General features: G+C 35.3%; 1 protein-coding gene and 1 long non-coding RNA gene across 4 annotated transcripts; one reads left to right on the forward strand and one right to left on the reverse strand.

The window, feature by feature from the left end:
- Positions 1 to 40,987: 40,987 nt before the first annotated feature.
- Positions 40,988 to 210,126, reverse strand: EPHA7 (EPH receptor A7). 3 transcript variants are annotated; one of them, XM_042939377.1, is made up of 17 exons: positions 209,838 to 210,126; positions 205,267 to 205,331; positions 200,986 to 201,655; positions 148,980 to 149,135; positions 147,605 to 147,940; positions 69,739 to 69,863; positions 66,882 to 67,065; positions 61,635 to 61,743; positions 60,936 to 60,991; positions 56,911 to 57,036; positions 55,622 to 55,807; positions 54,966 to 55,027; positions 53,342 to 53,551; positions 52,472 to 52,621; positions 44,809 to 45,002; positions 43,393 to 43,548; positions 40,988 to 41,421 (listed from the first exon to the last, which is right to left on the reverse strand). In XM_042939377.1, exons 1-17 carry the CDS (start codon positions 209,932 to 209,934, stop codon positions 41,307 to 41,309), a joined length of 2,997 nt encoding a protein of 998 aa, XP_042795311.1. In that variant the 5' UTR covers positions 209,935 to 210,126; the 3' UTR covers positions 40,988 to 41,306. The 3 variants fall into 3 exon arrangements, with proteins under 3 accessions (XP_042795311.1, XP_042795309.1, XP_042795310.1); XM_042939375.1 differs by lacking the exons at positions 40,988 to 41,421; positions 43,393 to 43,548; positions 44,809 to 45,002; ... (3 more) ...; positions 55,622 to 55,807; positions 56,911 to 57,036 and adding an exon at positions 58,278 to 58,339; XM_042939376.1 differs by lacking the exons at positions 40,988 to 41,421; positions 43,393 to 43,548; positions 44,809 to 45,002; ... (9 more) ...; positions 147,605 to 147,940; positions 148,980 to 149,135 and adding an exon at positions 200,151 to 200,213.
- On the forward strand, positions 148,982 to 170,144 carry LOC122220188. The gene is made up of 3 exons (XR_006202715.1): positions 148,982 to 149,070; positions 159,461 to 159,544; positions 169,967 to 170,144. It is a non-coding gene; the product is annotated as an uncharacterized LOC122220188 (long non-coding RNA).
- Positions 210,127 to 288,358: the final 78,232 nt, after the last annotated feature.

Genomic DNA, 288,358 nt, shown 5'->3' on the forward strand with positions numbered 1-288,358 from the left:
TTGTGGGTGATCCTCAATGCAATGTCACATTTCCACAGAATCCTCAAAAGGAGGCAAAAGCAAGTCTCATTGGATAGATTCCTTGTTAAATTTGCACGAAAAGAAAAGGATTCCCATTGAATCCATAGATAGCCTTGATTCCATTAGTGATAGTGAAAGTCGTCCTACACAATAACCTTCCCCTCTCTTCTCTTCCTCACACCAGCCATGAAAGTTTTCAAAGGTAAGTGGAGGTTATTTTGTTTACTTTTCTTTATATTTTGTATTTTCTTTATTATTTTGTATTATATTTATATGAATATTTTGGGGTTGTGGAACAAATCACCTGAATTTCCATTATTTCTTATGAGGAAATTGTCTTTGATATACAAGTGCTTTGGATTACAAACATGTTTCCAGAATGAATTACGCTCACAAACAAAGGTTTTACTGCATAACGTGCTGTTCTAAGACTTCATTTTTTCCTTAGTTTTCTTAAGGACTTGCCATGTCATTATTTATAGGTCCACCTCCTTATCATTTACTGTTGCATATAATTCCATTGTATAGTTGTACTATGACTTACATGACCACTCTCCTAAAGGCACAATTTTATTTTCCCAATTTCGAGTAATGCTGCAAAGAGCATGCTTGTACTTTTATCTTTATGAGGCTATCATTCAGCTGCTAACATTCACAGTAAAAACAAACCAAGGACGTATATTATGATGTGAACATGGTTAAGTATGCTTTCCATTTTTGCTTTATGAGAAAATGTAGGTATTTAAAAGGATGAATTTTTATACATTTTAGCTCTTATTAAAAAGCAGAATTAATTATTAAATATTAGTAAGTTATTTAAGTTTATAGCAAACATTTAAATGTAAACACTTGTTTGAATCACAGTATGCACATATTTTATTTTAGTAATGGTGACATTTAAGCATATCTTCAGAACAGGATGAAAAGTAAATTTTATGTTTTGAGCCAAGGAGCAAGGGGTCAGAGTGATATTTAGAGTTCCTATTATGTGGCAACCACATGAAGTCATAATCGTCATATAAATTTTATGAGGTAGATGTTTTTATTTCACTTTTTACCTGTGCCTATGGTTGACAATTATTCTTTGTATTTTTTAGGTCAACAGTCTCTGTTATATTAGAGGAGAGCATATGTATATCGGCTGAAATTTTAAATCTCCTTCCAACTTGGTATCAATCCATTGAATCTAGATTCTCTCAGAGAGTGTTTATTCAGTCAGTCCATACCTTTCTAACCAATCCCCTAAGTGATATAGAGCTGCTATGAAATGTTCTGCTGCAATCAAGTTGTGCTGTGCACGTAGAGCTCTGCCTCACCTGTCTAATAACAATCACAAAGCAAAGCAAGGCTGTTTACATGACTTAGCATAATCGGGCATGTGGTAGTTCCTTTTTCTTGTGTTAGGGATTCAAATCCATGCTGTAATTTTACCCAAGGTTGTCACTGGCATAGAGTTTCTGAATTCTGCTTCTGCCATTTCTTTTGAATATTAAGAAGGAATTAGGCATCCCCTGACATCTGGCAGTTTCCCATTCCCTATGACATTTCAAAGAGTGGAGGTAACACCTTTACAGTCACAATTACAAATAAAAGCACTTCGAGGACAGGATCTGTATCTGCTTTATTCCCTGCTGTATGAGCATAGACTTAGAACAGTACTGGCACTTGGTAGGCACTCAATAAATATTTACTGAATCAATGAATGAATTGTTACACTGAACTGGGTTTTCATTTGTTTCTGCCTAAAGACGTGAATTTAAAAGATTTAAGTGCCATCTTACCATCATGCATAATATTCTCTTTTTCCTGTTCTGAATTTAAATTTACTCTTAGCACTGTCTGTTTTACTGTTTCCAGTTTGGTGATTCTCTTTTGTAGAAAAGACTTGACACATATATTAAGACAAAATGAAACCACGCGAGAGCGCTTTCAGGATGACAACCCTGTTTGCCTTCCCAAGTGTTCCTCTCAGGAAAGGTTCTCAGCTCCACAGCCACATGTGATTGCTCATTTGAAGTAGGCTTTTATGCCTTCTAAGGTCAGTGTCAGAGACCAGGTCAGGGCCATTTATTTCATGGACTGTCAGGAAAGTGCAAAGTTAAATTTCCCTTGCTGACTCTTGGCCTTACCTTTAACCCAGAGGACTATGGTGTCCATAAACACAGGTGCACCTTTCCCAGGTAAGCTGATCCTAGGGACTAATATTCAGTGGTCCTTCAGGATCCCTGACTTCCTGTCATGCCACACATAGATACTTTCTGTCACTCCAGGACTTCAGTCACCTAAAAATGCCTTCAGAACCACACAGAAGGATTGGAAGTCATCCAATCCAGGAGGAGTCATAAATTTTTTAAAGCTGGAAAAGATCCTAACAATCAGGAAATGAGGAACAGACAGAAATGTTATTTGTCTAATTACAAGAGTGATTAATTAAGCCTATTACTTTTCTAAGCTTAAGGTATGTGACAAATACAAAAGAAAAATTAGACGATGTATGTTCATAACCCTTCTTTCACACACAAAGACCCAAACACAGACCACTTTGTCAGGATATTTCTGCTTTTACCTCTTTTGAAGTCAAGTCTTTTTAATCTATAACGTGGGTAGAGAATTTGAAACAAGACTGGATAGTCTGTATTCATTTAAATTAGAAAGGCAGGTACAAGAAACAATGTAAGTGGGCAGGAAAAAGAGAAACTCCTACGCAGGCTTGGTCTGGGAAGGGTTCCTGGACAGAACTAGTGCTGAACGGCTGGGGTCTGGCTGAGCTGAAGAAGGGGGATTCTGGGAGAATAGAATGAATGGATTTTTTGTCTGGTACCTCCCATGAATCTCTGTAGAATTCTCAGAATGGTTTTAAATTGTTTTATAAACACTGGATAATATTTAGGTTTATATTTGTTTGCTTTCTTAATCTAAAACAGATAAATGACACTTTCCCTAAATTGGATAGAGGTGGGTGTTGTATTCTAAATACAAAAGAAAAAGCTAAAGTTTCCACTTCCAACAAAAATGGAACAACAGAGAACAAATTTACATTTCTATTGAAGCAAACAAAATAAATGAAGAAATATATATGAAGCAATAGACTTCAAGACTCTAGACGTCAGGCCATAAAGAACAGTAATTTCTGAGCAATGCGAAGACGGGAAGCCTATCAGGTGAAACTACAATTACTCCAGCTCTCCTCTTTAAAAAGTTTCCAGGTTGCAGTTCAGGAAGGAGGACCCAGACAGAGTATTGTAGACTCTCTGAGTTGAAGAGACAAAGCTGAGAGTCTGGGGAGATCAAGGTGCTAGACTTAGTAGAACAGAGTACTAAATAAATGAATGCTGCACAGGGAGAGAATTCTGACAATCTAAAGAGAGTAGTCTTGATTATTCAGCATAGTGTTGCTTAGCATATCTGAAGATGGAAACTGTCCAATACCAGAGGAAAATAAAAACAATCAAAAAGGTTACAGAGAATTGTAACCAGTTGTTATGCATACAGGAAAAATGTCTGCCCGTATCAATCAGACTGGAAATCTTCATAATTCATAGGGCATTGGGTACAGTGCTCAAAAAAGTTATTCTTCATTAATAGGAAAAATTTAGACCTAGATCAAATGCAGACTCAGTCCCTCTTGTCAAAACTTAAAAACAGTGTCTGAAAGAAACGGACTATTTCCAAGTAATTTATTGTGTCCCAGAAGAAAGCTCAAAAATATTTACAAAAATACAAAAATATTAAATTACAAATAATATCAACAAAATGGTAGAATAGGAGTTTTCTACAACTTCTTCTCAAAAAACAGATTTTGCTAACACTCACAGACAAGAATATCTTGTCCAGGAGAGCAGAAAAGTAGTTCCAACTACTTTGAAAAAATAGGAGATTGGATGCAATGAAGACAGTAAAAAAGTTTCATTTCACCGACCTCACCTCTTCCCCAAGGCAGCAGCACACCTCAGTACCCAGAGAAACTGTCTCAGCGTGTGATCTCTCCCACAGGGTAGGTGAGATTACATGAGTGCGTGCTTGACTTCCCCAGCTTTGAGAGATGCTGCCAAAGAGGCCCACTTTTATCTCATCTCATCCAGAATATTGAGGCGTACTGCTGAACTTGGGATATGGAAGGGTTGGGAAAACAGTAGCCAGAGCTATCAAAAGTATCAGAGGGACCCAGATTCGACTGTCTGCTCTGTAGACTCCATCAGGAAGCTCACCCTAGAGCCACTTGGGACACCTCACCTGATATCAATCTAAGATAGACTGTTAGCAATATAAGTTGTTGTATGTAAACCTCATGGTAACCAAAGCAAAAACCTATGAAGAGAAAGGAATATAAGTACACTGTGAAAGAAAGTCATGAAATCACAAAGGAAGAGAGCAAGAGAAGAAAGGAACTGAGGGGAAGCACAATAACAGAAAATAATCAACAAAATGGCAATATGCACATACCTATCAAGAATTACTTTAAATGTAAATGGACTAAATTCCCTAATCAAAAGACACAGAGTGGCTGAATGGATAAAAAACAAACAAAAACAACCCAAGACTCATGTATATGCTGCCCTCAAAAGACTCACTTTAGTTGTAATGAAATACACATGAGTGCAGTGAAGATGATGGAAAATGATGTTTCATGCAAATGGAAACCAAAAGAAATTTGGAGACAAAACAGACTTACAACAAAGACTGTAATAAAAGACAAAGAATATTGTTACACAATAATAAAGGAATCAATCCAACAAGAAGATACAACATTTGTAAATATTTATGAACCAAACACAGGATCGTGTAAACAAATATAGCAAGTATTAACAGCCCTGAAGGTAGAAATAGACAGCAATATAATAATATTAGCAGTGGACATCAATGGGTAGGACAGACAGACAGAAAATTAATAAGAAATTATTGTCCTTAAATGACACATTAGACTAATGGACTGAACAGATATTTATAGAACATTTCATTCAAAAGCAACAGAATACACATTCTTCTCAAGTGTACATGGAATATTTTCCAAGATAGATCATATTTTAGGCTACAAAGCAAGTCAATAAATTTAAGAGGATTGAAATAATATCAAACATCTTTTCTAACCACAATGGAAAACAGAATTTAACACTGGGGCAAGTATAAATGAATCTTAATCAATGGACAAAAGACAAATGCTTAAACACATTTCGTTTAATTCTTTGGTTCTATAAAATGTTATCAAAATATTATAATTTAAACAGAAGGAAGTGTTAGTTTATTTGTGTCCATTTCATAGTAACATCTTCTTTAAACTCAAAGTTGTGTTTTATTTCTCTGTCAAGTTTACATCATTGTTTAAAGAAATTATTTTTAAAATCTCAAGTTGAGAAAAAATTAAAAACCATGATGTGAAGTTACAATAAAATATGTAGATGTATGCTGAACACTGTGCATTTCACAGATTACTTGGCAATCTTCTGGTTGTTAAAGTTTCTTCAGAAATAAATGCAGATGGCCAAATTTTATCAAAGAATTTGTGCATTTCTCTTTTCATGCAGAAGTTTGTAAATATTGTTTTAAATTTCACAATAACACTGTATACATCTGAGGCCTAGGGAAGACCTGAATTCATCTCATTTTACCTGACAATTCTTGTACTTTCCTAACGTTTCATCACATTTGGGAGGAATTACAGATAGTCAAGTAATTGATGGAGCACAGAGCCTCCTTTTAACATCTAAATTCATTCTTAAAGTTCTAAGTACAATAAAATGTCAATTTGACATTAGAAACCAATTTTCATGTTCATTGAGGTAAGATAGCATCAATTTTTCAGTATGGCAGACAGGTGGGAGGATATGGACATGAGGTCTATGGAGTGAAAGTTTTGGCTAAAACACCAAAGAGTGGCAGACTATAGGTTCACAGATGCTCGCAACTCCAATGCCTGACCCACATGCATTTCTGCAATGACACTGACATTCCCCATCAAAAACTAGAATTTATTTCTCCACTTCATGGAACTTGGTGGCCCCCGTGACTGCTTTGGCAAATAGAAATAACTGCAGAAATAATACTGTGCTAGTTCCAGGTGCTGATTTTATCTGGTTTGAGAGCTTGGGCTTTCTTCCTCTTGGAAGCCAGATGCTATGTAATAAGTGGCTCTACCAAGGATCACCATGCTATCAAAAGCCCAAGTCAGGTGGTAAAGGCCCTGAAGGATGAGAAACCATATGGAGAGGGAGAAAGAATCCAATGACCATTGAGATGCCAGACGTGAGTGAAGAAGCCATTTTGGAAGTGCATCTTTAATCCCAGCTGCTCCAGATGATATCACACGGGTCAGAGACAAACCTCTGAACCAAATTCTTCCCAAGCTCCTGACACACAAAATTGTGCAAAGTAACAAGGTTTCTATAAGTCACTAAACCTTGTAGCAGTGTTTGTTTGTTTGTTTGTTTCCCAACATTAAATAACTGGGAGAGAAATTATATCTTGAGATTAGACTCTGCTGTAACAAAAACCTGAATCAAAAAGCATTTGCTTTGGAGCTAGAAAGAACATGCAAGAGCCTTGGGAAGACCATTAGTGAAGATTGAGGATATTGTTATCAGGGCTAAAAAAATACCTTCTGTTACATTACAAAGGAAAGTTTGTCAACACTGTCACCTATGATAACATGGAAAAAAGAATGTACCTACCTGGTACATTTCACTATGGAGACTTCCAGATTTCCAGGCAGAATGATGAAAGTGACAACTGTCTTTAGTATTATGGTAAAAAGAGAGAGAAATAAGTTTAAAATGGAATTATAGAGGGTCTGAGACAATCTTTCCAGCCAGGGAAAAGTTTCTTAAAGTAATAAATGGTCTCAGGGTAAAGATCAAGTCAAGGATACAATGCTGAGATCCTTTGTTGACAACTCAGAAAGATTTAAGGGTATGATCAAAGATTCTCTAAGAAAAAAAGAATAGACTTCCAAGAACCTTGAACGTATGACATTTAGATACTTGGCTAGATGAAAGAATTTGTATGGATCCTAAGGGTGTTGTCCCACAGCACCTTGACTCGCAGGGTAGAAAACCTGGACCTAAGAGATGGGCATTTCTGGCTTTTGCTTAATAGAGTGAACCCCAGTGTGATTTATAAGAAACTCATAAAGTTTGTAAGAAAATTTTACTTGCTAGCTTGGATTGAAAAAGACAGAGCTCAAAATGAAAAAAAAAAAAAAAAAGTCCTCTGGGTCCTCAATCTTCGGGGGCTGGAGGCAGGCTGGGAAAGCTCCACAACCATGTACATAGATCAGAAGTCAAAGCCCAGAAAGCGGAGCCTAGAATCATGGACAATCACTCCCAAGGGAGCAGAACCAGCGCCTGTTTCAAGGAAAAGGCAACATGTGCCTGGCCACATTTCAGAAGTGCTTTAGATCAGTGACTGTTACATATATCCCAATTCACTCTCCCTGCTGCTGGCACTGGACAATTTATTACATTACCCAAGGCTTGCATCAGCATTGTATGCTGGATGTCTGGGAGACAGACAATTTGTCTCCTTCATTCACAGGTCTCAGATTGAGAGCAACTCTACTTGAGAAACCTCCGCCACACCTGGACCTTGTTTAGATAATGAGCTTCTGGACTTTGAGCTAATGTCATACTGAGATGAGAACATGCGGGCCTTGCATGGCGATGAGTGTATGTTGCATGAGGGAGAGTTGTCAATTGTAATGGCCAGAGGCAGACTGGCAAATAGTCTTGCTCTCTAAACACATTCAGCTTCTCATACTAAGAAGTGGAATCTAATGCTCTTCATTTTGAACATGATAGAGGGATCCCAGTGGCTTAACTGACTCATAGAATATAGTGGAAATGGCAGTCTGGGACTCCTGAGGCTGAATCATAAGAAGCTTCTTCAGTTCTAACTGGAGTCTCTTGGAATACACCCCATGTGACATCACATGGATTAGACACAAACCTCCCAACTGAGTTCTTTCCAAATTCCCCACATACAAAGTTGTGAGCAAAGTAATATGGTTGTTTTAACATATTGTATAATATATAAAATATATAATAATATAATATATAATGTATTAATAAGATGTAATTATAATGTATGTATACTACATATTTAATTATATTGATGTAATATATTATGTATCATATATTTTATATATATGACATATAATGATTATTATGGTCCCTCTCAAAACCTAGAAGCCATGCTATTGAAAGCCCAACAGCCACATCCAAAGTCTACCTGTGTATGTTCTAGTCAACAACCATAGAGGAGATCTCAGCCAACAGCCAGTCATGTGAATGAGTCATCTTGGATATTCAGCCCAATCTGAACTTCACCTGGTTCCAGCTTCAGTCACCATCTGCCTCCAACATGAAAGATGTTGAGTGACAGATGAGAATAAATTATTGTTCTAAATTATTGTTTGGGATAGTTTGTTCCACAAAAGTAGATAACCTATACAAAAGACCTGTATTTAGTCAGAAGAAAGAAATTGTTACTTTAAAGATGTTACTTAAGGAGTGCCTGGGTGGTGCAGTTGGTTGGGGGTCCGACTTTGGCTCAGGTCATGATCTCATGGTTCGTGAGTTCAAACCCCACACAGAGCTCTGTGGTAACAGCTCAGAGCCTGGAGACTGCTTCGGAATCTGTGTCTCCTCTCTCTGCCCCTCCCCTGCTCTCTCTCTCTCTCTCTCTCTCTCTCTCAAAAAATAAATAAATAAATAAATAAATAAATAAGTAAATAAATAACAGTAAAAAACATTAAAAATATTTTAAAGATGTTACTTCAGTTGAAGCATGTGCATATGTCAAATTGTAACAGACCCTAGAGACCACCCTTCATTCCTCTACTCCCTTTGCTAAACATCGTTGATTAAGGAGCCAATTCCTTTGCAGTGTGGAAGATCACACTCTCTCCAGTAGCCAAAAAAGAAAAAAAAGAAAAATTTTAAATTATTCACATGACTTGTGGTCTGGGTTGTGCAAATATTTGTACACTCAATACTTCTAAACATAACAATAATATATTTTAAGGTCACCTTCCCTGGCTTTATTTTAAAGTGAGATATGTATGGAAAACACATGGGGAAAACGTTTTTAGTATAATTTTTGGAAGGGCAAATATTTTAATGCACACATTTTAAAAGAAACACTTTCCATTATCTCTTTTTGAAATATGATAGATAAAAGGTTTTAGAATCTGTCCCACTGGATGTTTCCAGGATATGAAAACTCTCCCACGATGATTGCACTTCTTTAGGAGTGAACCAAACCAGCCTGAGTTAAAGCATTTATTTTTGGTCTTTGGGGTTCTTAGCAATCCTCTTGCTCCTAAAACTCCTGCTATATCAGCAGTGCTCATATGCACCTTGCATCCCATTATCGTTCTCTGTATTAGTCTTATAGGCCCAACTACAACGTTCTTCCTGCAGGCCATTGAATGGTGAGGAATCTGCTTTTTTGTATTCCTACCAGAACCTGGCCTGGTGATATGCTCAAAATAGCTGCTCAGAGAGCTGCTGAATGAGAGCATATCTTCAAAGTACAGGGAATGGAAAGCCACACTGCATTTCATTTCTACCTTGGGCAAGGGTTCTTTAGCTGTCCTTACCAGATTCTCTGTTCCCAGAGAAGCATTTCACATTAGCAAGCATCATTACTTTCAAAGAAAATCCCCAGTGTTCATGACATAGTCCCACCTAAAGAGCATAAATGAAGGTTAGTGAAGGAGAGGTGACAGGAAGGTGATTATTTGAAAGATTGGTTTCATCACTGAGCTTTAAAGACACAACTTGTCATGAAAAGGCCTGGGAGGCTCTGGAAAGTGAAGATAATGGGAACAGAAGTTGGATTGTTGAGGAACAGGCTGGATTGAGAGGTTAGCAAAAGCAAGATGCCAGAGCCCAGAGAGTCAGCCATATCTAGAAGACACACAGATAGTGACAGTGGGTAAACAAGGAGAAACCAGCAGGGAACCAGCCAGGTGGGCCATGAAAGCCAGGTCAGTGGTAAAGATCCTAAGTGGATCCACAGGAGTTTCTTGGTATGTCTGGAGATAGTTTATCAGGTGGGCAGCACCAATCAAGTAGCCAATGCAAAGAGAAATTTTTGCTTTCATCCTATCTTTTCATAAAATCAGTACTTAGCAACTGCCTATGATGAACTCCATGCCAGGGTGCTGGGGACATATTGAGACAGACCCAGTTGTTCCTTTCAGAGCACTTAAATCTAGAGCAGAAGTACTGAACTAAATGCATATCACCAGCCATATATGGGTCACACAGATCCTTGAGGGTGAGCATGTTCTTCTGAGGCAGGGAAGTATTCCACCCTCCCCCCCCCCCCCCCCCCAGTTCAAGGGGCCATCCCACCTGCCTTTGTCCTGTCCGGAGATGATCACCCAGCAGTTTCCAAATGGGTGGCACTGAAATCCTCACCGTGGCAGGGATAAACTGAGGAGCCAGTGTATTCCAACCAAGGAACGTTGTTCACGAGAGCTCTCACTGACTAGCATTGGGAAGTCACATATGTCTCAGCACAATAGGGTCCTCAACACCAGGTGGGGAGTGACGGCTGCCCTGGGTTCTGCCAACTAATGAATGCTGAATTGGTTGTAGATGACTGCTCTTATTAGGATGTCAAAGCAGAACCTGCCCCAGGAATTTTTGAACATGGAGCAGGAACATGAACATGGCAATGCTGAGTAATTTTGTCAAGAACAAAGAGAGCAAAGCTTGTTGCCCTCTGTGAAAGGTCAACTATGCCCCCACCTGATTCAGAGGCTCATTCTGTGGACCTGGCATGCTTCCTAAATCTCTTTTAAGCTCTCCGCTCTGGTTCCAACCCACCCAGACACTACCATTGCTCTCGGCATGTTACCATGCAGGCAGAGGCTGCTTCTAAATGATTCCCTTGTTTAAAAAAAAAGACAATGAAAGAAAAGAAAGAAAAGCCTATGAGCAACCAGCATTGACTGGCATTTCTCATAAGCTCAATTTATAATGACAGTCTTGCCTCCTTCATGCGCATTGTTTGGTGCTTCCTTTCATTGTCACTGGAATACTAATGAGAAACCTGTTCTCAATATCACAGCAAAAGAGAGGTTTTGAAATATAAATAGGGCATAGAAAGGGTAGCTGCCCATAAGAAGCAAGATCTAAAGTAATGGGGTAGAAAAAGTATCACAAAGCAAAGAAAAATAAACATGTATATCCTCACATCTTATATATGGAGCAAAAGTGATACTCTTCTTTCTAATTTTTTAAACAGTATTTTAATGAACCAGGTAAGTTCTCATTCTGAGAAGTAATTACTGTTTAGAATTTGAAATTTGGAATCAGACCTTGATTTGAATCTCAGCTCTGCCACATTCCAGCTGTGTGATTTTGAGTGAAATATTTAATCACTTATTATGTCTCAATTTTACCATCTGCAAAATAGAGGAAATAACCTTATTACTCTTCAGGCAAAAAAAAAAAAAAAAAAAAAGATAAGTCTCTTGACACATATTAAGCCCTCAAAAAATGGTAGTTACAGTGCCATATGAAGAGCTACCTGGGCTAGTGTTAAAAGTAGCTATGCAGACTGGCCTGTGTGGATTGCCCCTGATTCCAGCACTCAGCAGGTGCAGTAAGCAAACCTCCTCACAGAATCTTTCTTCCAGAAGCCCTGTAGACCTGTTCATGCCCTTATGCATCTCCTGGATGTTCATAGATGTCATGGATGTCATAGATTATTTTCACTCTCCAAAAGGGCACCAGGAGGAAACGGAATTGCCAGCTGTCTGTCTGTGTGTCTTCATAAATAAGACAAAGATAAAGAAATGAGTTTCCACTAATATCAATAGAGACCTGAACTGGCATCACCACTCCACTAGTTAGTGTGGGACCACCACATGAGATGGAGATTCTTTGAGAAAGGGGTAAGGTGTGATGGGACCCTAACGGTTCCATTAGCTTTTAACAATTTGTAGTATTTGCAGTTTACTGTCGCTAAGCGCACAGATTTTTTAATTTAACAAAATCAACACTCACAAAATAGACAGGGGCCTAAAAGGAAAAAAAAAAGATTTCTACCAAGTAAGTGTGACGATAAAACTAATAATGCCAGCCCAAGAGAACAGGTATAATGAGGATGAAACCTCTAATATTTGTTCCCCAACCAAGCATCCACATTGTGGCTTCTTCTTCTGTGAGAGTGGCAGGCACGGGGTGCCCCTCTCCCATCTCCCTTTGAGGAAAACCTTGCTGGGGGTGATGCTGACAGCTAGTTGACCACCTCTGGGCATTCATGCTGCATAATCTGCCTCTGCTGCACCCTGGCACCCCCAGTAATGACTGCGCCTTGGGGGAGGGGAGAGCCTGGCCATTTCTGCCCAATGTAGGACACCTCCTGGGGCCATGTTTGCTCTACAGCTCCCAGTTGGGATGATGGAGACATTTTAGGTCAGAGGCTTTCCCTGTCAAGTCCTGCCTCTCCTCACTTCTGCCCTCCTCGCTCTGCCCTCCTTTCATACATGTCAGCCCTGCTGCCTTGCAGTATAAGGCTTTCTTTGCCCTCTTGCTTCATTCTTATTCTACCCAACAAAACTCTTGGGCTAGCATCTCAGCCTCAATTCCCAGAAAACCTAATCAGAAAGTGTTTAATAACTGAAACTTGGGACCTGGGAAGTGGGTTCCCACAGAAAGTGAATTAATATGGTATCATTTCCCTTTACTTTCGCTTATTAAGTCGTCCACTTTGTTTCCTTGTACCTTTTATAATCAACATTTCACTCCTAGTTTTCAGGATGTTTCTCATTGCTTATATTGGATGTGCTTTCACATCATTGTTCACGTGGAATCTTGGCAGATTTGTTGTGAAAACACATTTGTCCGCTGCATTTTTACAATGCTTCCCTAGCTTACCGCCAAACTAATTTTTCAAAGGTAAGTAATTTAAACATAAATTAATAAAAAGATTTATTGAATTTTTGCTCTGTACCAGGCACTGCTGAAGTAGTGAGGTATCTGCAGCCAGTCTGACAGCCAGGGTTTTCTGCATTTGTGGCATTTATATTGTCCTGAGGGAAAGAGACAGACAACAAAAAATCCAATCTCCTGTCTGCAGCACTGCTCAAATCTACCCAAGGTTTTGTCCCTCACTATTCTGGTGTCTGCTCTAATGAAGCAAAAGAAGACTGTCTATAGAAGCTTTCTATGGACATTTCAACTCAAACAGCATTTTCCCTTTATCTTGCTATTTCTTCCTTGCCCTTATTACTTTAGAGACTACATTTATTTGTTCATTGCTTTATCTATATTCCTCCCTAGAAGGGTAAGCCTCTTGAAGCCAGGGAAACCCCATGAACCCGGGGACTTTGACCCGATCTCCAATTATCAGACCTCCCTTCTCCAACTACACTAAGAGGCAAAAACAATGACAATTCAACTGAAAGTTGTTCCCCTTAAAATGGAATAAACAAGGAAAATTATTTGAATTGTAAAATTATGTTCATTGTAGATATGACAGACCTCTTCAATGCATATTGCTCCTTGAGAAATGAGATAATAGTATGAAGCTATGGCAAAAAGGAAACGTTTAATATATTTCATCTTCAGGTAATTCTTTAGATTGTCCATATTTGTGTATGTTTAGATGTCCCAATTTATAAATAAAGGTATAAATATTGTGGGCAAGCACTAAAAATATTTGTAAATAGGATACACACTCAAATATAGTTGATAACCACTGCTCTATGCATGAGTTTTATTTTTTATTTTTTTATACTTTTTTATGGTTTTTATTTTTTATTTTTTATTTTTTTCAATATATGAAATTTATTGTCAAATTGGTTTCCATACAACACCCAGTGCTCATCCCAAAAGGTGCCCTCCTCAATACCCATCACCCACCCTCCCCTCCCTCCCACCCCCCATCAACCCTCAGTTTGTTCTCAGTTTTTAAGAGTCTCTTATGCTTTGGCTCTCTCCCACTCTAACTTCTTTTTTTTTTTTTTCCTTCCCCTCCTCCATGAGTTTTAAATTGTTTAATATGATAGAAAATGTTATAGCTAACTTGTGACCCACCCTCTCAAATTCCTATGCTGAATTCTTGACCCCAATACTTAAGAATGTGACTATATTTGGAGAATATATGCAGTCTTTAAGGAGGCAATTAAGCTGGGGGCACGTACATGGTTCAGTCAGTTAGGCATCTGACTTCAACTCAGGTCATGATCTCACCATTCGTGGGTTTGAGCTCCACGCCCTGTGTTGGACTCTGTGCTGACAGCTCAGAGCATGGAGCCTGCTGCGGATTCTTTGTCTCCCTCTCTCTCTGCCCCTCCCCTGCTTGTACTCTGTTTCTGTCTCTCTGTCACTCTTACAAAAATAAATGAAAATAAATAAACATCAAAAAATAAAGAGGCAATTAAGTTAATATCAGGTCATTAATGTGGACCCAATCCACTATGACTGGTGCCCTTATAAAAAGAAAGAAACTTGGACACAGAGAAAAAAACCATCTGAAGACACAGGATATATGGCCATCGATAAGCCAAAGAGAGAGACTGAAGAAACCAACACTGCCAACACCTCGATCTTGGACTTCTAGCTTCCAGGACTGTGAGGAAATCAATTTCTGTCATGTAAGCCACCACTGTGGTATTGGTTTTAGCAGCCCTAGAAAACTAATACAAGAGATGATACAGATTTCGTAAGTCTACATAAATTTGTCCTTACTCTTTCCAATCAGTGATTTCTTTTATATATATATACTTGTTATAGATATTTAAAGTCTGATATTTTCAAATTTTCATACCATATGAATGATGCATCCATTTAAATTGCCTATGCCTGCACCTAAAAATCCCCAGAAATAAATAACAAAGTAACAGAGTTATCATATAGGTTGAGATCACTATACACACACACATACACACACACACACACACACACATATATACACATATACATCTATATATATTTAAAATCTGTGTTAAAATCCTTGTAATTTATGTAATTACAAGTTTGTCTATTCTTACTAATTACTATAAATGGAAAAATAATGCTCAAATGAAGCAGTTTAGGAAAAAAATATTCTTACCCAAATTGCAGGGGATTTGTGTATGTTATTGAAATACATCTGTTTGTACTGAAGCTGAATACATCTGTTTGTACTGTAGATTGCTAGGAACACGTTGATAAAGAGAGCCTACCTCTTCTGGTCTGTCTGATGATACACTGAGCTCAGGATTAGGAACGTGTATTATCAAAAATGCCCCACAATGTCTCAACCTCAGCCATGACCCAACATCAGGCATCTTAAAGGTGCTGTTGAAATACTAGCATTGCCAAAAGAAACTGATATCCCAGAAACAAAGAAAAAGATTGAGTTTTGTTCTACTTTCTGTGACAAACCAGTCGCAAAATCTGTAAAACAATACAACTCCAGAACTGATGGAATCTAGCCAGGATTTAATAAGAAATACATATATACATATCCAACTAAATTATTTGCAAATTCTTGGGTAAAAAGCAATTCACTACAGATGTTGAGATGAGCCAAACTGTACTAATACTAAAGAAAAATAAACCAGCTAAGGAATGTTCTTCTTTACCCACTAATATCTCTAGGATCCAGGCCAAGGTTCTGGTTGACATTTTGGCTCACAGAATAGAAGGTTATTTAATGGTGTGAATCAAAGAGTAGATTCTCATTCAAAATGATAACATTATTAATAATTTTATTGCATGCCATACATCTCAATCATCACAGTGGACAAAAGGAACAGATGTTTTATTAGACGTTAAGAAGGAATTTATTAAATTAATTGCCATGTAAGTTTTACATTTAGTAAAATGTCTAATAGCAAGTAAATCTTTCCACAAGATTAAGATATAAACTCCAAGGGGAAAGCCTAACACCAATACTCTCTGTCTTCAATTTCTCTTCTCTCAATTCTCCCTTGAAACGACTCCAGTAAATATTTCACCTCACCACTCTGCAAACATGGCTGTTGTAAAGGTCACCCTTGGTCAGTATCCAGTCCTCATTTTATTTGACTCATCTGTGACATTTGACAGAGTTGATCACTCCTTCCTGCATGAAGCCCTCTTACTCCTCTCTCCTAGGATAACACTCTTTTCTGGGTCTTCTTCCTTTCTCCTTCCCCTCCGTTGGTGCCTCCTCTTTCCCTCTCTGGCCTCGGGAGTGCCCCAGGTTTGTCCTTGGCCCACTTCTCTATCTATACTCTTTCCTGATGATCTCATCCAGATTCATGGTTTAACTTGCCATCTACATGCTAATGCCTTTTGAAGGTACATCTCAGCTTCAGTGTCTACCCTAAACTCAGACCCACTTGTCACACTAATGCTCATCACCTCCACTTCTTTATTCAATAGCCCCTGTTTCAAATCAGCATCTCTGAAAACAAAACAACTTCTTCCTAGCTTCACACAGACTTTTCTTCTAGGACCTCCACCTGCTAACAATAGGACCTTTCTCTTTTTCCTTTGTTTAGTCTTTCAAGTCACCCTTCACTGCTCTGCTTCTTTAGCCCACACCCTACCTCCAATCAATTTGCCTCTACCCTCACAATAGATCCACAAGCTAATTTTTCTTACCACCTCCCCCACTGTCACCAGCTCCAAGCTACTGTCATCTCTTTCCAGAATATTGCTTCATTAGGTGGTCAGGCTGTGTCACAGGATAGAATATGACACGGATGAAATCAAGGTCAAAAGGCAGAGAAGTATCATACAGGGAGGAGACCAGAGAATAGCTTAAGGTCATAGAGAACAAATAGCATGCACCCCAGGCTCAAGTGGTACAGCAAGAGGAAAGAGAGATAGTACACAAGATCCAGTCACTTGCAATGTGTCAGTCCCCCATGGTCAATGGATCCATTCCCAGCCGGGGTGGGCGTGCTCTCCACTTTAGAGTAGAACCTCAACCCTGAACCAGTGAGGTCTGAAACAGAAATCTGGGGGCATGTCTGAGGGCCACTGACACAGGCAGAGCCAAACAGTCCCAGGGAAAGTTTATATGTGTCTGATTTGTGGGAATAGGGACGTCTTGACTGTGCTCTGAGCTCTGTGCATACAGAGTAATTGTGAGCTTGCCAGCTTAACCTTGTATGGAGCACAAGGTTCTTCTTGGAAACCCAAGGAAAGCATCAGCTGTGCTGGGATCCTTCCCTCACAAGATTCTTGGTGGGCTCCTCCCCCAATCTCATTCTACACAAAGTAACTGGAATAATCCTAAAACTATATCAGAGCATAGCACTTCTCTATTCAACATTGCCCTCCCCCCCTCCAGCCACCGCAGTGCCTCCTTATGTCCTCAAAATAAAAGCTGAAACTGGTCCAATGGTCCGGAAGTTTCTACATAATCTCTGCCCCCTATTACCTTTTGGATTTGCTATTAGTCTCCCCTTACTTGTTTTTTACTGTTCCTCAAACTTCTCCAACTTGCTCTCAGCCCATAGCTTTGTACTTGCTCTTCCTGGAATTTCTCTGCCTTGAATGTTCTGGCCTCTTCACCCACATTAACAGTTTGCTTAAATAATGCCGTCTTCCTGAGGTCTTACCCAGCCATTCTCTTTAAGGTGCACACACAGACCTATGCCTTCAACAGAGCCTATGGCCCTTTGCCCATTTTGAGTATATTTTTCTTCATACCATTATCAATATCTAACAAATAGTATATTTTTCCTCATCATTTTTTGTTATCTTTTTAGAAACTAGAATGTGAAGCATTTAAGTTTCTGTGGACTTTCATTCACTGCTGTGACCCAGCCTAGAATGGTACTTTCTTGTATAAAGTAGGCTTTCAGAAAGTAGTTTTTGAATAAATGCAAACAGTGACTATAACTATTATTGTAATCAATTCTACAGATGGAAACATGGATTATACCAGAAACCTTTTATAATAATCGTTTGAAGGAAAGAATTAAATTTTAGACATATTGATCACTATATATGTTCCAAGCACATTCTAAGTTATTTATATAAATTAACTTATTTCATTCTTGCAAAAGCCCATGGAGACAGGTACCATTATTATCCCATTTTAGAAACGAGAAGGAGACAAAGAAACATAAATTGAGTGTGCAAAATTTCAGAACTAGTAAATGACATATATAGGTTATCCAAATAATCTAGTTTTAGGGTTTATACTCTTAAACACCAGGACATATTACCATTCCACAGTAGGAGATTAAGCCTGAGGTTGAAGACTGAGAACTTCACTTTCTAGTAACAGAAATCTAAGCCAAATTAGTTTATAAATCAAGAAGATTTTCTTGTCATATTTTACCAGAATAGAATTGGTCTCAGTGACTCATGGGACTCAAATTTTATCTTTAGGATTTTCCTTCTCCCAATGTAATCTCTGCTCTTCTGAACATGTTTCCTTTCCTTTTTTTTCCAGATAGCTTTTCTTCATAAGACAGCAGGTACAAGGAGATTGGTAACAGTTCATGGGTCCTAAAATCCTAGGTTTGCAAATCCTGAGGAAGGAGAAGGTCACCATCTCTCAGCATTAGTGTGCAACATTCTGATTGTCTCTTTTGGTGAGATGTCCATCCTTGGTCCACTCACAGAAGCCAGGTGGTGGTTTGCCCGGATTAATTGGGCTTGGACAACATACCCATCCTGTGGCTAGTTCGGGTCTTTGGACTGGCAGACCACCAGAATCATATGAAGCAGGCCAAGGTAACTCCCCAAAGAAGGGGTGTGGGCAGCGAGAAAAGAAAAGCTGTTTGTCCACTCTCACCTATATTTTCATATGGTCAGAGTGCAAGGCCTATATTTATTTCACCTTTAACAAAATCAGTACAAGTAATAATGATCAATATTCTCACAATCTCATAGTTAGACCTTTGAGATGTTGGGCCCATGGGTTCTTGTTATAATGTTAAACTCACTATTCAACTAACTAAATAAATACATAGAAGTGGGCCAGGTTTGGGCCAGTGGAATCAAAATCCACAGTGCATCAAAATCCAAGGATCATTAATCTGAACTGAATACCTAAAGTTCAAATAGCCAAATTAAATTAAAAAGTTTAATTAAATAGGGCCTTACTCTTGGATACAGAGTGGCAAGAGAATGAAGCAATGAATGATGGGAAGAGAACTGAGGAATACTCACCATGGCAGGATTCCTCACAAGTGAAGGCATTTATGGCCAAAACCTGAAGCGTGTTGGTATTGGACATTTGCAGCTCCTTCTTTCAAAGGTGCCTATACTCTGTCACCATGCTTTCACCCTGTGCCATCTCTCTGTGAAAAGCTGTTCAGGAGAAGGCTCTCATACTGAGCATAATGTGTTGTGCTTATTAACTCAATGTTTTACCTTCCCCAAAGTGCTTAGAATCATAACCTTATTTAAAGTCATAGATTGAGTGTCTATACTCTCTTACATTAAATGTAAGAATGTTCACGAAAGTATGAGAGGGGGAGTTTTTTAGGTATGGATTTTTTTCTCAGCACAGTAAAAATTACCAAAAAAAAATGTATGTGCACAAACATGTACGTATGTACTCCTTTTCTTTTGATATATATTGTTGACTAAAACATATGGCAATTCTCTAGTCCAGTCTAGACATGAAGAGGAATCTGAAAAAAAGTTTTAAATTAGAAGATTCACTCCATTTACAACTAACATTTTCTATGACAACCTTTATAGAGGTACCCAGGTGGCTTGGTCGGTTGAACAACCGACTCCTGATTTCAGTGCAGGTGATGATCCCAGGGTCATGGGATGGGGTGTTGCGTTGGGTTCCCCCTGAGGGTGGAGCCTGCTTAAGATTCTCTCTCTCTCTCTCTCTCTCTCTCTCTTCCTCTCTTCCTCTGCCTTTCTCCCCCACTCACATGCCTCTCTCTAAAACAATAGATAGTAGACAGATGATAGATAGATAGATAGGGAATAGATAAACTACTCTGACAACCTTCAGCGTGCCTTCAGTGTGGAGCCCGTCTCAGGGCTCCATCTCACAAACCGTGAGATCATGACCTGAGCCAAAATCAAGAGTCTGACGCCCAACTGACTGAGTCACTCAGGCACCCCTACAGTGTTTTTAAAAAACAACAACAACAAAAACCTATTGTGCACTGTGCAGATACTTTATAAACCTTAATTTCAATTGTTATCTCTCTCAACAACTTTGTGAAGCAATTAGTATTATTTCATGTTTTAGATGAGAAAACTTTGACTTGGGGTACTAAATAATTTCCCAAAGTCATAGCTGATTCGTGGCAGAGTTGATATTTGAACTGTCCAGCTACAAAAACATTATTTAAATGCTTGTAAGAGAAGAACAAAATGGAACAGGGTATCCACAGGAGGAAGAGGGATGTCCAGTTAAGAGGCAGGAAGCACTTTTGCAGGACCAGAGTGTGTAGGATGTCTGTGACAAACACTGAGGGAAAGGGAGCATTCTAGTCCAAGGACCCTTTGCCAGAAAACATGGTTGGCTAAAGCATGGGCTGTGCATAAAAGTGATTATAGAGGTTTTTCATCACAAACAAGTTTATATACCTAATTTGATAATCATGGTAACTTATTGAACATTTGCTCTATGGCAGGCAATTAGTGTTTTTACTCATGTGATGATAATCTAATGGGAGTATAATCTGACGCTCAGCAACATGAGTAGAACCACCATTAGTCTTGGCTCTTTGCTATTTCTGCCTCCATACTCAGATCAGAACCTATTGGTAATTGAGGAATATTTAGAGACCTACATGCCTGCTCTTTCAGACTTTACCTCAGTGTCTGAAATGACCAGAAATCATACAATTCTTACTTTCATGTTTCATTATTTGTATAGCATTATTATAATTGGGAATTATACCAAATACCCCAGAGCAGACAATTCATGGCAAAGTCCAGATGAAAAACCTCTGATACCAAACAGTCATTACTCAGGAGCCAGGATAGAGTTCAGGAATGTCAAGTCCAGTACAAGAGCAACATGAAGACTGGTTGGCTGAACAAAGCTTTCTTACTCTCTGACTTTCTGAGTGGTTGGCACACTTCACCGCTCAGCCCCACTGGCTTGGCTAGCCCAGGGTTCAAGACCAGACGAGTGAAGGTCTCACAGCTACCTCAGGATGTTAGGAGATAAAAAAAAAAAGACTCTTGCCCTGATAAGTAGGTATCTTAAATTATACCTGTGATTTCCATGTAGAGAAGACATGGTCTAAATCCAGACACCAATCATTTGTGTGGCTTGAGTATAAAAGGGGTGAAAGGCAATGCAGTCGTTTCATATCAGCTTCTATGCATAGAAAAACTAATCTGGATCTGCTGTAAGGAAACTGACCAAAGGATCATGAGCGCCAGAGCTGTTGTGAGAGAATAACGCCATTGGTATCTAAGTCTGCCGTGGCATTCTTCCTTGCGCTTTTTTGCAGACAAGTATTTGCTAAGTATTGCAGTAAGAGCTGGGTGGCAGGAAAGTGCCTGAGATACCAGACAACTATATAACCTTGTCCCAGCCTCATGACTGCTAGTGAGCTCCTGTTGAATTTGTCTCTTTGAAAGAAAGGGAAAAAAAGCATTATGGAACTGATATTTATACCCAGAACTCATATCAAAGCTGACACATCAGATACACATTCAAACTACTATGCTTGGCTGTGATAATAATTATTCTGACTGTTGGTATCATTGTGTTCACACTATTACCCAGAAAAATTGCACCTTGAGATTGTTGTGTTGATTCAGATTTGAATCTATTCATGTCTAGAGCATATAGAGATACCAAAATAATTTCAAAATCTTTCTTCAGTGGAAGATACAATATCAGACACATCTCTAAAGTAAGATTGAACCAAAGTATAATTTAGTGACCCAGCAGAAAAAATCAAACCCAAACCAAACAAAAAACCCCCACAAAACTTGAGTTAAACTTGGCTATATATATATATATATATATATATATATATATATATATATATATATAATATTCAGTACAAGAGCAATATGTGTATATATATATATATATATATATATATATACACACACACACACACACACACACACACACACTAACACACACACTAGCAAGCTTCTGAGGGAGTTAATCTTTCTGTCCTCATGTCTGTTAATGTTAATAATAAGAACAGAAAAAAGACAATTGGTTAGGTAGAATATAGGCATCCTTCTTCTAAAAAGGTGCCAGAAAATACTGATGCCTGTCTATGAGTGTCCAATATAAGGATATGGTTATTCTATTATTTGTGTAATAAAGATGTGAAAAGGCAGGTATTACTGTATTGTTGGAGGAAAACTTGGGGAAATAATTTGAAACCTTCACATGGAAATACCAGAATAATAGACATAATAGACACCTTAGATGTCATATAATTCAATGGTTCTCAAAGTGTGTTCCTTAGGCCAGCAGCATCAGTATCATTTAGGAACTTGTTAGATATGTAAATTCCCCACCTGACCTCAAAAAGGTCAAAGAATCTGAAACTCTGGTAGAGTCCAGTGGTCTGCTAACAAGCCCTCCTGGCGATTATGATGCCCATTGGAGTTTGAGAGCGACTGATCCAATTCAAAGTCCACTTGACACATGAGGAAACTAAGGCTCACCAGATTCATTATTTAGAGCAAAGTGAGATTAGAAACCAAGCTTCCTTTGCTGGTGCTATTTATTCTTTTCACACCTAAGTATTTGCTTTAATTTTGAACATGAGTTATGAATTAAGTAATACATTTCTTTAAAGAATATCAGTGAGAACTTAGAGCTATATGTCTGCAGGGTAGAAGCAAAGAGGCAGAACCACAGTTGTAAGATCATATGTTTCTTGAGGATTTCAGTCTTGAATTATTATCAGAGTCCCAACATTCTGCTACAACTTTAGGGCACTAATAAAATTAATTTTAGGTGTTTGTAATTAATGACTATAAAAATTGCTATAGTGTTTGCTGCTGTTTAAAGTTTTAAGTTGCCTGGAATTTTTCTCATATTTTATGCCATTTATGCTCTTTTTTCCCCCCAAATAGCATAAATCATCATGCCTTCTAGCACCTGAGAGACTAGATCTAAGTTTTTACAGCAAGTACTGGGAAGATGGAGTCATTTGTATTGATTATTCACTTTTCAAAATGTTTTCATGTTGCCTATTGAAGTTTATTAAAGTATTGCTTTCAATATTTTAAAATCATACTTCTAATTTGGGAACTGCAAGTTATCAAACTTTATTTAGGTTTTTCATTAGAACTTAGTTGAAAGACTAAAACTGTCGCTGACATGCCTGAAATAAAGATCATTCTCAATGAGAGTACTTCTTAATTTACATTTTTGATCATTTAATGGGGGAATGTAAGATATTCATACTTTATGGTTCTGGAATCTTTTATGACAAAATTCCAGAGATATACACCTGTGTTTCTCTCCTGCTCAGGCAAAAGCCCATTTAGAATCAGGAAAGCAGACAAAAACAAATAAGTTACTGTGGTACACAGGGAAGAGTATGGTGTTTCAGATCAAATATAGCTATCAAGTCTATAAGATCCCGGGTATGTTAGTTAACTGCTCTAGAACTTGGCTTTCCCACTTGTGGACTGCGAATGATGATAGTATCTGTCTCACAGAATTATGATAGATAAAAAGAGACCAACGTACTGAGTCTAGCAGTGTGCTCCCCTATAGATGGTTATGATGTAATGATGTCAGCCATAAATATCCATCAACCTTTAATTATTAGATTTCCATGCTTCTTTATTGTCTCAGGAAAAGACTACATCATCCTACATGTTCCTCATGTTTCTAACATGTCTGAATGTGTGTGTGTGTGTGTGTGTGTGTGTGTGTGTGTGTGTGTTTATCTTCAGTGGCCTCAACTATCCCAGAATCCTCTCTGAATTAAGGACATTTTCTATTCTTGTACTTCTATTATGTTTATCACTACTTCTGATATGATTTTTCAATCTGTATCCAAAATGTAGTGAATTCCTTTTTAAATGTTAACTCTTCTTTTTAGAATTTATAGACAATTAGCTTATTAGACATTCTATCTAAAAAGTATGCCAATTGCTATCTGTAATTATGGAATGATAATAATTTACAAGAGGAATGGTTGAATTCTAGGCATTGTCTTAGTATGTCAGAATACATATCATCTTGTGAATATAGCTACAAGAAAAACCGAATTTGCTTGGGTTTTGTGTTGCAAGTCCTTGAAAGGAACCAGTTATGGGTTAAGCTGTTTGAGTTTGATGTTCTAAAGATCCTGGTCCCTAAGGCTCATGTGATTGTCAGCTAACAGAAGGGTAAGGGAGGGATGTGAGGTTTACACTCTAAATGGGCAATAAATATTCTTCTATTTAATATATTAGCTAGTATTTCTTAAGAGCCTCACTAAATGCATAAACAGATGGTAATAATTTAAATAGCATTTAAAATATGTGTTTGTATGTATTCTGAAAAAAAACCTTTTGGATTTTGTTAATGATTAATCCCTTTATGTAAAAACAAAAACTGCACATACGTGCTACCGAGTATTTGGTTACGAATGAAATAAAACAAAATCCATACGCACTCATGTTTGTAAATATCGGAACAACACATCATATTGGCCAATAAATAGTGACTGGCCTTTAAGCTTTCTTTCGGGATGTTTAGATGTTACACATTTAGTTAAGCTCTTGGGTCAATTTTATTATGCTACAGTGAGCATGGATTCAGGAGATCGGTTTTGGTTCACTCTGTGTGTAATTAGGGAAAATCACTTAATCTCTCCAATCCTATTTCCACATCTAGGAAATGGGGATGACAAAAATTTTTGCCTTACTGAATTTTAGAAGACATTATTGAAGTAATTCACGTACCATGTTTCTGACAAAATGTAAACTACCGTTATTATCAACAGAACTTTAGCCATTATTATTTTTATCATTGAATATTTAAATATATTTAAGTATACTTAGTTAATACTAATTAAGAAAAGAAGGAAAGCAGATGAGCTCTAGAGTTCCTGAGGTAGTCAATACAGTAAATTCACCAGAGGGAAGGAGAGTGAGGGGTGGGCAGAATGGGTGAAGGGGGAGGCTTCCAGTTCAGGAATGAATAAGACAGGAATAAAAGGCACAGCATAAGGAGTAGTCAATGATGTTATAATAGTGTTGTATGGGGACACATGGTAGTTACACTCGTCGTGAGCCTAGAGTAATACAGAGAGATGTTGGATCCCTATATTGTACACCTGAAACTAATGTAACATCGTGCGTCAACTACACTGAGATAAAGAAAATAAAAGTTTCAGAGACTGTGACAAAAAATCTGCACTATATGATTATATACATATATATCTAAGAAGATTTCTAATATTTAAAATATCAGAAATCACAAGCCAATTTCAGTACTGTGAAATCTCTGGAAATACCTCTTGTCTCATTTTTAACCCATGTCAAATTGTTTCAAAGGCAATTTACCTCACAAGTGTGTAATAAAAATCAGTCAAACTTGAGAAGCGTTTCTGCATTTCGTCTCATAAAGATGTTACAAAGCCTTACTGTTGCGTGTCTGAAAATTACCATTTATTTGAAAATCCTGCTGAAGAGAGGGTCGAAAATACTTTCGATGACGAGACAAAATCATGGTGACTACTGTAGAGTTAACTTGATGTACACATACAGAATCACTTAGAATTCTGAAATAATAACATTGGGAAATCTTTTTTTAAAAAGTCATAGCCTTTGGTATTCTACATGGTTTAGAGTGACCCACAGGGAAATATAGTGCTATTTCATGAATCTGAAGGATTGTATTCAGATTGCCCCCAAACAGTTTTGTGGCAGTGATAAACATATTTCTGTTGATCCAGAGGGATGATCTCCACTTCCCATTTCTTGGCTAAGGAGGATTAACATAATTAAGATGAATATCCTTCCTGGTACATTCCCCCATTGTAGACACGTCTAAAGCTTTATGAAAAATCATGAGACACAGGCAACTGTTTCATTTTCCCTGAGGTTATGAGGGGTGGGAGTGGAAAGGAAACTTGCAAACAATCATCATTTATAAAACTTCTTTTAAGTGAGGAAAGAGCTGGGAGAACGTTATTCTGGTCCATCCCAAAGCCTGTAAATCCACATTCCACATCAGTGGCTCCCAAACTGCTGCATAAAAAAGTCACCTGCATTTCAAAAAAAAGTCTCTACTTGCAGATTGCAAACCCGACACATTATCTCAAAATGCTGCGGGTGGGAGCAAGGCATCCGTATTTTTAAAAGACCCCCAGGGGACTCGTCTGTGTGTCCAAGTTTGGGAATCACTGGTTTCAATATGAGCTTGGAGATCTCAGTCCTAGGCTCTGCTCTGTTTTCTTATACGTAACATCAGTTCACAAACTAAAGTTTTTCACACTTCAGCAAACGTGTAGGCAAAATTATGTGGGGTCGGTTCCTTTCTATGAATTGTAGCTTTTGTATGAAGTTATATCCCAGCGGGTTTAAAAGAAATTGAGGTATTTCTCTCTGGCAAGATTTCAAACTTCGTGAGCAACAAAATCAGGGCTGCTTGCAGAGGGCATATGCGGTGTTAGCGGTCCTGGCACTGCGCTTAGGCAATCACTTAAGGCATTTAATATAGAGCTTATTCAGCAACGGGAACTCTGATTCCTGAAATAAACAAGAAGGCTATTCTTCACTTTTTGGAAGTAAAATTATTATTTGTTTTTTAATTCCCGGTCCCTCAAGGTTTTTGACAGATGACTCCCAATCTGGTGACAGTGTCAGTAGTGCTAGTTGTCAGAGGAGTTTTGACCAGTTGTGGCCTCTCCTCATTTCTAAAGAGAGTTAAGCAATTTGCAAATGATTCCTGATCCTGCTATGAAAATCACATGAGGTAAACATGGAAACTGTACTTCTGTCAAGATGATCTTGGGTGACCTAATACTATGTAATGTATTTGCTTATGAGATTATTTTTATTTATCTAAAAATAAGGCCAACTCTTCTTTCTTTTTCTTAAGATCCCTAGAAATAAATTCACATGGCTTTGCTCTTAAAAATAGTTAAGATACTCAAAGTTAAAAAAAAAATAAACCCAAGTAAGCCCCAACTACTTCCCTCCGAATGGAACAAAGGAATTAGAAAACATTCAACACTGAAAGCTTGATAAATAAGAGGAAATGCTTCAAAAGACACAGCGGGGGGCGCCTGGGTGGCTCAGTCAGTTACGTGTCCAACTTCAGCTCAGGTCATGATCTCACGGTTGGTGACTTTGAGCCCTGCGTGGGGCTCTGAGCTGTCAGCACAGAGCCTGGAGCCTGCTTCAGATTCTGTGTCTCCCTCTCTCTCTACCCCTCCCCCACTTGTGCTCTGTCTCTGTCTCTCTCTCTCTCTCTCAAAATAAATGAACATTACAAAAAGTTATAAAACACAAGAACTCACCTTCAGAATTATATAATATAGAAGTCATGACAATACTTTGTTTTATATTTTTTAGGAAAAGCAGAGATGTCCAACTACTGGAAGCTTTTTTTTTTTTTAAGCTTTTCCCAATATTTCAAATGTGGATTTTGTGCAGCACAACATTAGCCTGGCCAGAATTTTAAGTCTGATGACCACCTGCTATTCAACCAGAAGTTGACATGCTCCCGTTTTAAAACATTCATTGAAGGGTGAGGTGTAGATACTTTCTTGACTTGCATTTTATTGCTTAGCTGAAGCTCTTTGCATAGTTATTCAAATAGATTACCTTTTCTATGCTGAACTGTGCATGAAGGCAAGATATTATTTTTCCTACCGGTGACACAATATAGAACACATATCAAGATAAAGTAGAGGAAGATTGTGTTTTTCTATAATTTTCATGATTCTGCCTACAGCTATTTAGGAAATAGGAAAGAAATGGGTTTTGTAAACCTATGCAGTTTTAGAAAGGCAGGCTATTGCTATACTTTCTTGAAAATTAACTTTCTATAGGTAATGGTAGTAAAAGGAAAGGGAATTTGAGCAAAAGGGGAAATTAAATTATAAAAATAATAATTAGGCATTTCTCTTTCTTTGCCTTACAATTCATCACTATTAGCATCACCTAGTTCTGGTAGAGAGTTACACTATTATCCACAATACTAGTGGTATTAGAATGAATTATACACACCAGTTTATCATATGTACTTACCCCGTTCAATGAGCTCATTTCGTGTGTGTGTGTGTGTGTGTGTGTGCGTGCACGCACGCGTACTCCATCAATATACCTCTGCCTCAACAAATAATTGGCTTTTAATCTCTTTCACCTTGACTTCTTTTCCCTTTTTTTCTACTACGATTCTGTGCGTTTGTGATGTCAGCTGAATTTCAGAATATACTAAGCGCTAATTCAGAGTAATTCAAATATTCTTGCTACATCTTTCAAAATTTGGCATCCTGATTATATTTGGATATGGGAGTTACCGGTGCAGACTGGACGTTTCATTTTTGCTTCCCTCCAGAAATACTTTTGCTAATCGTAACAAAAACTAGGTGTGGTGATAATAAGGGATTAGGTTGTGTCACATCTTGATTGCTCCTTACTAGGAGGATAATTTTGGGTGGAGATAAACCAGAAAAATATGCTTCCTCAGCTTCCTTGGGAAAAAGAGATTAGCCAGGGTAGACTTTTTTTTTTAAGTTTATTTATTTTGAGAGAGAGAGAGAGGAGGAAAGAGAATCCCAAGGAGGCTCCCTACTGTCAGCACTGAGTCTGACTTGAAGCTCAATCTCAAGAACCGTGAGATCATGACCTAAGCTGAAATTAAGAGTCAGAGGCTTGACCAACTGAGCCACCCAGGCACCCCTAGCCAGGGTATATTGAGGATACACGGTCACTGCTACACCTGTTCGGGTACAGCATTTCTATCTCTGTGGACAGAGCCTGATAGACCAGGGAAAAGGCACACGCTACCTCAGTGTGGCCTGTTGAGTCCTTGGTGGAGTCAAGGGGAGAAAAGTAAACATTATATTAGTGTACGGTATGCTATGTTCTCTCTCTCTTTCCTGAAAGCCACACTTTGAAGCAGATACTTTAAATTTTTTTTTAATGTTTTTATTTATCTTTGAGACAGAGAGAGAACGAGCATGAGGAGGGGAGGGGCAGAGAGAGAGGGAGACACAGAATCGGAAGCAGGCTCCAGGCTCTGAGCTGGCAGCACAGAACCCCACGCGGGGCTCGAACTCACGGACCTCGAGATCATGACCCGAGCTGAAGTCGGACGATGAACCGACTGAGCCACCCAGGCGCCCCGAAGCAGCTATCTTTAGCCTCACTTACTCGGTGATGAAACAGGTTCAAATAATTTGAGAGGATTTCTCAAAATCACAATGAGTGGCCAAGTCTGTGCCATAAGCCGTGTGTCTTGCTCCAATATCGGTGCAATTATCTCATCTGCAACTGATGAGGAAGGAGTTTCAGAAAGCCACAGTTCACATTTGTACCCCAAGGCAGAGCCTAAGCAGGTTTTCTCCCAAAAGTTTATGCTTTACTCCAGAAACCTGCATATTCAGGTAAAGATCCTTCTTTCAAAAGTTCTCTGCTGCCATTTTCTGGGTTCTCTATGTCTTTTATCATGAATTCTTCCATGATCATAGGGTCTGAGGCCTAACAACAGGCTTGATATTTATGTTGCTTTCAGAGAATCTTTCTAGCTATTTAAAATGAGGCAAACTCTGATGGGTTCCTGTCTCTTAACTTAAAAATACTGAAGGGTCTGTAGCCACGAAGTTTAATCATTAAAATAGTAACAGCCAGGCATGCTTCTAAGATCTTTACCTACATTAACTTCTTTAATTTTAAAAGTAACTTTATGAAACGGGTACTATTTATCATTTTCATTTTAACAAAATAGACAAGGAGCCAAATAGCGGTTATGTAACTCGCCCAAGGTCACATCACTAGTACTAGATAGACCCTGGATTTGAAAGAAGGAAGAAAAGAGGTTCTTACCTTCTTCAGCTGCAAACAGCACTACCCTCTTCCTCCAGCCAAATGCATGTATGTGCATATGCCTAACTTGCTCAAACTTGTTAAGTTTGCCTGAGAACAGGAGAGACTTAATCGTCATATCTTGGAATCCCACGGAGGTAACAACTTCACACATCTACTTCTGAAATGAAAACAGGCACTACTAGCACCTTTTGCCATCAGAGTTTGAAAAGTTAACTTGAGAAAAATGCTGCCAAGTTGATCAGCAAAGGGGTGAGTTTTGAGAAAGAATTGCAGGTGATTTTTAGGAAACTGCAAAATGCAGATCAAGACATAATATGCCCTATATTGTAAAAAATTATACAGATCTGCACATGATAGTAATTATAATTTTATAGCCAAAGATGGAGAAACTACCGACTAAATCAGAGTTTATTTCAGTGGCTCTTTGAAATGTATTTCTGTAGCACTTATGGATTAACTTATCTGGTCACGATAGTTTTGAAATGGTGAGCTTGAAAACCTTGTTATTTATACATAATGCATACACATTTCTACCTGTCTGCAATATATTCAAACAACAACAACAAAGAAAACAGTAATGCAGTCTACTTTATTTTAAATGGAATGAGCCATTTGAAAACCCAGAGTAACCAGAAACAAAACACAACAAAAAATGATCCCCCAAATGCCAGTCAACCTCCTCACCTGAGTTGGAAATCATCTGAAACACGGTGAGAAGGGTCAGAAAAGGCCTGACACGGTTGAGCCCAATGTGGGTATTTACATCCAACTTATAAATCTCTAAAATTATACAGAGCCTGGAAGCGATGTTGACCCAACCTTAGTCATGTTGTTTCAACTTTCGATGTTCCGCGCTGGTCCTGTGACTGACATTTCAAGATGAGCAAACTCTCGATAATAACATTACCTAACATTCTCCACACAGTGCTAAACCAACAAGCATAATTAGACATGCGTCCCAACAAGACTAAAATAGAGAAGTCAAAATTTACTATACCCCGGAGCACTACTGAACAAGCAAATATCATTTATTCGTGCAGAAGTTACAGTTGTTAAATTTAGGCAGTTTATATGTTTGCTGAGTAACACCCGTCTCCCATAACCTAGGGGCCAACACACAGTATTCACGATGACCAAGAAACTCCAGGTGGGCTGTAAGAACAGATAAATGGTATGTAGTTTGGAGAGTAGGGGATGCGATTTAGAGTTTATGGGATTAAGAGACCTTGCAGGTCACAGGCTGCAAGATTGCAGGAAGCTTCAGAAGCTAACCCCTCCCCCCCGCAAGGGAAAAAAAAACCTCCAAAACCCTTGAATTTGAGCCTTTGCTTGACTGGAAGCCATTGAAATGAAAGCAAAGCAGAGGAATTCTTAGATTATATAACATCCAAGTCAGGAAGCTTGAAAAGCCACAGTGGAATTAGGAAATACCAACCCAGATCAGAAGAAAATATACCCAAATCATTAATAAATAAGAAACCATCAGTGTCTTTTCCTACACACATACATTTAGAATTTTTCAGGCTAACTGGAAACTACACAAAAGCAATTGGCAAGAAGGTAGCATCTCAGATTCAATTCAGAAAATAAAATCATCGTGATTTTAATTTAAAACTTGCTCCGTGTTATTTAAAGTTCATTTGTCTGCTTTATTTTATATGTTCTTCATAAAATTGCTCTTTAAAAACAAAGGAAGGCAGACACATCCAATCCAATAAAGAAGAAAACTGAGCTTCATAGATATGAATTGTTCTGCCAAGGTCAAGGATTCAGTAAACGGTGAAACCAGGACTAATACTTCTACAACTGAGACCTTCTAAATGTTCCCTCTAACTTGGTTCTTGTTTAACCTCCCTAAGTGTGAAGATTCTCCACTGATATTAAATTTATATGGAGTTACACATGATGGTAGTTAAAACTTAGTAGTCAGAGTGGCATTTGGGGAACTTCTGTGACATTGAAGAAAGACACTCTTTAGCAGGATGAGAGTGATTAAGACGCTCAGTTCTGGAGAATGATCTTCATGCTTTAGGTTGGGACCTACCGCTAAAGTGTCAGAGTCCCTGGCTTGAGGGTTACGTGACTCTCAATCACTCAAAACACACCTCTTAAGAATCTGCAAGGTGTCAGGCTCTGTACCAGTCTTTGAAATAGAAATGTGAGCCGGACACAAGACTTCCACTTCCTGTCTGTGAGGCAACATAATTGACAGATAAAGAAACAATGTACAATGCTATATAATATAACTGGGTAAAGAAAAGTTAGAGAATGTTTTCCCACTTCCTGACAAGACGGTAGAATAAAGCCATGCAGAAATCTCCACACCGCTTCTCCAATAAAAAGCAATCAAACACAAAATTTAAAATATATGTTTAGATGAAAGAAAATTTAAATTAGCATGTACACATAGAGATATAATTCTGTACTATAACTCAGAATGCAATGTTTATTAACCAAATGATCTGTTTTGTCTCTTAATTGCCAGAAGTGGATTCAAGTCGTTGTTGAAGGAGATGCATAAAAAGTGGAAAAAATGACATTGTAATATCAATTATTAATTGAGGGAGATTATGTGTTTTTCCTCAAACTTAAGATTTGTCTTAAAGTTAATTACATATTCTTGCTTTGAGGTATAGAAACTATTTCCAACATTTAAATCTGTGTTGGGCTCAATAGGAGTAAAATACATTCCTTTGCCCCCCTCAGGAAACTCATAATGACAAGGGTCTGTGAAAAAATTTTGTACGCCAAAGACACAAATTGTTCAGTCCAGCAGGAGGTGATAATGGTGAAGATCACACGGGCAGCATCCCAATTGATAATGCTATGTTACATAATTGGATGTAATTCTCTGATTAGCGAGGGCCCATTAGAGTTTTTTAAACTGAGGGAAAACATGATCAGTCAGACATGTGTTACAGAAATAACTCTGAAAGTTGTAATTAAAAAGGATTAGAGAAAGAGAAACAGATTGGAGGATGTGACATTCATCTAGGTGAGAGGTGATGAAAACCTAATTCAGGGCAGTGGCACAGAGAATGGTGGTAGATTCCAGAGGTATCAAAGAGGTAAAATCAGTTGGACATAGTGAATGATTGTTTATGGCCGGATGAGTGGAGTTTGACTCTTTGGGTCCTGACTTGAGAGATATGATTAATGTTGATTAAAAAAACAAGAACAAAAATAAAACTGAGAAAAGAATACGGGTGAAATAGGGACAAAAATATAATTTAGAGTCTAAAATTCATTTGCGTGTTGGGTCAGAATTCACAGCAGTGTGTTTATGAATGTTTGTTAAATAGATAATTAGAAATGTAAACAAAAATATTTCCCAAAGAAATAAGAGCTAGCATGTACCGAGTACTTATTGTTAAAAGTACTTTCCAAGTATCAATTGAAAAATTCAACAACTCTTAGAGTGGGTACTATTTATGTTTATTTTTCAGGTAAGATAGGAAGACGGAAACAGAAATTAAGTCATTTGCCCCACGTTACCCATGTAGTGATAGGCATTAGTCTCACATGGTCGGTCTTCAAACCCTCTGCCATGACCTACCACTGTCTCTTCAAATGGAAATAAATGGTAAGTAGACTTACAGGCTGGCCCATGAGAAAGTCAACTTTATTATTGTAAATTTACTTAACTATAGAGTACCTGACACTGTCTTGAGCTTGAGAGCTGGAGTGAAGGGTGTTTTCATTGTAGAAGAAGAAAACCACTCTTCTCCCTTGTCTAAGCCTGATTTTAAATTAGTCACAATCACATCTCATTTATTTTTGCAGATTACTCTTCCTTAGAAAACATTTTTGCGCTACCTTTGCCTCATCACACCAGATATTGGTAAATAGCCCTTCATTGTCTCTCTCATCAAGTCCAATTTCTTCTGCTTGATTTCAAGTTCCTGTTTCATCTTGCTCTGTTATTTACAACCAGTGATGTCTCCTCCCTTCCAACATCTGCAAGATACTGCATTTGTGGCGTCCTGGTCTTGCTTACTAATCAGCTCTTTCTGCCTCCCTCTCTCACACGGTCCACGTCTCTGTGCTCCTCTTCTGGGTCCCTTGGGGTGTCCCTGCTGCCCCAACCTATCACAGGAGCAGCCAACCATGCTCTGAAATTAGTTTTCTCCCTCAACACCCAGTTCACTACCACCTTCACTGAACCCCGTTCATCCTTCAGAGCACCTGATCCTCACTACCTTTTAAGAAGAAAACAATTTGAATTAATTTGCACTTCAAGGATTCTAAAATATTTATAGAGTGTCTACTGAGTGCCAGAAACTGCTAAGTCCCAAAGGACGTAAAACAAAGATTTCCATTTGGCTTCTGCCCTCCAAGAGTTCTTGATCCAGTGCGAGAGACACACATACAAATAATCTGACACAGTGAAGCAGCTTAAGCAAAGCCCAGGAAAGAAAATTCTGGCTGCAGGGTGGCAGGAAGTGAACACTTGGAGGAGGTAACTTCTGAGATGTGTCTTGAAGAGAGTGATTTCCCCCATTTAGAAAAGTGAGAGGGAATGCGAAAATGGAGAGCGAAGGTATGGAAGCACAGAGTACATTCTATGGCTCTGGTCCAAAAATGAAGAGTAATTAATTCATAATCCAGGCAACATTGCCGGACCGCAGTCCTTGAAACTTCTTTCCCACCACATCCTTTTCCTGGTCAGAATAGCCAATAGCTCTTCATTGCCTCTCTCTTTAAAGTTGGCTTCTCCCTTCCGGCTCTCTAGATTTCCTGTAATTTATCCCTGCCTTTTATATACACTTCAAAATCTGAAAGATGGTATTATTTGGTGTTTTCTGGCTTTGTTGTTTAAGTAGATCAGAGGAGATTTGGTGGCTCCTTGTTTTGCTGGCTCTCCACCACACCTGACCTAACAGGTAACACTTCTTTCTTTTTTTTTTTTTTAATGTTTATTTTTTGAGACAGAGACAGAGCGTGAGTCAGGGAGGGGCAGAGAGAGAGAGAGGGAGACACAGAATCAGAAGCAGGCTCTAGGCTCTAGCTGTCAGCACAGAGCCCAACATGGGACTCAAACACAGGAACCACGAGATCATGACCTGAGCAGAAGTCAGATGCTTAACAGACTGAGCCACCTAGGCGTCCCAGGTAGCTCTTCTTTGTGATGAGTGCAGCCATTGAACTAGCAGCAACAACCCATGCTTTCACTTTCCTCCATTTTTCAGGTCAAGCTAGGCAGGCCTATTTGTGGCATCAGGTTCCTGTTCTTTCCCAATTAAGTTGGGTTCTGGTGAATACAGACGGAGCGTGGTGTGCAAATGGCGAAGATCTAGTGAAAACCTAAATTTACCATGATGCATGGCCAATAGATCCCACCCCCTCATCCCCCAGTAGATCCTTGAAAATACTTTGCAAATGTCAGAGCTGAAGAAATGTGTGGGTCTCTTCCCTCTGGAAAAAGCACATTATAGCCTCATATTCTGTTCAGTTTTTTTATGTTAACAGTGTATGTATCTCTAGCAAATTGACAGAGGGATATCAGGTTAAACTTACAAATTTCTCTTTTAATTTGCTGTAGAGTCTATCCTATCAGTCTATCCTAGTGTAGAAAGTGTCTGCAAATTTACATCATTTTTTCAAAGCATTCTTGAGTTGTCTGCCTCATTTGTATGCATTGCAAAATATCTTTAAAAGCATGTGATTTATATGAACACTCGTTCTACATATATCGTTTCCTTTTCTCTACCTGTTTTACTAGAGTTTGTTGTCCAGTCATTGTCTTTAATTAGTTTTGGTTACACAGCGAAATGGCGAGATTTGAACAGCATATGTTTATTCTTTACTAAATTAGACCCAACATTACTTAAAACAAATGTGTTCATGAACATCTTTTATTAAGATTTAAGATTAACCACTCATTTAAAAATATATGGTGCATTCTTTAATTGTGTATAAAATCCACCAGTATACTTAATTAAAGGCTGCAAATTTCCAAAGGAAAACAAGAATAGTTTTCAGCAGTAGCAACCTGGGATATTTGAAATAATGATGTACCTATTGCAGGTTATATCTGATTGAGCTCTATTTGCTACTTCTGGAAGTTTGGAATAGACGACACCTCACTTGTTACCATCCCCAAAGCATCAGATGCTGGGAATTTAGAAATCCCTACTATTGTCACGTACTTAAAGAATTCCTAGTGCTGTTGCATACCTACAGAACACTTGAGCTACTTATTGCTACTTACCAAACTTTGTGCAATTGGTCCAATTAAATTAGATCAATTAATTAAATTTATTTTAACCTCAAGGTCAATCAGAAGAGGTCTTTTATTGTTTAATTATAGATTTAATTACATTCAATCATTGAACTTGAAAAAAATATCCCCTTACAGCACTTAACTCTAATGAGGCTCACAGAAGCAGTCCTGTTGAAATATTATATTCTCCTGCCCATATTTTTCAAGCTGAGACGTACTAGACAGAACAGGATGAGCAGCGAGGTAACGGGTACTGAGGGGACACTGACACTAAGGCAAGAGGATGGTGTTTCTTTCAGAGCAGCTGGACCCTTTGCTAGTCCCCATGCACTGTCTCTTATCATCTGTTAGTATCAGTAGTTACGATCTTTTGCATTCAGGAATTAGATTACCTTTTGGCTTCATGTGTCTTCCTTTTCAGCAGCTTTGCTCAAAATTGATACTGAATTTTCATTGCAGCTAGTAATGTAAAACAAAAGGTAAACATAGGAGTTAAAAGTGCTTCAACGGGGGCGCCTGGGTGGCTGGGTCCATTGAGCGAGCCATTCTTGATTGGGGTTCAGGTCATGATCCCCATGTGCAGGATTGAGCCGCACACCCGGCTCTGTGCTGACAGTGCAGAGCCTGCTTGAGATTCGCCCTCCCTCTCTCTCTACCCCTTCCTCCACTCATGCGCATGCTCTCTCTCTCTCTCTCAAAATAAATAGACATTTAAAAAATAAAAGTGCTTTAATAAAAGTTGTTACTGATGATCACCATGAGTTTAAAAAATCTATCTTTTCCCTAGTGAGAGAACTTGTATATCCTTGATGGTTTTATAATTCTGTAGGGAAATGAGAGCTGGTAGGATAACATATCTTGGTACTACTTGTGAGTCCAGGCTTTAAGGGATCGTATGACTGCCCATCAGTGTTTCAGGCTGTATAATTATTATTCTGTGAAGTTAATGAGTGCCTTGCCTATAGAATAGTGAGGGATAGCTAAGACTTCAAGATGAAACTCTGCATTTCAGTCCAAACTAGCCTGAGCCTCAGCAGCACAAATGGTAAGCAGTGATAGCACCTCATCGGGTGTTAGTCTATTCTCATTGTTGAAAACATTTTTAGATAGTTGTTATGAATTTGTTAAGCTTAAAGTGGTGATACTGGAGCATAAAGAGTGCTTAGTTTTCTTCATTTCAGGGGCAAGCTGGAATGATCACCGAGTCGGTGTCAATGCTCAATGGCAAACATCCCGGTCAGACAGCCAGATTTATCACCTTTTCCGTTTGCTCTGGATCCTATGTTTGCATCCTGCAGCATCTTAAATGCAAAAACTCCCCAAGCTGCCATTGCATATCAAATTTCTAAAATATGTGTCGGGATCTACTGACAAAATATTTCCTTTCTCAGGCAAATATTCTTGTTAGTCCCATGTAGTTGTAGTTTCGAAAAAAGAAGAAAAAAGGTCTTAACTAAAATGTTTGATAGTATGGTTCTTTGAAGACATAGTCTTAACTTGTTATTCTGTAATAATTAGAGTGGAAGTAAGTCACTGTGAAAAAGAATGAAGGGAAGCAGTGGGTATTAAGTTTCTTCCTATTCTTATTGGTCCACTGAAATATTTCAATGAAACCTTTACTCAAGACATCTCCTTTCATGATATCGTGTAAGAAAATAAATGAGTAAGGGACATAAAGGAACCCGCCAATGATTGGAGACAGGATTTTCTTTACATTGTCTAATAGACTCGTTTATTATTTTAAGCTGGTAAAAAGAGACTTATGATTCGTGTTGAAGAAAGAGTTATTTGTGCTTGATACATTAAAGACACTGTTCAAAAGCAGTTTGTCCTTATAAAAGGATGACCCCTGTAGTAATTCTTAGGCAAGGAGGGACAAATTCAACCAACAAAAAGCACATCTCGCCCCAAGTTCCCCATGATTTCTCCACATAGAGCAAAAAAATACACATCAGTAATTTATTTGAACATGCACATCAGTGAGCAGCACGGTTGTGGCTACTCAGGAAACAAAAGGGAGAATATCAGCATTACCTAAATTAAAAAAAAAAAAAAAAGAGGTGAAATACACCATTTTAATTGTCTTAAAAACACGGATAAGAGGAGCAATTAAAATATAGTCCTAAATAGTACTAGCTAATGTAGATTACATAAGTATACAATGTGATTCAACTAATAGTGCTCTGACAAGCATAAACCACCAGTCCCAGTAAACAAGGCCGATCAATTGCTGAGAAAATGTTAGATTCGGATGTAATAAAAGTTACTTTTATTTCAGTACTGAATGCAAAACACAAGTCGAGTGTGAAGACAGCGTTCTAAAAAAGGTGGCTCTATTAAAGCAAGGAGGCCATTTCCTTTTGCATTTTTATAAGTTTTGAATTCAATTTTTGACGTTTGCTTTCTCTACCTTTCCTCCCCTGAGCACTAATTTATCAAAAAAAAAAAAAAAAAAAAAAAAAAAAAGATTTCAAGGTGCAAGTTGTACATTCTTATCGTTATACCATTTCATCTCTTTCTGGAAGAGAGTATTACAATCAGCATTACAATGTTAATTCTTTTTCTCTGAATATTCGTTTCACATACATGTATTTCTAAATCATAATGTTGGTCCGGAAAAGAAACCTACAAACGAGAGAGTGATGTATTCATACACTTCCTATTGTGCTGTGTGTCTTTCCCATCCCTTCTCCCCTTTCCCTGTAAAGAGCTGTAAAAAATTTAAGGCAGATGAGGTATATTGCTGAAGAAAAAAGTTATTTTTGAAAAAAAACTCAAAAAAACTTTTATTCTGCCCTTCTACGCAAGAAAGACTACTCAACTATAAATCTAGTGCTAGAAAAAAGCAGGAAAGACACCGTTTGCATGTACCATACTATGTCTTCTATTTCTAGAATGGCTTTTTGTTAATTTAATTTTAATAGAAAAAATAAGCACCTTAAGCTATGAACAGGAAAAGAACTTCATTATTAGTGAGTTTAGAATCCAAACGGAATTAGGAACACTCACTCAACCTCTTTCACTCATTCTCTCAAAGGCCAATGCTACTGATTAGAATTGTAAAGTGCTGTACTCAGTATAAACACTTGTATACACTGCAGACACTGAAAAATAACCCTCAAGCACATTGTGTTATAGTTCCAAAAATATATTTACAGTCTATTACAAAGATTACAAATGGAAGTGTCTAGGTGACTGTATTATGCTAATTAAAATTATTTTACAGATTATTTTGTTCCTTAGGGACAAAAAACATTTTAGTGAAATTAAAATGATTTTTCTCGTCAATTGAAAAATAAATTAAAATATCAAATAACACTGTACAGTGATTTAAAAGAAAAAAAAAGGGTGGGGAGGGGTTTGGGAAGCAATCCATTTGAGTTTTTCTATAGCCATCTTTGGTCCTAAATGTGGGAAAACACATTATGTAGCACTGAAAATACCTGTTCTTTTGTGATGCTCTGCAAGTAAAATAGAAAAATATAGTGCATTTTCAATGTATTCAGAGCCCACTACAGAGAAATGTGTGTACAAAACAAGACAGTATAAATAAAATTTACAAGTTTTACAAAGGAACATTTACAGGTTTTTGTTTCTGTTATTTGTTTGTTTGTGGATGCCCACATTATCAAACAAGACCAATTATGACCGATCCCTGGGATCTTTCTCTATTAAAATCATTATAAACAGCCCAATTCTCTTTGGAAGTACAACAGTTCAATTCTGGGGTAGTTCATGATTTTCATAACTTTGAAAGCATTACTCACAATATGTATACATTCCTGAAATATCTATAAAGACACATTTAATTATTGCTTATGAAATTCTAACACAGTAATCAAATAATATGGTTTAATAAATAAAGCTTAAAAAAAAAAAAAGCCAGATCCTTCACCTCTTCCTTACACGGTAAAAAGAGTTCTTTCATTTAATAAGTTTCTTACATCAGCGTTCACAAATAAAAGACTTTTTTAAAAACTGCAGTGATGATATTCTGTGCAGCAAATCTGTTTTTAAAAGGTGAAAATGTGAACTGCCCCTTTTCTCATGCTTCCGAGTTCTAATATAAAACTTACTCCTTTCTTTTTGTGTTTGGACTGCATTAAACAGAATAGGATATAAAATATATGTCAACTATTTCTCCTAAATTTCCTAATGTCTCAACATTGAAAAAAATCTCGATGTGCTCAGATTAAATTTTAGATAACACTGGATAGTTCTTGCTCTCAGAGACTTGCCTTCACCCACACTCTTTAGATGAAGCGCCTCGTTTTTTTTTATAGTCATAAACCTACAATTTGAATTTTTTAATTAAATTCTGTCTAGTAAAATCACTCTATAAACAATCTGTTAAAAGTGCCTTATAGTATTTATGGATCATTATTGCTTTTTTCATTGAAAAGATAGTGTGTTGTCTGATCTTTACAAAAAAATTTCTTTTTAAAAAATACCAGAGCTCTTGGCAACTTGCGTTTTCTTGACTACCTGCCAATTAGCAAACGATATCAAAACAGCACTAATTAAACAAAATAAAATGGCACAAAAAAGGATACCAATGTTCTGACGGAGATATATCTTCAATCATGCTATGGTTTTGTTTTGTTTTTGTTTTTAATTTTGGATTCTTTCAAAGGTACCCAGTGTAGTAATGTGTCATAGATTAACACTAAAAAGGTCCAAAGCTATAAACAACTTTCTAAAACAAAGTCCTTATGAAGAATAAACACAAATGATTTTAAAAAGGAATCGTCTGAAATCACATATTTAAGGAAAATATTTCATTGATTTTAACAATAAGATCATGAATTTATTTGACAAATATATTCTTTCTTAAATTCTTTATGTACATTTTAAAAAGTCTATAAGATAAAAAGGAGGTTAGAGAGCTCAAGGTGTTTGGATGTTTTCAGGTAGTACTTTGTTTATTGTCACTGCTGTTTTCCTGGCCACCAGGGGTGGATCCTAAATTCCCTTTTTATGTGTTCTGGTGGCACTTAGGAGTTCAAGTCTGTAGGTGCTTCTTAAATCTTCTCTTCACTGTAGGAAGGACCCAGGACATCAACTGTCTTCTAGCAGCATTTCTTATGCATATCCCGAAGGCCAGTACTGTTCTCTCGCAGTCCGTGATCTCCCTCGTAAGGGAGAAACGCTAATCACACTTGGATGCCAGTTCCATGTAAATGGAGCATTTGTGCTCTCATAGTCTGAATGCTGCTCATGATTTTCTTTTGATGGCCAACCAGTGTGATCCCTAAACTCATCACATCCCTGAAAAAGACAAATGCATTTTTTTATTAGTTACCTTTCGAAGAGTGGATTTGGTACTAAACTGTCATCAGCTCTTTAATTAAAACATCTGTTTATCGTAGGCAAACAGATCTTATCTTAGTGGTCTTGGGTATTATGATCATATCCCCGCAGCGGGTCTGACTGGCAAACTTCATCGGCATGTTCCTTCCTAAGAACTTAACTTCTCCGGCTCTTGATTTGCCACAGGTTGTCTTTAAACTGATTTGAAACTTTGTACCAGAAATTATCACAGTCTTAAAATTATTATTAACTTAAGATTAGGAAATGTTATTTGAAATGCTGTATTCTTGAACCTGAGCGAAGTTCAGAATTTTTAATTGTTACAGTAGGATGGAGGATGAATGTAAACATTTTGGGGTCTAGTAAATCAAGAATCGTCAATGATCACAAAAGATTTATCCTGAGTTTAATTATCACGTGGCGATTCTGTGCATATTATTGATTGTATACTCAACTCCATTTCAGTTTAATCATTTGCCTACATTTTAGAAAAAAAATTATTTTCCAAAATGTGCAGTATCTATGTTAAATAGTTTAAATTTGACATATACTGTCTGTGTATGTACTTTTACCTTTCCTAATAGCCAGAAGGACTGAGCTTAGTTAGGTATTTGCAAGCAGCTAAAATATAGCAACAGTACAATACTCCAGTATTTCATAGTAGGGGTCCAAGAAAACTTTGAGAAACATCATTTTTCAGGGAAGTAGATTTCTTTGGAGAGAGAAGGTGTAATTATGCCAGCTCTACCCACATGGTGACTAGGAGTAAACCCAACAAGACAGCACACACATGCTTAAATTCACGTGGGTGCCACCTCCCGGCACGCCAGAAAAGAGTAGCTGACTGCTGGCCTTCTCATCTGAAAAACGTGAAACCCTTTGCATAGCAGTTCACAAACTGGATCCACTAACAGATCCTTGATAATTGCTTCCCATTTTCAAACACGTTGGCTGAGAGGAACCTCATTGCCCATAAGACTTACGCTGCAGCACATGAAGCTGAAGTTCAGAGATATTACGTAAGTGGATTTCCTAAGACCACATAATCAGTGCGGGAGCCAGAAAGGAAAATTTGTTCTTTTTACTTTCAGTTCATAGCAATTTTAAAAATTGCTTATTGTCATTCTTTGGGTTAAAAAAAATGGGGGCACCTGGGTGGCTCAGTTGGTTAAGCATCCAACTCTTGGTTTCAGCTCAGGTCATGATCTTACGGTTTCATGAGTTTGAGCTCTATGTCGGGCTCGGTGCTGGCAGTGTGGAGCCTGCTTGGAATTCTCTCTCTCTCCCTCTGCCCCCCTCCCACTTGTGCTGTCTCTTTCAAAAAAAATAAATGAACTTAAAAAAAATGAATCAATCACACACCTTCCAAAACATAGGTTAAATTTTTAGTTACAGTTAACTGAATTAAGCCTCCTTTGACCTCTTCAGAAAGTGATCATATTGGATGTCAAAGTGGATGTGGTATTAGGTATGAAGCTTTGAGTTTTTCATGTCATGCAAACATGGTGAAAGAAATCCTCTTTTGCAATGGAGGAAGTTTCCTCAGTGAACAGGCACTTAAATGATACATGGTTAAGGAAAGAGGCTCACTCTGTGGGGCTTAGAATACTGGCTATGGAGACAAATTAGCTACCACTCACTACTTGACTCAGTTTAGGGATAATATTTAAATTCTCTGAGCCTGCACCTTGCTGTGTATAAAGCTATTGACATAATAAAATTATTGCTGTGAGAGTTTAAAAATACACTGTAAGTTCAAAGGTCTATTTAGCATAATACCTGGCACATAGTGGACACTTATTAAAGAGATGATTTTCTCTCTGATTTTGGGGTTCACAACCTCTGTAATTTATGGACAATGACCTGATGTATAAAGCTTGGAATGTACTTAATAAATGATTAAATAGAATTTTGAGAGTTTCAACTTACTCAATAGTCATCCTGGCCACAGATTCAAGGGAGTTGTAGCCAGCTGCCGTGAAGTTATCTTTATATCTTTCCATCTTAATAGCCTGTAGCCATTCTCCAACTGAACAAAAGGTAGTAAAGTCAGGAGTGTTTTGATCCAAAAGAGGGCTTATTGGCCTAGATGAGAATGAAACAGAAAAGCAAATTTTTTCATGAACTACTAAAGGAAGAATGTCTTGGCTCATAAAAAAATAAGGGTAAAATAATAAAATTACATATTCTAATTGATGTTGTAGTAAAAAATAAACAGATATGTTAACGAAAATCTAATGTGTAGGGGCATGTGGGTGGCTCAGTCAGTCGAGTGTGTGACTCCTGGTTTCGGCTCAGGCCACGATCTCGTGGTTTGTGGGATTGAGCCCCATGTCAGGTTCTGCACTGACAGCGTGATGCCTGCTTGGGATTCTCTCTCTCTGCCCCTCCCCAGTTCGTTCCCTATCCCTCTCTTTCTCAAAATAAAGAAATCAACATTAAAAAAAATAAAAAAAATCTAATGTGTAAAGGTTGCCCAATAACTACAAAATCCAAAATTTACATTTTGGTTGGATTTGACGACCACCAGGTTGCATCTTCCATGTATTTCTAAAAGTACAGCTAACAGTATTTGTAATCAGTACACATTTCTTTATTCATTTGTTTCTCCAAAAGTAACTGGGAGTAAAGGAAGCACATCTGGTTGTGGACTAACTTGTTCAGACCACGTGGTGCTACTGAGAACATTATGTGTTCTCCGTACTAATGGCACCCTTGTAGTGCCTAGTGAGCTCATATACCTCCACAAGGGCTTAATGACCAGTACAGACAAGAGCATCAGCATGACTCAGAAGCTAAAGCTTATTAATTTCTAATACACCTTCAATGGAGTAAGCCAAGCACAAAGAATGCATGGAGTGCTTCGGACTCTTTTTAATGAGTACACCTCTTTAATCATGTATTGAATTACTTTCATAAACCTTAACTTCATAGAATCATTTTACTAAATAGCTTAAAGCAAAACAAGAAAATATATTATGCAAAAAAGTAAAGCACTAGTAATAAAATCCCACATAATACTAACGATGATTTGAAAATGTGGAACACCACCTGATCATAATTTCCAGTTTAGAAAGTCTTCTAAAATGATGGCCAACGATATCTACCATAACTTTTAAGAAAAACAAAAGGCAATAACAATAGGTCCCTTTAAACACTAGCTAATTAAGGTAAGCCAGATATCTGAAAAGAAAAAATAAAGACTTTGGTAAACACAATAAATTTAACATGGATATATAGTTTAACACAAATGTCAATTTGCCATTGGGTTAGGACTGAGGAGACAGAAGGTTTAAGTGAGTATTTGAATGTCTCCCAGAGTCCATTCCCTTAGGTATTTCTTACCTACTACAAGTTCCCAGGGGTGTTTTCAGACTATTTGGGTTTCGAATCATTTTATCTAGAATTCCAACTATCTGTTCAAATTTTGGCCTTTCAGCACGTTCCTTTTGCCAACAATCCAGCATCAACTGGTGAAGGCCAGCCGGGCAGTCCATGGGTGCTGGTAAACGATAACCTTCTTCTATTGCTTTTATAACCTAATAGCCAAAGGGACATTAAAAATATTACTAATTGAGGCTCAATGATAATAAAATGAATTGTTCAGTAGGCAAAGTGATTTATCCAGATAAGATTGAAGCACATCTTGAAGCATTGCAAAAGACATATTTTTCCCCAAACATCTATGAACCTTAAATATGTTATCAAGGGGTGCATGAAGAGCACGATATCATGACACTTCCTAGTTAATTCTGCAATAGGGAGTAATAATTAAAGTCACTCAGGGTGCAATAGATGGAAAACTACTAATGTCATCCCAGAGGTTTTGAAAGCGGAATATGTTATGAAACCATTTTACCTGTATACAGCTGTACATGTACATATTTGTCTATAAATCTATGAATTCTTCAAGTTGTAAGAGGAAGGTCTCAGTTACCCCGAATTTAACCTCCCAAAAGTGTCACTTTTTGCAGAGTTCAAATGACACTTTCAAACAAGATATCAAAATGCAGAATGTACTATGATAGAAAATATTACCAAGCACACTATCACTTTAAATATCATGGAGCCTATATACTTATGAAATATATAGTGTTATATAGTGGTGTGCTGGAGCGAATAGCATACAGTGGTTCATAAAGGTGACTGCATCACTTTCCAACTCCAAGTTTAGTGACCTCACACTGGAAGACTGAAATCAGCTTTGGGGAAGAGGATGGGAGAAGGGTTACACCAGGAAATCGGGGAAGGCTACAAGTTAGTGCTTTCCCAGAGTGCTGGTTGTTAAAGTTTTATTAGCACATCACTGTATGTGATAGTGCTAATACGCTATCTAATAACAGCCTAAACACTATAACAAGCTTTGAATGTTCATGAAAAATAAGTCTCCATAAACATTGGTACATGGCAATCAAAAAGTCTAAAAGTTTATTATTCAGACTTATTGTTTGTTTGTTTATATGGAAAGCAAAATTTGACGCTAAAAGCCAGAAACTGTTACAAATCTCAGCAGCACAGGAAAATAATTACCAAGGCAAACAACACAAATAAGAGGGACTTGTAAAACATTAGAATAATATCAAGGGGAATTAACAAATCATTTTTGATACTGACTGATATAATAGCAGTACAAATGTAAGAAAAAAGTGACTCTGGAAAAAACAAAGAGGAAACCTTGGGTTTCTGAAGAAAATAAAGGCAAAAGTAGGCAGACAAAAGCTGGCTTTAAGAAATGTTGATTAACATGGGTGCTTGAGGGGCTCAGTCGGTTAGGCTTCCGACTCTTGGTTTCAGCTCAGGTCATGATCCAGAGGTTGGTGGGTTCGAGCCCTGCACAGGGCTCCACGATGACACTGTAGAGCCTGCTTGAGATTCTCTGTTTACCTCTCTCTGCCCCTCCCATGCTCACACACTCTCTCTCTCTCTCTCAAAATAAGTAAATAAACTTAAAAAAAAAAGAAATATTGATTAACAATATTTGTAGGGAAACATATCCCTAAGATGCTTGTTGACATTCCAGAATAACACATTAAAATGTAAAAGGTTGCAGATGGAATGAATAAAGTAGCTGGCATCAACAATTTCTACAGAAAATCCTTTGTATAGGAAAAAAAAAAAGTACACTTTAAGAAAAATCTCTATATGCAAATTGATCAAATTTAAAAGGTAAATAGATTAACCTAATAATAGCAATTTTTGAAAAATATTATAAGATACAATTCTTAGTTGAAATTCTCCCCTGAATACTATGTTATATATCCTATACATCAGTTTACTAGATGTCTTCAACTGAATTTTCTATAAGCATCTCATACTCTATTTATAACTGAATTTCTCACCTTCCCTAAAACCTTTTACTAATCAATTAATGGCCTTTCCAGTCATCACACCTAGAAAGCTGACGTGAGAACAGTTGTAGATTCCTTCTATGTACAGCAAATTAGTCACCACTTTCTGATGATGCTCCTTCTTAAATGCATACATGTTTAAATAAGAGAAGTACTTTAGTTTGAATAACAATGATGGAGAAAAAATCCTTATACTTAAGTGACCTTAATCAGTGTTGGTATTGAATGCCAATGAAGGACAAAGGACAGAATTTTAAAAGTGTCCTTGTTTATGATCCCATTGCTACAAAGGTTGTGTATCTTGTAAACAGTCCTCTAAAATACCCCAAACTTCAGAAAGCTTTACATCACACAAACAAACACAATGGTAACTCTGTAAAGATCACAAATATATAATTATAGGAAAAATTAAATTAAAAAAAAACTATTAAATGCAAAGAATATTCCATGGCTTTGTATAACATTCCAGCGACAGCCCTATACTTGGATTCAATGGGGCTCTATGTTACAAAACTTAAATGCAAGTAAAAATAATGTACTTTGGAAAGCTCCGTTAAGTTATTTAAATAGTGACTTAAATTGTGAATAAGTAAATAAACAACTTCTAAAATTTAGTGTATTCAAAATGACTAAATAATACAATTGAGAGGCATTTTTTTTAATTGGGAAAAGAGTGGCTTTACTCATATTTGAGGTTGCTTATATTTGAACAGAAGCAGTATCTTTCTGATTGGCAGGACAAGTTCCCATGCTCATAACATTAGTGCAATCCTTATTATTTTCCATCACCTTCTAACAATATCCCTGCTTGTAATTTGTCTTCAGATGTCTAGAAAGTAACAATGCACATAGAGTGATCTTTCCTTTGTTCTTTCCCTCTAAATACTCTTTTAAGATGCAAATCTAGGGGCACCTGGCTGGCTCAGCCATGGAGCATGCAACTCTTGATCTTGGGGTTGTAAGTTCGAGCCCCAGATTGGAGGTAGAGGTTACTTAAAAACAAAATTAAAACATAAAATAAAGTATAAATCTAAATCTGATCACAATCCTCCTGACATTAATATTCCTCAGCAGCTCTCCAAGCCTTCATAAAAACATTTAGAATTCTTCATCTTTGAGCACAATATGTATTTAAGTCTTTGTGCCAATGAACATAATACCATTAAATGACTCTTACAGGAATGAGTTAATGAACCTCTGCAGTTGTCCTTTTGCATTATAGGAATTTCATACTCTATTATTATGGCAGGAAAACATTTATTTCAGCATAAAATGAAACATCTGGCTTTCAAAGATAGATACAGTGGTGGATACATTTTTAAAGGAATAGCAGCTAAGGATAGAATTTAAAATAAGAGATGTTCTCGATTGGGAATGGACTTTGGGAACCTAACGTTCCCATTAACAATCATGCACCTACCTATGGGAGCACTAGTGATAATTGCTGGGAACCTTCTACAGAGCATAGTCTGGCATAATCCAAGCATACATACCCTTTGAGGGTAAACCTGCTGATGAGGGGTGATTCAGGCACACACTGAATCTAGAAATTCTGCAGTTTTTGGTTAGCTGCATTTTACTTCCAATTGGGAAACCAAGAAGTACTTTCTGCAAATAGTTATTCATTTTTGGAAACAACAAGGCACATGGGTAAAATGGTTAAACTTACACTTCTTAGAGCATTATGTTATTATTCACAGAATTCATTTAGAAGATCTTTTTGTGAAATTTCTAGAAACCCGTTGGACAGGGATTTACCTGTCCAGATCTAGCCTTAATATGCTACTAAAAGAAAAACGAAAAACATTAAGCAATTTCTAATTCTAGATAGGTCCTGGATTCATAGGAAGTGATGGGTAAATGACATTTATAAAAGACCACTGGGATATAATAGGAAGCATGGCTTTAGTATATGCTGTAAAGAAATACTTGGAAATAAAAACAAAAGTTGCTTGCTGCGAAGTGTTTCAGTATTATTAGGGTATGACCATTGTAATTAGAGGAAAAAGAACACAGAATGACCCCATGATAATGGGCTGGTAATAACTCAAAATGGGATCTAACATGAAGGACTTCTGCTCTTTGCTCATGCTCATCTCCATTCCATTAACCTCACAATAATGTATGACCCACAGTTCATGCAATTAAATATTTTGGACCCCAAGTATGGGATTATGGCAAAGTTTTACCAAAACAATCACAATTTTGTTTCTATTGTAACATAAAAAATACAAAGTCATAAATTAGTGGTGACTTTCAAAAGGGAAAGTTGAAGGCTCACAATTTAACTGAGAGCAAATTTAGTTAAAGTGTATTATTATTTTTTTTGAAGCTCTTAAATGTCTTTTAATGACCCACTTTAAGAATTTATCTTTATGTCCAATATCTTTATGGAACCTTATTTTTTTTTACCATCTTTATGACTACCTACTAGTTAAACTAACAATGCATTAGCTTAGCTTAAAGTGAAAAGAAATGACTTTGTTGAGTACTATAAACAGAAAAAATGTAATCTACCTAAAGAACGTCAAAATTTGAGGGTAACTATTTGAACTAATTGAGACATACATTTCATTAAAACACAGCTGCTGTGAATGCCAAAGAAGAATATTTTCAATTTCTGTAATATTTATTATGTTTGACTGAATGTACATATATAAAGAACTTTCTTTGAAAAGCCATTATGGAAAGGGCTAAACATCTGCAGATTTTTAAGAATGTAAATTAGAAATTTCTTTGGGACATTCACTCTCAATTGTAATAGCAAATAACTAAATTCTGCTTCCACTGCAGTGAAAATTCAAGAAAGCTGTAAGTATGTCAAAATACAGTTAAGAATCCATTCAAGTGTTAAGTGATACCCTGTTTGGATATGGGTATCATCATACACATACATACTATCTTTTCCCAAGTTTTTCTTGCTCATTGCCCTGTCTAGCATGCAGATAAAGCCTTCTGGAAACTATCTACCTCACTGACTTCTATAATACCCTTGTCTGTTCAGAGTGATCACAGACACTTCCCTTTATTCAGCATTCAGCCTGGAATTTGGGGGATTTGTTTACAAATGTAACCATCAATTTACATCTTGTTCTCGTGATGTCTTATGAAAAGTCTTCTAAAATCCAAGGCATTTGAAATTCGAAGGCTCTCTAAAATCCCTGACAAATTACTAGGAACTAAGTTTGAACAATGTAAAGTTAATTAATTCACTTAATAAATGAATCTAAACTAATTAAAAAATTAATATCTAGGAAGATCTGTTGAAAGCAAACTTCCCACTATCTATTCACACATTTACAGGATTTTCATATGTGTCAGGGGATTGTCAGAACTCCTCAGTCTTTCCATGAACTCCTACCAGAGATTTCAGGTAAAAAAGCTTTTATCTAGGGAATTTTTTGCCAGAATGAAATTCATTATTTTGAATTATTCATTTTTTTCAACATTTGCATTTTGAAATGTATACATATAATTGCTCAAATAGCACTTTAACAACATTAAGTATAAAATAACGAATACTATCCTAAAAGAGGAATAGTAATATAAATTTCACTATAAAACTGAGATGTATAGGTAATCCCTTACTATTATACAAACTGATGTATGAGTTATAATTCAGACCTTCAAAATTACAAAAAAGAAGAAACTTGGTGTTAAATGTTCTAGGTTGGAAGTAAATGTCACTGTAGACATAATAATTTAATTTGATCAGTACAAATATTTATTATTTCTTGTTATGCTAATTATATATTTTCACATTTCATTTTCAGGAAAGACAAACAATATTTAAGGAATTCTAAAAATTAACATTGAAGATTTTCTTTTCTTCTTCACCCTTTCTATTACTTGTTTTCAGAAGTTAAGTGAACTTTGAATTTAAGTCATCTTATATTCCTGTCATTCCCTTTATGTTTGAATCTAGTACAGAAGGAAGGTGTCAAAAGAAATGAAACTCCACTGAGTGTCTGGGGAATGTAAATATTTCTCCTTCTCTGCCCCAAGGATTTGTTTGCCCACATTTTGACAGTCCATGAAATCTTTGACACTGAGTCCTGTCAAATATTAACAACTTTGCCTCTGCCAAACAGACTCATCATTTAGACTTTTATCTTTGGAAAACCAAAACCAAAACCAAAAAAACAAAAAAGTTTCATGTCATCCTTCAGTTCAAAACACCAAAAGATTTAAATGACTTAAAAACGTCACCTCGTCAGGCTGTGAAGTTTGCAGTTCATTCAGAAATTTGTGGGAAGATTTACTGAAAACAACCTCACCAACAAACAATCTGATTTCAGGTGTCAAAAGATAACTATCTACAAGTTTTAAGACCATAGGAGTTTGATATGGTAAATTCTAAAATCTAAATCCAAAATGCTGATTTTATGTAACAATGTTCATGACCTATTTTTGAAAAATAACTCGATTTTAATTTTAGTCACCTTCTATTGGTATCCATGTTTATAGTACTTCGAGAACTGACTATTCCAGTTTGCTGGTCACATCCGTCTTTTAATGGCGATATAGACTTTCCTCAAGCACCACTTATTTCTTTACTCTTCATGAACATGCATTTGTACCATTTCTAAACTCCTTCATAAAAGCCTTTCATCAATTTGCCCCAACTTAACCTGCATATCAAATCACTACCAGTGTGCACAGCTCTGTTCCAGGACCGGGAATCTATTTGGTTGGTCTCCACACACTTGGCTAAGTTTTAGCTTCTGGACCGTCCAATATGCCTCTTTGGAAAATTCTCTCACTAGCTATGGCCAAAGTCTTCTCCAGATTGCTAGCTCAAATCCAGGGTACCTTTCTAGATTTTAGACTTGCTCTACTTTCATCTAGATTTCACTCACATTTTCAGTAGGTTGGACCATATGAATCTGCCAGTATTTAAAAGTTTCTGACATGCAAAAATGCCTGTTTCATCAAATTCAACCTAATAGAAGCCAATATTCACTTGCATTTATGCTGTATTGTTTTGTAAGTGGTCTCTTGGTGTGACATGTATACCCCCAAGAACTGCTATCTCCTTTTTTTCTCAATGCATCACAGCATGTTTTATGCCTTAGTATGCAACAGGATACATATTTAACAAGTACGAAGTTTTTAGGAATTTCCAAAAGCACTCCCATTGTGATTAGATTCTAAAATATCACCATGGAACACCTACCAGCGTTGAGCATAAGATTTAGTTTGTCTCATGAAATTAAAATTTAATCAAATCAACCAACAGTAGACATGTTAAACAGATTTCCTGAGAACATTAAAAGAAAAAGAAAGATAAGCTTCAAAGACAAAATAAAACACAGGCTTCCTTCCTCCCCTCTGCAAATGACTCCTTTACTCAGGTGACTTTCCCACTACAGTTCTACAAGTACAGCATCATTATCATTATTCAGGAAAAAGATAGTGGACATATCCTTTGTATCTATTGAGAGGATATTTTCAAAAAAAGGAAAGACGATCTTCAAAGTGAAGTTAATTGAACCACTAATTTATGGTAATTTTTGTGGGAATAATTGTGAAAACTCAGCAGTCATATTTTTATAATTCTATAAAACTTTCTTCTTATGAGCCATTCATTACCAACATGTTCCAATAACAATGGATATTAATGTATAAAATCCTTTTTGTTTAAATAGTGTAACACCTACATCTTGATTTGACATGTCCCAATAAGGTCTCTCTCCATAAGACATAACTTCCCACATAACTATTCCATAGCTCCATACATCACTGGCTGATGTGAATTTCCGGTACTGGATGGCTTCAGGTGCTGTCCACCTTACTGGAATTTTTCCACCCTGTTATAAAAAGAAATTGAAATTTTAAATATGCATAATAACTTATAAATCATTTATAGCAGAGCTATAAAGCTACAGTTAAACATTTGTATATTTGGTTAGCAATTCAGCAGTATCACATCTATCCATCTTGAATCTCTCTAAGTGTATTTAAAGTTACTAATCTGTTTTTAAAATGTCATTACAAGTTTTCATTTTTAAGGCGACTCAATTTAATGGGCCCTTAGGTGGTCTTAGGCCATGAGTCTAGTCAAAAGACAATGACAAATTAGGCAACATAACTATTAAAATGGAATGAAATATGGGGACTTCAACAAAATCCTCATGTATTTTCCTTTTTGCTAATTTCACAAAAGTTGTAAGAATTAGCATAGTTAATATTCTGTTAAAATCTATTTATTTAAAATGGGACTATATTTCTCTGCTACAATTATGAGAGCTAGCAACTAGATGTTATTGTATAAAACCGAATGTTATGTATATGAACACCCTGCTATAAGAGTAGCATGTTGCCATTCTTATCTCACTTCTTCTCAGTCTGTATGTAGAGTGGAAACATAACGACAGTTCCTCCAAAAGGAAAAAAGAAAACCAGCAACAACAAAAAGCTGAGATCTATTTGCCTCTTTTCTACTGTGTAGCTTTGTATTATTAAGTCCTGCTTTCTTGGTAGGAAAATCTCGGGAATATGAAGAGGTGCAGTAAGGGACTTTTCCTTACAGTCGTTGTATAGACAGCTTCTGGATCATCCTCTATAACCCGGGACAGGCCGAAATCTGACACTTTGCAAACAAGATTGCTGTTGACAAGAATATTGCGAGCTGCAAGGTCTCTGTGAACATATCCCATATCGGCCAAATATCTCATTCCAGCAGCAATTCCTCTCAGCATTCCTACTAACTGAATGACTGTAAATTGCCCGTCGTGTTTCTACAGGAAGACAAGAATAAACATCCTTTAACTCTACTTTCAAAGGGAAAAATTACCATTAAAAATGTCTGCACGCTGGTGATTTACTATAGTATAATAAGAATTATTATATTATCTATAGAATATAGACATTTGTAAAAAAAAGAAAAACAAGTGTTGATTCAACGGACAGCCAAATAATACAAAATAGACTTTTGATAATTGTTTAGTTATTTACATTGATATGTTATTTTTATTGATTGAAAATAGCATCAGGTTACGCAGATCCAAAAGTACGCACTGATTTTTGAGGCGAAGGTAGAGAATGGGATATCCAAAAATACTGTCTTTGACAACTAAGTGTTTTTCCACTTGCTAAAATATTATATAAGTAATCTAGAAATGTATAAGGGGATGAACGTATGTATTAAGATTTATTTTCTCCAAATGATAAAAAAGAGAAAGGAGACATTTTTTGATTAAAGGTGAAGAGAAACTAAGAAGTGGGAAATGATGATGCTGGCTGACTTCGTTTGCTTTTTATATTTTTCCCTGTTTTGTTATCGGTAGGAACATTACTTGCAACAAAGATTCTCTAAAACAGATGTGCCAGCAAATGGGATCGAGTGCTCTTTGCAACCAGACTGGCAACCATATATTTCTAACCCATTTTTAACTCACAGATTTCTCCAACTGAATTATAAATACAGTGCATGAGGATATTGATTTGAGTTGATAACCTTTCCAGGTGATGCTTTATTCCCAAGAGTTGATAGTTATACATAAATAAGAATTTCTCTAAATCTTCTGATTGCTTATAAATTTGAGTTGAGTGTATCACTGCAGATTATGTATGATCACATTCCATGTCCTCTTATTCTTTAGATTGCTTTCTCCTTGTCATTTGGAAAACTGTTAACGTGTTTATATCCTTAGGTGAAAAGTCTCAGAGCAAAAAATATGTATGCTTATGTATTTAGAATTATCACAAAAACAATCACACATTATTAATTTTAAAAATGTTAGTAATTCTATCTTTTACACTCAGTGTTCACACAGGGATATAACAGAAATGGTTCCACAGGGCAGAATTGGGATCATCATGCCAATTACTGAATGGTTATCTCACTTTTTAGTCTTCTCTGTATTACTTTTGTATTTAATTTATAATTGTACTGAAAAGTAAAATGTTACTCTACACCATGTATTCAGAGTAAAGGGCTTCAGGTTCAAACTACACTTTATCACTTATGTGCTCAAAAAGTTCTAGTTAAATCCAGACCAGGATTCTGATCTTTAATCTGCTTTTTTAAAGGCAATTTTCTGATCTGTTAAAGTTTACAATGTTTATGGTTTATGCTGTGCACAATAGTCAACATGATAGTTGTAACATGGATAATGCATTTAATGGTAGGATAATTTTTTTGTTACTTACCCTGAGAAATGCATCTAGGGCTCCATTTTCCATGAATTCTATTACTATCATGACTGGTTTCCCTAAAATTAAAAAAATATACATATATATATATATATGTATCAAAAAAAAGTGTATCTTAAGGAGCCATAACCTAAACTTCAGGCTTATTCCCATTCTCACCCTCAATAAAATACATGGTGCTCTTCTGAAAGGCTGAATGGGTGAGCTGTGAGTGTTTCTAATGTCCCAGTGCTGCTGCTAAGCTCAGAGTTATTAAATATCTGTTTGGAAGATGGTTATGATTCACGAAATTAAAGAACAAAGTCAGTGTGTTCTTCTGACCCCTACTTTGTGAACAAAACTCAGAGAAAATGACACTTTATATAAATTGTACAAACTTAGAGTGCATCACGTTTATGGCCATTGAAGCTAAATGAAAATATCAGTCAATCCGTCTGTTTATCAGATTTATTCTTTAACTCTAATCCTGCCTTCAATTATCCTGATTTCTTCAGAGGTAGTAACATAAACGAAAAATTTAGTCCATTATATACCAAGAAAAAAACCCTTCATTTAGAATATGCAACATGTTCATAATTTGAGTTTTTAATTAGGTACAAAATAACACTAATTTCTGACAGTCCACTTGATAAATGAAAGGTATCAATATCTACCTCGTGTAACCACCCCTTCCAAATGGACGACATTTGGGTGGTCAAACTGCCCCATGATGCTTGCTTCACATAAAAAGTCTCTCCTCTGTTTTTCTGTGTAACCAACTTTGAGGGTTTTTATGGCTACCGCAACATCTCTTTTCCCTGGAAGTTTCAGACGACCACTGCAGACTTCTCCAAATTCTCCTGAAGTAATAGAACAGGCAGGTGTATGTTAATCTCAAAAATAGTTCTTCGTTCATAGTAAATGCGTAATACTAAAAACACTTTTAAGCTTTGCTAAACTATCTGTTACACAAACTACAATTTTTTAACTGGATTAACAAAAACGTTTTTAGGAACAACCTTTAGATTTGAATACAGGATACAATGTACACTGGCGGCTAAAGCATGAGGATGCATTTGCAAATTCTAAACATTGCTATTGCTTTTACGGTTTGAGAAGCAAGTATTTTTTAGATTTCAAAGTCTGAAATTTGTATGCACTAGGACTGCTAAATCTAAGAGAGTTGAATCCGAAGTGTATAATTACTATGAAAATATATTGTATACAGGGGTCCCTGGGTGGCTCAGTTGGTTAAGCATCCGACTCTTGATCTCGGCCCAGGTCATGATTTCACAGTTCATGAGTTCAAGCCCAGTATAGGGCTCTGAGCTGATAGTATGGAGCCTGTTTGGGATTCTCTCTCTCTCCCTCCCTCTCTGCCCCTCCCCCACTCATGCTCTGTCTCTCTCAAAAATAAATAAATTCACATGTAAAAAATATATATTGTATATGTAGAAAATAATATTCTTTTTATATAAGTCACACATCTTAATTTTCTGCATGGAATTAAATGGCTGACTAATACCTACAAATGCATGAAAAAAAAAAAGGTTAAAAAAAAAAAGCATCAAAAAAGATGAAAGCCTGGCAGGAAGATGGCAAATCAAGTAAGAGGAAATGTAGATTTCAACAAAATTCAGGAACATTCTCATTTAAAAAAAAAAATACTAAGTCATTTCTTAAACAGCAGGCCAGAACTATCGTGAAGTAGCTTATTGTAGAGCAAGATCTTAAAAATCCAACAGAAGACAAAAGATATACAGATTTTCTGTGCCACATGCTTCTTTTTCATTTTTTTTTTTCTTGAGATCTCATAAACAAGTACAGCCTCATTGCTTCCAACAGTTCAGGTGAATGCAAAAGTTCTATACTTGAGGTATAATTATTTGCCTGTCATTATGATGTATGACTTTCGATCCTGGCTAAATGGAACAGCTGAACAAGGAAGCTACAACAGCCTTACCTGCACCAATCACACGCTCAATTTTAATACAGGAGGCATCTAGCTCCTTGGCGAATTGATGGACAGCTCTATTTGGGTCCTCATAGGTTTCAGGGTCAATGTAGGTTTTGGTGCCTGGAAATTTAACTGTAATGATGTAAGAAAGCATGACTGTGATGAAGCAAAGCACTTATTGTGCAGTCAGCCCAGGAATTTCATTATGCAGAGTGCTCCTTGGAACAGTGAACTTGCTTCCACATCACCTGATTCACAGCAGTTTTAACAGACTACTTCGGTCTGTTGGCGTATAGGTATTATCTGCAAGCTTCTATAGGTAACATAGGATCCAGCTCATAGGTTACTAACTGAATTGCTTTTCCAGTAAATCAACAAAAGACATCACCAAAATTCTCTGACATGACTCTTATCAGACTGGAGGTTTAATTAAATTCACTGCTATCATGGCATAGTTCAAGCCATATTGAGGTTTGTAATGGACTTGGAAACACATTTGTAAATCTATCAGTCAGTCAATAAATCAAATTAATACACTGGGAAAAGAAGACATTTCATTTACAGGTAGCCTACTACACTGACAGCAATATTAAAAAACATTTAGACATCTTACTTATTCTTTTGATTTATTTTTGTAAAGACCAACCACCGTTGACATATACATAAAATTAGTACAAGATGTGAGGGACCACTATCACAGAATCAGAGAGAAATCTACTAAAGACACAGTTTCATCTTCACCTTGAAGGGCAATAGAGGCCAGATGTACAAAATGCAGAGTAAAGTTAGAAAATTTACAATATTCCTGGGATCTGCTAACCGTGGATGACAGCAATTTGAAAGAGGAATGGTTTCTATGAACTTTCAAATATAAGGCTCTGGAAGGAGGTAGCCAATATGCCTCAGAAAAGGTAGTCAAAATTCAAACAACATAGAATCATCTTAAAAGTTAAAATCTTCTTAAAATGCACCCAGAAGCATGCAGGTAACAGATAATGCTATGTCAACTTTAAATCAAATTCAGTTACAATAATGTATTCCAAATCTAATCATTTGGTTAAAGACAAAGATAAGATAGATAGGCATATATTTGGTTATATTAATGCAATAAAAAGAATTACACTATATCCTCAAAAAAACTTTATTGTTTTAACAAAGCCACTGAACAATCTTTTCATTAAATCTTACTATTTTGAGAACAATATATTTATGTATTACACTGCAGCCTAACTGTGCTTATGTCATCACATTATATTAAAACTATATTTAAAAAATAAACACATAACAAACAAAAAGAAGCAGAATGTATAAAGGAAAATGGGATTTAAAAATCTTGATTTATTCTGCTGTAGTTGATTGTTTATCCAAAATTGATTGTCTTAAACAATTATTGTTGCAGTTTATAAAACTGACAGATGCTCATTTGTTACTAAAGCTGAACATGAAAAAAAAAACACAAGAAGAAAAGAGAGAGGGGATAGAAAGAGAAAAGAGAGAAGAAGGAGTACAGGGAAGAGGGGGGGAAGAGAAAAAGAGAGAAGGGAAGAAAACAATAGGTTAACCTCCTAGATTGGCAGGCAGATGGAGAATGAGCCATCTTCTCCCTTTCCATTCTCTTTCTTTCTTTTTTCTTTCTTTCTTTGTTTTGTTTTGTTTTGTTTTGTTTTTGTTTGTGATAAGGGAGCTAGATTGGAGGTAACCTTCTGCATCTCAAATGGGTCTCTGATGGTTCTTTATTCAAGCTGTCATAAAACATTTTGACAGGCCAGAGCAATTTTGGCATAAAAACATGAAATACTGCCCAGCTTGGATTCAAAGACATTGTTAGAAGAAACGGTAGGAGGAAACAAAATGTAAATTGGAATTGCTTCACTAAACTTCTCCATTGTGTTTATATCTTTAAATGTAGCACTCGGGGCCATGGAGAGTTGAGGGCGCCTGATACAAATGACTGGACATTCTATTAAATTCAGTGCTCTAAAAGCTAGTTAAATGGTTGCTTTCATGTTTCTGTAAAAATTCAATCTGGTGTCTTAGCACCTAAGAAAATTGTCTGTATACTAAAGAAATAAAAGGACACCAACTTGTAAACAGCTGGTGACCATAGAGTTGTACTTTACGTATTTTAGATACAGCTATAAAATCAAATAAAGTGCCTGGTTCTCATCAGATGACAAGAAAAGATACCTTTGTAAAGAAGGTGATTCAAAAATATCAAGAATTTACTAGGGTAGGATATTGCTAAATGCACTTTTTCATTATTCATCTAAAAACGGATGTTTTAAAATAAGGAAAACGTTGACATATTTCTGAATATTCTGGTTTCTTGTTTCTCTCAATTTAAGAGAATGAGCTTTTTTGTGTTTTAATATCTCATTTACATTTCTCATGAGTGTTAAATAACTTAAAACCACCATTGATATTTTGCTCTAGAGGTGAAAATGGTTTATATATATATATCAGGCTTATCTTGTCTATGTCAGCAAGTAAACATGCAGCTCTATTTTTTCTAATTACAAACTCGATCTCAAATGTAAAAAAAGCAAATGGCATCAAAATATTAAAACTGAGTGATGACAATTTAGCATACGGCTATACAACATGTTTCAGGTAAGTCACATTTCAGTTTACCTTCTGCATCACCTGAAAGTTAAAGGCAAAGAAACTAAAACGTATTTGATAATTTGGGGATGTCTCAGACGTATTCAGTAAAGGAAAGAAAAGTGACAAACTGTTGAAGGTAAAATTAAATGATTCTGTCATCAAATTGTTCACAAATGGGTAGAATAGGGGATTTTAGGAACTATATGTTACTCTTCTACATACATTTAAAACTAGATGTAAAAGTTTAGGCATTCAAGTTTCAACTCGCTCCTTTCTGTTGGGGAAGTGCTAAAAATATTCTCTCATGTTGTAAAAGAGAAAAAAATGTACCCTCCGTTTTTTTCTGTGTATCTCTATAAACTGCCTGTGGCACTCTCATCACTGAGAATCACAGTAACGATAATAATAGTGCTCACAATTTGTGTCTTTAAACCATGCATTTTCTTGATTGATGTTTATACATTTTTTGTGACGTTAGGATGGGTACATGACAATATCTTCTTAGATACTAGCATAATAATTTGATAAATAACATAATAATAGATGTAACTCATGGGCAAATTAGAAAATTTTTTTCTCCAAGAGCAATCTTAGTAAAGATTATGCTACCAAGAAAAATAATAAGTGAAATTGTTTTTTAATATTTCCAAGGATTAAAAATAAAAATGATGCATTTGGATATGAACATCATTAATCATTAGAACTAAAACCATATGATTGTGAGGTTTTTTCTTTGGCTACAGGAAGGAATAACATTTATTTGCATAGCTCTCATTTTTTCACTTGCCATCCACATTGCAATAGGAATAAAATTAATGCAGATGGGCATCTATTTTCTTTGGTTTCCCAAGGTCTCTTCTGAATATGATTTCCAAAATGAATGTTTAAGAATCAGGGAACCAAAATCCACAGAAAAAATTGGAGGATCCAATCCTATTATTCAATTTATATCTGGGGAAACATCTATCAGACAATGTATAGATAGTGGCTGAAGAGAAGAAGGCTCCTTAGCTTAGGCTGTCATGGTAGCATCACTCATTGGGTGGGACAAAGGGTCTATCCTTCTAAATGAATTCCTTCACTAGAATATGGGCCATGCAACATTTAATGGATTGTTGTTAGAATGGTATGAAACGCTTGGGCAAAGTTTGCAAAAGGAAAAACTGTGACATAAAAGCAGCTAAATATCCTGCAGTTATACTAAAATTTCTTACGAGAGATTAAATTTCTGAATATGTTTTGTTTTTAAAATTCACATCATATGATTTTCATTCTAAATATCTCGTTCAAATGCTTTAAAGCAACATTTTGAGTTCATTAGGTACTTTCAAGCATGATACATTAGGAATTTATTCATGCCAATACTAACAACCAGGTCTCTGTATTAACTGGGGTACAAATAATAAAAAAAAAAGCCAAACACTTACAATGAAAGTAAAGTTCTTCATCCCCTTCTTGGTCAGCTTTGCTATAACCACAGTGCCTAGGAAAAAACATCAAATTTGTGATGATCTCAAACAATGATCTTACTTTATATATTTAAAATTCAGTACAATATACCTTAATTCTTTAACTACTTGCTAGTTAGAGCAATAAACAACATGCAGAAACTTCTTGCCCATAGTTATGAACTCATTAATAATAATATAGTAACTAATATGATTAAAAACATACAGAATATAAAGTCTTGGTGTGAGACAATGTAGAAGGAACATACTTCACAGATTTAGATTTATCAATGAGTGAATAATTGTACTTTCTTCTGAAAAACAACGACAACAGCAGATTTTAAATGGTTTCCACAAACCATTAACTAAAAGAGTGAATTTCTCCCTAGGTATCTACTGTATTTACAATGAAAACCTAGCTGAATGTAACCAATAAAAATACACCCAATAGCACTTACAGTACTCATTGCTCTTAAACTAAAGGCAATGAATGATTAAGCTCACACTGTATTTGACCTTGGGAGAATGGAAATTTATTAACCTTTAGTATCTCATCCCAAAGAATGTTTGCATTTAGTATCTAACATTCTAATACACTAAATAGTAAGTAATAGGCTGACATAATTCTAAAAAATCAATACATTCTGTGTTACAGATTAGAACAAATCTGTGTTCTACCTTCTCCCAATGATGAAGCCAAAGACCATGAACACCAGAATGATGGTCCCTGCCACTGCAACCACAGCAATGATAATAACAGGATTCTGTTCACTGGAGACCGCTGTTGCTGTAAACGGAGAAAAAGAGGCTCAGAAACACTCAATACCATGTAAGAACTTGAGAGGGTAAACAAAATCTTATGAATAAGAGGTATCTATGCTATTTAATTTACCTCTAATCTTAAATAAATGCATTACATTGTAATGATATAGATTTAAATAAATGTTTATTTTTTGCATTTTAAGGGCATGGTAAGGACAAACTTTCATCTGTTTTATATTCCTCAGTTATAAAAGACACCCACAAAATGCCTTATTCAATGGCTATCCCCTGCTTAGTTGTTGAAAACTTAGTTATAACTCAACAGAGAGAGATCTTTGATGTACAGTTGTATTAAATCTCCATTTTTCCCCAGCAAAGTATTTGATCTCTGTGTGTCTTTTTCTGATATGTAAAAAGGAAACAGAACATATACTCTGCATTTTCCAAAGCAGAAAAGCGCTTTGTCTCTCATATCATCAATATAAAATAAAAATCATCATGGAATCATAGTAAATCATCACGGATTTATAATCTATCATAATTTAGGAAAAAGATGAGCAGAATCATTTGTTCTAATTTGACAAAGTATGCAATATACACATTTGAGAATTTAAGATTACAGAGGAGGTAGGCTATTTATGAAAGAGCAAACACTGCACGGGTACTTTAAAAAACAGTTTAGTATTATCTAATTGCAAAAACCTCCTGTGCAATGCTGTGATTCTTGTATGCCTCTTAAGGCAAGCCCAGCCGGACCTTTCTGAGAGTCTCTTTGGGAACAGTGTGTGTTTCCATGTCCTTCAAAACAGCCTGATTCCGATTCTTCAAGTCACAAGGCCTTCTCACTTCCATTTTTCCAAATTAGTAAAGTTTTACTTATACGAGAATTCGTAATTGTCATATTTTCCCCAGAGTATTATATTTCTAATACTATTACAGACTTGATAAAACAAACAAATGAATACAAAAACAACAAAATGTATATTCCAATGAATGATCCAGTTGCAAAATGCCATTTAACATATAATGTCAGGATAATATAGTTTGCTTATTGCTGAAACAGTCAACAGCTGCAATCTTTAATATGAGGTAGGATGGAAAATACTCCTCTTTCTTGGTGGTGGCAAGGGACTGAGTCTCCAGAGTGGTAAATCATACGTAGGCAGAGTAGGTTTTGCCACAATAGGCTGCGTAAAGTTTTTTCTGATTGGCTTTTCTCTGTTTTATCTATACTTTCCTTTTGACAACTCATTTCTTAATTTTGTATACCTATGCTAACTATACATAGATCTTAGATTGAAAAACAGCGAGGTAGCTCTGGTGTAATGGTTTCCGAACAAAGGTGTATACAGACTTCCTAACTCAGCACCTGCTGATTTACTCCCTGAGGGAATTAAACAAAGTGGGGGCGGGAGGAAGAAGAAAAAGAAAACAACTTTTAGACTTTGATTTCTGAATTGCAGCCTATTATTATTCAACAAAGAAAAGATTTGAAGTTTTTTTTTTTTTTTCATTTGGGTCTAAAAAACACAATTTTATCTTTCTCTCTTCTCTCTCTCTCTCTCTCTCTCTCTCTCTCTCTCTCTCTATATATATATATATATAGTAGTTCTGTTCATGAGGGAGGAAAAAATTATACACGTATGTGTAGAAATTGTTTCCATCCAATCCATGTGCCCCTGGGTCTAATTCTTTGCTTGTCTTAGGCTCAGCTCTGCCTTAGCTTCAGAAAGAAAACTCCAATGAGAAAACTGAATGATGATTAGAATTTGTGAATATTTATACGTTTTTCTAGATAGTCAGGGTGACACTTTAATCTTTCCACAGTCAACATTTATGGTTAATATTTTCATCTATTTCATGGGTAATAAAATTTTAAAGTAATTTGTAAGTGTCACAATCACCACACCATGGTTTCAAAATTGTAAAAACATCAGTATTGACTCTGAATAGACAGGGATTTTAGGATATATATGCAATAGAATAATCTCTTTAATTTCTCTATCCAAACACTGCTCCAGTGACCTCTTTGACGGCATCTCTTTTGCCCTCCTTCCAAGCATAGTGAATCACTGTTTCCTAGCACTCTGATAGGATTGGGCCATGCATTCCACCAGTGCTGAACTGTATGGCAGAATTTGTATATAAGTTTCTCTCTTTCACTAAACTTTAAACAGAGCATTACTGTGTCATATGTCTCTGTGCATCCCTAATTCATACCTCAGCACCTTGTGCCAAATCAGCAGTTCTCAAAGGATGGTCTGTACACCTAAGAGTGCCTCAAGAGTTTGATCTGCAGGGTCAAAACTATTTTATATGATACGATGTTATTTGCCTTTTTCACTCTCATGTGCTCACCGGTGCACAGCTGAGTTTTCCAGAAGTTACATGACATGTGACAAAAACATTACTCTGATGGCTAATAAAATGTGTGTTTGTGTGTTTTATTAAAAATTTCTGTTTTAATTTCTAATGGTGAATATCGATAGATATAATCCAAATAATCAAAATGTCTTTGGAGATCCTCAATATATCTGTGTGTGTGTGTGTGTGTGTGTGTGTGTGTGTGTGTGTATTTTTTTTTTTTTTTAAGTAGGCTTCATGCCCAGAGTGGAGGGAGCCCAACGCATGGCTTGAACTCACGAACCTGAGATCAAGACCTGAGCCAAGATCGAGTTGGATGCTTACCCATCTGAGCCATCCATGCACTTCAATATGTTTTTTTATAGAACAAAAGCTGGAGAATGGCTGTGCTAAATAAATAAAAACTGACTTGAGACTTTCTGTGTGTACTCTGTGTACATTAACTTGGGTAATATTCATAAAACCCTATGAGTTAGGTGCTACTATCCCAGAATTAGGGTCTGGGAAGGTGCTCATGCAAAGTCTCACAACTGGCCATGGAAGAACTAAGATGAGAAACCAGGAATGTGTCTACGAGCACTGACGGATAGTGATAATCTGTTCTATGCTGATGACCACAAGGTATTCATTCCTTGCTTATTTGCTGAGTGCCTTCTATGTGTCAAGCACTAATAATAGACACTGGCAAGACAATAGTAAGGAAAAGAGATATGGATAACTCTTTCATCAACTTTGCATTCTAGTGGGAGAAAATATTCTGATGATAAAAATTGCAAATTCTTTCAAACACAAAAATCCAGTTTTAACATTCATTTTATATGATCATTCAGGTTCTACTACTTCATCTTATTTACTTCATTTTTTAAATAATGAAAATAATATCTATGAATCTCAGCACTCAATATAAAATAGTTTGTCCCAAGATTTTCCTATTATGAAGTCAGCACAATGCACGTATTCATTTTGAGCTTTCAAAACGAGAGGTTTAACTGATAAAGAATGATTAGGTGGATGTGAGATAACAAATTAATATTTCTAATTTAAGATTAAACTATTCATAAATAGTGTTTTATTATATTAGAAATTACAAAGTAATATCATGAAATCAGTCTAAGTTGAAAACTACTAGAACATTTAGTACAAGACCACTTATATGTTTAAATGTTGAAATCTTAAAATGCTTTGAGGTTTTGTGGCCATTGAATTTAGATATTCTCATTTTTAATCTTAGATACTCCATTTTAAAAAGGTAATAAAGAATAATGGCATTAAGCTTGTCACACAAAATTATGTGACATTTTCCCAACTGATACTTTTGTATCTATAATTCTATATAAATGATTTGTATTTCAAATTTATTATAATGTATGTTTCATTATTTGAGGTTCTGAGAGTTACTGGTTAATTTAAAAATATAACAAAATATTTTGGAAAAAGAATACCGTTAGCAAACCTAACAAACATTCATTAATCAAAGAATATCTGTCAATTTGCCTTTTAAAAGCTGTATAAAAATATTTTCCTGAAGTCAAAATAATTGATCGAAATTGTACTGATTTAATTTACTTAAAAACTTTTTATTAGAAATTGAGGAGAGAAAAATCACATAATGTTTTTTAGCTCATCGTTGTTTAGAATATTGTGAGAGGGGCACCTGGGCAGCTCATCCAGTCAAGCATCTGACTCTTGATTTTGGCTCAGGTCATGACCTCACGGTTGATTCGTGCCCTGTGTTGGGCTCTGTGCTGACAGTGCGGAGCCTGTTTGGGATTCTTTCCCTCTCTCTCTGGCCCTCCTACAAGTGCACGTGTATTCTCTCTGTCTCTCTCTCAAAATAAATAAGTAGACATTTAAAAAATAGAGAGAGAGATCCTTGTGGGAACACTACACGGGCAAGGAGATGAGAAGGTAACAGTTGGGGGAACCCTGTGCCTGAACAGTAACATCAGGAGAAATCAAGAACTCCAAAAGACAGAAACACACCCCAAGATCTCAGCTAAGTGAGAAACAACCAGAGCAGTACTCGAGCTGTTCTGAACTTGCACTCTGGACATGCATTCCAACATACATCTGCCTATTTGTGATACACTATAGACACATGCATTTTTGTTATCTTCTGCTGAATTATAAAGCAAAAAAATGATAATTCAAGATACTGGTGATGTTGTGTTTTTAAGATCAGTGGTTGATACAGAGATATTCATTTCAATTATTAATATTTTGCATATACTTTGAATGTACTCTTTAGTATGCTTGAAGTATTTATAAGAGATGAAAAGAGATGATAAAAATAACAATAAATACAGTTTCTAAGATCTTCTTTCTCAACTGCAATTTTTGAAATCATTGCTAACAGGCAAGGAGCTTAAATTAACACGGATTTTTATAGATGCATCTTTCTCTGGCCCATCCTGTGTATATCCTGGCTTCATTTGGGGGTTTCTGTGAAGGAGCACCTTTGACTGACACAACCAGAATAATACTGCTTTGGATTCTACAAAAACAGCTTGTGTCAATACCCAATTGAACAAGTGCTGTTTCTATTTCTAACGTCATCTTTTCCAAATAAACCCAGTATGTATTAAAGAGACTAATATAAATTACAAAATTCTAACACTGAGAAACAAAACATTGAATTTTCAATCGTTATTCTGTCTAACCTTTACAAAGGACATATTTATGCACATATATTCACCTTTAAATATAAAAATAATCTTGAACCAAATCATTACCCTCAATATTGGAAAAAATATGACAGAGGTATAGAGAGTAAGAATCCAAACCAAAGGTGGTAATTACCTTCAAACATTTTACCTGTAGCTTCCTCTAGTGTAGCAACATCAAGTCTGGGGCTGTAATTTCCATAACCAGCAGCAGTAAAAGCCCGAATCTGGAAAACATACACTGTTCCTGGCTTCAGGTTATTAATGGAAGCTGAAGTGGACTTGGTTTTTACTGTCGAATAGGTCCGTTCCCTTTGATCCTAGAAACAATATATTCAGGGAATATTTAATTGTAATTGCAACCAGGCAATTTGACAGGCAATTCTTGCAATTTATTTCAATTTACTGCATTGTTTTTATAAAGGCTACATTGTGCCCTGTGGAATATTGTAACATTGAGTTGTTTCTGAGATAATATAAAATGTAAATGTGAACACATGCCTTTGTTCTATAAGTTTCAAAGAGAAATAATTTTGTTAGACCATTTATATGTTTTTGAGCTTTTGCTTTGTTGGTAGAGGGCATAGTGGCAAGAACTATTTAGCCATAAATATAATCAAAAGTCCTATTGACCAAAACCTGGGTACACTTATAAAATCTATGGGTTAGTAGAGGTCTTCCCTTCATAATGTAGTTCTTTTAATATTTTTCCTGAATGTTATTTAGCAAGCAAAAGGCCATGTGTGAAAAATGAAGAAAGCTATTAACTCAAGAAATTTAATGCATACCACCACCATACTGACATATCAATTGCTTTCACTAAAAACTACATTTCTCACCGAATAAAACTTTTACAAAATAGTACTTAATGGAATATTTTAAATTAAGACTATAAGTATAAAAGTTAAAGTATTATAAAATTTATGGTTTGATAATATTTTAAACATCTCTCAGTTCAAGTTCCTCATTTTCCAGATATGAAAACTGAGGCTTGCAGAGTTTAAAAATGTCTTTACATATTATATATGATAAGTTAAGAATGAAAGAAGTATAAAAATTCAAGAATATAAAAAACTCCATCAAAACTTTCATCAAATGAAAAAAAATTAAAGCTTAATTGATATGACTCTAATGAGCTTTTTATTTAAAAAGCTATAAAAACTAGCCATCAAAATATACAATTTTAGAGAGTTTCTCATTTGTTCTATAATAAATAGTTGTTTACAATAAAACTATTCATTGAAATCTGAAAATGTCAGTCTGGTTGTTTGATTTGCCTTTACACTGATATTTGCAAAAGTATAAATAAATGTACACTATATTCAGTGAGGCCGATTTGTGACTGTCTTCATTATAATCATTTATAAAAATGACTGTTGGTATTATAAATATATATTTATCTCAAATAGAAGAACTAGGCATAACCGATATTAGATGACATAATGACATATAGAGATCACATGCTTACATACGTTACAATGCAATACTATTATTCTGTTGTAATAATTGTCTAATATGTAAGTTCAGCAAACGTAGATACAGTCCGTTTTTGTCATGAAAAATAGAAGAGAAACTATTTGAACAAATTTACTCCCAAGCAAGGATTTGCAAAATATTTTGTCACATTGTAAGAAAGTTTACTTTCATTTACCACCTAACATATTTTTAAAATGTACTTCACTGCTTTTGAAATCTGATGAAATTTCAGAAGAGTATACAACTGTTAGTGTTTACCGGAAAACAGATATAACAAAACAAACGTTAAGAACAATGATTCCCTCAGAAACACATTTGATGGGGTAAAAAATGTATTCCCTCGTACAAAAATAAGGTACTTAAAATGTCAGTTTGGCCATGGAAGTCATGAATGCATAATGAAAATAATAAGCAAAAATACTGTAAACGTAATCTGAACATTGAAACTAATCTTAAGCTATATTTTCTACAAAGGGAAAAAATATATCTATTGCCAATGCACTGTATGCATTTAAATTATTCAATAAAGTCAATTCAGCCTCCAAGTTTTTCCAAAGCCTTTAGGATCCTATTTTGGAATTCTGTCTAAATGGTTAAAAAGGTTATGCGTACTATGGCATTTTAGCTAACTTATTTAAGTCAATAAGTAACACTGTATTAATAATATATTGATATTACTAATAATTGCTAATATTAACAATTATTAATTACTAATAGTAATATTAGTAATAATAATAGTTTCTGTGCTTCAAACCTTGAACCAGTTCTTTCTATGAGGTGGAGCCTAGGTAATAATTTGTGAAAAGGGTGCCCAGCCCCCTTCGAATGGGTCAGAAATAAATCCACTCATACCACTCAGTTAGATCTCTACTAAAATTCAGCCATTTTGGAGAGATTAAAGGGCAGTGCTTGGGTTTCAGCCATCCTATTTTTCATGGAGAAGGGAGTGCGAAGAAGTGGTTGATATGATTAGTATAACATATGTGGAATAAATTCCAGGAGGAATTAAAGGGAGTGGAATATCATCATTTGCTTCTGCAGTTTAGAGAAACTACATTATTTATTACAGAAAATATTTGTATGTTTTCAAATTACTAAATTACTTGAGGCCACCATCATTATCACTGAAACCATGTACTTAAGAAATCCATAGACATAAGAAATCATTAAGGGCCTACAGATCCTAAAAGAACTGTTTTTTGAAAAAAAAAAATGCATTGGGCTGTGTGGTTTCTGTGGTACTGAAACATCCTGCAGCTAATTATGTATCAAAAATTGAACAAATATACTGCCAGTGGAATATTTTCCTTTGTGTAACACAGGTACTTAATACACAGAAATCGTCATTATAATGATGAACCCTAGATGCAGGAAGATGGTCATTAAAAATGGCTAAAATTCACTCCGACTTTCAAAATAGCTCCAAACAGTTGGCATAATGACCAAGTTTAGTCTACACTGCAGTAGGACGACACGAGACACATTGGCTGCACATTTCAGCTGCTCTTAGCACTTACTTTCTCGTAATACTTGATTTCATATTCTGTGATGACTCCATTGGGATGCTCGGGCTCCTGCCAGGAAAGTTCCACACTCCGCTGCAGCACCCTTTCCTTCATCACTCCGCTCACTTGCGAGGGAGCTGTTTGGACAAGACATGTCAATAAACAATGAGAAAATTCACTGGATGCCTCAAATCAAATGTCACAACCGATCAGTCCCATGCTGTGCCAGTTTCATTAAGGTAAAAGAAAGCACCTTTTCATAGCTCACAATTCAGAAGCTAATGAATATTCAAATAGGACCTTATTACTGTTCATAAACCTTAATAGAAATTTAAATTAAAGTGCAAACAGCAGAAGATAGCATTGTTCAAGTTAGTGAAAAATGGAAATGATGGGGCTGAGAATGACAATTAAGCAAATGAATGCTAATTAAGGCTACAAAATATGATTTCAGATTAATCTCCAGTGATAAACTAAGTCCAAATATTTACTTCACATGCAATGGCAATACACTTTTTAAAAGAAAAAAGTACTTGAATATTGTGTAATACAAATGGCTACTTCAGTGTTCAATTAAAGGGACAGCAGCTTTTAGAAATGTTTTTATGTTTTAACTGTGTGTGTGTGTGTGTGTGTGTGTGTGTGTGTGTGTGCGTGTGCATGTGTGTGTGTGTATATTCCCAAAGAATTCCAATTAACCTTGGGAAAAATTTTTTACACTTCATTAGGTCAAGATGCAGGAGAACGCTAAAGCTGCCGCCACTTCAATACGTGGGTGAACATACACACATGCAGACTCTTGCACATGTAATTTCTACGTACGTAACCTAGGTTTCAAGCTTTGATAGAAGTAATTCAAACCGTGGTTTTGCTCTCTCTTTCTATATAGATAATAATATGCTTAGAGCCCTTTCATTCTAATTAGTGGCATATACTCTTTTTGGTAGCTAACACTGTGGAATGTAGCAAACTAATTTGCTCTGTCTAATTTGCTCGGTGATGATTAACTAGTTGTCTCCTCTGTCTAAATGAGTAGCTGCACTGGCTTGGCTGAATTTCAGTGGGGTCATTATGTTTCATGTATCATGCTCTATCTCATTCTGTAAAATATTTTCAGGCTGTTAATTTAATTTTCAGATGTCTAAAATTGTTAATAATCTTGCTGACAGAAAAGCAATTATATGGGGCCAGGGCTGTTTAAGCAGGCTTCTGATGTTTATCCCTTTGACTTCATTTTGTTTCTTCTACTTCTTAATATTTTCTTGTATCAATGTCTAGGAAACACATTTTTCACTTCTTTCCGGCTTGGTGATTTTGAGGGAAGCACATGGATGATGCATGATTCCCATTTCCTCTCAGATTACTAACAGAAGCATAACTAGGGCAGATTAAGTGGAACAACTCTCCCTTTAGGGTGATGCAGCTGAAGTACTCAACAGACTGTGTTTACAGACTAAATGCGTTTCTGATATGTTTCCAATGAAACAAATTTCTAATAAGAACTCTTATTTTTGCCATGACTTTTAAAACCTGAATATATGCAGTAAAGAAGAATTTGTTTCTAAAGTGATTTGTCTATCCATCCAGAACATGGTTAGCATATTTTCAGCCGCCTGGGATGTTCGAGAGGCTGCTTCCGCAAGCTATAGCCCAGGGAAACACAAACCCCAACGAATTTTGAGGTGCAATTCTACTTAGCAAAAAATTTCCAATAACCTAATTTACTTAAGATCATCCCGAAAAATCTGTATGTAAACTTTAGTAAAAAATAGAATGCAGTACAGGTAAGAATACTACAATAGTCAGTAATACGGAATTAGTCAGTAAGGCTGCCAGCCTCTGATCAGGGTTTAGGATATGACGTGTGCCATTTGGAAATACATGTACTGGAAAACAGGTACAGAGCTAGGAGATGCCATCTAGGTCCTTTTCAAACAACACAGATAGCTGAATGTGATTTTCAATGTCAAGCAAACTGTAGCACATTTTGCTTAGTTTGTATCCTAAATAGTAAGGGGAAGAGACACCGAATTCCTCAAGGAATGGAGGAGACGTGGGGGATATAGATGTGCCTCATTTAGTTTCTGACATGTCACAGCAATATCTAAGTATAGAATGAGATTTGATTTCTGCAGGTTACACATTAAAATTGTATTCATTATTTCATCCTGGAAAAGAATTTTTACCAATAAATTTATGGTAACTGAGGATGCGGGGGGGGAGATGTCAAAAATACATTTGTAATATATAGTATTTTTATCACACCATTAAAAGTAACTGTACTACAATGTATTTTCCCTCTTTTGTGCATGGAGTCATCTGTGAATGACTATACTCCTGATTTTCTGTACATTTCCTTTTTAAAAATGTGTCCCTTGCCAATACTATATCGAGTCACACATTTAAGAGGGTCAGAGCTAGAAGTATTAGCACATGGCCCTTGAGAATAGATAAATTGCATGATAGGAAATATCTTTGTCTGTCTTACGTCCTTCAAGTACAACACTTTGGTACAGGAGAATTGATAATATTTTCCCTTGAGTTTCAATATTTTAGGAATGAAGATCTACAGCTCATAAACAAAACCATCTCTAAGCTAGTCAGATTCTAACAGGATCACTATTTTCAGACAAAGTTATATGTAAAAGTAAAATTGAAATGACATCAGGCTCTTTAATCTTAAGACACAATGATTACTAGGATTGCTATGTTTGATCTAAATTAATCACATTGTAACAATTTCACTAATACACTCACTCTTACACCAAAATATCTAATTAACTACAGTCTGAAGTTCATTTTGGAAAGAAATGTATGCAACTAAATTATATACATACTTAAGACCCAATTAGGTGTGATGACATTTAAATTATATTTTTGTAATTAGCAAAGTGAAACAAAATCTATTGTAATTGGAATTGATGAGAAGCTAATAAGTAGTAACCAACAATAGTAAATTTATTAAATTGGAAAATGTGGGCAAACAAATACTACAAAGAAGGGAGCTTCTACATATGAATTTTTAATAGGGTTTCTAACAAATGATTAACAGATTCATATCTCACCTAAGTTTCTAGCAATTCTAAAATATAAAAATTAATTTCAACTGAAGAAACTTTTCTTTGCCCCTAAAAAGTCTCAGGACTTACGGGGGACACATATGGAGCCCGTACAATTGACAGTGAAAGACATTCTTAGGAAATTCAGAAAATGCTTTCTGAGGTTCAAATGGAAAATCTCAACAACATAAGAACAAAGTTGATAAAGTTGATGCAAAAGGAAATCAAAAGTCTAATAACAGGCCAAAAGGTAAAATCTGTGGGCTGCAGTTATTAGTGTAAGGCTTTGAATTTATTTTTTATTTACTTATTTTTTAATGTTTATTTATTTTTGAGGAAGAGAGAGAGAGAGAGACAGAGACACAGAGTTAATGAGAGAGGGGCAGAGAGAGAGGGAGACACCAAATCTGAAGCAGGCTCCAGGTTCTGAGCTGTCAGCATAGAGCCCGATGCAGGGCTCGAAATCACAAACTGTGAGATCATGACCTGAGCCGAAGTTGGACGTCCAACCGACTGAGCCACCCAGGTGCCCAAAGGCTTTGAATTTAAAAATAGTCAGTAAGAATGGTAGGTTTATGTACAGACCTGAACCATCCAACATTTTACAGATTTTGAGCTTCATGCCCTTGTGCATGATTTTTGATCTTAATCAATTTCTAATTAAAATTCAAGTACAACAAACATAGTTAAATTACACGGGGAAAAATATTCATAAGGGCTCCATTTTTTCCCACTAAAATATTAAATTTACGTATATGCATGGAAAAATTTTCCAGCATGAAAGGGGGGAAAAGACAATTTAAAAACATTGTATAATAGGCAAATGGCACTCTAAAGATGTCCATATTCTAATTTCTGGAACATGTGAATATGCAATTACATGGCAAAAGGGACACTGCAGATGTAATTAAGGTTACAGACCTCACGATAAAGATATTATTCTGGATCCTTGCCAGGGGGCCTAATCTAATCACATCAGCCCTTAGGAGCAGAGGAATTTCTCCAGCCAGGGTCAGAGAGATGCCGCAGAAGGAGGAGTCAGAGAGATTTGAAACATGAAAGAAAATCAACTTCCCATTGCTGGAGGAGCCACAGGAGAAATATGAGAAAATATGGAGGCAGACTTATGGATCAAAGACTGACCCTGGTTCACATAGGAAGGGAAATGGAGGCCACAATTCCACCAGTTCAAAAGCTCTGAATTCTGATAACAACATGGATGAACTTGGAAGTGGATCTTCCCCGGAACTCCAGATAAGAGTACAGCCCAGCTAATGACCTGATTTCAGCCAGTGAAGCTGGCAATCGAGAACCCAGCTGAGCCCCATTGCACCCAGACTTCTGACCCACAGAACTAGAAAATAATGAATGGGTGTTGCTTTAAGGTTTTTTGTGGTAGTTTTTACAGTAGCCATAGAAAACTAATACACATATTAAAAATATATAAATAGACTTACTGGAATTTTAATGAAGTCTATGAATAAAGGTTAGTGGTAGGATAGTTTAATAATGTGATCTATCAGACTTTATGTTGAAATAGCATAGAGTCAAGGAATTTTTATCTTAATTAGGACTCAAAATGCAATGTCTTACAGAAAAAAAAAAATCTCCAATATACATTTGGAAGAAACGTGTGTGTGTGTGTGTGTGTGTGTGTGTGTGTGTGTGGTAGAACTTCAATGAAGCTAGTGAATTTGATTTTGAATTTAAAAAGTAACTTATTTGTACTAAAAATTATTTTTACTATAGTTAAATGTTCTCAATGAATTTCAATAAAGAATGGTGGGTGAAATTGGGGCGCCTGGGTGGCTCAGTCGGTTGAGTATCCGACGTCGGCTCAGGTCATGAGCCTGCAGTTTGTGGGTTCGATCCCTGTATCGGGCTCTGTGCTGACAGTTCAGAGTCTGGAGTCTGCTTCGGATTCTGTGTCTCCCTCTTTCTCTGCCCCTCTCCCACTCACACTCTCAATCTCTCTCTCAGAAATAAATAAACATTAAAAAAAAGAAAAAGAAAAACTTTAAGAAGGGTGGGTGAAAAAATAATATTTGTATTTCTAAACAATACAATGAGGTAGGATGGGTCAATAAGCATGAAATGACCTTTTACCATTCATCTCAAGTTGTTAAATCTACTGACTTTTGTTAGATTTACATTAGGTAAATACAAAAAGTGAAAATGAAGATATTTTTAGAACACAGTCAAATGCATATCTGACAATAGAATAATAGTCTTTACTTAATGCTTTGTTGCTATCCAGTATGGAATTCATTTTTAACAATCCCTTGAAATAACAAATATGTGTATTATTAGGAGCTTAGTATTTTATAACACAACTTTTAGCTTTTTCACTCTTCCTCACAGATGTTTCATTTTTACACTGCAGGACAAACATATAAAAATATAGAGAAATTTATTTCAATAACAAACACTAGGCCACAAGTATATATGATTCTGTGGAATATCATGTAACATATCAATTCCACTTTTAGGGTATGTTAGAATACATAAAAAATTCTAACATGTGATTTCACTAAACTTCATTTTCTTCCTGGCTCAGAAAAAAATAGAGTCACTAATAATATTGTGAGCAATAAATATAAAATTTTATATGAAAGAAAAAGCACAGGGACTAAGGGCAATTGAGTCTGCAGCAATTACAAACAATCCATTTGCAATAGATGTCTGTCAAATTACTTTTGGTTGGATAGAAGCATGATCTATGACTAAAACAAACATAAAGTCTATAAGTAGTTGAAAAAAATAAGTTAATCTTTTTCAAAATTAAATTACATAAATTGCATTGCTATCTTATTCAACACACCAATTAGGATGGTGATGTTTTCTTTGAAATGTAAAATATACAATATCACAAATAAGTTACATCATAGAATGGATTTCTAAACATATTTCAAAACAATTATTAAAAAGACAACTTGACTAAGAGCTAAAAATAAGCTCTAAAAGTTCTGTGAATAAGTGAATTTGATGTTGAATTGACAGCATAGGAAAAGAAAGCATCTGGATTGGCATCCAAGTCAAGTAGATCTGTAAGTCAAGTCAATACATTTTCAGTAGGATGATAAAACGCATAACAGGAACAACAAAAGTCACTACTCCACTATTTGAACAACTAAGAATGGCCTTGTTTTTTAAAGCAAGAGTCACAGCATCTTTGTAAAAATGATCTGACAAAAAATCTTGCTGAGAATAAAATTTTTTCTCTGTTATCATCAGATGATTAACAACCAATTGTTTGCATGTTTAATTAATTACCATGGGAATTAGCACTTCTTGGCAAAATCTCTATGTAAAATGCTTTAAGGGAAACGGCTGTGTAGAAAGCTACTGTGGCTATTGGTCCTAAACACATATTGGGACTCCTGCAAACCTCTAAAATGTTAATTGATGAAGGGTTAATTTGTAATACCTGGTGCATTTGAATTTTCATATAATTATAGTGGAATTGTAATTCTTCATATAAATAAAATAAAATATTATATAAACGGTAGGTATACATTAGGCAGCTTCCCAGAACTAGCTGTATCATTCAGACCAGTCACACCTACAAAAGAGTAAGTAAATGATGACCTAATATAACAATTCAGAAAGGTTAAAGAGTCCTTGATATTGAGTCAGACATTTTATCCATCTAACTTGAAAATATTGTAAGTTGAAAATGCACTAAATACACGTAACCTACCAAACATCATAGCTTAGCTCAGCCTACCTTAAATGTGCTCAGAACACTTGTATTAGCCTACACTTGAGCAAAATCATCTAACACAAAGCCTAGCCTATAATCAACTACTGAGTATCTCAAATAATTTAGTTAACACTATACTGAAAGTGAAAAACAGAATGGTTGTAAGCATAGTAGTTGTTCACCCTTGTGGTCGCATGACTGAATGGGAACTGCAGCGGGGGGCCGCTGACCAGTATCACGAGAGAGGAAAAGATCAAAATTCAAAAATTGGAGTACAGTTTCTAGTAAGTATGTCTCACTTTTGTACCTCTGTAAAGTTAAAAAAAAGGGAAGTCAAAAAATTGTAAGTCAAACCATTGTAAATGGGGACCGCCTGTAGTTCAGTTCTATTCAACACATATTTGTTTGCCATTTACTATCTGCAGGGCATTGTGGCATTTCTACAAATCCTTACGGTTTGCAGTGGTCACATAAATAATCTTCCTTATATAATAATATATGTGTATAGCCTTCTTTCTTCCCTACCAAAACTCTGTGAACTAGGTAGGTTCTATTTTATTCGTGAAGAAGCTGGGTTTCAGAAATTAAGTAGAATGCAATCAGGAAGGGGCAGATTTTAGATTGAATCTCATGCTTTTAAGTTGTAATTCTCATCTGTTTTCAACTACAGAATAATCATTCCAGGTGGGAGCGAGTAGATGCTAGAAGGAGGAAAGCTGAGCATTCATTCATTTAAATTTGCTAAGATTCCACGATGTGACATAATGATGAAGAGGCCCTTAGGGACCTGCTCCACAGGCAATAGTCCTAGAACCTGCAGATACCAGAAGCGATCAAACTGAGTAGAGGTTTGTTTAATTACTATTTTTGTAAAAAAGAGCGAATTCATGTATATCCTACAAAATTAAAAAAGTATAATAGTGTATAGCAAAAAGAAAGACTCTTCCCAATCTGATCCCGTGACACAGTTACCCTTCCCTAAAGCAACCATGCTTAGCAGTCTTTGATACCCTTCCAGAAGCAGCCTAGGTATGTACAAGTATATGCATTTTTTTACATGAATGGGATTCTGATGGCACAGTTCAAAACCTTGATGTTTTCATTTATACTTCATTTTAAAAATTGTATTATTGAACACATGCAGCTCTGCACAGCTCTTTCAACTGTGTCGTGTTCCATTATACAGATGTACTAGGATGTATCTGACCAGACCCTTGTCAATAAGCATGGGCCTTTACCATCTGTTTCTCTTATAAATTATGCTGCAATGAAACTGCTGGTAAGCCAGTATTTAATATGAATCCTCTGAGGAGAATAAAATATTTCAGAGCAGACTAGCCTGCAGGTGAAAAACAGGTAGGTGAGGTTACATGGGCTGAATAGGCTAAATGTCTTCATTGTTAAAACTCATTTGGAGTCATTGCTTCATAAAAGGAAATGAGTACTAAATAAATTTATTATAACTTAAATATTTAAGATAGTGACACGCTAAGTGCAGACTGGCTATTGCAAGGCCAAGTGCAGCCACAAGTCAGTGGCCTATGAGGAGCGGAGGAGTTTGTGTCAGATGTACAACTACGACAGCCAGGACTCTTTGTTGTTGTTGCTCAGCTGACATCTTTTTTCTGAGCAAAACTTTCTTGATGAAAGAAGCATTTCTTTTTCTTTGCAGTCTCCTTGATGGTTTTCTTTCTGGGACAAGCTACTTATCATATATTAGCATTCTGAGTAGCAATGTCTTTTAAAACTATTCTAGGATTAGTCTTAAGTACCCTTCACTGTTATACTAAAATGTCCAGAAGGTAAGATCACTCTAACAACATTGTCATTGATTTCTGATGAGAGTTTCATTCATTTATAAATTCAACATAAAAATTTTCATGACTGAATAGAGTATAAACAAAGAATTGTTCAGATTGCAAAGATTATGAGGCTCAAGTTCTCACTTTCAAGGAGATTTTAATGTAGAAAATGAGTTAAAATGTGAATATGCACATTCTGAATACACAAGTAAGTACAATAGCCTACATAAGATACGAAGCATGTGCTAGTAAGTTCTTGGGAGGCAGTAAAGAGCAAACCATACAAAAACTATCACTGCTTAAAAAAAAAAATCAATTCTAATTCAGTGTTTGACTGGTATAACTACATATTTAAACTAATTATCAGGAATATTGTCATCAAGTCTATAATCTGCAAGAGAGAACTTTATGTCAACTAAATAACAACAGAGCCAGGTTCAAGACTGGGCCCATGACTTCTCTCTAATGGCCTCCACCAGTAAGTGACAACTTACTGAATCATTCTTCCTCTGTTTCAGCTAATACAGAATTATTACTTTTTTCCCTAAAATACTATTTCCCTTGTTGACAGTACTACACGATATAACATTTAGTTATTTCATAGTTTTTTAAACGTCTCCTCTGGTACTCTGATGCTCCTTGAAGGCAGGAAATTTAGAGAAGTGGCAGTGTAGGAGTGAAGGGCACAGTCCCAGTGAACTCGTCTACTGGATTTGCTCATGAGTTTCATTGTTTATTTGAAAACTGTGCAACCTTGAGCAAGGAACTGAACTTCCCTGTGCCTCAGCTTTCTCAACTTTAAAATAACTATAATCTTGGGGCACCTGGGTGGCTCAGTCTGTTGAGCATCTGACTACGGCTCAGGCCATGATCTCACGGTTTTTGAGTTCGAGCACTGCATCGGGCTTGCTGCTGTCAGCACAGAGCCCACTTCAGATTCTCTGTCCCACTTTCTCTCTCTCTCTCTCTCAAAAATAAATAAACATTAAAAAATAAAATAAAATAGCTATAATCAGATTGGATACTTTATAAATAGAATTGTTCTAGAAATTTTATATATAAATACATATTAAATACTGAAAACCATTCCTGGTACATGGTAAGATCTCAAAACAATATATTATGTATTATTATCCTATAATTTTTTGTCTGTATTAGATTTACTGATGCCTGGGACTCACTTAAGAATACTCTAACGTCGGAGTCAGGCATCAGTATGTTTCAAATGCTTCTCAGATGAAGCTAACATACAGCTGAGTTTGAGAACAATTTCTTTGCAGCTTTGGGGGGAACATAAATTGCCATTTCAAGGTGAAATTCCAGTGCTCTCCATAATAAATGCTGATATATATTATATTGAGAGTTTTTATTCAATTTCTATAATTTAGAAATGACCAATTTCTATAATTTATATCATTTTATATGTACCAGCTAGACAGAAACACATTAATTTAAGCCATTTAGAAGGAACATACTACTGTAAAAACTGAAAAAAAAACTACCCAAACGGGAAGGGGACCAACAATACATTTCTTTTTCAAAATATCATAATATATATTGAATTGAGAGCAAAATACAGATGAAGCAATGTCTCTATTTTGGGTGGTAAAAAAACAAATATTTTGAATGATATTTTTTAAAGCCATCATCACACATGGTCTATCAGGTAATCTGGTTCTATCACTAATTTTTCATGAATCCATAGCAAAAGACTAGCTTATTTACAAGGCCAACAATGTGACTATGGCCCACAACTAGATCTTTTTAAGAATGAAAATGAACCTTTAAATAGAATTCATATAGAATATCTATATTTACATATTTATATACACACATTGGCTAATGACAAAAACCTCCCATACATGTCATCATAGCAACATTTCAGTTGTGTATATTTTCTTTGGTATTGGAATATGTTTTATTATAAATAGAGAATTGTGTTGTATTTCAATCAGAACAATACTATAATACCAGTTGACAATTTTTGAAATGTTAACTTAGTCCAAATGCTTATGTTATAAATATGTTTAATTATAATTTTCATAGCTATCTAACTTCTTTACAACATGAATACTATTTCTATTAATTTATTTTAAATAAAGACTGTCTAAATTATTTTGTTTGATATTTATGTTTGATTACTGTAACTATATTTTCTTACAATATGTGTATGAGTATAATCTCTTATTTAGATAAATAAGTTTAGTTTATATACTATTGCATAATATCATGACATCATGTGACTGTTCTTAAATTATATAATAAAATATACTAATATTCATATAAATTCACATATATGATTATGTGCAAAGCAAGCTCATTAGTTCCTCTCCTAAATATCTACACAATATTTAAATTATTCAGTATATTATAACAATATTCTGGAAGTCCACACTTGGTTTACTCTTCAGGAGCAGTAGAGCATGTATTTAAACATGTTGGTTGTTTACTAAGAGGAACATTGTCGATAAGAAGCATATTAAAGAAAGAAGTGACATCAGTTTTGCCTGATAGCAGTGTGTTAGTTATACACATTCAAAATAAATCCTATTTTCCATTAGAATAAAACTTGCATTACTGACTGCCGCTGTGTGCTTACTGTGAGACCTCACTGCATTTAGAGCTTCCAAATCTTTTTCCAGTATATTGCCATTTTTCATCATTGTAAAATCAATATAATGTATTGCTACCAAAGTTTCTTAAAATTAATGAAAGAGAATAAAAATTGAGTGTTCTTTGCATGTGATGATATAGTTTCATAAAACATTTCACATGTGAGTGTTCGTGTATGAATGTACCAAAGTAAAGATATACAATACGCTTCTGTGGATTAGTATTAATAAATAAATTGAAAATTTTTTGAAAGCCACTTCATTATACGATATATAATTGAGGGTATATCCATTTATAGAATACATATACATATGCTTAAAGTCATACAACACAAAACCCAATGCAGCAACTATAAGATTGATAATTTCATAGGGCACCATTCTTTTATTCTATCTCAAAGTTCTCGATAATGATTGAAGAGAATAGCCAAGTCCATTATATTCTGACTGCTATCAACTTCATGCTTTCCTACTTTACAACTTCTTTTTATTCTCTCTCCTCTTTGTATCTTTTTAAAAGAATTTTTAAAAAATCATTATTTATTTTTGAGAGAGAGAGCACGAGCAGGGGTGGAACAGAGAGAGGAGATACAGAATCCAAAGCAGGCTCCAGGCTCTGAGCTGTCAGCACAGAGCCCGACATGGGGCTCAAACCCATGAGCCGTGAGATCATGACCTGAGCTGAAGTTGGATGCTCAACCGACTGAACCACCCAGGAGCCCCCTCCTCTTTGCATCTTCTACTCTGGTATGAATTGTTTTTGACTCTATTTTTCTCCAGGCCTAAGCTCTCATGTATTCAAACCATCCTACTTTCTAAAATGTTATCTAAAATTATTATTTTTTCCAAAAAGTGTTCCCCATTTGTGGTTTTGTCCATTTTATTTTTTACTTTTTTTCCCCCAAATCATCATTCCGGTAGTGTTACTCACAATTAATTTTGATTTTAATCCCATTCTAAGTTGAACTATTCCAGAAGGGGAAAAAGAAAGAAGGGAAGGGGAAGGAAGGAAGAATGGGATAAAGAAGTGGAGAAGAAAAATAAGACCTGAAGTATCTCACTAAACCTGTTCATTTAAAATGTTTAAGTGTAAAATGTTACCTCACTGTGGAGAAAATATATCTGCTCCAGGTATTCTGAATATATTTTCTCTCACAGTGCATAAACTTAACAAATTCGTATTGCTTAATAATAAGTTCTCAATATCAGTCATCAGTTATTAGTTTACTTCAATCAAGATCTTACTACAAACTAAGCACTTAGTTTAATGCAATCTGCTAAATACTTTCAGCTAACATTGCAGCTTGTATTTTAAAGTTGCTGCTTCACAACATATAAGCTACTGCCTAGGAAGTTAGGCACAAATGAAAACCACATTGAATTCCCTAAACCTGTATGATGCCAATGGTGCAATGTGGCATTAATTCACCAAATAATATTTTAGTTCCAAGAGAAAATTAATGCAGTTTACTACAGTGGCCAATTAATACCCAAGGAGTCACTTTTATGCACTGGGAAAATCTAGCTTATAATGAATAGTTATAGGCAGGGGGAGTTATCAATTCATGAATATTTGGTTCCAAAAGTTAATTTGAGGTTTAGTTGTTTGTAATTTGGGCTTCATTTCTCATAGAAACAATATCACAAATAGCACTGTGATTGCCAGGTTAGCACACAAACATGTAATTGACCCAAAATATTGTACATGGGTACAGAGAAGGAGTTAAATAATCCTGTTTTAATACTAGCAACTAGGCGAAACAGAAAAACCAACACAATGCGTACAATGTATTTGTAATTACTACTGAATATGGTGCTCAATAAAAAATTTAAGATATTCCCAAATACTCCTAAAATTCTGTTGTCTCCTAGCCAGAGACAGAAACTGATCAGCTTTTGCTTGCCTTCTGCTTCTCTCCTCCTCTTGCCATATATGAAGTTTTTACTTTATTCCATAGTATTCAGCCACCTAGAAATAACCATGTCAGTAACTAACTAGAACATAAATACAATTAGGATAACATTTTACCTTTTATCAGTTAGAGTAGGGGTCAATGGTCATGGGCCAAATCTGGCTAGTCAACTGTTTTTATGAATAAACTTTAAATAGAACATAGCTGCATATGATTACAGATGGTCTATGGCTGCTATTGTGCTAAATATCAAAGGTGAGGAATTGCAACAGAGAAAATATGGCCTGTAATGTGTGAAATACTTATTATCTAGTACTTTTCAGAAAAAGTTTGTGTCCCCCTGAGTTGGAGTCTGTTTGGCTGCAAGTAGGAAAAAACAAAAAACAAAAAACAAATAAACAGTGGTTTAAGGTTTTTGTTTTTGCTTTCCTCATGAAAAAAAAAAAAAAAAAGAACAAGGAAAGAAAAAAGAAAAGAAAAAAAAAGTACTCTGCAGATGGGCAGTTGCTATACTTTGTTCATTGGCTCCAGGATTTACAGATGATGCCCCCGGCCTTTCCCTCGTGGTTGCAAGATGCTGCTGTTGCTGCTACTACAGCCCTCACATCCACGTTGCTGGCATGCAATAAAAAGGCAATGTGGAATGCTCACGATCTAAATGAGGAAGCCAACTCTTACAGCAAGCTCTAGCAATCTTCTGTTTACATCTCATTCATCTCATTCCCTACACTGGAAATGGAGTTTTAAATTTTAAGCGGGGTGTACCGCTGTCCTAAAAAATGATAATAAAAAAAGAAGAAAGAACTTGTTATTAAAGAGGAAACGAGCACTGTCTGCCACCCTCATCTTCCCAACAGCAGTGGAGACGGCGACCATTCACTTAACTTGATTCCCACCCCATCCCCAACCTGCTCAATTTCTTTTCTGAATATAGAAGAGTAAGGACCAAGGGAAGTGATTCAGATTCCTAAATGAAGGCATTAGATCATGAACAAAAGTACTTTTATGTAAGTTAGGACTTGAAGAGATATTAATGGCACCACTAAGTCCTTTTCTGTCACTTTCAAGAGTAAGGTGGAAAAAACATTTTTTTGTTTGGCTATATCGGGGAGTTATTTCAGATAAGGCTTTTCCCTGTAGGACCAGAAAGCTGTAGGACATGAGCAGAGCAACAGCAGGCCTGAAAAGGTTAGAGCAAGTGATTTAAACATATTTTGGTTAGAGAAGACATTTACTAGACAGCATGAACAATATGTCAACCAACATAAATACAGAACTTTTTATAAGAACACTTTTCAATGACATTATTTCATTTAATCATTTTATACTCAAGAAATTCCTATGTGAAAAAGAGGGTCTCAAACTGATTCACAGTTCTAACAAGAAATATTCTACTATGGGTATTTTAGGCATCTCGTATGTGCTAAATAAATGGATAAATTCATTATACTACGAATTACCCATTCTTTCTCTTTTTAGGTTCATTTATTTATTTTTGAGAGAAAGAGAGGGGATGAGAGCGGGGCAGAGCCTGACATGGGGCTTGAACTCACAAACCATGAGATCATGACCTGAGCTGAAATCAAGAGTCAGATGCTTAACCGACTGAGCACCCCATGCATTCTTTTTTATATAACCAGTGTCTTCCTCTCTATTAGATTTTTCCTAACAGATTTTACATAACTCAACTTTCTCCCATGAAAATAAAATTATATGTCAAGCCTATATTCTTTTCCACCTGGTGAGGAATCTCTCTTCTTCCCTTTGTCAAAGGGAAGAATATGCCAAATATTTGACAAATATGTCAAAACAAAGTTGTCTAGATTCTTTTAGTCCATTTCCTCAACTTCCACTCATGCTCCAACCTTCCCCAGTCTGGTTTCAGTCCACCTCATTCTATCCAGTGAGTTATGGATACAGCCACCAATGCCCTCGCCTAGACACATGAAAGTACTGTTCGCAGTCCTCATCTTTCTTGGATTCTCGGTAACATTGTTAATCTTTCTCTCCTTTTCTCCTTAGCTTCCATGACACACTCTCCTGGCTTTCTGTGTGGCTAATTCTTTTATTTGTCCTTTGCAAGCCCCTTCTCCTCAACAAAAAGTCAAATTTCCTCAAGGTGGCATAAAAGGATGTTCATTTTCATTAGTCATTAAGGAAATGCAAATTAAAGCCACATTATGATAACACATGACACCTGTCAGAATGGCTATAATCAAAAAGACAGGTGATATCAAGCGTTGTCAAGGATGTGGAAAAATGAACTCTTATACATTGTTGGTAGAAATGTAAAATGGAATAGCTACTTTGGAAAAGCAGTTTGGCAGTTTTTAACGAGTTAAATATAAAGTTACCGTATGACCCAACAGCTCCACTCTTAGTTGTCTCACCAGGAGAAAACATAGGTCTACATGAATTCTCAAACCTGAATGTTCAGAATAGCATTATTCATGCAGAAAAAAAAGAAAAAAAAAAAAAAAAAAAGAAACACCTAAAGGTCCATCAACTGATGAACACATAAAATGGAATACTTACAAGGGGACAGTATTAACCTGTAAAAATGGATGGGCCAACAAGTATGAACCTCAAAAAACCTTATGATAGGGGCACCTGGGTGGCTCAGTCAGTTGACTTTGGCTCAGGTCATGATCTCATGGTTTATGAGTTTGAGCCCCACATAAGTCCTGCTGCTGTCAGCACAGAGCCCAGTTGGAATCCTCTGCCCACCCCCGCCTCAGCCCCTCCACCGCTCACACTCTCTCAGACATAAACATTAAAAAAAAACAACCCAAAACATTATGCTAAGTGAAAAATTCCAGGTGCATAGGACCCACATTGTATGAATCTATTTATATAAAATATTTAGAAAGACAATCCTATATGATCCTATATAGACACAAAATAGCTTAGTATTTGGCTAGGTGTAGGGGTAGGAATGGAGAGTGACTGTAACTGGGCATGGCGGATCTCATTGGGGTAAGAAAATGTTTTAATACTGAATTATGGTGATGGTTACAAAACTGTAAATTTACTAAAAATCACTGAATTATACATTTGAAATATGTGAATTTTATTGTATGCAAATTATATCTAATGAAAGCTGTTTAAAATAGGCTTTTGATGACTCTTAGAATAAGAACCAAAATTCTTAACATGACTTACTGTCTGACCTCCATCTATCTTTCCAGTCTCACCACATTCAATCTCCATTACTCTGTGTATCTGGTACTCCATTTTATTCCTCAGTTGTGTTAAACTTTCGCACTGAGTGAAAACATCATTGTGACTGTTTCTCTCAGTGTATCTTTTTCCAACTTCTCTTCTCCTCTCTGATACAATCCAACCTATTAAGTGTTCTCCTGGATTTAGGAAATCCCTCTTGACAGCACTTCAGAGCTGGAAATTGACGTGTGTTTATAAAATTATTTGATGAATGTCTATTTCCCCCACTAGACTGTAAGTTCCATAAGGTTGGGAGGTCATGTTTGGTTTTGCTAACCAATATGTCCCCACTATTTTTCCCAGTCTCTAGGTATCCATTAAATTCTGGATTAATAAACAAATATAACAACCCTCAATTATCTAAAAATTTCCTCTAGGAAGCAACTTTGCTTCTTTACTTCTAGTTTAGTTCTCTCAAATTAAGTGCTAAAATATCTCATAGAACTTTGTAATGTAGTTTATATACCTTAAGATGACACTTCATTTTTTTTTTTTACTACTGCTTGCAATGTATATTGCAGTTCTTCGAGGGAGAAATCATAAATCTCCAAATGATTTAAAATAAGAAACAATGTAGGGATACCAATCTGTTAATTAGGATAATGCAAAAGTCAGCAATGAATTTTTGGTAATTTTCAGTCATCACTTAGATAAATTTTGATACCAATGAATTCAAACTATTAATTCAAATGGTTTTTAAACTAACAGCTTTTTTTTTAAACTAACAGCTTTTAAAAGTACCTAGAATAATATAGGTTATAGTATTCTGGGGCTTTATTTTATTAAAAATAATTTCCATACACAATCAAGTTCTTTCATCTTATATATTATTCCATGTGCCTGCACAGGACTTTGGAGATCAAGTAGGACATGTAAAATCATTGATTATATACACTTGTTAGTAAAATAAAGTCTATCAAAATGAAACTAATGCGACATTGTATTTTAACTATGTCAATTAAAAAAATTAGTAATAAGGAAAAAAAGTTGGTCTCAATTCCCTGAATTTGTATTTAAATGGTTATTATACTGGTGGATTTTAGTTTATACCTATTTTCTTATTATTTCTGAAATGATGTATATACTTACAGTGGTAAAAGTTACCTTTTAAATATTTATTCTAAGTAACTATCCATGTAATAAAATACTTACAGTCTTTTATTCATAGCATCTAAAATGTAAAGTCACAAAAATGACTTTTAAACATGTCATATATAAGACTACGTACACATATATATACATACACATATGATATTTATATAAAAACATCTTCATATTCGTAGTTAGCAATTTAAGATCAACATATTTTGCTAATTCTATGGCTAGTAATTTCCCTCATGTGGTAACTACAGAAAGGTTTTGTGAAATAAAATATTTATATATTTTCAAAGATATTTCTCATTTGTGGAAGGCAGTCTCAGAAATTTTATTGGCTGATAACTTCTAAAAATAAATTCAGTATTTAATAAAGGTATGGCATTGATAACACTTCAACACCCTGTTCAAACAACAACCCATACATGAGAAATAGCATTAGATGTTTGCTCAACTCTGTGGGTCAACTTGCCAGGTTTAATTTTAAGGGACTATTGTCACTATAGTTTGTTTTTGTTACAAAATTCTGATTGAAAATTTTCCTCTGGAATAGAAAGGATTTCTTTCCCCCTCCTCCTCTTCTTCGTCTTCTCCTTCTCCTTCTCCTTCTCCTTCTCCTTCTCCTTCTCCTTCTCCTTCTTCTCCTTCTCTCTCTCTCTCCTCTCTTAGTTTTTTTTTTTTGTTTTTTTTTTTTGTTTTTTTTTTTTTTTTAGTTTTACATTACTTATTCAGTGTAGAGGTCTTTCACCTTAAATCAGCAAACTCTCCACAAACTACTACCAAGACTCAGCAACTTTTGTTTCTTGAGAAGTGAAGAGATGAGGGGTTATGCGCACCTTCCATTATATAACAATTTTAGTTCAGTGATCCCCAGGCTCCTCAGGATCCCCACTGTCCAGGAATTTTAAGATTAGGGTCCTGGCAGAAAGTCACACGAATGATTCATTACAGGCAATTCTACTTCCTGGTTAATACAAATATCATTCATCATCACCATAAAACAAAACAAAACAAAATATGCAACTGCAGGTAACGAACACAACAATGAAATATATCCCAATTGTCTGTGTTGCAAACAGTACCCTGCTGATGTTCACTTAATATTTCTCTGGAATACTTCTCTGGAAAACTTCTCTGGAAGTTCTTCTGGAAAGAAGAGCTTCTCTGGAAAACTCCATCATATTTCTAGACACATTACTTATTTTTGTTCTAAATTGCTTGGGATAGTAAACAAACAATTGTGTAACATATTTTGTGCTACATATCAATGAAAAGTGGAAGGCAGATTCTATATGGTTTGTACTTATGAAGAATTTACTTTGAATAGAAGTTTTCTTCCAAAGTATTTTAAAATAAGAACTTTTGGTTGACTCTCTCTTTAAGAAACAGACTCCTAAGAACAAACTGATGGTTACCAGAGGAGAGGTGGGTGGAGGAATGGGAGAGACACTGCTGTGATGATCACTGGTGTTGTATGAAGTGTTGAAACACTATATTGTAAATGTGAAACTAACATTACACTGTATACTGACTAATTGGATTTTAAGTAAAACTTAAAAAAAATAAAATAAGAATTTGTGAATTTAACAGAAGTCCAGTGTTTTTATGGTTTTGAGATTTTTTAGTCAAATACAAAAGAAAGAATTATCATTAAGCATCTAGCCATACAAACCAAATAAAATATTTGATAAAGGTTGCAAAATATGGGGCGCCTGGGTGGCTCAGTCGGTTAAGCGGCCGACTTCGGCTCAGGTCATGATCTCATGGTCCGTGAGTTCGAGCCCCACATCGGGCTCTGTGCTGACAGCTCAGAGCCTGGAGCCTGTTTCGGATTCTGTGTCTCCCTCTCTCTGACCCTCCCCCATTCATGCTCTGTCTCTCTCTGTCTCAAAAATAAATAAACGTTAAAAAAAATTAAAAAAAAAAGGTTGCAAAATAGATTAATATTCTATCATTAAATAATAGACGAGGGATAATTTTCTGGTAGCAGATTACTGGGATTACATGTTCAAGAAACAAGAACCGTTAGTTAGCGGCTGACCTCTATCCATTTGGAAAACTGTACATTATTCCTTTGATAAGGTGCAAAAAGTCATTTGACTGTGAGACACTTGGTGTGAGAACACACACACACACACACACACACACACACACATACACACACACACACGCCCATGCATGCAAAAACTGTAACTCCATTATGGCCCAGAGTTAGAAGAAAAACTACTTACAATTCTAGGTTAAATGCTTGAAATTAACTACCACCACCACAACATATGATTGGTTATCGTTTTAAATGCATACATGGGTAATTATAGTAAACAGAAAGACAGTGCATTGCCAACGACGCCACCCCCAACTTCACAAGATTTGAAGTCACAGAAAAGCTTCCATCCCAGCTCTGCCACTGATTAGTTTTGTCATCTTGCTCAAGTTGCTAAACTGCTCTGAGTCATCTGCAAAATGGGAATAAAATGAGAATAAAATGGGAATAAAATGGGAATAAAAGGAGTGTTGCAAGGATTTAGAAAGACAATGAATGTAAATCACTTAGCACAATACTTAGCAATTAGCAATCTTTCAATACATGTCAGCATTATTAAGAAAGAAATTAAAGAACTAAACGTGCCAAACGACTTTACAAAGCAATACATCAAGAAATATTTCTATTCAGTTCATTTACATTTATTTGCATTTTTAAATGTAAACTGGCATTTTAAAATTTAACAAATATTTTAAATACGATATATTTGGAACCCTAAACATTTTAAGTCCATGGGGATATCCTATACTTAGGCACTTGCTGAGGTGCAGAGAGGAACTGTCTTATTCAATTATTATGTCCTACATAATTTATTTTTATTTTGAACATTACTTGGTAAATGCTCTACAAAATTTGAAATCATCCATACAAATTCTAATGTAAGGATGACATTTACTATATAAAGCATTATATGTTAAACCTCCTGATATTAATTATAAACTAATATTTTCTGATTATAGGGAATTTTCTTTGCTAATATGTTGGTTTGTTAACTTAATTGATTTATGACCTTAACACTTCTTTATAATGCTATTGTAAAATTTTATTTACTTACTATTATTATTTTTTAATCCTTTTTTAAATCTATTTTTGAGAGAGTGTGTGTGTGCAAGCAGGAAAGGGAAAGAGAGAGATGGGGGGGGGGGGACAGAGGATCCAAAGTAGGCTCTGTGCCGATAACAGTGAGCCTGATCCAATGCTCAAACTCATGAACCATGAGATCATGACCTGAGCCAAAGTCTGACATTTATCCGACTGAGCTACCCAGGCACCCCAACAATGTTATTATAACCTTTCAAAACACATTTTAATCATGTTATTCTGATACTTTAAAGTGTTTTTAATAAATCCCAATTAAGAGTCAGAGTGTTGGGTACCTTAAGGGGTGTTACTGTGGACACACTTCCTTTCATTCTGCCTCAGTTTTCTCACCTCTCAAATGAAGATAATATCGAGTTTTAAGATAATACTGAGCTGTTGAAAGTATAAAATGAGAAAAGACGGGAAGTTCTTAGCATACTAAGTACAGAATGGAGAGGAAGTGTCATGATATTAGCACAGCATACAAGGTCTGTTGTGACTGGCCTCTGTTTACTCCTCCAGTACCAATTACCCATCATTTCCTTCTCATATCTTTATGTCAGGGTTGCAAAATGCCGTCAAGATTCTTTAACAGGAAAATCTCTCTTTTTTTGAACAGTTCATGCTATTTCATTACTCCATGGTTATGGCTGCTTGATTTCCTCTATTTGGAAATCCTTATACCCCAGCCTGCTGGCAACCTGCTCATAACTTCAAGACAACCAAAAGCGCAGCTTGTCCTTACTTGGTGTATACTTCATGCAGAGTTCCTCCCTTACAGAATATGATGAGCTCCACTGGGGTAAGGACTATATATTTCCTCATGGTTATATCCAGATACTGTACCGTACCAGACACAAAGGGAGCACTCCATACATGGTTGTGGGACAAAACTGAAAGGTTTTTTGACATTTGGACAAATAATGCATCTGCTTACAGAAGCTTTAAAACAATTTGTCATGTGAATACAATATTCACATGTCTACTTCCAATGCTGGCTGATACTGCTCATATCCCCTGAGTATTTTAAATATATGTGTCCAGACTGATGATACTCCTTAGATAACAAGAGCCAATATATTTGTTATTAAAAACTGCTGATTTAAGCAAAAGCAGGTAAAAATGTAACACTCTTACTTGTATTGAAAGATTTTTCTTTGTTCTTCAGTTAAGTTGCCAGATGACAAAGCTGACCTTGATAAAGGGTTATGGAATACCACCATATTATGCTATAAATGCCTATTGCTTTAGATCAATATCCAAGAAATTCCCTGATGTGTTTACAAGCCCAGCATACTAAAGTGGGCATAAATAAATCATTTGTTTTACGCTAACAATAACCTACAGAGGAGCAAGTTAACTTCCTTGGACAAACTTTCATTTTGTAGCATAAAAATAACAGAATGCTTACAACTTCTGTAAACAGTAGGCAAACAACCCGTGGAATCCCAGGTGACAGGCATATAGAGGTATTTAAGTTAAATCTACACTCTTGCCAAAGCTCCATTTCTAATAGTCTGCTCCCATTCTAGGAAAAATATAAACTCTTTATAATTTGCTCATCTGTGGGAGCAAAGAGAGTGTTGAAGATGTTACCCTATTGGTTAGAACTATTTGTAAGTCATATGGATGAAAGAAATAATTCTCGATCTTGCAAAATTGAAAAGGAATGCTAAGTTCTTATTTCCTAATAAGTTGAAGATGATTAAAATATTGATAAAAGATATGCACTTGAGAATTAAATTATCGAAAAAAACAAGTAATATGAAGAAAACACTATTCAAAGCCATACATGATGCATACACAATGATTTTTGTTATTCATAATGTAGCTTGTAAAGAATTTGTTCTGTCATTTGAATTTATTTATTTGCACATATGGTTATATTTTGTATTTAAAACAATGAAAATTTTGGAGATATTTTAAGAATGATTTTTTTTTTAGAATTCTCAGGCATTTCAGTATCAAGAGATTATTAAATTCTGAAACATTTTTCTTGTTTTAAAGTACGCATGTCTCACAATGTGAGATAAGCTTCAGAAAGAAATATAAAATTAAATGAGTCATTTAGGGAAATTAGATATGAAGGTTTATCTGTCATGTGTTTATGGTTAGTGCTTGCTCCCAAGATCATCTTTATGAAATCCCTTGTTCCTTTCTTTGACATTTGAAAGAAAACATCGTCATTCTTATGTCTTTTTAAAACCAATCTGTCGACACTGGTATTAAACAACTTTGAACTGATGTTGAGTTGTGTAACAAGTGACAATATCAACTCCCAAGACAGCCAAAATGCTTGCTTCATGAATGCATTTGACAGGTCAGACACCAGCCTGATACTTACAAATGTGCAGCAGCAATAAGAAAGCTTCAAAAATAGCAAAGGAAAGCTTCTATTTCTTTGGAAGACATGTTTATATTCTCCAGAAAACATTATACATTAATTATCACTAGATTGTCTGGTGTTTGTTGTGATTCAACTCAGGCACTGTATTTTTCAATAGCAAAATGTTTGCCACCTGCTTGTGGATAAAAACTCTGGCCCGTAGGTACTGCTGTTTGTAAATGACTCCCAAAGGCAACAAGACATCATTTTCCCAGGTGGGCTGCTCATTTACTTTCTGTTTTCTTTCTCCCCCTATTCATCTATGGTGACAAGTGTCAATTATGGACAGGAGATTTATGGGATGGGAAAGATAAAGCCCAATTTACAAATCATTTCCTCCGCAAGCAGACAGGTGCAATGACAGAGCCGGCTTGCTGTAATTGAATTTCTTGCTGCTATCTACTCAGTCACAAGAAGATGTCAACCTCAAGGATGTTAGCTGTGGAAAAAGTCTTAATACACTATGATTTTGAATGTGGAGATGACAACATAGCCTAGGTTCTAACCCTGGACTCTGAATAGAATATACCAAAGCACTTTTTTCCCCTGTAATAATAAGGATTTTCCTTACCCTTTAAACAAGCAGTGCATTGGGGACAATGTGTCAAAGTAGTCTAACTTTAAATAACGCCAATGGCAAACATGGTTAAGAACATAAACTCCATTCTGATGTATCAAAAGTTGATTTATATGTAACTACTAACATACTAAAATGGAAGAATATGTGTTGGAGAAATGCACATTTTTTGATGGGTGACTAGTTTGACCCTTGTTAATGTGAATATTCCCCAATATACACAAAAATAAGATTACAGCGTTACAAATTCATTAAGCATTGTTTTAACGTGTGTTAAAAAACATTTGTCAAGTGTTGTTTTGTATCAAAGAACATATAAATATAATATATATCATCATAGGAAACTATAGTTACATTAATTGCAGTTTACCAGCTCTCAAAAACTTCTATACCTCTCTTAATTATTATTTTTTCATGATTAATTTAAATCCAACTTTTTCAATGTATCTGTTAATAGGTAAGGATTCACATAGGGCAGTGACAATAAGTCATAGGCTTAGAAGTCTACAGAAAGTAGAATTAATAATTTTGTTTTGTTTACACACATTTTACCGAGTTCACCTGAAACATGTAACATTTCTATTTTAAAATAGATTGACTTGTTTGGTAGTCATCTTCTCAAAGCTTCATATGTAACAGTTTTGAATTAATTTTTTTCTGAAAAGATCTTCCAAATCCTCCAAAGTGATTACTTTTTGAAATCGAAAGAAAGGGAGAGTGAGAGAAGAAGAGAAAAAGGAGAAGGGAGGCTACGCAGGGAACTTTGGACAAAATTAGGTAAAGAATTTTTTTTAAATCCTACATATTATATAAATAGAAAGATAATTGTTATCCAGCATTGTCTTAATAGACATTTAAGTTAATGTCTATTTTTATTTGTAATTAAGTGATTACAGAAAATACAGTGAACCACTGTGACTGTGTGTCTACTATGATTTCATTAGTAATATTCTTTTCAGTTTAATAGATATTGCTACATTACTCTAAGCAGTTTTATAAATTCTTTGTTGATTAGAAATTTACGAAATTTTCCATTTTTATGCATTCTAGACAGCACTTGATATTGTTATATTTTTAATTAACATTTTACTTTCATATATTAAGTGGTTTTTCATTGTTGTTCATTTTTGAATTTCCCTGTTTATTTATTTATTACCCATTCATTCCCGTTTCTTTAGTTTCATATATCAGGTTTTCTTTTTCTTAGTATTTTGTATTATTTTAGTATAAATACTGGATTCTATTCATTTCTCATCTATATAACATAATATGTATATATTACATATGTTATACTCATATGTACATATATACATATTATACATGCAGATTAACATTTATATATATATATATATATATATACATACATACATACATATAACATATGACATTTCCTGCTCATCGTGTAGCTTATATTTTCACTTCTGCGTCAATTTTATCAATCTTTTCTTTACAGACTGTGTTTCCAGGAAATTTCTTCTCTTATAAAATGCCATAAAGAAAGCTGTCTATATTTTCTTTAAAATTGTTGAAGTTATGTTTCTCTCTTCACAATGTCTCATTCTATGGATAGTGATTTATTATGTGCAGTACAGTAAATAGTATTGTATTACTATTTATTTAATTATGCCACTTCCATCATAGATCCTATTTCCAAATATGATTGAGATATTTGTCTTTTTGCATTAGGGTACTTACTGTCTTTTGCTATTACCGTATTCTTAATCACATAGATTTATACTACATCTTCCTGCCTTTTTCTTCAAAATTGTTGTAGCCATTCCTAGACATTTTCCCTTTTCAGTCAATTTAGGAATGAAGTTTTACACATATGCAAACACTGTATTAGAAACCTGATTTTAATCACATTGAATATATAAACCCATTTGAAAAAATTTGATATATTTAGGGTGTGAAGATTTCCAAGAATAAATATTGTCGAGCTTTCTATATTTTGAGGTCTTCTTTATGTCATCTGAGAATGTTTGTAGTTTTCTATATAAAACCATGTGTATAACATTGCCCCTTATAGACTTTTGTCTGTTTACTTTTACAATTGTCAATAGCATTTAAAAAAATTATCTCTTCTCTATGGACGCCATTCATTTTGCAACACTGTGGAAGGTGCCCTATATAAGCACCTAATTTAATCATCAAAACAGTCTTTGGAGGAGACATTTTCATAATTTTACTGACAGGAAACAGATTACAAGAACTATAATTTTCCCAAGGTCACTAAACCTATAGCACCAAGTGGTGACAACCACAAGGTAGATTCTGTAGTAGGCCCAGTTTACTTTTGAGGAAAATAAGCTTAATTATTTGCAGGCTATTGCATATGAATCTTGAGAAAAACGTTTTTTTTTTTTTTTTTTTTTTTTTAACCAAAGTTCTCTTTGTTCAATGTGTCCATAAAGGCCCCAGACCACATTTCGTAAGAATAAATTTTGGTGCTGTCTCTACTCAAAAAGTCTCCTTTTCTTTGTCTTCCATTTAGTCCTGTGTTAATAATTGGTTTAGGATGACTATTCCAGGGGTGGCTGCAATTCTGTGTAGCCATTCTGAACTAAAGAAGGATTTTGAGAAATGCAAGGTTCTTTATAAGTGCAAGTTGCCACTAGTTATTAAAATAAAAGCTTTCTCATATACAACCTTGTCAGCAATAGCACTTAGTGACCTACAGGGCAGCTATTTACTCAAAACAGGAACTCGGTAATTGAGGTTCCTATATACTGTATCTGCAAGCTTGCACCAAAACATACTACAAAGGCTTGAGCTAAATGCATTTTAAGCCACTGAAGTTTCTACTTCAGCATATGTCTCTGCCCAAAATACCCAGGTCACCACTATTTCCATTATGATATTTCATATGTAATTCTCCATTGATTAGAGTTGGAATTATCCTTAGTTTGGATGGGAACAAAATTAGCCTTCAACTAAACAAGGTCTACCTTAAATACATGACATTTCAGAGATTACCTTTCCAGGAGGTGTTTGGTAGATCCTGTTCAACAGAGAAGCTCCTTCTTATCCCTCCTCTATTTTTTACCTGTTGTGATCTTTAGGTTGACCTCAGCCTAATGTAATTTATGAGTGAAGAAAAGTTCCAATTTTAGGAATATATCACAGGGGATGTTGAACAGGGATAAAATTAACATTTATTGAGCACAGTCTTTTTTAAGAGATTATATTATTATAGTCTTTGTACACATGAGCATTTTGAAGTTCAGAAAGGGAAAGGGAAAGAAGCATGTCCACAGACATGCAGACACTGGCCGAACTGAATACTACATGATACTTTAATCTGAGCTTTTGATTTTGGTCATAGTCACCAATTTATTGTATTTGGATTCCAGTGACTTTAATAACTTTCTTGATTATAACTTAAGGTTTAGTTCTCCCCCACACTTCATCACAATTTGCAATAGACACAGAGAATGTTAGACCCAGAATAGTTCTTGGTGCACTGGAATCTGATTCCCATGACGACAGGGACTTTGCCTTATTCACTGCCATATATTAGGAACGCAGGGAGAACACAGTGAATAAACTAAAATATCTTTCCAATTCAGTATCTTGAATTTTAGAGCTAGGACACTGAGACTCCAAAAAGTGAAGTGAGGTAAATGTTTACTTAGTAGGAGATTGGATTAGAATTTAGTTTTACTTGTTTTATGGTCAGTGGGTTTTCTGGTATTTCAAATTGCCCCTAACTGGACAGCCACATGGCAATACTTTTCTGATCCATACAGTAGAAGTACAAAGACAGAAACAAAAAACATTTCCATTTATAAATGTCTTTTTGTTACAGAGTTTAAAGGGTTGGACCACAGAGCATGGTGTGAAGCACTTTCAAGAAATTCTCAGTTGAGTAAATTGGCTGAGAAAGAGTACATGATCAATTATTTATAGTGTGCTATTTTATGGCCTTTAAAATATAGCACATATCTGTAAATTTTATGAATTAAAAAGGTTTTCTTACTATATAGATTTACAGCTCTGCAAGTCAACAGCTATTTTATTTTCCTTAGATGTAAAAACTCTTTAAGAATGATCACCTAGGAATAAACCTAAGAAATCAACAGGACTTCTATAAAGAAAATAATAATTTTATTCAGCTACAGAGAGACATATGTAATTTAAAAAGGGTATAGAATGTTTTCTGAGATAGGAAGACTCAATGCTGAACAGATAACTACTGTATTCAAATATTATATAAATTAAAAAATATTACAATTCAATGAGAACTTCAAGAGACTTTTTTTAATCAAAAAGATACTATAATTTAGCTGGAGAAGTAAATAGAAGAATTAATAAAATTAAGAATAATTACAATTAAGTGGTGCAAATTATAAAATATAAATCTATAATAAGTTAAAAATATCATATTAGGCAAAAAATAAAGAATGAATAATGAAGATTAGAAAGTTCAGAAACAGGCTCCAGTCTCTATATGGCCTTGGTAGACAATTTAAGCATTTTAAAATAGTGTGAGAAGGATAGCTTTACAGTAACTAATACCAAAGCAACTGAAAAGATTAGTGAAAGGCAGAAACACCTTCACACTGTATACGAAATATATTCCTGATAATTCAAAAATTTAACATAAGATCTAAGCCATTTAATAGAAGAACATATGAATAGGTATTTTTATAACTTTGTTATGGATAATGTTTTTTTCAAATCATGATACTATTCTCATAAACCATTAAGCAAATGATAGGCAAAAAATTTAAAGTTCTCTGGGTCATGGGGTAGCATATATACAATTAAAACACAACAAACTAGAAACATCCGTATATATATATATATATATATATATATATATATATATATATATCTGAAATATATCATGTTTGTTTCATTCATTTGATTAACAAATATTTATTTAGGGCCTAACATGTCATTATTTTAAGTTCTGAGTACTGAATAATGCATAAGATAGATTTAAAAATATACATCTGATTCTTAGGAACCTTCCTGTAAATAGGGGTAGGAAAGAGATATCTAGGAAGTAACATGAATAAGTAGAATATATACTATGCTAACAGTGAGAAGAACTAATGAGGAAAAACGGCAGAAGAGAGAGATGGGAAATATTGTTGATGGCTGCAATTTTAGATCGACCGCACAGATTACTTTCAGTAGTACAACATTACCATATATTCCTTTCTGAGACATAAAATGGAAATAAATGGAGACAAAAGCAATGCACATGATCAGCATAGTAGCTACTCTGCATTTTTTTTTTTTTTTTTTTTTTTAAATTTTTTTTTTTTTTTTTTTCAACGTTTTTATTTTATTTTTGGGACAGAGAGAGACAGAGCATGAATGGGGGAGGGACAGAGAGAGAGGGAGACACAGAATCGGAAACAGGCTCCAGGCTCTGAGCCATCAGCCCAGAGCCCGACGCGGGGCTTGAACTCACGGACCGTGAGATCGTGACCTGGTTGAAGTCGGACGCTTAACCGACTGCGCCACCCAGGCGCCCCACTACTCTGCATTTTTAAATTAAATTAAATAGGCTTTTACAGGAGATTTTTAATTTTGTAATTTCATCAGTAGACAGGTGATTTACGATTCTGTAAAAATGGAGGTGCAGTTGTGTTTCTGAAGTATGAAAAAGCAAGGCAAAGGACCACTCTTTGTATTCTAAATGTCCATAGGAACCTCACCTCTCTTCTCTCAGTCCCCGTTTTCCATGAAGTGTTCCTCCTGATTTTCTTTGATTGAATTGTCGAGCATTATCTGTGGAAACCTTTCTACTATTACCTAACTGCCTCTTAATATGCTTCTCACATGCTGCAAGACATAAATGTCTGAGAAATGAATAGGAGAAAGATGATTTTACATCTGTTAAAGACAGCCGTCACTGCACTCTAACGGAGAGAACATTGGAAAATTTCCTGGTTAAAGTATAAAGGACCTAGGCATTCTGGGACACAGGGAACTTTAATGTTTAAGTTCTAAATTTTGGATACTTGCTCAAGCTACATGTTTTGAAAGGCAATAAAAAGGCATCCTGAAGGTTTGTGATTTATTCTTGGTTCTAGATTGAAAACAGAAAAGCAGTTTCCATTGGCCTGCTTGTATTTACAAGGTAAACTAATGAATCTGTGTAGAAAAGATTTCTGGGATTGCTAATGCTGGTAGCAATGCTTACTTTATCTGTTCAGCTCCAGCCTCCCAAACCAAATCAATGATTATTTACTGAATGCCACTACACCACCTACTTTATTTTCGATGCTCCAGGGAATATAAAATGATTGATTATACCTTATGTCCTTGACTTAAAGGAGGATGTAATCAGGTTAAGAAAGTAAGATCCAAGTGCAGAAAATAAGACATACGCTTTAAAGAATGCTGTGGATTTCGATTTACAGGAGTCTTTAAAACCCTGAGTCAGATTATGTTGCTCTTCTGCTGAAATTCTCTACTGCCTTCCCAAGTACCTCAGTTAAAAAGTCCAAGCCCTCAGGGTGACTACCTTACTTCATTTTAGTGAAAGTCTTGCCTTATTACCACAATTCACCAGGCAGTCCAGCCTAATGGCTTCACATACGGTATTTCATCTGTCTGGAACATTCTTCCCTTAGACATGCACATGGTTACTCTCTTCATGATACTAATGTCACCCTTTTACTGTTATTTAAAATTGCCAATCAGTCCCTACCTTGCTACTCCATTCCTACTACCAATTTCTGTTTATTGCCTTCTAAAATAACCCATAGTTTATTAATCTTGTTGCTCATCTCCTTTATCTCTCTAAAGTTTATTTTAAAAATAAATTCTAAAATTTCATTTTAAAATTTATTTTAAAATTTATTTATTTGTTTATTTATTTTTTTAACATTTATTCATTTTTGAGAGACAGAGAGAGACAGACCATGAGCAGTAGAGGGACAGAGAGAGGGAGACACAGAATCCAAAGCAGGCTCCAGCCTCTGAGCTGTCAGCACAGAGCCTGACGTAGGGCTCGAACTGACAAACTGTGAGATCATGACCTGATCTGAAGTCAGATGCTTAACTGACTGAGCCACCCAGGCGCCCCTAACATTTATTTAAAAGAATAAGTTGCATCTCTAATGAGGGTTGCATTTTTTGATGTGTGTGTGTGTGTGTGTGTGTGAGTGTGTGTGTGTTTCCTCACAAAACTTTTGATGGGTTCTCTATTACCTCCTGGTACAAAATACATGTATATAGAATCAATGAACAACTCAGCGAGTTCACAGAAGAAAAACATGAGTTGAACCTGAAATAAGGGGGGAAATTTTGGTTAAACAGGGAAAAGGCAAAGTACAAGGTGATGATAGTGAAAAGCAATTAGGCAAATAAAAGCTTGCAGAATCATATGAAAGGCTGAAGCAGTTCTGCTATACAGAATGCAGTGGATTAAAATTTCCAAATAATCCCTAGATGCCCTATGCTGTTGACAAATTCAGTTTTTTAAGGAATCTTTCCTCCTACATTTTCATTATAACCTTTAAAAGCCACATGGGCAATTCCAACCTAAAATGACCACGTAAGAGAGAAATACTTCTCTGGTAACAAAAAAACCACAATACATATAATTAAACAATTCAGTGACCAATAAATAGTGATTCTGAAAGTGGCTGTCCTGCTAATTCTTTATACATATTAATGCTAATTTATACTTGTTAGACATATTTAGGTTACTGTGAAAAATAATGTAGGCTGTATACTGCCAAGCACATGAAAATCACAGTCATTAATGTATTCAATAACCTATGGAAACAGACACGAGGGACTGTTTTTCTGCTGTCAATCCCTCCCTTAGTGCCACATTTGCAAACTTGTAGAAAGATTTAAAAAAAAATTTTGTTCCAATATACTCTGAATGCTCACACAGATATAATGGTATTTAATACAGTCATCAGTACTTATTTACAGATATTCAGTTACTACCCAGACCTTTTTTCTTTGAAACAAATCAATCTGCATAATGAGCACCACAATAATATATCAGAATAAAATCTATTTTAGTCTAAGAAGTGGAAGTACTTGCTAATACTTTTACATTAAAGAAAAACTAGTGTGAAAGTCACTATTTATGCTAGAATCATACTTACTTGAAATAAATAAGTCCAACCATGTCTCTAACTTTAAAAGAACTATTTAAAAAATATGATTTGACTGGAGAATTGGGGAAGCAGCCTACAATTTCTTCTGACTTCTCTCATAAAGCTTCCCAGGAATCCCAGTTGATTGACTCTTTATTTGGCTGATGTGCCAGAGATTATATTGAGAACTTTCCACTTTATCTCATTTAATGGGATAAGAGAACCATAATGTTAGCTTCTGTGGGAATGAAAATATAAAGAACACCCCCAGGGAGTTTGCCAAGTACCAGGTTCCTACAAAGTACCAAAAAGTTTTAGGAATTTATTTCTCAACTACTCAAATGGGTTTGATTAAGTAGTAATTTCTACTGATATAACCAACCCCCTAAATGCACCCATGACACAGTACTATGGACTTGAACATTCTAAAATTTGGGGGCTCCTGGGTGGCTCAGTCAGTTAAGCATCCAACTTCGGCTCAGGTCATGATCTTGTGGTTCGCAGGTTCGAGCCCAGCATCGGGCTCTGTGCTGACAGCTTGGAGCCTCTAGCCTGCTTCGGATTCTGTGTCTCCCTCTCTCTCTGCTCCTCACCTGTTCACACTCTGTCTCTCTCTCAAAAATAAATAAACATTAAAATTAAAAAAAAATCTAAAATCTGAAGAATTAAGGGAAAGTAAAGACCTAAAGCCAGATAGTATTTCACGTGGCCTGTTACACTGAACTAAATACAGGCTTTTTTAGAAATGTGAAATGAGTTCCCATGTTGAACAAAACTCATGTTAATAGGTTGTTTTTTCTTTCCCTAACCTCGAAGCTAAATTCCATATGCAACACAAATTAATTTATGTATTTATAAAATATGTAAATAATATAGACCCTTAACAGATAACCCATCTCAATTTTCTAAGGCACGACACCACCAGTCCTCAGTTTATTTCCAACTAGGCTACAATTTGAACTGAATCCTGTAACCCACGGTGGAAACACTAGCTTTTGGTTTATCAGGTGAGAGGAATCAACTGCTTCTTGAAAGAGAGAAATCTCTCTGTGAAGATAAACCAAGTAACATAGTTGTTTAGTGGAAATTATTTATTTTAACAGAAAATATCATAGGGCTAAACACACTTAGAATTATTCATATCTTGATTTAATCTTAATAGAATACTATTGTATTAAAGAAGTATGATTATGAATATTCTATTTGAAGACATAACTGCAAATAAAATGAAATCAGACTGTAAATTATCAAGCTTATCTAAATTGCATCTGTTTACAAAGGAAATGCTTAATGTTGTCATCACTGTATCAATATTGTATCAATGTTTGGTTGGTTTCCTGACACAGAAAAGACAGAAAGCCTGTGTGACAGTATGTGGCACAAATAATTTCACTATGATGACAAGCATAAAATTCTAATTGAGAAGATATTATATATACCATATAGCAGAAATAAATCAAAGATAGCAAACCTTTAAATTTTTTCAGCCCATGAACTGAGTTGTTTTGACTCTGATAACACAATTTGAATGACGTTTTTTTGCTATAATATTCAGATTTCTCTGGATTAAATTACACCCACAATACCTCAGCAATAGGTATCATGGAAAGAAGATTATTTAACTTCACCCCTTTTTTCCTCCTAACAGAAAACTTCCAGAGAGCTGAATGTATTTCATTAAAGCTATACATTCAATTCAGTATCTATTCAATAAAACACATTTTTATCATATTTTAAATTTTGTACTATAGAGTATACAATTTTCAAGGCAAGTTTATATTCCCCTTAGTCTGAATTTCATGGCATTCAGATGAAGCCATTAGCAGACAGCGGATAAATAACAATTCTGTTAAAATATGTACACACTTATGACATATAGTAATATAGATGAATTGTCATGACTGTGTTCTTTATCCCCTGACAACTGTGTGATCATATCCTGTCCTTTTTATTCTGGGGAATGCACTCATCCATGCTTTGAACCTGGATGAAACCAGGAAGATTTACTAATAACAAAAGTACCTTGTATGGTTACCTGAAACCAGTGTTAGTAGTAAACAGTCTTTACTTAGTTCTCATCTATCAATACTTTACAATGAATATGAATGTAGGCATTTTTGTTCAGATGTCACCACTGTCAGCATGAGGGAAGAACGTTATCCTGACTTCTGTTTGCAGCGTTCCTGGTGAAAGGTGCAGCGTGGGAGAGATGTGGGTGAGCAGACGAAGCCAGCAGTAGCAGACTAACAGTATCAGAGTCACAGAAATCTGACACTATCCAAACAGAAAGCATATTCTTTGTTATCTCATTAAATGCTGGCTGTTTTTAATCTTTCGAGGTTTAATCACTATTGAGTGATATGCTATATGATAACTCAAACTCTGTCTCAGGCTCTAACCATCTCCTTTCCTCCTTGCTTGGGATACTAGAACCTTTTCTCTGTGGCTCACTGAGCTGAGCACACAGGCCCTTCAACACCTGCTCTGGCTGCCATGCAACAGATTACTACACAAAAGGAAAGAATATTCTATTATTGTAGCTGTTATAATTAGTAGAATCAATGCACTATGAATTCTGATAATAGCTAAAATTTTATGGTTGAATATTTGTACATAGATTTAATATGACAATTTTTATAAGTAATTCAAATACCTTTCAATAAATAAATTGCAGAGATCTTTTCCCCTTGAAAGGGTATATACAAAATAACCTTGCTTTTTTTTTGAAATTCTTCATGATATGATAGCTATTTTAAAAATGTTCTGTATTAAATACTTCGCCACATAAAATGCTGATAGTAAAAAATCATTATAGTTACCAAAGTTCTACATTTTTTTCAAGTCACAACTTTTTTCCAACATTTTCAGCATCTCTCACAATAATACTTCAATTGAAAAGCCAATCTTGATCTCAATGGCTTATAAAGAAGTTATCACCTGTATTGAAACAATGCAAAAAATCCTTGGTGCCCAATATAGCTAATCAAAGATATCAAAATGAAATCTATTTTTCAAATTTCATAAATTTCATAGATTTCTAATAATTTTCATAAATTTCATAATTTTCATAAATTTCATAAATCCTAATCTCATATAATTTATATAATTGAACATAAGTATATGAAAAATAAATACATACCTACACAAATATTATAAAATTACTAAAATATTTTATCATAAGACACTTTATTCTTCAGTCCAATGTAAGTAATGAACAAAATAAATGTTCATGTGGAGACTAGCAATTAACATAGCTTCTCATATTAGTGGATGTGAGTACTTGCCCAATTAAATGAACAATGTAGATAAATGCTCTGTTAACTTATGTAAGAAAATAACACTTTCCTGTTTTTACTTTTTAAAAGGCAAACCAGAAAAGTGAGATCAGGGGTGTGGAGAACAAATCTTTAAGAGGTGGACTATAACCACTTCAGTCACTTTCTGTTTGGCTCACAGTCCTGAATTCCTTGACAGCTTTATTGCTGTATCAGGCATCTAACAAGTGCATTTAAAAAGACTAAAAGGGGGTATGTTTCAATAAAGATGAATTATAATTCATTTACATTTTCATGGTGCTGAGTTTTGGAATAGATTACTTGGCCTATGACATGAGTCAAGTTCATATAAATTTTGGTTACAGACTCAGTGGAGAAAGTTGTAACCCTCAACCCCCACGTAATTTTTCAGTTTCATCATGGGGAGACATTGAAAACTGAATGAAAATCAGCAATGGAAAATACCCTAAATAGACGACATCAATTTTTTTCAGTATTTCACTTCATAGTATTCTAAAAGTTCAAAACACAACAAAACTCACAGCAAGTTTTCTCCTAAAGTGTTAGATACAGAATACACTGAAATAACCCCTTTGTAAAGCAATTTAACGATAACCACCAAGTCTCTGGGTAATTCTATTTCTGTAAATGTATCCCAAATAGATTCAACAAGATGTATTATTAGAGGAATAGGAAGGGATTAGCAATAATGGTAGAGAGTTGAAAACAATCCAAATATATAAAACCACTGAAAGTGATGTCAGTAACATTCTCAAGAAATACATCACTCATAAGAAAATGATACTACATGATATTGAGGAAAAGGTAGAATCAAATATATGTTATTAATAAAAATTTGGGAAGATTTTAACAGCTGATTATCTTCTTCCTTATTCTGTACATTGTGCATATCTGCATTTCCTATTTTCTCTAACATGTTATTTATTTTATAGCTGAAAACAATAAATGTTGTAAAAGGCCCTCACACAGTAAAATATTCTTATTTCATATTCTCACTCCCATCATCTCTTTTGTCTCTTTTCAATTCTTCTGCTTCTGTCTTATGGTTTATACTTTGTTCTCTATTATTTTTCTATTGCTTCAACTGCCTTATCCCTCGATTTATCCATTTATTCCACTGTCTGGTTTCTATAAGATGCTAGTTCCATTTAGCAATGGTGGTCTCAGCATGCATGGTACCAGCTATTTAGAATGTTTTGAAAAATAGTCATATTGAAACAATCATATTGTGTTCACATTTTTCCCCTTATGGCTAAACAAGCAAATTCCATAGGAAATATTTCTTTTCATTCAGGAAAATATCTAAAGTAATTTGTTTTATAAAATACAATATGTCAAAATAAATTACATCAGAAAATAAATTCTGAGCAGTTTCATTTTGGCTAAATTGCTCTTTTTTTTTTTATTTTTTTTTATTTTTTTTTTTATTTATTTTTGGGACAGAGAGAGACACAGCATGAGCGGGGGAGGGGCAGAGAGAGAGGGAGACACAGAATCGGAAACAGGCTCCAGGCTCCGAGCCATCAGCCCAGAGCCTGACGCGGGGCTCGAACTCACGGACTCACGGACCGCAAGATCGTGACCTGGCTGAAGTCGGAAGCTTAACCGACTGCGCCACCCAGGCGCCCCTAAATTGCTCTTTTTAAAAGAAGTGTTACATGAAAAGAAAAGAAAACAACAAACAACAAACCCTACGTAATATACCCATTACCACCACTCACATTTTCTAATATGAATTACCTATTTAACTGGCACAGTAATCATCCTAATAACTATTATTGTGATTCCAACTTCGGAGATAAAGAATTTTAGACTTGGATAAGCATTTAACAATGTAGCAGAAGGATATTCTCAGACTTGCTCAAGTCCCCACATATCTCCTAACCTGCCTCACCACCATTAATCAGAATATTCATCTACTGAGCATTGGCAGAGACCTTAGTTCCACCAACAGAGTAGCAAGTCCACCTTACGCCTTATGTACGTGACCCCAAACCATGACAACCATCAGAGACACAGCCTGAAAACCGTGTTAATGGGCACTGTTCTGAAGAACACACATGCCAATCTTCGAACTCTAACATAAACACCCCTGCTATCTGTTGACCTTTCCTCGTGTAGGTTTTCACTTATGGTGTACCATGCTTTTGCCTTACCAATTTCATGGCCTGTGAAGCTGTTTAAGCTTTTCACAATTTGTTCGTTTACTTATGATTCCAGTGCTAATAATCCAATCTCAGTTTTTGATCCTCTCCTTAGAGAAACAGTTTATGTTTTACAAGAAACCTACCGCAGGACTAGGCCTCCTGCAATGGGTACCCTAAAATATATCTTTAGTGGTTTATGAAAAAGTCAATTTCCTTGGTGCTGTGGTAGAACTTAAAGTTTGTCAGAGTCGAAGAAGAAATGGCTAAACCAAGTTCCTATCTTCTTTGAAAATGGTTAGAGGGCACAATGAGAGCACAAGATTTAAAAGGAAGCATGTGGTTTATTTATGCTCTCATAGGAAGGTTCTGCACTGCCATAGTTATGGTAATACTAGAGTAAAGCCAACAGATAATTAGATGGGTCTACTTACTCTCTCAAACCACAACTGGTAAGGCAGGCAGGAATTGATTTCTAAAATTGTGTTCTATTTAACAATGAATAGGTAGCAGATTATCTATGTTTAAGAATGAGAGCATAACTTTCCCTTTCCACCTTCTAAATAATTGAATGTTTGAAAACTAAATCCTTAAAAAGTGTTTCATTTGCCAAACTGAACATATCAAGCAGCCTATAACATTAAGATTTACTCTTACAGAATCAACCTGAAAATACTTAAGGTTTCTTCCTCTGGAGCTACAGATATGTTTTGAGACCTTGAAAGCTATTGTTTGGATATAGTTCGTATTTGATTACATACCACACTTATAAAATTTCTAGGTTGTGTACAATACAACTTCATCGAAAACATCTACACACAGTTTTTAAGCAATTTCTGTCCTTTTAAATTACTACCTACCAGGTATCACGTTGCTTATTTGATATGCAATTAATCATTTACACATAAATATCAATGGAATAAGTATTTACTTTCTATACCAGTTGGTAAAAACGACTAAGTAAACCTATCGCATGCATTTTTATTATATCTGATTAGATTAGAGAAGAATGATATATTTTCAAGAAGTTCCTGTTGATTATTGAGTTGCTGTATTACATAAATTAATGGTGTCCATTTCAAGATTCTCTGGATGTATTTCCCAAATGTATGGCTCCTAAATGTATAAGTGATGGAGCTATAAAAACAAATATTAAAAACACTTAGAAGTTGGATGGAAAATAACAATTAGCCTTGACAAGAGAAAACTGAACCAAAGCCTGAAGATGGAATGTAGTAATTTCATATTGCACATTTAGTAAAGCTACCTGCTGTGTTTACCAGGGTCATTCCTCCCCAGCTGCTCTTTGCCAGACAAATAATAACACGCTGGACACTTTGGATTTCCTCCCTCCTCTCCGCTAGGATGAAAGCAAGCTTAAGGGCAGATGCTCTTGAGGGCTTTACTCTGTGCGTGTTGTATGTTTGCCTGGGTAGATATAAAACAATGTTGCAGAAAACCCTGTAACCTTCCGGCTTTAGAATTTATCAGAGGAATTTTAAAGATTTACTATTTTAATTATGTTTCAAATAAACTAATGTGAAAATTAATTCACGTGTTCCTGCATGATAGGTGGAGTTGTGTCCTAGGAATGCACAGTATGAACCACAATAGAAGCTAGGGCTGGAAACAAAGTTCAGAAAGGAAAGGTACTAATTTGGGAGACACATTTATAGAAGACCCAGTTTTGTGCTGCTTTTGATCCTTTATATGTGAATTATGGGCCATGATTGATTCTCAGACATTTTTCAGGGTATTCCATTTTAATACTAGCAAAGTCATTTATCCAACTATGAACTTTCTTTTAATAAGGCCTTGCCAAATGAAGATTTAGTCTTAAGCAGCATTTATACTTGACCCCAGAGTTATACATAATGACAAGTTTAAATATTAACTGCTTGGGCAGAACCAATTTTACCAGAATAAAAATCTAGCTCAGTTGTGTACTCCCCCCACATAAATCCTACCCATCCCCAATCCCTTCAGCTGTTATAAAAGCAGAAATCCTTGACCTCGTCTAGCACCTACAATATGTGAAACTGGTTCCTGCTGCCATCACAGCTGGCTTAAGAATCCCTTGGAGATTCATTAGCTACAGAGAGAGGTGAAATAGCTTATCTAATGAGGTTACAATAGGAGTTGGAACTCTTCAGCTCTCTTCAAGTCAGCCATCCAATAATCAGAGCATTCATTCCCACCTCCATACCTTCCTCATAATCATTTTCTGTATCTGGAAGGCTCTATCATTTCTTTGTGATCAAAACACTACACTGCATGAAGCTTGAAGAGCTAATCCAACTATGGCATTATCCTCAGAAGAAAAATGTTGTACTTACGAGACATACTGTATTCCTATGTGTTAACATCTCTCTCTTGCTAATTCATGGGTTTCTTAAATGAAATAATATATACAAAAACACTAACACAGTGCTTGGTATATAATATGGCTCTCAAAAGTGTGAGTTTCTTTCTCTTGCTTTTATTTTGCCTACAAATTCTAGCACAGTTTTCAGTGCATGGCAGAATAAATTGGCCTGCATGCCTCCATAGCTTGCCACGATGCTGCCATCTGCTTGGTGAGAAAGTAAAAGAAATGCATGGAAAGAAACTACTTGGAATCCGGCATTTTGAAGCCAATGAGTTCACTAATTCATGGTATCTAAGTTCAGGTTTGTGGATTGGTGCAATTCCTTACTGCAGTTTTCACTAGAGAAGAGAAAAAGATAATGCTATAAATTAGTGCATATTTAATAAAAGAAAATGTATTTAATTTGGTAGATATCCTTAATCATGCAATTTTATTTTCTGCTCATACAGGTTTAAACAATTGCTCTTATGAAACAGCGGAGATAAAAGTTTGCCATAATTTTGGGGTATTTTTGATTTTTTGCTTTGCTGGCAACATTAATACCCTTTTGGGGATATCATAATGGGATTAGTTGTTAAAACTTCATGTAGTTTTCCTCATTTTTTTGGCTTTCTTTCTTTTTTTGAATTTTAATTTAAAATTGCCTAATATTCTAGAACCAGAAAACTATTGCTGTGGAAATAAATGGTGGTCTTTTCTGATAAATATAACCAATTTTTCAGGTGTTTCAACTTTCCAATCTTTGTTGTTATTTAAATTTAATTTAAACTCTTAATTATACGTAGTATGTATATAATAGTTCATTTTCCTAATGTCACCATTCAACTCAATTTTACAAGTATTTCTTAAGGGTTTATTATGTTCACATTTCTCTTGCAAAGTGCTAGAATAAAATCAAGGAATAGAAAGCTCTCTATTTTAATGAAGCTTACATTCTCTGGAAGGAAGATAGACAATAAACCTAACAACTAAGAAAACTGTAGGTACGAAAAGTAAAAAGTGCTCTGGAAAAAAAAGAAACAGTAGAGCAGGGTCAGGGTGTCAAAATGTTAAGTTACAAGCTGCCATACTAAGTAGGCTGTCAGGAAGAGACCTAATTGAGAACAGTGGTTCTGAATGATGATTTGAAGGAGACAAGTTAGCCAAAGAGATATCTAGATGAAGACAATTCTAAGGTAGCAACATTAGCCAGAGCAAAAGCCCAAAGATAGGCACACTTCCAGTGTGTTTCAGGACCAAGGAAGAGACTGATGTGGTTAGAATAAATGAGTGCAGGGGGCAACGGCAGGAGAGGAGGCCAGAGGGGTTAAGAAGGTGAGGCAAGAAACAGAGCACTTAAGGCCTAGTGGACTTTTCCTCTGCTCTGAATGACAAGGGGGAGCCATTGCAGCTTTCTGAGTAAACGAATAAAATGGCCTATACTTTAAAAAGGATCTAATTGCTGTGATGAGAACAGACTATAACGGCCCAAGTGTAGGACAACAGAGACCTACACAAAAGTTTCACAGTCTTCCAGGTAAAAAAATGCTGGTAGCCTGGAACAGTCAGACAGCCATGGAAGTGGAGTCAGATTCTCTCCATATATATTTTATAAATATATAAATATGTTGAAGGTGGAGTCAACGGAATTTCCTGAGAGACTGCGTATATTAACAATCAAGTATTATAGTAATCTTTATTTAGTAACCAACAACTGATAATTATAAACTCACATGGAAAATAATATCTGTCAATCAATGACAAAGTTAATTTTATAAGTGATTTTTTTTCATTTCTGTGGAAAGCTGTAAAATAAATTTTCTATGCTGAAGATCCCTCTTACTAGGATATATTTACTAGATATATAGGCTGTATATTAGGTTGGGTAAAATGTTGCTATAAGAAAGTATGGTAGATAATGAAGGCTGTGACTCAGTGGCAGAATGTGTAGCAATTATTGTGTACTAGTATTAATGGGTTACTCCTTTAAGGAAAGAAATCACTGATCCATTTCATTGATTAATTAACCTCCTTCGGAAACTGTAGACATTTTACCCAATACTATATTTTCATGCCTGGTTTTATTTTACTCAGAAGTGCTTTAATAAATGCCGTATTTTAATACTAAGAAGCTTCAGCATGTTGGAATATTCTGCAGGTTTAACAAAAGCTTAGCAAAGCATTTTGATATATAAGTAAAATTCAAATAAAGATTCAGTATATTAGTTCTTTCATGCCAAAAGAGAATTCTTTAAAATTAACATTATATTCCAGTGATAGGCAGAGTGATTAGACACTGAATATGCTTGGCTATTTTAAAAGAATACAATCATTAGCACAAAATGATTTGCAGTGCAATTTTACTTCACTTGAGAGGAAAACAATTCCCTTTCATATTTAGTAAATATATTTAAGAATGTAACTCTAAAAACAAGAAAAAGAATGTAGCTAGAAAAAACAGGTTCTGTAGAAGTATAATGCTTACATCTCTCTTCCATTTTAAAAAGATGCCATTAGACACAGGTCAGACGTACAATTAAAACTGAGGAAAACAGATATAGTTTATAATAGAGAAATGTACTGGAGTTTTGACAATGTATGAAATTTCATACTCATTAGTCAGAAAATATAATTTGGAAAATTATATTTAAAGCTTACACAGCTTTACAAGTATTTAATGCTTTAGAGACAAGATGGCCCAACACAATTAGCCAAATCCTGAGGCAGCATTAAAATGCTGAAATATGAGATTGTAGGAGCTTCTTAAGTCAGAAGTTTTCTATAATCATTTTGATTAGTTAAAATATAATTTCACGGGGCGCCTGGGTGGCTCAGCCGGTTAAGCGTCCGACTTCGGCTCAGGTCATGATCTCACGGTCCGTGAGTTCGAGCCCCGCGTCGGGCTCTGTGCTGACAGCTCGGAGCCTGGAGCCCGTTTCAGATTCTGTGTCTCCCTCTCTCTCTGCCCCTCCCCTGTTCATGCTCTGTCTCTCAGTCTCAAAAATAAATAAACGTTAAAAAAAATTTAAAAAAAAATAAAAAAAATATAATTTCACTTATATAAGATGTCCCATGGTTTACTCAAGATTTTGTGTACTTTTATATATTTTGTTCTCATATACAACAGCTAAAAAAAATAGCAGTAGGCTTTACTTATTATAAGTACTATGAGGAAGGCTTAAAAAAAACTGCAATACACAATCCATAAGCTGAAGAAGATATGAAATTGTATTTTTATGTATCTCTTTTAAAACGGTATATTTCAAACTGATCCATAAACACCTGGAATTTTAAAATCATAAGAATCACCTGCATATATATAAGCAATGCACAGGACTAGACTCCACCCGTTACATACAGACTCAGGACTTCCTGAATGTGGGTCCTGCATTTGTATCTTCATTTGTAACATGCATCTAACATGTATTCTGGGGGCATAAAATTTTGAGAATCAAAGAATAGGCAACAGTAATACATTATTAATTGGTGGCGTATATATCAATCACAGTGGCTAAGAGTACAGTATATAAGGATCAGTAGAAAAAGGGATACCGAAGCAGATATTTAAGGATGGACAGAATTTGAATGCACGGAGGTAGGAAGAAGGCGTTTCTGATGAGGGGACTGGATTATTAAAGAAGTTTTAGAAAACAGTTAGTAGGCAGTATGACTTAGGTGGTAAAAGCGATTTAGGCTAAAGTGTGGATAGCAGGCCAATGTACCACCCAAATCTCCTAGCACCTCTTTGGTATTAAGTTTTTTGGAGGTTGACAGCTTATGGTTGAATATTCCTTTGACAACTGTTCTAGGCTGATAAGAACAACCTGGCCCAAGTTCACATCCTCAGGTAGTGGCAAAGCCAAGGACTACTTAATGGCAGAAGTTGGGATGGCATAAAGTCCTGGCTCCTTACCCCAATCAGGACAACTGTAGAGTGCCCTTCCAGCTCCAAAGCACTCGATGGGATTGACTCAGGCCATTGTTGTGGATGCATCTTAGCTCCATGATTTCCTCTGCTCAATCCTGCTCCTTTTGCACCTGTGAGCAGTCCCTCATAAACTTCCTGTATACATCTGTCCCAGGGTCCGTTTAACCTTGGAATTCAACACACAGTCTGGTTATAGCTGAGCTTACAAATTAAGGCTCTTCTAGTTCCTTTCTATATATCTGTTTTGTTTGACGCAATGAGGGTATTGTTTGCTTTAAAATTGAATTATTAGACAAAAATTGGACAGTCTGAAGATTTTACTGAAAAATCTAGATTTCTGGCTTGCCTTCTGGAACTGACATGTCTGGCCCCACTGTATATGCATGCATGCATCCTCAGCAAAAACCAGGCCACTGTTCCCTTGGCAAGAGTCATTCACACTCCATGTCCCCTTAGTCCACACAACTCCACCTTGACTCCAACATCAATAGGTCAACTGCTTAGGAATTTATTTAAATGAATTGGTCAGTTACTCAGGTACATATCTAAACTGCACCCTTTAAGACTTAAGCTTAGCTTTTAAAAGCACTAGAGAATTAGGAAAAGTCATTAGGCATAGTGATTAAGAGCATGATTTTGGGTTTGATTTCTGCCTCTGAACAGCCTTGGGTTACTCAAACTCTCTACACCGTTATTTCATCTGTAAAATGGGGAAATTAACATCACTTACATTAGAGAGTATTGTGAGGATTCACTAAAATAATGAATGCAAAGAACCTGATACAGAACTCAGTATAAAGTAAATTAAGCAGTTTTTCACACCACACAGATGAATATACTCACACATTTATATATATATGACATATATACACACATATATGTATATAATTTACACATCATGTAATTTATATATCTATGATACACTGGATATAATTTTATACTATAGGGAGGTGAAATAAGTAAATTTAGATGGATATTTGAAGAAAGAAAATATTTATTAGCATTGTTTTTAAAATTGAGGAAAAACATTTTAATAAAAAATTACATGGATACCAAAAGCAAGTATTATTTATAGTCTTTTCATAACAATTATTTTTTGCATTGTTTTATAAAACATGAAGCTCTATGGAGAAGGAAAATGATTTTTATTTCATAGAGGTGTGCTTTTCCGACAAATGGAGTTTTGTAGATAGACCCTCTTCCTTACACAGTTTCTAAATTTGAACTCACTAGTTCATGCTCACTAAGAAACATGCTTTTTCCAGCCCAAATTTTTGGTAAAGGGATAAATCAGTGCAGTTAGTTCTGATTATACCAATGGCTAAATCAGGGAGGCATATTAGTGACTATCTTATCCTAACTTTATACCTGTAAACATTAGGTCCCAAATTCATGAGGTCATTGGCTCAAATCAGAATAAAAAAATTATCTTTGGTTTCAGTGATTCACATAAATCTCTAAGACAAGTATTCCTAAAGTCACCTAAAGATACTTTTACTCACTATAATAAACAATTGCAAATACTTGGAGAATATTCCATCCTCCACTGTGTGTGTGTGTGTGTGTGTGTGTGGAGAGAGAGAGAGAGAGAGAGAGAGAGAGAGAGAGAGAGGGAGAGTGAGGGGGGAGCGTTTTAACAGCTACATGAATAAATATATCAACTAATTCTCTTTGGGGTTCATATAAAACATCGGTAAAATTGGTTATTTTCAGTGAAATTAATTTATAAGTTTGAATTCAGGCTTTACGAACACAGTATCTAAAGGGGAAGCCAAACAAAAAACTATAATGTGAAAAATTTTATGAACTGCAATCATAGCTTTTGCTCATTGCTGTCAATCCAAACAATTCAAATAAATGTATAATACAGAACTTTTTGAATATATGTATTTAGTATTTTAACAGTTTATTTCTGAATATCCATCTCTTTAGTAAAGAAATGAGTGAGTGAGCAGACTATATTAATCAGTCAAATTTATGTACTTTAAAACGTGGAGCTAAACATATTATTCTTTCTTCCTAAGTGGGCCTTTTACCCACCACGGTGTGGGCTTTAAATACTAGCATCCAATAAGCTAAAATGTCTTCACATATATTTGGGACTCCTGTCATTCTTCCCCAAAAAGCACTCTTTTCTCTCACAATTCCACTCATTATCCCCTGCCATTTCTTACACTTCAGCTCATGAAACCAAACTAATGATTTAAAGTATACAGAGTATAAAGTTCTGGGAAATGTGCATGATTTTGTGGCCTTACAGATATATACTATTCATCAGATACTAGATTCAATACACAAAGTAGCAGTTGTTTCCTGGCCTACTGTAATCAAGATTTTGGAAAGGCAGCTGTTTGACAATTTTATTTACATTTTCTAAGATTTTATTTTTGAAATTGAAAATTCCGTCTGGATTAAAACATATTCCTACAAGGTTAGAAAATCAGAAATGCAAGAACGCTACCCCTAACTGATCCTACTGGCTTTCACACCGCGCTGCTCCTTAACGTCTTTCAGCTTGATATCATTTTTGGATGTAGCTAAATGCCAGATACCCCGACAAACATACACTCTACCAGCTGGATCTCCATCTGCTCAACTAAACATTTTCACACCAAATCTGTATAAAAAGCTATGTTTTCAAAGACAGTTATCTACAACTGAAATATTAAAATCTTAACTCCAGGAGTCCTTCCACTTACATATTTCACATGCATTTAAGCACGAATACAAACTACTTTCAAGTATTATCGGTGGTGTGCTTGCTCTCTGTTGTCAAAAGTTGTCTTAACCTATCCACGAAGGGGCAGACAGACTTTTTTTGAGCAAAAGAAATTTTTTTGAGATTTTTTTCAAAAAGTATTTGCTAGCATCTTTTGATGTGTTTGCTTAGAAAAAAAAAACCTGCTAAATTAATGTCAATGAACAGGATGATTTTATAGAAATATGCATTAAGTTTGCCTTAAGATAACTTTCTTGGCCTACATATGAATTTGTGACCAATAAATATGTTTATAATTAATTCCTTATAATGGTTCTCAGTGCCTTTTTAATTATACCCAGTGGCCAATAAAATCGCAATTATACAAAGTGGTCAATAAAATCTCAGGTAATTTTTAAAAGTTTCTACCTGAAAATCACCAAACTAGATCAAGATGGTTCTAAACAATACTCCATAAATCCCAGTAGCAATTCGATTTTCTAGGTTGGGGAGGAATCATCTATAAAGCATTATTAGATTTCAGGAACCCCAAGAGCAGATGAAAAGCATAAAGTACAAAAATACAGCAATATTGCCATTGAGGCAAAAATGGGGTCACAGAACTCATACAACATATTACTGAATAATAGGAAAAGTTTGGAAACAGAAAACTATATACTCTCAGAACTGTGTACATTGTCTTTAGATAATGATGGTCATGCTTTAAAAAATATGCAAGTATGTCGGGACAACTAAGAGAAGTCCATTGTTTCAGATTAAAAGAACATAGTCAAGAAAACAAAGTATTAATGATGATTTCAAGATTTATATAGAGAAACACAAATCTGCATTTCTTAGCACCTTGGCAAGGAAACATGAAGCATTTGGAACTTTGCAATTCATTACAAATCAAGTCCTTGTCCAGGGAGCAGAGGAAAATGTTTGTGTGTTCATAGCAAGAGCAGAAGGAAAGGTTCGTTTTCTAAGAGGGAGAAGGGGTGTGTGCAAGCTCTCAGAGGGAGAAAGGGTGTGTGCATGTCCCTTATCCACAGGTTTTCCATTCACTATACTATTCTCTACTTTTTTTAAAGTCTATTTATTTATTTTTGGAAGAGACATAGAGCACAAGTGGGGGAGGATCAAAGAAAAAGAAGGAGAGACAGAATCCCAAGCAGACTCCAGGCCCTGAGTTGTCAGCACAGAGCCGGATGTGGGCTCAACCTCACGAACCACAAGATCAATGATCCAAGCTGAAGTTGGACGCTTAACCAACTGAGCCATCCAGGCACCCCTATTCTCTACTTTTTAATAACAATCCAGAAAAAAAGCATTATTTCAGGTAAAAATACCTTTTCCAGGATGAAGGTTATATAGGATAAAAATGGGTGTGGATGGGAGAAGAGTGGTTTGAGAGGAAGCGAATATATGTAGAGAGAGGTTTTGTTCATGTAAGTATCTTACAAGAAAAAAACTTTTAGACTCCAATTCTGTACTTACCCTAGGGGGACAAAGAAAAGATCCAAATCACAATGCACAAAAACACCTATGGTGGAGACCAAAATTTCTTTTAAGAGTCTACCAGCAGAAAAAATTATAAATGCCAATAATAACATATGTACATAGAGAAATACTTGCAAAAATATAGCTCAATTCTAGTGCTAAATTCAAAGCAAGAGACCAATGGAATTTAGATTTAGTTCTAAATGGTTTTCATTTCATGGAAATCTCAACATTACCTCACTTCTATATTCTTTTAATAATCAAAACTCTTGAAAAACACTTTTCACCTTACCCTTCTGAAAAAGATAAATGGCCCTTTATCAAAACAAATGTCAGGCCTTTTTAGCTGCATCAGAACACAGGTCAAAACAGAGATGGGTAACTGACTCAAAACAAACGTCTGCTAGGATCAATTGTCTAAAATGTCCCATAATTGCAGGCTTTGTTTAAAATGGTAAAAGTTAGGACATAACATCTTACTATACTATACTGCTTCCCACCCTCCACACCTACTCCTGATCTTGCCAAAATATATCTACCTCGGGCACCTAGGTAAAAAATAAGAAATAAAATAAGAAAGAGGATTTAAAAACTATTCCAACAAAATAACTACCACTTTTCTTAATATTGAAAACAGGTGTACACTTAACCAACAGTGATTGCAGTAAAAAAAAATTGTTCTGAACACAGTGGTATGCTTAATATTTTATATTTACTCAGACACGCTATGCAGAAACTGAATATATTTAATTGGCTGAAAAAAAAGGACTTTGAATCATAGAAATATCAATGAAGAAAACTTGCTTAATTCAAGCATTTGCCAAGAAAAAATGGTTATCATCAAACACGAGATTAAATAATTATCTGTTTTCTTTGCTGGCTCAAGATAGATGTAGTGCTTATGCCTATGCTTACTGAAAAAAAAAATGACATAACATCCTGTCTTTGCCATCAATGAGATCCATCAAAGATTCAAGAACAATAATTATGTATTTATACACTGTCTGATGTCTTCAACAAACATTAGCCATATAACAGATGATTTCATCCATAAGCTAATGTTCTTTCATGAAAATCTCATAAGAATGCTCAAGAATTAAGACAATAGTGATAGTGGAAGCAAAAAGAAAAGAGATTGACACTGATGTTCCCCAATAATCTAGGTTCCATGAGGCACTATGACCATTTCACCACTGAATCCCTCAGCCCTCAGCAAAATTATGAGTGTTAAATATCTACTGAATAGTATAACTAGAACTTACTTAGAAGAAAGGCTGGCACGCCTATAATTTAAAATCCTTTCTATGTGATGATTTCCAATAATTCACTGAAAATTAGAAGCAGAAACAAGCATAGAAAGCAATTTTTAAAACAGAAATTGTTTGTCCCTCGAATCTTTAAGGTAAAATTATACTCCTGCTTTCCTCTTCATCACTTATAGTGAGTGAGTTTCCTGCTAATGTGGGAATATCCAGATACCTGGGATCTCATCATGGCATATCACGGTTTTGTACTAAAATTCTTCAGACAATGTACTCCGTAAACAGAAATCTTGTCTTCCTTGCACACTACTTGATCTCCAGTGGCTAGCAGAGTGTTTGACAAATCCTAGACATTTAATATTTATTGAATAAATGAGTGAATGGGCAGAAACAACTTAGACAAATCGTAAATAAAGGTAACAAAGAACTTTCTAAGACATAAAGCTTCATAGTTTTTTGAAGATTACTGTCATATCTTCCCCAGTTTTCCCCAAGTTAGCCAAAACCATTCTTTCAACTGGGACTTATATTACATGATTGTGAGTCACTTCATAATTGGACACAATACTCCCAGTTGGAGGTGACAAGTGTACAGGAGAGCGGAATGTCAGCCACCCTTGGTCTGTAGATTAGTGCAATCTAAGATATGTAAGATGTTCTGATGGCCATTAGACTCATATGGAGTTGTTTCATCCAAAGTTCACTTTTTACTCCTTACTTTGCAGGGCTATTAACATTTGACACAGATCACTGCCTCCTCCTTGAAATATGTTCTTTGCACTTCAGGGCATTAAACTCTGCATTTTCCTCCTATCTCATGGGCCATTCATTCTCTGTCACTTTTTTCTAGTTGTTCTTCATCATCCACTGCCCTGGCATGCAGATCTGAGCTGTCTTTTTTAAAATGTGATTGATATGCACTGTGTAGATTATCATGTTTAGTTTCACCACTTTAAATTCTGTATCTATGCTGATTAACTCCAGATTTATATCACACACCAAAACCCCATACATAAACTCCAGATTTGTATATCCAACTAGAAGTCAACTATAGGTATCTTAAATTTGGCATGTCCAAAACTTCAAAGCTGTCCCTTTCATAATCTCCTGCATCTGAGATACTGGCAGCATCATCTATTCAGTTACTCTAAAATATGCAGTCACCCTTGTTCTCTTTCACTCTCTCATACCCCACATTCTAATGGCCAGTTAATCTTGTTGACTCTATGTTCAAAATGTATCCAGACTGACTACCACTCTTTACCATTCCATTGCTAAATGTCTAGGCCAAGCCAACTTCATTTTTCTTCTAGATTATTGCAACAGCCTCCCAAACTAATCTCCTGCTTCTACCCTTGAGCCCCTCTTATCTATTTTTAACAGAGCAGCCAAATAAAATTGTTAAGATGGGCGTAAGTTGATGTCTCTCTTCTGTTCAAACCCCTCAATGGTTTCCTATTTCCATCTAAAGCCAGTGGTTACACAGCAGTCCCTCTTATCTGTAGGGGTAACACTGTAAGACTCCCAGTGGATGTCTGAAACTTCAAACAGTACCAAACTCTATATATACTATATTTTTTATATTCATACCTATAATAAAGGTTAATTTATAAATTAAATATAGTAAGAGGTTAACAAGAATAATAATAAAATAGAAAAATATAATATACTGTAATAAGAGTTACATGAATGTGATCTCTCTCTCAAAATATCTTGATGTACTGTATTCACCCATTCTTCTTATGATGATATGAGATGATACAATGCCTGTGTGATGAGAGGATGTGAGATGAATGACATAGGCACTGTGATGGAGCATTAGGCTACTATTGACCTTCTGTTGATATGTCAAAGGAAAACCACCTACTTTCAGACCACAGCTGAACTGAAACCATGGATAAGGGGGGTGGGGGAACTGTTTATCACCTGCAAGGACCAACACAATATCCTCCAACCCTATTAATGTTCTGACATTCACTCCTGCTCTCCTCTATCTTTCCACACCAGCTACACCCACATCCATGCTGAACATGCCAAGCATGCTTTTGCTCAGGACTGTGCACAGACTGTTCTCTTGGACTGGAACATTTTTCTTTCTTTTGGTTTTGCTTTCCTACCTTACTCAGGCTCTTATTCAAATGTCCTCTTCTCTATGAAGTATTTCCTAACAGCCTTTTAAAATCCCCAACCCTTCTGCAACTCTGTTCATGCCTTTCTATTCTATTTACATGGACATCATCTAATGTTTAAATATCTCCCACATTTAATATACTTTCATCTGTTGCACCCCACACCTCACTCCTACTAGAAGGTTCTTAAGGGTAGATTTGTTTGTGGGTGTCTACTGTTTTTTCCCAGTATCTAGAACAATGTGTGAAAGTTACCATATGCTGAATAAAGATTTTTGAATGATAAAAGAATGAATGGTAGTTTTAAGGAAAAACATTTCACTAGTGAATTTTCAAGTATCAGCCTGCTAGGAAGGGTTTTGGTGTGATGGAACCAGGAAGTGCACCATATGTCACACTATTGAATTTTCTTTCCCACTCAAAATAGAGGTAAGCTGGTCTTATACCACTTTATTATCCTTGGATACCAAGGTTTCTCTTAGGACATTGGTTCCTGATTACAGCAATTTTGAAGAATAATATGATTACTATTCACTCTGGGAAATTATACATTCTCATTAAAGAATTCCCATGGAAGCTCTACATTATCAACATGACCCTTCAAAGAACACAACTTAAATAATAGGAGAAAGATTTAATGGGGAAAACATAGGGGAAGAATGGCACCGTTTCCTTAAGCAAACTCCATACAACCATGGTCAAAATAATACTTTGACCGAAGAATAAAATAAACAAAATAGGCAAGGTACTGAGTTCCTAATTTCAAGATAACAAACTTAAGAAAGAAAGAAAAGAAAGGGCACAATTTGTAGAATAAATTAACCAAAACTGTATTATAAAAATCCGTGGCCGTCTTTCATGATCAAAACCAACTTGCGATGATGACACTATAATTGTGAAAGTCTCATCATTTTAACACACACAATTAACTAACTCTTCATGGAACTGCCATTAATGAAGTAATGCAGTTTTTTTTTTTATTACCATTAACTTTTAACTATTGTCTCCTTTAGAAATTTTATATTTTAGCATCAGTTAGACTGAATGAATCTTTTTTCTTCAGATCTGTATTGTAATGATATAAGTAAATACGCCTAACATAAATGACTTCAGAGCATGGCCCTCAAGCTCTGAATGAGATACTGGCCACCAAACATTTATCTATCTTTTAAGCAGAAATAACTAAAATTTTAATTGCTAATCATCTGCAGTTCTTATGGTAAACATAAAAGTTTGAAAGCTTTGGTCAATTAATATCTAAGCCAGACCAATATCTAAGCAATATTAATACAAATATGGAAATAAAATTGTAAATTTTAGACATACAACATAGCAACAGTATGTGGTCCAAGAGCTCTTCTAAGAATTTTGCCCCACATTAATAAAAATGTAAGTGCATTACCATGAACTATTAATCCTGATATATTTGATTTTTTAAGTACGTTTCCAACATAGCTGTTCTTTGTATACTTTTGAAAATAAGGGGACATCCATTAGAAAGTATGGTTGAGATCAATAAATTTAGGACATCCTGAATCTTCTCAAATATTCTTTCCATATTCTAGAATATTTTTGATAATGTTATGTACAAAATAATGTTTTTCTATGCATAGTCTACTTCAAACAATAATAATGCACCAGAAGTAGGAAGTAAAACCACATCTTTCTTGCTCAAGGGCCCATCGTCTTTCCACTATACTAAACAGTTAAAGTGAAACGAGAAACAAAGAAAGACCCAGGCTTGAACAGAAGATACTGAACAAGGATATTGACAATGAAATTGTTAGCAATGTAAACTCTCACCTAAAGTATAACCAGATCTATTATTTTACACTGGTTAAGATAAACTACATTTTGGGGGGAATGAAGAAAACAATCATAGTCGGTGGGGTGAGGGGAGAACATGGCTACAGGAAATTGGAATAATCTGTATTATACAATGTTAAACATAGTAACTAAATTCTTTTTCAAACATTGCACAAAGTGGTAGCCATAGGCTGAAGGTGGCTCTGAGGAAATCGACAGCATTTTCTCTGAGAACAAAAAACGTGTTGTTCTCTCTCTTCATTGCTAGCCAAGAAGACATCTCAAAAAGTGCTAAGCATTTGTCTGAATCCTTACTCTGGAACTGAGCTTAGGACTTTGTTTCCTAAAGAACACACATGGTTAACAACAATCTTGAATCTTAACATTTCTTAAGTGGCTTTACATCAGAAGATCTGCTGATCAAGTTCACATTTGAGAGTGGGCATATAGATCAAACATTTTAATAAAGCAATGGCTATTTGAAGGAAAAGTATTGCAAATGTTGGAATATAAATTAGCAACACAGAAATGCAGTAAAACTATGAGTTTAGGTATAACTTTTGGCAAAGAATATATGTCAGAATACTACAAATAAGGTGTATCATTGTACTTTAGGAAAAGGAGTAAAGAAGATATGGCTACTAGTTTTTCTCTAGTTTTATTATATTGCACATAATATGGCCACATTACTATAATGAAACCATTTTCCAAAGTCTCCATTTATATTCTTCTAGCTAATTCCAAATGTATTCTCTCATTTTCTTCACCCATAAACCCTTTCCAAACCTCTAATTCTTTAATACACACATGCCTTCCTGAAATATGCAGATTACATCTTTAGCAGAAAACAAATATAAAAAGCATGTTCTGGAGCTCCCTCAAATCAAACATAGACATAGTTTTTTTTTTTTTTTTCTTTTACAACCCAGAAAAAGAGATTCCTTCTAGGATGTATACTAGATTTATTTGTGAAAACACATAAAATTTTTCAAAGACATTATCATGGAGAGTTGAAGAAATAATCTGCATAACTGAGGACAAAAATTTTTTTCACTTGAAATACGCAAGCAATTGACATAATGATGCTTTCTCACCCAATGAGTCTCCAGTGCAATCTGTGTGTATGGCAAACAGCAACAACTACATTATATGTTGTTTGATTTAGCAATGATTTCTTTAAAGGTATGTATTTTTCACTTTTCAGCTGCTAGTGTAAACCATTATGTCATTTTATCTGTTCTATAGTATCCACAAGTCAATTTTTAATGCATAGGCTTTCATTGTATCAACTCTGCCCTAAGGGGAACACAGACAGACATCTATAAGTCACATTTAATCACATATTCATTTCAGTGGAAATAATGTATTAGCCTATTTTCTCAAAAATATGTATTATGCACCTGCTATGTACCTGACATTTTTAGGTGTTTTGCTTTAGAAAACCTGTTTAATAAAAGCACTTATTTAAGAATATTCTCAGAGAATTGGATTCAAAGTATGTTTACAGTAGAGCTCAGCAAACCTAGTGGGAGTTGAGAAGTGGGACTGAATCAAGCAAAAAATTAAAATAAATAAATAGTCTTCTTGGAAAATTAATAAATGAATAATAATATTAATAAAATAAAATCAATACACGAACGGAAATTATAATTCCTCTTACCCTCATTTTGGCAAGTTACACTTCTGCTATCTATGACTCTAAAGAGAATACACGATAAACAAGAAATAGTTACTTACAGAATGTGGGCTTTGTATATTTGGCATCTTTGATCTGATGCAAACTTTTACAAAAATTACAAATTCCATTTCTCTCTGCTAAGTGACTTGTAATATTTTTACGTGCAGTTGCTACATAGGAACTCAATCATAATTTAATAAAGTTTAATTTTTGTGCTACACTGTAATATATTTGTCCATGGCAAAAGTAAGTTTGTGTGAACATTAGTATTGATTTTGGGCACAGCTTATTGGTACACCTTAAATTCTGAAGGCAAAAGCAAGAGATGTGTTAGAAAAATGCCTTAAATTTTCTACAAAATTAAGCAAAAAATATTTAGAATATTTTTGAACTTAAAATTTTCTTTTTTCTTTTTTTTTTTTTTTTTTATTTATTTTTGGGACAGAGAGAGACAGAGCATGAACGGGGGAGGGGCAGAGAGAGAGGGAGACACAGAATCGGAAACAGGCTCCAGGCTCCGAGCCATCAGCCCAGAGCCTGACGCGGGGCTCGAACTCACGGACCGCGAGATAGTGACCTGGCTGAAGTCGGATGCTCAACCGACTGCGCCACCCAGGCGCCCCTGAACTTAAAATTTTCAAATAAACTAATATGATCAACAATGTGATCTGGCAAGATTTAAAGCAATTAAACTGTGCAAAGTGTTAATTTAAATGTGAAAAATCCTGGTTCAAAATCATCAAAATAATAGAAACTAATTTTATATTTCTAGAGATAGCTTTTTAACCTGCATATACAATGCCTGCAATTTGAAATACTTTCCAATTACTAGAGAGAAAATTTAAGCTATAATGTTAAAAAAAAAATGTCCGAAGAAGCATGTTAGATGTTACCATGGCTGCTACTCTGGAAATCTATGTCCTTATGGGTTTTTCCATGCATTTATAACTAGGATGTATTCTGAATCAAATCCACAAATATCAAGGTTAAATGTGTGATGCAAGTCCATTTAATTCCCTGATAACCGTGAATATATTTGCATATTTCACTTTTACACTTAATCCAAAAGTAGTATAGGTTGTGATGTGTAAACTGTATTTAGAAATTTTCCAGTATGAGTATGAGTATGCATCACATGTTTATTAGAATTGACATTTTCTCCAGAAATAGGACAACACAACTAAAAACTCAAGAGCAGAAAGAGATAATATAACCTAGGGAATAAGACCATTGGCCACAGGGCCTGTCTGACGTCACTGGTCATTTCACTCAGCCACTTTACAGCCTTATCACCTTGGGCAATTTGTGAACTTCTTCCTGCATTCTGAATAATAACACATATTATTCATATGTGTTCATAAAATGGTTGAGAATTTGATACCTAGGGAGGCAATAAAGTGTTAACAGACAGGACTGAATCCCTAAATATCTTTTATGTAATTTCAGTCTTACTTTTTCTGCTTCCAAATAGTATGGCGGGGGAGGGGGGAAGCTCAAGAAATATTATGAAAATTCTCCAGACTTCTGTTTTTAGTATTAGAATGAAATGAGACTTTTCATCCAATGTAAGGCATAATCATCTACATATGTGTTATATTATCTGTCTAGGGTTGTAATATAAGCTTTTTGCCCTGATGAAACCTGGGACATGAATTCTATTTAAAATTTTACAACTTCATTGGTATTTACATTATAATTCCAAAGGATTAGTTAAAGTTCTGGGTGTCATTACAGACATAAGGAATTACTTAAAAAAAAAGCAGTGAAATAATTATATTTTAAAAAAGCACCTGCATTTTGTGAGTAAGACCACCAAAAAAGATGTAGAGTGTAAAAAAAAAAAAAACGAAAGAGACAAGAGGGAAAAACCAATCGGACCCCTAAGTTAACCTGTAATTTGGTAACACTGCAATAATAATCTATAGTTTTGTTTTTAGTTTTTAAATCCCACTCTATCTATACCGATTAAAATGGAGACCTGGAATCTAGGTATAGTTTCTGAATTCTCTTATGAATAACTGTAAATTGCATCATTTTCCTTTGCATTTGGTGAAAACTTAAACAGAGAGATAGGAACAATTTAGCAATATAATAATGAAAAAAGGATTATTAAGATTCAAATCATGGTGTGCCTGGGTGGCTCAGTTGGCGAACTCTGGATTTCAGCTCGGGTCATAATCTCATGGTTCATGAAATCGAGCCCCATGTTGGACTTTGCACTGACAGTGTGGAGCCTGCTTGGGATTTTCTCTCTCCCTCTCTGTCCGCCCCACCCCTCCCCCACTCACATTCTCCCTCTCCCTCTCTCTCTCTCTCCCAAAATAAATAAATAAACATTTAAAAACAAGATTCAAATCACTTATGGGGAAACTCTTCTCTTGATACTCAACAGAAACAGTGGGATAGAGATCTGAAGACCTATCCAGGATATGAGAGATGGATAATGCAACTTTCTCTCTATAACCTAGAAAAGAGGCACAGATATTATTATCCTTGTTATCCAATACAAATTGGGTAATGTTTAACTATAATTTATAAATTTTAAAAAGCGCACGTAAAGTGGTATCATAAAAGGGAAAAAGTTAAATAGTTCATGTAGTATATTGAGTACTAAAGACTTTCGAGCCTTTCAACTACTATGGCTTTTTGATACAAAAGAGAAAAATAATATACAAGCATTGCATAACTTTATCTATAACATTGCTGTTGATTTTTAAGATTACCCAGAGGGATATTTTTGCACTCTCTTAAATGAGTTTACCATCATAAAACTATGCAAATGCATGGCATACATGAAAGTGAATTTCAGATTCTATTCATATGTTGTGATATGTTACAGACTACTTTGATACAGTGTGCCCATCACTTTGAAAGGCTAGTGGGCAGTCACACGTGCCACTGTACATAGCCTTTTATGCAACTTACAAGAACAGAAACTGTTCTTCCCCAACACCAACTCCAATCGCAGCTAGTACTCAAGCAGCCAAGAGTAACCTCTTTGCTTCCAATGGCATCTTCCTTCCAATTTAACAATTATGCCATACATTGGAAGAATGTTTGGAGTGATATAAATTGGATACCCTTCATAAAGCACTATAGAAGAGAGAGAAAGAAAACACAAAGAGGCTTATAGCGGCCAACTTGTTCCTTTGTTTGGCATCTATAGGAATGGGGGTTGGGAGTCGTTAGGAAAAAAGGCAAAGTGAAGTATAAATGGGTAATTAAAAGTGATTGATGGTGTTTTAGGGTATTTGGCAAAGGCACATTCACTACAGTGAGAATCTTTACAGAAAGAACGTTAAACAACAGAAGAGTGTATTGCTGCTTTGTTTTCATATCCACAATTCAAAAGCTCACTTTTCTCCCATGGGAGACTGACCCAGAACACTAGAGAGAGATCCTTATGGATAAGGTTGCTCAATAATGTCAAAGATTACCAGTGATCAAAAGCAAGGTTCCAGTGACCGCACAACACTTCCAAAAGGTCAGAATCACAAGATCTTGTAGTAAGTGAATGTATTTACACACTGGTCGAGTAAGACTGTAACAATTCCATTTTTATTCTTTGTAAAAATTCCATTTTTATTCTTTGGAATACAGATTAGAAGTGAGACCTACTTTTCTGTGGGAAGTTCTTTGACAAATTCTACCCTTTAGAAAAAGCTACTCTTACAAATATAAAATCAGTTTGGTCATAATGCTGCTTTTTATTCAGTGGAGTTTTTAAGTATCTGAGGGAAAGAAAATCTGTTTCAAAGGGCCTCAAACAACTACTTTAAAAAAAAAAAAACTCATTCCGATTTGTATAAATGCATTCAGTAGAAATTGAGAGATTTATCTCATAGAAAGCTAGCAGAAAAAGAAAATATTCCAATATTTTTCCATATCAAACAGTATAATGTCACAGACAAGTCTGTTGTTACTCTCACTACTGATCTCAAACCTGCAGCTCTCAAGTTCAACGTACCTCAGAAAGAGAAGTAAATATCACAGGATGTAAAAAGCAGCAGCATCCTGGCGGCAAAGAAATGAATTCTTAGGGAACAACTTGTTCTTTGTTCGCCACTTATATGACTCCTGTGACATTGGAACAGTGGTTTCATATCGTTGCATGCTTTTTCCTGTACCTAGGTGCTCACCACCAAAACACATAGGAGAGAAAGTAAGGCAGGAAGAAGAGAAAAACAGAGATGAAGGAGTGAGGGGAGCAGGGGATAAATCTAAAAAAAAAAAAAAAAAAAAGAAAAAATGGAAGGAAGGAAGGAAGGAAAGAAAGGAGCAGGACTGGGGGGGAAGAAGAAAGAAAGATGAAAGAGAAAAAGAAAGAGCTAGAGATGACATATCAAACAGTATAAAGGTCTAGAAAAGGAAATCCAATATTGTCATGTTTCCAAAAATGCCCATCGACAGTCCCTGGGGATAGAAATGTAGAGGCGAAGAAAACAACTCTCCGAGGTAAAGGTCGGTATGGAACTGTTGCCAATATTATTCCATCCAAAATTAGAATGAATGTGCAAAATCATGTTCTCCCCTCTTGCTCTTATTTTTAAGGTCTCCTTCATATCTTTTGGCTTCTTAATTCTTGGGCGCCCCCCTCCTCCCTGCCCCACCAATAGTTTGAAGTAATCTATATGGGATATGTGTGCAAGAATGTGTATTCAAGGGCTCATTTTCTAGCCAACAGAGAAAGAACCAACGGAAAAGTAGAAAGCAATCAAACATATTAAACGAGAGAACACTTGTCAGGTATCGGTAAGCCCTTACAGAGTTACAAAAGAGTGACCCTATACCACATCTGAAACATAAAAACTCAACTTTCTCTCTCCATTGGTATTTCAATAAATCACATTTCTCCTGCTCTCAGTTTGCCAAAAGTAGGCTTATGTTTCAAATATAGATGTTCCCAAACATTTAAGATTTAATCAAAGTTATACATCTGAATATTAAATAATAATCAAAAGAAAGTCATTTAAAAATTTTTCTTATGAGGTAACAGAGACAGATAGCAAATTATCTCTTAAAAATTTAACTGAAAATTATTGATCTTCAGAATTTTTTCAATTTGTTGCTATAAAATCATTCTCTTCCAACTTTATACTAATTTACCCTTCAAAATACAATATAAATCAAGTCCAATAGAAGAGGTTCTGTATTCTGATAGATCAGTAAAGAAAAATATATATAGTTATGAGACCTATCTATATGCCTAGAGAATTTATGTTAAATTAAAATTAAGTAAATATTAGTCTTTATATAATACATATACTTACACACATAGTACCACAAGGTGCCAAATATCTGACAACCTTAAATTTAAAAAATAGGGATAAAATATAACATTAATACTTAGCATCATTTTCTCAAAGTATAACAATATGAAGACTGGCAATAGAAATAGTTTCTAAATTTCGTGTGACTTTCTTAAGAATTCAAGGTTCATTTTAAAAAATTGATTATACCTAATACACCTCTTATGACTTCCTGGAATTCTCTGAATTGTGATGTTTTTCCCAGAAATGTTTTTAGAAATGTCTTCACTTTTGTAGTCTTGTCTATTGAGAGGGCTACATATTGTGAAAATGAAGTCAACATTAATTTGTATTATCATCAGCAGGATTTTGTTAATTTTGCCAAGACTGTGCTTTGCCACAGCTAAATTTATAGCACAGCTGTTCAAAATTGCATTCCAGTATATCAACACCACCAACAGTCAACCACAAAGTGTTTTTATTTTATAAAACGCTTTTTTGTGTATTGCTTCATGTGATACTAAGATTAACTAGTAAGATATAAAGACTGTATTAATTGCCCAAGGTCAAAAAGCAAGTTGTTTCAACTTGGACTCAAACATTCTTATTATAAATCCAGTGTTCTAGGTCCAACTTGTCTGATATATTTAAGTCTATCTTTCTACACATGCATTATTATATAGACACTGATTTCATTTTGATATAGGTAAATAATCTGCTCAGCTCAGTATGTTTATTGATTATGCAAAGAGCTTAAGCAATACATATTTTTGGCAAGTCAATACACTGAATAAAATCTACATCTAAGAATATATCAGAGAAAAGCAAAATAACTCAAATGGAATGTTTCTGGTTAGCAAACCAGTTGCCTCTATTGGTTCACTACATGATGCTAAACAGTCTCTTTTGTTTAAGTTTCAATTTCTTGATCTGTAAACATTAAATTAATTATATTTCTTACACTCATAATTCAAAATGATGTTACAGGAAACAATAACAATTACTGAAAAATATAAACTCTCATGATTCAGAAATGCCAAAAAGAAACTAAATGTAGAAACAGATATTAAAAAGCCATAAACTGTTTGTTTATTAATATTTAAGAGGAAATATATCTATGTAAGAAATAAATATACCTAATTATTACAGACAGTATATGTTAATAATATAGTCACAAATCAAATAACTCCTTTAAAAATGTCTGATTTGAATTTATTCATACAACATAATATATACATATCTGGGTGTGCATGCACCCATACATATGTGTTAGCATGAACAATTTACTGAGGAATTCACAACAGTAAACCATTTAGTAATGAATATTTCTGGCCAATTTAAATTGTGAGTGAAGCTATATGATAGCTTATTATTATGAACATATTTAATCAAAAAGTATTAGATTAAATTATTGCATCTTCATTTGAGAAATATTATGGATGGTAAATTATTTTTTAAGTAGGCTTCATCCCAGTGTGGAGCCCATTCTGGGGCTTGAACTCATGACCCTGAGATCAAGACCTGAGCTGAGATGAAGAGTCAGACCCTTAACTGATTGAGCCACCCAAACATCCTTGGATGGTAAAACATTTCTGTATATCTTGCAATGAAACTACTGTGGAAAAATAAATATGAAAAGAGAAACCAATACTCAGATAAAGAAATACAAGGCAATTTTTACAAAGTGATGTCAAACATATTAGGGATCCATTTTTCATACATATTACATTAATATGTGTTCAATTATTTGCCTTAAAACAAAGAGTCAAATTAAAGTTACATGTTGAGAAATTTTGCTAAAGTAAAGCTAGATTTTATTTGTGTAGAGTTTAGTTGATAATTAAATACTTATAAAATCAATCATAGCCTATAATCTTGTAAAAATACAGGTCAGGAATTTGGGAGTAAGGTCAGGGCTAGCAGAGACTTATGGAGTTAACTGTATAGAGGTGATAGCAGAAGCTGGAGAAGTATCCTCAGTATCATCAGTCCAAATTTTCCAAAATATCTTACCTTGTAAATGTTTTAACCTATTCAGACTACTAAAGATTGGACACCTTCTGTTCTGTTACTCAGGCAATCTCTGGTTTAAAATATTGTCAGATATTTAGATCACTTTCAAACAGACAGCTAATCGATTTACACTGTATTTCAACTTGATTTTCAAGGAGCTGCCAGAGTTTTTTTAAAATGCCTTCAGAGTAGAGAAATAAAACTACATATACATACATATATAGTAGTAGTTTTATAATTAGTTATAAATACATAGTTATATTATAATACATTATAAATATATAGCTATAATTATATATAGTTAATTGTATGTATAGTATATATAATTAACATATTTTCCAAATTAGAAAATCATAAAACACTTAATGTGTTTTTGCACTAGATTATTAAACAAGACTGTAACAAAAGGACAAATTATGTATGTCAGAATAATTGGCTGTGTATGTGTATAAACTAAGTTGGTAAGATCATTGAACTTTGGCATTAATCGGTATAATGGAAGGAATGAGAATCATCAAAATCAAAACACAGGTAAAACATAAAAGGCAAGCTGTCTATTAACTCAGAATAAATAAAATTGTAGAAAATAGAGTATATGATTGAATATAAAGCAGGATAATTTTGATTCTAATTTTGTAACCATCTTTTAACCCAAATATTCACCTAAATTGATACAAATCCTTCAAATCCTTTATTTTTTATTTTTATTTATTTATTTATTTATTTATTTATTTATTTATTTTTTGCTTAAGTTTAGGTGATAACTGTGGCAAATTTATATTAGCAGATTGATACAGATGTTAACTACAGTTAACAATTTAATATATACATCCCACAAACAAAATGACAGGCAGATTGGCTATACCTCGAAGGGAAGGCTTTCATGATTACAATAATCTATAGGCTTCATTGACTATGGAAGTGTACTTGTGATGCCAAATATAATTTAATCACAGTATCTAAGAAAAAAGCTTCTGAGACACGGTTCTAGGATTTGGAAGGCCCCAGACCTTCTTCAGGGTCTGCCTGGTTAAAAAGACCCAAGACCCATTCAAGCACACATAATTCAGGAGGCCTGCCTGCCAGCAATAAAGGCCGAAATTGGATACTTGGTGAGATTAATTACCTAGATAGGGCTTGATAATGCAAGTCAAATGGGAATGTAATTAAAGTGCACCTTCCATGAAAATTATTCATTGCTGATGGATCAGGTGACAGATAAATCAAAAGGCATTTTAAAAAAGACTACAGGTTAACTTGAAGCAGGTCTTTCCTCTTTATGAAACTCTGCAATTGCAGGTGTGGAATTCACTCTTGCTGTCTTATCCTCACCATGATACCATAAGACAAAAAAGCATATTGTAATGCAACCTATTAGAAACAGAAGCCAATAGAAAAACCATTAGGATCGCAGTTACAAACAAAAGGTCAGCTAGACTGGAACCAGTTGGCTGGCAGATTTCAGAAGAGAGTATCACTCTATGTTCATACTATAATGGGGATTGCAACCATAAAAGAACAAGTGATGAATTAATAAGTTGACTAGTCCCCAGGGCGCAATTCTTACAGATGAAAGGCATGCTGGGGTAATCAAACAGAGTTATAAATTAGATAAATCGAATGGCATAAGAAGTATTTTACATCATCATTATTAAATAAAGTCTTCCTGGATGTGTTGTTAATTCTTTACTGTCAATACATTTATTTACAGTCTAAGAACAATAAAAAACAGTGTTTTATAACAACGGCAGGGTAATTTCAGTTACCCAGAGGGATACTAAATCTAATTTCTCTGTTGAGTTCTTTTAGATGTGTTTATTATACACCTAAGAGAAGATAGGTGAAACAAAATGTCCAATTAAATGTTAGTTATTGGAAAATATGGCTTTATATGTTACTCATTTGCTTGCTGAAACTAATGAACATACCTTGCTTTTATTGACCTGTTTAAAGAAAATGCACAAAAGTGTTCTTGCATGCAAGAATAAACTTAATGCTGAACAGGAATACTATGTCGTCTAGTAGATGGCTTATGAAATTCACAAAAAAAAGACAATCAATGTCAGAAAAAAAATAACATCAAAAAACTTGAACAACCTTTGCCTATGGAAATCTTTAATAACAATGTAGATATTGATCTATTACTACACACCTTCAAATAACTATGTAACTTTTCCAAAAATTTCCACTGTATATATTTTTTTAACTTGAAAAAAGACAAAATTTGAGTTGAAATTCCCCTCAATAATCTATCCATCTCAATAGCACATAAATATCCTTCAAATTAAAAGACAACCAAAAATAATGAAAAACTATTGTGCACTATTACCTATAGGCAATTAAGAGGCTCATCACAAATACTCTAACCTAATTATAATAAAGTATTTATTTCTAAACTTGTTTTCAATAAAAATAAATTTTATATAGCAGGTCTCTCCACATGTCTAAAATTCAGAAGTAGGAAAATTCATGGGCAAACACACAATAAAATTTTAGATATGTAAATTTGATACACAGGACCTGCTTGTGTTTGAAGTGCCATAGGTTAATGTATAAAAAAATACATCTGTCAAAGAATTATCTGTTTGTAGTCCTCCATTCCTAAAGGTTACTGATTAAAATTGAAAATAGGCATGGCAAATACCCAAACATTTTATCAGAAGACACTGCTTTTTACATTCCCTGCAGATGCCAGTAAGTAACTTAATCCCAACCCAACTATAAAGTAAACTGTTCATGATTTGTCAGATTATCTGATGCTTGTCCAGAAAAATAGCCTGAAAAAAGAGTCACCAGGACACTATAATTAAGATCCATTCATCCATTTCATCCTGGAATTGAAGAAAATAACAAAACATCAAAGTCATCAGACAGCAATCTAAAGAAGGTCAGTTAGTATCTTTTCAAACATAACACCAGGATTTAATGCACCAGGTGTGCTAGAAGTAACTTGCAAATCATAATAATATCCAAGGTTGGCTGAAATAGCATTATGGCTTCCTGTTCTTTGTTTACGTCATTCTTAAATATAAAGGATATATGATTAAAAATAAAAGGTAAAGTCTTAGTATTAATATACTGAAGATAGCAAGAGTAATGTTTCCAAACTTTTAGGTGGATCTTCTACTTTTCTATAGCTGAGTTCATGATAGGGGGCATAATTTAAAATGTCTGGGAGGAGGAAACTAGGAAGAGAAAGAAATGTGAAAACAAAAGCATAACATAAAATATAACTATATATACACACACACACACACACACATATATATACACATATATAAAACTACATATACTATATACATATACACAGTAAGAGACACAGTCTTTATGAGATGTGTGTAGTCATTTGACTTTATAACAATATTTCATATTAAGAATGACAATAAAGATATTACAAGAGGCAGTGTTATAAACACATAGTTTACGGAATTAACATCTTTCCTTTTATGACCTCTATTGAGATTATCAGGTTCTCAACAATGACATTTATGTGAGGCTAAATTTGGGTTCTTAGTGATGTCAGAGATGTGCGAAAAATAGGATGAGATGTCAGAACAAGGAGAAAACAAGGTTATGATAATGTATTAGAACAGAACAAAGGCGGTAATTTTTTTCCAAACAAAATTCAGACTCATGATCTATCTTAGACTCTTTACCAGTCTGATAAATGTTGTATGAAATCAGCATAAAAAGTATCTATTACAATTCAATTCAGCCAACATTGAGCACTTACAGCACATATGCCATAATGTTACGCTTTGTTTTCAACCATGACAAATATGATTATGACATTTTCTACTCCAAGTTGTCTATCAAAATTGTTTCTCATGGCTCAAAATTGTCAAATCCAATGGACTTTCTTCTGTCTTCATTGCATTGACCTCCTGTGACATTTGATTCTATGATTAACTGACTTGGAAAATATCCCTTCCTTTGGTTACTGTGACAGCCCTCCTATCCAACTGGCCTGGGTAAAAAGGTTTTTGGTCTTCATCCCATTGTTTTGATATTCTGCCAGCTCCTGTTGATATTCTCAAAACTTCTCTCTCAAACTTTATATATTATAGCTCTACCTCCTCTGCCCCGAAATAGGCCATTCATTAACTTGCCCTCTATAGGTTTATGATTGCCAAATTTGTAACATTTAGGCTCCCCTACCATTTCAACACTCTTAGGAATATATATGTGTTCATAAAGTGTACAAAGTTAAAAAGTGCATACAGTTAAAACCGTCTATATACATGTCTATACCCATAAATACGTCACATTACATGATACAGCTTGATGTAACAGGAGCTAAAGGTGTTAGGTTTAAGTGTATTAGTAACATTTGAATAAACTCGTCATTAGTGATATGGTTTAACCAGTATCTCTGAATTTTATTACTATATATGATTGCCATTATGAATGCTATGTTCAGACAATGTTCCACATCTTTCTATATGCTGAAGTTAATGATCAAATATTATTTAAAATTGGTACACTAATTATCTGATGTCAACATGCTATGGATAATTAAGAACTGTGTGCATTTAAGCTATGATAATTGTTTTTCACAGCTCTTTTCTAGCCCCTGTGTTTTAAACAAGCCAAGCAGCTACAGGACTGCAAGTACATCTCCTGCCCGTACTTTGTCATAGGACAGACATCATCTACTCTGCCTTCTCCCTGATTAATTTCGTGGGGTTGTGGCAATTATCTCTCCTGTGTGACAGACCTCTTTGTAAATGAAATGTAAGAAATTTGGATAATTTTTCCTGGTTTTTACCCCTTGATTGATCCTTGTTTCTTGCTTACAATGTATAAAGGGAACTGAAGTCATAAAGCAGTTGGAACGAAAACAAGTACCAATTGGGCTTCTGCAGTGGTAATCAACACATCTGAAAACAAGACCTTGGTGGTGTTCTTTCTTTTACCCTATTACTTAGATCACTTGGTTAAAACCGTTAATGATCCTCTTGGATCAATGTCTTTTGCTTGTAGCTCTAATTTACTGCATCGGATGATTAGTACAGATGTTTTTGTGGATGGCTCTGCATCATTCCACCAGATTGCTTGTCTGAATCAAATTTGCTTCAATTCATCACCAATGAAGCAAGGAATAAAATAATCAACATTTACTTTCTCTTAACACTGGTACCAAAAATAGAACAACTAAACGCTTGTCAATTTAAAGACTATCTCTTACCTTTTACAAAGCTATGTCCCTTAGCTTATCCAGGGCATAAAATGGTATATATGGTTGGGGGTGGCAGAGTGTAGGAAATGGAAGTGCAGGGAACCAAAACCTGTACTTCAAATTAATGAGCCCAGGTTTATTTTTTTAATTGAGGTCAATTGACATACAACATTATATTAGTTTGATCACCAAATTTGTATCATCATCATCATAATCCTCTTCCTCATCATCACCAATGCACATTATGTGTATTCACCTATATATGAATAATGTATAAAATTACCAGCCACTGGCTTTTCATTCTCTGAAATGCAGCTTATTGATTTCTTGCTCATGTGTGTACATATATATATATATATATATTTTTTTTTTTTTTTTTTGAAACTGTCTTCACAGTGCTATTCCTTTAATAACACTTCGGGGAAATGATTGAGATAGTATGCTCCATAAGAACTAAGCAAACAACTCACAGATCAAAACCTTTTTGTACGGTGGAACAATACCAGGTAAATAAGGTAACCAGTTCTGAGAATTAATTAAAAATCACTTCCTGATTCAATACATGTAAAAAATCCTTTACAAATGTGTTGATTTGTGTTCTTAGCATAGTAATCCTCCTATATACATATGTTTTGCTGTTTTATTATTTATAATTGTATAATACCTCCAGAAAAAGAGATTGAATTCAATATATATTGACCTGGGGTTGTACTTTGTAAAAAATTTTGCATGTTTTACTTCAGTCTCTGGTGTTAACTTATTTTTTTGTATTTTTTTCCTGTTAAAATTAAAGAGTAGGTGGTCTGGTTAGTCACATTTCAGTCAAAACAGATTTTCTATATCTCACTTGAACAAACTTCTTAACTTTAAAAGTAAAGTACTATTTCTTTATAAATATAGTCTAGTGAATGCATTTTCAATTCTCTACAATCTCCACTCAATAAACTAACAGTAGCAAAATAAAGGACCTCCTTTTAAGGGCAAGACATATAATAAGAATTACTTTACATAATTCCATCATTATCTACTATTCCAGGACAATGATCCTAATGGGCAGTCATATATTTTGTTGAAGAGTCTATTTAGAGAAGCTTAAATTTAACAAGTTACAAATTTTAATCTCCAAAATATGGTGATAAAAACCTTTTCACTAGAAAATCTTGAAACAGCACTCACTTCTTAATCATGTAGAAATTGCTAGTTTAAAATTGCCAAGAATTTGGCAAACTTGTTCAAGCTTGAAAATCCAGGGACAAACCACATGACTTACTTTATATAGAATGTTCTGCTACCATGAAAGTAGCACCTTCTATAATTTGTAAGATAATGAATTGGCTCTGTTTAAAAAAAAAAAAAAAAAAAAAAAAAAAAAAACCATCCAAGATGTCAGGAGCAAAATATTACTATTGGTCTTTCTGGCACTTACCAATGCACTGCACTAAATAAGTTTTAGTGCCTATTTGAGGGGGACGGGGAATCACAGAAATGAATAAAATTCCTACAACTCCCATTCCTTTCCCCAACCACAAAAGTATGCATGCCCGTCCTCATGCACATGGAAAATAAATACTTTCCTTCAACATAATAGGATAGAACTAAATTATGTCACGGATGGATATTTGTGTTAGCCTGTTCAGACTGCTGTAACACCAAAGACTGGGTGTCTTAAAAGAAAACAAAACAAAACAAAAACAGAAATTTATAAAACAAACATAACAAAAATAAATTTATTATCTCATAATTCTGGAGGTGGGGAGCCCCAGATCAAAGTCCAGCAAGATTCAGATTCTGATGAGACCTCTCCTCCTCACTTGCAGATGGCCACCTTCTCACTAGGTCCTCACGTGGTCTTTCCTCAGTGAATGTCAATGGGGAGAGAGCAAGCTCACTGGTGTCTCTTCTTATAAGGACACTAACCCTATCAGGATCAGGGCCCCAACCATAGGACTTCATGTACCCTTAATTAACTCCCTATAGTCCCTGTCTTCAAATACAGTTATACTAGGGGTCAGAGCTTCCACACATGCATTTAGAGGTGGACACAATTCAATCCATGACAGTGTTATAACCGAGTTATCACACAAATTAACTCATTCTTCTCAGATGCTTAAATATCATTATCCACAACAGCAAAACTGAGATCAAAGAATTTAAGAAATGATTAAGCTATATTAAATTGAAAATATGAAAGGCTACTTAAACTTTGTATTAGGTTTCTTTCATATGTTTACAAAGAATCCTTCCATTCAAGAGCCTGCAGATCAAACTTGTTAACCTCAACCTAACATCAACGTAAGCAAAATAGTTCATTACAAATATTTATAAAATCAGAAAAGGGTGGATTTGATAACTCCTACAGACACTGGGACAGAAAGCATGGGGATGGTGAGAAGGTAAAGATGTGGGATTGAGAATACAGGTTGTTTAGGGACATTTCCTTACATATATTTTAACTGAGAAAATTCATAGAACAGCTATGTCACATAGTCTCAAAATGTCACAAAACTACAAAAAGGAGAAGATATTAAAATAAGTTCTGAAAAGCTTGTGTTGTATACTAAGCAGTCCTAAGCACTAACAAAAAAGATCTCAAATCTTGGTCTCTGCCTGTGCTTCGAGGTTATGTTGAAAGAAAAAAAAAATAATTATATTTTCAGGAGATGTTCTAAACATGAAGAATTACAAAAGTTTTCAAATATAAAGGTTAATTATATCTTAATATTTTAAAATAAGACTACTTTAAGCTTTTGTTCTAAATCTCTACTTAAATATCAAGTTTGTGGCTGTGAAGTCATTTTAAGATTTTATTTTATTTTAAAAAATGCTTAATGTTTATTTATTTAAAAAAAATTTTTAATGTCTATCTATTTTTGAGACAGAATAAGACAGAGCATGAACGGGGGAGGGTCAGAGAGAGAGGGAGACACAAAATCTGAAGCAGGCTTCAGGCTCTAGGATGTCAGCACAGAGCCTGATGTGGGGCTCTAACTCATGGACTGTGATATCATGACCTGACCTTAAGTCGGACACTTAACTGACTGAGCCACCTAGGTGCCCCAATGTTTATTTATTTTTGAGAGAGAGAGAAAGATGGAGTGAGAGTGGGAAAGGGGCAGAGAGAGAGGGAGACATAGAATCTGAAGCAGTCTCCAGGCTCTGAGCTGTCAGCACAGAGCCTGACTCAGGGCTTGAACCCATGAACTGCAAGATCATGACCCAAGCTGAAGTCAGACGTTTAGCCAGCTAAGCCACCCTTATTTTAAGATTTTAAATAAATCTAGAGTTTTAAGACCAAATCACAAAAATTTTGTATTTGAAATCATGACCTTATATATTCAGTGGATAATTTAAATAAAATTACATTGAATTTCAATTTAACTAACTCTTTAGATATTAATCTTGATAATCTTAGAAAGTATCTTTTCACATTATGATATGCAAAGAATTTAAGTATTTAATTCAACATATTTACTAAGCATGTGTCCTGGGCACAACTGGTTACAGGAGCTAGAGAATAAGACCAAAGATGTTACTATTTTCTTAAATGTGAAGTCTAACGGGAAAGACAAACATTTCATGGATAATATGTGAAAAATATGATGAAAAAAATGCATGAAATAGTCACTGTAAGACCATATCACAGAAAGATGTAATTCTCACCTAAATTTTCATTGTAAGTTTGGGATGTGAAGATCCTGGGTAGGCATATGAGTCTTTACACGTAAAGTGGTCACCATATACTAAGTACTCAAGAAGTCCTAGTTCAGTATCAATGCCAATATGGTTGCCAATTTTATTAAAATAGTATCCAAAAAAATATTTCTTTATTTATATGTTTTAATTATTGATAGCCACTAAGAAAGACTGTAAATGTATCTTACATGTATATTTTTAAGTTAATGGTGTCAAAAATATTTAAACTTTAAAGAATTAAATTTCAATATAGTCTAAGATTCCTACCTGCATGATTCTAAAATATCATGGCCTAAGGTATGAATTAGCATGACTGAATTGTTTTCTGGTTTTTGGACACATCAAGTTTATAAAATAACTGGAAACAAGGGTCCCTGGGTGGCTCAGTTGGTTAAGTCAAGGATCCCTGGGTGGCTCAGTTTGGCTCAGGTCATGATTTCATGGTTTGTGAGTTCAAGCCCCATATTGATCTCTGTGCTGACTGCTCAGAGTTTGCTTCTGATTCTGTGTCCCTCTGTGTCTGCCCCTCCCCAAATCTCTCTCTCTCTCTCTCTCAGAAATAAATAAAAAAAAAAAAAAACTTAAAAAAATTTTTTAAATAACTGGAAACATTACAGAAATGTGTATTTTGAGTGATTTACTATTAAATCTTATTCAGTTGATTTTTCTCCTACAGTGTACATAAGCATGTGTATGTATGTTTTAACAAAATTAACACTATTTCGACAAAATGTTTTGTGGGTAGTGGCAGTGTTTCTTTGTCTGTGTTTTATCTCATCTCACTGGATGGACACTGCTGCATTTCATATTACTCAATATTATAATCAGTATATTCTCTCAAACAAGGAAATATATTCTCTTAACATCTTTTTCCCTTAAAATACAAACTTAGCTTATGAATTCCAAAGAAATATCAGAGTGTATAAACTTAATAGGAGAAATTTATTTTTGCTTAAAGGACACATAACTTGATGGCTTACCATTTTAAATCATTGAGAATAGATGATCTGAGTTAATGTATGAGGAAAATAGTCATAGTTGAGTCACATTAATAAATGTAAGTGAAGATATTTCTGACAAATACAGGAAATGACTTTTGATACTGTCTCTTTTTTGTATAATTTTGCTTATTATAATGTTATATAACTCTATGGTTATATTTCATTTTGGACATTATATAAACATTACAAATCTAAATAAACAGAATACCAAAGCCAATGTTAATTTTGACAGAGATAAAAGATCTGGGCATTTGAAAACATAAGAGAAATTAGTCACATTAAGATATGCAGGGATATTTTTTAAGTTTCTTAAAGAAGGGAAATAGGGGCGCCTGGGTGGCGCAGTCGGTTAAGCGTCCGACTTCAGCCAGGTCACGATCTCGCGGTCCGTGAGTTCGAGCCCCGCGTCAGGCTCTGGGCTGATGGCTCGGAGCCTGGAGCCTGTTTCCGATTCTGTGTCTCCCTCTCTCTCTGCCCCTCCCCCGTTCATGCTCTGTCTTTCTCTGTCCCAAAAATAAATTAAAAAAAAAAAAAAAAAAAAAAAAACAAAACAAAAAAAAAAAAAAAAAACGTTGAAAGAAGGGAAATAAAATCATAGCCAGAAGGCAAGTGTTACAGTAACCAATGTTGTATTTGTTACTAAGAGACTATATTTGTTAATAATATCCTCAGGAAATAACACTTCTTAGTAGGTTCCTTTTTCATTGAAGAGTAATTTATCACCACACCATTAAAATAATATGCAAATTCCCATGTAAAGGATTGTAGTAGTCCATGATAAGATTACATAACACTTAATAATTCTCGGTAAGCAGTGTATTTGACTGCAATAATCTGGGATGCTCTGATGGGCTGCCTACATTCTCCTCAGTGAAGGACTGAAGAATTTATTTGCTCAGATGCTGAGATGGCTGCTAAAAAGCAGACCTCAGTTCCCTGCTCTACTTTACAATTGCCTTGTCTGAAAAATGACACCTTGCTCCTTTGTAGGCTCCTTCCCATAGTCATGTTTGGACGACAACGAGGTATAAAGGCCTGCCACTCTTTCTTCAGCTCTGGACAATATATGAAGGTCCCTTACGGGTGGAGAGCTCCCCATGGAGTTGGCTGAGGAGTTCCACTGAGACTGCATCAAAGCTCAGCTTCCCCTCTGCTCCAGTTTTGCTCCCTTCCTGTCTCTTCCTAAGGCAGTGATCCCAATTGCATGCCCTCATACATACAATTCCTGCACAGTAGTCCCTGTCTAAGTGTATGCTTCCTGGTGAGCCCAACATGGGAAATTATATCCTCTTTCAAGAGGTGACAGTTTGCATCTTTAATTCCTACCCAGTGTTTTCGACAGCATTCTAACAATTATCAATCCCGTTAAAATTACAGTACCTTTATACGTAATACTCAGCTATGAATTACTCCATAATTTCAATCAACAACGTACTGCACAATGTATAGTATGTATTGAATTTAGACAGTCCATTTAGTGATGGGCATAAGATGGGCTGTTAGAGGCCTTATGTCCCAAACCTCTCTTTACTTAGTACAATTCCATGAGTTCAAAGAAGTGATTCAGTTTTAACACTCTTTTCATGTGCATTTTATATGTGAAAAGTGCCATAAACATAATAAGTGTTCAGTAATGAGTCACTCTTAATATTAGTTCTATGATTATAATCGTTATAGTACCATAACACACGTTTTTATTTTAAAAATATAACTGATAATAAACTAAAGGCTCAATTTTTATCGCATGAGGAGTCAAATAGCATGATACTGTTTCAGGAGAAAATTCAATTTCAAAGAGCTGAAGTAACTCATCTAAAATTCAGTAATTATGTCATTGAATATCAAATCCTATTCCTTTTCCATTCATGTCTCGATGCTTTCATTCTTGTAAAATCATTTAACTTTTCTTATGTACGACTGGTTTCCTCATCAGAATTAAGTGCACAACATCCGTTGTACAGCTGGCATACAGAAAGAATTGTGTTACATGGTAAAGGTACAGATGAACACAGCACAATCACTTGCTTGAAGAATAATTGCAGAGTTCCTTAAATCTCTTTGGGGGGTAAGATCACATATATTATAATTTTGTATTGCTTTGAAAATGGTCTAATTGTTTAAGTGCTCCCACAGTGAACTGAGGTATTATAAAAAGAGAAAATAATTTTAGGGTGACCTATTTTTATGAACTTTCACACTTTTGCAGACCATTTTTGTATTAATGTACTTGGTCTGTAGAAGAAATGTAGTGGCACTGATTATGTTTTAATCGGGGAGGCCCTCTTGAGGGCTTAGAAAATGATTCACTTGTCCTCCTGGTAAAATCATATCCGCCCCAAAGTTCTAGACTGACTAACTTATTTTCTGTGAGGACTCCCCCTCTCTGCAGATAGAATGGATCATTCCTTCATTGAGGTTTCAGTGTTTTGTTCCTAATATTCTACAGCAGGCATCACATTATATTCAAGTGTTCTGTCATATTAGGTATGTAACTAAATATATCCGCTACAATATGGGCTCCTCATAAGGACAGGACCAATCTTTACCTACTGTTTGATACACACTACTTAGTAGAGTTGGCTGAGTTAATATTTAAAAAGTAGCATTTAAATAGTCAGCTCTTAAGAACACTGATGTAATTATTAAGACCATTTTTGTTTAAGAGAACCTTCCAATGTAAGGAAGAATAAGGATCATAAGACCATAGATGAAATGCATGTGCTTTCCCCCTCACTTAGAGATTTTTAACATATCTCTGACATACATAAGCCTGACATGTGAGACTTCACCCTTAATAAGTAATACCATTCCTACAAAATAAAACAACAATGAAAGGCTCCTGGAGGGTGGCTCAATCGGTTAAGTGTCCTATTCTTGATTTTGGCTCAGGTCATCATCTCAAGATTCATGAGTTGGAGCCCGCCATTGGGCTCCAGACTGACAGCACAGAGCTTGCTTGGGATTCTCTCTCTCCCTCTGTCTCTGCTCCTCCCCTGCTCACCCATGCTCTTGCTCTCTCTCTCTTTCTCTCATTCTCTCCCTCTTTCTCTCTTAAAATAAATGTAAAACAAAAAAAGAAAAAAATATATATATATCAGCCAGTTTCTGGAGGTCATATGTTCCTGATAAATACAAAAATTATCTCTATATAAATATCATATATTATTCTCTATGCATTTCTCATCTTAAAGCTAATTATCGGTTTAAAGTAGAATCTCAGTCTTAAGATAACTTATGACTAGATAATAGTCACATTTTACACAGACAAAACAAAATTAATCTCTTCCTCCTCCAATGTTATAAAACATAAATGCCAATTCTGAGCCTCCAATAATTCCCCCCATACTGCAATAGATACAGAGTTTACTGTGCTTTGCCTTGACAGGTTCACAAAGATTTGTATAAAAAGAGGGTTAATTCAGCATCCATTTTGCTACAATACACTATGCTACAATAAAAAGTACTACAAAAAAAAAACCCTACTACAATGCGCTAAAGTAATATTTTTATGACACTGAAGAGTTTTTAAGTTTTCTCTAATATTATCTAACAGGATAAGACAGGGGGGTAGGTATACTTTTATCCCCATTTCAGTCATGTGGAACTTTAGTGATCTACCCAAGAGCATGTAACTCCTAAGTGGCAGGGGAGGGGCTGGAGCACAGATCTTTTAACACCAAACCTCCAACTCCTACCCTGAACAAAGCATAAGGGGACTTCAATGTACTCTCATTTCCACAAACACTGATAGGGGATGTGGGGGAAACTTATGCTCCAGACTCCAAACTTAACAGAAAAGAAACTACAAAGTATACACACTACCTTTCACACACTGGCTAATAATTTTCCATTTTCACTCTATTCTTGCCCAGACACAAGCAGATTCTCCTACTACATCTTTTTATACTTGGTAGCAGTGGGTTGCTGATGACGGGGATGACTGACCAGAGATCTAGATTTAAATTCATTATTGAAATGACTGCAGCATAAACCAGGTGGGAGGTGGTGCTGTTTAGTTAATAGAGAATGAGAATTTCAAGGATCACTGCAGGTTTCCATGTGTAGTAATGAACAGGGGAAAAATTTCAAATCATTCTCCCCTTAGAAAGAACAAAAATATTAGCGATGGGGAACAGCAGGAAGTGGGTGTGCAAATTCAGTAGAGCAATAGTCACTAATATATTCTAAATTTCCTCTGTTAAAAAATACAGGAAACCTTCTACAATTACCACAGATCGTCTTGTTTAGATGCATTTCTTTTTGAAAAAGAATAACTTTTTAATAAAAAAAAATAGCATAGCTTTTTTAAAAAAAAGCTAACTTTAAATTCATGAGGTTTTAGCATTTCAGATGTAGGAGAGACTAGGCAATTATGAATGAATATGTTAATATAAAAGTATGACCATAGTTTGGTTTTTAACTTTTTATATTTATTTCTTTAAAAAAATTGAATAGCTTTATTGAGATATAATTTACGTACCAGAAGGTTTACTCATTTTAAGTGTACAATTCAGTATTTTTTTAGCATTTGTACAGAGCTCTGCAATCATCACAATCTAAATTTTGCAATCTAGTCTAATCTAAATTACCTTCCCCCATCAAACAAACAAACCTAGTTTGCCCTTAGCCAGAAGAGAATCAACACCCAAAGCCATTTTACCTAACAACTGTGAGATATTTGATTCAAGAATTTATGGGAAAATCTATGACCGATTTAGCCCATGCAGTATTAACCTGAAAAATTAAACAGCAGGTATTTAAAGAGCAAAAATACAGACCCCAAAAACAGACTATTTGGCGAACTCTATTTGTGGGATAAGCTCAACAACTTTGGGTAATATTCAAAAATAAATAAAAATGTCCCTTCTATACTTGATATCAGCAGGAATAAAAGAACTATTCTAGTTCAGCAGGCCCAAGAGTTGCTCTTAGTGGTTCCAAAGATAGCTCTAGTGTCACAATCATGAACCTAAAATGTTTCAAACCCACTCACTGTAAAGCTATGATGACAAATTTCAATATAAAGCAACACAAGCAAAAATATCTGACAAAAGGATTTTGAAAGAATAGCAAATAGAGTCAGGGTAAATAAAAATGAATCAGACAAAATCAGTTAAATTAGTTATTTCTTTTGTCTAGTTTTTGGAAATTTCAAATTTTCTAGGTCGTTTTTCCTCCAGATTGCTGCTTTTACACAGGAGATCAGATTTGCAATAGCCTTTTAAATAAACATCAAAATGAAACTTTTAGAATAAGAACTCATTAATCTGTTCAAAATGGTAAGCATAAAACCAGATGCCTAGTTTTCATTCTGCAGATATAATTTAAATAGGTAACATTTTGTTAAAATTGGCATAGAAGTGAAGAATAGATTAATCTATGTCCAGGAATTTGGGATAATACTGGTTTTGACAGCCAGCCAAAGATCAGGAAGACTCCGTTATAAGCTTATTATGATGCTCTCACAACTCAGTACTCCAGTGCAGGTCCCATTTTATTAATAACAATGACATAGTACTTGGCTACATCTACCACACAAGATCTTCTTTCACCAGCAAGAATTTTTAAAAGGTTGAGAAAGCCCTCAATTTCTGAAACTTCTTTCAGTAATAAGATTTTCCTGAAGGTTTAGAAAGTCTCCAATTTCTGAAACTTCCTTTCTAACTTATATTTTCCAAAACATACCACAACAAAGCATGACTGAGTAGGGTACCTCAAATGCCATGAAGAAAAGTGAAAATTGCTCCTAGGCTAAGCTACAAGTTCACGGTCTTCAGGGTCATTACTTCCTAATTCACTTCTTTTGAAATTCTCACGAGATCTCCCAAGTACTTGCTTTAATATGACAAATGGTAATATGATCACAAACCTACTGATGAACTTAAAATTCCCTCATGCCCATTTTAACGCAGACTTGCCATATATGACAAATGTCACATCGTATGTGGTAAAACACTGGCTAACACTTTGTGAGACAGTGCACTCCACTCTTTCATCACCCTGATTATCATGCAGTCTTTGATCATGTGCATATACCACACAAAAGAGTACAACTGTAAGAACTATCCACCATCTCATTTTGTCCAATGTTTTCACTCTCTTCTAGATCTTTCAGTGGAGCTTCTTGTCTTAGAACAGTCTTAACTGGTTGACAATTTATCCCTTTTTAGTTCTCCTGCCAGAATCTCTGGAGGAGATGCTAATGAGTCTAGCAATGGTTAATAGTCAACAGGAGGAATAACAAAGAAAAGTTAGAGGTGTGAATCATCAACGAGCTGGAATAATCTAGTTCTGTGTAGCCAAGTTAACTAAATATTCACGCGCGAGAGACCTCACTTATGTAGTCGCATTATTCACTCAGTGAAGACAAACAGAAAAACATACCTGCTTGACCAGTGGTGATACTGACAGCCGCAAAGAGCCTCTGGGATCTGCTTAAGTCAGAAACTCCATTTACAGCTTCAACTTCAAAAGTATAATTAGCGTGGGCTAGCAGGTCCATGACAGTGACATAGTTATCCTCTAATCCGGTCTGCTGGGGCATGTAGCCAATGTTACTCCCACAGGGAACGCACTCGCCCTGCTCCCAACTGCACCGCTTACACAATACTCTGTAGGTCACATCATTTCTTCCCCCATTGTCGGCTGGAGGACTCCATTCCAAACTTACTGTGGTTTGGTTGATGTTGAAAATGAGGTTCTGTGGTGCAGATGGAGGCCCTTTGGAAACCAAAAATAAATAAATAAACAAAAAAAGAAAAAAAAACAACCCCAAAAAACAAAAAATGAAGGAAAGGATCTGTGTGGGCCACGAAGCTAGTGGCTCAATTACCATACAGAAAACTCGTCGAAATGCTTTCTTTTACATAAACATTTCATTACCTTTCCTAAAGAAGCTGTATAAAAGCCTCCTTGAATTCACTTGGCAAGAGGCTCTATTTATTTTCCATTTAATATGTCAAAATGAAAACAGGATAACAACTGTCTTTGTGCTTTTGCCACAGTCTTTAGCTATTTTTCTTCTAAGCAATTACAAAGAACAGTTAATGCACCTAAAAAAAACAGTTGTGCAGTTGTTTAAAAATAGTTTTCCTTTTAACCATATAACAGAGAATACATCTATTCATTCCTAATGTGCTCAAGAATGATTTACAGTAAGTCTGGGATTGGCTTTGGATTTGGGTCTCTCGAACATTCATTAATTGAAGCACCAAGATGTGACATTTGCTCTATTTAGTGATGGAATTTTAAGTCAGAAACCATTACTTTTTAATCACATTTCATAACCACATAAGACTCAAATAACTTTTGCATTTTATTTATGATTTTTATTAGATACATGAGAAAAATATTCTTAAAATGCATCTTATCAGTTCATGAAAAATTGGGGCGTCTGGGTAGCTCAGATGGTTAAGCGTCCAAATTCCGCTCAGGTCATGATCTCACGGCGTATGAGCCCGAGCCCTGTGTCGGGCTCTGTGCCGACAGTTCAGAGCCTGGAGCCTGCTTCGGATTCTGTGTCTCCCTCCCTCTCTGCCCCATTCACATTCACACTCTGTCTCTCTCTTTCTCTCTCTCTGTCTCTCTCTCTTTTAAAAATAAAAAAAATGGCCTTATCAGTTCATGAAAAAAAATTTCAATATTTAATAACAATTAAGAATTCATTCACAAATCCAAAGCCCATCTCAATGATGTCACAATAGTACAACCAGTGTAAGGAATCTGAAAGTCCTTTCCTATGTTACGATTCTGAACTTACTTGTGCAGGCCACATACGGTGGATCAGATGGAGCCCTGTAATACCCATCCTCACATTCACATCTGGAGGAGCCTTCTTTATCGGAAAAACTGTGAGTGGGACAACGAGAACACTGGAGATCTTGAGAGGAAGATTTGTAGAACCCACGGCCACAGGCTGGGGATGCAAAAGAAAGTGAAAATAGAAACATGAGAGCAGATAGATTTTTTTTTTTTAATTTTAGTAATAGCAAAGAATAAAATATGAAATTTAATTTGTGAAAAACAAGCTCTTTCTGATAAAATAAAGTGTATTCAGTGTAAATCAACTTGTAGAATGTAGAATGTAGAATACTACATTTTAAAGTAAAACAATAAAAACCAAATAATACAGTAAACTTGCACCAATAGGTGGCATTGGTCTGAAACCTAGAGCCCAAAACTGAACAAAAGCATAATTTAATATGACAAAATCTTAGGATATTTAATTCAGGGTAACTTCACTTACAATATAATTAACTTACTTGTTGAAACATACGAAAATACTTCAAAGCTATGTTTTCTTAATATAAAATAGCTGTAAATTAACTTTTTATGTGTTAATTTGGTTGATACTGAAAAATACTAAAATAATTTTAATTATCTGATGAGGAAGAATAATGACATAAAAAATTTCATCTGAAAATGATAGAAATGTATTCCCTCAAGTTTTCAGAAAACTTCAAGATACAATTTCAACCAATTTAAGTTATAAGGCAGGGTACCTTGCACTAAGTGAACTTTCTTGTTACTAAAAATAACAAAAGCCTATAAATAGGAGAAACCTATTCCACCACAAATAAGGAGAAAGTCTTCAACTGTAAACAGATGATGACTGTTTATCCTCTCCTGAGAGAAGTTAACAATACCGTCACACTAACACAGCAACTGCTCTCAGCAATGAATAGACAAGTACAAAGAAGGTCCCTAGCACCTCTCAGTAAAGTTGCTCTTACTCACTTAGACCCTATTTGCTATTAAGTCAGGAAACCTTGAACCGTTTTCTATCACTGATTATTTTATATATTTGTCTGTAAAATTTAGCAAATTAAATTTTCATTATTTCAAATTTTTTTTTATTAATTGATGGCATGATACATTGACTATATTAAGTAAGTTTAATTTACCCTTCATATTTATCAAATGAATATATGTTTAAGTTTTAGTGACCTTCAAATTGAATAAAAATTAATCATATCTATAAAGAAAGATTAGTGAATATTTAACATAAATTTAAGTATAGCTTTTAACTTATTATATTCACATTTATTTAATGTCCTCAACTTGAGCATCCCTCAGGAACATAATCTACATTTTCACTCTTAGGTAAGTTAAACAATCCTATCTTATCAAGATGGTGTACTGAGTCATTCTCTACTTTTGCTCACATGCTCAATACTTAATGCATAATTCTGAAACAATGGAGAGCTCAAAATCATCTTTTGAGCTTCAAGAAGATAAGGCTATATTACACAAGCAAGATAGGTACTCCAGATAACTTAGAAACTTCATTTAAATATGTGTTATATAGCAATCGATAAGTGATAGATATATACACAGAACTACAAGCATCTCCTTACAAATAGATGATGCACTACTGCCCTCAGAAGCCAATCTGCTTTTGGTTGGCTTCCTTAATTCATACAAAAGGAAAGCATTCACAAACATCTTAAGCAAAGACACTTCTTCACATGTTCTCAGTAGCAATTATACAAGTCTAAGGCACAGAGAGAGCAATGAGATTGACTATAAAACAATACAACTAAAATATAACACCTTGAAATGTTTCTGAAAACATGATCCTGCCACACAAAAAATGGTTAACTGGTAGGATGAAGGATTTGGCCTGCGTTTCTCAGGATAGAAATTCCTCTCTTTAAGTATTCACCCTATCTTGCTTTATGTTCCATCTATAATTCAATGATCACATATGACATCCATAAAATAGAGAAGACAATGCTTTACTTACAACCTGCAGCTTGATAACATCAAGGTCCAGAGAATTAAAAACAGAAAAAGAAGGAGAAAGAAGAGGTATGTGCTGGCAGTCTTTAAGGACATGTGTGTATTAGTTATTACAAGGAGGAGAGGTTAGGGAGCCCGGAGATGGGAAACACAATGGCAACATAATTTACCATCCACTAGGAAAGGCTTCCAGAATTAGAAGATTCCACCAGCACACTGCCTGGTGGAATCCAGGAGAATCCTCATGCTCCCATTGCAAATAAAAGCTTGTAATAAAGGCTTATTCCTATTTTTCTTACGAATAAGGAAGGACATTTCTTGCTCAACTCACATAGTTTGTAGAGTATATATGGTACCTAATGTAGAGAAATGCAAAACCCTTATCACTCAACTTTCAAATTACATTAAATTCTGTTACCACTTTAACAGATGGGAAAGCAGATTTGAAGCAAAAGTAACCTGAGTTCTTCAAATAATTCTGTTTGTCTAGGTTAAAACTGGATTTAGAACACAGGACTACTGATACTCAACCATATGCTATTCCACCAGCCTTGACTGCTCAATGAGCCAAAGTCTGGCACTCATTCAATGGGTCCCCAGGGCTAATTTTAGGGTTGCTAAAGCAACCCTAAAAATTAATTTTCTCTGGGTCCCTGTTGTCTCTTAAGATATCTTTTCACTAATTTAAAGCTATTATTTTAATTCAGAAAACTATGAAATAATAGCCTAGCACACCTTCCAGAAGAGATACTAAATAGGTATTCTCAATTTCACTGTGAATTTTGGCACCAAAGATGCCAGCAAAATTGAGGAGTACATGTATGGCTATCATTAAATAGATAATGATAGAGGCAATGCCGGAAAAATGTGGTCATCAAAGTCTTAACATTTTTTCTTTGAAGTAATATTCTGTTTCAGTTCAGTTAATATTGAAAATAATAAGTGGTAACAAGACAGTTTGCACTTAATCTCTAGGAAGACTATTAATTTAGAGTTATTAAAAATAAGTACAAAATCTTTGGAGCTATGGTGTTAAGAGTAAAGCCAAGAACATGCAGAGACATAAGCTGTATCTCTCAGGATAATAGTGAGCAACTGGGTGGTAAAAAGTTTGGGTAGGAAGTAGCAGATGCTCGTAAAATTAAAAATTTAGATGAGATATCTATAAGAAATAACCTGAGTAAAATACTCAGGGAAAGAAACTGGGGCGAAGTAGCATATCTGAGAGCCACATAAGATCTACATGAGCTCTCCAATTGCCCCCAAAAAGGCTATCTGGAAACAAGGCCATTTCTCCCCTACAGGAATGCAACTGGTTTTCTAAAAGGTACCAGTAAGAAAGTTTTTAGAGGTAAATGCCTTCTGAAACCTCAAAGATAAATTCCCTTTATACGTAACTGTAAAGTATCTAGGAATAACTTTCTAGGAATTGTGCAAACGCAGCTTTAAAACTTTTCTTTCTTTGCTTTAGTTCTCAATCTGCTCAATAGTATTTGAACTCAAAGCAAACTTTAATTAATATAGTATGTGTAGGGTGCCTGGGTGGCTCAGGTGGTTAAGTGTCTGACTTCGGCTCAGGTCATGATCTCAAAGTTCATGAGTTCGAGCCCCATGTCGGGCTCTGTGCTGACGGCTCAGAGTCTGGAGCCTGCTTCGGATTCTGTGTTTCCCGCTCTCTCTGCCCCTCACCCCTTCACGCTCTTTCTCTCTCTCTCTCTCTCTCTCTCAAAATTAACATTAATTTTTTTTTTTAAATATAGTATGTGCACTATGGTAAAGTTAGTTACAAAAAGAAACATACAATTTTAATTTCCTACCTTTTGATGTTTTTGCTTTTTTAATTGAACATTATTTGAAGGTAATATTCACTATATTGATGAAGATTGGGAATATGTACAAAATTTGTTTTCAATATTTAATTAATTTTGTAAAAATAATCTATCCTATTATTTTAGCAATAGTTTATTTTTTCAGTGTTATCACAAAGGCCTGGGATTGATTCTTTCGACTGTTTTATCAAGTCCTTCGGGGCCCTAATGAATAAAATAACATAAGTTCATTATCCTAGCACCGAGAACCATAATCTTGTCAGATTTCATACACCAAGCAAGTTTTCACTTAGTCCGTTCTTCAATGAAAAACCGTCAAAGAAAAACGGAATCTAGGAAGCACATGAAACTTCTGTTTCCCAGGCAGTAACAATATACTATAATACATCCACTAAACCATGGTACAATATAGCATATTACAAGATCTGTTATAATATCTACTGTGATGAAATAAATGAAATTTATTATGTTTAACTTCAACTATCTTTAAATAAGAATAGTGTCCCTATGAAACTAAAGTGGCTTAAATAATATTTGAGATTTTAATTCTTTTAAAAAAGAACAAAAAAGGCAATAGGGTTTCCTATTTATAAATGACTTACTTAAAAGTACTAATACTGCAACAAATCCTGAACATGAAGACATTTAAATATATGAGAGTGGATACTAAAGCCTTGTATTCTGATTTCTGTTAAACTCTAACAATCAGATTCCATAGTTGTCTTCAATGGATGTCGACAGGGTGCCAGGACTTTGAATATCTATTCGCATGTTGCAGTTTATGGAACAATCAGGGTACTGGTATAACAAATCCATGTTCTCAGTGAACAATCTTAATTTTTTTTTTCATATTTATTTATTTATTTTTTTGAGAGACATAGCAAGACAGACAGTGAGTGGGGGAGGGGCGGGGGGGGGGGCAGACACAGAATCCGAAGCAGGCTCCAAGCTCCGAGCTGTCAGCACAGAGCCCAACACGGGGCTCTAAATCATGGACCATGAGATCATGAACTGAGCCGAAGTCGGACGCTTAACCGACAGAGCCACCCAGGTGTCCCAACAGTGAACAATCTTAAAGGTCATTCTAAAAGCCACAGACAAATTTCTGTGTAGCCTGGAAAATTAGTTGAAATGGAATATCTCTTCCTTCTGAATGAGGATGCAGATACTCAGACTTGCTCTGGTTCTTTAGGTTTATGACCTATAAGGGTAAGGTTGGGGGATATCCTACCTGACTCTATTTCGATTGACCCTTTCCCGCAAACTGGTTATCCCAGAAAACCCACATACTTCTAGAGTTCTTCTACAGACGGGAAAGATTTCCTGGTCCTTCATGGACTCATTTTCTGGAAATCTTAAGCTCCACTTTTAATATCAGACACACTTGACACCACCCTGGACCTTAAAGCACTGATAATCTATATCTTAGTCAGCTGTCCACTATGACTGCACATTAGGGACACTTTGAAAAAACACTAATGACTTGACCTTATCAAAACCACTGAATCATCATTACGGTCTGGACATTTCTATATTCTAAAGGTTTTCCAGTTGTTTAGAACCATCATCCTGCAGGTTCTGGGTCTTGTCTCAGACTATCAAAGTTTCTAAAGAATACATCACAAGATATATCCACCATAAAATCAATGAAGCAGGTAAAATGAGATATTATTAAGAAATCTAATAAATTAGAAATTTAAGAAAACTTTTAGTTTTCTTAAAACTAATGAAATGAAAAATGGAAATGAAAAATTAGTTCTTAAAACTAATGAAAATTAAAAAATGAAAATTCACTAATAAGCTAATCAAAAATAGGCAGAGAATCTGAACAGATATTTCTATATGGAGGACACACAAACGGCCAATGAACACATATAAAAATGATCAACACCATTAGCCATCAGAGAAGTGCACATCAAAACCACAATGAGATACTACTTATCCCCAGTAGGATAGGTATAAGAAAAAAAGACAGATAAAACAAGTGTTGGTAAGAATATGGTGAAATTAGAAGTCTCATGCCTTGCTGTGTTAGGAATGTAAAATGGTGTAGCCACTTTGAAAAAAAAGACTAGCAATTTCTCAAAAAGTTAAACATAATTACCAGATTACCTCACAACACCTCACAACTCCACTCCTAGGTGTATATCCGAGAGAAATAAAAATGTATATTGATACAAAACTTGCACATAAATGTTCACAACTAAATTATTCATAATAGCCATAAAGGTAGAGACAACCCAAATGTCCATCAACTAGCAAACAAATAAACACAAAGGAATATTATTCAGCAATCAAATATGGATGAACTCTGAAAATATCAGGCTATATGAAAAGATCCAGTCACAAAAATATATTTCCATTATGCAAAATGTCCAGAATACTGACACCATTAGACACAAAAATAAATTACTGGTTGCTAAGGGCTGGAGCGGGGAGAAGAAATGGTGAGTGACTATTATTGGGTGCAGGGTTTCTTTTTGGGGTGATTAAACTGTTATAAATTTGATTTATAGTGATGGTTGTTGTACAACTCGTATGACTATACTGAAAAACCGTTGAATTGTTCACTTTAATGGGTGAATTGTATGGTATGTGAATTATATTTCAGTAAAGCTGGTATATATAATGAAACCCATTAATAATACAACTTCAAATTGAACATAGAAGTAAGCAAATATTAAGAAAAATGTCAAATTAAGCTTTCAATAATATATTAGTTTGCCTTTCTAATACATATACTCTATATTCATCTATTGTTATAAAGCTGTATTTAGGTATAAAAATTAGCTATGAATTATTTAAAGAATTGGAAATTTTTAAATCTATGATCTAGATTATAACCCATCATCAATATATTCCTTTTACCCATTTGTTAATTTTAGAGTTTCATAAATAATAATTTATCTTTAATCTCAGGAGTAGCAATTTTATCTGAATAATTTTATAACAAAAGAAATAGATTCTTATCAAAACCAGCTTATAGTCAGGGGAGGTTTTCAATGATACAAAGTTAGTTTTGGGTGAATACCTGAATAGACCTTAAACATTATTTTCTTTTAACCATATCTCTTTCCCAAACAAGGGAAGCCCCAGTCCCCTCCTTCTCCTACCATAAGCGAACTGAATACAGCTAGATTAAGCTTCCTCAGGTCTTACTCTGTTTCCAGACCTGTGATTTTAAGCACAATTGAACTTTTTCTGAAGGAATTATGTGTATGTGTCTGTGTGTAAAATATGAGGTTTTGCAGATGTTTCCGGCCACAGTTATGCAGCTGCAAAGAGTTTATTAATTATGAACTATAAGTGGATTGTTCTGTAATTGAAACTTTCTGGGCTTTAATATTATTGTAGAATCTACATAAATACATAGTTAGGGATCCTAATGAATGTTATTTTATTTATTGCAGATGGACATTTTGCTTAATTCAGAGCCTAATTCAGAGCAAAGCCAGTCCGTTTCCATAGGAGCTCTCAAATATTTGTGTCATATTAATGTCTATGCTCTACAATGCAAAGGGGAAAGCACAGCTTGTAGAAATAATACTCCCACTGCTCAAAGTGCTGACCTCATCTGGGGTGGACAGATCCAGAATCTGTTTTTTAATCCTATTGACAGTGCCTCAGTGGGAATAATTACAAAAGTCCGCCTGAACGCCAGACCTCCTGTCACTGATATGCTATGATTTTTCACATTGAGAATGAACAGCGGGCAGAGAGGATAAAAACAACATGATGTAACGAGCATCTTACAGTTTGTGAGGCACCATCCACATCACCCTAGAACTAACTTGTAAGAGTTTAGAAAAGAAGTGGTGCAGAATATAAAGCATGTGATAACAGGTATCACGTGCTGAAAATATTTGGGGGGTTTTAAAAAGAAAAAAAGAAAAATTAATTTCAGGGCATTATAAGTATATATATGATTTAGTTGTGTTATTTAATTGAGTACTTAATGTTTACTAATACCATATAGTGAAAAAGAAACATGTAAAATGAGAACCTTTTTAAAGTTTTATTTTAAAACTTTTTAAAAGACTGTAAAAGAAAACAAAGCATTATATAAACACAGTTTTTTTGTCCTTTATTAAATTATAGGTTTGGAATATGCCAGGAATTTTTCTGGGGTCTGGCATTAAGGTACTCTTCATTTTACCAAAATATCACTGTAATTCTGATGTCATTACCAAAATGGTTAAAAAAAAAAAAAAAGAGGAAAAATGTCAAGTTAGAACATTCATATCTTTTTTGTCTTCTTATTCTACTTTATAAAAATTAGGCCATGCTAAAGAAGTAATGTGATACGGCAAACAAGAACTGGATTTTAACTAAAAAAATCTGTTCAAATCTACTCCATGATTTACTGGCATGTAATTTGGACAAAGCCACTTCACATTCCTGGGCTTCAATGTCTTTGTTTTCCTTGTTATCAATTATTAAGTGCTATAGACACATGCATGTTTGTGTGTGTGTGTGTGTGTGTGTGTGTGCGTGTGTGTGTATTTGCATTTACAAAAACTTGCCTTAACAATAATACAGCAATCAGTTAATCAGTTCTCTAACTGTTAAACTCCCATACAATTGTTTTCATCGAACTGCTACCTTTAAAAAATGTGTATGTCAACCACCGTCACCATACCTCCAAAACCCCACATACAAACTCACACCCACTTAGTCTGTCAGTGGTGCCTCAGCCAGAGTGTGAAAGACCAGCTCTAAAGGACTGTCCTGCCTCTGCACGCCATCCTTGATAGGCAGTGGCGGGCACAGTGTCAGCGATGCATCTGCCTAACAGTTCACCTCTAGCTCTCACTGTGCCATTGTTGTCAAACCCTATCTGTGTTGCCAGAGACGGGCACATTCGTTTTGGTTCATGCAGATAAGAATCCAGCAGTGGAATTTTTAAATTAGGTAAATAACTTAAACATCAACTGTCATAAAAGAAAGGATGAAAAATGAAATCAGACCCTTCTGGATCTCACTCAAGATTGTCCTCATAGGTCCATTCTGAGGGATCAACCTACAGATAAAAAAACTGAATTACTTACGCAATTCAGTATGTTCCAGTATGTTACCTATGTTCTAGCAATAACCCCATGGGAAAAGCACTAACACAGAATAATTTTAACCCTAATACAAGCCTATAGCAAAATGGTATAATTATTGGGTTCCCATGGTCTAAAAACACTTCTGCTAGGGGAAGCTAGCTAACCAAACTCAAACATTACTTACCTGTAGTGACTTTAAAAAATGCCTTGCTTATGATACAGTATTATTTTATTTTACTAACAGATCTCCTTGAGGGCATTGTCATTATCAACAAGAGGCTGTAATGGGGAGAGCTCTTAAATAGCAATTGGTGTTAGAAAGATTTCAGGCAGGGACACAATTTACCATAGCATCTAGGCCACTGTCAAGTTTCTTTTTTTCTTTTACTTTTTAATTTCAAGTTTTTATTTAAATTCTTGTATGTCAAGTCCATTTTTAAATATTTCTCTTATATTTATTATAATACCATAGGTTTTATAATTTCAATGTTATTATTCATTCTCATTATACTAAACTATTCCTCATAGTTTTGAAAACATACCAAGAAAATTTAGACAATGTAGGTTTTACATACAAAAAAAGTAAAATGTATGAATGAGGGTTCCTCTTTTGAAAGACCAAAACTCTAGCTTGAACATAATCATTTTTAATTTTTTTTTAACATTTATTTATTTCTGAGAGACAGAGAGACAGAGCGTGATTATGGGAGGGGCAGAGAGAGAGGGAGACACAGAATCCGAAACAGGCTCCAGGCTCCAAGCTGTCAGCAGAGCCCGACGCAGGGCTCGAACCCACAGACCGCGAGATCATGACCTGAGCCGAAGCCGGCCATTCAACCAACTGAGCCACCCAGGCGCCCCAAACTAATCATTTTTAAAACAACACTTCTTAAAAGACGAAATTCATGTTCCGAATGACATTGTTAATTTCACCACACAAAAGTCTCACTTCAACAAGCCTGTAAAAGCAATACAACTTGGCCTTTATATAAATGACGACACTGGCTTCCCCTCTAGCGTGTACTAGCTGTGTAACCTTTGCAAATCTGCTTAAGTTCTCTGAGCCCAGTTTGTCCATATCTAAAACAGCGAGGCCTAATAATAAGACTATATCATCAGACTATTGTGAATTAAAGTGTATAATTCCTGTGAAAAGTCTAGCACAGTGCCTGGTGGAGAATAAGCACTCAATAAATAACTATATGATTATTTCACGATGTCAGTTTCCATGCTGAGTTTTTATTTCACTCTAGTTTCTACCTCTAATAAACAATGAGCCACTTCTCCATTATCAGATGTGTAAACAAACAAGAAAAACAAATTAATTATTAGGCAAATAGAGTCAAATTACTCATTCTTTCCCCGACTAAATAATTATTGTTTGTCTACTCTTTGCATTATGCTAGGCAACGGACCAAAGTTCTGTCCACTAAAAAAACAAATATGATGATCTCTAAATACATATTACTTTTGTCCTGGTATCCAATGGTGTGAATAATCAGTTGCTTATGTGCTTAAGCCAATTAAAATTCTGATATTTCATAATAAAATGTTCTATAAGCTATAAATATTGTGCCTTAATCTGTATCTTTTACAATGTGCTTAATTATCTCCTATTTCAGTGGTGAATACAGACTCTAAAGTCACCTTTCCTGCCAGAGCTGTAGCACTTCATCAACGTGAAGAGAGAAAACTACTCAGCACAGGTAGACATGCAGGAAATGTGGGTAGAGACTTATTATTGACCAATTATATTTAAACTGGAGAGTTATTTGTGGCAGTTATTGGTTTGTCTTTCAGCGATGCTAAGAGTGTGGATCTGGCAACATCAAAATGGTTCATAAAATCAGGTTACTTCAAGTTCAAAAAACTTTAGTGGGGCAAGAAATATGTATATCAATACACATATTTGAAATGTAATCATATTTAATAAAGTGAACATTTTTAGTACAATTCAAAGAATTACAGTTAAACTATTTTATGAGTGATTCATCAATATTTGTTTTTTCTCCTACAAAACACTTAAATCTACCTATCTGTAGAAAAAGTTTGCGAGATCCATAACCATAATGAAAAGAAATAATTCCATCTTAATTTCTTTTTTTTTAATTTTTTTTTTGTAATGTTTCTTTATTTTTGAGACAGATAGAGACAGAGCATGAACAGGGGAGGGTCAGAGAGAAGGAGACACAGAATCTGAAACAGGCTCCAGGCTCTAAGCTGTCAGCATAGAGCCCGACGCGGGGCTCGAACTCACAGACCGTGAAACCATGACCTGAGCCGAAGTCGGCCGCTTAACCGACTGAGCCACCCAGGCGCCCCCCATCTTAATTTCTTAAAGCAAAGGGCAGTCCTTCCATTTCAAGCAGTCTGAAGTGTGGGCTTTTGACCATGTTTTCAGCAAAACTTTCAAAAATGATTAAAACACAATCATCAGTTAAAACAATCTTTCTAGCTATTTTGTGAAGACTACTTTTTTCCTTATTTAGTCAGTTATAAAATGTGGATCAATACTAAGTCTTGTGAAGCAAATAACCCTAGAGCAGTTTAAGGCAGTTTGAACATGTGGGAAGATAAATAATCATTTCTGTTATGTCAGTGGAAAATTTTTTGAAGATCATAAAGAAATCAGTTTGCCCTGAAGCATGACATTTTAAAAAGATGCATCAGGACAATGAGGATATTCACTCAATCCTTAATTCTTAGAAATAAAAGAAAGTAACAGGCAGAATAAATCCTCGCAGCAAATGATATTGTTGAGCTCATTCCTTTTTTCAAAAAAGGGAGCTCACCACACACACACACACGCACACACACACACACACATTTATACATACATATACACATATGTGTATATATAGTGGTAAGACAAACTGAATTTCTAGAAATTAAACAGTAAGATTTTGTAACTGCATCCCCATACTTTCTACTCCTTAAAAATAGAAAACAAGTTAATTTTTAATTTTTATCTCCACACCAAGTAAATAATCCAACAGAACTCTATCAGTATCCTATCCACTTCGCATTCACAGCATTTTGCAGAAAAATACTGTAGGTACTACTAGAATATTGTTTAATAGTTTGTAATAAAAACTTTTTAAAAAGAGTAGCTATGTTCGATATTTAAAAAAAAAAAAAATCTAGTTTAGCTCCTGCTTTTAGGGAATAACTAACTCATCCTTCACGAATCAGTTAAAAATTTCCCTTCTCCTAAAACTACTGAAGACAATCCAAACTGATCTGTATGACATACCACAATTATAGCATTAACACTGTCATAATTATTTCCCCAGGTGTGTCTCTTCTAGCTCACTGTGAGACCCTCAAGGGCAGAAATTATGTATCTGTGGATTCCAGAGCCTAGCACAATGCCTAGCATATAGCAGGAAGTTAACCCGCATTTACTGAATGCATTTATTGAATTCATCCTGCAATATTAAGCACCAGGCAATAACTATCCCACTTACCAAAGACTAATTCACCAACACAACTAAGTAAACTTTTTATTGTAATCAGATCAATAGGAAGAGCATAGCATATACCTAAGTAGAATGCAGTAGAGTCCTGACTATATCAGTTAAGGAAAGACAATTCATGGGCTCTCACTCTTAAGGAGTTCCCTTTAAGCTGTCCAGGGAGAAAACTGCATAGCCATGTTTAGATTAGTGCTTTAGATAATTTGCAACACAATTCTATGAGCATCTTTAACACAGTAATATGAATAAGTATATGAATGAGATGTGAAATATTTTATAACCATATAATTAGAGCATTTTTCTTTGAACAAGGGAAAGAAAAGTTCCAAGAGAGGGAAACTACTAGTTGTGAACTATAAATCATAATAAAACTGTCAGTGTAGGGCTCTTTTCTAAGACAAAAAGATAAAGAGTGATAGTCCCTCATTCTTAAAACAGACCATTCTTCTTTAAATATATGACTTATCCAAACTCAAAAACAAGAATATTCTAGTTGTAGATAATCCAGAATTGCCATATTCTAGAAAGTACACATATACTTTCATTTCTGTTAGTAATTTGGAACTAGACAGGCCACTATTAAAATAAATTCTTGTAATTAACATTTCTATTGGAAAACACAGAAATATCACTGATGCCTTACATTATGAAAAATGATTTCAATTTATTTCTTACTGGCTTTCTTTTAAATTTTAAAAACAATTATTGTAAACAAAAAAAAAAGTAATTTAAATACAATGGGCCATTACATCTTTTCTCTTATTATAAGGATAAACACATATATATCCACATACCCTTCTGTACCTTTGTGTTTTGCATTCAATTTCATATGTCTCTAAAATAAATTAATTCATTTTGCATATGGCCTATGCAGGGGCATGACAAAACCAAGGGTTAAAGCCTATTTATATGTACATGTAATATTTTACTTTTTTCAAGTTAAAACTGAAACCTTAAGACAGGAAAACTGGATAAGAACATAAAGTACTTTATCATAAAGAATTAGCTCAGAAAAAGTAATGTAAGTACTACAAAGTATATTTAAATCTGAAATAAATGAAAACTGTACAAGTGAAATACTGTTTTCTTATGGTAAAGGATAATAATGTAAATGTGTACATTTCCAAATGAAAAATGTGTTGAAATTTCTTACAAAGAAAAGGCTAAACTAGAATATAATGATCCATTCTATTTCTACACTAATGGTGCCATACAGTACGGTATTATGTACAGAGAGCTGATAGGGAATTAAATATTCCTAGTTAATTAGAATCAAGTCATCTCAAAGCCTACATAAAGGTTTGGAAATTTTAATTTATACTAACCAGAATACAGATAATAAAGAAGGAAAAAAAGCAGTTCAAAGATTGCACCCAAAACTAATGGTAAAGAACATACAGAAGAAAAGCAGAGGACAGATTGTGAAGACATATTGTCACAGATGGAAACCAGGTGGAATGGGTCAGACAATACTTTTAGAGTAATTATTTTCAACATTTAAGTTGAATTACTTTTTTGTAAGTGTTCAACAAAAGACAGATAAGAATACTAGCTGTCTATATGCCTAAATAAACATAATGTCTAAAAGCCAAGGTGTGATCAATCAAGGAATAATCAAGCATTGTATAAGAATTTGTGTAACACCTTTGTGACTGGATATATACCAATGAAAAACTGAGGCATCTGCATCTGATGCTTGAAAATTTTCAAATGCTTTTATTTTATTTCACCATAATGAAACAGTAAACTGTACCTAAGGCATGACAAGACCAATGGTGATCCTTACCAAATGTCAACAACGATAAGAGGAAAGAGTCCCAACCTTGCAAGAATATGACTTTTGCCATTCCTTTCCATCTGCCATTTTTCAGTAACATTATTTTGTAGTTTAAATCAGCAGTCCTTGGGGTGCCTGGGTGGCTCAGTTGGTTAAGCATATGACTTGGGCTCAGGTCATGATCTCTCAGTTCGTGAGTTCAGGCCCCACAGTGGGCTCTGTGCTGACAGCTTGGAACAGCTCGGAGCCTGCAGCCTGCTTCGAATTCTGTCCTCTCTCTCTCTCTGCCCCTCCCCCACTCATACTCTTGTCTCTCAAAAATAAACATTTAAAAAATTAAAAATAAATACATATAATAATTAAATAATCAGTAAAGGCTAAAAGGTGAATCTTTGCAAGCTACAGATGTTAAAAGAGTATGACTAGTCAGTGTCAGTAAAGATTTTGCAGTTCTTAGATTTTCCCAAAATGAAATCCTTCTTTTATCATACAAATAGACAAACGTTGAATGCTATAAAATATTTTGCAAAATTAGAATTTGGAGGAAACCATCTTTTATCAAGATAAGGTGCACTGCTCTTTACCTGTTATCCTCATTATAACTTTGCTTTATTATATTTTCCATCTATGTTGCATCACCAAATGGTATGCAGTTTGTCCAAACCTTTAAATAGTTAATTTTCTGCTCATGAAATGTTTGAATACCTCATTGCAAAGTGCAATGTGTGTAGCTCTAACAACCTAAGTGCCATTTAATATGGTTAGTTAAACATTCTACTTTTCACATGGAAAATATGATAGTTGAGTAGGTTTATATATTGTTATTGCCTTAATGTCTATTTCACAAATTCATTAATTTTTTTATTAAATTAATTCTTCTATTACTCTTTAAAAAAGGTTACATTGCAAGGGAATAGAGAATTCTCAAAATAAACTACTCTCTGCCAAGTTTTTATATACAGACTTATGATTTAGAGTGTATATTTCTTAAAAGAATTGTCACAATGGCTAAGAGTTTATATATTTTTCTATTCAAATATTTGTGATACATGATAATACAATAAATATATGTGTGTATTTTGACCTAATCAAAGCTTACAATAATTTATATTTGGAATGAACCAATAGATACCACATTTTCTCTGCAGTTTATATTACATTAAATTTTATCAACATACCCTATAATTCTACTTTGTTGCTTTAATATCAAAGTCAAAAATAAAATTAACAGAAAACTATACAAGCAAAAATTCTCATCTTTTCTTAAAATCCAGATGTACCATATAACTAGTTATTAAAGAATTTGGTCAATTGAGGGGCACCTGGGTAGCTCAGTCAGTTAAGCATCTGACTTCAGCTCAGGTCATGATCTCATGGTTCATGAGTTCAAGCCCAGCGTCAGGCTCTATGCTGACAACTCAGAACCTGGAGCCTGTTTCCAATTCTGTGTCTCCCTCTCCCTCTGCCTCTCCACCTCCACTCTCAAAAACAAATAAACATTAAAAAAAGAATTTGGTCAAGTGAAAAACAGATTTGTATCAAGTATAAAGCATAAGCCCTGACTTTTTAGAAATAGAGAATGCTATAGTTAAATTTTTTCAACCAATACTTTGTGCAGGAAACCCAGAAAAGTACTTTAGAATCATATTTCCTTTGTTCACTATGATTTCTGGAAATACTATGGAACAGTTTTTCAATCTTGCTATCAGTATATATTCTTGATTCTCTGGAATTTGATACATCACTGACTTGCCAGCTGCTTACCACATAGGATTATCAACTGTGTTATGCAGATAATTTAATTAGTGAGTTTGAGGATAGTATCAAAATTAGAGGTATTTTTCACATTCAGGATTCATCAACATCTCCACAGTTATATCTCTAAAATGGCAAAGGTTTATGCTATCTTTGTTACTCTACATTTCCTTGAATGCAATTCCTTCTGAATAATCACGAGCATAACATGAGCATGCCATTTACTAATGGATAAATATATTGCATGCTTTCTTGCAAAACAAACAAAAAATGTACTCCAAATCCCATTTTACATATTTGATTAACATATGAAGGAATAAATCCTTTCATACTACACCTCAGTGTTTCATAAATATTCCTATTATTAACTTTCAGAGAGAAATGGCATAACATTAGATAAAGAAGATTTTATCAAATGTCAGAAGAAATAATAAGAAGGTAGTAGAATATTGACTTTCCAACCAACAGAAAGCACTAAAATGACATAGAGTCTCACAAAAGGTGTATAACCAGAGCATTTTCTTTTTTTTAGAGTCAGGTTCGAATTTAGAGCTATTTATATCAAGAAGTAAACTATGTGGCACTAAACTTTTGGAAGAAGATTCATTACAAATGCATCTGCTACAATTCTAAATCGCATCTCCTTGTAAAGCCATATCTGACCTCTGGTAAAGCCAACTGAGTCCCTCCTCTCTCTTCCTGTTCCTAAAATTAATCACTTTAGCTCAGATTTACATTTCTATTTCCAGCTATCTATCACCTATCTATCATCTATCTATCTATCTATCTATCTATCTATCTATCTATCTATCATCTCATGCAGGGTCATTATACTCTCACTACAGTCTTGCAAGACAGTTCTCATATTCCTCCAATTAAATGTAAAGATGTTAGTCATATTTCCTTTATATTTCACAAGAGTTTGGTCCTTTGAAGTCTTCATTCTATTGTTAATGCCTCACTAATCAAGCCTTTAATACTGCCCAAGATGTTAATGTTTTATATATAGTTACATAGACTGAAATTTTATTTGTCAAAATAGAAGAAACTTGCATATTGGATACATATTGATGGGTAAGAAAAAGTTTATAGATCAGTAGAGGACAGTCTGTAAGAATGCAAGCTACAGAGCCAAACACTTTGAATTCAAACCCTAGGTTTAAATGCTTGACCTGCTACTAGACCACTGGATAGGAAACGGCCTAGGAAAAGTAATTTTTTTTTCTTAATAGGACTGTTATGTGGACAAAATAACTTATAACAATCCCTAGCACATACTAAGTACTTTATACATGTCAATTAATATTATAATTCTTTATTATGTTATATTGTAAAGAACAGGTTTGTTTTTGTTTTTTGTTTTTTGTTTTTTTTTTAATTAAAAAAATTTTGCTTCACTAAAATGTAAAAACAGCTTCTGGAGTGTTCTCCAACATTTTTGTAAGCAGTCTTTTTAACTGCATAATTGTATAAATTATGTAGCTAAATGTCTATAAGTTTCAATTTAGGAATTCATTTAATAGTTTCGACAGCTGAAGAAATCATGTATAAAGGATTCTTTAAAATAACGTCATTTAAAAATCCATTTGAAATTTAACCTAGTTTTCCTTCTGTCGCTTTGGTCTGTACAAATTTACTTTGTTTAGTAGGGTATTTAGATAAAGGTACAACTTTGCCCTATAATCTCCAATGAAAGAAAATATGCCAAACACACGTTTCAAACTGTGTAACTTGCCATGTAATACCAAAATAAAACAACATAAGACAGACTGATAAAAACTCAAGGATTTGAAAGGGTCAAGAAAAGCTCCAGTACACTGCAGGCAGCTATTACAGATAAAACGTTCACTGAAAAGAGGGAGAGCGAGAAAGAGCGAAAAAAGGAAAAGTAATGAAAAAAGAACAGAATTCTACAATAATACAACTTATTTTCAAGTCAGTTCATGCTTTTCCTTTGCTGTCCTTAACAGTGATGTAAGCATCCATACACAATTTGATATCAATCTGCTTTCTATCCATATCTGCAAAGTATGACATTTTTTTTTAAAGACAACTAAGAAAAGTGAACGCTACCATTCTCTTTCTTCATGACAACTAAAGGAGAAAAATCACAGTATTTTAGGACTTCTGTCATTATTTCTCTTAGCAAGTATGCCCACAAAACCTCCATTATAAGAGATTTATGGTCTATAGATATAGGAGAAGTTAGGCAGAAGAAGGTGGGGCCTTCTCATAATTAATAACTCTGAGGATCATAAACAAGAAGGAGAGGGATCACACTCCAGAAAGTATGCCATACTGTCACCAGCAGTGACCAAGTGACAAACTGTGGTTTCATTTTCACCTACTAATACAACACTGGTAGTCCACAGCCAAACAACTGACATGATAACAGCTGACTGTAACGTATGAGAACAGAAGGCCAAAGACATGTCTCCTACCTACAGGAATATATGCAGCTCATTTTCTGGAAAATTGTAGCCACCCGTTATAAGAAACACTCACTGTCTTCCATTCAAGTGCATTTGAACAAAAATAAAGACTATATACAGAAGTGCATACCCCATAACTGAAGCCCATCTTTGGGGGAAATGTAAGGCTTCTTCAATCCTTCAACCCTGGGTCCCAAGCAAGTCAAAGGTTCAAGCAGACTCATGTATTCTCTTTTTACACCTTTGAGGTAGATCCTCAAGACACAAATTAACTCTCCTTTCTTATCTTACATTTCTACCACCCATTCTATTCCTTTGATGTCTTTGCTTTCTGAGACAAGTAGTCTAGAGTCCTCATCACTTTCACATTCCACACAAAATCTGAAACTGGTCACATTTTGCTAATAATCCCCAAATACAGGGCTAGAAACAATTTACATGGGAATTACAAAGGCTCCAAAATATTATAAAGTTTTCCTATCCATACAGCATGAGGATATAACTTTTAATTTTCCAGTGCAATATTTCTCAAGTGGGGGCGACTTTGCCCGCAGGGAACATCTTGCCATACCTGCGGACATTTTTGGTTATTTGAACTGGGGTGATGTTACTGGCATCTGGTAGGTGAACATCAGAGATGCTGCTACACAACCTACAGGACTCACCACAACAGAAATTACGTGGCATGAATGTCAGTAGGGCTAGTGTTGAGAAACCCTGCTATACTACAAACAGGCTGTCAATTTTACTTCTGAGTCCTAGGTATCTCCTTTAATGAAGCCCTGTCCTAACTAGCAGGGGAAAAAAAAAAAAAAAAGATTACAGCTAGTTTTTTTTTTTTTCATAGTCATACAAAACAGAACATAACTTTGTTACCAAGTTTAGTTTTAGCTTCCATAAACTTACTTTTTCTTCAAGTTTCTCCAGCTAAAGTTCTAGATGTTTGCTTAGAAATTAACCTCTTTGGGGTGCCTAAGTGGCTCAGTAGGTTAAGCATTCGACTCCACTCTGGATTTCAGATCGGGTCATGATCTCTCAGGTTTGTGGGATTGAGCCCTGTGTCGGGCTCTGTGCTGACAGTGGAGATCCCACTTGGGATTCTCTCTCTCTCTCTCTCTGCACTTTCCCCTACTCACTTCATCTCTTCCTCAAAATAAATAAATAAACATTGAAAAAAGAAATTAACCTCACTTGAAATTTTTGTTAAAAAAAAAGGTTTGAAAAATGGAAAAAGTGCTATATACGTTGAAGTCGATAGGCCTGTTCTTATTACCACCCTCTCTTCTCTCAGATCAGAGTCACTATTTCAAACTTCTATCTACATAAAAGGTATGTCTCCACTTATAAGATAAGTCTTAACCTAGAATTAAAAAACAAAAAAACAAAAACTAAAGTTGTTATTCCTTCACTAGTAGGAAACTTGAAATTTCTACTTCCCTCTACCTCTCATATCAAGTTAATTCTTGTCCATTATTCTTTGGACACTCACAATACAGTAACCTTCTGACAAATGTTTATCACAGCTCATCTTATGTACTGTGCGGTCTTCCTGTACAGTTATTCACTTATTTATCATCCAACAAATATTATGAATGCGTCTTATGTACTCACTATGCAAAGACCTATAGACGTTGTGGGAAGAAAGACAGACACAGTCCTTGTCCTCACAGAGCTCTGTCTAGTAGAAGGCCGATAATTAAACAAGCAATTCTAAAAAGCATGATATGTCATGAATGGGAATCAGTGCAGGAACACGGATTCAGTGGCATCTCTTCTGGTATACGTGAAACCTGCAGAATAAGTAAGAAGTACTCAAAAGAGAGTGGAAAGAAGATTATTCACAGACAAAGAAAGAGCAGAGAGGAAAAAGATCATGGCAATTTGAGGCAATGCAGGATGTTACTGTGATGGAATGTAGGATACAAATGACAGAGGAGCAAGTGATGACTCTAGAACAAGGCAGAGGCGAGAGTTAAGTTTTTATTTCCTTCTAAAAGGAATAGTAAGCCAGTGAAGGATTTTTAGAAGACAATGGTAAGATATGACTCACATTTAGAAGCATCACTGTAGGGGTGCTGCTGTGGCTCAGTTGGTTGAGCATCCACCACTTGATTTTGGCTTAGGTCATGATCTCAGTGTTCGTGAGATCGAGCCCCATGTTGGGTTCTATGCCTCTATGCTGACAGTCCAGAGCCTGCCTGGAATTGTCTCTCTCTCTATCTCTGTCTCTCTCTCTGTCCCTCCCCTGCTCACTCTCTCTCTCTCAAAAATAAATAAGTAAACTTAAAAAAAATCACTGTAGATGCATTGGATAAGCACAAGGCAGAAAAGGAAAACAGAGAAAAAGTGGGGCAGTGATACAGGTGGAAGATGATGGTGGACTGGAACAGGACACACATGGTTGTTTGTAGAGAACTGGACATTCAGGACATCTCTGGGGGGTAGAGTTAAGAGATTTTTGTCATCGTTAGATATTTCCTAGACTCTACTCTTACATTTTCCAATTATCCAGATCGTGCCAGAAGTTTTGGTTTTAAAATATTAAAAATTAAAATGCAGGTTGATTTTTAAGAGTGTCCTCTCAGCAGCATATGAGTTAGGCAGGCAAGCAAATACCCTCATTCAATAGATAATCAGAGTGGAGGCTCAGAGACATTAGTGACACTAATTTTAATGTTAATGTTACAGGGTAGTGAAAATGGGCTTAGAACCCAGCCATCAGTTTCTGACTCCAGTCCAGTTTCCAGTGGTGTGTTTCTTCTGGATCCAGACCTCTGCCACAGTCCTGTGCCGTTTGGTGTATACTATATACTCTTGTACCTGAATACTGTGATGTATAATTTTCTAATCATTTCATGAATGTGTATATACATTCAGTAACCATTCCACAAAGAAATGAAAAAAAAAAAAAACATAAACTCTGATTATACTGAATATAACTGAATGAATAAAATCCTAAATAGACATTTATATTAATATAAGTAATACAGGAAGAAAAGATCTATTAGCATTGTCCAGGCTAAAATTCTTTTTCACACGGATTAGTTGGCAATATGATCAGAATATAAATATTTAATGAATTATGAAAATCAAATTTGCCTTCATGCAAGTTCACTCTAAATGCACATTAATTCCAGAGAAGCAAAAACGTTGAATTGCCTCTTCTTCCAAAACATAATTTTTCTTTCCATCTAATTTCATTTGACACATAATCCTATAAGGTGCTTTACCTTTCAGCTCTAAATTTGACTCCAAAAAAAAAAAAAAAAAAAAAAAAAACCCTATAATTAGTTTGCCATCATGAAATATGAATAGCTGAGTCACAGTTTAATAACTTAACTTTAGGGTATAATAATTACTTTTGTTAGTATATACAACTACCAGTTACACATACATAAATTTTATTTCGGATAATGTTAACAACTTTATATTTAAAAAAGCTAAAACACACTAGAGTACAATTTAAAAACTGATTACTTTGGAAATGTATAAAATGTGTGGTAAGAGGAGACCAAATGCTTTACATGGAAGGTAACTATATAATTCATCATCCCAGGCTGGACCCTTTCAAGAGTGAGAGGAGGGCCATTAATAACAACAGAATGAGTGTCACCTTAATCACTAGAACGAGATCACAACAAAGAGAAATGGCTTCTTCTAAGAGCTCCTGAAATGCCGATGATGAGCCCCCTAAATAAAACTCACTTTGGTACACAACTTAAATAACTAAATAACCTGGACATACACAAAAATTTTGAAATTTGAAGATTTTGGAAATTTTGCCTACCAGCTCCTCTACCAATGTTTTTAGAAGTGAGTTAAAATCAATACACTTCACAATAACAGCTAGATTAAAACTGAGTTTAACACTGTGGGAAGCTTTTGTTGTTGTTTGCTTTTAACCTTCCTCGACACTAAAGTACACTGCTTAGTCCTAGAACCTGCATTCCTTGCCGCAGTTACAAACCAAATGTCAACCTCCAATAGCATTTTAAAATTCTGTAATTATTTCCATGTAACTCTATTAGATCCATAAGAACAATATCCAATTATCTTTGAAAAGTAAAGCATAAGCACCAAACAAATCAAATCCTATTATTGCTCTCATAATTCTTGCATATCAGTTCTAAACTGTCACAGGACAAAGTCAATATTTTTCTAAGGGGCCAGGAAAAATACTTTTAACTCAAAACTATTACAGTGTGAGCTATGACAATAACCACTGACAATATGTAACACGAAAGCAATATGCTGCCACAGAAAGCATTCGTCCACAGAGCCCAGACATTTTAATCCATTTTTGTAATGTAAGAATAGGAGGAACTGAAGAGTTGAAACAGAAACGGAACTTTTTAAGATGCCTGGAGAAAGAAACATCCATTAGTAAGTGGCATTCTCACTGGGATTGCATTTCTTGAATATTCTCCATCAAGGAGATGAGAATATCAGTTTTTACACGTGACTCCGGGAAAGTAATAGTCTGAAATGAGAGCTGCTAAAAACAGGCAGGTACTGTGAAATTCAAGGAAATGCTGCATCAAGTAGCAAAAGGAATGAAAAAAGGATAAAATTCTCTTTATCCTTACAAAATTGGCACATTATTCCAAGTGAGGTAACAGGCAGAACCTCACAGCAGATTAAAAGGAATTTGAGGACAAATGTTTCATTCAGTAGGCCTTTCTATATAGCAGATAACTTTCCACCCAGTAAAGAAAAGCCTTGTCTTTTATTAACTCCATTTGAAGGTTTGTGTTACTATATAAAACCCCTCTTTTTCACATATTCATGAGTGTATTGGCAAGTACCTCTACATCATTCATACTTATAAAACTCAACATGGCAGGTGGTCCTTAATTTTTCACTGTAACTATTAAAAGCTCTGTAGAAGGTGACTGCCTTGCTTCCATTCGCTTTTCATTTGCTTCACTTAACCATTAAAAAAAGTGCCTCCTGCACATTTTCAAAGAGCATCTTCTTTAAAAATAATGAAGTCTTTAGAAAAAAATACAGAGCAGACTCTTCTGAAAATTTTTACTGTTCTAGAATCCGGTATGTTCATTTCAAAGGATCGCATTTGCTATTTACAAATGCATCTACTTTCAGTGCTCCCTGCACATATGTCCTTGAAAACACAATTACAAACAGAGAAAATCCAAAGGTGATAAATTTTAAGTTAAAAGGAAAATAAGCAATAAAAGCAAGTCATTATTTTAAGTTATTGGCTAGGTAAGTGATACATATCTCATTTTCATAAATTGAGAACTGAAGAGAAATGGTGGGGAACACAAGTTAAGGTCTAATGTGATATGCCTTTAAAAGATCATACTGTGTTTTACTACCTTCCCTGAAACAAAGTAAAGATTTCTATTTAACACAGAAATCCTTTTTATTTCAAAACATGTCCTTAAAAAACAGAAGCTTTCTGTCTGATTTATTCTGTAGGGCAAAGAAGCTGCTTCTTTTGATACTGTGATTACTAACACATGTAGTTAGCAATTCTAACAACTGGATAATTAATAAACATTAGCAAATTAATCACAAATTAAGTTAAATTAATCACAAATTATTTCACAAATTGAAAAGCTTAAAAGCTGTATCAAAGGTTGTTGGAACCAATGAGCTAATAAGTTAGGAGAAAAGATCATTATAGTCTGGAATTCTAGGAGAGTCCTCTCTTCCCCCAGCCCCCTTTTTCTTATACCCTGTGATCCTCTCATCCCAATTCTTTAGCTTCATCTTTTGCAGAGATAAATTGATAACATCTCCATCTGTCAACAAGCCCAGCCATACTTAAGCCATCATCATCAATCAGAATTTTTTTTCATTTTCCAGTCACAAACTGAAATTCCTCACTTTGATCTCATTCTTGAATCTTGTTCCTTTTCCACTGTAATACTTTCTCTGCCCTTCTCCTTCAAGGACCCTAGACCAATTATGTTCGCAAACACTGCTCCAAATATTACTAAGAATTACATAAAAAGGATTTATCTTAAAGTCGACTATGCACATTCTATCACTCAAATAAGTTCAGCAAACTCTGGACAGAAAAAGTCTTTAATACAGTCTGTGAATGCTTTCTTCTCATATTATGAACTCTCCAAAAGGGAACAGATCCCATTGTATGTGGACCATTCAAAGAATTAAGCTCTTAACCACTCTGCTAACAAGTTTACTGCTATTGCCCTCCTTTCTTCATAACAACTATTTATTTTCATCCCAGCCATTTTCTCACTTTACTATTCACTCTTGGTTCAGGTGAATTTGGTTTCTGCCCTCACCACTGTCCTCACATGATGGAATAAGACCCTACTTGAGCCCATATAGTTCTCCCTGAAAAACTCTCCCACCAAGATTTAATCTAACTTGTCTTCCCAGCTTTCCCCAGTATTTTTACTACTACTATTTTCACAGGTATCTCTGACAAGCCACCATCTATACACAACCACCATCTACAGCCACATTCATTTTTAAATTTTTTAAATGTTTGTTTTTGAGAGAGACAGGGCACAAGTAGGGGAGGGGTGGAGTGAGAGAGGTAGACACAGAATCTGAAACAGGCTCCAGGCTCTGAGCTGTCAGCACAGAGCCCAATGCAGGGCTCGAAATCAGAAATGGCAAAATCATGACCTACGCAGAAGTCAGAGGCTTATCCAACTGAGCTACCCAGGCACCCCACACCACACTGGTTTTATTTATTTTTATTTTTTTTTAATATATGAAATTTACTGTCAAATTGGTTTCCATACAACACCCAGTGCTCATCCCAAAAGGTGCCCTCCTCAATACCCATCACCACATTGGTTTTAAAGGGAGAAGCTAACCCTGCCGGGTTTTCCAACACAAGGTGAGACTAACAAATGCGGGTATTTGAAACTACTCTTCCCTTCTTGGTCCAATGTACCTAATCAAAGTCTTTATTGTATTTTAAGAGTCGGGCATTAAGAGTTCAGTTTGACTGACCCATCATCATTTGATAGGAGGGTCTCATTCCCCATTGCCTTAAATCTTCTAGGTAACATACATTCTCTCACACACTACCTAAAGAGTTAAACTAATATTTACCAAGCACTTATCTTGTTCTTGGGATGTCACTTACGCATTATATAATTTAATGTTAATAATAGTATCAGATATCACTACATAGATTCTATCATGATACTCAGTTTAAAATGCAGAATCTGAGATTATATTAGATTAGGTAATTTGCCTAAGGTCACAGTAAACAGAATACAAATTTGACTCCAAAGTTATTGTTCTTCACAATGAAAACGTAGTATCTTAGGAAATAACTTATTTTTCATAAGAAATATACAAATCCAATATCCTTGGACTTCTACAAGAAAGATCAATTTTGACCTTATCAGAGGGAGCTTTTGAAGAACACACAATATACAAATATTTCATGAGAATATGGAAGAAAAGCCATGTCAGGAAAGTGAAATAAGCACAATAGAAAATACTCAAACCAAAAAGTTAGGGCTACATTTAGAAATACTGGCAAACCAAATTAGTCTGACTGAAGTGAAATAGGCTGAAAAAGGACAGTAGTAAAAGAGAAGCTCAAAATTCTCATGTCACGTGTCACCCTTTATATCTTGTTTTGCTAAGCATTAGTTCTACCTTCATAATGTGTGCTTAACACATCCCTCCCTTCCCATTCTCCATAATAGGGTCTTAGTTCATGGTCTTTGCCTAGAGTCCCTTCAAAAGGAGTTGCTGCTTTCAGCTTCTCCCACCTCTAATCCAGTCTCCAACTTCCTTTTCAGTTATCCCCACAGCACAACTTTGATCATATGCCCTTGTTAAGAGTTCTTGATGATTTCCTCATAACTACAAAAGGTACTACAAATTCCATAATACAACATAGACAGCCACCTACCCCCAGGATTAAATCCAATTTATCTTCTATTTTTCTAGCTTTACCACTATAATCCTCTTCACATGAACCCCAGCTATCTGATCACCAAATGTGACCTACAATTTCATACATCCCTCATCTTTGCTCATAATATTCACTGGGCCCAGAAGTACCTTTGTATAATCTCACATCTGTCTATTAAAACTCAATGTGTGTGCCATCTCCTGCAAGCCTTTATTTCTCTGCAGTTGAAATTTATTTCCTCACTTAATCAGAACTCATATGCAATTTACCATTCTCTGGCTTATGTTGTAACTAGTTATTTAAACATTTACTCTTTGATGAAAATACAAAGTCTACTTAAGGTACACAGAATAGATGCACAATACAGTTGTGTTTCATTCTTCTAGTTTGTTTGTTTTTCAACTAATGGATGGGAAGATAAACTCAGGAAGAAAGTAGCAGCAGGACCAAAAGTTTTCCTGATGCTTGTTTTAAACTGGGTAACAGCTGTTGCACAGGGAAAACATGAGTGTGGGCAGCCTTTCCATCCACTTTACTAATCACAAGTTCCCTGGTGATGAAGAAACTTCTGTGATTGAGATACTAAATTGTTATCTATCTTCTGAACAACTGAGTAGAGAAAGCTGATCTACCAAAAATTATATAAGACGAAGCAGGGCTAGAGGCCATAAGTCTATATATCTTTTAAAAAATCTTATTAATGTATACTCTATCACATGATTCACAGATAATGTAGCTCCCTAAAATATTTTCTGTAGTCTAATATGAAAGTGGGTGTTAATTCTTTAAAAGAAACCTACTGAATGGCATGAAAGTTAAAAACTATATTTTTAATAGAACCAAGAAGCCCAAAGAATTTGGATATGCTATATCAGACAAAAAAAAATTACTTGTGCTAAAAATACAAATGTATATGTAACATATAGAATATAGCAAGACTCAATATGTGTCAAAGAAAATTGTTACAATACATTCACTTCCTTTTAGTAGTTTGTATTAATTTGGTTTCATTTTTAGAGTTAATATGCAATTATATACCAATTTCTTCCCTACAAAAAAGACACATTTACCTTTGGGGAATTAATATATAAAAGCCATTAGAACTTACACTACCCATTTGCAGCTTATACTATAAGTGATATTCATTGCCACAAAACAATGCAATTGACTGCAAATGTATAATGGCTTATTAGTAAGAACAAGAGCTCGAGGAATAGCAATCTATAAAAGTTTTAAAGTATGTGTGTATGTACACATGTCATGACAGAGACATTTTGATATATTTTATATATTACAATGTGTTTAAATAATCTAGTCTGTGTCATCCAGCAATCAGAAAGGAATCATAAAAATCAAAACACTTCATAACTTTTTAAACTCTACAAAGTCCGTGTTTTCTTGCCATGTTTATAATGATGCAGTCATTAAATTGGTCGAGATTGTATTTTAAATTAATGATAAAATATTCCTGAAAATAAGTTTATCAGTTAACTAGAATGGTAGCCAATATTTTTAAATAACCAAAAAAAGTACTTGCACCCCGCATGTTAATGAAAATGAAAAACAAGGCAGGGGTGGGTTAATATTGTCATGTTCTATTTCTATGTTCCTTTTTTTCTTCATAAAATTAGGGATAGATGAGATAGATAGATGATAGATAGATAGATAGATGATAGACAGACGTGTGTGTGTGTGTGTGTGTGTGTGTGTGTGTGTGTGTGTATGAATGCATATACACACATAGAGTAATACATGATCAATGCAGAAAACATAAAGATTCGGGAATAACCCAAAGAAAACTAAATATAAATCTGTATGCCACTGACCACAGATGACTCACAACAACAGTTTCATATGTTTTTCCACTCTTCTAAAAATTATATGACACTACTTTGTGAACTGCTTTCTCATTTGGCCTAATATTATGAACATTTTTCCATGTAAACATATATAATTTAATGGCATGATTTGAAAGTCTATATGACATCTCATGGATATTCACAATAGTCTTAATCTCCTTTTCTTGGACATCGAGGGTGCTACCCCCCTTTCAAGAGTCAAAGGTCTTTTTGCTTGCTCTAGAAGAGAATCCCAATTATCATCATAATTATCATCATCAGAATGATTTGTTGGCACTTAACTGAACATTGGCAATTTATAATCTTTGTGTCCTGCTTTATAGGAGTTAACAAAATAATTTCATCTACATGATTAATCATTCTTCTGTTTATTGAATAGGGAGGGTAAGGTATGTAGGGTGCTAGTTGAGAAGGATATAAAGAAATGCCATTACTCTGTAGTAACCTATAATCTAATGGAGCTTATTATAATAAAGCTGATGCACATTGGAAATCTGCCTGACCAGCATGGCTGTGGCCTTGTGGGAAAAGGGGCAGGGAGGGCATGGGAGGGGAGAATGATGAGATTAGAAAAGTCTTCCAAAAAGAGATGGAAATTTAGACAGAAAATTATAATATATGAAAATCATAAGGGGAAATTAAGCAGTGAGGATACTTCAAATTATTCAGTATGGTTGAGTAACGGGCAAAAGATAAGGAGAGGCAAGTTAGAAAGGATTTTAAATAAGATGTTAAAAAATTACCTTGGAAGCTAGATGAAGAAATGATATATAAATTTTTTAATGTTTTATTTATTTTTGACAGAGAGAGAGAGACAGAGCATGAGCGGGGGAGGGTCAGAGAGAGAGGGAGACACAGAATCCGAAGCAGGCTCCAGGCTCTGAGCCATCAGCACAGAGCCCGACGCAGGGCTCGAACTCACAGACCGCGAGATCATGACCTGAGACGAAGTTGGACGCTCAACCGACTGAGCCACCCAGATGCCCCAAGAAATGATATATTTTAAAGAAAGTCATAGCATAACCAAATTTACATTTTAAAAAATGACTCTAGAGGGTGATAAAAAAAATACTGAAAGGGAATAATACCAAATGAAAAAAAAAAAAAATTGAGAGGTCTGTCTGTTGAGCAGCCAACTCTTGGTTTCAGCTCATGTCATGATCTCACAATTGTGGGATCGAGCCCCATGTTGGGCTCTGTGCTGAGCATGGAGCTTGCATAAGATTCTCTCTCCCTCTGCCACCTCACCCCTAAAAAACAAAAATAAAATAAAAAATAAATTGGAAGGCTGCTGATGTTCTCTAAGACAGATAGGACAATGACTTAAACCAAGATAGTGTCAGTAGAATGGGGAAAATGAATCAGATATGTTGGAGAGATTTGATGGAAGTACAGTCAATAAGATTTTTGGATCTTTTCCAGCCACATTTACCAAAATAGAAACACAGAGAGCAATTCTTAGAATAACAATTGTAGCTAACATTTATTGATTACTTACCATGTGTTAGACGATATGCTAAATGCTTTACAAGCACCATCTCATTTTTATGCATATTATCCACTCCATGTGCAAGTGCTTTCTGTATATTAGATCATTTGGTCCATACACAACCTCTGGAATTAGATACTGTTAATATCTCCCACTCTGAATGTAAGAGACCACGGCCTAGAAAGATTAAGTAGCTTGTCTGTGCACACAGCTAATTGATGGTATGTATATCTCGTCAGAAGAGATATTTTTAATCATTATTTAATTGCTTTAACATGGTGATGCTTCCAACCTGAAATATGTCTCAAAAAGTCTCCTGAAAATAAAATACTTATTCACTCATTACAAAGGATACGTAACAACTAAGATGTATTAAACTTCTCTTCACAGATTTTTAAAAAAGCAAAAAATAGTAAAACAAAGGCTAGAAGATGTGGGCTAGAATCTCATTCCTAAAAATTATAACCTGACATCAAAGTAAATATAATTAATATTCAATTTCATTCTTTTTTAAGCAGAAATTACTCTTTAAGTAAAAATTCAGTAGATATGATTTTTTTTTTTTTTTAAATACTGTTTTATTAGAATCTTAGCTTATAGCACTATTCAAAAAACTTGGGACTAGTGAAAGAAAACTCTTTCTTACAGAATAAAACTAATAAATGTAGGAGTAAGAAATTTAAAAATCAACACTTTGCAACTACCAAAGGTGATAAATGATTCCACTTGACATCATCAATGGATGATAAAACACTGGGGGAAAGACTGTCAGGGAATTGGAAAATTACAGTGTCTCCAAGTATCATGACAAATATACTAATTAATTACAAAGATTTACAATATTGTAAATTTACAATAGAAGAATCTGGTATACATAACCTTAACCAAGTCATCAAACCTGGCATCAAAGTGACATGATAGGATGCAATAGAAAGTAAATCACATTAACTATGTTGTATCACCGCCAAAAATTTAACTTGAATCCAATAATAAGGAAATAGCCAGGCAAATACAAAATGTGGCATTATTCTAAGAGGTCTGGTCTAGATTCCTTAAAAAAAGAAAACAGTAAAACAAAACTAATAGTTAAAAGGAAGTTCTAGATTAAAAAAGAAGAAATATGACAACCAAACAAATATATGATCCTAATTAGATCATGAATTTAAAAATATCAATGATAAGGGAGCCTGGATGGATCAGTCGGTTAAGCATCTGACTTTGGCTCAGGTCATGATCTCGCGGTTTGTGAGTTCGAGTCCCGTGTCGGGCTCCGTGCTGACAGCTCAGAGCCTGGAGCCTGTTTCGGATTCTATGTCTCCCTTTCGCTCTGACCCTCCCCCGTTCATGTTCTGTCTCTCTCTGTCTTAAAAATAAATAAACATTAAAAAATGTTTAAAAAATATCAACCATAAAGAACAGTTAGAGACAACTGAAAAACTGACATATGTATTACTTATTAGATAAGCTTATTAATGAACATTAAATTTCTTGGGTATTATGTGCATGCAGCAAAATGTCTTTGTTTGGGGGAAATATTCTAGAGTAATTTAGTAGGAGTTAAGTGTAATGATGTCAGCAATTTATTTCCAAATGGCTCAGCCAGGAAAAAAAAAAAAAAAATTATACAAACACACACACACAGACACACACACACACACACACACACACAAAGGTAAAAGGGTGGGGACAGGTAAACAAACACAAATGTGGCAATATTTAAAAAATCAGAGAGTCTGAAGACCACTAGGGTGTTTATTGTGCTATTTTTTTTGTACTTTTCTGTTGGTTAAACATTTTAAAAGGAAAAAAAAAATACTAGGTAAAAATTTCTCAAATGGATTTAAAAACTCATCACTGGATTGGATTGTTAACGTTATCAATTTAAGTGTTTTTGGCAATCTACAAACTCATATAATTTTATCTCTCCCTGACAAATTTATCATAGTTATCTATAAACAAAAAGCACTCAAGAAATGTTTGTTGAACTAAATTGGTTTTATATCCCAAACATCTTTTTCCGTAAGTCTTTTTAGTACTGAATTCTTGTTAACTCCAATATTTTTGTCTTGTTTGATCTTTTGCTCTCCACGCAGCACTGAAGAATCCTTAATCCCCCTGTATATTATATTCCTGTCAGTTTCATAATTTTCTCTCAGTAAAATGCATTAAATTTTGGCAATAATTAAAATTGTCAACAAATATTTAAATCTAGCTTAATATGTAGCCTTGCCATAAGTGTACTCTAATGAGAGAAATCCCTCCAGAATTTTATACCAGATACGAACCCTCCAGAGGTTCATACAGATTCCAAAACACACATCTCTGCCTCGAGGGCAAAAAAGGTCATTACCGGTCTAAAAGTGTAAATGGAAACTTTAGTGTCACGTTCACTGGTAAAACTACTGATACCACTATTCAAGAAAAACAGAGACAGACAACTGGCAATAGAGGAAAAGAAAACTAGAAAACACTTCATAGTATACAAATGATGAAGCATAATTATATGGTTTTACCAAGAACAAAATAGAGTGCCTTGACCTCCTAAGGTCGATGTGTATGCCCTGGTGAAACAGGACACAGAAGGGCCTAAGGGAAGTTACATGAATAGGGCAAAACTCAAGGAACGATTTCCTCATCACAAAGGAAAAGATGCAGACAAGAAAGGATATTGCTGCAAAAGCCTGTAGACCTCAGAAAACTTATAAGTTTTCTATCTATATATTGTTCTGAACTATCTATATTATATTTATGAATATAAATAATAACAGAAGGAAAGGAGGACGGATGGGAGGCAGAAATGGAGGAAGGGGATGCTGGCTATTCAGTTAACTAGCTAACAGATAAAGGGAACAGAACAAAATAATTCACTTTCTAACCTATTCTTCATTTAACTTCTAGCTATTTAAAATTAGAATAAAAGTTAATGTTTTCACTGTGTAGGAGAAAGAAAATCTAAAACTGAAAACTTAATACCTGAATTATAGTTGGATGTCATCTCATAATGTGTATCCTTTGGAGTAGTCTATCAGTCAGCACTAGGCATCATTTCCTTAAATATGAAATGGTACAACCAACAATTTAAAAAATACATCGTAAAATCTAAAATTTGAAAACTTATATATATAGTAGTCTCCTGCTTTACAGAAGAAAGTAATTTTTATGTTCGATTCCTTCCATCTTCAAATTCTTTTACAACTGTCAAAAAAAAAAAAAAAAGCCACAGCTATGCTGACAAAGCAATGTGGAGTAGACTCCAATCTGCACATAACTTCAGAGACCTGCAGGTATAGAAAGTGAAAATCACCCACTTTCCTGACAGCAAACATAGGTCATGTTTCTCTAGAAATCCTTGACCCCTATAGCACAGTAAGAATCAGAAGTGAAATCCACCATGCCCTCAGAGGGATGGTTACCTTTTCAGCAGCCGTGTGTACCTTTGCCTGGCTGCCTCAATAGGAAAAGATGGCAAATGTCAGACCAGGTATTGGAACGGCCAGTTTATTTTTCCTTCCAGACTGACACAGAGGAATAAACAACTTTCATGGCTCTCAGAGATGTCACTATTCACCTGATGATTCTCCTCCACTGATTAGATTGCAAATAACCTGTCCTGTTTTTTTCTTTACACTTTCAAACAGGAAAAGCAAAAAAAAGAGCATTTAAAACTAAATATGATTCTCCATTTACCTGATTCTTTCATAAATTGCTCCTTGAAGATATAAAAATAACATTTAGTGTATTTTAACTCAGTATGTAAAGTTATTACCAAGGAAAAGTCTGACTTTTAAGGGAGGGGCGTAGATGCATAATAATTTCCTTCATATTTAAAAATGTAAGCACAAGGGGCACATGGGTGGCTCAAAGTGTTCGGCTATTGATTTCGACTCAGGTCATGATCCCACAGTTTTGTGAGTTCAAGTCCCACTGTCAGTGCGGAGCCTGCTTAGGATTCTCCCTTTTTCTCTACCCCTCTCCCGCTCGTACTGTCTCTCTCAAAATAAATAAATAAGCTTTAAAATAATATATATATAATATATTATATTATATATATAACATATATAAGCATGTGAACCTATCCTATACACAATAAAATACCATTTATTATCTTAAAAGCAATAAGCATAATGCTTATTTTGATATCATTTATTTCCCAGGCAAGATCTTAAAAATGAAGCATAAAATACAAAATTAGGAATTTGACTTCAGGGGCATCTGGGTGGCTCAGTTGGTTGAGTGTTCAACTTCGGCTCAAGTCATGATCTCGGGGTTCTGTTGGTGGGTTCCAGCCCCACTTTGGGATCGCTGCTGTCAGTGCAGAGCCTGCTTCAGATCCTATGAACCCCTCTCTCTCTGCCCTTCCCCTGCTCTCGCGCACACGCTCTCTCTCTCTCAAAAATAAATAAACATTAAAAAAAAAAAAGAATTTTACCTGAAATGTTTTGATTGTTTTAAATAAATAGAAACAAATTTTTGTTGGGAATAAGTGTTTAACATTTATGTGAACTTATTAAATAAATTGTAGCAATTTCTTACTTTAGAGAATATCACTAGTTAGGACAAAACATCTCATTTCATTTAATAATAATATATAGCAATAATTACAATAAACTCTGAAAAAGGATGCTTTGATCCTACAGACTGATTGAATGTAAACATCTCAGAAACTCACTCTATGACCTGTTATAGCAAGTCGCAATTCATTCGGAAGTGCCACGATTTGTTTAGGCATCGCTAATAGACATCTACTGGTATCTTTTCTCAAACCGTAGCCCTCAGCTATTATGTCTTCCTGACCAAAATCTAGGAACCCCAATTATTTCTGGCATTGGTTGGCACCTAAAAATCTGAAACATAAATCAATCTTGTATGTGAATATAGTACCTGGTAAAATGTTGAGTGAGGTAGCTTAATGAGTGATTATTAAATTAATCCATGAAAAATGTTCAGTACCTTCCTAGTCTCAAAATTTCTAATCCAAACAATGCCTCTAAGAAAAAGCCAAGAAGTCCTGTGACATGACACCCCTGGTTCAAATCACTCAAAAAGGAATGATTTTGGAAAGTTACCAGAAACCTTTATGACACCCTAATACACAGATTCACATATAAAACACTCTCTGCTGAGCTAGCAGACCTGAACTGGGCTGCACTCTGTAAGCTCTCAGGGCAAAGGGGCTGATACTTAACAGCAGCACAAAATGACACTGGTTTCCAGGCTTCAGTGTTACTAATCTAAACTGACTTCTGCAGATCATAAAGTACAATTGGCCTTTTCAATTTAGATTCAAACACCTGGCTAAATCCATTAGGCAGGGATTCCATGAAGCAAAATCTACTGCCTTTTAACCAGTTCTTCCTTATTTGTGTCTATTTTGGAAACTCATTGAATGACATATCTGAAGAAATCAAGAAAATATACAACAAACATAAAAAATTAATCACAATTATATCGGTACTTCAGAGAGTTTTCACAAATTTTTACGGAAGAGTTGAGAACAGATTACATAGGTCGTTAGGAACAAACTTATATCCAGAATAAGAGGCTCCTGTCATTTCTGGAGTGTGTTTGTATGTTCTTGTGTCACTGGGTTTATCTCAAAGACCATTCATACAAACTCATGTGATTCAAAATATGTGGAAATCAGCTCAGTTTAGCCCACCACCCTCACCGCCACCAACAACCACAATTACATAACTTAGGAAGTTACTCTTTGTCAGAGTACTGCTTGGGAAATAATTGGGTCACTGAATTTAACATCTATGTGTGCAGATATAGCATATAATTCATAAACAAAGCTACAAACTTAATGCTTGCATTTTATATGTAGTTCATTATTACATCTTGCAAAAGATAACTAAGGAGAGAGAGCAGTCAGAACTCAGTGAAGACACTATCAACACAATAACTTCTCTTTGGTCTTTGAGCTTCACATTACTTAGAAGGGTGCTTAGCTTCAGATAAATGTGAGGCCAAATAAGAATTGACAAAACACATGTTTAGTGTCTTTGTATGATTAGGTTCAGGAACACTGCCAGGAGAAAACTTTGTGTATGATCTCATCTGATCTTAGTTTCTTGTCAAAAAAAAAAAAAAAAAAGAAGAAGAAGAAAATATCTTACTCATCAGACGCTGTCTTTCTAAGTTTGGTGGAACAAAAAACATGCTCATTCCTTTAATAAGTACAAATAAACAAGACTGATGAGGTGAACAAAAATCAATACACAGATTCCAAAAATTTTACAACTGTTTATTTTCAGTTCAAACATGATTGATGTCAATTAGATGCAGATCTGTCCTGGTGATTCTCATGAACCCACCATGTCAGACAATCACCTTCAATGGAACTCTTTGAAAATCCAGTGCTGTGCTTTAACTTATCTTTTCCCTAAATCTTTAAATTCCACACATTCTTTAAAATTATTGTTTTGTATTTTTAGCAAGCTGCTTTTCCAATTTTTTTCCAGTGGTAATGTTTTACTTACACATTACACAGTACAGAGGCTACTTAATATTGTTGATGTCATGGCCATTTACGATCACATGTACATGTTAACCCTCAGTTTTGCGAGAATTTTAAGTAGTATGAAAAATCCTTTAGAGTGAAAAATGCAGACTGTAATACAATTTAAAATGTAATCCTCAGTAAGCAAAATATATGAAAATCTTGATTTACAGATGAGGAAAGGTTATCAAGTTGTAACATACATTACTAACTGGAAAGAAAAGGTGCTTTTTAGGCAATGCTGTAAAAATGGCAAGTAAAATGTAGCCTTTCTAACTTTGTGTTTAATGAGACCATTCCACTTTTTATAATCATAAAGAAATATATTGTTTCATTATGTTTTGAATGTAAACTAGTAACTCAGAATTTTCTTGAAATTTACATCTTTTATTAGTGAAAATTTAATCTCCCCTTCCTGTGACGAGGCACTGTTATAAAGATTAACAGAAGCCAAATAAGAGCTTGTTTTACAGCACAGTCAGGCTCTGCATGTAAAATGCCATGCCATGTAAATGAAAATAATATGAAGTTAAATTGGTGTCTAAATGGTAGGTCCGTGGCTATTGTGAAAATCAACCAAAAACATGGAGTGGCTAAAGGATGTATATTTGCTTACTTCACACACACACACACACACACACACACACACACACACACACATTCTGTCCATCATTCACTTTTTGAAGTGTCAGAAAACATTATTTCTCAAATGACACACAGGGCTTCATTTGCTATGCATAAGGTCAGTGAATATTAGCTTCATTTACACTTGGCTGAGAATCAGTTGGTGTCAACAGTAGAGGCTTAGTTCCTCGACTGAGCAGGGTTAGAATCTGACAGAAAGCTGCCACTGAAGAAGACAGATGATCTTCTTTGCTGACCCTGCTCCCCTAAAGTGTCATAGTTTGGGTCTCTTTCTATCTCCACAACAAAAGACCCTCTCTGAGCCTCCCAGTGGCCTTCAGCTTTATTGGTGCTAACAGGTCCAGACATTTTCATCGATTGGATTCTCTACCTTTTAAACACAAGAGCTTGCCCTTTTTGGCTAGCTAAACCTTGGCACAGATGTCTTTTTTTGTAATTGCATCTCTGCTGTCTATTGGAAAGGATGCAGTCAGACAGGCAAACATCATGTCAGTATAGAAAATGTTGAACTATTTATCTCAGTTTCCCAATGTCATTTCATTGAAAGTGATATGTCATTTGTCTGTAAAAATTAACCCTTAGATAATCTCAAAGTATTCTTCTAAACGGAAAATCAAAACCTCCTATCTATTTGATGGTTAACATACGTAAAATATGTCATGCAGAAAAAAGAACTTCTCGGTCATTTTATATAAGCCGTTACCAATAATCATGTTTTAAAACAAATGTACATGAAAATATTCTATATAATTTTCAGAACTCCATTTTGCTTTCTACTAGTGGCTGGCACTGAAATATGGTGCTTTCTATGTAAAAAAAACACACATAAAAATATTTAATAACAAAGATGCTGTAACAATGTAATAAATTACATGTTGCTTTACGATCCTGGCTGCGAGCTATTTTAATATGTTGGAGATTTGTTATTGATATTTGAAAAATCCGAAAGAAATTACCTAACCTCAAATTCAAATGTTCAAAAACGCATACACTAAAATGATGAAAAATTCTTACAGATTTACATGTAACACATTTTATGAAAAATTACTATTTTGAGTATGTATGGATTCTAACTCAGAAGCTCTAAAATATTATAATATGTAACTGTCAACATTATTCCATGCAAAATATAATTTAACATACTGGCATATCTGGAATGGCAGAGTTAGTTAATAAATATATATGTATGTAAAATATAGTTATCTCAGCACTAAAAGAACTAAAAACAAAAATAAATTTCATAAAACTGAAGATATAAGGATATGCCATTTCTAACTCAGGTTAACCCTTTTGTTAAATTGCAGACAAAATATAATGTGATAAATTTCCTGTACAATTGCCTCTATTAAAAGGTTCTGAAATTCTGTATGTTACTTTTTAGTGTTAATGTTTTCATCCATGTTGAGAAAACTAGCAAATTATAGTTGAAAATAACTATTAATTAAAATCTCTGTAGCCAAACATTTTGTTCTAGATACAGTAGTAACAACTCTCATTAAAATATGTACAATTATTAGGGCTAAGGAATCCATTTAAAAATACAGTGAGACAATTCAAGGAAAAAATTCAAGAACAAGTTCACTTTTAATATCATATAGACTGTGTATCAATGCCTTTAACTTTTAGGCTCTAAATTAAATAGTATTTCCTTCAATACAATGCCAATAATTTCAGGTATGTGTATACAAAGCAACTCTCAACCTTTACTTTTTTATTTATTTCTCTTTCTAGAAGACAGAGTGAACAAAATCAAAATTGTCTCTAGGAAGTGAGCCAGAAACATCAGGAACCTAATTTTTTGTTTTAAATCAAGTCATTTACTACTTTTATTTAATAATTATGGCACTAAAGATCTAAAATTAATCTTAAGATTAAATGAGTTCTTATGTCTATGCATTTTTTTTAAATAAAAATACCAATAAGATCCCTCATGCGCAATCTGGGTCTGGGATGGTTTTATGTGTTCAACTGACCTAAGCAGTCCACATATGCAGATTCTCAGGAGCATGTCCGTCAATCAATGTCAGCATTCTGTCAGATTCCACTCTGACTGCAAGTGACAGTCAGTTATCCATTGACATTAATGAATAATAAATAAGCATGCCCTTTAGGTTTATAATACTACAACGTATATTATTGTCAGCATAGATTAGCCTATATGCAAAAGCAGATTTGTTTCAGGGGAGGTTTTGTTTGTTTGTTTTTCATCTCATACGTTAGGAAATGGTTAAAAAAAAAATACAAAAGCAAAAACAAAACCAAGTGGCTGCAATGAAAGATGTGCTTAATGCGAACTCTAGTATACATTAGTGTTCTGCTTTTCAACAAGTCAACCTTGTCTCAGCTTGTATCATATAAGCTTAAATGAGCTGTATTCACAGGCCCCTGAATATTTATGCTGTCTTTTACAGACCTAACACGTAGTTTGTTGTCTCCTCAATAGAGTACATAATGACAGAAAATCCTTAAAAAACTAAAGATCAGAAGAAGTTGTGGCAGTTTCCTAACCGTGTTCCTTTTTGTATTTTCCCTAAGTCTTCCTTCCTGGTGGAAAAAAAAAGACCCAAACCTATTTAAATTATAACTATACTCCCCTTTGTTGTTAAGTCCCATCTCTCTTTCTCAGATTTAAACATACCAAACAAAACTATTACAGCTTTTTCAAAAAACGAGCATTAAGAACTTTAACTAATTAGGTATTCATATATGCATCTTGACTAAGTTCCTTTATGATACTGATGGACAGTGGTAATTCTAGAATTGTATAGTCACAGTCCAGACATTACAATTGGAACTGTTAACTGTCAGCATGGATCCAAGTATGGCTTATTTTCTTAGCTCAATAAAAACAAGTTAGAATTCAAATTATGAAAGTCTTGCTACATATTATGAGTTGTGATTTTTATTTATAAATTTACCTTCCCATTATGAAACTTTCTTCTAAATTTAATATTAGAAGTTTAGTTTTATAAATGTGTATAAGTAATGAACATGATCAATGATCTGAAGAGGTAAAAACTGTTTTGTTGTTATACCTAATTAAAACTTCTGCTAAGGATGGAGAGTAGTTCAAAACAGAAAGATACGCCATCATTAGATCAAAATTTTGCAATAATAATGAGCAATAGCTATTAATAAGGTTTAATCTTTTTTAATTGATATGCACAGCACTGAATTATAATACATAAAATTACTGTCAGGTAAGGAAGGCAAAAGACAAAATGTTGCCAACTATATGACTAGATTTCAATAAATAAAAACCCAGAGTGGGTAAGGAAGATGTACTTTCAATATTTGAATCCAGTTAGTAGACGGGAAGGTATGTTCTGATAAGTTTCAAATCAGGGAACAGCATGAAATTTTCTGAAAAGCAAATGAAAACCTATTGTCAAAGTCTATGACACTATAGAAAGAGATGCAGGAGGATAAAGGAGAAATCAGAGGGAGCAGGGATGGAAAGAACATCCACTTTCCCACATTGAAGGATAAAGGATGTTAGAAAGAAGGGTGATTACACATAGAGTGATGGGCTGGAAAATAATCCTGAAAATCAGCGAGAGAGCCATTTGAAATTTGAAGTGAGTAGCAATGTTGTTACATTGGAAAAAGTTAAAAAGTGGTAAAATCATCAAACCATTAGTTTCAACTTTGAAAAACAGTACTCTCGTACATCATGTTTGTGCAGAATAAACATCAGAAACAGCAAGAAGCATGGCTGAAATAGCAAACTTTTAGAAGTTCCTATCAGGTTTCCTTTGCAAACTAAAATACTGTCTCAACGTATTAAACTTGGAACCACATGTTTTCCCAGCTCCAGCTCACAACCCGAATGTCTAAGCTTAGCATGTGTTTAAAGGTCAGTCTGAGAAATAGACTTTGCAGAAGCCTGACTGTCCCTCTGCCCTTGCAAGGACCGAGGGGCTAAGGTCTGAAGGTTTCTCAGAGGAGATCCAGTTAGAAACCACAAGGTTATATGTCAGAGTTTCTGCCCTCTCCCGAATTCTAGATTTCTGATAATGTAGGAGGTGTTCACCATTCACCTATTCTCATTTTAAAGCACATTTATATACAATTGTCAACAATACTCATAACATGCAATTGCTAAAATTCACCATCCTACGATCTGCTAAAATACTACAAGAATTGAAATTCTACTTAAAAAAAGAAAAAAATTTTTGACTTTGTCATATGGCATAGGAAAACTAAACAATCTACTTGAAAATAAAGGAGTAAAAGTTAGTTTATAATGTTTTTCTTTGTGAAGGAAAATTTAATGACATTACTAAGGTAGCTTTATTTGTTTTTTTTTTCCTTTTTAAATATGCAATCATCCAAGAATATCCTGTAAGAGTTTTCCACCTCCTTGTAAAAGTCAATTGAGATTTCCACAGAGAGAGAAATCTTAATTATTCAGCACTTACAAATTAAAATATTAGTGCAGAGCAATTTAGAAATCTAAAAATGGGTCAAGGAAAAAATAAACTTAATTTTTTGTTCCATTATGTTGACTATGTTTTTTTACCCCTGGGGCAGGTAGGAGTGGGCAGTGAATGTATGTATGGGGGTCAGGTAATTGTGCATGCATGCATGCATATATATGCATGTGGATACATATGTATAAACACATATGTGTATATGTATGTATTGTGTGTGTGTAATGTCAAAATGGAAAAAAAAAACGGAAAGAGTAAGTTCTGATTTAACTTTGGGATATGTCATGAATGAACTGTTACAACTATAAATTGGGTCTTTAGTTGTCCCATTTTTTTAAAAAAAGAGAGCAAGCTAAAAAAAAAAAACCTCTCATTTATTTTTTATAATCTTTAAGGTACACTCAAACTCCAAGAATTTATGATTCTAATTGTCTTGGAAGGGATTATACCCTCAAGGAGTTTAAGAATGTCGACAGAACAATTGTGTTATAAGAAATGTATATATTTGACTCAGTAAGGTACCTGTCCTATCTCACACCTCTTTTCAAGTATAAAACCACTTCACAGGAAAAGGTCAACTGAAATAGAAACACTACGTAGTGTAAGCTATTTTGTCTGTTAAAAGTTGTAGATATGAATAAATTCTTTTAAAATCAATCAAGTTTATTTATTTAAGCCATCCACTCATTTAAATTAATGTCATTAATTAATGTCATTAGGTAAGTTAATGCCATTAGATGTCATTGTCTACATGGGAACTAGTTTAGCTAATAAAAACAAACTACTAAATACACATAGAACATATAAATCCACTGGAAAATACAGAGTAGTATAGTAAAGTCACTAATATTCAGTTTATTTTTCTCAGAATAAACTTTTATTATATCTGGTGATTTAGATATATCCTACCCCTCCACACCTAAGGCATCCCCACCCTTAATCCCTTTTTTGCAGAAAGAATATTCTTAAAAAGTAGAGTGGGTAACACGTAACACTAACAACAGATTGTTAAACAATTTTGATAAATGATAAATGCAAGATATGTAGGTAATTATTATATCTGATTGATATTCTATTTTATTAATAAAAGTATCATGGAGCTCCCTTCTCCAAATCTCGGTTTTCTATAAAAGGCTGTAATTTAGTGTTAATGGCCTCAGTGAAGGTCAGAGGCTAATATCACCACAGGTGAGAAGCTAAACTAGATATTAGTTGGGAAAAACATGAAACAAAATATAAAACACAGTATGTGTCCTTTCAAAGCCTCCTGATTTTCTATTAGAAGCAGGAGATAATATCATCATCAAAAGTAATTTTTTCATTTGAAATGTAAATGCTCAAAACCCACAGCACAAAAAAAAATGTAACCATGAAAAAAAATTCTAACCTCCTATATTCCAGAATGCATTTTCTCTGGTTTTCTATGTTATTCATTGACCCCAGACTAAACAAAGTAAACTAAATAATAAACCTTCTGTAAGACCACAGAATTTGAGAGAAATAATACACATTTATTCCAACTGAGGTATGCATTATTCTGTGTTCTCATGAAATGTTGTTATATGGAAAAAATACCATGACGTATATATTCTATAGCACAGATTCTATAGCTTTTAACAAAGTTGACATCACAGATAGAAAGCAAAAAGTAATGTGCATAATTAATTAACTTGACCTAAACTAAAAGCTTTGCTTTTGCTACCAAATTTTTTAAAACCTCAAATTATATATGCATGTAACCTTCTATTTTCACATAACATTGCATGAATACCCTAATAAAGACATGCTTCCATAAACTAAATTTGTAGCATGTTTTGCAGAGGATGGGATAGTTTAAATTCTCTTGAATGTGAGGAAAATTAGAATAAAGAGGCTTTCTAAGATTTTCCTCTCTGATCCATGCATCAGATTTTTATACACATAGAGGAAAACATCAAATATACAGCTTGGTCAAATATCTCCCATGAAAATAATATTGTTAGTTGCACAAAATAATATTGTGAATATGCACAATATCATCATAAATAAGACAGCTCGTAGATTATAATTATAGTGACAATAATCTTAGAGGAAATGGCTAGAAATTGGATACATAAATAAAATCAAATTCAAAATTTTCAGGTATCATTGATTTGTATTATGATACTGCCTGCCAGAAATTAATGCCAATTATTTAAGCTTCCACTGGAAATATAAAAGATTAACCATATACTTGCCAAAGTTAGGACAATTAGAAATGTTCTGAAGTCATATCAATCATAACAAGATAAATCCTGTACATTAATTTCAGATTTCCTTCCTTCCTTATTTTTTCCTCACTTCACATCTTCCTTCTGCCTGTCCTTTATTTATTGAATACTTATCATGTTCAATGCACAGTGGGCACATACAAAGATGACTGAAGACGAGTAAAAAGCGGTATAATTTTAAGTGAAGTCTACAAAGTCCTAGTAAGAAATTGCAATATGACTCTAATTTAACTACGATAATGATATTTTTCCATATCTTTAAAGAATTATGAGCAAATATCTCTGTAAAGGACGGAAGAAACTAGTAACAGTAGCTACTCTATAAAAAGGCCCTGTGGGAGAGGAGCAAAGAGATGGCATTCATTCCAGATCTATGCACGTTAACCTATTCAAAAAATGCCTTAAACAAGCAGTACAAGCTTCTGACAGTGAATAATTGAACAGTATAAAAAAATTGTAATGTAGTTATAACTCAAATAGAAATATATTTGGATATGACACTGAATTTATGTAATTTCTGATTTATAGAATACAGTATAATACTAGCTTAAGGATGGATGTCTCAGGTTTTTATTATTTGGTTTGGTTTTGTAATGTAAGATAATATTTAAATATATAATTTGGAAGAAAAATAATCTTATAACAAAAGTCACTTTCCCATATAAGATAAACATAAATATACTTCAAGACCTTCTAATTTTAGGGGTACCTGGGTGGCTCAGTCGGTTGAGCATCCAACTTCGGCTCAGGTCATGATCTCAGTCCATGGGTTTGAGCCCCGCGTCCGGCTCTGTGCTGACAGTCAGAGCCCGGAGCCTGCTTCCCATTCTGTGTCTCCCTCTCTCTCTGCCTCTCCCCCATTCATACTCTGTCTCTCTCTCCTTCAAAAATAAGCAAAAACATTAAAAAAAAAAAAGACCTTCTTACTTTATTTTTTTAAAAACTATTTATTTATTTTTTGGTAATCTCTACAGCAAATGTGGGGCTTGAACTCACAACTCCAAGATCATGAGTTGCACACTCTTCCACTGAGCCAGCCAGGCACCACAAGACCTTCTTACTTTAGAAAATGTTACCAGGCTCATAGAATTCTCTCTTTCTCAAGACATAGATATTAGTAACAAGGGTGAAATGGCTTTCATTTCATTAGAGGAGGGAAACAGAGAAACTGAAAGAAAGACACACAAAGTGACAAAGAGAGAATGGGAATATGACAATGAATAAATGTAAATAGTTATATATTATTTTCAGAGAAATAAATTCTATATCTGGAGCAGACTTCTGTCCAGGTTTTCTAATTATTAGCATATCATCTTGCTATATGCTATGAGAACAAAATATAACAAAGAGTCCTCCATACTCATATGATTTAAGGCTAATCATAGGGGCTAGCCATATACAACAAGAAATTAAATAGTGACATGAATATGAAATAAACAACAACAACAACAACTACACGCCTTGGCAGTGGGCAGTGTATGATTAAGTCTTTAAGAAAGGTGACAGACATTTATTGGAAGACTAAGGTGATACAAGAACTGAGCTAGTTGGGTACTATGGTCAGTAGTAGAAAACGCTAAGTAAGTTTTGGTTGTTATGAAGCTCAGAAGCTGTAAAAGGAATTTCAAATAAGGATTAAAATCAGATTGCATATGATGATTCCCATAGGGAAAGGGCAAAGTACTTATAAGTATCCACAAGAAGAGATGATCAAACAGGGAATAAGTCATTTAATTTGCAATTGTAAGGAAAGGCAAAATTTCAAGGAGCTGAGACAAGAAGGTGGCACTGCAGGTAGAAGAAGGAAGTCAAGGTAAGTCCCAGGAGAGTGTCACTACCAGTAACTCCATCAGAATTTGGGAGACAGAGGTCATTGAAGAAGTCGGGAATGTGCAGGATTGAGATACAATAGGTAATTGTGAGAGGCCATGATAGTTTACGTTTTTTCCTGTTTATTTGGGGCCAAATGTTAAAATAATAGGGCATCATAAAAATATCTGTAGAATGACAGACCAGTTCCAGGCAGGGGAACAGGGGCTTTAAGTACAATAAATATGAGAGCAAATGTTAAAAAAGAATATTAGGGTCAAGTTGGAGGACTTAAATGCCAGGATAGGAAACAGGGAATTTTTTATTGGTAATAAGAAGCCTGAAATTTTCTGATTAATAAAGTAATACTATCTATGTTGTGCTTGACAAACGTGCATCCTGTCTGCCACATAAAAAAAAAAAAAAAAAAAAAAAAAAAAAAAAAGAACCGGGATACAAAAGATATTGGCAAAGCAGATGATATATTTAGTGTACTGGGAAAGACAGAGATATTAAATATTTTGAAATTATAAACAAAAGAAAATGTTCAGATTTGTAGCACCTTTCAATATCCTGGAAGAATGTTTATTTGTATAAAAAGACTTTGTGATAGTTTAACTGCCCATCTGTAAAGAGGTAGGGACTATATTGGTGAGAGGCAAGGATTCCAGAACCAGACCACCTTGGTCAACAGCAGGCTACCACTCCGAGGTTATGGATACTTAAACCACTTCTCACTGTGCTTTGGTTTCCTTACATAAAAATGTGTGTGTGTGTTTGCATGTATATATCACATGTATATGTAACCATACATATATGTATCTTGCATATATGTGCATCTTATATACATAATTTAGCGTAGGTATATAATGTAATACTTCAGTAGGAGTATTTTTTGTCCTTTAAACAGGGTGATAACAGTGCCTACCTCCTGGATTAAATAAGTTAGTAAATCTTTCTCTGAAACTAAATGGATTAATACATGTGAAACACTTGAAACAAGCTCTTGCCATCTATTAACTAGAAAGCAAACAAAATCTATTACCTGTTTTTGTTGAATGCCTTGAATATACCCTTTAAATTATTTAAACTATGTCTTCTATTTACTACTGCTCTATCACCTGAGCCCTGTATTTTACACAGATGCTAATTTAATTTAAAAACCCATATATTCGGGGCGCCTGGGTGGCTCAGTCGGTTAAGCGTCTGACTTCAGCTCAGGTCACGATCTCACGGTCCGTGAGTTCGAGCCCCACGTCGGGCTCTGGGCTGATGGCTCAGAGCCTGGAGCCTGCTTCCGATTCTGTGTCTCCCTCTCTCTCTGCCCCTCCCCTGTTCATGCTCTGTCTCTCTCTGTCTCAAAAATAAATAAACGTTAAAAAAAAAAAACCCATATATTCAAGACACAATTCAAAGTATTGTTGTATGAAATACCAGGTTACACATAACTTAAAACTGCTAAAAAAAAAAAGTTAATGTGCCAAATAATTTAAAAATGCAGAAAACAAAAGATCACCCAGGAACCCACCAATCTGACACATTGATTATGCTATTTATGCTTGTATCTATTTTTTACCCTATGCATATCTTGCATATTCTAAATGTCAGTGTCTACAAAATTTTACTCTTTATTTTTCATTGAAAATTATTAATAGAGAGTAATTTAAAATTCCTACATCACATTGCTGATATTTTAAGAACTAAGTTCAATCAAGGTGATGCACTTAACTTTGGACATTTAGGTTATTTCTAATTTCAAATCACATACATGGCTGGAGGAAGAAGAGGTTATGTAAAAGATTATTTTCTTTCACTGAAATATCTCCTTCAGTAAATTACCAGGCATGAGATTACTGGCTTAAAGGATATTTAACTACTTGTGGCCTGTGAGATCTATTCTCATTCACTCATTGCCATGAGATTTCTTTACTTAGCAAACACCTTGCTGCATTATTAATAACAAGATAATAGCAAGCATTCATTGATTATTTGCTGTGTCCCAGATACTATTCTTAGGGTTTTTACGTGCATTATTTCATTCAATTCTAACAAGAACTCTATGCAGGAGGAACTATTTTTATTAGCCCCATTTTATACTTAAGGAAATTAAGGCTTACAGAGGTTGTCCTAGTTTACACACCTGGTATGTTGTAGAGCCAGAATTTGAAAACTCTGTGACTCTACATCTGAGCTATTAACCCTGTAGTGTATCTCACTTTTCTGTATATATTTGATGATAAACACGATATATTATAAAGCCTCATTTGTTATCATGAAAAGGGATGGCACAAATTACATGCTACTTTTCTGTGGAAAAAACACATGGATTTCAAAAATATAATCAACACACACAGATTTTAATATTACCAATGCTTTCAAATTGAATAAATGTTTTAATTTATTCAATGATATATGTTATATGCCCATAAATTATACATTCATAAAATAATGACACACCTGTCAATGTATTAATATAAAATACCAAGAAGTAACTATGAGGGAAATTCCTTATAATAAAAAATTAGAAATCTACAATTATTTGAATTCCCCTTTCCATTAGAATCATTAAAGGCAGTGCTTAAATTTTTGGGTTAATTTAGAAAATCAAAATTAAGCAATATAAAAATAATGCAAGTAGATTGCATCTCTATGATCTGATATAGGTGCCTGTAAACTGCATTACATCCATTGATTTTTTACAATTAGGGTGACCGTGTAGTTGATCATAGTTTATCATTTCATCACACTTTTGAAAGCAAAAGAGAAGCGGTGTTAATAGAACCATCATCCCGGGCAAACTAGACATATGGTCACCTTACTTAGAATAGTTCTACCATTTCTTTAGTAACTAAAATCCACTGGCTGAATCCCAGGACAAATTTTTAGTATGCAGCATGGTATAGCGGAAAAAAAAAAGCCTTGAACTGATAAACAGGATACTGGATTGTTACCCAATTTTCTCACATAGTAATATCCCTGAATTTCAGTTCCTTCATATGTTAAAAGAGAGAAAAAATAATACTTTCCACCACTCAGTAATGTGATAAGACCTAAACAGTAAAATGAACATGATTGTTCCTTGTAACCTGCCCATCACGCATACAAATCCAAGTTATAATACTACACTCCACACTTTGACAAATACTGTTCTACTTTTTCAATGAAATCAAATTATACAAAAGTTCCAAAAATTTCAAAATATGTTTCAGAATATAATTGATTAGTCTTCTGAATATATTTGTATATGTAAAATATAATATAATCTTCTAGTTTGCATAGAGGTTGTGACAAGTCATGGTAAATTTCTTTTAAATGATTTTTTGACAATAAAAGCTTGCTGACCAACTGAAGAGATGTCTTCATAATAACATTATCACGAAGAATTAGACGTTTTCCATATATTAGTATGATTGAGAAACAAGTGGTTCCCAAAATAGAGTCCTTTTTCTCAAAATCATGAAGAAGAAAAAAAAGCTCTACATCAACAGATCCAAACTGTGATCAGTTTTCACAGTTGTTCGTACTGCAAATTTTACTCTAACAAATATCACCATGGACTTCCACTCTACCAAGTGCCTTGATAAACTTGCCTTTAAGTGGCTAACTACCCTCATTTGGCTAGGGACCCACTAGCATCCTCTCCCAAACACTTCAGTTTTTCTCAATATGGAACTGGAATTTGTTTCCAAACTCTTAACAGGATCACTGAAAGGAAACAGGAGAAATACTATAAAGGCAGGCCTGGATTGAGTCCAGCGGCAAGTACTCTCACAGCAATGCACTGGAATTATGCCAAGAAGGGAAGCGTTTTTGCAAATGAACATAGTGGCATAGTTAAGTATAAGGTCTTTTAATTCCTTTGTCAACATCACCAAGGTTAAAAATTAAGAAAGCTATGTGATAAACAATTTAGTTGACTCACAACGGTGCGCACATACACTTTCAACTGAACCATAAGGAGGCATCTTAACTAATCACATTTTTTTTAATGAACTCTTCATTTTAATACCTAATTCCACCTATTCCAATGCACGATTAATGTAGATGACAGTGAAGTAATTTTACTTTATTTCAATTACCTTCGTGTGGTTTGCAGGTGACAATGATTTTGTTACTCAAATGTGGCTCCAATTCTTGAAACCAAAATAAATAAATATGAATAATTTTAATAGTACCACATTTAATGATATTATTTTGCTGATTTGGAAGAAATTGGAAGTGTTTTCGTCATGGTAAATGTCTTTATTGGAGTTAAAGACTTCTTTTCTTACTAAATCCTATATTCTTAAGTATAGAAATCAAACAGTTCCTGTTTGTTTTTCACAAATAAATGCATGCAGGAATCATTTGAGTTAAATTACACAAAATGATTCAAAAAATACAATAATTTTCTCCAAAAATCTTTAAGCCTTAAAAGAGCAGAACTATAATGTTGTTTCCTAGATTTTTCCTAGACAAATTTAATTGGGCATTTATATATGTATATTCCTGTTCTATTATGTTTCCCATTTTTAATTGCACAAAAGTTTATATTCCACTTTCACATCCATCATAATCTGTATAACTACTCAAAGTGGCTGCTTTTACAGCTAAACTACAATAATCTTAAATTTCCTTATTGAAGTTATTTTTAAGTAATTGTTGTTAACTTCCAGTCGATAAGAACACTGCCTTTCACTGAATTGATCAGTTTACTAGGAATATTTCTATAATTTCCCAGTGGTTAGCATTCCACCTACTAGTACTGACGAATCCTCATCAGTTTTTGATTTCCACATGCATGGAACCTGTAGAATGATCTCCTCAATAAGAAATTCTACCAGTGTAAGGGATAGGGAAAGAGGACAGATCATAAGACACTTTTGACTCCTTCAGGAGGGTATCAAAGGAAGTTACTAAACTGGTCTATAGGACCTGAACCTATAGCATCTGTTTGTTTTGCCTTGAGTTCACCTCACAATATCAGCTAGATCATGGATGATAATTGAGTGCTTGGGACCTTGGTGTTTTACATGCTAGTGATTAAGTATTTAACTCTTCAATCAGGATAGAAAAATATATTTGCTCAGTTACTCCATCTAAATATTGTGTCCAAAGGAAATATAATGCGAGCTACATTGTAGCTCGCATGTGTGAAATTTTTTAATTTCTAGCAGTCACATTAAAAAAAGTAAAAAAGAAACAATTAAAATTAATTTTAATATTGCACTTTATTTAACCCAGTATATCTAAAGTATGATTCTTTCAATATGTAAGCAACATAAAAAATTACTAATGATATGTTACATTCTTTTTATTTTTTTTATACTAAGCCTGTGAAAGCCAGGGTGCACTTTATACTTATAGCACATTTCAATTTAGAATAGCCATTTTTTAGACCCTGAAAGTCATGTGTGGCTGTACTGGACAACACAGATCTAAATATTTTTTAAACTATATTTCTTTAAATATTCTATTAGCATGAGAATTTTATGGGGAAATAATATAATTTATATACCAAATTATTAAGAGCAAGACATCTGAGTTCAGCAATGAAACAGAATATTTGCGAGGATTCTCCTTGGATTGTGTTAGAAGCCAGGTCAATATTGTTGCTAAAAGCTTAGGCTCTGGAATCAGAATGCCTTGAATTTGATTCTAAGCTAAGACAGATAGAACCTCCTAAAGTATCTAACAAACAAGCAATTTACCCTTGATAGTGCCATTTTGTTTTTCTGTAAAACAGACATGATAATGAAATCTACCTCATTAAATGAACTAGTGTATACAAAGCACATGGAAGAGTGCCTGCACATAGCAAGTTACTACTGTTAGATCCAGTCCCCTCTAAATAAACTAGGATTTTCAATTATTAAAATTATGTTGTTGGCTTTGAAGTACAAAGAATATATAGAAAGTTATTTCTGGTATGCACTATGTTTTCTAATTTATAAATTAAAAGATACATAAATAATATAACCTTACTATAGAATATATTTAGGATATCCACAAACAGAAAAGTATCTGTCAATTTTGAAGGTCCATGTGACATAGTTTTAAGTAGAAAAATACTGGCCAATTATGATGACTACAAAATACTAAAGAAGAGAAAATCCAGTTTTACAAAACAAAGGAAAAGGTTCACTAATTTGTATGCTGTTATTGTTTCAAAACATAGAAAACGTCCAACTGAGGTATTACAATAACTACAGCTTTACTTTGGCCCACTTCCACAAAAATGTGGTCCACTATAACATGACTTATCAGGAAAGTACTCGCTTTAATATTTAGTCCAAAAAAGAAACACGGCTTTGGCAGAAGTAACCTCGGAGATTTATCAAGTGAAATTTGAGGATTTTTGTATCAAAATTTTAGTATTTATAAAAAAAATATTCTGAAAGTTTAGAAATGTATTTGTAGGTGCCCTGCCAGTAGAGGTCTTGTTAGCAGCCCCCTTAACGTCCTTTCTTCTGCTACTCACAAGTTCGGACAATACAGATTTCAGAACAGGAGCAATACCCTATCACTGAATCCTGATTAATATCACACCTCATTCTGCTCAGTCTCCTCTCTTAAATCTCATAGAGCAACGTGCAACTGTTGGCTTCTAGGTCAAGCATAGGGCAAATTAAATCTTAGCAACAAATGCTATTATTGCCAATATTTATTGCATACCATTAGTGCAACTATCACTGTGGGGAATCACTGATAGTTCAGTAGTGACTTTGCTTAAGATCTGCTGAATCGGAAGGCTGGTGTGGCGCAAACTCACTTGTTTAAATAACTATTATCACTCGCAAGCTCTGATATTGAAATAGAACAAAAGGCAAAGTGGAATTTTAATAACACATATTACTTACGTTCACAAGTGTCCCCTTTCTGCTGGTAGCCTGCTTTGCAGATACACTTTCCAATGGGCACTAACCATTCTCCTTCTGCACTGCAGTGCATCCTGGGGGAGTTTTCCGCCTCTTCCTCTGCACTGCTGACACATGTCCCTCGAACCTCGACTAAAGAGGAAAATTCTGAACCAGTCACTGTATCTGGAAAGATAGCTAAATTCTCAATAATGGACCAGCACTTCTTGTAGTATACTTTGACAGAAACCAAAGCTATGCAAGCCCCTACATCCTGAAAGGCAAGATAGAATCCCTTTTTGGACAAAGGTCCAATCTCTCTCACCTCAGTGTTAAGCTTCATCTTTCTTTCACCAAGGTCACCCTGGGTAAAACTTTCATCTGCAGCAATGGTGTCTATTTTTACATAGAGGTTTTCTCTTATATTCCTGCCAGTGTCGTAGTCTGTTTCATAATAGTACAAATTAAAGGTTTCCTTGCAAGTTCCCAGTACTCCAGGAAGACTGTTACAATCCCTCAGGGTAAATTTCAATTCTACAAAAATCCTTTGTGCATTGCCTTTCGAAATCCAGTTAGTCCGCAGCCAGTTGTTTTGGTTGGGCTCCATGACCTGGCACACCTGGTACGTTCGGATCGGGGTATAGTTCTCGTCCAAACCGCTGATTTCCTCCCACTGTAAAATGCATTTAAAAGGTGATCAGTCATTCAGCAAATAATAATAATAATAAAAATAGCATTTTTATTTTGACAGTAAACCAGGAACCTTTAGCACAGCACAAATGGTGGTCTTTGAAAGAGTTAGGTAGATTCTGGCCCTGGCAAACACTGTAACCTGAGAATACAGGACTCTCCGCTCAGCTTCATCCGGAGGCTGAACATCGTTCAGGGTGCTTACGTTGTTTGCACATACAATAAATATTTCATTTTGTTTAATATCTGCTTGCTGGTGCATTAGTGTTTCTTTTTCACGTGTTTGCTTATGTCTATAGTCTCCATTGAGATTATAATTTTTATAGACTAAGCGCACAACACAATTACTTAAATTACCATTTAATGCATATGCATATGGATACATGGCAGAATTTTTGAGAACTCAGTTGACATTTTAAGTGTTGATGTTAAACTTAGAGTACCTAAAAACACAGGGAAGAAAATGCCAAGAGTGCTCTGAAATGTAAAAGCATTCCACAACATGTTGATATTCATAATGTGAAATCTTCTACAATCTTTTCAAAATGAGATATAAGGCAGTAACATTTACATAGCTATTTATTTATTGCAGCGTTATATATAATATTGTACATATGCCACCCAACTATAAATAAGTAGTTAAAAAAGCATGATTCATCTTTATAAATAAATTGCTTTCAATAGACAATCAAATGTACATGGCAAATCAGCATGCTGGATCATACTTCAGTAATAGGCTTTATGACAGGAAAAATAGCACATTTAAAAATGTCCATTCATCTGCTGATGTAATATATACTACAGAAAATATATATTTTCATGAAAAGGGAAAATAATGAGTTTAGAAGAGTTTGCAACAATTTAAAGATTAGTAAGCCATGTATGATACTACCTATTTGCTGGTTAGCAAATAAATTCATTGCACTTAAAACAGTCTTAATAGTCTAAAATGACCGTTTTACTATGTCCTTTCTTACCATTATTACAAAACTTACCACTTTATATTTAGGCTACCGTAAGAGTGAAATCATCATCTACCTGTTATCATTTCCCCACTATAAAATGCTAAATATGAAAATATGTTAGTATTCAAATCCAAAGTCACACAGCAATACACTTTTTAACCCATCGTTTCAAGTAAAGCAGATAGGAAAACAAACTAATAAGCATGCGGCAATGAATTTTATTTGTAAAACTTGATCAGAGAATCAACTTATTAAAATACTCTAAAATATTAATATCTACTTTTGAAACTGTTTTTCAGAAAACTATGACTGACAACAAAATACTGTAATTCAGAAATTTCTTATATGACATTATATATTTGCTACATTCTTATTATACATATCAAAGCTCCTCAAATGCAGCAAAGAACCCACTATCACGTGCAGGTTTTACTCAACACAACTTGAGTTTCTGACTATTAATGATTGCATGTTTCCCTTTGTTTCAGTTAGCTGCTTATAATCTGTCTAAATGGCACTTAGCCAAATATACCTAAATTCATCCATTTGGGTGGGTAGATTTTAGTCTCTTGGTTAGATCGAAATTATTAAAAGAAGTCACGCTAATAATGATATCTACCAAGAAATCAAAAGCTCCAAAGATAAATGTGCTCTTTTTAACAATTCCCCGGCTTGAAGAAACCAAGGCTAATTACTATAAAAGTATATATGTCTCAACGTTTCTTGTTTCTAACTTCAAGAACAATCATATTACTTTGTTGTATGTACGAAAAATCAATTTCACGACTTATGAAACCAAGTTAATTTTTATTTTTATTTAAAAATGTATTCCAGAGGGGAAAATTTCAGGACAACTATTGTATATATAGCAAATAGTGAGACTACACAAATGCATTTAACACAACTCCTGTTTTATTCTTTCACTTTTCTAAGAGACTACAATCATTTCTACAAATGACACCACTGGGAAAGAAGTCTTAATTCAGATACTGTGATTTTATGGTATACTCATGAAAGTATTTTCTAGAAACATACTTTAATAACACTTTATTTCCTGTTAGATATTTAATCATATGCAAGCCAATCCATTTCATATATAAAACATATCGTCAATCATCATTCCCTAATATTATCTATTGATTCCTACAGATATGTAGGGTTAACTGTTAAGATACTTTGGACAGATAAAATGCCCATTTGAGTCAAAGAGAACACAGTCATAATTTTTCATTTTGTATATTACATTGATGAAATACTATAATCACTACAATCCTACATCAGTTTACTTCTCCTTAGAGATAAAAACCATCTTCTATCTCTATTTGTTTTAATTGATGAATGGTAGAAAATGTGCTACATCTGTCATTGGTAAGAAAGGTGTTTCTTTTTTATTGTGAATGTCTTCCTATAATGTGTATTATTTTACTCATGGAAACTATTCCAGTTACAAGAAAAGTATGACATTCCTACCTTAAAGTCAGTGCACTTTTTATATTTAATCTGTAAAATATGTGTCACTTTTCATTCTTTAATCTGACCAATACAGATAACTGCAATATGATCTTAAACAATCTCTCAAATATTAATTGCTGAAAAATCTGAATAATTTAAGAATGGCATTGTTCACATTTTGCATTCTTAAACTGACTTCCAGTTCATGACATGTTGATTTTATGTTCTTCTTATACTCAAAAATCCCTTTTAGACTTTCATTCTTCTCTTTGCAAAATTTGTTACACTTTTTATATCCTCACTTATACTTCATGCTCTTTGACTCCAGATTTCTTACTGTACCAAAGACCAACTTAAGTAACAACGAGCTACATACTCTCATTTCTCAGAGCCTCTTCCTTCAATAAGGGATGAAGTATGTGTTCTCTCTCACAATTAAAATAAGACCTAAAGACAAAGACATTGAGCTAAATTTAAGTAAGTAATATACCTTTCCAGATATGTGAAATGCAACGGTCAGAATATTTTTAGGGTTTACTAATATTTTCATAGATTTTTATTGTACACCTTTTCCTCATATTTGTTACAGCAGATTTTTACTACAATATGTACACGCTTTGCCATCACTTCAGATTAATAACAGCAGAGAGCACATGATAAAAATTTGGATTTTTACACCAAATTCCAACATAAAATATTGAGCACATAACAGTTTTAGTTATCTTTTAAGGTATATTTTGAAAGATGCTAAAACTTTTTAAAAGAAGAAACAGATCACATACTGTTTTAAAGGACTACATACAACCTACCTAGTGATTATACTAAGAAGTATAAAGCAACTAAAGAGATTTAAGTGAGTTTGTGAAAGAAACGTTCCCTGTAATTAGTTAGCATTTATAGCATGGAAACTGAGATATAATTCCTCTCACAATAAGAACTCAAAAGATTATGGGTATAAGATTTTTTTTAATCCATTTCCCCAAGTACTAAGTAGACCTTCCCTACTGAAAGAACTCAATGTCTCATTGTAACACCACAAAATTTTGAACAAGATACTTGGAATTAAAACAGTGTAAATATGAAGAACATGAATAATTCCATTCAGGGGGAGAAGGGGAAGGTTGTGTTTCTTGATAAAATAAATGGTGATATGTATTCTATAAGGAGATGCACTTACCCCATTGGGTGGAGAAGAAATCCATTCCAACTCTGTTTGTTGTGCTTTAGAATCCAGCAGTAGTACTGAAAAAGAAAGTTTCATTTCCAAATGTTACATGAAAAATTTAAACAAATTTGTAAAAGTTATTAAAGTGAATCTAATGTTTATATAATTATCACTTATGATCTAAGATTTATAATGTTATCTATTTATAATGTTATCTATCTATAATGTTATCTAAATAACATTATTTATAACGTTATCTATGTGAATGAATGATGACCTGAATACCCACCTGATACCAGTATATCCCCCTTTCTTAGGGAGAAAAGATGTTACAACACCATTTTACGTTTGGGGTTTTTCAATTAAAATATTAAAACAAATCTAAAAACTGAAAAGCAGCATGAAAGTAAGGATAAAAAAATGATATGAGGTATATTGATTTCATAGTAATTACATATTATAAAGAATTTTATAAACCACTGAGCACTCCATATTTTGTCAAGTATATTGACATGGACATAATAAAATGTAATTCCTTATTAGCCCTCAGTCAGTCACTAATTTGTGATATTTGCCCAAAGTTTTTCCTCGTGCCTTGGAGAATTGGAGTTTGTTTTTCAAAAACTTTTCCACACACAGTGTCTTCTCTTAAGCCAAAATTAATATAACAGGAAACTGTATCAAGCAATGTCATCATGAGGAAAATAAATCGCCCATTATTCACAAGATATATTTCTGGGTTAGTCAAACATCTGTTTTCAATATTTCTATTTTTTTTTAATTTCCAAATATTTCAAAGCATTAGCTAATTCTCAAAATGGTATATTTAAACTCTGACTTGACTTTATTCCTGACTTGACTTTTAAAAACAGTTGTATTCCACTTTCATATTATCAAAAAGCATAAACAATTCATTTAGATTTATATATATGTGAAACAAATGCTCCTGGTAGTATCAACATAAAGTAATGTATTAAAATGTTATATATTAATATATATATATCATACTTCCAATTCAATATGGTTTATTGCTTTTTAAGACAATTACCCTCCTAACGCATTCACTCTTTGCTCAAACTGATTCAGAGTTATGAGTTTTTACTGTTTAAAAATATTCCTGACTACAGCATTTTAACAAATGTATCAATTTGTTCAGAAATAATACTGAATATATTTCCAGGTTTGTAAATGTGCTTAACATCAACCTCAGCAAAATGTTAAAACTTAGAATTAAATAAAATACATGCTTATATGAACTTTTAAATAATCACTAGAGGGGGAAAAAAGTATATTTCAAAGGTAATGGAAATTTGCTACGCTAAGAAAACAAAGGAACACATTGACTATGTGCTCAACTCCTTCACTCTAGTCAAGGTTATTCTCTGCAACTGAAAACCGAAAGATACAGAGATACTTTTTTGCAAAAATGTTTTACACTTAAGACTCTTGGGAAGACCATGAAAGCACAAACGTCGGTCACAAACACTTGACTCTCTTTTAGATAAGGGGGGGAAAGAAACACACTTTCAAAATACCCAGTTGTATTTCGCACTTGGAACATCAATAAATCGTTGGACTAGTAAATTTATATAAAGTATTTTTTAAAGTTTATTTTGTTTTTATCCTCAGCAACAGAGACGAAGCACAACCAACATGGGCTCCGGGTTCCTTTTGAGATGATTTATTATCACTATTATTTTTGTCTTCTGCACTGACAAGAGACAAGTGGATTTTAAACCCAGGTGACCTTCGAGAGTCATTCTGGAGAGTGAAACAAGCAATGTGATGATTGTTTACTGCGGTTCTGTTACCCCTCAGCACAGCCTGCGGTGGGGACCGGGGACCACGGAGGGGTGGTGGCCGCAAACAAGTTAAGAGGGAAACAAACTAACAAATAAAAACAAAACCGAATCCAGCCCCTGAGCGCCTAATCAGAAGCAGCTCTAAAGTGATCAGTGTCTCGGTGTCGTCCGCTCTCTGGACAAACTCGCAAGTGCGCGCTTTTGCCTTCCAGCTCAGAGCACAGAGAGCCATCCTCCCCTCACGCCCACGGAGGCGTAGCCGGGCTGCTGACCCGGACGTGGGGCGCCCAGGCCCAGGCTCGGGGACTCCGCGCCCTGCCGCGCGGGGGGTAAAAGCAAGGGGCAAGACGCAGGGCGCGCCCGGGCCAAGCCAGCCACCGGCCGCGCGGGCAGCGGCGGCGGCCGGGGCGGGGCCCCCGGCGGAGTGGGGCGGGGCAGGGGCTGCCAGACCCGCGCGCCCGCCGCGCGGAGCATCCATTACGTCTCCGCCAGACCTGGACACTCTAGGGAGCCGGTGGCGCCCTAGCTCCAGAAGGAGCCGGGAGGAGGAGAGAGGCTTTCGGGAAGCGTCTCCTCTGAGAGAGAGACGGCGGCGGCGGCATTTACGAAGAGGAAAAACAGCAGCTGCACTTCGCCTCCAAGCGTCAGACTCTGATTTATACATGCGCTCCCAGTAGCGGGAACCGACCTCCCCAGAGAGTATGTTTGAGGAAAGTGGAGGAAGGAGGTCCCTCATCTTCCTCCAGCCACCCTCAGGCACCCCTGGGGAGGCCTGGCACCTGCGCGACGCAGCTCCTAGCGCTCGCCCCTGGGTGCCGCGGCGCCCCTCGGGGCTTGCTCGCTCCCACAACCGCAGCTCTCGATCGCCGCTGCGTGCTGGGAGCGTCACCACTGAGAAGCGGGGCGCACTCGCCCTCCCGCCCACCTTTTAAACCTCTCCCTTCTGCATTTAAAGAATTCAGCCTCCTAGAATCAGAATCCTCTTCACGTATCTTGCACCCAGAAGAGAAAAGCAAGCGAGCGAGACATTCTGGCTGCAGGAATCTCTCCCCCTAGTGATGCAGTTATTTATAGCTCAAACTCCTGCGGGGTCTGCGTGAGCTTGCGCGCCCGGCTTCGCCGCGGCGGTGCAAACTTTTCCTCAGGTCCCGCTATTCCGGAGCAATCAGTACAAGGTTCCAGGACTGAATGTTCCTAACCGCTAATGTCGTGCAAATAAAAACGTGCGTTTTGGTGTGTGTATGGGTGGGTGTTTCTGGCCGACGTCGCTTGCTAGGCTAACGCGTAACCGACAGCCAGAGTCATGGTTTTTTTCTGAAAATTTCTGTGAATGGGTTCAGCGTCAACACTGGTTGCAGATGTGGAAACTGGGGTCAGAAGGTCAGGCTGTCTCAAGAAGTAGGACAAGGCGTTGGGGTGGGGGGTGTGGTTTAAGTGAAAGAAGAGGGGTGAGCGAAAAGAAGGGGAAAAAAAGGCAGCACTAAATCACTAAGTTTTCAGGGATAGACGAAGCAAGAACCAGTATCTAACACAAACCCCTCCCCCCCCCCCCGCATCGCCACGATGACCTAAATCTGATAACGGATTCCTCCATTCTCCATACTTCGGGGACAAGTAATTATTAGTATTCTGCTTTTAAATATCGGGAAATCAACCTTAGATTTACAGTCTGGAAGACCAGGGAAGGCGGGCGGGGGAGGGAGATTGTGACATTGCTCAAGAAGCAAGACATTTCCATTGAGAGGATTTATTTTTCCCCAGCTCCAACTACAGGCACCGAAAGGTATTTTACCTTGTCAGTGGTTCAAAGGAGAAGAAAAATAAATAAATAAATAAATAAATAAATAAATAAATAACCATATACAGGCGTATCTGGCCGCCCAAATGAAACCTGCTCTCTTCATCCAGAACTAGCCTTCAGGGTCCAGGTCCTTCGCAAGGTCTGACCGCTCCGACTCAACTGCCGGGCAGATGCTGGGGACTTCTAGTCGCCCAGGCGGCATCTTGTTAGTTGAACAGCCCCAGCCCGTCCCCTGCCTCCCCGGCCCGGCCGAGCCAGATGGGCTCCGGCTGCCCGCGCGGCCGCCAGGATCCGCGCGCCGCGCGCGCTGAATGGAGACGTCCCCGCCGCGGGGCGCGCACCGCTCTCTCGCTTCACCTCCGCGGCGTTATTGTTCCGCGCCGGCGGCCGAGCGCCAACCGCAGGCCCGCGCCTCCTCCTCCGACGCAGTGAGCACTTCATTAGTAACCCGAGCGTTCGGAGCACACACAAGTCACGGCCCCTCTGGGAAGGCTCGGGACACCAGCCGCTCGCCGCCGGGCTGTCCAGGACACTAGAAGCTGCACTCCCCAGTCCCCGACTAACTCCGGCCGCAGCTTACCCCACCGGAGGCGAGCACCGAGAGGAGGAAGAGCAGAGCTCTAGAGGAAGAGATCTGACCCGCCTGGGATCCTAGAGGATGAGCTCGCTGGTCATCCCCCCACCACCCCACTCCACCCCGTCGCTCTGCGTTGCTGCTCACGCCCTCCGGACTGCCTGCGCCAGAAATCCCACTCCCGTCGGGCGGACGGCCCCGGGCGAGGGGCTGAAGGCGGTTCGGAGTGGCCCCGCTTGCCGCTCGCCGGCCGGGAGCAGCGGGAGCGGTGAGGGGGCGGGGAGCTGGCGGGGGAGGGTCGCCCCGCGCCGGAGGCGCGGCCGGCAGCCCCGCGGACGAGCCGGCTCATGCAGGTAGACAGCTAAATAAATAAGTCAGAACAAACTTTGCTTTCCCATCACCTTACCTTCCTTTGCAGCCTGCGCTTCCCCGGTGTGTGCAAAGCGGAGCAGCCAGATGTAGCATAAAATAATCCATGAAGGGTGCCGAGTTTGAAAAACCATGGTGCATGAGCAGGTTTTATTTTAGGTTTCAGTTGAGTCGTAGCTTTTTAAATGCTGTTTGCTCCGAAGTGGGTTCTTTTTTATTGCGCTTTTCGCATCGCTTCTCCTGCTCGATCTCCGGCCGGCTGCTCCACGTTTAGCTTTTTTTTATTTTTTCGCCCTCCTGTTCGTTCGCACCGTGTTTGCTGCCTGCAAGTCTCCGACTGCAGACCGGCCGCTTGCTCCACACTCCAATAATATCAATTAGGGGGGAGGGGGCGGAGCTCCGAGCAGAGAGCCTCCGCCACTCGGGCTGACTGGCAGGCACAGCCGGCCTGCCAGGCGGCGATTCCCAGGGCCGAGGGGCGGGTCCTGGTGCAAAGGCCGCCCCGGCCGCGGGGGCGGGCTTCGGGGCGCGGGCCAATCGGCAGCGAGCGGAGTCAGGTTGCCGGTCCAGGATTCCCTCCAGGTTCTGAGCTCCCAGCTTTCTCTGGATGCTCTGAAAGGGAGGACGCGAAAGGCAGCCGAGGTGCGTGCTGCTGTGGGCACTCGGCTTTTAGCAATCACTGCTTTCGTGGAGCAGAATCAATCCGAGAATAACGCTCCCAATTTAGAGCCCTGTAACGTATAGCGGTACTCCTTGTGGTCTTTTAGAAACCGGAGGCAATGCAAGCCATCTCTCAGCTACCAAGCACGGAGCCAGGAAAGTGAAATAAGCTGTGCCTTTAAGTAAAGTGCCTTTTACTTTTTTGTTACTCAAAACCTCCTCGGGTCGGGTAACTTTGTTCTTTTCATTTCTTGAAGGGTTTATACGTCTCTTTTTCTGTTACTCAACAGCAGTCAGCGCTAGGCACCACCCGGCACAGTCCCTGGAAGAATAAAAGTATCCAAATGTATTATGTTCAAACAATGTTTCCAAGAGTTTGCAACAAGCTCTGGCAAAAGAAACAGAGGAAAAGGGAGTGGAAAAAGGAAGTCTTTTGTTTTAGGTGCCCTCCTCACCCCCGCCCATTCATCTCACAATAGTTTGTTTGGTGAAGTAGGACACTAAGAACCTTTAGAAGGTTCCGTATCACTTTTCTTATATGTTTTATCATTTTCTGAGGTTTTCCTTGGATTGCCCCATTTTGATCGTTTCCCATTTCGCTGCATAAATTACACTTAAATTTGAAGAATGTTACCACGTATTAAATTAATAAAGCAAGACCTCTTTCGCAAATTGGTACTTTCCAATAATTATTCAATTTTATGGTTATTATTATTCAATCTTTCAAGGGAAACTGCTTTCAAGGGAAAGTGAGAATAAAAAGTACAACCAACATCCCCAGTTGAATTCATCCAACTAAAATAGCAAGGACGACATCGTAGAGAAATCCGTTCACCGTTAGGCAGTTTCTCAGACACTTCGCAATTCAAGGGGTGGGTGATATAAGAGGAAGAACTTTAAAAACTTAATTGCCAAATCATCAATTTCAAATGTCACGACAGAGTAACCTGATCACATGTTTAAGATGAGTTCAGTGTTCTTCTTGTCCTTTTAATCCTTTTTTAAAAATCTGTCATTCATGATTTGCCTTTATGATAGGCACAAAGTTTGATCTCGCCTGAGACTCCAAACTTTTCCTATTCTTTCTATACAGAAATATAAAGTAAATTGAGTTGTTTCTGGTATTACAGCAAAGACTTCTCAGAGATGACACATCCCCAGATTTTTAAGTTTTATTTTTTGGTAAATTGTCTCCTGTAGTTTTAACTTGCCTAATGCAATTACAAAGAAAAAAGAAATGAAATTTCCTTCTCTAACTTCCCTTTCTTTCTGTAGTTTATTTCTTAAATGTTACTTGTTCCTAGCCATTATGCCTATTACATATTTTAGAAATTATATCTAAAAGCATCTTAAGTGCCCTTTAAAGGATGCATAGAAAATGTAAACTGCTTAATATATTAACCTTGAAAAGAGACCAAAATAAAAAAAAAAAAAATGTAGAGTGCACTTGTTACAGAGAAGATCAAATGGTATTTACACAAACATATGCTTTAGAGTAAAAATTGTAAGGTAAAACAATTAAAAACATAAATCTGTACACATACACTATAAAACTATTAATCTCAGAACCACAAAGCCACAAATATTAATCCACTTCTAATAATTAAAATAATTTTACAAGATCTCAGCACTTTCTCAAGTCTCATCCCCACTTCTTACAGTGACACCAAGGTAGACTTTAAAGTTTAAAATATTCCTTTCATCTATTGAATGACTAATACTCAGTGATGTGAATACAAATAACTTTCCATTAAGCCAGGAAACTAAAGAAGTAACATCCTTCACTCTGATGAGTGTAGGTGGTAGAGGGAGTCCCCTTGTTGTGTCCCTTCTGTCTGTCAGACATAGGGGTATGTGCAGCCTTGCTTTTATTTTTAGAGACAAGAGGCTTCACATTAAATGCACATGTGCCAGGCTGCTGACAGTTTTCCCCGCAGAATTGCACAGTGATACTCATTTTTAGGTTTACCAGCCTTCTTTCTTTTGTAGTTAGGTATATTGGTAAAGAAGTCATAACATTTAAATAAAAGTAAATAACTTAGTCAACAAAAGAATGTTCCTTATGCAGTATTATACAGCATTTATTTTAGTATTTAAGCTGTTAATAGACTCTATTTGGCTAACAGCAAAGCACATAAACCTATTTGTACATGAAACCATTGAAATAAAAAATAATCAGTTCGCAAAACTTTCCTATTTTAAAATAACACTAAATAGTGAATTTTGTTCTATCACTTTAAAAATGGTTTATTTTAGCTTCATATCTGTGATTTTTCATATTATTTCTACAGCATTTTTTAGGAAAGTATATGGATGTGTGTATGTAAAATGAATTAGAAAACAAATCATTTTTCTGGGCAATACCAAATGATGTATGCAATCAATACATGTGAGCCAAAGCAGAAATTCTGAAAACTATTTTTTTTATTTTTATGTATTCATTGTATAATGTAGTTGATAGAGTAGCCTACATGTATTTAGCTAATTTGAAATAAAAGGTAAAAAAAGGAAATAATTTCCATTTATATCTCCTCTTTTGAAACAGCTATTATAAATGTATAGTAGAAAGGTGAAAAATAACTCTTTTCAGATGCAAAGAAGATACACCCAATTTTTATGCACCATATTTTTATCCAACTACTAATAATCACACATAAATGTACATATATGAAAATAAATGTACAAATTCAAGATACACATTCCAAATGAGGGTACAGCTCTTATCTCTTTTTTAACATGCTTCAATACTAATATTCATGTCACTTTTTATCTCTGGGAGGTATTCTATGATGTTAAGAGAGAAGTAGTAACTTAAGAGTAAATTATAATGACTTCAGGGAATAAGTTCCATGAATTTTCAAATAAAAAGCCGTTTTGTGCGTGTGTGCATGCACATGCTCACATGCGTCTGGTAAACATGCCTTTAGAGGATAAAGTATAATCTGAGACTTCGGTATGTTACAAATCCAAGGCTGCCAAACTAAATAGTTAACAACAACAATGAAATCAAAGGGCTGTTTCTGAACCTACTACTTTTGCACTTACTGTCTAAATGCATTCACAGCTGGTAAATGTGAAAATGCAAGTTCATCACAGAAAAAGGGGTAATTTAAACTGAATTAGAAAAGGTACTGTGCAGAAGAAACTGATTATAAACAGAAAAGAAACATTATGTCTCAGTTAATAGATATTACAGAAAATTGGGTTCTCTATTTGTGATTTCAGTCAAAATGTAAACAATCTTTCCACTGTGCAGGAAAATCATTTACATATTTACATTAGCATGATTTATGTAGTGAATATAAAATATTTACTTGCAGTCCAATGTAAAAAATGTACATAAACTAGGCTCATAAAACACATACTCATGGTTTCACCTATTCTTGTAAGCCTCAGATTTAGCCAACAGTATAGGAAGTCAGAGGTCAGGAATCAAATTACAAGTCAAGCCTACATTTTGAGCCTTTATAAAAAGTTCATTCATTTTTGCAAGGTCAGATACATTGATACTGTCATGGAAAACAACAAATATAATTCTTTAACTGCGAAGACTGAGTTAATTTAAGACAGATTAACAAATTAAAAAAATTATATCAAAATTATAAGAGTCCGGTTGAATACTGCTAAGGTGTCACTCGGAAATTTCCTAACCATTTATAATATTCAAAGTGTTGAATCAAATAACTTCTATTATTTGACCAATATTAAAGGAACTTGTGAATATATCAGAGGAATGTGTCACATTATACTCACAATCACTTAACACATGTCCATTACTCTTCAGATGAATTTATTTTTTTTAATTTGATTTTGCCTGAAGAGGTTCTTCCTTTCTTTTAGTTATATTTTATTTTTCCATAAGTCAAATGCACTGATAGATAGAACTAGCGTAAATTATGCAAATTACTTCTACATGCTTTCGTAGTTTCTCATCTTGCAATTTATTAGCTCTTTAAAACCCGTGTATTTTAGGTGTCAAGGAAATCTGTCACAATTCAGTGACCACCAGGGGGCACCAGGATCTCTGGGTGTTCTGGCCAATCAAGTCCACACTGAATAAGGACAAGGTAATTATGAAATTAAATATATAATTATATGTATTTATATCTATATAGTTTTATATAGATATAATTAATATATATTTGCCCCATTGGCATTTTTGAGTTTCTTATTCTGTTTGTACCTATGCCAGCAGACTGAAAGCCTTCATAAAAATTTGTGAGATGTTCTGTGACCTCTTTCAGTCTATAGAGACCAAGTTAACGGAAGGGGCTCCAAAAGTACCATAGAAGGTGAATTGTATTGCACAAAATCTAGCTCCAGTTTTTTAAAACTTAACATCTGAGGAATTCTGAGTCTCCAGATAGACCTCCACTATTCTCTTTCTTATTCTCCACCCACTTAGCTCCCAAAAAGTCTTTTTCTTGGGAAATAGGGCCAGACTGGGATTGAGTGTTTTCTTGGACTTGATAGTTCTGAGTTTTAAGGGTCCCATGAAGTTCTTAGAACTCTTTAGTTCGAGGAGCATTTTAGAGACCACTTCTCACCCTAGCCTTCTGCCATGGTTGATACTACAAATGAAATTCCCTCAAAATTTGCCTGGCTACTCTCAAGGAGGTCTAAGAAAAGGTCTGAACAGTAGAAGTTTCTATGTATCGAAGTAATTTAGAAATAGAGTTTCTATGTTGAGAGAAAAAAAAATACATGAACAGTATCCCCAACCTATAAAATTATAAAACTGTGGGTATTCTCTGCACTGACTAAGGGTGAAATTGTGTATACTGATGAAGAGGGCACCTTATACTAACCCCTTGATGTGCAGTGTTGTTCTCTGTGTGGAAAGAGGGCAAATTTGTATGAAACAACTATCCTCCTGAGAGGAGAGATATCATAAGTCTCCAATCCAATCCCATTTGAGTTTCAACAAAATTAGAAGCTCTCTAATGTTAGGATGGTTCTAACTAAGGGGGAAATGATCTGTAGTACCCCAAAGAAGTGCTCATTGTGAGGAAAAGAAAATTCTAGTCTTCATATATGCTGGGTGAAGACACATGCCTGACTCTCAAAAGCCCTCTGAACCCAGCATCCCAGATGTGGTGTTTGTACTAATTATGTAAGTATGGACAAAAAGATCGTACCATTGTAACTCAAATGTGGAATAACATAACTGAGAAGGTTCTGTAAAGTAAGGCATCATTACCTATTCTCTGTAAAGCCAGATTTTAAAAGTTATATAGTATAGCAATAATGAAAATAAATTAGACTGAACATACTACCCATTTGGAAAAAATCTCATCCCTTTGGACTGAATTTCTAGGAATTCTTATTTATGGAGAAGAGAAAGCCTCAAGAAGGAGATGCTAGATTTCCTCTCAAGTTGGAAAAGCCAACTTAAAAGAGATAAGTGAGTATATTACTCCTTAATTATGTGGATTGAATTGATTACAGATTCAGAATCTAAATAGCATAATATTTCAGAGAGGGAATGCTGACAGATACCTCAATTAAAAAATAGGATATTCAGGGTGCCTGGTTGGCTCCCTCGGTACAGCATGCGACTCTTGATCTTGGGGTTATGAGTTTAACCCCACATTGGGCCTACAGCTTACTTTAAAAAACAGGATTTTCATGTATATATTAAATATTTAGAAATGCACAGGGAGGGCATATACAGGTGAATAAAACATAACCCAATACTCAAGAGACCTAACATCATCAACAGGATTCCTTTATGACTCAAGTTTCCTTTTACACATAAGGAGATCATATGTTTAGAGATATAGGTAACTAGCTAGTTATTCTCGGTGTTGATTTCAACCATGTCAACAGTGATGACGTCTTCATAATCACACTATTGACCATACACTGCAAGATGATTCAGTGTGCATGATGATTTTAACATCTAACGTATCCGAAGTTGTTTCATTTTCCCCCCTCTGCACTTAGATCAGATAGAAAGTTTTCATGACAATTTATACTCCATCTCAGATTCTATGGGACTATTATTATCATCGTTTGGTTTTATAGATGCATTGCTTTAGCTAAAGCTGTAGCGTTCACCTGACACACTCTTTAGTTGATTTTAGATTGATGAAATGACTGAGGTCAATCTCAGTTTAATTAAGTATTTTAATATCTGATAGTCACTCTCTTGCGAGTCTTTTAACAAGCAAGCTCTGGTAGCAAAGTCTGTAAAACTAAATATGTAAGAAACATGGCAGAAGGTTGACTCATTTAAGGATAGATGATAACCATAAAAGACCTACTTTATCTACCTCACAAGCACAGGGACTGAATAAAGTATCCTGCATTCCAGTAAAGAAGGACAGTACCCTTTGTGAGATCTCAGCTTGGATCTAGTATTTCTATACTATCACGTCTCTGTATTCATTTTAACAATTTATGTCTACATATACCTTTGAGCTAAACTTTTGAGGAAACAATTACCTTCTACATTTGAATAAAGACACTATAATAATGGGCATGTCCTCAGGTACTTTTGGGAAACTGCCCAGTAGACTATCAATTTTTTTTAAATTTTATTTATTTATTTTGAGAGAGAGGGACAGAGAGAGAGAGAACTAGCATGGGTGGGGAAGGGGCAGAAAGAGAGGGAGAGAGAATATCCCAAGCAGGCTCCACACTGTCAGTGCAGAGCCCCACGCAGGGCTTGATCTCATGAACCCTGCAATCATGACCTGACCCGAGATCAAGAGCCAGATGCTTGTGATACCTGGGTAGCTCAGTCAGTTGAAATTCCAACTCTTGATTTCAGCTTAAGTTATGATCTCACGATTTGTGGGTTTGAGCCCTGCATCGGGGATCGCACTAACTCAGTGTAGAGCCTGCTTGAGATATTCTCTCACTCTCTGTCTCTTCCCCTTCCCTGCTCACCTGCATTCTCTAAGTAAATTAATAAGTAAATAAGAAAATAAATAAATAAATAAATAAATAAATAAATAAATAAAATGAGTCAGATGCTTAAGCCTCTTAAGTGACTGAGCCACCCAGGTGCCCCATCACACTTCGAATAAAAAGTGATTGTATCCATTTTACAGAATAACAGCTGTGACTCAACTGGTTGTACTTGTTCCCAAGGCTATACAACATGATGGTAAAGATACTGAATGAAAAAGAAAAAAAAAAAATGCAGTTACAAGCTTAGGATTGATGTTAGAGTTCTATGTATTCCAATATCTCAAAATATAATGAATATTTTTAAAAATATACTCTGTATTCACCCATTTAAATGTCTTTTATAAAGTTTAAGGCTAAAAAACAAAGATCCATTTTTGACTCATTAATAAAAGTATAAATTTTATATAAATTTTAAAGTTTATTTTATTTTATTTTTTTTTGAGAGAGAGAGAGTTTGTGAGCGGGAGGGAGAGAGACAGTGGGAGAGAGAGAGACTCTCAAGCAGGCACCCCACTGGCAGCACAGAGCCAATGCAGGGCTCAAACTCAAGAACCATTAGGTCATGACCAGAGTTTCAACTCTGACCAAGAGTCTGACACTTAACCAACTGAGCCTCCCAGGAGCCCCAAATTCATATAAATTTTAGTGTTAGAGATATGTGTATAAAGATCTTTAAAGTTGTATATGAAATTTGAATATGGTAGTGTATATTTTTGTACAATTGTGAAAAATAATTGATTTTCTCATATTTTATAGTTTAGCACGAAATATATTCTCCAGCAATATGTTATTCAAAATTAAAATGTTTTCAAAGCCTCTTACTGTAAGGCATATGTACCAATGTTAAAAGTAAATGTCACATTTACTTGCCACGTTTATTTATTTAAAGATATCTGATTGGAATAGTAAACACAGATCCGGAAATATTCACCTATTCAGACCCACATATAATGTATCATTTCTAAGATCTACTTGACTCAGAGACTTTGTATATTTCTCTTCACCCAGTAAAAACAAGTTGGCTTTTACCTTAGTCTCTATCCAAACTAAGACTAGCCGTAGGAAGGCAGAATTCAAGGAGAATGAGTTATATACTCAGAGAACCAGTGTTTCATTCTTGAGTCACGGTCTATATCTGGTTTGCTAAATCTGGTATTCAAATCCCTATCTTGGCCCATAAGTATGAGTCCCTTAAGTAAACTTCCCACTACCTCATCCCTTTAATGGGATTCCTGTCTTAGAGCCTAGCCCTTTGCCTTAACCTCTTAGGCTTTTCAACTTACTGATACAGCATCTTGATGTGGATTGCCTGCCATCTGCCTCTCTACTGACTGCACTTGAGTGCCGTTTTTTGCCTGTCACCTACTACACTTTTCTGAATCTGTCTGATCCCAAGTATTTATATGTAGTACCATTTTTCCTATCAAATATTTATTGATTGTCCAATAAATACCACTTGCCTTCTTAGACCCCTTCATCCCCTGTGGATCTAGGTATTTCCCTTAGCAAACCTTAGCAAACCTTTATTCCAGCCCTGACCCCTTCTACTATTATTTTCTTCTATGTTTAGCCTGCACTGTCTTTGCCACATCAGGAGATACCATAGAATGTGCTATCCCTCAGATTATAAAACCCCATGTTGTAATCACTATACTTAGTAGAGTAAGACCTGGTTTTAGAGTTACCTCTTCCTTTTGTCGTTGTTTCTTACTCCTTCCTTTACTCCCTCTTTCATTTCTTCCTTCTCTTCATTCATCACACTTTACAAAGCACAGTCTATCATTTAGCCTTAGGCTAGGTACTGGTATGCAAAAATAAATAATGGTCTTCCTCATGGTATATGACAGAAATATACACAATTAACACACAATGCCTTTTAAATGACAGAAGTGCTCTGTTAGATATATTCAGAGCAGTAAATCAGACTGGGGAGAGCATTCTAGAAGGGTTGGCAATTTAGATTGATTTGGGGGTTGCACAGAAGACCTGGGCGTATAAACGAAGGTGAAAGGGGAAAGGAAATTTCACACAGAAGAGATAATATGTGAAGACCAGGGAGTGTATAAGTTACAGTTTACTGAGGAAACAGAAACTACCCTAGACATTTCAAGCTGAAGAAATTTAAATGATCTTGAAAGTAGATCTTATGAGGCTTAAAAACAGTCTTATGTGTGAGTTAGGAAGCATATTCTCTCTGAGTTGAGCCTTGAATGACCATAGTCCCAACTGAAACCTTGACTGCGGCCCGTGGGAGGCCCTGAGCCAGAGGACCCAAATAAATGACACTGGACTCCTGACCCACAGGAACTGGAATAATAAATCCTGGTTTTGTTAAGAAGATGAGTTTTGGGCTAATTTGGCATCCAATTATATAAAACTAACATAAAAACTTTCACCAGTTGTTGTGGGCACCTAATTTCCAAATTAAATCTCTTCAACTTAAAATGCCTGGGGTAGTTTTTCTTTCTTCAGTGTATTTATCAGATCACCTAGGTATGAGGGTTCAGTTGCTCCTTATACTAACCAACATTTAATATTTCCCATATTTTTATTTTAGCCACTCTATGTGGTGGTATCGTACTGTGGTTTTAATATTCATGTATCTAATGACAAGTGAAGTTGAATATACATTTATGTGTTTACTGGACATCAGAATACCATCATTTGTGAAGGGTCTGTTAAAATTGTCCTTTTATTCTGAGTTGTCTTTTTGTTAGAGATTTTAGGAGTTTTTAATATATATAGATATCCATCCTTTGTCAGATATATATGTCTTGCCATACTTTGTGGTTTGCCTTCCAAACTGTTCATGACATCTTTTGATAAAAAGTTGTTATTATTTTATTTTATTTTATTTTATTTTACTTTATTTTATGTTAACTTTATACCCAACAGCGGGCTTGAACTCATGACCCCAAAACAAGAGTCACATACTCTACTGACTGAGCCAGCCAGGTACCCCAAAAAGTTCTTCATTTTAATATGGTCCAGTTAATCATTATTTTCTACTATGATTAGTAATTTTAGCATTCTGTTCAAGAAATCTTTACCTAATCCAAGGCCACAAAGCTATTTCTTTATGTTTTCCTTTAAAATAAGTATTGTTTTGGGGCGCCTGGGTGGCTCAGTCGGTTGGGCGTCCGACTTCGGCTCAGGTCATGATCTCGCGGTCCGCGAGTTCGAGCCCCGCGTCGGGCTCTGTGCTGACAGCTCAGAGCCTGGAGCCTGTTTCAGATTCTGTGTCTCCCTCGCTCTCTGACCTTCCCCCATTCATGCTCTGTCTCTCTCTGTCTCAAAAATGAATAAACGTTAAAAAAAAAATTTTTTTATAAAAAAATAAAAAATAAAAAAATAAAATAAAATAAGTATTGTTTTACCTTTTATATTTGGATCTTCAATCCATCTGGAATTGATTTTGTTTATGGGAGAAGGTAGGGGTCAAGATGCATTTTTCACCATAGAGTATCCACTGAACCCAGCATTGTTTTGGGAAAGACCCACTTTTCTGCACTGCATTGCAATAGATCCTTGGTCATAAATCCAGTGGGTGACTGTAAGTATAGAAGATCCTACTAAGTTTTTAAGGGAATTCTATTGTCAAACAAACCATGCTAATTAGAAATCTGACATATTTATCTGCTTTGATATAACATGGGAAAGTGCTATTTAAAATCCTATGCCATCACATAGCTTTACAAAGATCCCAATTTTGTTAATAAGGCTTTGAAAATCTTACTCTGTGTTTTGAGACAATGTCTAGTCACTATCCATTTTTTTACCCTGATCCTTGGAAAATACACTGCTTACTTTAGACATGCCCACAAGTGTTTCATCTGCCCAAACTCTTGTTTCTGTTTCACTGGATAGGAAGTAGCAAGCACTGCCATGAATGATATCATGAATCATGGCAAGGAGAGAAAGGCTTTTAAAGGCATGTCCCTAAACTCTCTCCAAAAGAAAGAGAAAAGGATCCAGAAGCCATGCATTCCTGCTGCTTCCTCTTCTTCCCCTTCCTGCTTTATCCAACTTGGAACACAGCACAGGCTGAAGGTGATTATAAATGAAGTGATTAAAGCAACTCTGAAATTTAGGTATAAAATATAGAATTTAAGTTTAAAATACATGACCTATCTCCTATAATTTTGCATTATTCTGTTAACTGGGCTCTGTGCTTCTGGCATTGTTCATACCCTCAGTCCATTCACTGAAGGACTGCCTGCCAGAGGGATCCTATTTATGTATGTATTTATGTATGTATGTATGTATGTATGTATGTATTCATTCATTCATGCAGGGTCACATCTCTTTGATGATATGAATGAAAAGCTCCTGTTTATATTTGGGGGGACAGGTAGAGCTAGCACAGTCCCCCAAACCCTGCCACTCTCCTTGGGATTTCACCCTTTCAGGCAGATTTTAGGAGGGCAGAGAGAGGTCAAGAAAAACTCAAGGAGGTGGGACCAGAGCTGTTTCTGCTGGGTAAGTAATCCATCCACTGTCCCCAAACTGTTTGTGCGATCCTTTTAAGAACACTTATTAGAACACACCAGTCCTCCACTGGAAACTTGCCACTGGCTCCCATCTCACTTAGTGGTGAAAGTCAAGCTCATTAATCGTCTAAACAATTCCACCAAACTGTGACCTATGCGACCCCCTCTCTTGTCCCTTTCCCCGCTTCTCACTTTTCCCATCACACTGACTTCTTGCTTTTCTAATAGTCCAGGAAAGCTTCAACATCTGGGCATTCAAATTCCCTGTGTCCAAGGGGTGCCTGGGTGGCTCAGTTAAGTGTCTGACTTCAGCTCAGGTCATGATCTCACGGTTCGTGAGTTTGAGCCCCACATCAGGCTCTGTGCTGACAGCTCAGAGCCTGGAGCCTGCTTCAGATTCTGTGTCTCCCTCTCTCTCTGCCCCTCCCCTGCTTACACTCTGTCTCTCAAAAATGAATACACATTAAAAATTTTTTTTAAAAATTCCCTCTGTCCTCTGCCTGGAATATGATTCCTCTAGACATTTACATAAATCATTCCTTCACCTCCTACAGTTTTACTCAATTGTTTCTTCTCATAAAAGTTTCCCTTGGGCTTCTCTATCCTCTCTGTTTTTTTTCCACAGCTTTTATCACATCACACTATATCATATTTCTACATATCTTGTACATTGCCCTTCTTGCCAAACTAGAATGTGGGACTCATGAGGACAAGGAATTTTTAAATTCTCTTTCTCTGATGCCTAGAACAAGGCCCACACACATGTAGTAGATACTTAATTGCTAAATAAATGAATGATTTTCAATTAGTTTGACCATGAGTTTTATAGTTAGTTTTATAAATCTATTTCTAGAGCAATATTTTATGAAGACATTTCTCGCAGTTTAGTCAAGATTTTTGGAGGCAAGATTTTTGGCAATGCCATTAGTAATAACAATTCAAATATTTGAAGAAAATTAGAGTAGCAAATAAATAAATTCAAGAGAGGGAGCAACATACCAGAGATTATATATATATTTTTAAAGAAAGCTGTAACTATTAAAATATAGCATATAGGAACATCTGGGTGGCTCAGTTAGTTGAGCGTCTGACCCTTGATTTCAGCTCAGGTCATGATCCCACGGTCATGAGATGAAGCCCCATGTCTGGCTCCATGCTAAGCTTGGAGCCTGCTTGAGGTTCTCTCTTTCCCTCTACCCCTCTCCCCCACTCGTGCACGCACTCTCTCTCTCTCTCCCTCTAAAATAAAAATTTAAAAATAGCAAATAATTATTAGGGAAATAATGCAGAATTAAGCAAGATAAGTTCTCTTTATACATGTCCAGTATATAAAAAAATCACCTCTGAGGGGCGCCTGGGTGGCTCAGTCGGTTGGGCGGCCGACTTCGGCTCAGGTCATGATCTCACGGTCCGTGAGTTCAAGCCCCGCGTCGGGCTCTGTGCTGACAGCTAGGAGCCTGGAGCCTTTTTCAGATTCTGTGTCTCCCTCTCTCTGACCCTCCCCCGTTCATGCTCTGTCTCTCTCCGTCTCAAAAATAAACGTTAAAAAAAAAATTAAAAACAAAAAATCACCTCTGATAGTTCAGAAAGATCTAGACAGAGAGCTCACCCTAACTCCAGTTTACCTACTTAGAAATGAAATGTGATAACAAAGGACATGAAGAAGTATTATTCTTTAAAACACAAATTTCTTAAAAGTAAATATATAAAACCAAAGAGCAGGAGTTCTTTATATAATGATTAGAAATACCTTGGAAATGGAAGCAAATCATGTGTGAATGTGCATTTTCTTGGGGCAGGGAGGGGCAGAGATAGTTTCTCAGATCTAATTGTTGGAGGAATCCAAGCTGAAAAAAATCCGAAGCCACCTTTAGATCAGTGATTTTCACACCTGGCAACACATTAAAATCATCCGGGAAGATTTCTTAAAATTATCAACACCAGGGCCATTATAAGCAATTTGATTTAATCTGGTGTAAGGTATAGGCACTAATTTTTATTTTTTGGGGTTTTTGTTTGTTTGTTTGTTTTTAAAGCTGCTTGGATTGGTGGTTCTATTGTATACTCAGAGCTGAAGTAACTGTTCTAGAGCAGCACTGTTGAATAGAATATGTAATTTAAAATTTTGTAGTAGCCACATTAAAAATATTAAAAAGAAATGGGTCAGGGAAGATGTTATCCAAAGGGTAACAAACTTCCATTTATAAGATGAGTATGTTCTGTGGATCTAATGTTAAGAATACTGTATTGTGCACTTGGAAGTTATCAAGAGAGTAGACCTTAAGTGATCTCAATACAAAATGAAAGAATTGTAATTTTGTGAAGTGATGGGTATGTTAATTAAACATATTATGATAATCATTTTATAATAAATATTTGTGTGTATCTTATCATACTGTACATTTTAAACTTACACAATGTTATATGTCAGATATATCTCAATATATCTGAAAAAAATTTTAAATAAGTGGTAAAATTCATTTTACTAATACATTTTATTTAATATATCAAAAATATTATCATTTCAACATGTGTCACTAGCCACATTTCAAGTGCTTAATAGCTACATGTGGCTAGTGACTATCCTATTGGATATAGTATAACTCAGAATGAGCTAGAAGTTTTATTAAAATAGCTTGATCAGGGTTTCTGAACCAGTAGGTGTAGTCTGGAATCTGAGAATTTTGTTTTCAAGTGATACTTTGCTCCTGATTTTGGGATCACACCATGAAAGCCACTGGTTTTTAATGTTGGCTGTTTATTGGAATCCCTTAGGAAGTTTTTTATCATACTACTACCTAGATTCCACACTTAGCGATTCTGACCTAATTAATCTGAGATGAGGTCTGGGCTTGGGTTTTAAAAAGATTCTCAGGTGATTTTTTTTAAACTTTTCATTTTTAAAGAACTATAGCTTCGCAGATACTACAAAAAGGACCCAGAGCGGAACTATATACCATCCACCCAGTTTCCTTTAATACTAACGTCTTGTACAACTATTGTACAATATTAAAACCGTGAAGTTGACACTGGTACAATACATGGAACGTATTCAGGCATCATTAATGTATTCTTTCAGGCCATGAATGTTCATGTATAGGTTTTTTTATGAGATCATAAGTTTCCATTTCTCTAAATAAATGTCCAAAAGTACAACTCCTGGATCATATGGTAAGCACAAGTTTCATAAGAAACTGAAACTGCTATAATCTTTTTCTTAGTAGCTGTCTCATTTTACATTCCAATCAGCATGTACAAGAGATCACTTTTTCTGCATCATTGCCAGCATTTGGTGTTATTACTTTTTGGAAAAAAAATTAGTCACTTACTCAGATATGTAGTGATAGCTCATTAAGGTTTAATTTACATTTCACTAATGGCTAATGGCACTGAACATTTTCCCATGTGCTTTTTTTGCCATCTGTATATCCTCTTTTATCCTCTTTGGTGAAATGAATCTTTATATCTTTTGCCTGTTTTACAATTATATTGTTTTTGTTGTTGTTTGTTTTTGAACTATTGAGATTTTGAGAGTTTTTTTTTTTTCTTTTATATTCTAGATGCAGGACCTTTTATGGAGTGGTTTATAAATACTACCTCTCTGTCGGTAGCTTGTTTTTTTATCCCCTTTAAGAGGAAAAATACTTTAATTTTGGTGAGGTACAATTTATCTATTTTTTTCATTTACGAATTGTGTATTTGTTGCCAAGTCTACAAATGTCTTTTCTTGCTCTAGTGACTTAAGACTTTCTCCTATGTGTTTTTTACTATAAGTTTGATAGTTTTACATATTACATTTTAAACTGTGATTCTTTCGACTTGATTCTAAGGTATAAGATTTAGGCAAAGCTTCATTTGGGGGGCCTATGCTCTCATTGTTCCAGTGCCAATAGTTGAGATCATTTCCCCAGCAAAGTTTGAAAACCATTGCAAACTGGCGGATTAATACCCTTGTATTTACCCACCCTTTTGGTACATTCTAGAAGTTATTTAGAAGTATGTTTCAAGTGCCTTGGATTCCAAACTTACTAATACATCTGGAGTTTGGCTAATTCAAGTATGCTAAGTTGAGGTTCAGATTTATAAATACATTTCTTCACTTTCTTCTCAACCTCCCTTCCTTCCCTCTTATATTCTTCTCTTCCTCCTCACCTTCCTCTTACTCCCCTTCCATATCTCCTCTTCATGCTCATTCTCAGAGCAAGATTAGGTTGCAGGTTCTGGGGATGTAGCAATGAAAAAATCATACTTGTTTTCATGGAACTTATACTCCACATGAGGGAGACATAATGTGAACCACTAAATGTAATACCAGTTCAGAGAGTAGTAAATGTTTAGAGACTAGCAAATATTAGTAATATAATGAAGTTTATTAGAAGAAAAGGCTACTGTTGATAAAGATAGAAGCAAAATCTTTTTTTCGGGAAGTGATATTTAAGCTGAATCCTGAATTAATGAGATGGAAGGATACAGGTGGACTAAAATCTGGGGGAAAGGTGTTTCATGTTGAAGGAATTGCTGGAACAAAGGCTTTAAATTGTCACTGAGATCAGTCCTTTTTGAAGAAGACACAGAAGGTCACTGTGGCTCAAGCTGAAGAGGATAGTTTGAGTCTGTTTTGGCAGAGGCCAGATTATATGCATTCTTATAGACTCAGGTGAGAAGTTTTTATTTTACTGTCATTCTATGGGACAATGTTGGTAGGTTCTAAACAGGGGAATAATGTGATCCACATTTTAAAGTGGTCATTTGACTAATATGTGGCAAAAGTCATATGTGGGGAAAAAAAACAAAACAAAAAACAACAGATCAACTAGTTAGAGGACTCTCGGGCCAACAGGATTTGTACATGTAGTAGATATATGGCGTAAGCATAAGGGAAGAATCAAAGATAAATACAGTGATGTGAGACATTTTATTAATAATGTTATAATTTACTGAGATGAGTAAAACTAGGGGAAAATCAATTTGGGAGATGTTAAGTATCCAGTGTCTGTTTTGTATTTGGTTAACTTTGAGATGCTTGCAGTATATCCAAGTTGAGATGTTAGGTAGTCAAATGGAGATTCGAATCTGAAGATCAAGTGAAAGGTCAGATACAAACACACACATTTGTCATATGGTAATTAAAGCCTCAGATCTTGATGAAATCACATAGAATGAGAATGTAGATAGAGAAGAGGACATACAAGCATCCCAACATGAAGAAGTTGTCAAGGAGTAGAAGAGAAAGTGAGGAATGTTAAGGGATTGTTGAGCACGATGGTCAAGAAAGAATTCCTTTCTTTTTTCAATGTTTATTTATTTTAAGAAAGAGAAAGCAAGCAGGGGAGGGGCAGATAGAGAAGGAGAGAGAGAATTGCAAGCAGGCTCTACGCTGTTAGCACAGAGCCCAAAACGGGGTTCAAACACAAACTGTGAGATCATGACCTATGCCAAAACCAAGAGTAGGATGCTTAATTGACTGAGCCACTTAGGGGCCCCCTTGAGATGTTTTACCATGCAACTTAGTAGGTTTATTTAAGTAGCATGGGGGCAGGACCCATGGGCAGAAAGACCTATGTTTTTGCTGTATGAAGCTGGTAGCTATGTGGTTAGTGCTCAAGGGGGAGGAGACATGCAGTGAGTATTAGATCATAAATGTTTTCTTCCAATTTGTACTCGTAAAACTGCTTTCACAAGATTTCTCTGGTGCTTATCATTTAGTTCGATGTTAACAATTGGTGACATTTACAGGCAGTCCTGAGACCCTTTAAGAACGTAGCAACCAGCATTTGTTTGATCCTTATTGAAACTATGCAGACTGTAGGTCAGCCTTCTGAGCTAAAGGTGGACTTTTTTCTGTTTCTATCCCTCCTCAGGGAAGGTAAAGGAAAGTGTGTAACCTAGAACACAACATGGAAATGTCTTCCAAAGAGTGGTCATCTCTGCCAAATGCTGACAAGAGGTCAAGCATAATGAGGATTTGAGTAAGATAGAGAAGCAGTCATGGACTTTATGCACATGCCCTTTATCATGATGGAAATATGATGGTAGAATTTTGTTTCTCTGGTTGTATAGGCTGAAGGAATGAGAGAAGCAAAATTTGAGAAGTTGAATTCATGAAAAGTTTTGCCATATTGTGACACATACAAGATTGAAAAGTGATAGTAAAATTACTTAAACTAGCTGAAAACTTATTGACTCATATAAGGAGTTGAAGAGTTCGGACTGCTTCTAGGACTAACCGAAGCCAGGGAATCAATAATTTCCCAGGCTCTCTTTCTGCTTATGTCTTTAATTCCAACCCTGCCTCCACACTGGCTTTGTTAGCTGAACTTGTTTATGAGAGTGGTACATTCTCTGGAGGGTCTAGAACATAGGTAGGGGGAAGACCTTGTAGGGAGGCAGGGGCTCTGTAGGAGTAGATGAAGACAATAACCAGGGTCATGTGAGTTGTGCTTAATTCAACAAACACATATTTTCAACTGGTTCCCCCTTCCATCTAGGGAAAAGTCTATTGAGGAGTTGACTATATCTTTATCATGTACCTAAAAATGTTTATACGTGTGTTCACATATTATGTGCGACATATTAATATGTATGTGTATGTATGTATATATATATGCATGTGTGTGTGCATGCACATGTGTGTATATATACATGCACACACAAATGAATGTCTTATAATAGGATTTTCATTTTGGGGTGTTTGATTTTAATTGAAATACAGTGTTTCTGAAAAGCAAGTAGTAGTGTAGTGTTGTTCTTGTAGGTTCCTGAACCTCTGAAAAGGACTGGGCAATGATTTTTTTCTAATATAAAGCAATCACGGGAACATATTCAAGGCCGTAATCCAGGACCTGTTTAAAGAAAGTGCGTATCTTTGTTATATAAATCTATCTTTACTCTTTAATGCTCAAACTATTCCCCATAATAGACTGTATTATGTATGGCATGTACTTGATCACTATTTTCCATATAGTAGTAGAACAAATTAAAAAACAAAAGAGGCCAAAAAATAACCCACTAAAAGAAAAGTAGATTAAAAAGGGAAAACATATTTTTGCTTTAACTTGCCTTAAGCCCAACTTCTAGGTCCTAATTAAGCCCTTCTTGAGAAGTAAAATGATCAAATGTCACTGACACACTCCCTTTGCAACTGCTGTGACAAGGAGGAAGCTCCTTGTAAGGAAAACATCTTAAAAGGAAGAATATGAGGCTGAGGTTCCCAACAGACTTCTCTGTCAGAGCTGGATGGAGTAAGATCCTTTTAGCTTACTACAGAGACTTAACGCTTTGACAGAAGTCATATATATGTATGTATGTATACAAGTATGTATGTATGTATATCTGCATTGGACAGAGAAACACATTCCACATGGCTGTAACAGGTTAACTTGTTCTTTATACCCAGAGGGCTATCCATAAACAAATTCTCTCTACATGTTGCAGATCCCATCATTTATGAGTCATTTATAATAACCTTGTCTGAACTCAGGAGGGCAAGTGAATATAGTTGCAAAATGCTATCCATATATCATTGTCTTTCAAAGACAAAATACTTGAGAGAAAACAAATTGTTAAAGCAACTCATGATCTACCATGTGTGCTATGTATGGACCGACTGGGGAAACAAGTATGTTATCAGTGTAAATTTCGTGGTACAATATGTGATGGTTTTCTCAATTCAAGGAAGGTTTCCATATAACAGCTCTCTTTTTGTCTCTTCTTCAGGCAGAAGTTCTAGCATCACATAAGCTCGGATACTGCTCATTAAATTTTCTGAGCTCCTGCTCTTTTCCCTGTGTTTCCATCATACAAAAGTTGATAATGAATTCTCTATTCCATCTCACCATTTGCTTTCATCCATTTTTCTCAAAGGTTTTCAGTAACTATAGCTTCAATAACTCAGACCTGACTAAGTTCTAAGACCGCACTGCTAGAAAAATTGTATGAAAGGAAAAGAATTGATGGTGCCTATTCACTAATTGAATGTGATTTTTGTAATAAGTCCAGCTCTTAGTTCCAGACATATATCTTGGAAATAAATACTATTCAGGGAGCACTATCAAAAAGGTTATTACAGTCTTACTCTGGGGTACATTGTTAAATGATACATAATGATACACACATGCACATCTAGGGTCAAATCCCAGTCCCTATTCTTATTTTCTTTGTGATTTAGGGCAAGTGTCTCTAGCTGTTGAGTATCAGTTTTCTCATCTGTCTAATAGAGATGAAAATATATATCTCCCAGAGTAATTGTAACAACTCAAACTTATGAATATAACTGACTTAACACAGGACTATGCAGTCAAATTTTACAAAAGTTCTCTTTTAGCAAAAAGACTAAGTCATTAGTTTTTGAAAAATTATATGTATATCACTTATTGTGGACTACTTAGCAGCCTGATTGATAATGGAGAACATTTGCCAAATGGTCCCTGGTTCCTTTCCCCAGTTTCTGACTCCATCCCAACACTCCTACTGAGGGTTTTATCCTCTCCAGTCTTCTCTGTCTCTTACTTGGAACAAGTTATAGACCTCTGCCATGCTGAGGCCCTCATGTATCTGGGGTAGGTTTGAGGAGGGCCAATCCCTGAATTCTTCTTCAGAATGGACACTGTGTTGATCTGTGCCACTCTGTCCCAAATTCCTGGCAACCTGGTACTACAACGTTATCTAAATGTTGTTAGTGCCCAGAGTGGTAAACATATTTTGCATTCCACCTCCTGGCCTGGGCTTAAAGAGTGCTTCCCTCCTTCTTGCCAGTACACATTTCTAGTGACTTTTCTTCAGTCTCCATCTTCTACTGTCCTACTTCTTAAGCCACCTTCTATTTCAGAATGTTTTGCCTTGTATTATTTTATTGTAAATGTCTTTCTAAATATGATAAAAATGACATGAGCTCCTTACAGCCAGCTAAATAATGTCAGGATCTATTTTAAAAAGTTGATCATTTCCCATTACCCTCTCTCCATTGTATCTGGCCCTCCAAAGTGATCCCATATAAACATGTTAATATTTTGGTGTGTATTCAGCGTGGCTTCATCCATCCTTTTACCATCATATGGTCACCTTTCCTGAGGTTTACAAAATTGTTTTAACAAAAATCACAACATCTGAATCTTCAACTTGTTTTTTGCACTTAATACATTAAGGGAATCTCTTCATTTCCATAAATAAGAATTACTCTTCTAAAAATCTCTTATAATATTTTATTTTTCCATTTAAACACTATATCCATTTCAAAATCAAGTTGACATATGATGAGACATTGGGCTCCATCTTTATTTTTCTTGAGTGTCTAACTGCCTAAAGAACCCCCTAGTGTTGTGAGTCATCATTTATACTTGATGTAGTTTTAAATTCTTGTCTGTTCACTGATTTATTTTTTTCTTCCTATACCAAAATCTCATTTTTATGATAAATGTTTTATAGCAAGCATTTTTGGTATTTGGGAAAAGCTAGTGTTTTAAAATAATTAGTTTTATACTCATTATTCTTTTTCTTAATTTTGTTGTGTCTTCCTTGGCTATGTATTATCTCATGTGAGTGTTAAAAGTTTGTCACACTAAAACTGTTGGAATTCTGATTGGGTTTGCACTAAATTAATAAAAGTAATATAAGGCATTCTTATCCGAAGAAATAATCTATTTCTGCAATTGTTCACGTCTTGCCTTGTTTCTTTAATACTTTTTAAAAATAATTTACTCATATTTTGTAATGTTTTTGGTTGCTGGGACGTCTATTTTTTAGTCTTTTTTTGAACTTGTCATTGGAAATTATCTATGGAATTTTGTGTATTTTTCAGGTATCCATCCAACTTACTAAATTCTATTTTTAATTCTAGTGTTTAGAATTTCTTGGATTTTTCCAGCTATATATCATATATTATGTGAATAGATATGTTTTTATTCCTCCAATATTTAAAATTGTTTTCTACTGTTAGTTCCAACTGCATTAACTAAACCTCCAAAATAATTTTCAATCACAGTAGTTGGCACAAACATTCTTGTCTTGTTCTTGACTTTTGTGTTATGATTAAAACAAGTCAGCATTCAGTATAATGATCAGTTTTTGGTAAACATCTGTTACTCATGTTTGTCAAAGTTAAATTGTTTCCTTCTGTTTCTGTTATGTTTAGAGTTTTAATTAGTATTGGCTGTGAAACTTTATTGGGCTTCATGTAATCCTATGAATTTTTTACTTACATAGATATTCTGATTTGATCATTCTTTCTTGAATGAACCCCATTCAGCCGTCACTTATGTTTTTTTCCGTTTCTTTGTTTTTAATTTTATGGAAGTAAAATTCATATTATGCAAAATTGACCATTTTAAAGTCAGTTCAGTGGTATTTCATACTTTTACAATATTGTGCAACTATCATCTGTATTTAGTTCTAAAACATTCTTAGCACCCTAAAGGAAACCACCCCATCACACAGTTACTTCCCGCTGTCATTCTCTCCTCCTGCCATAACCTGACAACCACCAAGCTGATCTCTGTCTGTATGGATGTCACTTATTCTGTATGCTTTAGTTAAATGGAACCATATAATATGCGGTGTTCTTGGCTGCCTTCTTTCACTTAACATGATGTTTTCAAGGTTCATCCAAGTTGTAGCATATATCAACACTTCATTCCTTTTACAGCTAAGTAATATCCCATTGCATACACAATGCAATATGTCTATGAGTTCATCCTTGAATGGGCTGTTCTCACCTTTTAGCAATTGTGAACTGTGTTGCTATAAACATGTGTAAATATGGATTCCTTTGAGTACCTGCTTTCATTTCTTTTGGGTGTATACTGAGTGAATTTGCTGGCTTCTATGGTATTATATATTTAATTTTTTGAGGAATTATTAAACTGTTTTCCATAGCAACTGAACCATTTTACATTCTCACTAACGATGTATGATGGTTCCAGTTGCTCCAGACATTCTAAGCTACACTCTCTTAATCTTAAAGTTGAAGGTTTTAACACCCTCCTTATAAATTAACATGGAGAAAAAGCACTAAGTTACCTCCCACTTCTGCATGTGTAATTCTCCCTCTGCTTACTTGCCTCTTTCACCTGAAGGGAAAAGCTTTCTGCTCCACTAGGCTAGACTTGACTAGAAGAAGAGAGGATACCTCCATCCATATGTGGATACAGACAGAAGGCAATGCCACCCCTCAGGGCCTTTGAAAAATTCTAAGATTTACCCTTTCTCATCAGAAGAGTAATTTTCTTGCTAGACTTATTTTCATTCTGGTCAAGAAGTTACTGCAAAAATTTATTTTGCTTCAAATCCTTGTTCTTTGACTCTTCCCACTTCTAGCTCACTTTCATCCTATTTCTTAAAGGGATTTATATCTTGCAGAATTCACATCTTAAAAAACAGTTCAATAGAATGTGTGTGTGTGTGTGTGTGTGTGTGTGTGTGTGTGTGTGTGTAGTTTTAAATTGAGATATAGTTAACACACAATGTTACATTAGTTTCAGGTGAACAACATAGTGATCTGACAAGTCTGTATGCTATGCTATGCTCACGACAAGTGTAGCTACCATCTGAGAATATATAGAGATTTTAAGCACAATAATTTCTTAATTTTCTCATATAATTTAAGAAAATGTTAAACATCTCATTCTTCTTATCCTTTTTCTTGAGAGCAGCATTGCATTTCTAATGCATATTTAGACTGCCCTCCCCCCACTCTCTCCCCATCAGTGGTAATTGAAGGAGCACTTACTGTATAACATGTGCCACTAGGTAAAGTTCATATTTGAAAAACTGTATATGCCATAGAAGTTCCAAAGAAGGCTAGAGTTAAAACAAAAAATATTTATAAAATGAGTCTGAGTTAAACATTGTTCAGTGTTACTTTTGGGTGTGCTTGTGACTGATCTTTCCTTCACTGTCAGGTTTTGGTGATATTTAGCATAATGTACGTGCGTTTGTAGCTTTCTCCTTTGAGTTACCTGAAAGTTTCAGATAGAATTCTACATAGTGAAAGCTGGTTTTGGAAAAGGAGGGCTAATCCAATTGTGCTTTGTTGATCTGGAACAGGTTGCTCCTCTAAACATAATAATCCAATTAGTTGAAATCAAAGTTATACTACTTTTGGAGTTAGGTAAAACTAACATATAATAAGAGTCAGATCAATGTAAACTTGCAAACAGTATAAGAGATGAGCTTTAGATGAACTATTTAATGCAGTCCAGAAAGGCAAATCCCAAACCATTATCAGACATGAAGAGAAATAAATGAAGGAAAACTGAATGATTAAATGCTTTCATCTGGAAATTTGATTTCAATATTCAGAAACTCTACAATTCTCCTAATTCATCATGGTCTTTGTTTATTACTAATAAATTAGTGTGCTGATGGAAGGAATTCATTACCCTTTCTGCACACTTCACTAGTTGCAGGTCATTTATTAATCTGTGTTATCTGGTGAGACTAAAACAGCTGTAATTACATTGTTAAACATTGATTAATAAGCAACTCTCATCACCAATAAAAGAAACATGTAAAATGTGTATTCTTTCAAGTATTTAGCTTAAAGTTTTACTCTCCTCTTGGGAATAGAGAATTTCAGAGTGCCATTAATATTCTTTCTGAGCCAACTTGATTTGCTCTTGCAGCTGCTTCCAGTCACACCTTTGAAACCTGATTACCAAAGAGAATTCAATCACACTGAGGAATTCATCTTGGCCACAAAATAATATTAATTTCCTAAAATTAACATTCAAAATTGAAGTCCATTTTTTATGATTTTCAATTTTTTTAATTTAACGTTAAAAGGCTAGTCAATCAAAACCGTGCTTTTACTTCCTCTATTTTGATTATGCTATCTAATACACATCCATTTGCAGTTTGGAAATCAAATATTTTACAGATTGGCAGTACTTCAACAGCCAGAAGCATATTAAAGCCCTCTGTAGTTACTGTTTATTAGGTGCCAGGATAATCAGGTTGATTTAAGTGTTACCAGAATATTATTACATATCAGATATTTTGATTATCATTAACAGTAAACAAGCAGACTATCTCTGACACATGAGCAAATTATATAATTTCCTTTCTGTCAATACCCTGAAAAATAAAATGGCAATTTAAGAAATGGTTTTCTAGTCGATGTTTTAAGAATAACCCAATCAAATTCATGACTTTTTAATGAAATGCCTCTTGTGCTGTCAAAATTTCATCTCAAAATTTGAGATGCTATAGAGTTTCTTGTACCTGTGTCACTAAACTGACTTCTGCCACTGATTTTCTCACACTCATATTTCAGTATCAAAATCTTGAAAGAGGTAACTGCCATCTTTAGGCAGGGCACTAGTATGGGAACCAGAGCTGAGGGTGGGAGTCACAGGTCCCAAGCCTAGGTGTGCCACTAAATAGCAGTGACTTGGGAAATTACCTTTCTTACGGTAAGAATGAAAGAAGGTAATATTTTTAAATAGTACAGTGGGGTTGACTTACAAGAGACAGGTACAAAATGTTATTTTCCCTCTTTTCCTTGCATCCAATGTATTTTTAAGCAGAATAATCACATTCTAACTGCCAACATTTTTTGATACTCCCAGGATGATCCTCCTGTTTTCCAAATATCTCAACTAACAGCTGGCCTCTCACATCTGAAAATATGTTGTTTATCTTATCAAACTTCTGTCAGTTATACACACCTAAGTGAATTCAAATATTGGGCTTACAACATGCCCAAAGATTATATTGAGATTAAAAACAGGGCAAATTTAAAAAGATGGGTAAAGAATGGAAGAGAAAGCCCCCAGATGAGGACAGAGTCAGCACAAAGAGAGGACTAGGTAAGACACTAAGAAGAGGACTGAGTGGCTGGAGAAGGAGGACAGGACAAATAAGGATAGGTGCAGGTTACAGATGCAAAGGAAAGACTCATTCCCATGGGGAAACCTGTTGTCAATCCAACTGGCAATTAATTCAACCCCGCAAACAGGAACCATACACGTTAAGATGCTCTTGAGTACTCATAACAGAAGCCGACAAGAGCATTTATTGGGAAAATTTTTGGAGATGATATAATTGCAGAGAAGATGATATAATTGAACTAAGTGCTTCCCAGTAGTAAAAGTACAGAAGGTATTACAAGTGTTTTCAGGAAGAATGACCTGGCTAGGCTGCTACTGGTGCTACTAAGGAAATGAGCAGAGCTTCCGCTGCCTGGGATAAATCCTAATTCCTTAGGTAATACTTTTCACTTCCTCCAAATTTAGAATCTTGGGAGGATGCATCTCATTCAATGGTGTTAGCTCCAGAGACTAGCCTTAGTGAGCAGAGAGCAGCAAGAGGAAAGGTCTGTCTCTAGCTTTCATAGTCTAAGGCAGAAGCTCTTTTCTCCACTTGCCCACAGAGGCAAGAAACAGTGGCAAATTCCTTCAAAATAAGAAAGGGGATTGGATGTTGTTCCAAGCAAACAAACAAAGAAAAAAAAAAGCACATTACAGTACCTGCCTTCCAGTGAAAGTAAAATGAAAGTAAATGAAAGTAAATGAAAGTAAAAAGAGTCTTCCAGTGAAAGTAAAATGAAACATCACTACTGTTAGAATGGGGGTTCCACTTCATTTTTGCTTGAAAAAAAATGATATAATACAGGGTCTTGGCAACTTGCTGAAGAAAAACTCATTTATTTTCTTTCTGGAGGATGTGCTAGAGATTTTTTTTTTTCCCACTTCTCTCTATATTCTGCTTTGTGCTAGGAAAGGCTGACTTTTATGACCACGTCAACTGGTCTCCCTTATCTTTTGATTGGGTTTAGAATGGGAGACAAAGCTGAACATTGGAAATCAGGAGGACAATGAGTTTGAGATATTCATTTCCCGAGGCTGCATTCAGGTTAGCTGTGCTATTGCTCTGTTGAAGGCCACAACTCCTGTCCTGTTCCTGCAGTTTCCTGTTTACCTGGTTTCTAGTAAATATTATCTTCTTATTCAGGCCTAGGGCTGAGCCTTCTTCTCACTTTCATGAACATCTAAAGATGCTATACCATTCTTTATTGTTTGTCTTTCATTGTGTTTAAGCCTTTATAAAATAGTCCCTTCTGTGAATTCTCTTTAATAACGCACTCCTTTTGAGTATGTCTTGTTTCCTGTCATAACCCGGTTGATAAAGGTGGCTTATGGGACAGGTCATTGGCTGTGAGTGGACTTACTCTGTTTTGAAAATGTATTTGTTAGTATTGTGGTGAGAGGATAATCTGTATAAATCTTGGGCATAATCATACTTTTGCTAATATTTCTTTCATTCCTCTAAAATAAAGATGAATCGGTATCAACTTCAATTCAAAAAATTCACCACAGCCTTGTCTTGAAGTCAAATTACTTCAAGTCCTCATCTATCCTTATAATCCAGCAATGTTCTAGAACAGGGTGGGAGTAGTTGTTCTTTACCAATCCCATTTGTGATATGTATATCCTGAAGATAAATTTATTTAAATTCCAGTTTAAGAAAGGATTTATCATTTTTAATCTGTCTCACAAACTTTCAAATATAAAATAATTCAAAAATTGTTTTAGAATGCATCCATGCTCTATCATATATATGAAACTTTTCATAGAACACACACACAAAAATCACTTACTAACAGACTGTTTTAGACTATTTGTATCTCTTCTCTCACTTTCTATTCCCCTAAAATATACTGCAATCTGACCCCTACTGAAGCAATAATGATCTCCAAAAATAAAAATTCATTGAACCTCTTGACTGCATGGCATTTCTCATTTCTTTATTGGAAATCATTCCTCCCTTGGCTTTCATGACAGCACACTGTCAGTATTCTTATTTGCTGGACCATTCTTATAGTTGTCTTTTGGGCATGACTTTCTCCAAAATTTCAACTTTTCTCAAGGAAAACATTCTTCTCCTTTCTTCCTTCCCCTTCTCCTCTCCTTTCATTGCCTCTCTCTTATCATCTATTTTTACTCTCCTCCTTTCTCCTATGAGTGATTTCACTAATGGTAAAGCTTTAGCTTTGACCTAGACCAGAGACTGCAAATGTAAACCTCATCAGGGTCTCACACGTAATACAAATGAGTGAAGCAGATGGAGGTAAGTGCATGTGCTTCCTTCATGCATAGTGGAGTAAAGGAAATTACATACCTCTTCTAAGGGGGGAGCCTTTAGTAAGTGGGTCATGTGGTAATGTAGCCTAGGGCTCCCTGTACTTGTATTATTTCAAGAACAGTTGAAATTAGCCTCCAAATGTTTACATGTTAGTTCAGAAACATATTTCAATATTGTGTAGTTCAGACAAACTCCTGTTATAGACTAGATTTGATTTCAGAGTGACCAATTTTTGATGTTTAGTCCCAGCCTTTATTTTTAGAACTCTAGACCTGATTTCATGTCATTCCTCTGGAAAGCTTTACTTAACTGTGTGGCTTCTTCTTGAAATTCCCTCAATATGTTCCTAAGCTGTGGTCAACTATGTTTATTCACAAACGTTCCTCACTTTATTTGTGATTTTTTAAAAATATCATCACGGTTAAGAGCAACTACCCAAGATAGAAACTTTGCCTCATTCTTTGTCTCTCAATTTTCCCAGACATGAGATCCTGCATTTCTTGAATCAATTCTCTTTTCTCCATTATCACTGTGTTATGACTCTGTACTTTTTCAACATCATTTACAGATCCATCCTAACACCAAAGTATTTCCTCTTCTGGTGACTTATTATTATATATGCCTATAAAATTTATATATTTTATATAAATATACAGGTATGTAAATATAAAAATTATGTATAAATTTATATGCATACACACACACACACATATATATATATATATATATATATATATATATATATATATATAAACCTCTATTGCCTCTCCACTACCTCATGGATTTTTCAAATCTGCTTTTTAAATTCCTGGAGAAGATACTTTCTTAGATTATTAATGGGAGTTTTAGAAGCCTCAACTAACCATGGTTATGCCTACTGTAGTATCCATTTTATTCATTTGTAAGCAGGTCAGAATATCACTTTCATGTTATTGCAAACAAAGGAGTAAAATGCAAAATTCTCATTCTTTTCCCAATAAAGTATGAGACTTAAATTTATTTTTGCCTGCAGCAGAATACTGTTGCAGATGTTGCCAACAGACCTGTGGGTGTATAAGTTCACTGTCTTCTCTCTGTATTATTATTATGGCAAAAAGTTTGAAAAGCATATCTTAAGGACAAAATTTAAGATTTTTCATGACATATGAGCCCTTAATAATTTGATTCATCTTTTCGAATTCATCTCATCTGTATCTTTCACCCTCACTCACACTTTGTCCACATCATTCTGAAATTTTGTGGTTTCCCAAACATACCAGACCCTCTCACTTCATGCTTTTGCACAAGTTTAAGACTCCCTAAACCCTAAACTCTCTGTCTAGAGTAATGCTTTCTTCATGTTCCAGGTCAAAAGTTAGCTTTTTATGAAGGTTTCCCTGTTCTGAGGTCTTTAACCACTTTCCACTTATTGTCTTCTAATTATTACTAAATTTGTCTCACTGAACTGTAAATTTCTGGAAAGCAAAGATCTCTTTTTAAGCCCCAGTGCCTAGCAGAGTGTATGATAATATTGAAAGAATGGATGATGAATGTAGCTATTGAAAATATTAAGAGTGTGTGTGTGTGTGTGTGTGTGTGTGTGTGTGTGTGAACAAAATCCCAGAAAGTATTTCCTCTTTCATTTAGTAATGAGATTTGTGTGAGGCAGATTTGGAACTCTATCAATAACAGTAATAGAATTCAGAAGGAATTCAACCTTGGTTGTAATTACTAATATTGTTCAATGATTATTATAATTTAAACACCTTACATGTTAGTTTAGGAGAAAAATTTTTGCTAAGGCTATGTATTTTGGGCTTTAATATTGTTGGTTTGCTCCTCCAGATTCTCTGTTCTCTTTTCTCCACCCTGTTCTCTGTCTGAAGAAACTGAACAATTTGGACTACAGTCATAGGTATCTTGTGCTAAGAAGCTTCTAGTTGGGTTCAGCCTTTGGGAAGCCTGTGAAAGACCTGAAGGAGGGCAGAGAATGAATTCAGAAATTATTCTCATGGCTCTCTTTCTGCAGTGGTTCATTACCCACTTCCTCTCTTGATCCTTGGGTCAAGCTTCAGCAGCTACTGTTACTGCTAAGCCCGCGTTGCTGCCCCTGTACTTTTGGCTGGCCCGCACCCCCATCTCTGCAAATAGCCCCATATTTAGATGGTTTGTTAAGTCATCCTGATTTGAGTGTGACATTTGTTTCTTGTTGGGAACCTGACTGATAGAATTCTCTTCTATTTCCATAATTGCTTATTCCATAGACAAAATTCAGAGTCAATGAGGATGGCTTTTTCTGTTTTGTGTTTCTTTGTTTTATTTTTTTACTACTTTATACAGCCATAAATTTTGTTCACCCTTAGGCAGCTGTGTGTGTGCAAGACTAACTTAAAAATGAACAGTGGCATGTTTTAGCAAAATGTATCTTTATTACAGAACAATAATTCAAAATTATGTAGATTGAAGCTGAATAGCATGTGCATTTTAAGAAACTTTCCCATTAAGTGTAATTATTTATTTAAGAGCATAAATCAAATTAAAATACTTTAGAGTATTTCTCAGGGTAAATAAGGTTAAGAAAAGCTTTCATGAAAGTTTTGTGCTCAGAACAAATAAAACCCAATTTAATACTTTCTGTGGATAATAATTAAAATCAACAAACAATAAAGAAGACATTAATAACTTAAATATTTTTCTAACATTTTACATATATTTTTAAAGGTGAAAATTAAAGATATCACCAAAAGTGACATAATTATAAGGTTTTAGTAAATTAATTTTTAAGATATGAAATAGGGAAGTTTTTAGCATTCTTGTCATAGATTCTTGGTACACTATGTTTTAATTTCTAAGCAAATTGTAGTTCTTATTCCAAAGTGTTAAAATACAAACATATACAAAACTTTGCTAAAACACTGTACTCACAGTTCCTGTTGTGAGACTGCCTTTAGTGAAATCATTTAAAGATCCTCCTGGTATTTTAATAAATACCTCTCCTCCAGATGATGCCCAAATAGACTTGTTTCTTTTACAATGTGTCGTATAGTGAAGAACATTGCTTCTACAACATAGCCTGCACATAGAGCTATTTAAGAGTCAATCCTTCATATTTAAAGACACCTTTAAAATACATTTCAATAAGAAAAATTTTCTAACTTCAAAATACACCTTTAACCTCTCTATTTTGTAAGAATATTTGTTCCTATGTTTCTATAGCCTTATTCCTATTATTTTTCACGTCATGTCTTTTTTTTTTTTTTTTTTTTTTTCACAAATTGTCCTCCCCCTTCCCCTCTTTTTTTAACCTTCCCAAATGAGAGACCACATTCCATAATCAAGTTTGGCGACCCTGGCTTCTCATTTTTCAAAGTATGGCCTATAGGTGAAATTGATTGAACTGTTCATGAAGTCAGGTGTGCATTGTTTTGTTTTGTTTTTGCTCTTGTATGTGTGTGTGTGGCACTTTCATATACTACAGAAGTTCTGACAGTCCTGATGCTCATCTGTTTTGGGCAATACTTCAGACTTCCTAAGAATAACACAAGTCATTGAAGAAACACTAACCCATGATCTGACATCCTGATGAATGTGATCTTGAAGTTCATCTATAAGGGGAAACACAGGTGACTATAAATCATTTGGTACAGTCTGGGAAGGGATATGAACAAGTAGAAAACCTGAAGACAACCAACATATTGAGTTAGTCACAACTAGAGAATCTCTTTGGCTGCTGGCCTCAAATTCTGCCAGTCTCCTAGACTTGATGTTACTTTTTTTTTTTTTTTTTTACCTAAACCACTTTTTACCATGCTCTCGTTGACAGTGCCCACCTCTGTTCTCTTGACTCTATTGTTCCAGTGGACTCTCTTGACTCCACAAATAGGACCAAATCCACTTCTTAAAAATCCACTTCTTAAAAAGAACCATTTTTTTAATGGCTATTTATTTTTGACAGAGAGAGAGAGAGAGAGAGAGACAGAGCATGAGCAGGGGAGGGGCAGAGAGAGAGGGAGACACAGAACCCAAAGCAGCCTCCAGGCTCTGAGCTGTCAGCACAGAGCCCTATGTAGAGCTCGAAGTCACTAACCATGAGATCATGACCTGAGCCGAAGTCTGACGCTTAACTGACTGAGCCACCCAGGCACCCTGGACTGAACTCACTTCTGTACGTCTAGTACACCTTTGTATTCTCCAGTTCCTAGACCATCTGACTTAGGAAAGAACTATTGAACTGGTGAACAGCATAACACACCAATCTGAAGATATTTAGTGACTTAGTGACTCTTTTCGCCAAAGGCTCTGGAATGTAGACTTCAGAGTCACTCTCACTCTTCGCCCTAGGGGATCCAGTTCCCAGAAAAGGACTAATTGATAATTCAGTTCCTTTTAGCCAGTCTCCTTTTCTGCTCCCTTCTAGATGTACAAAAGTGTTGCTTATAAACACCCACCTACTAATTGGGCCCTTATTTTCCACCTACAGACCTGTTTCTGAATAGTGACCTTTTTTTTTTTTTTCCTCACTAAATTTCCTGGGCCATCAACCAGATTATAGCTGTGCTCTGCCTTCCTGCTGGGATCTAACACCTGCTCTTGCAAACCTCTTTTTGACTTTTGTCTGAATCCAAATTGAGTTTATTACATTCTTTGTACATTGTTCGTGGCTCATACTACCTCCTACACCCCTTCCCCTTTCAACTGCACTTTGTAGTTAGTCTCACAATAAATCTAACTATTGAATCCTAGACATAATCTCCACACCTGTTCTGTCCCAGTGGATTTAGATTAAGGTCCAAATGGCTTCAGCCTTTCCACTCTCGTTTGCCTGATTGGAGCTCCACATCTCATACCCCAGAGCAGTGTATGACGTGTCCCAACACCCTATGCTTCCTCGTTCCCTCAATAAATTCCACAGCACATTCTATGTTATTCTGAGCTTTCTGAGCTCTCTACTTCTTCAGCCAGCTTGTTTATCATTGTTTAAAAAGAGAAAAAAGCCCTAAGACTGCCAATATAATCAACTACAGATTCATTGTTACTCCTCAGATAAACTTTAATGGTAATTTCTGTATCCATTAGAAGCTGTTTTCCATGCAATCATTCCCTTCCAGCTTCTAAGAACACTTCTCCCATCTCCATCCCTTCCCTACCCCACCCCTCCCTTACCACCTCTTACACTTACTCTGAGAAAATAAAGAACAACCCTCTTATCTCTGTGAAGAGAACCATGGACACTCTAGGGATGCTCCCAACAATGTCTTCATTTGCTTCTAATATTTCTCACCATTAACTCTTTTCCACTTTTCTGTTGTCTGACAAAAGGATGTGCCTGTCACCATTCTTTAACACAGCTTCTTTAACATTCTCCACAATTCCACAATTCCATTTATTAACATAGTCCTCTCCTTTTCATGTTCAATCTATTTCATCTTGGACACCAGGAAAACCAAAGTATTCCTTCCTTTCTTCGCCCCTCGTACTTCTTGAACTTTTGTGGAATCTCCTTTCTTTGTTTTACTGTGAGAGGGATTGTAATTTTCACTCATTCTCATTCTGTGTACCTCTCAGTTGCTTAAAATATTTTACTTTTTATTCACAAACAGGTATATATAATTATTTAAAAGATAATACAGTGAGTACACATGTACCCATCCAGTTAAGAAATAGATCATTACTGGGGCGCCTGGGTGGCTCAGTCGGTTAAGCAACCAACTCTTGGTTTCGGTTTAGGTCATAATTTCACAGTTCCTGAGTTGGAGCCCCATGTCTGGCTCCATGCTGACAGCACTAAGCCTGCTTGGGATTCTCTCTCTCCCTCTCTCTCTGCCCCTCCCTTGCTTGCTCTGTCTGTCTCTCTCTCTCTTAAAATAAATAAATAAACTTTTTTAAAAAAGGGAATAGATCATTACTAATACAATTGAATAGGCTTCTGGTCATTGCCTACTTTCATTCCATCTTAGAGGTAATTGCTTTCTTAAATTTTGTGATAACCAAGTATTTATCTTTCTTTATGGTTTTATGGGTGTGTGTATATCCCTGATTAATACATTTTGTGTATTAATGGAATATTCATCAGCACTCTGTCCATCCAGCACATACCCCTCTGCTGTGGTTTCAGAGCTCTGTGCTTTCATCTGTCATAGCATTTATCACATTTATTTTCTGTCAGTCCTTAGACTATAAGCCCTTCGCACATTGTTTTTTTTCATTCCCAGAACTTAGTCAGTACCCAGAACATAGTAGGCATTCAATAAACATTATTTAAATAAATTAATAAAGGAAGACATTGTGGGCACAACCTCTCTGTTGGTTCAGAGTTACTGTAATTTCATATTAAAACAAGTACATGAACACATTCTGGAGTAGAAAATTTTTCAATCACAAAGACTGAAACAAAAAGCGTGTTCTAGTTAAATCTCTGTTATAATCCCAGTTCTGTCACTAATTGACTGCCACCTTGGGCCATTTACTTAACCTCTTGGTCCTCTGTTGCCTAATCTATAAAATGAGGTTGGACTAAATGATCCCTAAGGTTCTTTCCAGCTGTGAAATTCTATGATTGTCATCGATGATTGTATAAATAAAAAATTCAATTAACAAGAACATCTTAATCCCTAAGCATTATCACTAAATTGAGATTTTACTTTTTCAAAGAGCAATTATTTTATATACACAGCAGGAAAAGAAAGTGTTCACATACCTTTCTTTCCAGCTACAACTCAACTTCATCAATAGAGTTTTTTTACATAATGTTCATAATGCTTCTCCTACTCAAGTATGGGGACTTCTCTTCCTTTGAAGGGGCATCACTGAGAGATCTCTTCTTTATTTAATCAGTAAACTCATTACCTACCTTAGAATAGCTATATCTCATCGAATTAAATATGCTAGACTCTCCAAGTCTAAATTAGACACTTTAGACTATACCCGTTAGGTGAGTAGCCTGGGCAAATGTCTCATATCTTCAACTACTGACCTTGGCCTTCATGTGCTCCTGGACCCTTCTAAACCTATTTCCTCTCCCTAACCCATGTTCACCTTTCTTATTTCTCTGGTCTTTCATTCCTATTGTTTCTCTGTCTTCCCTCCTACGTGAAGATTCTATGGAGAGGCTTCTGGGTAATATTCCCTACCTAAAAGTCCCATGTGACTTCCCTCCATAAACCTTTCACTTGAGGGATATTCTTCACCCACTATGTTAGTGGCACACGGTCAAGAATCTGGCCACAAAATGATGTAATCACAGAATAAAGAAAACAATTTAAATATAAAAGGGCATGGTCATTGTGAGTTTTTAATAGCTTTATTGTGGTATAAATGACATGCACTAAATTTTACATATATAAAATGTATATTTTGATAAGTTTTGGTGTACATTTTGATAAGTTTGGTGTACATTTTGATAAGTATTCTACACCTGTGAATCCACCAATAGGAATAAGATATGAATGCATCTTTCATTCCCTAAACTAATCTCAAAACCCTTTATAATTCCTGTTTTCCACCTTCCCCACACACCTCACACTCTCTCCCTCCTAGTCCCTAGTCCACTAATCTGTTTTCTCTGGATTATCTTGCATTTTCTGTAATTCTGTTCAAATGGAATCATAGAATATACAAGCTTTTTGTCTTTTTTTTTCACCCAGCATACTATTTTTAATTTATCCATATTGTTGCATGTATCAGTAAGTACTTCATTCCTGCCTGTTGAAGAGTAGTATTCTGTTATATAAAAGTATCACTATTTGTTTATCTATTGATCTATTGAAGACATTTTTGTTTTTTTCTCTCCAGTTTTGGGCTTTTATAAGTAAAGCTTCTATGAACATTTGTATTCAAGTCTTTGTTCAGACATATTCTTTTGCTTATTTTGGGTAAATACTAGGAGTGGTATGGCTGGATCATATGGTAAGTATTTTCAGAAATTCCCAAACTGGTTTTCCAAAATGGTTGTACCATTTTACCAGCAGCAGCGTATGAGAGCTCCAGTTTCTTCATAACCTTCCAATACTTGGTATAGTTAGTTCTTCTAATAGACAAAGAGTAGTACCACACTGTGTAACTATTATTTAAAAAATATATATATAATATATAATAAAATATATTAAAATATAAATAAAATATATTATAAATATATAAATATAATATTTATAAATTATATATTTATCTACATTATAAATTATATATAAATTATATATTATATAATATAGATAAATATAGGTATATAATATATATTATATATAATTATATATAAATATAAATAAAATATATCATAAAAATATTATATATATATATATATAAAACATTCAAACTTTGCTAATAAAAAGACAACCCAATAAAAATGTGGAAAGAGTTTGAATAGACCCTTCACTAAAGAAGAGATACTGATGGCAAATAAGCACATGAAATGATATGCTCAACATCATTTGTCATTAGGGAATTGCAAATTATTATGGGTATTTTGATTCATATAAGAATCAATTAACATGAACTACAATTTACAAAACTTACTACTATTTTCCTATCTGGTTGAACATAGTTTTTATCATATTACTATGCAATGTAATCCTGTGTTTACTCTAATGCAGTGTAGAAGAAATTAGTGCATAACTATTATGTTTTACATTATGCCCTTGTTAGGCTTTGGATGACCAAGAATGAAATTATTGGGTATATCAATACATATTTTCATATTATTTCTCATAAACATTGTACTATAGATGCAACTTCTATCAATGGATGAGATTTTTCTTCTCTTCACAAATTTGTGAAATTATTAACTGTTAAAAAATCTTTGAAAAGCTATTTATTAAAGAATTGATTCTTATCTTTTTAAAATTTATTTATTTATTTTGAGAGAGAGAGAGTGGGGGGGATGGGCTGAGAGAGAGGGAGAGAGAGAATCCCAAGTAGGTTCCATGTTGTCAGTGCAGAGCCCCACATGGGGCTCTAACTTGAGAATCATGAGATCATGACTTGAGCTAAAATCGAGAGCCAGTTGCTTAACCAATTGAGCCACCCAGGTGCCCCTTGAATCTATTTTTTTCTTAATTAAAATGTCTTTCATTACTCTTGATGTTCAATGTCTTTTATACAGTTATACATTTTATACATTTACATGAAATTCCTTTTCAATTGATTGTCTCTTTTATTCTTTCTTCATTTATCTATTTTCTCAATATTGCCTCAAACTTTGGTTTATATTTTAATAATGTTTATGATACTCTCATCATTCAATTTTATAGTTTCTTTTATTTGTTTATTTTTTAAGTTTATTCATTTATTTTGAGAGAGAGAAAGAGCGCATAGGGGAGGGGCAGAGAAACAGGGAGAGGGACAATCCCCAGCAGGCTTAGCGCTGTCAGTGCAGAGCCCAACATGGGGCTCCAGTTCACTGACAGTGAGATCATGGCCTGAGCCAAAATCGAGAATTGGATGCTCAACCTACTGAGCCACCCAAGTGCCCCCTTCAGTTTTATATTTTCATGTTGCCAATATATTAATTGTATCCTCCTTGGTTTCTTCCAATGACTAAACAAGTTTTAATCATGTTTTTTTGTTTTATATGTGTTGATATCTTATATTTAAAATCTTTAATTAATCTATAATATATTTTCGCATGTTGTGTAAAAGATTTTAATTGATATTTTTCTATTACCTGACCATTTGTTCAAGACAATTGGTTGATCAATCTATTCCTCCCTAATTGTTTTCCATATTTTCTTTATCATGTATTCCTTTATGCAAACGAATTCTTCATGTAAATTTCCAAACAAAAATTGTTTGATTTCTGCTTCTCTGTTCATGGATGTTGAATTTTTTTAAATTAAGGTAAGATCTCTAGAGTTTTGATTAAAATAGGATTACAATTTTAGGGGCACCTGGGTGGCTGATTAAGCATCCGATTCTTGATTTTAGCTCAGGTCATGATCTAGGGTCAGTGTGGAGCCTGCTAGGCATTTTCTCTCTCTCTCTCTCTCTCTCTGCCCCTCCCCCTTCTGTGCACACATGCATGCTTTCTCTCTCAAAATAAATAAACATTAAAACAATTTTAAAAAATAGTCTTACATGTTTAAAGTAGTTTGGAAACAATTAGAGATTTATATATTTTGCATTCATATCCACAGATAACTCATGGTTTTTAATTTATTCAAATATTACTTTATGGCTTTCAGGAAATTTTTAGTTTATTTCATATAAATCTCATATATCTCTTTTGTTTTCTTACTGAGTACCTGATATTTAGCGCTAATATATGTTTTTGTAATTATACTTTCAATTATTTAATACAGATACACAGAAAAGCTATGTCATTTTGTTTGTTTGTATTGTTTCCAGCTACTTTATTGAATTTTCTTGTTAATTTTATAGTGTTTCTCTTCATTCTTTTTAATTTCCTGGTAAATCATATTATCCATAAAAATAATAATTTTGTTTCTTTCCCTGTTTTTTCACTTTTATTCTTTACTATTTAAAAAAAAATTTAAGTTTTAATTTTAATTCCAGTTAGTTAACATGCAGTGTTATATTAATTTCAGGTGCATGATATAGTGATTCAAAAATTCCACATATCACCCAGTGCTCATCACAGCAGTGTACTTCTTAATCCCCATCACCTGTTACACTCATCCCCACTCATACCTCCCCTCTGTTAACCACTAGTGTGTTCTCTATAGTTGAGTCTGTTTCTTGGTATGTCTCTCTCTCTCTTTTTCCCTTTGCTTGTTTGTTTTGTTTATTAAACTCCACATGTGAATGAAATCAAATGGTATTTGTCTTTTTCTGACTGAATTTTAACTACTATTTTTGGTTAGTTGTATTGGTTAGAACTTCCAAAGGCATTAAACATTATAGCAGTTTTATTCGAGCTTATCGTTACTGTTTATTAGCGTTTTATATTTAGTATGAAGTTAGCTATGCTTGCTTTAGCTACCTTTTTTATTTTATATATTTTTTAAAGTTTATTTATTTATTTTGAGAGAGAGAGAGAGAGAGAGAGTATGCAAGCAGTGGAGGGGAAGAGAAAAGGGGGGACAGAGAATCCCAAGCAGGCTCCGTGCTTGAGCCCAACACAGGGCTCAATCCCATGAACCATGAGATCATGACCTGAGCCAAAATCAAGAGTTGGATGCTTAACCAACTTAACCAACCAGATTACTCCTTTATTTTATATTTTAAAGGCAGTAATAAGGTTTACTCAAAATTGCCTCAAATATCAGAATTATTCATTTGATCAGATAGTGATTTTCTAAATACTGTGAGGATAAGAATAAGAATTACAGCATTTCAAAATATCAAATATGTTTGCCATATTACCATTACCTTCAGAAAATAATTTTTTATTTCTAATCAAGACTATAATATGATCAGAAAAATCAATAGATGGATATATTCAGTTAACACAAATTTTTCAATTTCCTCTCTAGTAGGCAGGATTTTGAGACCTACTCTGCTTTACAATTCTTAGAACATATATTAGAGAATGAAAAGAAAATCTCAATATTTAAGCATTTCATGTTTGGTAACTCACTTTACCTCTCTGCATCAGTAGGTCTTTGAATATCACATATCTCTTTATTTAAAGTGCATGTGGGATTCTTAGCTGGCAATCAATACCTTTGTGAATTTGAGCAAATTAGTTCATTTCCCCCAGTTTTGTTACCTCATTTATTCATAACGGGTTTAAGATAGATTATCTCTACTGTCTTTTTCATTCACACATTCTGTCACTTTACAACAATCTCTGTTAGAAATAAGGCATACAAATGTGGAAATCTATATAATAAAAAAAAAAACCTCAAGAGTCAATGCAGTATAGTTGAAATATCAGAGGCTTTGGCTTAGATTAGTCTATATCAAAATTTTGGTGCTCCCTCAGTATCTGTGTGACGTTAGGTAACTTGTTTAAACTCTACAAGCCCAAGTTGCATTTGTGTCAATAGGAAATACTAAAATTCAACTGTAATGTTTGTGATAAAAACTAGGTAACAGTCTTGGGCCATTTGGGTCTATATCAGTTAAGGTACCAATAGGAAACAGATGTCACACTTGCACTAGGTTAATTCAAGAATAATTTGTTTCTAGAGATACTAATTATGAATCAGTAGGTGTGTAGTCACCACAAAGTATATTACAATAATCTGGATCATATCAGCAAAGTATTACCACACTTAGATCCAGGGGGAATAGTGGAGGAAGAAGTTTTGGGGGACTGGAGGGACACAGTCATGTACAATCATGTCCTTGTGAGAAGCAATGACCCTTGGTGGAGGGATACAGTCAGCCTAAGACAGAAATAAACTTCATTCAGAAAGGTATAAACTTGGTTAACTGACTAATCTAATCAAATCTTGGTTCCAGAATTTCAACTCTAATAAGAACAGTTTTGTTTAGGTTTCTTCATATAAACAGATACTCAGAGAAGTCTCTTCATACTGGAACTTAATGAAGATAGTAACTTTATTCATCTAGAGTAACTGAGTCGATAAACCAAAGGAAGGCTTTACACAATTGACAGTATAATCAGGTAAGATTTATAATGGGCATAATGTAATCTCTGGTATTTCCAAAGTACCCTCACACAAGACTTGTAATGCTCATTTAACAACATGATATGATCCAATCTCGGTTCTGATCTCTGTCTCTCAACTTTCTCTTGCCCAAATCTGTCTGACCTAGCTCCTGCATCCTTAATACAAGATTGTGTCTTTTTCTATTTTTCTTCATCAAAGTATAATCTTTATCATTGGATCTTTACCAGTTGATTTCTGCAGAAAGCTGTGCTTCACTTCAGTATGTTCTGGAAACTACTGTCTGGGAGTAGTTTCCAGCTGCTCTCTGCCCTTCTATTTTGAGAGCACTGTGTCTACTGGCAGCTGTTTTCTCTTTGTAGAATTAGTATTCTTTTCTTTACTTTGGTGATGCAAGAGGGGTTTTTAGTTCCTTGTTTTTAAGGCTCACTTCTTGCTTGGAATCAGAACTAGATCTGCTGTTGCAAGGAAACATGGATGTCATGACACTTCCTTGGGTAGCAATAGCTCAAGGCACCATTCTTTAATTACTTCATGTCCTACCTGTCAGGAAATTAGCAGAGGTGGATGGTATGATGAAAAGCGTGCTGGGATAGAAATTTCAACCTTGGGCTATATTTGGTTTAAGTTGTCCATTTTCTAGCCATGCAATTTGGAAAAATTACTTAAATTTCTGATCCTCATCTTTCTTTTATCTTATTTGTAAAGATGAAATAATACACTGTTATACTTACCTTACATGATTGATGATACAGCTCAGATGAATTAATGTATTTGATGTGACTTGTAAACTGTAAAGTGGAAGGGATTATTATTATCTGGAAAATGCATATTCTTAAGCCTTTAGACACAGTAACAGTATGTTATGTAAATTAGTATTGACTTTGTGTTCATATTTCCCACCTGGCTAGCCAAATGAAAAAGACATGTATTTCTCATGGAAATCTCAAGGGATATTAACCAATCTTCCTTCAGTGTATTTAATATAATTCTAAGAATTAATAGGCAACATTTAGAGTAATCACAGATACAAGACTGCACAAATCAAATCATAATCATGTTCATTTTACACTAATAAAATTTCCAAGAGTAAAGAGTACCTTTGCTATTCATGGCTTACTTGAATAGTTTTCAAGCCTCCATTTAGTTTTTCCTTGAGTTACAAAACCTCAAAATTATTATATTAACTTGAAGGAAATTGACCTTCATTAAAGGCAATGACTATTATTAATTTATTAATGCTAGAATTACTGTATACTGTTCACATGAATCAGCCTACTGCATGGTTGTTTGGATTTTTTAAATGTTTATGTGAGTTAAAATTTTATTAGGAGATGTTATTTTCCTTATATTTCTTCTTTTATAAACCAAATCATAATAATTGCATTATTATTGCTTAATATTATATCTTTATTATTAGTAATTAGATTCCACACTATTTTTCAATGTGCAGCAAAGAGGATTTTAAGAAGATAAGGATATTAAATCAATACTTCAGAACGTTAACATTTCTTCCACTGTTTTAGAATTTTAAAGTAATTATTTCACTTTGTTTTCTCTATTTCTGTCAGAACACTTAAGTATATTTGTGATCATTTGAGCATTTTCCCACAATCTTTACAAATTGTTATTGTTTTATTGCTGCCATCTGCTTTTCTGAAGTATTTAATGGCATTTATTGAGTACTTATCTGATAGTTGATGCCAGGTACTGTAGGAAGTCAAAAGAGATGATTTCTCTTTTGGGGATTACCTTTCAATAGAGCAGATATAAACATATCCCCAAATAGTTAAACAAGACACTTTTACATGGTAGTAAGTGCTAAAATAATAAAACTAGAATATGGGATCAGGGGTGGCTGAGGTAGATAAGGAAGAGAGGGCTACTTTAAATGGGATGACCAAGGAAGATCTCTTTCAGGAGGTAACATTTGAGCTGAGACCTGAATGGGCCAATGTTTTAAAGGCAAGGACGTTTTGAGTAGAATATGAAAAGGCCCTGATGAGAGAATCAGCTTTTGAAAGCATGTCTGTTTGTTCAGAGTGGTGGTTGGTTAAAAAGGTAGGCAGAGACTAAATCAAACAGTATATTGTAGGTGAAGACAATGGGGTTAGATTTTATTCTAATTTCAATGAGAAGCCATTGGAGAGATTTCATCAGAGGAGTGATTTGATTTACAGTTTTAAAAGTTTGCCCTGATTAACATGTGGAAAATGAGCCATGTGAAAGCCAGTGATGGAAACTGGGAAACAGGTTAGGATGCTGTTACATTTTTTTTCCAGGTTAGAGAAGATGGTAACGAACAAAGTGGTCAATGTTCAATGGAAATGGTCGGATTTGGGATATATGTAAGAAGTATAGTAACTGGATCTCTCTGGTGGTTTGTACATGGGAGGTGATGAAAGAAAGGAATCAATTTTACCTTTTGTATTTGCAGTGCAATCATCTAGGTACCATTGACTATGAATGAAGAGATCTAAAAGGAGAAGCAGATTTGGGGTAGGGTACTTGGGGCTAAAGTGGAGTCAAGAGTTTTGTTTTGCACTTGCTAATTTTGAGATGCCCATTGGGTACCCAAATAGAAATACTGAGTAGCCACTTAGGTATATCTTTCTAGAATATGGATTATTCATCTTAATGGAAGAGACCATTAAGTTTAACCAGTTAATCGTTAGGAAGAGATTTAACATTTCTGAGCAACTGTTATAGACTAAGATCTTAGGTATAATAACTCAGAAAATCTTCACAACAATACTGTCAAGTGCTCATTATTTCTCAAAAATTTAAAGTGAGAGAAGACTGTCTCTTAGCTAACTTACGTAGTGATAAAGCATAAAGATTTAAATTCTGGTATATCAGAATTTCAATTTCTTGCTCTTTCCGGTAAACCCACTGACTTCCAGGTATTAGTATTATTGTCATTTATATTCTTACCATCTATTTAACAAAAATTGAAAATATTAAATAAAACCAGTTGGGTTTTTTGCATGGTGGATCTACTATACCATGATAAATCTACTCCTGCTACCCTTTCCACAAATCAATTAATAGAATATTTTTAAGTTTCCTTACATGTTCTCTAGTTTTGTGTTTCAACATCAATTATGTCACATGGTAACTAGTATGGCTTGTTTCATGAAAAATATAGCTAACTTATGAATGCTTAAGTTTAAGTTTGAAGTATAGAATATAATGTTGAAAGGAATCTTAGAAGGTATTTGTTTTGGGGTGCCTTGGTGTCTCACTCAGTTAAGTGTCTGACTCTTAGTTTTGGCTCAGGTCATGATCTCATGGTTCATGAGTTCGAGTCCTGCGTTGGGCTTCACAATGACAGCATGGAACTTGCTTGGGATTCTCTGTCTCCCTCTCTCTCTGCCCCTCCCCCACTCACGCTGTCTCTGTCTCTCTCAAAATAAATAAATAAACTTAAAAAAAGAAGACAGCATTTGTTTTTCCCTTCACGTGTTTTAGAATTTGTTCTGTGGCGTTATTCAGACATGAGATACAAGGACATTCTGCCATGTGTGACAATACGGATGGACCTTGAACATATGCTAAATGAGATGAGTCAGAGAAAGGACTGTATGATATCACTGTATGTGGAACCTAAACAAAAGCCAAACTCATAATAATAGAAAGTAAAATGGTACTTACCAGGGGATGGGGTTAAAGGGATAGGATGGATGTTGTTTAAGAGTACAAACTTGCATGAGTAGTATATAAGCCCTGGAGATCTAGTGCACCATAAAATGAATGTAGGCAACAATATTGTATTATAATTATTAAACTTGCTGAGATACTAGAACTAATGATTCCAGCCACTGAAAAGAAAGGATCATTGTGTGATGTGATAGAGATGTTAACTGTCACTGCAATAGCATCATATTACAATATATAAATGTATCTACTTAACGTGTTGTTCAACTTAGATTTTCACAATTCTATATATCTAATACATTTTGACTAAAAAAGGAGTTTATTCTGTGGTATTTTTAATAAGTAAAGGGAAATAGCTAAAAATTAGGACGTTGGACTACATATTTGTAAGATTTTTTAATCTTTAATGTTATTTGCCTAATCATTAGGTAGAAAATTTTTTTTAGAATGGGCTTCATCATGGCCAAAATTAAAATTTTAATTGATTAATGATATATTTAATACATATCTTTATTATTAATCTAGAAACTTCATGTATGAACACCAGGACATTGTTTTGTTTTGGGGGTGAGTTTGTGTTTCTTATGACAGTCTTTCTTACGCTAGCAGAGTTCTTGGCATTTTGTAGATTATCAATAAGTACTTGCTAAGTTAATAAAGTAATAAAATAATAAAAATAATTAAATTGATTCTGTCTGCCCTTTACTTAATGACCCATCTTCCATACTTTATCCTTTAAATAATTAATGCCTTGTACAAGGGACTGTTGTGGGCCTCCCAAAGACCTGTCCATTTCCTAATCCTAGGAACCTTTGAGTGTGAACTGATTTGGAAAAATAGTGTTTGTAGATGTAATTAAGCTAAGGATCAAGATAAAAGTCATCTGGATTATCCAAGTAGGCATAAATCCCATGACAAGTGTCCTTATAACAAACGAAAAGGAGGGGTGCCTGGGTGGCTTAATTGGTTGCGCGTCTGACTTCGGCTCATGTCATGATCTCATGGTTTGTGAGTTCGAGCCCTGCATCAGACTCTGTGCTGACAGCTCAGAGCCTGGAGCCTGCTTTGGATTCTGTGTCTCCCTCCCTCTTTGCCCCCCCCCCCCAAAAATAAATACAAAATTTAAAAACACACACAGGAGCAGACATAAGGAAAGAAGAGAAGGTTATGTGAAGACAGAGACAGAGATAAGATGCAGCCATAGGCTGAAGAATGTTTGGAGCCACAAATGTTTGGAGCTTCTTCCAGAAGCTGGAAGGAAGAATTGATTCTGCCTGAGAGCCTTCTATGGGAGTGTGACGCTTTGATTTTTGACTCCTGGCCTTCGGAACTGTGAGTGAATAAATTTCTGCGTTTAATCCACCCATCTGGTGTTATTTGTTATGGCAGTCTCAGAAAATTTTACAGTAGAGTGACCAAGCAGCAGTTCAAGGTTGGAAGGATTTAAGTTCTAAACCTGGCTTCATTTTTTTATTGGTTCTGTGATCTTGATCAAGTGATACAGACCAAGGAACATCAATTTCCTCATTTCTAGGAAAGGGGTAACAACACTTAACCTATGATATTTCTAAGTGTCAGTGAAATAAAGCATAGAAACAGGAAAACACTATAAAAATGTGTTTTTATGTCTCCTTATGGTCTCCTCTCAAATATAAATCTCTTTGGGAGCACCTGAGTGGCTCAGTTGGTTAAGTGTCCAACTGTTGGGTTTAGCTCAGATCACGATCTCATGGTTCGTGGGTTCAAGCCCCGCATCAGGGATTCTCTTGCTTGGGATTCTCTTTCCCTCTCTCTCTACTCCTCCCTGGCTCGCTCTCTCTCTCTCTCTCTCTCTCTCTCTCTCTGTCTTTCTTTCTCTCAAAATAAATAATCTATCTATTTATCTTTGAAACTTTTACCTCTTCTTCATATGGCATATGTTCCAAATTCTTCTTCAAAAATGGTTATCTTCTCATGGAAGGATAAATTTGACTATTCTGAATATAGAAGGTTTATCTATTATCAGAATATAAATAAAGTTAAAATAGAGAAAGAAAGAAGAGGAAGAATGAAGAGGAGGAGGAGAAAGAGGTGAAGAAAGATAAAAGGGGACAGGGAGAAGAAGAGAAAAGGAGAGAAAGAGGAGAAGAGGTGAGGGAAAAAGTTATAGGAGGAGAAAGAAGTCTGAAATTTGAGCCAGTGTCATAAACTACATCAGAAAATAAACACAAATTTTACTATTATTCATAGGGTAGAAATTGAAAAAGAAAGTGAAAGCAACCCAAACTCTAATCAATGGGAGAAATGAGGAAATAAATGATATTACATATATATAATAAAACATTATTCAGAGCTAAAACAAATGAGTTCAATAGATATGTACCAAAGTGACTAAATTTCAAAAATATAACATCTGGCAAAAATGTTCAAGTTGCAGAATAATACCAAATGTATGATGTCATTTATGTCAAGTGTACAAATACATGGAACAATATAGAATAATGCTGCATCTTGTTTGTGAATACATACATGTGTAATAAAATAATTAAAACATGAATAAGGCTAATTAATACACACTGAGTTCTGGATAGAGGCTACTACTGGGAAGGAGAGAAGGAAATGAGATTAGCCAATGTGGTAAATAGCCTTGAGATTAAATTATAATGTCTAATTAAGAAGAGAATAGAGGGAAGAAGGAAGGAAAACTATCTGAGGCAAATAGTACAGCAAACTGATAACTTAAATCTAGGTGGTAGGTTCCTGGGCTTTTTTTTAATACTTTTTCATATTGTTGAAATATCTTGTCATGAATTCAGCACAATACAATTTAATATATACTCTTTGGGGTTAAATCTTTTTTTCCAAAACACATAGAATGCCAAACAGTAGTAGAAATAGTGTCCTTAAAGTAGCTCTAATTCAATAAATGAATTTATCTTTATTCTTATTTTTTAGAACTATGCCTTACTTTCAATTCTTCTTTGTAAATGTAATTACTTTTGTGGTTTGCCTGCTGCCTGACAGGGAACGTCTTTGAAGTCTAAGCATTTTATTTATCACTATGTTTTAAAGAAGGATTGGTTCAGAAAGGGAGAGGACCGATCTGCTAGTTTATACTTTTCATTAATCTGGTAAATGATGGCAGATTCATTCGCCTAATGGGAAGAAGGCCTTAGGGTTTGGTCAAACAAGAAGCAAATGGATATAATAAGACAGGGGAGGCAATAGTATTTCTGAAATATAATATTTTGAGATCATATTTAAATATAAGTGTTTAATTTTGTTCTAAATCCCCTAATAGTTGACATTTGTAATCGTCTTCTACTTATGTACATCCTTCTTACTATGGTGTTGTTTACTATGGATATGTAGCTGGGGTGACATCATGAGTTTTGATGGTGCTCTGACTCCATTACACTAATCTGGTTTCTTTTCTTAAATGAACTATAACTTGGATCAATGTACATCTATGTTTAGGATACTGTTTTGTTTGGGAATGTTATAAAGTGATCCAAAATTGTATGGAGACCACATAATACCTATGTTAAATTTTATAAAATCTGGTTACCAAAAACAGTTATATAAAAAAAGCTTAATTAACTTTGTTGCAATTGTCCCTGTCACTGGAATAGAGCACCATTTCTTAGCAGAGTTATCATATGTGCTTTTTCGATTAACTTGCATATTTTCTGCTGGAACTATATGTGCTTACCCTGTTGGGAGGAGGTAAAGAAGGGAAAGGGTAAGCTATAAAACAAGGGAGCTCTCTTCACTGGAGATGCATTTATTTTAAAACTAATACAGAATTGCACGAATTATTTTGACATTTTACTTGGAATCTGAAGTTTAAACTTCTTCTGCTCGTCTAAACCATTAATAGATTAAAACGTGTTCACTCTGTATTTAAAAAAAAATACACTATGTCAGCCAGCTGGAATTTAAACAAAAACATGAAAAAAATAAAAATAAAAAATATATGTTTTATATAGGTGGTATATAAACTTGATATCAAACCTGTTGCAATTTAAAAAATAGTCATTTTTCGGGGCGCCTGGGTGGCTCAGTCGGTTGGGCGTCCGACTTCGGCTCAGGTCACGATCTCGCGGTCCTTGAGTTAGAGCCCCGCGTCGGGCTCTGGGCTGATGGCTCAGAGCCTGGAGCCTGTTTCCGATTCTGTGTCTCCCTCTCTCTCTGCCCCTCCCCCGTTCATGCTCTGTCTCTCTCTGTCTCAAAAATAAAATAAACGTTAAAAAAAATAAAATAAAATAAAATAAAAATAAAAAATAGTCATTTTTCTTGTTAATTTTATGTAATGAACTCATAAATATTTATTTTATTGTTGAGATACCAAATGCTATTGGTAAAGCAGTTTTAAAATGATTTATCATGTACATTAATACCTGTTAGTGTGATATATTTTACTTTCATCCTACATTACCTTCTTTACATTTGTGAGAAAACCCAAAAGCAGCTCGTTGGCATTGAAGAGCAGAATGTCTAATTGTCATGCACAATGAAAGTTTTCTTAGCTTCCCCCTCTTTTTTTTTCTTTTCTGTATTTTTTTTTTTACCTCGAGTCTTGCATTGTTAATAAAATGTTGTTAACTCTTTTGTTTAGGGTCTCTTACCTTAAAGCAAGCTCATAGGAACCCCTTTTATATATAAATATATTTATGTATATATATTTTTTCCAGTAGATTCACTTGCTCAGTAAATATAGTTGATGAAAGAGTTCCTGGCAATCCATAAAAGAACAGGCTGTGGGGATCCTCATTAATCTTCTAATAGTTTCTGCTGTCGTCCCTCTCTAAAGTTCCTTGCCTTGTAAAGTATTTGTGGTAGAGAAACAGCGCTTTTGCCTTCCACTAAGCAATGTCATCCAGCCAGATCCCAACAAAAGCCACATCGCCCTTTCAAATAGTTTCAGCCTTCAGCTGTATTATTGGCTGGGGTTCTGAGCCATGAAAGGGAGACACTATTTGTTTAACTGTGCTTCACAATACAAACAAGCGGAGAAAATACAACTCCTCTGGTCTTCTTTTGTGTCTCCTGATAGTAATATAGTTTTACTCTTAGTGACTGCAAGATTACTTTGCAAACAGATGTTAGCTTTTTTTTTTAAGTTTGTAAGCATTTCTTTAAATACCACATCTTAATAACATAGTTGTGTGTAGAGTATCAGATAAAGGGAATATTGCATTTGTTCCATTAAAAACATGTCAACAATCTGTAAATTGAATTCCATATTAGGCCACAAATGTGAGTGACTGGAAACTAGAATTTAATAAGTTACTTACATTTCTGACCAACTTTTAATGTGTTTTCCTTTTATAATATTAGTCAATTTTTAATTTCAAAATTAGGTTTGTAGAGTAAACTTATTGAAAAGGGAAGGCATGTCTAAGTAGTACCAAAAATTTGTTCTCCAAACCTGATAGGAATTGTGCTATGCAAAACTTTATATATACTATTCTAAGCCTGTTAAAAGAAGTGATTTTCTCTGTTAAAGAGAAAATAATGGGACCTATCTAACACAAGGCCTCGTTTACTTTATATGGTCTGTATATACTCTGGAAAGCTGCAGACAATAATTCTTTGTAATATTGTCCATTTAGAAAGATCAACTTGAAGCATATTACCATTTTCTTGATTTAAAAAATCCTTTCATTTATGCAAAACTGCCACCTAAAATTGGTTGGTAATATAGGAAAGAAGATTTATATACATGAACATATCCCTTCACAAAATTTTACATTTTTAAAATTTAAAATTTCTGGGTACTTAGGATCTAAGTACCCAGAAGAGAAGGATATTTAGGGCAATCATCTTTGAAAAAAGGGAGTTATGAAATTTAAATATATGTGTATACACACAAACACACACACACAACTAACTATAAAATATTAAATAATAAAATTAGCTCCAAGAGAACATTCAAAGTCATAAAAACCATATGCAAATCAAAATGGTTAATGCTTGGTTTTGAGACTCATGTCGCACACACTGAATATGATTCTCAAAGTGTGGTCTCTCAACTAGCAATATCAACATCACTTGGAACTTGTTAGAGATCAAATTCTTTAGCCCCATTCTAGGCCTAGTGAATCCAAAATTCTGGGATGGTGTTCCCAATAAACTGAATTTTAACAATGCTCCACGTGATTCCGATATCCTCTAATGTTTGAAAACCACTGCTTCATGTGGCTTATAAGGTTGGCAAGAGCTAATTCTGATCCTAAATCAGTAGTCTTTCTAAACCGTAAATCCAGGGGAAATGCAAGTCAACACTTGGTCACTTGATAAAATGAAGATAGGGATCTCTTGTTTCATTATTCATCTTGTACTTCTCAAGCAAGCATGATCTTTTGGAATTCACATGAAGAAAATATTTACTATTCAAAGACAGGATGTTATTTTGAAATCTCTCTAAAAGGAAATGTGACTCAAGGACACCAAAGTATATTTCATTCAATCACTTTGATAGATTGGTGGTGAATTTTATTACAGCATCAGACCTGGATCATTGTTTTGTTACATAGCAACCCTCACCCCCAAGCAGTGTGCTCATACCAAGTCATTATCACTAGTAAGATGTATCAGCCTCTCCCAAACTCTGCATCCTGTTTATTATTCTAGTAAAGTAGCTATGACATATGAAGCAGAATATCAAATTTTAAACACAATTCTAGTGTTTAGGGACATAGTTGAGGTACATTGAGCCAATGGTATATTTGTAGAAAACTTACTCATTGCTATCTATATTTCTGGTAGACACAAACTATACTACAATCTAGTAGTAAATACATTCAACAATCAACTAAGTTTTTACTCTGTAGGTATGCATTTAATTTTTCTTATTCTGCTATTAGTCCGATGTTACTATTGATTGCCATCTAACAGAGTATGTATTTATAAATCTTAGGAACATAAAACACTTAATTTCTTTATATTTCAGTTTTCTCATCTATGATTGGGGATAAATTTATGTCTAAAAATTTATTTGCTAAAATTGCGGTAATCTTGAGCAAACAGTGAGATTTAAAAATGTACAGCACTTAAAATAATGCCTGGCAAGTAAAAACTACTCACTTCATATTAACTATCATTATTATTATTTTTAGCTTAAAATTTAATAATTAATTTCTAAAATCAGGAATTTAAAAAATATCTCATTTATGGTACTAATCATTTTACATTATACACATATATTGAATCATTGTGTTCTACATTTGAAATTAATATAATGTTATATATTGATTATACCTCAACAAAAAAATTTTAATTAAAATTTTAAAAATATCCTATTATGGTGTGATACTGAGAGCTATAAAGATCCTTTTTAAATATTAGAGAATAGACTTTTTATTTTAAAAAGAGACTCAAATATTAAAATTCCTTTATAGGTTATAAAATAATTCTTGTGGTGTGCATTTGCATCACCAGATATAAATTTGCTTTGTTTTTTTATCTAAAATTGTCCCATTACAGTCTGAAACAGAGCTAGGAACAGCAATAGTTAAAGGAATATGGCACAAAGTAGTCATTTCTCAAGAGACACAATCCACACACCTACTGTACATTTTTGGAATGTGCTTTAAGTCACTCTTTGAAAGTAGTATAATAAAGTGCACATCAGGAATGGGAATGAGTCCATTCTCACCATCTGTTCCTAATTTTTTTTGAGTGGAAGACTCTGTATTATTAAACCACTGTGTAAAATGTTAAAATGGTATTAGAAATCTGAGTTAAATCCAGGAGACTTCAGAGAACTTGAGGTTATGTGAAAAAATATTGATAGCTGCATTACAGTGATGGGTAAAATAAAGCTAGCCTTTATTTTCAGGTAACCCTCAACTTCACTTTCTAAACTTAACCACAAGTTTAAAGTTCTTCCAAGTACATTGTTAGCCAAATTGCATATATATTTAATTTCTGTATAAACATGTACAGTTTTGTACCCTGCTTCCTTTACCCTCACTTTAGCTAATAAGAATTTTAATATATCCTCTAGCCCCCAAATTACAAAATCTTAAGAGCTCACTTGGTCCCATGACAGAACTTGTGTGATTTTCTGAAGAACTCATAATTTCAGACTGTTTTCAACAGAAATGGTTAAGTGATTTGACTTACTGAGGAATGTGGACAGCAGCAATGTTTACATTACTTCTTTGTGGCATCCTTGACAACTCCCAGAACCTTCTATAAAAACTGCCTGGGTTAAGAATAGTCCCAGGTATATACAGGTTTCCGATGGGATTTTAAAAGATGCAAAAGTCTTCTTTGCTCCAAAATTTCTCCATCCCTAGTCCTGCCAATGTCCTAGAAAGTCCTCCATCAATCACTACTCTATACTGGGATTAAAAGATATGGTTAAAATGCAGATAAACTCTTTGTTAGATATATTTGTTTGCATTTATACTGACTTAAGTGTTGTAGTAAATTGGTTTACATAAATGTAAATGCTTCCGCATGTAAGAGGGCCTACACTGTCTTTGCCCCAATCCAGTGTGTCAAACAGGCATTCCACTATGTGAGGGATGTCCTTTTCATTTTCTTAGGAGATAAAAGCCTAGTTAATTAATTTACTCATTAGGTGTTCTTGGAAATACCTCACTACCTGATTGGTGGCAACAGTTCTGTCTCAAAAACTCTCCCTGGGAGATTAGGCTAATTACTTGATCCCATACTTTTATGAGCTCATATCATATTGGTTCCTGGAGAATATTGATGTCTGACCACCTTTTGACCGAGGTCATACTTTTCTCTAATTTATCTTGATTCATTTCCGATGGACAGAACCCTGAATACTTTTCTGCTCATAATCTCTTTCAATTTGCTGACATGTCTCCTGGGATGACCTGAATTTCTTCTGATACGTTCACTGACTGCTGCTCTGCCACAACATTCCAGTCAGAAAGGAGCCATTTGTTCTTACACCCTTCCCTTTTCCAATCTTAGGAGCTTGGCTTGAAACTGTCTTAATGATCTGTGCCCATTTCTCAGGTCATCCTCCATGACGATCCCTCTGCCATCTTACTTTCCTACTTACTGATTCCACTTCTGTCCTGACACAATCCTCCTTTCTTGCTGTCTCACCACATTACAGTCTGTGCATTTTTGACTTCCAGGCTGAAATCAAATACTGAACATATATGTCCCTATGACCCTATGTTTATGGATATGGGGCCTCCCCTTTCCTGTCAGTAAAATGCTTTTTGCATTTTCTGGGTTCTCCATTCATTTGCAAACTCCTATCCCAGTACAGAAAACGTTGTCTTCTCTTGTTCCCATCTCACACATATCACACAATCCATCTGATGTTTTGTTCTGCCTTCGTATCACTCTTGGGTAGGACCAACAATAAAAGTTAAAAATAATGATAATAATAATGGTTAACACCATTGAATTCTTACATGTGCAATGTATTGTGTCTAGTGTTTTCTAGTGTTTTGTTATCATGTTTAATTCTCACACAACTTTATAAAGTTGATAATATTATCCCTATCATAAGAAAACTAAAGAACAACTTGTGAGGCAAGATTAATATTGATCTGGGTGAGAACAATGGAATAGGAAGAAAAGAAATAACTCTCTAAAGTTGATCTTCTATTAACCTTCTGCTACAACTTCTAGTAAGTGTAGCTGCTGTCTTCCCATCTTTCCCTCCCTCCTCTCTTCTGCACTTTATCCAGAGACTCTCTCATGCACTGATTCCCAGCCCTACGAGAGAAGAAATGCTCAGATATTCTCAGAATGATTTTTCTCTCAAAAGTGGATAGGACTTATATCTGCTGTTTGTGTACCTAAATCTACCACTAGCCCTTACGGAAGGATATTTTCTTGATTTTTATTTTTTATAGAATATAATAAGGGGGAAGAGGGTAGTAGAATAAGTTTCTTTATTCTTTTTTGCCTTCATTAATGGCAATGACATTATAATAAAACATTTAATGTGATGTACACTTGGTTTAGGAATAGAGTAAGGAAAGAAGACAGGAAATTATTTTCTATCCTATCATGAATCAGAAGGTATAGAAACCTTTGTTGGGAAAATAGTTGCAAAAAACAGTCTTGCCAGGTAAACAGATTGCTTTTTAAGTATTCTTTTTTAATGTTTATTCATTTTTGAGAGAGAGAGGAAGAGAGAGAGAGAGAGAGAGAGCACAAGCAGGGAAGGGCAGAGAGAGAGAAAGGGAGACACAGAATCTGAAGCAGGCTCTAGGCTCCAAGCTATCAGCACAGAGTCCGATGCAGGGCTTGAACCCATCAACCGTGAGATTACGACCTGCACTGAAGTCGGACACTTAACCGACTGAGCCACCCAGGCACCCCAACACTTAGGTTTCTTAAAAACCAAAAGCAAAAAAATACAAGGAGAGAGAGAGAGACAGTGAGAGAAAGAGAGAGAGAAAACAAGAGCTAGAGAGAGAGAGAGAGAGAGAGAGAGAGAACTGATGTAAAGGTATTCAAGTTTGAAAGTTATCCCCAAGGATATACACCAACAGGAAGTCCTGGCCTCTCTGTCATTCCCTCAAGGACCAACACATTTGAACCAGTTTATGAAAATTGCAATGGGTGGCTCAGAATCAGCTTAGCTGAAAAGCTGTTTAGAGGAGACTTCTAAACATCTGAGTTTTCTTCTGCATACTTTTCCCCACATACACAAAGTTGTACCAGTTGACTGGTTCCCACGGTGCCATAACCTAATATACTAGAGCACATTAATGTTTTCTAGGCAGAGGTGGCTAACATTTACTGAGTACTTACTCTATATGCCCTTTACAAGCATGATTTTATGTAATCCACACATCAACATTTATAGGACAGGTGTTTTTTTTCCCTCTATAAATGTTGAAAAAACTTAGTTTAGAGAGTTTAAGTGATTTGTCTAAGGTCACGTATAGGGTGCAGCAGAACAGGTCCCCAGATCTTCTTTTATTCAAAAACCTTTGCTCTTAGTGCCTATTTTAGTAGCTGTCTTTCTCTCTGGTCATCACAGCACAGTTGTGAACCCTAGAATTTTTGATAGTACACTTGAATCAAGTGATTAAAAGACTCAAAAGAACACTAAACAGGTTAGCAATAATTATAATGCAATCACTACCACAGCATAACAGTGTTTCACAGTATCTATAAAAAGATCCATGCTTCTGAGCACAGGCCACTGTTGGAGCTGGACTGTTTACTGCCCATTTAAACAAGCACTGCTATATACTCACCAGGGAGAGTTCTCACACGTCACCCTTAATCTGAGTTTGTTCTCTGTCACCCGCTTAACATTAAACTGTGCTTAACTCTTACATAGAGCATCTTGTACCCAGCTCTAAACTGTAATAAAGGACTCTCTCATCTTGATGTTCCCTCATTAGGCACTGTTTAATATTACGTATATTCTGTTTTAGCAAAAATTAAATAGTATACATTGATCAAAATATACTGGTGCATTAGAACCTCAAAGTACATTTCGTTCCAGTGGTAGACACAAACAAAGTGTGAATTCGCATGAGCAGAAAGAGAGGTCATGGATGACAGAAGCAGGGACGTCAGATCTGGGCCACAAAGAATAAGTAAGTAGGCTTTTAACAAATGAAGAAGGGAGGAAAGACATTCCATATAAGATGAGCTGCTTTGATGAAGGGCCAGAAGAGACAAGCATAGGCGTTGTTTGGAATTGCTGAGTGGGTTGTACTGGGTAGAGCTAAAAGGATAGGTTAGAGAGTAGCAGGATAACAAATTGAAAAATTAGGTGTTATGTTGATCATAAATGACATAAATGTTGATCATAAATGGTGACAATAAAATTTTTTTGAATTAGAATACTTTGAGAATAGAAGGGAGTGTTATAAATAATGACACCACAACAATGAATATAAACTGGAACTTTCCTGGACAAAAAAAGGATAAATGGCCACCCTGGTCATAAAGAGCCTTGAATGTCATGCTAAGAAAGTAACTGAGATTTTTAATCAGAGGCACATTTTTAAGACAGATTATTTTGGCTGTAGAGTCTAAGACATATCAGCAAAGAATTGGGAATGACAGACCCATTAAAAGGTAATGTCAATGAAACAGGTAAGTACTAGGGACTTCATGTCTCTCAGTCTTCACCCAAAGTTCCATATCCTTCAGACAGCCTTCTTTGATCTCATTGCTAGATTCCTTGAAGAGGCTAGCCACTACCTAGACCTGTCTTCACTCAAGTTCTGAACCAAATGAAAGAAATAGGTGATAAACAGGAAGAGCCAAAATATTACCTTATATTACTGCTAAAGTCTGTGTTGGAAAATGTGGCTTATATCTGTAGGCAAGCATGCTTCCTAATACCAAACCCCAAACCACAGTCACCTCTGGGCTGGGGCAAGATCCCTCTACTCCCTGGGGCAGCACCTAATCTTGGGAGTGCAGGCCCACTCCAGACAGCAGGTCATTCCCAAAAGAGAAGAAGGGAAATGTTAAGTTCAAGTTTTTCAATGGGAAAGACATTCTACTCTCCTGAATTAAAGAGGACTAAAGAGGCAGAGGGAGGACAGGAGTGTTCCACTAATTTTATTTACTATGACATGAAAGGAAATATTCACGTGTGGGGGGGAAAGTCTATTATTACCTCCTAACAGTCTGTGTCTTGAAAACATTTTTCTGGACTCATTATTTACCATATAATGTCCACTCAGTTGTTAGACATATGTTATTTTATGTATTTATATATTCACTCCCTTGTTCTATAGTGATATCTACCATGTTTTTACACACTTGTTTATTTGCTTATCTTTTATCCCCAAATATAGTAAAGCTCTCTTACCCAGTTTCCACAACTGCTGGATTAACAGGCACTGAACTATCCCTCTGTAAATGACACCAACTGCTGCCCAAGGCACAGTGAATATTGGTTACTTTAAGGCCACACTCCAGCATACCTGTGCACTTCTGTACATATAAATGTCACCAGATACTTATATGCTTATCAAAAGTAAGATGAATTTGGTTGTTTTAAAGGTGAATTTGTTTTCAAATTTTCTTGTAACAGTTTAAATAAAATTGTAATTATTTAATGTAATTACATATTATAAAAGTAACAAAATATAAGTGTAGCAAGAGTTGGATATAGGAAAACTAAGCCAAAATGCCTTCAAAAGGCTCAAAAAAGAAAACCTTAAGGTTATATAAGTAAGACCATAATAACAGATTAGAAAAAGAAAAATAATCCAAAAAGGATTTTGCACACATAGATCTTCAGAAAACTTTAAGTTCTTACTCCAAAGAAATAAAGACTAGAAATTATAAACAATATATTATTATCGTCCAATCACTAGACATATGTTTTTTTTAAAGCTCTTATGTCAAAAGAGCTGGTGGATGAGTAGTCATTAATATATTTTAAGTTAAAATAGAATGTTTAATCTGTATATTATCATTATTTATAATCCTGATTTAACTATATTTCACTACTGTAGATGGACATTGACAGCAGGGATCATGTTTAATAATCTTTTGTATCCTCACTAAGGTAATCTTGTGGTTTTAATAAACATTGCTAGAGATGTTGGTGATAGTGATGGTAATAGTGACAGTCATTGAATAACAGATTAACAGACTAGATTTGAAGAATAGGAAGGAATCTTGGAAACTGTATCATTTAATGCACTAATAACAGAAGAGAAAACTGAGACTCCAAAACAATTTGATCATTGTCACACACACAGGTGACAGCTGATGTTTAATAAAGGATGAAGGGTTGGATATTTCTGTTTCCAGTTGGTTTTAGAATTCAAATATGATCAGAAATATTATTCAAAATGAAAATATTCTTCTGTATCTTCGTCTCCCTTTCTCTAATATTAACCTGAATGCTCACTCTTTCTGCTATTCTGAACTCTCATAGTCCTTCATTCACATAGTTCCTATGCTCATTTTCACCATGATGAGAATTCTCCAACATTTCTTGCTCAATTATCACAAGGAATTAATTTTAAAAGGATAATATTCTGGCAAGATGCATGCTTACCTCTGAAAGAAAAAGTTCTCTTTCTCCAAACAGAAAAAACAAGAATATTACATAAGCCTTAAGAGCACATGCATGTTTACCTGGGATATTTTGCATTAAGTCACTGTATTTATTTGAGGGGAAAACAGTCATGCACCATTCATAGCACTCTGGAGAGGAGAAGCATTACCTATGATGATATATGGGATAGATGGCCAAGATACTTGTTGAAGTATAGTCGCAAATTTGCTCTGCCTTAAATTATTCACAGATGAGAATGACTGTGGAGGTAAGACACAGCCCTTTGTCCCAGTGATTAGAGAGTCTTTTCAAGTTAAATATGAAGGGGTGCCTGGATGACTCAGTCAGTTAAGTGTCCAACTCTTGATATCGGCCGAGGTCATGATCTCAGGGTCATGAGATGGAGCCCTGCATCCAGCCCAGGGTCTTGGGATTCTCTCTCTTTCCTGCCTGGGATTCTCTCTCTCTCTCCTTCCACTTTGCCCCTCCCCCACCCCTTGCATGCTGTCTCTCAAAATAGATAAATAAACTTAAAAAAAGTTAAATATGGAGATCTGGAAAGACCTGAATGTTGCTGTAATATGAGAAAAAAGATGCTACTGTATTCAACTACTTCCTTTAAAAAACACTTTATTAAGATACGAATTTTTAAAAAGATTCCTTTAAAGAAAAAGTAGAGAACTGTTTAACAGTATGTGATGATATTTAGGAGAAGAGTAAAAATAAAAGTGTGAAATTTTATACATGGGAAATGTGTATGTATGTCATGTACAAGCATATACATCAGTAAGAAATATTGGAATTAAATAAGCCAAAGTACCCAAATAATTTTGTTTGAATAGAACCACCAGTGATTTTTCTTCACTCTGTTTCCTACTTTATTTATCTTTTTTTTTTGGTTTTGTTTTATATTACTTTTACATTAAAAAAAAATACATATACAGGGGTGCCTGGGTGGCTCAGTTAGTTAAGCATCTAACTTCGTCCTAGGTCATGATCTCACGGTTCCTGAGTTCCAGGCCTGAGATGGGCTCTGTGCTGGTAATTCAGAGCCTGGAGTCGGCTTCGGAATCTCTGTCTCCCTCTCTCTCTGCCCCTCCCTCTCTCTCTCTCTCTCTCTCTCTCTGTTTCAAAAATAAATAAACATTAAAAAATTATGCAAACATTTTTCATCATCATGGGTGGAAAAAACTGCCAGCTTAAGCTATTTCCCCACATAATAACAGAATGCTCTGTTAAACTTTATAGCCTTAGACTGTCAGAATAACTTCTGGCATTAAGGACTAAGATTAACCAGTATTCTGTTTGTGACCTATTATGTTCTTCTGCTCATTGTAGATACTGTGCTCTCCACAGGTTTGTGGAGTATTCATCATGGCGTTTCTGGTCTGGTTCCATCACTAACCAACCTTGTGGCCACATAACTCATAGTCTCTATTGTTCACTTATAGAGTGATGCAAGTAGACTAGATTACCTAAAATCTATTCCAATGCCAATGTTACATAATTATATTCTTGGAAAATGGTTACTGTGGATTTGCAAATAGTATCAGCATATTTCTCCAGAATATTCCTCATAGATAATTGTTAATTTTCAATTTGAACATCTCCAGTGAGGGAAAAATTTGAGTTTTCTCATAACATATATTGGGTATTCAAATTCTCATAATACTGTTAATGAAAAACTTTATAATTTAAAAATATTCCTCCTTACTTTGAGCTTCAGAAATATGATCACCCATACTTTACATTGTGATACTCATTTCTCTTCCCTGGGGCTATGAAATTAGTACATGATTTCTGATTATGATAGGTTTAAAGTTTATTTTTATTTAATTTGAGAAAGATACAGAGAGCAAGTAGGGCAGAGGGGAGGCAGAGAGAAAAGGAGACAGAATCCCAAGCAGGCTCTGCACTGTCAGCTCAGAGCCCAATGCAGGACTTGGGGCTCGATCTCACAAACCTTGAGATCCTGACCTGAGCCGAAATCAAGAGTTAGATGCTTGACAGACTGAGCTACCCAGGTGTCCTTATGATTATGATAAACTTAAAATATTTTAAAACTATTGTCACATATTTTCTTCCCTGTAACTCTTCTTATATCCAAGATATATATGTTTTTAGACTATCCTCATTCAGCCACTCTTCCCTGGGTACTTACTGGCTGGATTTTTATTGTCTGTTTTAAACTATATCACTCAGAATGAAAGAAAAAAACCCAAGAATATTCCCTTCAGTATGGGAATGTAGGAGACAGTGAATATTTTCAGTGCATACCAACTGCAGTCTTTTCCAGCTTCTGACCATGACTCTATTTCCAGTTTTATACAGGGCCGAAGATGATTGATCCAAGGCAGATGATGCCTCAATCTGATCCTCTCTTTTGGGAACTGAAACCTCCCAGAATGTTAAAAATCACTGGACTAAAACACTTTAATAGTAAAACCCCGGGGAAAGGTTTCCAGATTTCTGTAGTTCAGTTCTGACAACTGCTCAGTTTTCTGCTCTTCTCCAGAACTCTTTTGGTTCTGTACTGTACCTCTGCATCCTGCCTTTAACTTCTCCTACCCCTGTTTTTCTTTTGATTGAAGACTGAGCCTTATTTAGATCCACAAAAGGCAGACTGAGGGAGAGAAAAACCACGAGAGAAGAGGAGGGGAATGATGTGTTACATAATGAAAGGCAGTTAAGGAGAAAATTGCAAGTAGGGAAAAGTGGTCAACAATGGAGACATTGTTAAGGAATTGTGAAAAACTAGGGAAAGTGTACTGATTTTGGCAATTGGTCGATCATTGTGCAACTTTGAAAATGAAGTTTCAAGGAAAAATAGCTATGGTGTTAAAACTTAAGGAGTAATGTGAGTAGAGAAAAAAATAAAACCACTTTTCAGATGTTTGGTATAAAATAAATACAATTTTAGCTTGATGAGTTAACAAGTCGTGATGGGGTTCCTCGCTTAAGTTGCAGGTATATAACCATGTTTGAGGGAGTTGAAGAGTGAACAAGTAAAACGACTATTTCTTAAGAACTAGGAGATCACGGAATTAATAATTCAACAATAAACTTTCCTTGGAAAAGGAGAAGTGAATAAGAAATAAGGGATGATGGAGGCTATGTTATTTTGAAGTGATGAAGCAGGTGGACATGGAAGCTACTATAAGAGTATACCGAAAGCTCTGTTAGGACACAGAACCTGGTACGTAATTTGGGTGGCCAAATGCAAAATTAAAATGAGGTGCCCATGGTTCAAAAATTAGGAATTTCAGGACAACAACAGCATAGCATTAAGCCAGCATGGGCCCTTCTGAGTTTAACATATTCCTAATTAATTAAGACTGGGATTTAGGAAGGGAGCTTAATATAATATATAAAGTATAAATGAGCTTCATAGTATTACAAATGAATAACATAACTGTACTGAAGGGATGAAGAATAAAAACTAAAATAAGTAACTTTGCAAAACAATATTTTAATTATATGATTCAAGAACATAGACAAAAATAACTTTCATATATAATAACTATCATATTTCAGTAGGAGAGTGGGTTAGTAATTGGGAAATGACTTTATGTATATTCTCAATTGAGCACATATGTAGATATTGTGGGTAATAAGTGCCAGGTTTCCTATTGTGGAGGAAAAGAATTGTAAGTCAGGAAAGATAGGAGACTAGAAGTTGTTGTAGTGGAATTAAAAAATATCAATTAAAGGGAGCCTGGTATCTCAATTGGTTAAGTGTCCAACTCAGTTTTGGCTCAGGTAATGATCTCAAAGTTCTGTAAGATCGAGCCCTGCATCGGGCTCTGTGCTGACAGCATGGAGCCTGCTTGGGGTTCTGTCTCTCTTTCTCTCTTTGCCCTTCCCCCACTCACGCTGTCTCTGTCTCTCTCAAATACATACATAAATAAATAAATAAATAAATAAATAAATAAATAAATAAACTTTAAAAATCCATATAGGGGCACCTGGGTGGCTCAGTCTGTTGAGCATCCAACTTCAGCTCAGGTCATGAACTCATAGCTCATGAGTTCAAGCTCCATGTCAGGCTCTGTGCTAACATCTCAGAGCCTGGAGCCTACTTCAGATTCTGTATCTCCTCTCTCTCTCTTCCCCTCCCCTGCTTGCTCTGTCCCTTTCTCTCTCTCAAAAATCACAAACGTTAAAAACATTTTAAAAATTCATATAAATTCATGATTTTTAATATAGACAGATATATACCTACATACATATAAAAAATAAATGTGTGTATATTAGTGTACATACATACATATATTTCCTAGTTTTGTCTACTAAAAGGGTCTAGAAACAACAGAACCAACCAGTAATCAACATGCCTAGTGCCTGGATCTTGGTTTCTTAATGCTACTCTCCAATAGATGTAACCATTTCCTTGGAGAAATGGCAGATTCTAGGGCAGAGAAAGTACATGATAAGACAGGAATATCTTGTGGTGCTAGAAAGTAAGAGAGTAGTTGAAAAATTATTGGGATATGTTCCAATGGCCAATCTGGTACAATTGGAGCAGGAAAATAAACAATAGTAATGGATTATAAAACACAAAAGGAAACATATATCTGTGAGTCCATACTGACATATATATATGTCATATATATATATTGACATGACATAATATATATATAATTGAATAAATAAATGGGAAAAGCCCTTTTTTAACAGCAAAATTCAAATTAATAATTGTAGAGGGATGGTGGAAAAAGAAAATTGCCATTTAGTAAACACTGCAGTTATAACTGTTTTAGGCAAGAATTATCAATGCTAAAATTAGTAGGTGAAAGTTTCATGGGAAATAGGGTATTTACATAATCTCAAGTATCTTCCCAAAGATACCTATGGACTACAAAGGGGTTAAAATGGTAGCTTCATGGTAGAACAACCTAGCAGATCTATCTCAGTGAACAAAGCTAATGTCACCAGGAATCAGACATATCAATAACTTGAGCTTCTTGATATGATGCACTAAGAAGGACACATTACTTCTGTGATATATGTGCCCAAAATGCATAACGTGAACTATCAGAGCACCTTAAATTGAGGGACCTTCTAAAGGATAAGTGGCCAGCACTCTTCAAAAGATTCAAAATCATGAAAGATCAAAACTGAGGAATTGTTCCAGATTAAAGAAGTCCAAAGAAACATGATTATCTAAATGCTGTATGTGATCATGATTGAATCCTATACCAGAAAAAGATGTTAGTGGGACAATTGATGAAATTTCAGTGAGGTCTCTAGATTAGTACTAGTATTGTATCAATGTTAATTTACTAGTTTTGATAATCTTATTGTGTTTTGAAAGATGTTAACATTTGGAGAAGATGGGTGAAAGATACAAAATATTTTTGTATGGGGGCACTTGGGTGGCTCAGTTGGTTAAGTGCCGACTTCAATTCAGGTCATAATCTCACGGTTTGTGAATTCAAGTCCGTGTTGGGCTCTGTGGTGACAACTCGGAGCTTGGAGCCTACTTTGGGTTCTGTGTCTCCCTCTCTCTCTGCCCCACCCTTGCTCATGCTCTCTATCAAAAGTAAATAAACATTAAAAAATTAAAAACAAAATTAAAAACAAAATGTTTTTGTATATCTGGAATAATTTCAAAACAAAAAGTGAAAAAGATTGACTAATGGCACAGGGTATGTTTTCTTCATAATATACTGCTACCTGAAAAAGAAGCAGACCACAAATGAGTATGTACATTGCATTTCGTGTGTGAATATTTTAAATATATATATGTGTATATATATATATATATATATATATATATATATATATACACACATATATATAATTTACATACCATTATATATATATATATATATATATATATATGTATTAGAAATAGTGTACACCAAAATATTGAGAGAAATTACTTCTGAGATGTTGGATTATAGGTAATTTTTCTTTTCTTTATTTCTTTCTCTTTCTCTTGTCTTTTTCTTTCTTTTCTTCCCTCCCTCCCTCCTTCTTTCCTTCCTTTCTTCCCTCTTTCCTTTTCCTCTTCTTTCATTTCTTCCTCCCATCCTTTGTTTCTTTGTTTTTTTCTTTTGTCTTTTTACTCTACTGTGCTTTCCAAATTTTGTACAATTCCTATATGTTGTTTATAATCAAGAGAAATCATACAATATTTATAAAACTCACAAATTAAAACATGTTGCATAAGAAAAATTGAAAACCTTTATTTTTATTTTAGTGCCTGAGAACAGAGATTGTCAAAATGATTTTTTTTTTAATTTGTGATTATATTCTTTTCTATTGTCTTTATCTGAATAAAGTCACAGGTGGCTATTATGAATCCTTGGACCAAAGTAAGGTAAGGATGGCCCTGTGATGAATGTTTTCTCGAACTCTTCTTTATAGATTATCCTAATGATTTGTGCTTCTCTTCTTATGGTATTACTAAAATAGTAATACCATAAAAGTAAACTCAATTCAAGTTGGATAACACACACCCATAATGGCAACATATTAAGGAATTCCTTTTCAGTTAAAAAAAAAAGTCCAAGTCTTAGCTCTTCATGTGAAGTATAGATATTTAGGAATTAAAACATTAATATGTACTTAGGTGAAAAATACATAGGTATGTTTCAGTTAATATTAATTATCCAAGGACTCCATGGTTCTTGTAATGTGACTGCTTTAGACTTTGAGTATAGTTCTTAAAGTGTAGTGATTCTTAAAAGCCTAGAATGGAGTCAACTTGCCTAATTTCAAATCCCAATTCCATAACTTAGTATCTGTGTCACCTTGAACAAGTTACTTAAACTGTCTGTGTCTTAGTTTCTCATATGTAAGATGAAATAATGATATGTACTATCTCTTAGGGTCATTTTAGAAGGAGATGAGTAATTAAATGTATCCTGGGCACGTGGTAGATGACCAGTAAGTGCGAGCTAATATTATTTCTACTATACAAACTGATATCCTGCTAAGAGATGATCTAAAATGATAAACTCCATCCTTACATTAATCAATGAAATGTTTTTACCTGCCTTTCTACATTAGAATGAGAATTAGCCACACTTACAGAATATCTTCATTCTAAAGTTGTCTTGGCATATTTAACAGATCTTACCTTTAAATATGTCTGATATTTATTTAGAACTTATAGTTGAGATAGAGTTTTTCCATAAATAACCTAATTTCAGTTTAAACTTCACACTTTGTTACATCCTAAATAATAGAGTCCCTCGCCTATAGGAGTGCTAATTACCTGAAAGAGTTCTGTACATTCAAACTCCAAGTTGCAGTTAATTAACTTAATTAATTTTTCATCATAATTTGATCCCTAAAGTCCCATTTTGGTTGTAATTTCTTGTAGTGTTCTGAGCTAACCAATGAAGCACACAAAATATAGCATAATATTCCAGCTGTGACTTATATCCTTGTGTAACAAGAGACAACCAAACAAAATTTATAGCTAATAGATAACAAGTTACATGAAGTGGGAAAAAAAAATGGGAAAAGGGGCTGGCTGATGTTGTGGATAAGTAAAGAGGAAAAGGCAAACGTCGGGAAAAGTAGAGAAGATAGAAGAAATCAAGAAATAAGGAAGTGATACAGGAATAGAAAATATATGGGATTAAAACAAAACAACAACCAAACAAGGATAGAGAGAAACAACTCTCAGTCAATAGAGCTACAAACTGAGGGAAGGTAGAGCATGGGTTCCAAGACACCTTATGTGAATGAGGATGAGGAAATGTTCCTTTAAAAATATGGATGGAGGGCTCCTGGGTGGCTCAGTCAGTTAAGTGTTGGATTCGTGATTTCCTGAGATTGAGCCCCAACCCACATCAGGCTTTGTGCTGGGCATGGAGCCTGCTTGTGATTCTCTCTCCCTCTTCCTCTTCCCCTCCCCTGCTTGTGCCCTCTCTCTCTCTCTGTATACACACACACACACACACACACACACACACACACACACACACACAGAAATGCTAGATTTAAAAAGCCAAATATCTGACATAAAAAATTAAAAGTGAATCCACATTTGCCTGAAATCAATTACAAAATCAATGCAAAAGTAATAGGTCGAAGTTGATACCCAGGTGACTGAAGGATTGGAGTTCTAGAAGGTCCTGGAGGAGCTGGAGAAGTGGGCTTTAAAATTTATGAAGGCATTCAAGAATGGACAACATGACCTCAGGGCTGCAAGAGGAAAGGACCTATAGAAAACTCAGCACTTCTCTCTCTACTCTCTCTTCCTGAAAAGCATAAGGGAATTTCTGGTCTCTATCTCTTGGGGGAAAATGTCGCTGAAGAGAAATTAAAATCCCAAGGCTACTTAACACGCAGGAAGAAGGTGACCATGAACATACCCTCCATGGCTGATGCATATATGGCAAATATTCAACATAAAAATTGGTCCCGGATCATTGAACTCCTTGAAACTCCCAGAATAAACAACCCAAAACATTTTTGAAGTGACATACAGTTCCTCAACAACTTTAGGGCATCCAATAGAAAATAATAAATAAAATAGACTAAGTTTAAATTAAACAAAATTACTAATGCACAACAAATTACTAATGTGTAGCATTACTAATGAGAACTGGCAGATACAATGGAGAAGAAAGACCAAACTAGAAATAATAACATTTGCAATAGGAATATTCAAAATGATTAAGGAGATTTTTAAAAAGCACTAATACCATAAGAAAATAACAACAAAAAGAATGGGCCTGAATTTAGAGCCCCAAAGTCCTGAGATTGACTGAGTTTATTAATAAGTACTTCAACAACTGGTATTTAATTTCTCTGAACTATCTATCTCATGGCATTTGTATAAAGATTGAATGAGAAAATGCATATAAAATTCTTAGAAAATTGAGGTACTCAATACATGTTAGTGTTTATCTTACCATTTATGAAAGAAAAGATTAGCAATTGAAGCTTGGTGAACACTTTATTTGCAAATCTGTGCATTAAAATCTATTTGATGGACATAAAATTTTGAAACACAGATTTCCTTCTTAGAAGCATTGTAAGAAATTAGTGTGGAATAAAGCACCTATCAAAGATAGGAAATTAACTTAAAATAGTCACATACTAATTTTCTGTCCACCTTTATATGTAACATCTTCTACAGGAGGTGTAAAATACAGTCTAATGCTTCCCTCGAGAGCATGGCCATCTCTAAGCAAGAGGGTACAAAGACAGCGCCATCTATGTTTCCAGATATACCTTAGAATTATTTTTGTCAAATTTAAAATACATCCTGTTGGGATATTGGTTAGATTCTCATTATATTTACAGATAATTTACAGATAATTTTTGAAAAATGGACACCTTTACAACATCTTATCTTTCTTTGTTTTTTAAAGTTTACTAACTTACATTGAGAGACAGAGAGGGAGGGAGGGAGGGAGAAAACACACACATTAGGGAGGGGCAGAGAGAAGGAGAGACAGAATTGAAAGCAGGCTCTGTGCCATCAGTTCAGAGCCTCATGTGAGGCTCGAACTCACGAACTGTGAGATCATGATCTGAGCTGGGATCAAGAGTCGGATGCTTAACTGACTGAACCACCCAGGTGCCCCTAACATCCTATCTATCATTCAGAAATCTGGTATGTATCTCTCCTCTTATTTATCTTTTAAAATATTTTTTGTTCCTTAGTGAAGTTTTGTGATATTTTTCATAAGCATATCTTTTACAATTAACTTACCAGTGTCATGGGAGCCTCCTGGGACATTGAGGATTGCCCAGAGCTGCAGGAGCTGGTAGGACTGGGGTGAGCTGGGGTTCTGGATTTGTGGGAGCCTGACAGGAGCCTGGTGCCACATATGCTGGGGACATAGGAGCTACCTGAGGGTGCGGATGCTGGCAGGTGCCAAGTGTAGGTCAGTGGCCTGGGTTTGTGGGAGCCTACAGGAACTATCTATGGCCACAGGAGTCCATCTAGTGAAAGGCAGGCCTTTTCTGGGGTCCATGGTAAAGTCAAGTGCTCACTTCACTCTCCTTCTCCCATAGAGAGCATGTCCTTGTTTGCTCTGTGCTGCCCAGACCTGAGGAAGGGATGATGAGGGTAGTGTGGATTTATGTTTCCCACCCTCCTCAATCCATCTTTTTCTATTTCTGTGCTTTACCCAAGTGCTGGAGTCCCTCAACTGGAATCCCTCACCTGGAATCTTCTCATTCTCCTGACACTTTTCTTGTAGGATTATTATCAATTCGGTTAAAAAAAATGTCAATATTTATTGAAAGCTACTATGTTTTAAGTAGTTTTCTAGGAATTACGGAACTACCAGCCTTGTATTCATGTTGAACATTATTATTCCATTCTCCTTATCTCATAACTTATCTCTTATATTATCTATGAGAAATTATCTATCGAGTTCTTTGTGCTATTCTGGATTACTTTGCCACATTCTTTTTTATTTTTCCTACCCATTAATTCTGTCTTCATCTCTTTCTGCTTTTTTTCTAGAGATATTTTTAATTTCAAACTAAAATTTTCATTTGTGGAAGTACAATTTTATCTATTTGATCTCTTCCTAATCTACATATTTTTCCATACCACCATGTAGTTCCACATGAAATATTACAGACATTCATTTTATAATACCTTTCAGATTTAACTCTATAACACTACTTGTTAAGGCTAAAATGTTGGTGTCATCATTGATTCCCCTTTTTTGTTCACCTGACACCTAATTCTTGACTCTGTCTTCCATATATATCTGGAACCTGTCCACTTTCTACCACTCCCACTGGTATCAGGTCTCTATCAAGTATGCCTGGATTATTGCAGCAATTTCCTAACTAGTCTCTTTGCTTCTGAGCTTGTTCATTGCCCCCCAGTGTATTCTGAACCTCAGCCAGAGTGAATGCTTTAAACCATAAGTCAGATTCTGTTGCTTCTGAGGTTAAAATCTCTATCTGATCCCCATTTTTCTCTATGTAAAAACCATGCTCCTTTCTATTGTTTATTCAGCCCTATCTTGTCCGGCTTCTATCTCTTCACCTTAACTCTAATTCTTACATTCTTTTCCTTACTCCCTTGGCTCCAGCCCCATTGGCCTCCTCACTTTTCCCAAAACACATCCAATATATCTTACCTCAGAGCCTTGCCCTTGTTGTTCTTTCCATTGGGAATGCTCTTTCTCTGGATAACTGTATGTGTAGTGATTATCTGCTGCATCACAAATTATCCCCAAACATAGTAGCTTAAAACTTTAAGTATGTATTATCTCACACAGACTCTTTGTGTCCAAAATTCTGGGGCATCTCAGCTGAGGAATTTTGTCTCTTATGGGATTCAGTCAGAAGTTGGGTGGGACTGCAGCTATCCTTTGTCTTTACTGGACCTGGGAGATAGATCCATTCCAAAGTGGCTACTGACACGTATGGCAAGTTGGTATTGTCTATTGATGGGAAGGCTCATTTTGTCTCCATAATAACCTCTCCATACCTGTTCAGTGTCCTTTTGACATGACAGATGGCTGTCTCTAGAAAGAAATCAAGACAAGCTACAATGTCTTTTACAACTTGGCCTTAGATGTCACACACTGTCTTTCCTACAACATCAAGTCCCTCCAGTGTCACCTCCTCAGTAAGACCTTCTTTGACCTTCAAGTATAAACTGCAACCTCACTACCAAATTTGATCCCCATTCCCTTTCCCTTTTTTATGGATTTCAGTCCCACTTTTTATTTTCCCATATAGCAGATGTTTAATTGTTCATTTTGTCTCTGGCTGTCTCTCCAGAGTGGATTGTAAACTGTATGAAAACAGAGACTTTGTGCTCTTCATTGCTGCATCCACAGTGCCTAGAAGACTGTGTGGCTCATAGTAGAAATTTGTGATTAGTTTCTGCCCTTTCCATCTGCTAGTGTCTGCCTTACCGAAGATTTTAATTTGGTGGTTATATTGTTCTTTATGTAGTTTCTTCTGGTTTATATTTTCCCTCTGGTTGTCTGATTCATAGCTGCCTTGACTATTGCCTTGGCTCTTATAAAAAAGCATTGATTATATATTTTTTAAAATGTTTAGTGTATTGTAAGAAAATTTAACTCTTCTGACTACACTTCTGAGTTAGTCTTTTGAACTTCTATATAATTTTACGTACCCATGATTTTTCTACATTAGTTTATCCTTATGGAGACCTATCTAGGATCATTCTGCTCTGGTGTCAAATGGAACCTATTAGAGGTTGTGAGACTAAGCTTTTTAAGCTCAAACAAAGGGAGAAAGATCAAGTTCGCATATTTCATGGTTTTACTTTGCCAGTTTAGAGCTCCATTATTAGATGTTTATAGAGAGACAACCAATGCTGTAGGCTTTGCAGCAGGGAGCTTCCCTCTGTATCAAAGGCCACCTTTTTGCATTTATCATGGCAGCCATTATTTATCAAGGGCAGTTCCACAGATACACTGTGAGCAATTGCTGTGGGATCCAGACACAAAGCAAACAGTACTTGAGCACTTACTGGGACTCTGATGGGATCACATATTGCTGTCTTACTGTCCTAATGTCCAATTTGGCCTTCTACATGTTGCTGCTAGTGAGTTGTTTTGAAATCTCTACACTTATTTTCCAAACAAGCAATCATTGTACAGATTGTCCTTATGCAGAGAATTTTCTTAAAGTTTCTGGTATGTAACTATTATTCTTCCATGTTCTATAAACTAGGACAGAATTTTCTGTGTATACACTGAATATTTAGATAGTCATTTTAATAGGACTTGGGAAAGAAGTTACATATATGTGTTCTATTCATTATTTAATCAGGAAACCAGTATGATATACTTAGTCTTAGGTACTTAGGGAGGGTATCTCTGACATCTTATCCAAAGAAGATCCTTCCTTTTAGTTTTTGGGCATAACCATTTTATTTTCCCTCAGAGCACTTAAATAATTTTAAGTTATTTAGTTACTTGTTTACTTATTCTTTGCTCTCTCTTTTATTTTGAAAGCTCTACATGGTTAGAAATGCTGTCTCTTTTGCTTGTCTCCTGCCTGACATAGCGCCTGGAAGTCAATAGGAATTTAAAACATACACATATGTAGAATAAAGGAATGATTATAATTTTACATAAAATTCCAGGTGTACGAGATGAGTGAGGGAAACAGCCTATTTTGTGGATGCCAGATCAGGCCACAGACTTGCACAACTTTTACCTTTAAATGTACCTATTTTGTGGTATTCACTTCTTAAAGGGGTAGAGAGAAATATGAAAATAGAAGGAAATGCATCTAACTTTAACTTGTCAGGAACAGCTAAAGGAGCTAGTGTTATTAAATTTGGCAAAATAGTAAGATTGATGAAATAAATATATGCACCATTATAAAAATACAACAATAAAACTGACTGTATTTTCTTCAACATTATTAAAGACACAGCAAGAGGTATTGGCATTTACTTGTTTAGAAAAAATAAAAACTGAACTACAGCAAATAACTTCACAGTAAGATCATTAATGACAGGAAAAAAATGCCAAAGGGCATTACAGAATATCCTTTTTTTTCCCTTTTTTTCCAATATCCCCTGGAAAAGAGGCACCAGTTAGGTGTTACAGATTCAGCCTTTGTAAAGGCAAAGTCGTCTTACGATTTCTTTCAGATGTAGAAATAAACCAGAGTAAAATATTTTAGACATATTTTTGACACAAGCTAAATGTAAGCCTAGAATAATTTGCTAAATGTCACAAGAGAGGGAAAAAAATTAGACAGAATAAATAGCTGCCTTTAAGCTTAACTAGTATTTTCTTGTATCTGTGCTTTAAAAATCACCCCTGTTAGCTAACAGAACACATTAAATCAAAAGGATTTAGCATTGTGGTTAATGTCTTGTTCTTTATGATCTGCACGGGCCTAGATATTGCAGCACATATTTTACATATATAATTCTGCTTTGGGACTACTTAAAACCAATGTACAATATGCTGAATTAATAATGCTTATAAGTGTAATATATATGGAGAGAGTTTGAAAAACTCTTGATGAAAGGTGATATATATTTATGAGGTGCCAGATGTTTGCCTTTAAAAGTAATTTTTACTAACCCACACTATTGAGATTTGTATTGAAGTGGTCTCTTTGTGGTAGTATATTATTTAAAATATGTTCTGTGAGACCTAGGCACAATGGGGTGAATAAAAGAATAAGTACCTGTCTAAATTTTATGTATTTTAAAAAATTAGGCCATTGGGGTACATTTTTAATGCAGGTGCAGTGGATTAGACAGAAAACAATAAAAAGAGTTATATATTTCATATACAACTGCAGGTGGTGAAAATGTACATATTATTGTTATTTTAATATTTTCTTTCCTTTTTTATTAGGGAGGTAATCATGATATCATATGCTTATATATCATATTTCTTCCAAGGTGTTCAAATACATTACAGTCATTTATTATTTTACATTTCATAACTTCCCCGGAGGGAAGCAGGGACAAATATTATTGCCCCATTTTACAGATGAGGTAACTGATTACCAAATGGCCACTCTCTAAGTACATTCAGAATATTTTCAGGCAATTTGTCAGGGACATTTTCCCCTGGCCTTCCACACCGTGTGTGCACTGAGCTGTTTCTGTTATTGTTGACCATCAGGGTCACCACTCTGGTGACTGCCCCCTCTACTGTGACTAGAACACTAAGGAAAGTATTCAGTTCTTCCCAAACACAAGACAGAGCCCACACAGCAAATTGTAACGAAGTTTTGCCAATCATTTTGGAAAGTAAAATGTGTATGCAAAACAAAAAGCAAAAAAACAACTTTCAACAACTGCCCAGGTCCAGACCCATCATAAAAATCCTTTATTGGCCTGCTTCCTCTCCTACTCTTAACCCTTTTCTTTGTGGCCAAGACAATCTCTTACCACATCTCAATCTCTTACCATCATCTCTTGCCACATCTCATTTGGTTCCACTAAAAGCAGAACAAATTCTCTTTCCCTAATTTAAAATCTGCTTCCCTAGGTCCCAGAACAAACTTTCTCCCTTGATGGAAGTCTCCATTTGTCTTAAAGAAAACTCCATCCTCCTCTATAGGGATATGTTTCATCTTATGGCCATACTACTAATTTTACAAAGTAGTCCAATTTATTTTGTCTGGTTTATTTCCCCTGAATAATATCATATATGTGACAGAAACAGCCTGGCCAGACGGGGCTGCACCTAACTCTATTTCTCCTCATGAGGGAGTCAGAATATACTGGTGTTCAAGCCCCCTTGTTTCTATGAGATACAATCCTCGGCTGCATGATACCACACCATTCAGCAGAATCTACGTTCTAGGGCTCGCCAAAACACTGGCACCTCGTCTGAGTCTCACGTATCAGTTACTGTGTTCACTCACTCAATCATTGATTAATATAAATGTTTGTGTGAATGTGATGGTAATGGAGACATGCCATTAAAACAAATTAGACAGGGCCCCTGCCTTCAGTCATCTTATAGTTTAGAGAAGACAAAATATAAGCAACTGCCAAAGATTTTCCTTTTATTTTTTTTTTATTTTTTTTTTATAGGAGGGCATATCATCTTATCCCTTTTTATTTTTTTTATTTTTTTTTTATTTTTTTTTTTTAATATATGAAATTTACTGTCAAATTGGTTTCCATACAACACCCAGTGCTCATCCCAAAAGGTGCCCTCCTCATTACCCATCACCCACCCTGCCCTCCCTCCCACCCTGCCCTCCCTCCCCCCCCCCCCCCATCAACCCTCAGTTTGTTCTCAGTTTTTAACAGTCTCTAATGCTTTGGCTCTCTCCCACTCTAACCTCTTTTTTTTTTTTTTTTTCCTTCCCCTCCCCCATGGGTTTCTGTTATGTTTCTCAGGATCCACATAAGAGTGAAACCATATGGTATCTGTCTTTCTCTGTATGGCTTATTTCACTTAGCATCACACTCTCCAGTTCCATCCATGTTGCTACAAAAGGCCATATTTCATTTTTTCTCATTGCCACGTAGTATTCCATTGTGTATATAAACCACAATTTCTTTATCCATTCATCAGTTGATGGACATTTAGGCTCTTTCCATAATTTGGCTATTGTTGAGAGTGCCGCTATAAACATTGGGGTACAGGTGCCCCTATGCATCAGTACTCCTGTATCCCTTGGATAAATTCCTAGCAGTGCTATTGCTGGGTCATAGGGTAGGTCTATTTTTAATTTTTTGAGGAACCTCCACACTGCTTTCCAGAGCGGCTGCACCAATTTGCATTCCCACCAACAGTGCAAGAGGGTTCCTGTTTCTCCACATCCTCTCCAGCATCTATAGTCTCCTGATTTCTTCATTTTGGCCACTCTGACTGGCGTGAGGTGGTATCTGAGTGTGGTTTTGATTTGTATTTCCCTGATAAGGAGTGACGTTGAACATCTTTTCATGTGCCTGTTGGCCATCCGGATGTCTTCTTTAGAGAAGTGTCTATTCATGTTTTCTGCCCATTTCTTCACTGGGTTATTTGTTTTTCGGGTGTGGAGTTTGATGAGCTCTTTATAGATTTTGGATACTAGCCCTTTGTCCGATGTGTCATTTGCAAATATCTTTTCCCATTCCGTTGGTTGCCTTTTAGTTTTGTTGGTTGTTTCCTTTGCTGTGCAGAAGCTTTTTATCTTCATAAGGTCCCAGTAATTCACTTTTGCTTTTAATTCCCTTGCCTTTGGGGATGTGCCGAGTAAGAGATTGCTACGGCTGAGGTCAGAGAGGTCTTTTCCTGCTTTCTCCTCTAAGGTTTTGATGGTTTCCTGTCTCACATTCAGGTCCTTTATCCATTTTGAGTTTATTTTTGTGAATGGTGTGAGAAAGTGGTCTAGTTTCAACCTTCTGCATGTTGCTGTCCAGTTCTCCCAGCACCATTTGTTAAAGAGACTGTCTTTTTTCCATTGGATGTTCTTTCCTGCTTTGTCAAAGATGAGTTGGCCATACGTTTGTGGGTCTAGTTCTGGGGTTTCTATTCTATTCCATTGGTCTATGTGTCTGTTTTTATGCCAATACCATGCTGTCTTGATGATGACAGCTTTGTAGTAGAGGCTAAAGTCTGGGATTGTGATGCCTCCTGCTTTGGTCTTCTTCTTCAAAATTACTTTGGCTATTCGGGGCCTTTTGTGGTTCCATATGAATTTTAGGATTGCTTGTTCTAGTTTCAAGAAGAATGCTGGTGCAATTTTGATTGGGATTGCATTGAATGTGTAGATAGCTTTGGGTAGTATTGACATTTTGACAATATTTATTCTTCCAATCCATGAGCAGGGAATGTCTTTCCATTTCTTTATATCTTCTTCAATTACCTGCATAAGCTTTCTATAGTTTTCAGCATACAGATCTTTTACATCTTTGGTTAGATTTATTCCTAGGTATTTGATGCTTCTTGGTGCAATTGTGAATGGGATCAGTTTCTTCATTTGTCTTTCTGTTGCTTCATTGTTAGTGTATAAGAATGCAACTGATTTCTGCACATTGATTTTGTATCCTGCAACTTTGCTGAATTCATGTATCAGTTCTAGCAGACTTTTGGTGGAGTCTATCGGATTTTCCATGTATAATATCATGTCATCTGCAAAAAGCGAAAGCTTGACTTCATCTTTGCCAATTTTGATGCCTTTGATTTCCTTTTGTTGTCTGATTGCTGATGCTAGAACTTCCAGCACTATATTAAACAGCAGCGGTGAGAGTGGGCATCCCTGTCGTGTTCCTGATCTCAGGGAAAAAGCTCTCAGTTTTTCCCCGTTGAGGATGATGTTAGCTGTGGGCTTTTCATAAATGGCCTTTATGATCTTTAAGTATGTTCCTTCTATCCCGACTTTCTCAAGGGTTTTTATTAAGAAAGGGTGCTGGATTTTGTCAAAGGCCTTTTCTGCATCGATTGACAGGATCATATGGTTCTTCTCTTTTTTTTTGTTAATGTGATGTATCACGTTGATCGATTTGCGAATGTTGAACCAGCCCTGCATCCCAGCAATGAATCCCACTTGATCATGGTGAATAATTCTTTTTATATGCTGTTGAATTCGATTTGCTAGTATCTTATTAAGAATTTTTGCATCCATATTCATCAGGGATATTGGCCTGTAGTTCTCTTTTTTTACTGGGTCTCTGTCTGGTTTAGGAATCAAAGTAATACTGGCTTCATAGAATGAGTCTGGAAGTTTTCCTTCCCTTTCTATTTCTTGGAATAGCTTGAGAAGGATAGGTATTATCTCTGCTTTAAATGTCTGGTAGAACTCCCCTGGGAAGCCATCTGGTCCTGGACTCTTATTTGTTGGGAGATTTTTGATAACCGATTCAATTTCTTCGCTGGTTATGGGTCTGTTCAAGCTTTCTATTTCCTCCTGATTGAGTTTTGGAAGAGTGTGGGTGTTTAGAAATGTGTCCATTTCTTCCAGGTTGTCCAATTTGCTGGCATATAATTTTTCATAGTATTCCCTGATAATTGTTTGTATCTCTGAGGGATTGGTTGTAATCATTCCATTTTCATTCATGATTTTATCTATTTGGGTCATCTCCCTTTTCTTTTTGAGAAGCCTGGCTAGAGGTTTGTCAATTTTGTTTATTTTTTCAAAAAACCAACTCTTGGTTTCGTTGATCTGCTCTACAGTTTTTTTAGATTCTATATTGTTTATTTCTGCTCTGATCTTTATGATTTCTCTTCTTCTGCTGGGTTTAGGCTGCCTTTGCTGTTCTGCTTCTATTTCCTTTAGGTGTGCTGTTAGATTTTGTATTTGGGATTTTTCTTGTTTCTTGAGATAGGCCTGGATTGCAATGTATTTTCCTCTCAGGACTGCCTTCGCTGCATCCCAAAGTGTTTGGATTGTTGTATTTTCATTTTCATTTGTTTCCATATATGTTTTAATTTCTTCTCTAATTGCCTGGTTGACCCACTCATTCGTTAGTAGGGTGTTCTTTAACCTCCATGCTTTTGGAGGTTTTCCAGACTTTTTCCTGTGGTTGATTTCAAGCTTCATAGCATTGTGGTCTGAAAGTATGCATGGTATAATTTCAATTCTTGTAAACTTATGAAGGGCTGTTTTGTGACCCAATATATGATCTATCTTGGAGAATGTTCCATGTGCACTCGAGAAGAAAGTATATTCTGTTCCTTTGGGATGCAGAGTTCTAAATATATCTGTCAAGTCCATCTGATCCAATGTATCATTCAGGGCCCTTGTTTCTTTATTGACTGTGTGTCTAGATGATCTATCCATTTCTGTAAGTGGGGTGTTAAAGTCCCCTGCAATGACCACATTCTTATCAATAAGGTTGCTTATGTTTATGAGTAATTGTTTTATATATCTGGGGGCTCGGGTATTTGGCGCATAGACATTTATAATAGTTAGCTCTTCCTGGTGGATAGACCCTGTGATTATTATATAATGCCCTTCTTCATCTCTTGTTACAGCCTTTAATTTAAAGTCTAGTTTGTCTGATATAAGTATGGCTACTCCAGCTTTCTTTTGGCTTCCAGGAGCATGATAAATAGTTCTCCATCCCCTCACTCTCAATCTAAAGGTGTCCTCAGATCTAAAATGAGTCTCTTGTAGACAGCAAATAGATGGGTCTTGTTTTTTTATCCATTCTGATACCCTATGTCTTTTGGTTGGCGCATTTAATCCATTTACATTCAGTGTTATTATAGAAAGATATGGGTTTAGAGTCATTGTGATGTCTGTATGTTTTATGCTTGTAGTGATGTCTCTGGTACTTTGTCTCACAGGATCCCCCTTAGGATCTCTTGTAGGGCTGGTTTCGTGGTGACAAATTCCTTCAGTTTTTGTTTGTTTGGGAAGACCTTTATCTCTCCTTCTATTCTAAATGACAGACTTGCTGGATAAAGGATTCTCGGCTGCATATTTTTTCTGTTTAGCACACTGTAGATATCGTGCCAAGCCTTTCTGGCCTGCCAAGTTTCAAAGGAGAGATCAGTCACGAGTCTTATAGGTCTCCCTTTATATGTGAGGGCACGTTTATCCCTTGCTGCTTTCAGAATTTTCTCTTTATCCTTGTATTTTGCCAGTTTCACTATGATATGTCGTGCAGAAGATCGATTCAAGTTACGTCTGAAGGGAGTTCTCTGTGCCTCTTGGATTTCAATGCCTTTTTCCTTCCCCAGTTCAGGGAAGTTCTCAGCTATAATTTGTTCAAGTACCCCTTCAGCACCCTTCCCTCTCTCTTCCTCCTCTGGGATACCAATTATGCGTATATTATTTTTTTTTAGTGTATCACTTAGTTCTCTAATTTTCCCCTCATACTCCTGGATTTTTTTATCTCTCTTTCTTTCAGCTTCCTCTTTCTCCATAACTT

Source organism: Panthera leo, chromosome B2 (assembly GCF_018350215.1).
Source record: "Panthera leo isolate Ple1 chromosome B2, P.leo_Ple1_pat1.1, whole genome shotgun sequence".
NCBI lineage: Eukaryota > Metazoa > Chordata > Mammalia > Carnivora > Felidae > Panthera > Panthera leo.

Coding starts and splice junctions, on each gene's coding strand:
- EPHA7 (XM_042939377.1), bottom strand. CDS start 209,934: ATGGTTTTTCAAACTCGGCACCCTTCATGGATTATTTTATGCTACATC. Junction 149,136..200,985: donor GAAAGGGGACACTTGTGAAC/GTAAGTAATATG, acceptor TTGCATCCCCAG/CCTGTGGCCGTGGGTTCTAC. Junction 147,941..148,979: donor ACCGTATGTGGCCTGCACAA/GTAAGTTCAGAA, acceptor TGGTTTCCAAAG/GGCCTCCATCTGCACCACAG.